General features: G+C 43.5%; 4 protein-coding genes across 4 annotated transcripts; 2 read left to right on the forward strand and 2 right to left on the reverse strand.

Annotated features, from left to right (window-relative positions):
- Nucleotides 1–2,609: 2,609 nt before the first annotated feature.
- LOC115777729 (zinc-binding protein A33-like) lies at nucleotides 2,610–3,591 on the reverse strand. The gene is made up of 2 exons (XM_030725692.1): nucleotides 3,566–3,591; nucleotides 2,610–3,390 (listed from the first exon to the last, which is right to left on the reverse strand). The coding sequence occupies exons 1-2, from the start codon at nucleotides 3,589–3,591 to the stop codon at nucleotides 2,610–2,612; spliced, it is 807 nt and encodes a 268-aa protein (XP_030581552.1).
- A 506-nt stretch (nucleotides 3,592–4,097) lies between these two features.
- On the reverse strand, nucleotides 4,098–35,434 carry gramd2b (GRAM domain containing 2B). Its single transcript, XM_030725702.1, has 15 exons — nucleotides 35,278–35,434; nucleotides 34,417–34,539; nucleotides 32,341–32,428; nucleotides 30,076–30,145; nucleotides 29,758–29,861; nucleotides 27,524–27,619; nucleotides 27,335–27,406; nucleotides 26,324–26,407; nucleotides 23,943–24,051; nucleotides 23,557–23,694; nucleotides 21,793–21,868; nucleotides 21,432–21,536; nucleotides 20,983–21,067; nucleotides 7,836–7,888; nucleotides 4,098–6,121 (listed from the first exon to the last, which is right to left on the reverse strand). The coding sequence occupies exons 1-14, from the start codon at nucleotides 35,367–35,369 to the stop codon at nucleotides 7,847–7,849; spliced, it is 1,284 nt and encodes a 427-aa protein (XP_030581562.1). The 5' UTR covers nucleotides 35,370–35,434; the 3' UTR covers nucleotides 4,098–6,121; nucleotides 7,836–7,846.
- An 8,417-nt stretch (nucleotides 35,435–43,851) lies between these two features.
- On the forward strand, nucleotides 43,852–164,738 carry znf608 (zinc finger protein 608). Its single transcript, XM_030725681.1, is given in 9 exon segments — nucleotides 43,852–44,851; nucleotides 99,700–99,970; nucleotides 131,643–131,730; nucleotides 136,375–138,811; nucleotides 139,735–140,212; nucleotides 143,147–143,316; nucleotides 145,859–146,006; nucleotides 146,752–146,808; nucleotides 160,551–164,738. Coding segments are annotated over 9 exon segments (4,560 nt in total). The 5' UTR covers nucleotides 43,852–43,960; the 3' UTR covers nucleotides 160,571–164,738.
- A 1,327-nt stretch (nucleotides 164,739–166,065) lies between these two features.
- cep120 (centrosomal protein 120) lies at nucleotides 166,066–202,098 on the forward strand. Its single transcript, XM_030725682.1, has 20 exons — nucleotides 166,066–166,266; nucleotides 168,004–168,160; nucleotides 170,042–170,156; nucleotides 170,233–170,377; nucleotides 172,852–173,000; nucleotides 174,993–175,187; nucleotides 175,264–175,488; nucleotides 176,158–176,377; nucleotides 176,459–176,648; nucleotides 177,152–177,301; nucleotides 178,476–178,658; nucleotides 178,729–178,825; nucleotides 179,312–179,488; nucleotides 179,590–179,679; nucleotides 179,781–179,873; nucleotides 180,644–180,805; nucleotides 180,902–181,024; nucleotides 181,986–182,084; nucleotides 198,454–198,599; nucleotides 200,045–202,098. Exons 1-20 carry the CDS (start codon nucleotides 166,218–166,220, stop codon nucleotides 200,259–200,261), a joined length of 2,982 nt encoding a protein of 993 aa, XP_030581542.1. The 5' UTR covers nucleotides 166,066–166,217; the 3' UTR covers nucleotides 200,262–202,098.
- The last annotated feature ends 4,768 nt before the right edge of the window (nucleotides 202,099–206,866 follow it).

Below are 206,866 nucleotides of genomic sequence, written 5' to 3' on the forward strand. Positions count from 1 at the left end.
AAAGAAACAACCCAAAAATTACAATAAACCAGAGCTAACCAAAAGAAAGTCAAAACACTGAGCCACCGACCCAGGACCATAACAGCATCCTGCATCTGTTTCTGTGCAACGACCAACATGGTGCAAATGACTTTGGCTTTTTCTCTTATTTTTCTTCTTCACATTTACATTTTGGCTCTTTTGTGTCCATTTGTCCTCCTTCCTGTCATTCCCACTTTGCCAGAGTGGGACACCTGTTAAATCCATGTGATACAGGACTGTATTTAGTGTGAACTATCCCACCAAACACTTCACAGCCTTTTTTATAGGATCCATTCTGTCAGCAACTGTTTTCCCTCCAAGGTGAACAACAGAGACGTTGTATCGTCCTCGTGTCTCATCCAGTGATGATGTTCACGTCTAGTTCAGCCTGTTCTGATGCGGAAAGGTCAAAGGTCACCAACCATGAGCCCGACCCCCGTCCCAAAAAGAAGAAAAAGCAGCATGTACAGTACAAAGGTGTTGTTCTTCTGTTCTTCTTAGTGTGTTTCTAGCCTTGAAACTGATTCTAATGAGATTCACATATTTACACTGAGGGAGGAAACAGTATTACACACCTGCAGCTACCAAGCAGAGCAGCTGGTCTTTTTGTCTTTGCATGACAGTCAACAGGACACTTTGTTTTTGCTCTTTGCCTTTGATTTGACTTCATTTTCTACTGAATGCTGGTATACTCCACCTTTCTCTATTTTATCAGCTTTTTAAGTGCATATAACTATTTTTGTCTCCACATGATGTGATGAAGATGATTATAATGAGATGGATTGTATATAGACTGCAGCACTGAGGATGACTGTGAGGAAGTTGATGATGATGATGATTGTTTCACATGCTTTTCTATGGGGCTCTGTGCTGTCAGTGCAGAGCGGCTGCCTTTTGTACATAACTGAGTGACGATGAGGAGCACTCGCTGAGCATCAGCAGCAAGAGTCACTGCTGCTGCAAAGAGGAGAAGCTCCAGCAGGGGGCGCTGTCACACACAGTAAAGCACACACAGATGGCAGACTGATGCTTTTAATGCAGCTGCACAATAACTTTAGAGTCAGATCAAACAGACAATCCAGTCAGAGACATCAGCAGTTCATCAGTGTAGAATAAGAAGCAGCTTCCAATCACAGTATTGATCAGGGCTGCACAGGCGGGACTAAAATGGCAGCGATGCCTCTAAGAAATGAGGATTCTGTATGAAGGGTCACAGATTGTGTCAGCTTTCCTGTGCTGATACTCAGTGTCTCCTTCAGCTGATTCTGACGCATTCTCCACAGCTGTGTACTCACACACTGTGACGAAAACAAACATCTTTGTCTTCACTTTTATTATTTTGTGACCAACAACAGGTAGCTCTCGCCTCTATCATTGAACAGCGTATGCAGCCTAACTACACACTGAAAATGCTGGCATACCTGATTAACATGTTGCACGGTCAAAAACTGTTATGCTTCCACCACTGACGCCAACCAAATGAGCAAACCCTTCCCATATGAATACAACTCATAAACTAAGTGCCCCCTAGTGTTCAAACACATAACACCAAAAAGAATATGGCTCTTACACAGATGAATGAATGAATAGTGATTAATTGTGCAGCCCGACACACAAACAGCATCAAGTGTCCTCCTCTGAGGTGAGTGTGAGCTCTGCTGCCTTCCTGTCCTTTAATCAGATGAAGCATCAGCTGCACTGACATCACTGAGTCGGCTTCTCTCCGTAGGGTGTCTTTCACTCTTTTCCCCACTCTCTCTGTTCCCAACCTTCTTCCATGGTTTCTCTGCAGTCGCCTCTTTCTGCTTCCCTTTTTGTCCCTTTGGGTTTCTTCTGTATAATAATATAATATAATATAATTATAATATAATAATATTCTCTGATTCTTCCGATTATTGCTGTGTTCTCTTATGTGCTACACGTGTTTCTCTAACTTCAAGAAAATGTGTTAAGGTGTTATCAATAAAATGAGAGTTTCAATAAAAAATTCAGCGTCCTTCAGTGTTTACAGACACATCAGACTGCAGCCAGGCTTTGATTTTTTTATTGCACAGAAATAACCCAGGAGATAAATGACCTCATGTTTCTGACATTTCCATCATATTTGCTCAGCAGGTGAAAAATTAATTCACAAACACCGTCAACATGTTTAAGCTGAACACTGATCATCTGATCCCCCCCCCCCCCCCCCCCCCCCCCCCCACACACACACAGCTCAAGCATTTATTTCATGAATATATATGAATATGAATCTCCAACGGCTGTGTCCTCCATCACTGTGGTTGTTTATGAGCTGAGTGGCTGAGAGGAGAAGGGGGCGGGGCAGCGATGTGTGTGTTTGTGTCGATCGAGTGAAGAGTGATGGCGAGACAGTCAGCCAGGTTCATTCATTCATGCCTGTACAGTTCTGGCGTGGTTACGGCCAACAGTAACCAAACAGAATCATAAATAATGGCGACTTTTGCTGGCAATCTTTCACCGATCCTTTCAACGTCCTGACGGATGCTGCCGTATCAAGATTAACACGGAAGAGCACGGCCTTAAATTAAAAAGTTTTCTCTCATGTTTTTTCTTTTGTTGCATAAAACTCAGTTCAAAGGTTTCAATGAAATCTCAGTCTGACAGATTTTGATATCACAGGTTTTGGCGTCTCCTGATTCTCCAACACTGAAATATGGGAAGAGTTTCTCAGTGAAAGTGTGTCTGTGAGTGCAGATGTGAGTCATGTCTTCAGGGTTGTAGAAGGACACCTCCCCCCTGTCATAGTCCAGCTGGACTCTGATCCTCTGGAGACTCTTCTTCACTCCCACAGTCTGACCATAACCATCGGTGTATTCTCCAGATTGATGGTCTAAACACCAGAATCCAGTTTCTGGAGAAACAGATGATTCATTCATGTCAACTGACTCTTTAACTAAACCCAAAATCCAGTCAGGATGGTCTCCCACCTCCACCTCCCAGCTGTGTTTCCCTGAGCTGAAGCCCTCAGAGCCAAAAACTTCATTATACTTAGTGTTTCTCTCTGGATTGTCAGGAAGCTGCTGCTTTGTGTCTCCACGTCTCACACTGGTCAGATCATCAGACAGACAGAGACAGGGGTTTGCAGTGTTTGGGTCCAGAATGACAGGACTGAAGTGGAGCTTCTCCTTGATCTTCTCCCACACTCTGAAGGACAGGTTGCCCAGGTGTTTGGCCACATCTATCAGTGCTCCTGAGAGTAGCTGTGGATCTGGCAGTGAGCTCTGGGCTCTGCTCTGAGTGGCTTTATAACTGCTGAGGAATGGCACGCTGTGTTTCTGCAGCTCTTCTTCAACAGCAGAGATGCTGTCTGACAGAGAGGAGATCTGCTCCTCAATCATCTTCATCTCTCTGAGCACACATGGTAGCTCAGGAAACCTTCAAGAAGAGCATCTTTTTCAGCCGTGTCTGTAATATCCAGATTAATTAAATAAGACTTACCAGAATACAGTCCCTTTGACTTTGAGCTAATGTGTGTCCGTCAGTAAATATCCCAGCCTTTAATGTAACCACATTCTGGTCTCACCGACGAACTGAATCTTTAAGTTTCATTTCCTCTGTGATGGGTGGAGCTCATAAAAATGAAACTGCCATTTGAGTCTGTCTGCACCCAGTGTTAAAGGAAAGCTGCATCAGACGGTCACATATCCAGACGTGTCGCTGTTTAACTCCTGAGCTGCTGCTCTACACCAAGGAGCGAGGTTCAAATTTCAGCCTCTTTTTCAAGCCAACAGTTGAGGGTTATTTACTCAACACAGTTTTCTTTGTGTGTCCGGCTCGCTCTCTTGTGATCACTGTCTCTCTCTTGTTACGCTGTGACGGCACATCTGTAATTAATTGCGAGGTGGCGTCTCTGACAGCCCGCAGAGGCCAGGAGTGAGCGGCTGTGAAATTGGACGGTCTAGCCTTCATATCAGCGTCCCCTGCCCTCGCCTCATGTCGCAACCGTGACAGTGCGAAGCACAGCCGAACTTTTGCTCCTTTTTGTGGTTTAATTTTAATTCTTTAATTCAAAATAAGCTGTTAAAACAAGCATAACACATTTCAACATCAAGGAATACAGTTGAGTGAATTATTTATTTCCAGAGATATTAACAGCTCTCTAGTAAGACATTAATGTTGAATAAAACCATCCAGTTACGATGCTTAACTTTAATTAAGCCAAACTGATTTGCTCAGGAACAAATGAAACACTGAAATAAACCAAACATCACTGGTTAGAGATCATTAGTGTGAGTTTAGTGAGCTAACTTGTCCCAGCCTTTCACAAAATTAAACAAGTTCCGATTGGATGTCTTTCCCACCAAGCATTTTTATCTCATTTTCATTAGATGATGAAAGCGTCAGTTAATGTCATCATTATTTTTATCCTTTTAGGTAGTTTTTGTTTAGTTATCATCTTGTTTTTGTCATGAAAAAAAGGGTCGTTGATGAAAACACGATGAAAATAGTTTGTCAACAAAATTAACACTGGAAGTTGTACCTGTTTGTCTGCTAGGCTTCCCCACCATTAATTCAATTTACTGAACTGGACGACCTCCTTGGATCATTTAAATGGAGTTATGTCATAGATAATGTGACCTAGTGTGTGCAACAAACTGTATCAGAAATTTGTACTTCATTAATTAGCCTTGTATTTACTGTAGCACTAATTAGCAGGTGTCTGCATCTGTGTATTGCACCTGTGCAGGTTATAGGTCTGGTTTGCTAACCAAGCTAGCTAGCATCAGGTACTAACTTAGCACTCCACCATCTCATTCAAATGTGATCACTTTTAGCTTAATGAACTAAAATGGCAGCAAAGCTGATCTGCAACGTTTTGAATGATGATCCATTGTCAGATGATATCATCTGACAAATGAAGTAAGAAATAAGTCAGTGAAGCACCTGTTCTATCCATTACCTTTCCTTTAGAGAATTGGGTCATAGCCTTCAACCAGGATCACAACCTGCCTTCTTATCTTTTAGGACCTGAGCAGAATTCATTATTCAACTACAAACTTGGTTGTTGGTCCAAAATATCACATCAGAGCGATTTACCAAGCTGAGAATAAGTACAGTAAACAGAAGGCCTCAATTAAAAACACACAAAAACGTGACACATTTCTGCCTTTAAACCTGATCATTTGAAATGTCAGAGCCTGGCTGAGATTTAGGAACTACTTAAAAACCACTCAAAATGGTTTAACTTCTCACCTAGCAACAGTGAGGTACAGTTGTACACCAGGGTGTGTCCATACACAACAACATCACAGTTTGGTGGGGTTACAGGTGCAAAACATTTCACGAGAGGGGGCCATTTTTAAGCATGATATTAATGGTCCTCTTCAATAAGATTTATTTTGTGCATATCATATGATTGCTGCCCTACAAAGACCGACAACAATACAGAAACTAATAAAACTTGGAAGAGCGGTGTGATAGCAATGTAAGAGAGTTTTTGAAAAAATAATCATACTGAAAAGGAAAATTAGATACTGCACTACATTAGTTAGCGTTTAGCAGAAATATACATTGGTTTTGCATGTCTTTTGTCCTGTCTCCCCCCCCTCACAGCAGATGGTTCTGCTGGAGGTTTCTTCCTGTTAAAGGGAGTTTTTCCTTCCCACTGTCACCAAGTGCTGCTCATAGGGGGTCGTTTTGACTGTTGGGTTTTCTCTGTATTATTGGAGGGTCTTTACCTTGCCTTGATGCAACTGTAGTTTGGCACTATATAAATAAGACTGAATTGTATTGAATTTTCACAATTAAATGTAGCTATTAAATCCATTCCTTGGATGCTAAGTGTCAAACATGAATATTCAGTTGCAGTACTAATGCTACTGTAGCTGTGACTTCCCTTAAACTAGCCTCAAACAGGATTTTGTTACATAAATACATAAATTACACATCTGTAACACATAACATCTTGAAATAAGTAACAAAGAGTAACAAATATAAATGCAGATCTTGGGTATATTTGACCAAATATATATAGTAGTTACTGTATTTTGGCTTTGTAGGGCAGAATACATTCCAGTATAATTATTTTTATAATAAACATACACATTTACACTATATTTACAAAACTACAGGTGCTGGTCATAAAATTAGAATATCATGAAAAAGTTGATTTATTTCAAATTCAGTATCTCAGAAAATTAGAATATTAAGACAATACAAAAAAAAGGATTTTTAGAAATGTTGGCCAAGTGAAAAGTATGAACATGAAAAGTATGAACATGAAAAGTATGAGCATGTACAGCACTCAGTACTTCTTTGGGGCTCCTTTTGCCTGGATTACTGCAGCAATGCGGCATGGCATGGAGTCCATCAGTCTGTGGCACTGCTCAGGTGTTATGAGAGCCCAGGTTGCTCTGATAGTGGCCTTCAGCTCTTCTGAATTGTTGGCTCTGGCGTATTGCATCTTCCTCTTCACAATAGTCCATAGATTTTCTATGAGGTTAAAGGTCAGGTGAGTTTGCTGGCCAACGAAGAACAGGGATACCATGGTCCTTAAAGCAGGTACTGGTAGCTTTGGCACTGTGTGCAGGTGCCAAGTCCTGTTGGAAAATGAAATCTGCATCTTCATAAAGTTCGTCAGTAGCAGGAAGCATGAAGTGCTCTAAAACTTCCTGGTAGACGGCCGCATTGACCTTTGACCTCAGAAACCACAGTGGACCAACACCAGCAGATGACACGGCACCCCAAACCATCACTGACTGTGGAAACTTTACACTGGACCTCAGCCAGCGTGGATTCTGTGCGTCTCCTCTCTTCCTCCAGACTCTGGGACCTTGATTTCCAAAGGAAATGCAACATTGACTTTGATCATGTGGCAGTGGCGCAGTGGGTAGGCGCTCGCCTTGCAGCCGGAAGGTTGCCGGTTCGGGCCCCTGTCCCTGCGCTGCGTTGTGTCCTTGGGCAAGACACTTAAACCACATTGCCTAACAGTAGCGCCGGTCTCTGGCTGCATGACCGCAGATGCTCGTCTCTGGATGAGTGATCTGGAACCATCATTGCGTGCACATCAGAGGACATAACTTTGGAGCACTCAGCAGCAGTCCAGCCCTTTTTGTCTTTAGTCCAGGCGAGACGCTCTGACGCCGTCTCTGGTTCAAGAGTGTCTTGACACGAGGACTGCGACAGCTGAAACCCATGTCTGCATACGTCTGTGCATGGTGGTTCTTGAAGCTCTGACTCCAGCTGCAGTCCACTCTTTGTGAATCTCCCCCACATTTTTGAATGGATTTTGTTCCACAATCCTCTCCAGGGTGCAGTTATCCCTGTTGTTGGACACTTTTTTCTACCACATCTTTTCCTTCCCTTCACATCTCTATTAATGTGCTTGGACACAGAGCTCTGTGAACAGCAGCCTCTTTAGCAATGACCTTTTGTGTCTCACCTTCCTTGTGCAAAGAGTCAAAGGTCATCTTTGGCCAACTGTCAAGTCAGCAGTCTTCCCCATGATTGTGTAGCCTACAGAACTAGACTGAGAGACCATTTAAAGGCCTTTGCAGGTGTTTGGAGTTAATTAGATGATTAGAGTGTGGCACCAGGTGTTTTCAATATTGAACCTTTTCACAATATTCTAATTTTCTGAGATACTGAATTTGGGGTTTTCATTAGTTGTCAGTTAAAATCATCAAAATTAAAAGAAACAAACGTGAAATATATCAGTCTGTGTGTAATGAATGAATATAATATACAAGTTTCACTTTTTGAATGGAATTACTGAAATAAACCAACTTTTTCATGATATTCTAATTTTATGACCAGCACCTGGATACACATCATTTCATTGTAATTATGCTGGTTTCCAATACTTTCAGGCAGCTTCCTCCAGCAGTCTCTGCAGGTTCTTCTGCACCTGGAGGAACAGAGTGAGTTTTACTTAACTATAAAGTATACTGTCAGAAAACGTGACTGCAGATAAATGTACCTAATGATAATGGAAGTATTTCGCTTGGTAAGTAAGTAAATAAGTAAGTTAAATTTATTTATATAGCACTCATCCCAGATAAAAATCACAAAGTACTTTACAACAAAAGACAAAAAATAAAAGTATAACAATATAAAACAATAGAATACAGTATAACAAGTTAATTAAAAGCTTGTCTGTATAAAAATGTCTTTAGCTGCTTTTTAAAAGAGTCAATGGAGTCTAGGGCTGCATAAAATGATTATTTTAGTAATCGAGTATTCTATCGATTATTCCAGCGATTAATCGAGTAATCGGATAAGAAATACTTTTTTTTATTAACAGTTTATCTGCATATTTTAACTTCCGTAATGCAGTTTCTCGCCATGTGAACAAACAGCAGTGAATGGAGCAGCTACAAAGTTCTCTTTTCTTCACCTTAACACTTGCTGATCAGGTGCTTGATGAAGGACCTCCAGCTGTTTCACAGATTTAATGGTGGTTACTAAAAGAAAAAGCTGCTGTTTTGGACGCTGGAAAAACGTTTCCTTCTGCACTACTTGAGCTCACTGTCACAGCTTCGCCTCTTTGCGCTTGCGCAGTTAAAACCGCTGCCTGCTATGAGTGTTTTGAAAAACTAGTGGCTGCGGGAGCCATGGCGCATGTGTGAGTAATGGTGTAATGCTTTGTATTCACAAGCATTCTCGAAAATACGTTTCTACTGCAGGTCTATATTTAGTCACTAATAAGGGATTAAAGTATAAAAAATATTTTGAAGGAGCCCCTCGGTCCTGGGGGGCGGGCCTTCCGGTACCGAACCATCGCTAGTGCTAATGGCCCGCGCTCGCTAGCAAACCAGTTCTGGTAGCTACAGCTGAAGTAAAGACAAAAATAGCAGCTGAAATTCTCAGCGAGCACAACACACACAGACACACAGAGAGCAGTGGAGGCGTGGAAATGCATGTCAGCGACAGTTGCCACCCGTCCTGTAAAGTACGGAACACGGCATGTTACGGAGCCGTATTCCACGGAGTCCCGTAACATACGGGGTTCTGTATTTTACGAGACAGGTGGCAACTCTAGTGATGATCCACTCTGTGTTAAATGAAATCCATCGCAGCGACGGAGAGCTTTTTAGAATGTGTGCTTGTGTATACGTGAGTGATTCACACTCCAGTCCAGTAGGTGGCGGTAATGCAGTTCTATGTTGGTTTGCCAGCCCCCAATAAACCCACAAAAAAACGTCAGCACTAATGCTGCTAATGCTAGTGAGGAGCGCCGCTTACACCGAGACAGCTGAGCGCTGCAGAGTTTAAACGAAGCATCGACACAGTAAATTTGTGTCGATATATTTTTAGAATCGATTTAATCGAGTTAATCGATGAATCGTTGCAGCCCTAATGGAGTCTGTACAGAGTAAAGACAGTGGAAGAGAATTCCACAACCTTGGTACCGCAACCCAAAAAGCCCGATCCCCACAAGTTTTGAAATGAGTGCAAGGGACCAACGGTAACCTTTAACCTGATGATCTAAGAGCTCGGGACGAAGAATATGGTTTCAAAAGGTCAGAGATATACTGGGGAGCTTGGTCATGTAAGGCCCTAAAAGTTAAAACTGAAATTTTAAAATGAAATCTAGATTTTAGTGGCAACCAATGAACAGAAGCCAAAACTGGAGTGATATGAGATCTTCTGTTGGTGCCAGTTAAAAGTCTTGCTGCAGCATCCTGCACAGTTTGAAGATGATCCAAAGCTGATTTGTTGAAACAAGTAAAAAGACCATTACAATAATCCAGACGAGAAGAGATAAAAGCTTGAGATGATTATAATCATCTCAAGCTCAGCCTTTGACACCAGTCATCTGAGTTTTGAAATATTCCTTAAAGGACACGCATCATGCAAAATCCACTTTTTTAGCCCTTAAATACATTTTGTTGTGTACTTTCAGTGTGCAGCAATGCAGGAAATTTAAATGCATTCTGTTCCAGTGCTGCGTAGATATCTTTATATTCTTTTTCGGTCATATTTTTCAGGCTGTTCAGTTTTCTGTAGTCTCTGTGACGTTTTCTGTCCTCTGACGTCACAGTATTTGCCGTGAAACTGCTAAACAAGGGCATGGACATCCGACTAACCAATCAATCTAACCAATGTTGTGAATCTGCCTTTTTTTTTTTTTTTTGGCGCAGTGATTTTGTAGTCCAGTTTCGTTATGCCGAAGTTGCACGAAGTTCGTCGTCTTCATTCTCCTGCTCTGGGTCAGACTCTGGCTCAAACATACTGTATAGGGCTGGATGGATAAGTCTTCCATTGTTGACATTTTTAATAAACTTGTGATTAAAAGGTTACTCTGCCGGTAATCTACGGTGGCCCTGAAGTGCAAACCACAACAACATTAACTAAGCACAATTACAAATTACTAAAGCACAACAACATTAAGGAAAGCACAACAACATTAACGAAAGCACAACAACATTAACAAACCGGAAAAGGTAGGTCCCAGTGTGAAAACCTGGGAAATCGCTGATTGGACGACGCCACTTTTGGCTTTTAAACCGGAAGTTAGGCCACAGCTGCTGCAAAAGTTCGGTGACAGCTCAGCCAGCTCTTTTCCGCAGCTAGAGTAATACATAGCGCTGTGACTAGCTGTGTCCAAATTCAGGGGCCGCATCCTGCGAAGGACCCGGCCCACGTAAACTGGGTCCTTCGCAGCCCACGAAGAACCGGAAGTGAGCGGCTGTGAAATTGGACGGTCTGTCCTTCATATCAGCGTCACCTTCCCTTACATCTGTGTAGCTCATGTTGCCTAGCAACCGTGACAGTGCGAAGCACAGCTGTGTAAAAGCAGCTGGTTAAACGGAGAACGAACTTTTGCTCCTTTTTGTGTTTTAATTTTAAGTCTTAATTCAAAATAAGCTGTTAAAACAAGCATAACATATTTCAACATCAACGAATACAGCTGAGCTAATGATTAATTTCTAACCATATTAAGTGAGACATTAAGATGTGAGACATTAAGATGTGAGACATTAAGTTGTCTCACTTAAGATGTCTCACTTAATATGTCTTTTAAGATTTTTATATGTCTTTTAAGATGTCACATCCTTTTCAAAGCCCTGCTGGCTTTCGCCGCTGATTGGAAGTTAAACACAGACACAACTCCCTCAGATGATCTCTAATGGCTGGTGTTTGGTTTATTTCAGCATGTCATTTGTTCCTGAGCCTGAAAATTAAAGTTCAGCTTTATAACTGGATAGTTTTATTCAACATTAATGTCTCACTTAATATGGCTGGAAATTAATCATTTGCTTGGGTTGCTCTAAGACGCAAGTCATAAAAGGTGTAAAAGGGGGGTCTGTGGAGCTACAATAATGAGAAATTCACAACAAAGCATTACAGTTCTACTTTATATAGATGACAAGTGAATGATTTACATATCCAAAAGAGAGGTTTTAAAAGCATGATACGTGTCCTTTAAATGATAAAAACTATTCTGAACCAGCTGTTTGGAGTGATGGTTAAGGGACATTAAACTGTCAAAATGACACCTAAATTTCTGAGGCTTGATTGAACAGATATGTCACCTGATTTATGAAATCATGTAGTCAGGAGCAATAATCAGTGTTTCAGTTTTATCAGTATTTAACTGGAGGAAATTGTCATTAAACCATTGCTTGATTTCTGTGAGGCAATTACTTAAACTAGAGAATTTATAAAACTCAGAGGCTTTGAAAGAACAATATAACTGAATGTCATCAGCATAGAGATGATAAGATATATCACTGTAACTTCTTACAATTGGGCCTAGAGGGAATATATAAAGTAAAAAGAGAATTGGACCCAAAACAGATCCCTGAGGTACCACACAAGACAAAACTGTTATTTCAGACATCACTTGATTCATATGAATAGTAAAAGATCTCTCAGATAAATATAACATAAACCATTCCAAAACAACACCAGTAATCCCAAACAGATCCCTAAGCCTGTTTATCATGATACTGTGATCAATAGTATCAAAAGCAGAGCTGAGATCTAATAAAACCAGAACTGTAAACTCTCCAGAGTCTGCTGCCATCAAAACATCACTAGATACTTTAAGTAATGCAGTTTCAGTGGAGTGCCATTTGCGAAAACCAGACTGGAAAGTGTCCATAACATTATTTTCTTCCAAGAAATGGTTAAGTTGTTCTGCTTTTTCCAAAATCTTTGACACAAAAGGCAATTTGGGTATTGGCCTGTAACTGTTTGGAAGAGACTGGTCCAAATGAGGTTTCTTAAAAATTGGCTCAACAACAGCTTGTTTAAAGAAGCTGGGAACAGAGCCAGATTGGAATTTATTTATTTTTTTTGCATTTTTGGCTACAGCAGCTTTTATCATCAGTGGAGAGAGACAGGAAATGGGGGAAAGACACAGGGGAAGACACGCAGGCAAATTGGCAACAGGCCGGGACGCAAACCCGCACCGCAACGCGGCGTGTGTGTGGTTGCCGGCTTCACCACTAAGCCACCAGGCAGGAGTCTCTCCAAAGCCAAGAAGCAAGCCTTCGGTATTTTCTCAATTTCACCTGGACACCAGCCCTGGTACCTTTTTTTCACTTCTTGGGATTAAGAGTCCAGTGGGTTGTACACAGTGGCAGGCACTCAGGTGAGGAACAACAAAGGGAGGTGGAAAAACTTTCCTGAAGCTGTCCCAGCTGTCACAGTAGCTCTCCATTGAATCCTTAATATATAACAGTGTGCCCCAATCATAGATTCGAGCAGCCTCCACAACAGAAAAAAATTGTAAAAAATAACATTGCACAACAACAATGAGCAGCAGTGTACGACTGCACCAGCGAGATACAAGAGCGGCAAAGCCAAACACAGGTGCCATCTTGGATCAGTAAGTAAGTAAGATTTCAAAATGAGGCCTGCTCCTGTTGATCCTGAAACTAACTTCCACCCACAATTGAATATCCTTGAGAGGATTAAGAGCTGGTCCAGCGTTCCACAACCAGGACGGAAACTGCATTTTTCCTCTTGAATGTGAATATAATCATCCGTCCAGAAAAATTATGAACAGAATCGGTGACAAAGGGCAGCCCTGGCGAAGTCCAATACCCACAGGAAACGAGTCCAACTTATGGCTGTGAATACAGACCAAGCTCTTGCTGCAGTTGTGCAGTGACTGAATAGCCCTCAACAATGGACCAGACACCCCATACTCCTGCAGCACCCCCTGAGGGGCATGGTTGAATGCATCCTCCAAGTTCACAAAACACATGTAGACTGGATGGGCAAACTCCCAAGCATGCTCAAATATCCTCGAGAGGATGACGATCTGGTCCAGTGCCCAATGACCAGGACGAAAACCGCATTGCTCCTCTTGAATCCGAGGTTCGACTAACGGATGGACCCTCCTTTCCAGCACCCTGACATAGACCTTTCCTGGGAGGCTGAGAAATGTGACCTACCAAGAAACATGCGTCCCGAGCCACAGAGTATTCCAGCCAAGGTCTAGTGTGGTACCACGCCGGGTTGAATGAGACGGAACGTATTGGCGAAGCAACGTTTGTAGATTGTTAGGTAGCACTGGCAGTGTAGGCACAGCGCTATTCAGGTACGCAGTGGTAGGACCTGGCGCTGAAACGGCAAGAGGAAGGACCTGCTTTGGGTCTGGGGATGTGGCTATAGTGGGACTAGCATCAGGGGTGCTTGTGCTATTACATGCAGAGAAACTAGTCGGTAGAATTTCTGCTGATCGGACAGAGGAGGAGATGGAGCCATACCTGTCAAGTTTTGTATTTAAAAATACGGAAATTTCCCGTATATGACGTCATCACCTAATTTGCATAATTGGGCATTTGCATATAGTTGCAATCGAGGCTGTAGGAGAGAAGAAAACATCTTTGGAAAGGCAAAAAGTGAAGAAAAAACACCCCAAATATGTTTAGAACTACAAATGAATAAAAAAAAAAGAACTTCAAATGAACTTTATTAAATAACTTCATAACTTTAATGCTTTGCCTACAAATGCTGTGGACATTCCTACATATGCGATTCCTATAGCACGGCCTAAATGAAAACACCAAAGAGAACTGGTGACATCTCCTGGGCATATTTCTGTGCCTTTAGCCCGCGTTTGTGCTTGAAGGATTTTTCGTGCTGACGGACATAGTTCCTTCCCCCATGAAAGACACTAAAATCACAGTTACAAATCTTACAGAATGAGCAGTTATGCCCAATCATGCTCCTCTTTAGGAAAGTAAATTCCCTGTCCCATTTTTCAAGGTATTTACACGAAGGCTTAACTTTTTTGGCAGGACTGCCTTCTCTCTCATTAAACCCATCCATCTCTGATTTGTTGTTCCAGGTTTGCTCCCGCTGTCGGCACTAAACTCGCGAGAACTGCCACCCAGACTACTGCAGGTGGCAGTTCTTCCGAGGCTAGTGACAGAATTCTGTTTGGAGCGGCACATGAATGCTTTAAAAAAAATGAAAATTGAAAACTGAAAATACGGGAAAAGTACGGGAAAATAAAAATATGGGATGACGCCGAGACAGAGGAGTAAAATACAGGAATTTCCCAGCCAAAACGGGATACTTGACAGGTATGGATGGAGCAGGTAACCCGCTCAGGGGGAGATATTTCAGCACGGACAGCAGCGGGAGCTGTTGGGGATACTCCAGGGCTAGACTTACTGATAGACGCGATACATGCTCATGGTACATGTAAAAAGAATCAAAAATATTAACATGGAAACTAGAGTGTGACCCAGATTAAGGAAAAGCACGAAACGAGAGGGTGCAGCCCTGAATCAGAGTGTGAGAAAGTCAAAGTGTGGAAAATAAAAACTATAGGCGTAGCTTGATGGGAGGATCTTTCGCTGCCCGCAGGCGGTATGGGAGGTTTTGATTGGGTGGGCAAGAATCAGATTTGGGTGGGCTGAGCCCACCCTTGTCCTATGCTACCGCCGGCCCTGATCCAGATACTTCAGGAACTCAGGGCGAATCTCATCCACCCCAGGAGCCCTGCTACCAAGGAGCTGTTTAACCACCTCAGTGACCTCACCCCCAGTGATGGGCAAGTCCTCATCCCCAGGCTCTGCTTTCACTACAGAAGGTGTGTCAGTGGGATTAAGGAGGTCCTTGAAGTATTCCTTCCACCACCTGACTATAGCCTCAGTTGAAGTCAGCAGCAACCCACCTGCACTATAGACCATGTGAGTAGAGCACCACTTTACCCTCCCCAAGTCACCTGATGTAGTGCCAGAATCACTTTGAGGCCAGAATCACGACTCCTTCAGCTTGAACGCTTCCTTTACCTCTGGTGATTAACATCTGGTTCTGGGATTACCACCACAACAGGTATCAACCACCTTGCAGCTGCAGCTCTGAGCAGCAGCCTCAACAATGGAGGTGCAGAACATGGTCCATTCAATTCAATTCAATTCAATTCAATTTTATTTATATAGCGCCAAATCACAACAAACAGTCGCCTCAAGGCGCTTTGTATTGTGGGTAAAGACCCTACAATAATACAGAGAAAACCCAACAGTCAAAACGACCCCCTATGAGCAGCACTTGGCGACAGTGGAAAGGAAAAACTCCCTTTTAACAGGAAGAAACCTCCAGCAGAACCAGGCTCAGGGAGGGGGGGTCATCTGCTGCGACCTGTTGGGCTGAGGGGAGAGAAAGACATGCTGTGGAAGAGAGCCAGAGATTAATATCAATTAATGATTAAATGCAGAGTGGAGTATAAACAAAGTAAATAAGGTGAATGAGAAGAAACAGTGCATTATGTGAACCCCCCAGCAGACTAGGCCTATAGCAGCATAACTAAGGGAGGGTTCAGGGTCACCTGATCCAGCCCTAACTATAAGCTTTATCATAAAGGAAAGTTTTAAGCCTAATCTTAAAAATAGAGAGGGTGTCTGTCTCCTGAATCCAAGCTGGAAGCTGGTTCCACAGAAGAGGGGCCTGAAAGCTGAAGGCTCTGCCTCCCATTCTACTCTTAAGTATCCTAGGAACCACAAGTAAGCCAGCAGTCTGAGAGCGAAGTGCTCTGTTGGGGTGATATGGTACTATGAGGTCTTTGAGATAAGATGGGGCCTGATTATTCAAGACCTTGTATGTGAGGAGAAGGATTTTAAATTCTATTCTAGATTTAACAGGGAGCCAATGAAGAGAAGCCAATATGGGAGAAATCTGCTCTCTCTTTGTAGTCCCTGTCAGTACTCTAGATGCAGCATTTTGGATCAGCTGAAGGCTTTTCAGGGAGCTTTTAGGACAGCCTGATAATAATGAATTACAATAGTCCACCCTAGAAGTAATAAATGCATGAATGAGCTTTTCAGCATCACTCTGAGAAAGGATGTTTCTAATTTTAGAAATATTGCGCAAATGCAAAAAAGCGGTCCTACATATTTGTTTAATATGTGCATTGAAGGACATATCCTGGTCAAAAATGACTCCAAGATTTCTCACAGTGTTACTGGAGGCCAAAGTAATGCCATCCAGAGTAAGTATCTGGTTAGACACCATGTTTCTAAGATTTGTGGGGCCGAGAACAAGAATTTCAGTTTGATCTGAATTTAGAAGCAGGAAATTAGAGGTCATCCAGGCCTTAATGTCTTTAAGACATTCCTGCAGTTTAACTAATTGATGAGTGTCATCTGGCTTCATTGATAGGTAAAGCTGAGTATCATCTGCATAACAATGAAAATTGATGCAGTGCTTTCTAATAATACTGCCTAAGGGAAGCATGTATAATGTAAATAAAATTGGTCCTAGCACAGAACCCTGTGGAACTCCATAATTAACCTTAGTGTGTGAAGAAGACTCCCCATTTACATGAACAAATTGGAGTCTATGAGATAAATATGATTCAAACCACTGCAGTGCAGTACCTTTAATACCTATAATATGCTCTAATCTCTGTAATAAAATGTTATGGTCAACAGTATCAAAAGTTGCGCTGAGGTCCAACAGGACAAGCACAGAGATGAGTCCACTGTCAGAGGCTGTAAGAAGATCATTGGTAACCTTCACTAATGCTGTTTCTGTACTGTGATGAATTCTGAAACCTGACTGAAACTCTTCAAATAAACCGTTCCTCTGCAGATGATCAGTTAGCTGTTTTACAACTACTCTTTCAAGAGTCTTTGAGAGAAAAGGAAGGTTGGAGATTGGCCTATAATTAGCTAAGACAGCTGGGTCAGTGATGGCTTTTTAAGTAGAGGTTTAATTACAGCCACCTTGAAGGTCTGTGGTACATAGCCAACTAATAAAGACTGATTGATCATTTTTAAGATTGAAGCATCAATAATTGGAAAGACTTCTTTGAACAGTCTAGTAGGAATGGGATCTAATAAACATGTTGCTGGTTTGGAGGAAGTAACTATTGAAGTTAACTCTGAAAGATCAACTGGAGCAAAAGAGTCTAAACAAATACCAGCAGTGCTGAAAGCAGCCGAACATGAAGAATAATCTTGAGATGGTTATGAATAATTTTTTCTCTAATGTCTAAAATTTTATTTGTAAAGAAATCCATGAAGTCACTACTAGTTAACGTGAAAGGAATACTCGGCTCTACAGAGCTCTGACTCTTTGTCAGCCTGGCTACAGTGCTGAAAACAAACCTGGGGTTGTTCTTATTTTCTTCAATTAATGATGAATAGTAAGATGTCCTAGCTTTACGGAGGGCTTTTTTATAGAGCAACAAACTCTTTTTCCAGGCTAAATGAGCATCTTCTAATTTAGTGAGACACCATTCCCTCTCCAGCTTTCGGGTTATCTGCTTTAAGCTGTGCGTTTGTGAATTATACCACAGAGTCAGGCACTTCTGATTTGAAGCTTTCCTTTTCAGAGGAGCCACAGTATCCAAAGTTATACGCAGTGAGGATGTAAAACTATTGACGAGATAATCAACCTCACTGGGAGCAGAGTTTAGGTAGCTGCTCTGCACTGTGTTGGCACTGAAGAGCATAACAATGAAGGAATTAGATCCTTAAACTTAGTTACAGCACTTTCAGAAAGACTTCTACTGTAATTAAACTTATTCCCCACTGCTGTGTAATCCATTAAAGTAAATGTAAATGTTACTAAGAAATGATCAGACAGGAGGGGGCTTTCAGGGAATACTGTTAAGTCTTCAGTTTCTATGCCATATGTTAGGACAAGATCCAGAGTATGATTAAAGTGGTGGGTGGGCTCCTTTACATTTTGAGAGAAGCCAATTGAATCTAACAATAGATTAAATGCAGTGTTGAGGCTGTCATTCTCAGCATCTACATGGATGTTAAAATCACCCACTATAATTATTTTATCTGATATGAGCACTGAATCAGATAAAAAGTCTGAGAAATCAGACAGAAACTCTGAGTAGGGACCAGGTGGACGATAGATAATAACAAATAAAACAGGTTTTTGATTTTCCCAATTAGGATGGACAAGACTAAGAGTCAGGCTTTCAAAAGAATGAAAACTTTGTCTGGGTCTTTGATTAATTAATAAGCTGGAATTGAAGATTGCAGCTAATCCTCCTCCTCGACCTGTGCTTCGAGCATTCTGACAGTTACTGTGACTCGGGGGTGTTGATTCATTTAAACTAACATATTCATCCTGCTGTAACCAGGTTTCTGTAAGGCAGAATAAATCAAAACGTTGATCAATTATTAAATCATTTTCTAATAGGGACTTGGAAGAGAGAGACCTAATGTTTAACAATCCACATTTAATTGTTTTATTTTTTGGTGCAGTTGATGAAGCTGTATTATTTATTGTTTTTGTATTTTTATGCTTAAATAGCTTTTTGCTGATTTTAGCTTTGGTTTTTGGTGGTCTGGGAGCAGGCACCGACTCTATGGGGATGGGGTTTTGGGGGGATGGCAGGAGGAGAGAAGCTGCAGAGAGGCGTGTAAGACTGCAACTCTGCTTCCTGGTCTCAACCCTGGGTAGTCAGGTTCGGACTCAATGTCCTCAGCCTCTCTTGGGATGCTGTCAAAGTTCTGCCAGAAGTGGAAGTTGAAGATCTCATAGACTGGGGCTTCTGCCAGGCATTCCCAGCGCACCCTCACTATACGTTTCGGTGTGGCTGGGTCTGTCCAGCATTTTCCCCTGCCACCTGATCCAACTCACCACCAGGTGGAGATAAGTTGGCAGCTCAGCTCCTCTCTTCAACCGAGTGTCCAGAACATTTGGCCACAGATCTGATGATATGATTACAAAATTGATCATCAATTTTAAGCAACAGTCAGGCCCAAAGACGTAGGGCAGCAACCCTCTCATCCAGAATAGAATAGAATAAAATAGAACTTTATTGTCATTATGCATACAACGAATTAATCATTATATAACAAATTATATAACAACAATCCATCATAATATAACAAAATTGCATTTGGAACAGCCATCCAGAGAAGAACAGACAAGACTAACATAGGGGAGATGGGTGTCCGCAGCCGCTGCCGTAAGTGGCGCTGCAATCAGTCCCCAGAAAAGGGAAACAACACACATCATGGGTAAGTTAGGTTAAAAAAAAAGTCATCTGGTACGTACCAGGTGACCTGATATGTACCAGGGTCCAAAAAAAACCACCTTAGCAAAGCATAATTGCACATTTAAAGCCAGGATAGCAATATGGTGGGTAAGGGCGGGGGCAGGAGGGGATGCAGACGGAGACGAAAGGGTCAGGGCATTGTGGAGCCAGATGCCAGCTCCTAGCCAAAACAGTTCACTGATAGTGATGGAAGTTCAACAGCGGTCGTGGTACACCAGATCCAGCTTCACAAATCACAGAGAGGGCCGAGGGGGAGAGCGTCCATCACACACAGTCCTGGAGAGATATGATTGCCAGCCCAAGGTCGTCAGGGGAGCCGAATTCCTGATAATGCAGATGTTGTTTTGGAACAGGCTGTTTGTTTTTTCCAACAGCCTTCAGTCTCACTGGGGAACCCATTCAGTAATCCAATATTCCAAATTCATTAGTTACCGTCCTCACTATGCAGGAATCAAACCTTATCTCCAGATCTGATCCCTCTCGCCTGTGAGCACGTTCTCAGCTGGACTACCCGTCCGCTTTACGGCTCAGGTCCAACAGGCTTTGAGTCTGAGTTTGTACGGCTCTGCACAGCCCATCCACCTGGGTCTGCAGCCTCGGCAGATATTGAACTGCTGCCCAGGTTTTCTTAATTTCCCGGTAAATCAGGTATCCTCCGAGCCCAAACAGAAGAGATACCGCTACCAAATAGCCGAATATGTACACATCTTCCACGTCCTCGACCTCCAAAGCAGAGAAGCACACAGGTCTCCATGAGCTCCAAGAATCGATGATGTATCCAACAAGGTCTGTTCCACTCGGACACGCAGGCTCCCCTTTCCCTGATCTCATAGTGGAGAAAATTCGATCAGTGGTGTTCAGGGCCCAGTTTGCCAGATCCATGATGCTCTTAATCTTATTTGGACAGTGTGTAAGAGACGCTCTTACAGCAAGCAGCAAGCAGGAGAGATAGGGAGGGCAGGGAGGCAGGAGAGAGACAGAATGCGACCGTCCCTGTCAGAGAGCAGGAGGAAGGATCCACCAGTGAAAACTCCAACTTATAGGCAGCAAGCCGAGAGGATTCAAGAATACCCACCCCAGTCTGCTGCCTCTCACAGAGGGCAACTCCAGTCTTTAAAGCCTCTACAGTCTGACACGGTTTTGTTGATGAATATTTTCTGTCTACAAAACAAATGCAGTTGCTGCTGTAAGGAGACATGGAGCTCTTCTTGTAGATGATGTCCATGCAGCACTCTGAACTGATCACTGACTATAAATGTTTAATCAAGCATCCAATTACACTTTGCTCTTTGTAAACTGCTGGAGCCTTTAATGACAGAACCTCCTGAGAACGCCATCACACAGTTTTTAAAGGCCACCTATCAGGTTTTTCCTTATTCTCTGCCAAATTCATACAGTTATAGAGGTGGATGTTCATATTAAACATGGTTAAAAATTCAGTATGTCTATCATATATCTACATCTATCTTACATTTTAACTGAAAGAGACAGACAGACTGACCAACCTTCTCCAGCTTTAGCAGGTTGATGGTCAACAGTTCAGAGAACAGATTGGTGTTCACATCAGCGGTTCCACTCACAACATTGTTTCTGGGGATAAAACCCAAATGAGAATGAAAATGATTTAATATCCTCAGAAAGATTAACATCTATCAGCAAACATCTAGAATGAGTTCAGGTGAGTGAAATCAATCTTGCAGATTACTATAGAAACCAATTTAATGCCCCGATATGTTTGTTTTAGTGAGGATGTGACTAAAATTCACCATGACTCTAATGTATTTTTTTCTCCATTTTTATGGGCTGCAAATGATTTCAACAAGTAGAAAAACATGTGAGTGATGTTCCTTCTCCAGATCTTCAAAATCACTTTTTCTGTTTCTTTTCGTTTTTCAAGGTTGTTTTTCTACGTTTTATAGAACTTCTCAGCATCTCCGTCAGTTTGATAACTCACTCCTGGTGCGTGAACTCAACCACCGAGCCGAGCGTTGTCAGTCTCTGCTCCAATGATACAATCTTAAATGCCAGGTAACAGGATGACAAGACCAGGACGCACACTCTGAGGAAAAACACACACAAAAGTGAAGATGAGCTAAAGGAGGTTAAAACATCCCACCAACAGAAACATAAAAATAAAAAGTTACGCATATGATGTACAGTATTAATATGCAAACAAATGAAGGCCTGGACAAATAGGACAAATCTACAGACCATATTACTGATTGAATCAGATTAATTTAATAATCCAACACTTTAGTGAAGAACTGTAGAGAAGTGCATGAAGGACTGAGTGGATTCAAAGGTAGTAAACGTACAGAAACATGTAGACCATCAGCAGAGTGTTGAGAGAAACTTGTTTCAGAGACCTGCTGTCAATCACCACCTCTGAGCCTGAGAAAGGTCAAATAAATGCTGTTGATGTCTTTATTACAAAAATATACACAGAAAAAAACATCCTAAACATGCAGCATTACTCAGCATTACTCAGAGGTGCAATAGCCAAAAAACGACTCTCAATATGAAAAATAGTCATTATAAATAAATGCAGGAAATGAAGCAGGGTTAAAGAATAATCATGGCTCAAATTGAATGGGCATATTTTATATGAAGATGGAAGAAGAATATGCAGGCAATTAGGCCATTCCTGAATGGAGTTTTGAAAAAAAAAAAAAAAGATTTTTCCAGGTGACTGATTTCTGTTTGTGCAAACAAATATTTAAAATGAGTTTTATTCAACCCATTTCCCCAAAGCTCTACTGCGAATGTAGAGAATGCAAAGTTATGACCTACACAGATGACATGCACACATGAATGGGAAAATGCAACAGGTTGTAAATAACAAATAAAAAAATCAGTTTACAGTAAATAAGGAAATAATATTGGACAAAAAGACCAATTGAAGTATTTTTTCTGAAATAAGTGCAGTTCATTCAGGACCGCCTGCACTTATTTACATTCAGTGAGGTTCTGGGAAATCCCCCGGAGGTTTTACGGCCATCCTCAGGTTGAGTCCTGACCCTCATTACAGCTCAGAATATTTTTATTCTACTGCTTTTAAATGTATTTCATATTTTACCAAAGTTTAAGTTTGTGAAAGTTTGTGTGTGGGTGTGAAAGTAGAGGTGGGGAGAGCAGCAGTGACAATAGAAATACGATGAACTCTGATCAGAAGGAACTGAGCCAGCTGAACTTAGGATGGATTCAGAGAATTACAGATTTGGATTTGTAAAGTGTGAGCTACTTTAACTGCACATGCATATATTTGTTTTTCATAACATTAGACTTTGACAGTAATTATTTTAATTTTAATAATGAAGTCAGTATTTCAGTATGATGGACTCATCCCCCTGGAACCAACAAACTCTGAAAACTTTGAAAAGTGTGAAAGAGTCATGAAAAGGTTTTAGATTAGATTAGAGATTAGATACAACTTTATTAATCCCTTTAGGGACCTTTTAACCCTAACTGTAATCTCATAGTAAACCTGACCTACCAAATTACCTAATTTAATGTGGCAGAAGTAATTTTAATGTTGTGTTTTATTTTATACTTGCATGTTTTTAAATGTATTTATTGCATGCTTTTATTGTTGTGGGGTTTTTACTTCCTGCCACAGCAATCAGGTGAATGGGCAACACCTGCTGGGGCATCTTTATAAAGAACGGAAGTGCAGCAGAGGAGGTAGAGCTGCAGAGAGGACACACAGAAACAGACTGAGGGAATGGAGTGATGGCAGCGACCTGGCAGAGCTTACACACCGATGGTCATGGACTTTATAATGGACTTTATAGATGTGGTGAAGGAAGAAAAGACCTGTTTGTTGCAATGGCCATAGGGAAGTTAAGACTGAAATGTGTACGTGAAGATTTGCTGGACTCCAAGCTTGCCTTGTTTTATTTTTATTTTTTGTTTTTAAATAAATGGCATGCTTTTGATCAGTCCACGCCTGCCTCCCACCTGTCTTTGTTTTTTAAGCTGCTCTCCAGGGTTAGGGGTTAGGGTTAGGTTAGATTTAAATGAACTGCCCCGCTCTTCCACGTAACAGTAACACCACCCATCTGACCAAAGAATCATCCTGCCTCTGTGGTGCTTGGCGTGCTGCTTGGTGTCTGGACTCTGCTGGCTCAGATGGGGGTTCTTCACTTTGTGCTGGTGGTCTGGAGGTGATGCACTGTCTGTGTGCTTCAGTACATTCAGGAAAGGAGGAACAGGGAACTCTGCAGGAGAGAAAAAGCAAACAGAGCATTCAAAACAACAGATTTTTAATCCTGCCCTTGAAAAAGACATCTCAAGTATGTTTGGATGAGTTCTACAGTGCAAGCTGCTCGGTTTGAACTTTATCACAGCTGTATAAGCGGAGGAGAGAGTACTGGGAAGGAAAATTAAAGCAGCACTAGTAAAAACACCCACAAAAGATCCTTTGCAGCATGTGACCTCTATGTTGTTTCTAATTGGTCAGCGATACCTTCTATCTTCTCGTAGTCTGGAGCTTGAGAGTCAGAGCTGCTGCCCTCCTCCATCTCCTGCCTCCTGTGTCTCACCGCTGCATCTCCATCCAGGTCACTGAATTCACTCTGCAGAAATTCACAGACACACAGCTATTGAAGCTAGCCGGCAGCAGCTTCACCTCTCTTCCAAATATGATCACATCTAGTTTGAGAAAAACAAAGCCCACATTTTCTATCAAGTCTTTATTTTGGTGTTTGCTTGGATTCAGTGGCAACAAACTTTACATTAGATGGAAGAAAAAAATGTGAAAAAATAATACCACAAGGGTGTTGAACCCTACTGTCCTGGTTGAAACTCTAATTTCTTTTTAGAAGGCTGCAATTTAGTTTAATATAGTTAACAGTTAAATACTTTTTAAATATAAACACATTTTCATTTTTAGAACATGTTCAGCTCGACCATCTGCATAAAGATTTTATGGTACAAAGTCTGAACATACATCATGATTGCTGTGAAATTTTAGCGTTATTGCCTCAAATTTCAATGTGCAGAAAAAAATCATCTTTAAAAATAAATCTCGAGACATATTTGATATTTGAAGCTAAAATTTCATAGCGACCATTATACACACTATTCAAAAATCGGAGTTCAGCATCAGTCAGTAAACCTCTGTGATATTGATGTGGTCAGTAATATCAGAGGGGGGTGGTCAACAGTTTCAGCTGCTTTGGTGTTCATGAAATTAACAGGTGCACTAGAGGGGCAACAATGAGACCCCCCCCCCCCCCCCCAAAAAAAAAAAAACAGGAATGGTTTACAGGTGGAGGACACTCACAGTTTCCCTCCTCATCTTTTCTGACTGGTTTTCACTAGTTCTGCATTTGGGTCAGTGCCACTGCTGACAGCATGAGGTCATACCTGGACCCTACAGAGGCTCCACAGGTAGTCCAACTCCTCCAGGATGGCACATCAATACGTGCCATTGGCAGAAGGTTTGCTGTGTCTCCCAGCACAGTCTCAGAGCATGGAGGAGACTCCAGGAGACAGACAGTTACTCTAGGAGAGCTGGACAGGAGAAGGTCCTTAACCCATCAGCAGGACCAGTATCTGCTCCTTTGTGCAAGGAGGAACAGGATGAGCACTGCAGAGCTACAAAATGACCTCCAGCAGCCACTGGTGTGAATGTCTCTGACCAATCAATCAGAAACAGACTTCATGAGGGTGGCCTGAGGGCCTGACATCCTCTAGTGGGCGCTGTGCTCACTGCCCAGCACCGTGGAGCCTGACTAGCATTTACCACAGAATACCAGAACTGGCAGGTCCACCACTGAAGCCCTGTACTTTCCACAGAGGAGAGCAGGTTCACCCCGAGCACATCTGACAGACCTCAAAGGGTCTGGAGAAGCCGTGGAGAACGTTATGCTGCCTGTAACATCGTTCAGCATGACCGGTTTGGCAGTGATGGTCTGGGAGGCACATCCACGGAGGGACACACAGACCTCTACAACGGCACCCTGACTGCCATCAGATATCAGGATGAAATCCTTGGACCTGTCAGACCCACACTGCTGCAGTAGGTCCTTGTTCCTCGTGGTGCCTCATGTGGTGAGAGTATGCAGGCAGTTCCTGGAGGATGAAGGAATTGATACCACTCACTGCCCCCCCCCCCCCCACACACACACACACACACACACACTCACCTGATCTATTCAGTTTGGTTCTAAGAAAGGCAGGTGAAAATTTCAGGTTTCTTTAATTTTTTTTTAGATATTAATGTTCAAACATCGAAAATCATCTTGACTGGCCTTTTTGGTTGTTTTTAATTAATTTAATATTTATTGATTGATCTGGTCATTTATCAGGTTAAGGAGACATTTTTGCAGATGGTTAGTGAAACTAGGATGTCCACTTGGCTGTGAGTTGAGTGTACAAACATGCAGCTGTCAGTAAAAGCATCACCTGTTGACCATCAAGCTGCGGTGATAAAAACATCTGAGAAATGTATTAAAATGGGAAAAGTAAAATTTGTGGGACTTTGCAGGAGGGTAAAAAAAGGTGAAAACAAATAAAAGCTTAAAGTTCGAGGTCGTCTGAACATGATTGATGTTGGCATCAGGAGCAGACTCACAGGTCCACCATTTCACAGACGCAGCTTTGTTGAATGTCCACTAAAACACAACATTACAGGCAAAAATCGTTTATAATTCCTGACGGCTCTGCCCGCTGGATTCTGACCTCAGCTTCTGTGCCCATAGGCCCAAATGTTTTGTTAGCATATTACTGATGTTGTTTAGCTTAATGTGATTGGATATCTATGTTATTCTTCTCATTATATGTAGGCATCAGCACAGACATCTTGCTCTGTGCCATTCAGCTGTTTGTGTGTGTTTGACCCACCAGAGGAAAGCTGGGTGATAGCGGTGACCTTTGACCTCTGGTTTCAGCTGAGGAGGGAATGGGGCTGCTGCATGGACTCTTCTCCTGTATATATTCATATAACACATAACCAGACATCTCATGTTTAAATGATCCGTTTCAAACCCTAACCCTCCAAAACCTTCCACGTGCATATCAGCAATTATTTCATTATTTTATTGTTTTTAAAAATACAGCAATATGTTTGTGGATACAGTTCACAAAGCATGCTGACTGGTTCCTCACTTTGATTCGGACTTGTTATAGATGAAGCATCCTGGCAGGAAACCAGCTTATTGCTTACATTTAAGATTTCAGCAGGATTTGAGGGAAAGTTCAGACAGTGTGAGGGAATGCAGTTTGCTTTTTAATAACCATAAAGCTGTCACTCACTAAGGTGGCCCTGAGAGCTCCATAAACTGGAGTTTACTGTATTTGGGTGTCTTTTTTACACCTAACACTGTGTTCATAATAAACATCTTCAGTCACTGGTGCATTTGTACAGCCAGCAGATGGAAGACAGAAAGGAAATGAAATCTTTAAAAATTGGGAATAAAGACTTAGAAATAGTTACATAATGTCAGATTTGTGGCAGCTTATTAATCTCTCGTTCACTGAAAACCCTAAAAACAACAAAGGAAGACAAAAACCAGCCATGCACGTAATGTTCAAATGTTACAGAACTGCTAAAGGAAAATGAGTCATTCACATTTTTGCTGTTCATCACATTTTCAGATCCACAGTTTATTCTCAGACTCTGTATGAGCCACACTTTAAATGAGCCTGAGATGACCTCAATATGACCCCATTTGGATCCACGAGTGAAAAAAACTGTGTTTAGAACAGTTTGAAGACTTTTGGCTCACGGTTATCTGTATATAAGCTGACCTCAATACTTGAACCCTTGGCCATGTTTAGGATGAGCATCTGCTACTGGACCAGTGCCTATATGATAGACAACAAGGAGGTCTCTGTGTAGAAAGTGTGTCCTACCTCCAGATGAGGACAGATTGACATCAGGATCTTGTAGGTGTTGTCTCTGGACAGAAAGGACACAAACACGTACTGCAAGCCCAAAAATAAAAAGAGGCATCTCAGAATCCTTCTGCTCACATGCCCAAATACACAAAATTTATTTTATTTTTTAAATCACGATAGGAGGCAGAGAGCTTCCTCTCTCACTCTGTCATTTGTGGTGGCGATAACCAGAGCATTTGGCACCAGGATGGCGGTTTTGGTCTTCTTGATGTTTGTGATGGACATCACTGGGATGGCGATCTGGGATGGAGAAACATGGGGATGAACAGTTCAATCCTGCATCTTTCACACCTGCCACAGACAATGATTCAGGCAACTGTGGGACAGCAGAACTATTTCCTGACCTCTGTCAGCTTTAATGATCACCATCTATACACATTAACTCCAATTACTTTCTGTGCCTAGACTGATAGTTCCAGATGTTTCCCATACAGTAACAGGTTTAAAACAATCCAGTTGTGTCCACACAGCAGTGAGGTGTCATCTGCAGGTGTTCTCATGTGTGCAGCAACATATTTGTGTCTCTGCAGGCTGCACGTGTAAAATAAAGAGTAACTATCCACAGAGTCACCTAGCATGTCCCTTTATGGAAAAAACACTCTTTCTGTAATTTAGTAGAGAATCATTTGAATTCTCAAATGTCCTTTATTCATATATCAACAGCTCCAGAACTGCGCTGCCAAAATGAGTCTTGTTGCTCCCATCATCTGGCCAGAGTGAGATTAGAGAAACAGAAACTGACAATATTTCACTTCTGCCAAACCAACATTGGAATAAAACATTGATTTTATTTAGATAACTTTCAAGAGTCACAGATCAGAATGTATCTGTGACTTCTTACCAGAGGTTATTCCCCAGGGTTGAAAAATGAAGCCAGCCAGGAAGTGAAACCACCAACTGCAGTTCCTCCAGTGGCCACTTGAGGCTGGCTTCAAAAACGACTCGATCTCCATGCCATGCTAAAAGATCGAGCTTCAGAGATGAAATTGTTTACAGGCTGGTACATAAAATGGTGTCTGTGTAACTAATTTCCCCCAGCTGTATGGGGAGCTAATTTATTATAAGGTCAAGGACTGTTTGACAGGTGCGTGCTGTGTGTCAGCCAGGCTTCACCTCAGCTGGAATGGAGGGCTTCTCTGTGTGGTTGGCTGTGCAGTTTATTACACTCACAGATCACCCAAGAAGTCTGTGCTCCAGTTTTTGTGAGTGAAACTGTAGATTTTTATTTGTATGTGTCTGTGTAATGGGGATTCTAGCATTTGCTGGTAATTTAGCAGCATTCATCCTCTCATCCAATTATTTTTGGCTACTTTTGGCTCTAAAAACAACATGACAAAGCATCTGTGTAGATTCTCAGTCATCCAGGTCAGAGTATCTCTGGAGCTTGAAAAAAGGCGACCGGACTTTTTTTTTGTTTCTTGAAGATGTTTCACCTCTCATCCAAGAATGACCTCAGTAGGTCACATGAAACAATGGAGAGAAGTCCTATATTGGTTTCACCTGAAACCACTGATTGTAATGACCCACGCCTCCATTCACACCTTGGCACATGTGATTATGCACATGAACAATAGAGGGTCATATCCACCTTCAGGGGACTACACCCACTGGGTTTAAATACCTGGTCTCTCCACCTTTGGTTTGAGAACTGAAGAAGCCTTTGGGATGAGAGGCGAAACGTCTTCGAGAAACAAAAAGAAGTCCAGTCGCCTTTTTTCAAACTCCACAGACAACATGGCAAAGCCTAACGCTAAACTTCAGGAGCTAAAAACCTTTGAAATGTCCATCTTTTTCACACAGTCTTTATGCAGTACACTTCTCACCAATTAAATCAACAAGATATGGAACTTTTTCTGTATCGTATGTTTTACTTAACACTGTCTAGTCAATATTGTTGCATATTTACAGTTTCGTAGCCTATTTCATTTTTATTACTATAAAATGAGTTAATTAGATTGTGGTAAGTTTCTGATATTGGAACTGATATTCTGGTTATTTGGATCTCAAAGGAATGATAAAAATCAAACATACATCAGTGAATTTTTCGCTGCTGTCAGCTTAGTTTAGTCTCACTTTGATCTCTGACATGCAGTTCATGGATAAACCCGTCAAATGTTTGCTGTTTTCTGCACTGCGGGAAATTCTTTGAGGTTTTCTGTGAAACTTTTCCAGGTAACTTAAATTTTTGAAACCATCATCAAATAAAATCTGCTGCTGCTGTTGGCACCTCACTGTGTTTGCCAACTTAAACAGCATCAAAACAACAAAGACTGACACTGATGTGGAAACAAGAAACAACTGCAAACATCTGGATTCTCCTCCAAAGGTCTCTGTCAGCCTTTCCAGCGGGTTGATAGAAATCAGACATGAATACGTACTTTGGTATCTTTTCCAAACACCTTGGAGTGGAAGCAGATCCAGTGGTCGGAGACAAACATGCGTCCCTGGTAGAGGATGTCTTTCTGTAGAGCACAGGTGTAACCTGGCAAACAGGTAAATGACATGAAGCCCTTATTAGTGAGGAAAAGAGACAAACAGTGTTGTATCAAACAAAGAAATTATTGCTGAACTTTAATTTATTGTGGTTGTTCTGTTCTAAGCATTAAATTATTATCATGTGCTTAACAACAGGCTCTGGTATCAAATGTTCACCTACGGCCTTCATTCAGTATTTAGAGCGATCATTGAAGACTTACTCTGTCTCAGCTGCTCGTCTTTTCTGATCTCCTTAAATATTTTATGGTACTGGCAGTTACTCTTTGAAAGCTGAAATACAACACACACACACACACACAGACACACACACACACACACACACACACACACACACGTCAGTGTACAATGCTGCCTGTAGTATTAGAGATGCTTTGCACTGATGCAGGGAAACAGGTTCAGACTTGTGTGTGTTCAGTTGGTTAAAGCTGCAGCTGACACACCCATGAATGAAGGCAGGGCATGCTTTACTGCTTTCAAACTTTATCAAGAAGAAAAAAATCGACATTAATTCCAACAGAGAAAATCTTCAGAGCCAGCGTGTATTAATGAATGGACAGAATTACCTGCTCACAGTTTTCACGCATAATTTCATCACTAAATCAAAGGTAAATTAATCTTCTTTCAAACAATTTGCATTTTGTTCTGTGGGCCTCTGAGTGACACACAGCTCAGTTACAGTTTGATCAGGGACTGTTTTTCTATATCACTCTTGTGACCATATTTTTAACACATAACACAAAAATTCAAACACGTAGAGGAAATTCTTCATGATTTTAGAAACCATTCTTGCAAGAGGATTACAAAAAAGCTCATTTCAGAGTCATTTTGATGGTTTGGACACACATCAAGTACACCATGTATAGTTTTCTCTTTTATGACGTCAGGTTCAGCCCCCTCACAGCAGATGACCCCCCCTCCCTGAGCCTGGTTCTGATGGAGGTTTCTTCCTGTTAAAGGGAGTTTTTCCTTCCCACTGTCTCCAAGTGCTGCTCATAGGGGGTCGTTTTGGCTGTTGGGTTTTCTCTGTATTATTGGAGGGTCTTTACCCACAATACAAAGCGCCTTGAAGTGACTGTGATTTGGCGCTATATGAATAAAATTGAACTGAATTGAACTGAAATTGAGGTAAGTGACACCTGTGTCTCCTCGAGCCTTGGCTGAGTGTGGAGCTACAAAGTTTGGTTTAAAAACTCACCACAGTTTTAAGAAGCTTGCTGCTTCAAGGATGAGAGGAGTGAAGGTGCATTTCAAGAAGAAAGATTTAATAGTTGGTTTTCTTGTTCTGCTTTCAGTTTTAGTTCATTGTCTTTTATTTACTTTTTGTTTTACTTTGATGGTTATTATTCTAGTGTATCTTCTTTTTGCTTTGTTTTCCCTTAATTGTTTCCACCTGTTGTTGATCAGGACACAGGTTTATTTAAATGTTTTCTTATAGATTTACTTTAGTTTTAGTTAACTATAATAACACTATAATAACAGCGCTTCTGACTCATCACTGCGGCCGTTAGTTAAACCAAACCAATTTTTGGGGATATTTTTTAAACATCTATGAAGCCTAAAGATGATTTTTCTAATGACGCCCAGCAGGATGTGAAACCCCTGTAGGGAGGAACGTTTCAGCCCTGATCTTTGGTGCTGTTCTTTCAACTTTTGATGTTTCTTTTTAGCTCAAGAAGTTTTGCCTTTAGCAGACCACCACTGTAAAAAAGACTGTTCTTAATGTGCTGTCTGGTTAAATAAAGGTATTACATAAAGGTTTTGCCTGGCCCCAGTACAGCTTCACTATGATGCATTGATGTTTTGCACATGAAGTCATAGCTTAACATTTTTGGGGGATTATTTTTGCCTTTAATGGATAGTTGCTCAGGAAAGTGGGGAGAGAGACGGAGAAGACGTGCAGCAGAGGCACCGACCGAGCCAAAGTTTAAAGGATTTAACTCAAGCATTTAGAATACTCATAGAATTAATAAACATTATAATTTCATTGTTTCCTAGAGTTTAAATATCAATCACCATTTATTATCACTGGTTATGATAAACTGTTAACCAGCTGTGGAATCATCTCATTTTAAAGTGCATGAAAACTTAAATCTGAGTCTTTTAAAGAAAATGAATCCTAAATGTTGCATTGTTACTTTCTTATGCCTGAAAAGTACCAGATAATCCAGATTTTTATTTATTTTTGATTGTATTTATTGATTGACTGTATTTGGTAATGTAGTTTAAATTCACATGACTGATTAGTGCTGCATGTCAGAATATTGCACACATGAATCTGGAAGGAGCCGTGACTCACAGGCTGTTTATAAGCTGAGATATTGTTAAGATAATAATGTTGCCTGGAGAAAAGCCAGTCAGCAGAAATTTTATCTCTACTCTGGAAACCAAGTGACGGAGAACGGTCTGCATGTAACATTTATAGGTGTAATAAAATATGTATCAGAGTTGACTTAATCACGTCTCACCTGGCTGTAGTGAGACTTCTTCCTCTCGATCTTGGAGTCCGGGTCTGTCTGAACCTGAGTCAGCAGCGAATGGTCGAAGGTCTTTGACCTGAAGACAGAAAACTAATATCAGAGAGAGGATTTAACACATTACATACCCAATAGGACACATAATAAACACATAAACCCTTTGTAATCTAATTTCAGTGTTTGTAACAACTGTGGATTCCCAACATCATATTTCTATGAAAACCAGGAAATATTAAGACAATTTGAGGATAGAGAAACATTATAAAATGGAGAAATCACTGAGATTAAGCTCTATTTCTAGGACATATGTAAGTCCAAAGAAGATTAAAACCATTTATCATATTGACTTCAAAAGGTTGCATTTCCTTTGAATTGTTGTAATGACGCAGCATCAGATGTGATGTGATCAGATTGTTCAGTTAAACTGCGCATATTGTTCATCTGCTTTGCTTTGAGTTCACGGGAGAAGGTTTCTAAGACAGTGGGAAACACTGCACCGCAACTAAGGTCAGATAGTTACACTGATCAATAAGGGACCTTCTCAGAGTCAGGTCATGACTAGACTAAAGGTTTCTGTGGGGGCTGAGCATGGAGTTTGTGGAAAATTGATCATTCCTCCATCCATCAGTCCATTTTCTTCTACCTGTTCGAAGTGGATCTACCACCTCAGCTGCCTCCTTTCAACTTGAAGTTTCTTCCAGATATCTGAGCTCCTTCTCTCTGTAAGGCTGAGTCGAGCCACACAGTGGAGGAAATGTATTTTGGTCATATCATTCATTTGGTATTACCCAGATCTTATGACCACAGGTTTGATTGGTAAGGCACAAGCTTCATTTTCATTCTCAGCTCTCTCTTCACCACAGTCTGGTTCACCATGTTTGGTACAATGGCTGCATTACTGCAGGTGCATGACCATCCACCATCTGACACTCCACTGTCCCTCTTCAATAAGCTCCACAGATAGCTGAACTCCTTCGACTGGTCCAGCAATTTTCTCCCAATCCAGAGAAAGCAATCCGGTACTATTAGAGCCATAGAGAATTCAGGCCAGTATTTTGCTTGTGTTTATGTGTATACACATATACATATATACATTTAACTATTTTGTTTCGATCTTTAATTTAAGATATTGTGCTCCATTGGCTCATCCTGCTATTTTGAATCTGTGCTGTTTGTTAAATGTGGGTAATAGTCTGAATCAGAGTGCCTAGTTGGGCCAGAACGGCAGATTCAGAGGAGTTTAGCAAGAAAGCAGGAAGTGGATCAACAGTTTTGTGACCGCTGCCGCAGTTTGGTTTGCATACAGTATAGTTTATATTCTGGGTTTGTGTGGAATAAATAACCCTGTTTGCCTTTTACCTCCGTCTTGTTTTTGCTTACTGAAGGGCACGCAAGCTGCCTCCTAAAAGCACGAGTCAGGAACTTTACAGCCTGCAGAAGCAGCAAAGGAAGTCCCAAGATTGCTGCTACAACCACTTCCTGACAAGAAAACCTGATCAGCTGGATCTAAAACAGCAGAAGTTATCACACCACGAGGATCAGTGTTTGTTCAAAATAAAACAAAGCTTCACAGAATCATCATCATCCCAGATGTAAGATTTACTCCAATCAGCAAAACTCCAGTCAAAAGGAATCTGTCTGGAATTACTCCACATGACGGAAACGAGGAGCAGACTGAGATATTCCTGCAGTCCATGGCGAGGATGATGGGAAAAAGTGTGTGTAAGAAAACTAACAGAATGATACCATACAGGACCTTAGTGTACCTTTAGTGCTACTATGGCTTGTCATAGGGTTGTTACCCCCAAAGGTGCTGCTGTTGTAATCTTGAAAGTGGGTGCTTATTTCTACCCTTGTGGCTTCAACCTGACAGAGACTAGTCCTGAACCTCTGATGACCAAGACACACCAAAGAGCAAGCCAACATTTCAAGGCACACCTACAGTATATCCATATCTTGGCAAAAAAAAGTAGTATGTGGTATCCAGACCGAGCGTGACACCTGTCACTTGTATGCAACGATCTAAACAACAACAAGAAAAACCAGGGAAAGTTGTGTGTAACGTACCTGACTAACGCTGGCTTTCTCCTCCCTGACAGCTCCTGTGGCTCCTGATCAGCAGCCTGCAGTGAGTCACTGCCCATCCTCCTGATTCTTGGACACTCCTCCACCATGTTCTCTACATCTGAACTGGACACAAAAGGAGAAACTAAGTGGAATAAAAACACAAGATCATATTGACCAAGAAAACTGGGGATCAATACAACCTGCTTGGCTTTTTTTTTTTTTTTTTGCTGATAACTGACCTAATCTGTAACTCTCTGGAGTGTTGTGTCAGGACTGCAGAAAATCCTGCAATAGCACATTTGCTGTCTTTTCCAGCTGCAATGCAAAGACCACGTTTCCCAGCATATTTGACTTTCTGTTGTGACAGCATAATGATAGATCGCACCTTAGATATCTCTTAAGGTGGAAATTGAATAGATAAAGCAGACATTTTACAAGTCAAGAAACCCTCCATCTTACCAAATCAAACACTAATAAGTGAGCAACAAGAATCCAGACAGCTAATTACTAATAAAAGTCAACTTCCAGAGACACTGGATCCTACATTTCCCATAATGCAGCTTTTGTTTTTTGCAGAGAAGGTTATCTGATCAATATCTAAGTCTCTGGGGGGCCTAAAGCCGTCACCATGTACTAAATTCACAAATGGATCATTTTCATTCATGCATTAGTCCAAAATTCCCAAAGTTTACAAGCTGAGATCACTCAGTTAATCTGTCAATTAACTGAGTGATCCAGTTTTCAACAAGATATTAGTACTGCTAGTACTACTACTGCTACCACAAGAGCTAATACAAATATATGTGTTATATTGCTTTTTGTACTCTAGAGATGTTTTTGTTTGTGCAGCCACAGACTCACTGAGAATCCCTTTCTTCATGCTTTGCAGCTCGTCGGGAACACTTCCTGACGTCCTCCTGTGACGTCTGCTGGTTCACACACTGTTCTGTCATTATGCTCAGTAAATGTTTTCCAAGCAAACGCTCAGCTGGATGTCCTGAGTGCTGCAGCGAGAGCTGGCAGAGGTGAACTGACCCTGCAGTCCGATCCCCCGCTCCTACACCTACCTGCCTGTGGGAGTGTCCTCTGGGCCCCTTGGTTTCACATGTCACAGCCAACCAGATTGCAAAAGGGTGGTGTGTGTGTGTGTGTGCGTGTGTGTGTGATAGATTTCATTTGAACCTTTGATCAGTGACACTTTGCTTTGTTTGTGTTCTAAATGTTCTCATAATCAATCCAGTTTTGTTTACACAGGAACTAAACTCATATCTTCCACTTCTGCCTGAAGAGGGTGAAATTTGATCTGCTTCCCTTTGCTGATGTCAAATGGTTTATTGTGTTCAGTCTGTTGTTTCCCTGCTGACTTTCTTTAAACTGAAATGTGTGTTTGTTTTTGAGCAGAGCGGTAGCATGCTGCATAGACACAGACACCAGAGCCCCCTCAAAAATGTACCAATTTACTTGCTTTGCTTTCAGAAAGACCTACATCTAAATTTTCGGTCATTTCTGGCTGATTTGAAACCCATTTTTTTCTCTGCCTCCTGTTGAGATGATTTACTGCATTTTATTGTTTAAACATCTGTAGCTGCAAGACCAAAAAGTGCTGCTGTGTAAGTGTGTCTGCACCCAAAACTACATGTTGATGCACACAAAGCTACAGCTCTTTATATAAGAGTTAACTTGATGCAAGTGCTGATAACACATGACAACCTGAGATGCTTTTTTAACCTGCTAATGTTTAGTTCATGTGTAATTCAGCCTGAGGGAGGATATATGAGCCAGCTAGTTGAGCCTGTGTGTGTGTGTGTGTGTGTGTGTGTGTGTGTGTGTGTGTGTGTGTGTAGCTCTCAGGATTACTGGGTCATGGAGACAGTTTCTGTAAACATTGTCAGTGTTTAGCTCACATATGTTAATCACGTTTCTGATTCCATCCATCCATCCATTCTCTCCCGCTTATCCGGGGGCAGGAGCCTAAGCAGAGAAGCCCAGGCTTCCCTCTCCCCAGCCACCTCCTCCAGCCCATCCGGAGGGACCCCAAGGTGTTACCAGGCCACCTGAGAGATATAATCCCTCCAGCGTGTCCTGGGTCTACCACGGGGCCTCCTCCCGGTGGGACATGCCTGGAACACCTCACCCAAGAGGCGGCCAAGAGGCATCCTAATCAGATGCCCAAGCCACCTCAACTGGCTCCTTTCGATGTGGAGGAGCAGCGGCTCTACTCTGAGCCCCTCCCAAATGGCCGCACTCCTCACCTTATCTCTAAGGGAGAGACCAGCCACCCTTTGAAGGAAACTCATTTCTGCCGCTTGTATTCGCGATCTTATTCTTTCGGTCACTACCCAAAGCTCGTGACCATAGGTGAGGGTAGGAACGTAGATCGACCGGTAAATCGAGAGCTTCGCTTTTACACTAAGCTCCCTCTTCACCACGACAGACTAGTGCAGTGTCCGCATCACTGCAGAAGCAGTCCCGATCCGTCTGTCGATCTCCAGCTCCCTTCTCCCATCACTCGTGAACAAGACCCCGAGATATTTGAACTCCTCCACTTGGGGCAAAAACTTGTTCCTGAGCCAGAGAGGGCACTCCACCCTTTTCCGGCTGAGGACCATGGCCTCAGACTTAGAGGTGCTGATTCTCATGCCAGCCGCTTCACACTCGGCTGCGAACCGTTCCACTGCGAGCTGGAGGCCACCCCCTGATGAAGCCAACAGAACCGCATCATCTGCAAAAAGCAGAGATGAGACTCTGAGGCCACCAAGGAAGAAGCCTTCCGCCACCTGGCTACGCCTAGAAATTCTGTCCATAAAAATTATGAACAGAATCGGTGACAAAGGGCAGCCCTGACAGAGTCCAACACCCACAGGAAACAAATCCGACTTATTACCGGCTATACGGACCAAGCTCTCACTGTGGTTGTACAAGGACTGAATGGCCCGCAACAATGGGCCAGACACCCCATACTCCCGCAGAACCTCCCAAAGAACACCCCGAGGAACACGGTCGAATGCCTTCTCCAAGTCCACAAAGCACATGTAGACTGGTTGGGCAAATTCCCACGCACACTTGAATATCCTTGAGAGGGTAAAGAGCTGGTCCAGTGTTCCGCGACCAGGACGAAAACCGCATTGATCCGAGGTTCGACTAACGGATGGACCCTCCTTTCCAGCACCCTGGCATAGACCTTACCGGGGAGGCTGGGGAGTGTGATCCCCCAAAAGTTGGAGCACACCCTCCGGTATCCCTTCTTAAAGATGGGGACCACCACCCTGGTCTGCCAATCCAATGGCACCGCCCCAGATCTCCACGTGATGTTGCAGAGGCGTGTCAACCAAGACAGCCCTACAACATCCAGAGCCTTCAGGAACTCAGGGCAAATCTCATCCACCCCAGGGGCCCTGCCACCAAGGAGTTGTTTCACTGCCTCAGTGACCTCACCCCCAGTGATGGTCAAGTCATCCCCCTCGTCCCCAGACTCTGCTTCCACTACAGAAGGCGTGTCAGGTCCTCAAAGTATTCCTTCCACCGTCCGACTATAGCCTCAGTTGAAGTCAGCAGCACCCCACCCGCACTATAAGCCATGTGAGTGAAGCACTGCTTTCCCCTCCTGAGTCGCCTGACGGTTTGCCAGAATCGCTTCGATGCCATCCGAAAGTCTTTTTCCATAGCCTCACCGAACTCCTCCCACACCCTAGTTTTTGCTTCGGCCACTGCCCGAGCTGCATTCTGCTTGGCCTGTCGATACCTGTCAGCTGCCTCCGGAGTCCCACAGGCTAATCAAGCCCGATAGGACTCTTTCTTCAGCTTGATGGCTCCCTTCACCTCCGGTGACCACCATCTGGTTCAGGGGTTACCACCACGACAGGCACCAACCACCTTGCAGCCACAGCTCTGAGCAGCAGCCTCAACAATGGAGGTGCTCAGCTCCTCTCTTCACCCGAGTGTCCAGAACATACGGCCGCAGATCTGATGATACGATTACAAAATCGATCATCGACCTGGGACCTAGGGTGTCCTGGTGCCATGTGCACTTATGGACATCCTTATGTTCAAACATGGTGTTTGTTATGGACAAACTGTGGTTTGCACAGAAGTCCAATAACAAAACACCATTCAGGTTCAGATCGGGCAGGCCGTTCCTCCCAATCACGCCCCTCCAGGTCTCATTGTCATTGCCCACGTGGGCATTGAAGTCTCCCAGCAAGACTATGGAGTCACCAGATGGAGCACTCTCCAGCACCCCGCCCAGCAACTCCAAAAAGGGTGGGTACTCTGAACTGTCATTCGGCGCATAAGCGCAAACAACAGTCAGGACCCGTTCCCCAGCCCGAAGGCGCAGGGAAACTACCCTCTCGTCCACTGGTGTAAACTTCGACGTACAGGCAGCAAGCCGGGGGGATACAAGAATACCCACCCCAGCTCGCCGTCTCTCACCAAGGGCAACTCTAGACTGGAACAGAGTCCAGCCCTTCTCCAGGAAACTGGTTCCAGAGCCCAGGCCATGCGTTGAGGTGAGCCCAACTATACCTAGCTGGTATCTCTCAGCCTCACGCACTAGCTCAGGCTCCTTCCCCACCAGAGAGGTGACATTCCATGTCCCAACAGCCAGTTTCGATAGCCGGGGATCGGTCCGCCAGGGCCTCCGCCCTCGGCCACCGCCTGACACACACTGCACCCGACCCCTACGACGCCTCCTGCGAGTGGTGGGCCTACAGGAGGGCGGGCCCATGTAACCTCTTCCGGCCGAGCACCACGGGCTAATGCCCGGCCACCAGATGCTCTCCCTCGAGCTCCCTCCCCAGGCCTGGCTCCAGGGTGGGGCCCCGGTAACCCTATCCTGGACAGGGTAAACTGTTCCCTTGCTGTTTCAATCATAAGGGTCTTCTGAACCGCTCTTTGTCTGGACCCTCACCCAGGACCAGTTTGCCATGGGAGACCCTACCAGGGGGACAAGCCCCTGGACAACATAGCTCCTGGGATCACTGGGGCACACAAACCCCTCCACCACGATAAGTTGGCGATTCACGGAGGAGGTGCACAGAAAATGGACACAAATATCCAACGTAACCCCTTTGCTGTACGAAGTGCTTCGAGTGCTCAAAGCAGAGCTACATAAGAATCAGTGCATTTACCATTTTAGCTGTGACAGGGAATAATCGCATGCTTGCAGTCACATGTACAAAGACCTTGGGTGAGGTGTCAAAGTTTCTGTTTAACATTTAATTTTAAAACCTTTCACTGTTCACTTCTCAATGGAAAAGCTTCCAGTTAGAAACACTTTTAAGGTGCCAATATTAGGTAATGAGTTCACGATGGTAACGTCATTTTAGTTATGGGGCCACGTAGAGTGCAGTTTGATTAAAGGTGGGTGAGACCATTAAATCAACTGTAAAATAACCTGGTTTTGTATAAAGAGGTAGAAACTGTCATTTGTTTTTGTTTTTCTTTCTTATCCTGCTCCCCGTCCCAATCTTTGTTGGTGTTTGTGGGCGTGTCTTGGTTACATGCAGCTGTGGAAGATGTCCTCCCTGTAGCTGGGGCTTCACCAGTGGGAGATCACCTGACTCGCACACCTGCCACAGATGAAGGCTCGTCAGGGGTAGCCTGTTTATGATGAGAGAAGCTCCTCAGTCGCTGCCAGATTGTTGGAGCCGCAAGGTGCAGAACTCGAGCTCAGTGATTTTGAATTCAGGTCTGATTCCCTGTGCCCACAGATCCTCCGTACTGGTACAGAGCAGACCTTGGAGGGGAGCTTTGTTTTGCTTTCTCCTGTTTTGAATCTGCCCCCCACACAATAAAGTGCTTGCTTTCTTTGGATTCTCTGTCCCGCAAGTGAGTCCTTCCCCCATCCAGTACATGACAGAAACAAAGTAACCATCCATTTACAAAATGAACATCCTTTAAAAAACAGCTTATTCTCATTTCATGTGCAGCAGCACAAACTAAATAATTTTTATTTTGCTCTTTATGATCCAAACGATTAGAAATACTTTAAACTTTCTGTATATTTTCATGCACGTGTACTTCTGCTGGGATCACCACAGAGGGAATGGTGTTTGACAAAAAATAGCATTTAAAAAATGTAAAAATCTACAATTCACTGCAGCTTTCACACTTTCAAAGCTGCCCAGTGGGCTTAGTTACATCTATTGGTGGGCTAGTTCTGGACCCTGGGCCACATTTGTGACACGCACAGATTAGCAGTCTATTAGTTTTTTGGGTTATTTTGATGATGTTTTGTTGTTAGACACAGCAGGACTAACCATAACTAGGGACACATTGATCTGAAATTTGGATCAGGTCCAAAAGCGACTCAAAGGGGCTGATCTATTCATTTCTATTCAGCGATGGAGCCGGTGAGCTAACACAGCTAAAAGCAAAGGGTCAGCAGTTTTTTTCCATTAAAAGAATGGAATTAAAGTAATTTAATAACTCTTCTTGTTTCATTAACATATTAATTGGCACTGTATGAATGACATTATGATTGGAGTTGAGCCCTTCTAAAGGTTAATAAAACCAAGTATGGACCCTCCTACGAAGAACTGAGCAGCAGACGAAGCATCATTAGTGACCGCCAGATTTTTCTATTTGTTTTTGTGTGCATCTAATCACCGTCTCACAAACCAACTTTAGTCCCCGTTTGTAAAAGTACACACAGATACAGCTTACTGCACTTTGACATACAAACACAGCTGAACTGTTGTTTTCCCTCTGAGTGTTTCTGTGGCTGACTCAGCTTTTTTCTAATGCTCTTCTAAGATAACAGAAAGATCTGATGGAGATGGTTTGTTAAGACTTTTTATAATGCTGACTTTCCCATGAAATACTTCAATATCCCATCTTGTGGCATGAGGTAGCCATAATTGCTCTCTTTTTGTTTGTAGTATGTTATAGCCAGCTGCTCTGCTTTAGTGACCTTTAGTGGCGTGACCTAAACTGGGAACATGAACAGTGTGTGTACTGAGTGGATGCTGAGGGGTGTAAACAGACCAGATGCCCTTTGAAATGCAAACATAAACCAAATGAACTGCAGCTGTAAAATGCTCTGGCCTAATATTTAAGATTTTGTATTTTAATTGCAGATAATAACTGGAATCTATTTGAATGACAGAGTTTTGACATTAAATAACAAATTGAATGTAACAAACACTGTATTTGTCAGTCAAATATAAGCATTTAAAGTGTTTTAAATACATAAGAAATGTGCCTGATGTGACCAGCTCTGTTGATTAATGAGGTGCCACCTTGAAGCCTTGTGGATGAGATAGAAGAAGGGAAGATCTGACCGAGAACAGGTACATTACACACTCATGTAGCAACTTGTCAGTCATGTGGTAGACCTGCCCAAAAGCATACTCCACTTCGGCATCTGCCCTTCTGTGCTATTTAAAAGCTCTTTTCACCAAGTTTAGCCAACTAAAAATGGCTTATTTCTCCAAGCAGCAGCCTCCAGACTTTAAAAATGAAGCCAAAGTAGAAGTGAAAAATTAAACAAACAAATAATATAGTTCCTTTAATGTCCACTTGAAGCTGGCTCTAAAAGTGAGTCCATGCCCACAAATTCCCACGTCAAACTGTACTGCAGAAATCAGCATGTGTACATGGTACAACAAATGTGTCTGCTCCAAACTGTGCTGCTAATTTTTTTTATATAACTTACCATTTAGTTGATGCCACTTTGGGTGACACATGAGGGGATTTTGTCATTTTCAGAGTTCAGTTGCACTTTTTTTTTTTTACCAGCCAAAATTTGCATCCTGTTAAAGATCACAAACAGCCCACAATGCAAGACTTTCAGCGAGGTTTCTGGGAGGATGCGCAACACCAATATATATATATATATATATATATATATATATGAGCAAATGTGACTTGTTCCACATAAACAATAAACAGGAGAAATACTCAGAAGTGAGTTGGTCCTGATGCAAATATCTGGAACTTTGTTGTTGCTTTAAAATTTTATACTTCATAAAAAGTTTTTATTTCTTACCGGTGACACCCAGTTTCCTCCAGACCAAAGGCAGCTGTGGACATCACGCCTCTCCCTGTAAGTGAGTCGTCTGTGCTGAAGCTCTCAGGATCACCAGGTGACCCTTCACACAGGCACAGCTGACTCCTGTCACTGCATCATAAACTATTTATCAGTGCTGTCTTCTAGTCCATGTTGTATTGGATTGGTCTGAGTGTACTCTACTTGCTTCCTCAGGTATACTGCAGGGCACTGTGGGGTAACAGATCCCTGTAGGATCTTTTATCTGCTGTCAGTATGCACTGGTTGTTTGTTTGCCTCCGAGCCTAAACCTCTTATCTGTGGTTAGTGACTAACAAACTCACGACTGTGTTTTGTACAAAAATATTTCACAGGAGAACATTTAGCCAAACCCGTTTGTTTGTGCTCCCTCTCAGATGGATTTGCTCCATTTCTGTGACTGGAAGCAGGTGCACACTTCAAATAAAGGAAGCATAGACTTCCTCTACATGCTTATTTAACACAAGAGGAGCACTTATGTCATATTGTACTGTATGCAAATAGGAACAAGAAAGCATTTCAACATTTAATCATATATGTTTTATTGGCTCTAAATTTCATGGAAAGCAACAATTTGTTCGCTCCTCGGACTGTGACGTCACCTACTGTTCTGTGAATCCAGCTTAATTAAAGTTTGGCTGCCATCTTGTTGGAATTTGAACCAGAAGTGACCTTATGTGGTCAGGAGGCTCATTGATTTTCATCACCAGACTGGATGCAGCACACAGACTCAGCTAATTTACATAAAGGACAGGAAACTTTTGTTTGGTCCCCACTTTACGTTGTGAACACAACTTAACAGTCCCGAAAGACCACCGAGCAATCTTTGGGGCAGCTGCAGCAAAATCATTTCTAAATTAACTAATTTCATACATAAAAACTGAACATACAGAAGCACGAGCCGAATCTGATTTTAAAATATATTGATTTTCATAAACCTTCATAACACCTGGAAGAACCACGTCTCTCTCTCCCTGTCTTTGAACTTTAATAACTAAATTAAGCCGCTACAAAGTCCAACAACCAGAGCTGATATATGAACACTGAAACAAACACGGTAGCGCCCTCCTGTGGCCAAATACATGCATTCTCCGACAGTAATTAAGTGGCATCTGAGACATTATGAAGGTGTGAAGGAAAACCGAACCATCCATTCTCGTTTTAGTTATTACCACTGAAACATTTTGTATTTAGAAAAATACTAAATGTACATTTATTACTGAAGTGTTTTATGGCGGAAAACAAACGTTACAAATGTGACTTTCTGAACTTGTAGTGTTTATTTTATTGAAACATAATCATGTGCGTGCATTTATTAAATCTGATTGTGCTGCAGACTGTATCGATCGCCGAGCAGCACTGTCAGATGCTGTCATTCAGCCTGTGTTGTAGTTTGTGAAGGAGCGGGCCGGATCCTCCGCTGCTCTCCGCCACACTGCGGCTGGCTGGCACTCTGACAATGACTTGCATGCTGATTATTGTGGAGATCGACAAAGGAGACAAGGAAAGGAGGAGATGAACCGTTTCCTTAGAGCTGGGGAGAATGGAGGGCTGCTGACAGACTGCAAGGGGCTGTCACCCAACCACACCGCCGCCTTCTCCTCCTCTTCCTCCTCCTCTATCTCCATCACCTCCTCCTCCTCCTCCTCCAGCACCGCTGGCTCAGCCGACAGACACGCGGCCCTGCCCTCGCTCCAGACCCGGGGACCTGGCAGCGGCGGGTCGGAGCCGAGGAGATCCGCGCTTAAACGAAGCCGAGTCGGCCGCGAAGGACGGGAGGAACCGGTGGCGGCCGCAGCGGGTCACTCATTAGCGGCTGCTGTCGCGGTGCGAGGTGGCGGAGAAGCGTGCTTCGGGGTCGGTAAGCAGCAGCAGCGTCGGGAGGCTCAAGGACGCAGCGTCGGTGGAGAAGGTCTGGAGATGATTTCAGCGGTCAACAGAGAGGCGGACGGCGGCGGAGGGAACGGAGTCTCCGAAGTGACCGCTCCTTCTGCGTCATGCGCCAAAGGCAAGGAGGAGAGGAAGGGGAAGAACGTGGTCCGGGGCTGGAAGAGGGAGAGAGACAGGGAGAGGGACGCCGCTGCTCCTTCTGCCCGAACGAGGAAGGAGAAGCCCAGTGATGGCTCATCTCCTCCTCCTCCTTCCGTCTTCCTCCCGTCGTCGTCCGCCCTGCCCGCGCCCGAGCATCATCTGTGCGGCCCCGGACACTGCCTCTGCGCCGCTCCGGACTCCAGGCTCCCGGGAGATATCAACAACGTAAACAATAACAACAATAGTCACGGCGGCGCTGCTGCTGCCGCCACCGGTAAAAACGCGCTGGAGTTTGGAGTCAAAAGCGGCACTATTGTTGTCAGGCGGCAGCAGGACGACACGCCGGCCGCCAAGAAGCACAGAGGAGCCGAGAAGGTAAGCCTACTTTTATTGTCTGCAAGCCAACAACGCAACAAAGGAAGAAACGCACCTGCAGAAAGCTGCCGTTTAATTTACACTCACACGGAAATAAAGAGAGAAAGGATGGTCAGTCAGACGCAGGTGTAGAAGCCACAAAGAAGCAGCAGACAGGAATGGATAAATGCACGGGTGAAGGGATGCTGCCACATGATATTTATTTCCCATTGTTGTTGCCCAGCTGGTGTCATTGTTCCCACTCCCACTGTTTGTGTTGATATTACCAGGCTAATGTGCACAGATGAGATTTCCTTTTTCCTTTTGGAGGGAAGACGAAGAAAAGAGGAGGAGGAGGAGGAGGAAGGCAGCAGCAGCAGTGTGTCCTCCATCTCCATCCTCCTCCTCCTCCTCCTCTTTCCAGAGCCATTTAATCCAGTCCTCCTTGTTTTTCCCGGAGATTAGAGGAGAAGGCATGTGCATCAACAACTCAAGAGAAAAGGGAATAAAAATGTGATGTCGAAACATAACAAAATGGCAGATGTCATCGTGCATCATGTGACCAATTAGTGTGATTTTTACAAAGCCAGAGAGCAGCAACAAATGCATGTTATTTTATGATAGTGGACTTATTCAGGTTTTCACTACAGTCTGCCTGTACACACGGTTCCAGTGTTAGATATTCAAAAGTTTCAGATAATGACGTCAGTGTATTTACAAGTATTATAAATTGTGCATTTAAGACATTTTTCCATCTTGTATCTGTATATATCATAGAGAGGGGGCGTCCTTAATATGGTTATTTTAAGCACACTAGCACAGCTCACCTGCTGTCCAAGCCTTCTGTTTATGAAATGCAGCCAGTAATTTGAAAACTGGCGTAAAGGGGGAGGAGTTAAAGCAGCTCGTTTCAGACGGGATGAACTGTCCACCATTACATACTGCTGCACCTCATACTTCATTCTGCTCATGAGTGGTTTATACTTTGTTAAGCCATGTTGACTTTTTTGTCATGCTGTAAAATCTGAGGACATTTTTTACAAGAGTTTTTAGCAACCATGTAACAAAATACAACTTCCTGTTCAAAGAGGAAGCTTAGTTTATGTGCATATCAGGTCCATCTAACCACATATCTATGCATCGCAGACAGGAGCTCTAAATCAGCTTTATGTTCAATGCTCACTTCAACATTAAAAACTGCATGTACAGAATCAGCAGTCAGATGTGTTCACTCACTTTGTCTGAAAATAAGGTTTCAAACAATCAGCTCAGAAAAAACGAGAATAAAAATTAGCTTCTTCTTTTACATCCTCCTTTCTGTTTGCTTAATTCATTCAGGCTCAGGATGTCAAATATAATCAGACTTTAGAGTGGGGGTCACAGCCTTTTAAAATAAGATGTAAATACTGCAGGTTGACAGGTCAGATTGCTGAAGTTTAATGAGCCGTTCCTGAGTGGGTACAGCAGCCTGACGGGGATGGTTGGGAAATCATTTTGGGGGGTTTTTAAATAAGTTATCCAGCAGAGAGGAGCTGGAGGGATGGGTGGAGAGGTAAGGTGGGGAAAGTGATGTCTTATGGAGAGGGAGGAATTGGATGTAACAGCAGAGGACACACGCTGAAAGACAAAGACAAAAAAGAAGCAGATGGAACATGTCCAGGTGTTTTTTTGTTGTTGTTTTCTTTTAGCATACATGCAGGATTAGCGATATGAGGCAGGAAAACCGAAGCTGCTGGCAGATGCTGTTGACAGGAGGAACGCTGGTCTGCACGGCTGCTTTGTTTATTTGTTGATCTGAAGGATTCCCTGTGAAACACACACGCACACACACACACACACGCGTGCACACACACACACGCACACACACACACGCGCGCACACACACACACACACACAGTCACCCTGAGCTCAGTCTGTGGAGGCTGTAAGTCATTTCCTGTCAACAAGAATCTGGGCTCCACTCAGCAACTGTTGGGGGTCTTTTGATGATGGAGAGGCTAAAACCCTGAAAACTGAAAAAAATTTGATATTAAAATGGAAATAACTCCAATTTATTTCCATGAATGTGTCTCTATTGTCAATCTAACTTTGCACGCTCCATCTCTGCTTTAGAGAATCAGGGAAATGAGAAGTCACCGCCTGCACAAATTAGTCATAACATTAAGCAGCTCTGACCTGTCAGGGCAGAGCCATTGGGCCTCTGCTGGCAGTGGATCCTTTGGGTCCTCCAGGTGTGTGGTGGCTCACGCTAGCTGGCATTGGCATGTGGAGTGTGTGCATGAAGTCTGCAGCCAGATGGTATGTAAAGGATGGACATAGTCACTGTAAGGGCATACATTACTTTGCAAAGTCCTGTTACTGAAGCCTCAATCTGAGGATTTTCATGCTGTGATTGTAGATTTTCGATGGCCTGACTCGGATAAGGTAGGCCCGCCTTAAAGCATGCCTGGTCTGTGGTCCTCCTCGACACTAATAGATACAAAAATTTATAGAATAACTTGACTGTAGAGATCTCACACTGACCTCGTTTTTCTAGACCTGAAAAAGAAGTCAGCGTGGTAGTGTTAAAAAAACTGCAGTTCCATTAATGGCCACTTGTGGCTGGCTCCAAAATGAAGCATGTGTGACTCCCATGTTAAAGTCATCGGCTTTACAGCCTGACACAAAATCTGGTTCTGGCTTCTATGGATAGTTTCCACCTACAGAACAACTGCATGGGGTGATTTATTATTATTATTTTTATTAATGCATCCTTTCAAATATTGTTATGGTTAAAGGTCTGGCAGGTGCGCTCACACAGGTGGCTGTCAGGCTTCACCTCAGATCATCTGAGTCACTGAATTGGACCTCTTGACTATGTTTGTGCTGTTGGTGCGTTTTGAATAATTTTACCAACATTATTATAATTAATATGGCCTTCTATGAGGTACAGACCATCCGTGTTTTGTTTTGTGAATGAAATTCCAACATTTTATTAGTCTGTTACTTATTATCAAATCTGTGTGTCTGTGCTTTGCATCCATGCAGTTTGTATACGCAGCTTGTTAACCACCTCCAAAACACCAACACAGCAGCGACCAAAACATGCAGCCTATAGAACTGAGCTTCAGATCTGGCACGATGGACTCGTGTGTGAAACTTGTTAGACTTCAGCTGCCTTGTAAGGAAATAATAGGTCGTTATTTATGTGCTAATTTACAGTTTTAATTGTGCAGAAATTAAAAGTGTAAGTAAAGATTTTTTCACCCAGGTGGAAAATTGACAAATGATCTAAATGCGCTTCAGGAGTTACAGACTGATTGCACAAGAGTTTCAAGTGCAACTGCAAAGCCTGAATACAATTATTCACTTAAAAAATAATAACAGCTGTATGTGAGATGACTGACAGTTCTCTCCTTTATGTCGTCTACACAAACCCTTCCTACACCTCAATGGATGAATGCACCACTAGCTTTGCTGTCATCATGGTCTTTGCATCTGAATTTAAAGCAGCAAAAAAGCATAACACCATAGCCACTGCAGAAATATCACATTTCTTTCACTGCTGTCCTCCTGCTCTGACACGTTTCCCTCGTTTGATCCCCACAAACTGAGCGTTTGTCATCTGAAGCTTTTAAGTTCAGCCGTCAAATCAAACATCTCCTTCTCTCCTAACTTGGTGTTGGTGACTGCTGGAACCAAACACAGATTTTTGAGCTGCTGCACCTTTTGGAAGTTAATCTGGTTAAAATGAACTGAGGCACGATGAGAATAAATGATGTATGATGTATCTAATTTAAATGCAATCAAAATCGGATTAAATAGTTATGCCCTGCTTACAAGAGCAACTGTGGAAACAGTAAGTGCATGCAGGAGCTTGTACTTGTGCAGGGCTTAGACATTGCATAGAGCTTATGCAATGAAATATAATCATATCCATACATTAAATAAAGGAAAAAATCAGTCAGTCAGATACAAGCCTGACACCCTTCATAATAACCACATTTAGCTCAGGGATGGTGGCTACGCACATCTTGTTTATTAGCCCCGTCAATATCAGGTCCTTCAATTTTCACCTGATGTTGGTGCAAAATTAAGCCTCAGAGGATCACCAGAAGGTATTCGGCCTCATCCTGAAGGGAACATGAATGCTGAATTTTAAGTTTCTGAAACCATGATAGTCCACATATTTGGACAGCAGAAAATTATCACTCTCAGGCTGACTAAGACTTCAGTGTAGACATTAAGCTATGATCAGGATTTCTTCTAAACATCATATTCAGGCATCAACCTTCTGTTGTGGATGGGTTCGTCACAGATGTTCTCTTGGTTTTAGTTTGGTCCGTTTTCGGTGTCGTCTTCCTGCCATACCATGGTGTTTGTCTCCCCAATTGGAATGCATAGCACGCACTTTGATTGAGAATAATTTAACCTTCAACCAGGCACTGCTACTACTACTAATCCTCTTCACATGTAGATGTGCACAAGGCCGTCACCAGAGCTGACCACCGTGGTCTGTCTGAAGCAGATTTCTCCAGATAGCCCCAGGTCCACCCCAGCTCCTTCATCTCCTTCTCCACTATCCTCCTCCAAGTCTCTTTTGGTCTGCCCCTGCCGTCTGGAATCCATCTGAGGGCTACTCTCTGCAGTGATGCTGACAGCATGCGCAACACGTGTCCAATCCATCTCCATCGGTGCATTTGAACTTCTTGTGTGATGGATTTTGTGGAAGTTCTTTGGTGCAGTTCAGCACTGGAAATGGTATTTGGCCAAAAGATGTTCATAATTCCTTTGAGGCAGCAATTCTGGAGGCACCAGGCACACTTCCCTTTAAATGTCCCTTCTTAGTTTACTCCCACAGTTATAGCAGTGCTGTACGCTTTATTTCTTTCTGAAGTACTTTATCTTTAGATCCAGCTAGCTAACTTCCTCCTTACTTCTAACTCTGCTAAACCTCCTCACTCATGGATGTTTGGGTGTTAAACTGCCTGCTTGCTTTTGGGAACTGAAGGAGCATTTGGACCCAGAAAGGGCTAATGATGTGAGTCTTAACACCATGAAGAAAGCACAAGGAAACAACAGAAATCAACCTCGTGGTGGCGCTAAAGGAAAACTCAAGGTATCATCAGAATTGGTGTGATTGATCCTCAGTGGGACAGATATATGTACTGAACGTGGACTGTCTAAGTGAGCCTACATTGTGGTTCAAACTCTGGCACAAAAAGGCTCCAATTTAACTTCAACAAGCAACCCTCCCACTAAAAAATAAATCTGGTCCAGCTACACTGACAGAAATAAAAGCAGTGCTGCTGCTGCTGCTGAGGCTCAGGCTGTCATCTGCATGACAATAAGATGCACTTGAGTTTGTCTGTGAATGACAGTGGCTGCTCTGCTATCACTTTCTGTCTGTCAGTCTGGATCCCTGCAGGCTGAATGAGGAAGAAACAAAAACACTCCTGACCGATTCTATCAGCTTCTATTGAATTCTGATCACCTTGCAGCAGCATCACTGTGCCCAACAATATCCACTTCTTTTTTTTTGCAGAAGCATCCTTTCCCGTTGTGCTGTGGTCGCAGCCTTTGAGTCGTCACGTTTACATGGTGGGTTTTAACAGGTTTGGACGGGCTTGGTTTCCATGGTGACATTGACAGTGTTTAGTTTATTCAGGAGTTGTGATGTCGGTTGTAAACAGCTGATCCAGTGCGAGCGAGCGAGCATCAGGATGGAGAGCGATGAGGAGAGGGGAATGTCGGGAAAGTCTTTCTCCTTTCTGATCCACGTGCAAATAACTGAGTCACTTTGTCCAGCTGACTCTTTATGAGTCCATTACTCAGTTATTTGGCTCTTTATGTTTTCAACATTTCAAGCTGAAATCCTTCCAAATTGCACCTTTAAGAGAGATAATAGGCTGAGACTCATGATAAGTGTTTTTCAGACAAATAAATCTATTGTGCTGTGTTTCAGTGCCTGAAAGCTTTGACTATGACTATGAATATATTACATTTTCAGCTACAGCATACATTTTATTAAACACTGGCAGCACAGTGGTGCAGTGGTTAGCACTGTTGCCTCTTAGCAACAAAGTCCTGGGTTTGAATCCAGCATCTGCCCGGGGGCCTTTCCGTGTGGAGTTTTCATGTTTGGTCAGTAATTTTAATCTTGAGTTTTTAATGTAATGCATTTATTAAGCTCAAAACTCTCTTTCTATAATCTCATCTTGAGGTGAATTAAGCTGGAAGTGCATTTGAGCTTTTTGGGAGGGGTGCTGGTAGGGCAGAGCGATCCGTTCCAGAGTGCGCTCATCCTTTGGTTAGTGCTGGGCTGTGGTGAAGGAGGCTAACATGTACACATGAAGGTAGCACTATCCAACACAGAAGACTCAATAATGCAGTTTTGTTTTTTCTCTCCTCCAGCATGAAGAGATGACACAAGGAGGAAAGATTTAGCCGAGCGTGACAGGTCAACATGACTGAACAGCTCAAACAGCACTGAGTCATAACATTCGCTTGCTCTTTATTTTTTGACGTGCAGTTCTAACTCATCCAGTCTGTTTTCATGTGTCTAAAATGGCTCACCTGCCTCTCCTCCACTCTTCATCATGTCCTCCCCACACACATCCAGTTTGACCATCATTGATCGCTGGCATCACCGTCCATCGGCATGACCCTCATTCACAATCCTTTGTGAATTATCTTGTTATCCCTGATAACAATAACCCTATACTGGCATTCTGTCCGTTGCTGCTAGTATTACAGAGATATCCATAAAATTGGCTCTAACTTTGTATTTTTATTTTCTGTCTGTAAAACCTATAATAGGGAAAAACTGGTCATGTTTATGGAGTGTTAAAATCCAATGTTTTGTTGGCCTATCGATCTAGCCTCCCTGTGCTGACTTAGTGACGTTTTAATACCATCGCATTTCTTCATAATTTTCTCCCATCATAATTACTACTGGTGGAGGATGTCACTCAAAGATAAACATGGCATCTTGGGGCATTTGCTTAAACAGCTGGCAGTCTCTTAACAATAAAATGCCTCCGTAAGCTTTCGGCCTCTTCAATGAGCAGCAGCCTGGAGATTCCTGCGTAGTGCTGAAAAATTTACGGCTGGCCAAGATGGCCAAAAATTGTAATGATAGAAATTTTCATATTCAATGATACGAATGATTTATTGTGTTGAATGTGAAAGCATTGTTTCTATGAAGTTTAAAGTCTGAAGGACACTTCCTTGTTAGTGAGATGTTTGTCCTTTGAACCTGTGCGAGATTTTTGTACCCACACATATTGAACATTGACTGAATTTCTGTCATATTTTTTTTGTAAAAGAAAACTATGTAAGGATATTGCTGTTGTTTTATTACCCAGCCCATATTCATATTCAGTTTGAGGACTGTTTTAGTGGCTAAAACACAGAATAATGAAACTAGATTTTTAATGAAATAATCTCAAATTGCTTACAGAGACTGGAACATCTTTTTCAAACTATCAGCAGGGAAAAGATAAAACTGAGCAGCAGCTGTGCAGGTTCAGCACCTTACACCTATAAGGCGTTAATGATGCTAAAAAGGGAAAAAAGATGTTAATGATGGCTTGAAGTGTTAGTGTGATACAAAGAGAGATGGTAAGAAATAATCAGTTTACTGCCAGCTATGTAGCACTAAATAAAAATAGCAACTTTTAGTGAAAAATTAAATGAATAAAATTAGTCTCTTTAGAATTTTTTACCCTCAGGACATTATGATGGACCCTGCCTTTTTATTTATCATCACATAAAGGTCACCAGTCCTCAGCCGGATTCAAACTAGTATCATATGAGTCCAGTCTTCACCTGATGTTGATAATCAGCAGCCGAGCTTTGATGTTGTTTATCGTTGCCTTTTCAAAGAATATTGGCTGGAGCCAGCCTGGATGCAGTTATCTAACAGTGAGCCGCGTGTCCTTCTAAAACACTCAACATGTTTTCTAAAGGCACGAAATGTCTGATTCTGAAGTCTGGGCAAACCACTGGGGATATGACTCGTGTCTGCTGAAATATGCAAATCAGACTTAAATTTACATCTGTTAAACTGTGAGCTTTATTCAGGGAATTTTACAGCATTTATTAAAAAGATCTCTGTGTAAATCATGTAACTGTAGTGTTTCCCACAGAATAAGATTCTATTTGTGGCCATGGCTGGGGTACACATGTTGGTGTACATCAAAGGAGGTGCAACTGTACTTTTTCAATGACTTATTAAGTAATACTGTGTAGGGCTGGGCGATATCGACCAAAAATGATATCTCAATATTTTTTACCTGAATGGCGATATACGATATATATCTCGATATTATTTTTTTCCCAAAGGTACATGATTCAAAGCTACATGTCCCAGATGTCACACAGACACTTTTAACATTCAGCTGTAGATGTACATGAGAAATTGCTCAAAATTCAACTATTGGCTTATTTAAATAATAATGTTCCTCAAATAAATGAATGCTTTTTTTTTCATAATGAAAGACTCAGAGCCATGCTATTAAAATGTAAACAGGAAAGATACAGATTCCTGTACATCGAGTACTCTGTGCAAAGAACAAAACATGTGAACAGACTGAATGAAGAAACTTCCTGTCATGTCCTGGGCCGTTGGCCCAGCGTTTTGTGTTAGTTTATTTCCTGAGTGTGTCCTCCCAGTAGGTTGATGTCTTGTGTTTCCTAGTGTTGTGATATGTCTGCGTCTCTGTCCTGAGTCTGTGCCTGTTGTTTAGTCAGTATGTTCCTTGGTTTGTCACTTCCTGTTTATTTTGACAGTCTGGTTTTCCTGTGCTTTGTGTTCAGCTTTGCTTCCCCTGTGTAATTAGTTTCATTTGCCTCACCTGTTGTTCCCTGCTGTTTCCTCTTGCCCTGATTACCCAGTGTGTATTTAAGCCCTCAGTTTCCATGTGTTCCTTGTCGCGTCGTTGATGTTGTGTGCCCGTGTGTTCCCTGTGTTTGACCGTCTTCTCCCTTCCAAGATTTTTGTATTTGTTTTTCCCCTGCTTAAATAAATCCCTTTTAAGTTACGCTGACTTCTGGAGTCCTTCGTGTCAGCCATTCCTCGCCTGTTTCCTCCCCGGCCATGACAGAACGACGCGACCAGACTATGGACCCCGCGGATACCAGGAGCCCCTCCGAGCAAGAGGAAGTGATTTTGGAGCTCATAGATCTCTCCAGGAACATCATTCATGCCACTGATGAACCCCGTCAGATTATTCAGGCAATTTTCTGCTGCAGACTTTTTTCTTCCTCCACTTGGCTCCTCACCCATCCTGACACTGCCTCCCTTGCCCATTCCATAATCATGCTCCGGAAAAACTTACAAGCTAAACTGTATAATATTGGTCGCCCTGTCCAGGGCAAAGACACAACCTTTTTCCTCCAAGCCATCACTAATTCACCTCTCCTGCAGCCGGTCATCTCACCTCCGTCGTCTCCTCCGCACCACTGCAGCTCAGCACCACAGGCGCTGCCTCGCTTTCCGGATCCGCCGTCATCCCTTCAACTCACCTCTCCCACCTCGTCATTTTCATCCTTTCACCCACAGCCCACCGCCTCCCCAGACCTCTCTTGGCTGCCAGATGATGTGGAGATTATTGATTCACCTCTGCTGGTGGACATCCTGGATGCTGAGAATCGTGCTTCCCACTCCAACAGAACGCGAAGGAAGCAGCGCTTCCGGCGTCGCCGTGCTCCTCCCCAGCCACTCTCGCCTCAGTCAGCTGTAGCGCCTGCTCAGTCGCAGTCTTCCCAGTCAGCTGTAGCTCCAGCTCCTGCTCAGTCGCAGTCTTCCCAGTCAGCTGTAGCTCCAGCTCCCCCTCAGTCGCAGTCTTCCCAGTCAGCTGTAGCTCCAGCTCCCCCTCAGTCGCAGTCTTCCCAGTCAGCTGTAGCTCCAGCTCCCCCTCCGTCGCAGTGTTCCAAGTCAGCTGTAGCTCCAGCTCCCCCTCAGTCGCAGTGTTCCAAGTCAGCTGTAGCTCCAGCTCCCCCTCAGTCGCAGTGTTCCAAGTCAGCTGTAGCTCCAGCTCCCCCTCAGTCGCAGTGTTCCAAGTCAGCTGTAGCTCCAGCTCCCCCTCAGTCGCAGTGTTCCAAGTCAGCTGTAGCTCCAGCTTCCCCTCAGTCGCAGTGTTCCAAGTCAGCTGTAGCTCCAGCTTCCCCTCAGTCGCAGTGTTCCAAGTCAGCTGTAGCTCCAGCTCCCCCTCAGTCGCAGTGTTCCATGTCAGCTGTAGCTCCAGCTCCCCCTCAGTCACAGTGTTCCATGTCAGCTGTAGCTCCAGCTCCCCCTCAGTCACAGTGTTCCATGTCAGCTGTAGCTCCAGCTCCCCCTCAGTCGCAGTGTTCCATGTCAGCTGTAGCTCCAGCTCCTCCTCAGTCGCAGTCCCAGACCCCTCAGTTAGCTCCAGCTCCCTCTGTTCACCCTGCTCCAGCTCCCTTAGCTCCAGCTTCCCCTGCACCTGTACCTGTTCGGCGGGTGGGGGCGGCCACGGATGGGCTGACCTCGGCACTCGCACCTGTTCCGCGGGTGGGGGCGGCCACGGACGGGCTGACCTCGGCACTCGCACCTGTTCCGCGGGTGGGGGCGGCCACGGACGGGCTGACCGCGGCACTCGCACCTGTTCCGCGGGTGGGGGCGGCCACGGACGGGCTGACCTCGGCACTCGCACCTGTTCCGCGGGTGGGGGCGGCCACGGACGGGCTGACCTCGGCACTCGCACCTGTTCCGCGGGTGGGGGCAGCCAGGTCCAAGCCTTCGCATCGGTTTTCTGTGTTAGCTGCAGCAGCAGGGTCTCAGTCAGCTCTAGCTCCAGTCGCTCTCCCTCGCCTTCAGTCAGCTCCAGTAACTCTTCCTCGGTCCCCAGTGTCAGCTGTTTCAGTGCCCTCTCAGTCAGTTCCCTCAGCCCCTGTCTTAGTTCCTTCGGTTTTGGTCCCAGTTCCCTCAGCTCCTGCTCCTTCTGTAGCTCCAGCAGTGTCAGCTCCCTCTCAGGCCCCAGTGTCAGCTAGCTCGCGGTCTGTTTCCACGCAGCCAGATCTCCCTAGCTCTCGGTCTGTTTCCACGCAGCCAGATCTCCCTAGCTCTCGGTCTGTTTCCACGCAGCCAGATCTCCCTAGCTCTCGGTCTGTTTCCACGCAGCCAGATCTCCCTAGCTCTCGGTCTGTTTCCACGCAGCCAGATCTCCCTAGCTCGCGGTCTGTTTCCACGCAGCCAGATCTCCCTAGCTCGCGGTCTGTTTCCACGCAGCCAGATCTCCCTAGCTCGCGGTCTGTTTCCACGCAGCCAGATCTCCCTAGCTCGCGGTCTGTTTCCACGCAGCCAGATCTCCCTAGCTCGCGGTCTGTTTCCACGCAGCCAGATCTCCCTAGCTCGCGGCCTGCTTCCACGCAGCCAGTCGTCTCCCGGCCTGCTTCCACGCAGCCAGTCGTCTCCCGGCCTGCTTCCACGCAGCCAGTCGTCTCCCGGCCTGCTTCCACGCAGCCAGTCGTCTCCCGGCCTGCTTCCACGCAGCCAGTCGTCTCCCGGCCTGCTTCCACGCAGCCAGTCGTCTCCCGGCCTGCTTCCACGCAGCCAGTCGTCTCCCGGCCTGCTTCCACGCAGCCAGTCGTCTCCCGGCCTGCTTCCACGCAGCCAGTCGTCTCCCGGCCTGCTTCCACGCAGTCCCCTGCACCTCGGCTATTCCCCGAGCAGCCCCTGCTGCTCAATAAAGCAGCAGTGTGCCCTGTTCCGCGGTCCCAGCCTACGCATCCGGTGCCTCACTATGTAGGCCCCGTTCAGCCCATGGGCTCAGCTCAGTCCGAGCCGATGGGGGTCTCCGCTCAGTCCGAGCCAGGGGGTCCCGCTCAGTCCGAGCGCTCCGCGCCAGAGGGTCCCGCTCAGTCCGAGCCGATGGGGGTCTCCGCTCAGTCCGAGCGCTCCGCGCCAGAGGGTCCCGCTCAGTCCGAGCCGATGGGGGTCTCCGCTCAGTCCGAGCCAGGGGGTCCCGCTCAGTCCGAGCGCTCCGCGCCAGAGGGTCCCGCTCAGTCCGAGCCGATGGGGGTCTCCGCTCAGTCCGAGCGCTCCGCGCCAGAGGGTCCCGCTCAGTCCGAGCGCTCCGCGCACGAGGGTCCCGCTCAGTCCGAGCCGATGGGGGTCTCCGCTCAGTCCGAGCGCTCCGAGCCAGGGGGTCCCGCTCAGTCCGAGCCGGTGGGGGTCTCTGCTCAGTCCGAGCGCTCCACGTCACCCGAGGGTTCCCCACCAGAGCCCGGGGTCGCCCTTCTCCGCCGCCGCATGCCCCGCGGTCGGCCTCCAGTGTCTGCTCCCCGTCGCCGCCGCCGCATGCCCCGCGGTCGGCCTCCAGTGACCCCTCCTCGTCGCCGCCGCCGCTGGGAGCGCGGTCGGCCTCCAGTGACCCCTCCTCGTCGCCGCCGCCACTGGGAGCGCGGTCGGCCTCCAGTGACCCCTCTTCGTCGCCGCCGCATGCCGCGCGGTCGGCCTCCAGTGTCTTCTCCTCGTCTCCGCCGCCGCCGCTGGAAGCACGGTCAGCCTCCGGTGCCTGCTCCCCGTCGCCGCCGCCGCTGGGAGCGCGGTCGGCCTCCAGGGACTCCTCCTCGTCGCCGCCGCCGCTGGGAGCGCGGTCGGCCTCCAGTGACTCCTCCTCGTCGTCGCCGCCGCCGCTGGGAGCGCGGTCGGCCTCCAGTGACTCCTCCTCGTCGTCGCCGCCGCCGCTGGGAGCGCGGTCGGCCTCCAGTGACTCCTCCTCGTCGTCGCCGCCGCCGCTGGGAGCGCGGTCGGCCTCCAGTGACTCCTCCTCGTCGTCGCCGCCGCCGCTGGGAGCGCGGTCGGCCTCCAGTGACTCCTCCTCGTCGTCGCCGCCGCCGCTGGGAGCGCGGTCGGCCTCCAGTGACTCCTCCTCGTCGTCGCCGCCGCCGCTGGGAGCGCGGTCGGCCTCCCTCGTTGGGACTTTGCTTTGTGGCCCCTTGGCCTCTGCGGCCTCCTGAACTGTGTGTTTTTTGTTTTGGATTTCCCACTGACTCCCCTGAACTGTGGACTGTTTTTTCCCCTGCTGTTTTTGTTTTGTCATAGCTCCTGGACTGTTCCTTGTTTCGACCCCCTGTTTTGGACATTGGAGCTCTCCGGCCTTGTGCCGTCGCTTTTTGTTTCATCCGGTTGTTTTTTTTGTTTTCTCATCCCCGTGTTTTTGCTCTGGTTTTTGGACTGTATTCAGCTTGTGCCTTTGCTTTTCTTTGTTCGGTTCCTTGTGCTTATTGTTTTTTGCCCTTGTGCTCTACCCTTGCTCCAGTGCTTCCTTGTGTTTTTGGGTTTGTTCCTGACTTTGTTTGCTCCCTGTCTGTTTTTGTTTCGGGCCCTCCTTCCTGGTCCCCCGCCTCCCGCCCTGGTCTGGTTTTGTTTCTTGTTTTGGCCGTCGGGAGCCGGCCTTTGAGGGGGGGGTACTGTCATGTCCTGGGCCGTTGGCCCAGCGTTTTGTGTTAGTTTATTTCCTGAGTGTGTCCTCCCAGTAGGTTGATGTCTTGTGTTTCCTAGTGTTGTGATATGTCTGCGTCTCTGTCCTGAGTCTGTGCCTGTTGTTTAGTCAGTATGTTCCTTGGTTTGTCACTTCCTGTTTATTTTGACAGTCTGGTTTTCCTGTGCTTTGTGTTCAGCTTTGCTTCCCCTGTGTAATTAGTTTCATTTGCCTCACCTGTTGTTCCCTGCTGTTTCCTCTTGCCCTGATTACCCAGTGTGTATTTAAGCCCTCAGTTTCCATGTGTTCCTTGTCGCGTCGTTGATGTTGTGTGCCCGTGTGTTCCCTGTGTTTGACCGTCTTCTCCCTTCCAAGATTTTTGTATTTGTTTTTCCCCTGCTTAAATAAATCCCTTTTAAGTTACGCTGACTTCTGGAGTCCTTCGTGTCAGCCATTCCTCGCCTGTTTCCTCCCCGGCCATGACACTTCCACCCTTCAGTCAGCAGGGTTCCAGCTGCAGGCTGAGGACTTCAGCTGTTACCGTAACAGTTAGCTAGCGACGCAGCCATTAGCATTAGCATCAGTACACATAGTGGAAAAGATTAGCACTTGGACCTTTTGTTGGGACTTGTTTTCAGCATTCTCTGCAGAATACATAATTCTGCTGCTCATCTGACACTTTGAATCCGAACCATCTCCAAATAAATGAGCATTGTTTTTCTTTTTACTAACCCGCTCCTCTTCAATAATAGCTTTGTGTTTTTTACTCCTCCATGCTCTCGCTTCCTGCATGATTTACGGTGAAGCAATGAGGGAGCGAGGCGGGGCAGTGTGAAGGTGTGCAGAGACAAACTGGGAGAAGAGAAAGGTCAACTGGTGGATCTACAAGTATGATTGTAAGGGGACATAGACTAAATCGATATAAACAGCCCTAATACTGCATATGCTTTGTGACAATAAACAGAAAAATGATCATCTGCCTCGATGAATCGATGAACTACAGCACCACCATCAGGGGCTATAGACTGTCCAGATATAATTTGGTGACCCACCCAAGTAAAGTCTTTGTGTGGGAAGCATGATGTTAACGCTGAAGGAGAAAATGCCATATTCTTTCACCACATAATGTCTGTGATGTGTTGTGATTGTGCCAGACAAAAACTTTCTTTATTTTATTTTTCCATACAATATTAGCACCAACTGTGGGAAATGAGCTCTGGTTATATGGACAGTGATCAGAGTCATCAGCAACAGCTCGCCAGTCAAGGGAAGTTTTTATATTTGATTGAACACTGTAAACCCGGATAAGTTGAATCTACTAAAAAAACCAAAGTAACTCGTTGCCTTAAATTTTTTAAGTAATGAAACAGTTCATTTAACTCAGCCTGTTAAGTAAGCATTACTCCATTTCCAATTGAACTAAATTGCATGTTCTAATTGACCAAACTTATCTTTTATAGTTCATGAAAAAATAAAATGTCTTTTGATCAATCAATTCCCCCTATCCTTTTCATGGTTGTGTGGGGGTGCTGGGGGCTGGAGCCTATCCCAGCTGACAAGGCAGTAAGATGCAGGGTACACCCCGTAAAGGTCACCAGCCTGTTGCAGGGCTGACATAGACAACCATTCACACCTGTGGGCAATTTAGAGAGACCAATTAACCTAACTCCAGTAACTGCATATCTTCAGATTGTGGGAGGAAACCCACACAGACACAGGGAGAACACACAAACTCCACACAGCAAGAGTCCCGGGCTAAGGTGGAACTGAACCCAGACTATCAGATAACTGTTCTAGCTGTGAGGCAGCAGTGCTAACCACCACACCACCATGCTGCCCAGTAACACAAATATTTTTTACAGTGTTGAACTGTGTCTGTTTAAATTTGGTAAATAAACATGATAAAACTCAGCCCTGCTGAATGCTGGTACATTAACATTTACAAATAACATTTGTCCATGGAACAATAAAAAACTATACGAGAGAGCAAAAACACCAAATGTCGACTATTCCAAACAGCAAGAGGCCTGGGCCAAGCCGGAATTGAACCCAGACCTTCTAGATGGTGTTCTACCTGTGAGACAGCAGTGCTAACCAGCATGCCACCATGCAGCTGCACATTAATCCAGTCTGTTAAAACTGGTATAAACTAGATCTTTAGCAGGTGCAAAACTTGATGATATTAAGTTGTTTGAACGCAAACACATGATGACAATAAGCAAAAAGCACAGTCTACTCAGCATTAACAAGTAACGTTCACATTCTAGGTAATTTTAAGTAATATGAACTCAGTAGTTTTAAGTGGAATCAAAATCTGGGTTTACAGTGCATATTTGATTGACTATAGTTTCATGTGCGCATCCCTGCATATAGCCAACAAAGCATCCATGCACGCATGGATGTGTGTGGAACAGTTACACTGATCAATCATCATCATAAAGAGAGAGAAAACAGAAGGGGCTGTTTCTGCGTGTTGGCTTAATTCGCAATTAAAGTTTAATGTAAATGTGCATTTGCAGAGATACTAAATTAACTCCTCATCTTTTTATTTAACTGGGCATGTGTGTTTGTTGTGTGTGCTGTGTGTGAAGGGGGCACAATGAAGAGTGGAGACCATGTTTTATATTTAATAGAAGCAGACAGAGTTCGTAGAACTACATGCCTAAAGAAAAAGGAGAATGTTATGACTTAATGTTTAAGCTGATCAGCTGATTTCACTTATGGTCATTAATTACAATAGGCAAAAAATGGTGTGTCATATGATAACTGCAGCTGCATGAAAAGTAATGAATGAGATTTAAATGTACTGTATCAGCACACATCAAACGTTCTGATTGATAGTGAATCACACTGGGGAAAACAGTGGTTGGAGACCGCATTACAACCAAAATTATTGGGGTCAGTTTGGCAATTATATGCAATCTGTTGGTGATAATACAGCAATTAACTGTGATGAACTGGTGAAAAGCACAAATCTGATGCCATCTGTTACAAATCTATTGATTTCTACATGCAAAAAAATTCACATTAACTACTTAGATTCAGAGTCTAGCCACAACCTCATAGATCTGAAAGAGAAATTCGGTACATTCCTTCACAAATTGTGGCATAGTTGGTGTTGGATGGCAGTTTAACTGCAAAATGACATAGGTGCTCAGTAACATTGGTTTTATATGTGAATTCGACCAGAATACAACCAGCTGACACCAGCTCAGTTACAAAGAGATGTGTCACAGATAAGTCGTGCTTATTGGTGCAGATGGGCTCAGACTGACTCACAGTCTGTCTGCATTTACAAATCAGACAGCAATTATTTGTAAACCTTCCAATCTGCAGACTGGTTGAAGTCAGTCCAAGTTGTACCACAACTGTTTGGAGAATGGTTCCCCCAAGTCAGGTGACCTGACCAATCACCTTGGAATCTAAAGTGGCCCCACAGCTACTTGCAAATGGTCACTAAGTGCAAAAAAATCAGTGCAATCACCGGCCAACCACAGAACCCAGACCAACCCACCACCAACCAAAACAGATTATTTTCTTATAGACTAACTAAAATGATGGTGTCATGTTCCAGATGTGGTAAAAATGCTATCAATAGTGCATTCATCTGACAATATATAATTAAAAATATGTGCTGTTTTATACAAATATGAATACAGGTGTGCCTTGAAATTTGGTTTGCCTCAAGCACAAAATGTTTGGAAACTACTGGGATAAACTATTCATTGTTTTATGTGAATGAGGCTCTGCTGCTGTAATCTGTAGTCAGTCGACACCAGAATTAGGAAAAAGCATCTCGGTCAATCAGCTCTTCAGTCAAATGGGAGAATCCTGTTTCAGATTCAGAAGAAAACCAGAGTTTTTTCTGGCTTTGGTGTGAACTTCTTCATCTCCAGGTCTCCACATCCTCCAGGTGCTAAGGGGAAAACTGTGTAACCTTTCACCACTGCCTATTTGTAGAGAAGACACTGTTCATCCCTTTGAGAAATATTTATTTTTTCTTCTTTTGTTGTGTAAAATCCAGCTTTAATTTCAGTGCTACAGCAGAGAGCAGTGCTGGCAGGAGAATTTTGCTTTGGTTTTGTGTGTTGGCTTCACGGGGATGTGATTGACAGGAGGCTATTGACTGAAAACATGGAAATCAGACATGCAGAAGGCAGAAGTAGACCCCCTTGCGAATATGAGAAAAATCTGAAGCTTTAGAAGCTTTTGAAAATGAGCGAGTGACCTTGGAATTCCTTTTTTTCCCTTTGCTTTCTTTATTTAAACACCTAGCTACATTAGTATGCCTCAATTCCACTCACCAGCTTTAAGTTGGGGTATATAATACAAAGGAGTTTAACCATTCAGTCTTGAAGAAAATCAGTTTTACCCCTAAAAACATGGTGATGAGAAACTGATTTCCAAGAAACAAGCCCATCAGAGTCCAAGTGAAAATGTTTGGTGTCAAATATTAAAAGCCTTTTGAACTATAATGCAGAGGTTTGTGGTTGCAGTCTGTTAAATTTACAGACAGGATAGAATGAAATCAGTCAGAATAAGAGTGGAAAAACCTCGAAACCTGTAAAAATAAAGGCAGAATCATCCATGTCATTAATAAAGGTCAATTAGCAACAGTAAAGCTGTATTTTCAGTAGACTTTTTTTTATTATTAATTCAATTCAATTTTACTTATATAGCGCCAAATCACAACAAACAGTCACCTGTAGTTTGCAACATTCAGTCAGTCAGAGTCAGTCAGAATACTTTATTGATCCCAAAGGGAAATTACTACTGTTACAGCTGCAACCGTTTCATTTAAACGAGTAAACCTAAAACACAATAACATACACTAAAGGCATAAAAGTATAAAGACTAAAGAGATATTTTGACTATATAATTCAATTCAATTCAATTTTATTTATATAGCGCCAAATCACAACAAACTGTCGCCTCAAGGCGCTTTGTATTGTGGGTAAAGACCCTACAATAATACAGAGAAAACCCAACAGTCAAAACGACCCCCTATGAGCAGCACTTGGCGACAGTGGAAAGGAAAAACTCCCTTTTAACAGGAAGAAACCTCCAGCAGAACCAGGCTCAGGGAGGGGCAGTCATCTGCCGCGACCGGTTGGGCTGAGGGGAGAGAACTGTGGAAGAGAGCCAGAGATTAATATCAATTAATGATTAAATGCAGAGTGGAGTATAAACAAAGTAAATAAGGTGAATGAGAAACAGTGCATTATGTGAACCCCCCAGCAGACTAGGCCTATAGCAGCATAACTAAGGGATGGTTCAGGGTCACCTGATCCAGCCCTAACTATAAGCTTTATCATAAAGGAAAGTTTTAAGCCTAATCTTAAAAATAGAGAGGGTGTCTGTCTCCCGAATCCAAGCTGGAAGCTGGTTCCACAGAAGAGGCGCCTGAAAGCTGAAGGCTCTGCCTCCCATTCTACTCTTAAGTATCCTAGGAACCACAAGTAAGCCAGCAGTCTGAGAGCGAAGTGCTCTATTGGGGTGATATGGTACTATGAGGTCTTTGAGATAAGATGGGGCCTGATTATTCAAGACCTTGTATGTGAGGAGAAGAATTTTAAATTCTATTCTAGATTTAACAGGGAGCCAATGAAGAGAAGCCAATATGGGAGAAATCTGCTCTCTCTTTCTAGTCCCTGTCACTACTCTAGCTGCAGCATTTTGGATCAGCTGAAGGCTTTTCAGAAAGCTTTTAGGACAGCCTGATAATAATGAATTACAATAATCCAGCCTAGAAGTAATAAATGCATGAATGAGCTTTTCAGCATCACTCTGAGAAAGGATGTTTCTAATTTTAGAAGTATTGCGCAAATGCAAAAAAGCGGTCCTACATATTTGTTTAATATGTGCATTGAAGGACATATCCTGGTCAAAAATGACTCCAAGATTTCTCACAGTGTTACTGGAGGCCAAAGTAATGCCATCCAGAGTAAGTATCTGGTTAGACACCGTGTTTCTAAGATTTGTGGGGCCGAGAACAAGAATTTCAGTTTTATCTGAATTTAGAAACAGGAAATTAGAGGTCATCCAGGCCTTAATATCTTTAAGACATTCCTGCAGTTTAACTAATTGATGTGTGTCATCTGGCTTCATTGATAGGTAAAGCTGAGTATCATCTGCATAACAATGAAAATTGATGCAGTGCTTTCTAATAATACTGCCTAAGGGAAGCATGTATAATGTAAATAAAATTGGTCCTAGCACAGAACCCTGTGGAACTCCATAATTAACCTTACTGTCTGAAGAAGACTCCCCATTTACATGAACAAATTGGAGTCTATGAGATAAATATGATTCAAACCACTGCAGTGCAGTACCTTTAATACCTATAGCAAGCTCTAATCTCTGTAATAAAATGTTATGGTCAACAGTATCAAAAGCTGCACTGAGGTCCAACAGGACAAGAACAGAGATGAGTCCACTGTCAGAGGCTCTAAGAAGATCATTTGTAACCTTCACTAATGCTGTTTCTGTACTGTGATGAATTCTGAAACCTGACTGAAACTCTTCAAATAAACCGTTCCTCTGCAGATGATCAGTTAGCTGTTTTACAACTACTCTTTCAAGAATCTTTGAGAGAAAAGGAAGGTTGGAGATTGGCCTATAATTAGCTAAGACAGCTGGGTCAAGTGATGGCTTTTTAAGCAGAGGTTTAATTACAGCCACCTTGAAGGTCTGTGGTACATAGCCAACTAATAAAGACTGATTGATCATTTTTAAGATTGAAGCATCAATAATTGGAAAGACTTCTTTGAACAGTCTAGTAGGAATGGGATCTAACAAACATGTTGCTGGTTTGGAGGAAGTAACTATTGAAGTTAACTCTGAAAGATCAACTGGAGCAAAAGAGTCTAAACAAATACCAGCAGTGCTGAAAGCAGCCGAACATGAAGAATAATCTTTGAGATGGTTATGAATAATTTTTTCTCTAATGTCTAAAATTTTATTTGTAAAGAAATCCATGAAGTCACTACTAGTTAACGTGAAAGGAATACTCGGCTCTACAGAGCTCTGACTCTTTGTCAGCCTGGCTACAGTGCTGAAAACAAACCTGGGGTTGTTCTTATTTTCTTCAATTAATGATGAATAGTAAGATGTCCTAGCTTTACGGAGGGCTTTTTTATAGAGCAACAAACTCTTTTTCCAGGCTAAATGAGCATCTTCTAATTTAGTGAGACGCCATTCCCTCTCCAGCTTTCGGGTTATCTGCTTTAAGCTGTGCGTTTGTGAATTATACCACGGAGTCAGGCACTTCTGATTTGAAGCTTTCCTTTTCAGAGGAGCCACAGTATCCAAAGTTATACGCAGTGAGGATGTAAAACTATTGACGAGATAATCAACCTCACTGGGAGCAGAGTTTAGGTAGCTGCTCTGCACTGTGTTGGCACTGAAGAGCATAACAATGAAGGAATTAGATCCTTAAACTTAGTTACAGCACTTTCAGAAAGACTTCTACTGTAATTAAACTTATTCCCCACTGCTGTGTAATCCATTAAAGTAAATGTAAATGTTACTAAGAAATGATCAGACAGGAGGGGGCTTTCAGGGAATACTGTTAAGTCTTCAGTTTCTATGCCATATGTCAGGACAAGATCCAGAGTATGATTAAAGTGGTGGGTGGGCTCCTTTACATTTTGAGAGAAGCCAATTGAATCTAACAATAGATTAAATGCAGTGTTGAGGCTGTCATTCTCAGCATCTACATGGATGTTGAAATCACCCACTATAATTATTTTATCTGAACTGAGCACTAAATCAGATAAAAAGTCTGAGAAATCAGACAGAAACTCTGAGTAAGGACCAGGTGGACGATAGATAATAACAAATAAAACATGTTTTTGATTTTCCCAATTAGGATGGACAAGACTAAGAGTCAGGCTTTCAAAAGAATGAAAACTTTGTCTGGGTCTCTGATTAATTAATAAGCTGGAATTGAAGATTGCAGCTAATCCTCCTCCTTGACCTGTACTTCGAGCATTCTGACAGTTACTGTGACTCGGGGGTGTTGATTCATTTAAACTAACATATTCATCCTGCTGTAACCAGGTTTCTGTAAGGCAGAATAAATCAATACGTTGATCAATTATTAAATCATTTACTAATAGGGACTTGGAAGAGAGAGACCTAATGTTTAACAATCCACATTTAATTGTTTTATTCTTTGGTGCAGTTGATGAAGCTGTATTATTTATTGTTTTTGAATTTTTATGCTTAAATAGTTTTTTGCTGATTTTAGCTTTGGTTTTTGGTGGTCTGGGAGCAGCACCGACTCTATGGGGATGGGGTTTTGGGGGGATGGCAGGAGGAGAGAAGCTGCAGTGAGGCGTGTAAGACTGCAACTCTGCTTCCTGGTCTCAACCCTGGGTAGTCAGTTTTTAGGAGGATTAATAAATTTGGCCAGATTTCTAGAAATGAGAGCTGCTCCATCCAAAGTGGGATGGATGCCGTCTCTCCTAACAAGACCAGGTTTTCCCCAGAAACTTTGCCAATTATCTATGAAGCCCACGTCATTTTTTGGACACCACTCAGACAGCCAGCGATTCAAGGAGAACATGCGGCTAAACATGTCACTCCTGGTCTGATTGGGGAGGGGCCCAGAGAAAACTACAGAGTCCGACATTGTTTTTGCAAAGTTACACACCGAGTCAATATTAATTTTAGTGACCTCCGATTGGCGTAACCGGGTGTCATTACTGCCGACGTGAATAACGATCTTACCAAATCTACGATTAGCCTTAGCCAGCAGTTTCAAATTTCCATGAATGTCGCCTGCTCTGGCCCCTGGAAGACATTTGACTATGGTCGCCGGTGTCTCTAGCTTCACGTTTCTCAAAACAGAGTCACCAATAACCAGAGTTTGTTCCTCGGCGGGTGTGTCGCCGAGTGGAGAAAAACGGTTAGAGACGTGAACAGGTTGGTGGTGTACCCGGGGCTTCTGCTTAGGACTACGCTTCCTCCTCACCGTCACCCAGCTGGCCTGTTTTCCCTGCTGCTCGGGATCTGCTGGGGGGGAGCTAACGGCGGCTAAGCTACCATGGTCCGCACCCGCTACAGGGGCCTGGCTAGATGTAGGATTTTCCAGGGTGCGGAGCCGAGTCTCCAGTTCAGAAAGCCTGGCCTCCAGAGCTACAAACAGACTACATTTATTACAAGTACCGTTACTGCTAAAGGAGGCCGAGGAGTAACTAAACATGTGACACCCAGAGCAGGAAAGTGCAGGAGAGACAGGAGAAGAAGCCATGCTGGTAGTGAGTCGGCTAAGGGCTAAGCTACTAGCTAAGCTAAGCTAGCGAATTTCTAAAAACAAATAAAGTGAGTAATGTGAATACAGGTGATTCAGCAAAGAGTATGCTATTTAAAGTAGGTGAAGATTACACTAAAATATGTTATTATCCAGATAAATCTAGTTATACAGATATAACAGCTAACAGACAGCAAAACACTGTGCTCCGAAACAGGAACAGGAAGTGATACAATACCGCAGTGAGAGCCAACACCAAGTGACAGCGCCACCAGTACACCAGATGTGTATATACACATCTAAATCTATACACATATGAAAATTGTGAGTGCAAAAATTTTTAAATAGGTGTCATTATATATATATGCACAGTCCTTTTTTGTACAATGTATAAGTGTATGTACAATGTACAATGTATATAGTGTATGTACAATGTATATGGAAATTTAAACAATTTTATGTACAATTGAATACTGATAAGTGAATGACACTGATGAACCACAATGTCACCTATTAAGGGAGGAGTTGTAGAGTCTGATGGCCACAGGTAGAAATGACCTCCTGTGGCGCTCTGTGGTGCATTTTGGTGGGATGAGTCTTGCACTGAATGTGCTCCTGTGTCCCATCACTGTGTTGTAGAGTGGGTGGGAGCCATTGTTCATAATGGCCTGCAGCTTAGACAGCATCCTCCTCTCCGACACTGCCATAAGCGAATCCAGCTCCACTCCCACCACATCACTGGCTTTGTGGATCAGTTTATTGAGTCTGTTGGCGTCTGCCGCCCTCAGTCTGCTGCCCCAGCATGCAACAGCATAGAGGATGGCACTCACCACCACAGACTCATAGAAGATCCTGAGCATAGTCCGGCAGATGTTGAAGGACCTCAGGCGTCTCAGAAAATAGAGGCGACTTTGGCCCTTCCTGTATAAGGCATCAGTGTTCTTAGCCCAGTCCAGTTTGTTGTCAATGTGTACTCCCAGATATTTGTAGTCCTCAACGGTGTCCACACTGACCCCTCCGATGGACATAGGGGCCACCGGTGCCTTGTCTTTCCTCAAGTCCACCACCAGTTCCTTTGTCTTTGTCACGTTGAGCTCTAGATGGTTCCGCTTGCACCATGTGACAAAGTCCTTCACTGTCCTCCTGTACTCATCCTCATCACCCCTGCTGATACATCCAACTATTGCAGAGTCATCAGAAAACTTTTGAAGATGGCAGGTCTCTGAGCAGTAGCTGAAGTCTGTGGTGTAGAGGGTGAAGAGGAAGGGAGAGAGGACAGTCCCTTGTGGGGCTCCAGTGTTGCTAAATACTCTGTCAGACACACAGTGCTGCAGCCGTACATACTGTGGTCTGCCAGTCAGGTAGTCAACAATCCAGGACACAAGGGGGACATCTACCTGCATCGCTGTCAGCTTATCACCCAGAAGAGCAGGCTGAATGGTGTTGAATGCACTTGAGAAGTCAAAGAACATGACCCTCACAGTGCTGGCCGGCTTATCCAGGTGAGCGTAGACTCGGTTTAGCAGGAAGATAATGGCATCCTCAACTCCCAGGCGGGGCTGGTAGGCGAACTGGAGGGGGTCCAGAAATGACTGGACCATGGGCCGGAGCTGATCCAGGACGAGCCTCTCCATGGTCTTCATTATGTGGGAAGTCAGTGCCACTGGCCTGTAATCCTTGACGTCACTGGGTCGTGTCATCTTCGGGACCGGAACGATGCAAGATGTCTTCCACATCACAGGGACCCTCTGAAGATCCAGGCTCATATTGAAGACATGGTGCAGTACTCCACAAAGCTGGGTGGCACAGGCTTTAAGCACCCTGGGGGAGACCCCGTCAGGGCCTGCAGCCTTGTTTTTGTGGAGTCTCTTAAGTTGTCTTCTCACCTGGTCAGCAGTGAGACTAACTGTAGAGGTGGCGGGTGGGGGAGGGGTGGAGACGTCAAGAGGGCCATCACAGGAAGGAAGCAGGCTATTGTGAAGTGTGGGGGTGGGTGGGGGTGGAGTGGACTTCTGGAGACCGGCAGCAGAGCTGTCTGGACGAGGGACGAGCATGCATGTCAGCTAAGTGCTAAAACCTCCTTGTGACTGCAGATTGTTGCAGTCACCTGTAGTTTGTATAGAAGATGCCAACTTATCTGCAAACAGCTACTCGCTAAGAGGTAGTGAAATCAAGCCCCATCTTATCTCAAAGACCTCATAGTCCCATATCACCCCAACAGAGCACTTCACTCTCAGACTGCTGGTTTACTTGTGGTTCCTAGGATACTTAAGAGTAGAATGGGAGGCAGAGCCTTCAGCTTTCAGGCCCCTCTTCTGTGGAACCAGCTCCCAGCTTGGATTCAGGAGACAGACACCCTCTCTATTTTTAAGATTAGGCTTAAAACTTTCCTTTATGATCAAGCTTATAGTTAGGGCTGGATCAGGTGACCCTGGACCCCCCCTTAGTTATGCTGCAATAGGCATAGGCTGCTGGGGGGTTCCTATGATGGCTGCCCCTCCCTGAGCCTGGTTCTGTTGGAGGTTTCTACCTGTTAAAAGGGAGTTTTTCCTTCCCACGTCTGTTTAGTTTTCTCTTTATTATTGTAGGGTCTTTATCTTATGATGTAAAGCACCTTGAATTGACTGATGTTGTGTTTTAGCGCTATACAAGTCTATCATGCAAACATATATGCCTGCAACAATCTACTAGCAGCCTAAACATTGACAATAAACTGGACTGGGCTAAGAACACTGATGCCCTATACAGGAAGGGCCAAAGTCGTCTCTATTTTCTGAGACGCCTGAGGTCCTTCAACATCTGCCGAACTATGCTCAGGATCTTCTGAGTCTGTGGTGGCAAATGCCATCCTCTATGCTGGTGCATGCTGGGGCAGCAGGCTGAGGGTGGCTGACGCCAACAGACTCAATAAGCTGGCCCCCACCCACTCTACGACATAGTGATGAGACACAGGAGCACATTCAGGGCAAGACTCATTACACCAAAATGTACCACAGGAGGTCATTCCTACCTGTGGCCATCAGACTCTATAACTCCTCTCTAAATAGGTGACACTATGAGTCACCAGTGTAATTTATTGTGTACATATACAGACAGTATGTTCCAGTTTTATATCATTATCAGCCACTGCCTTAATTATTGTACATGCGTATGTATTTCAAATTGATCGTTTTGGTTTTATATTTTCTGTGTTTTAGTTTAATTTATTTAAATTATTAGATTTTTATTCTTTCTATAAACGGATGCTGCTGTAACAACAGAAATTTCCCTCTGGGATCAATAAAGTCTGATTCTGATTCTGAATCACAAGGAGGCTTTTGATGCAGCACCCTCTTTGCAGCCAGCTTCACCCAGTGACCGGCAGCAAACTCCAGCAACCACAAACCAACCAGTACAGGAATCCACATTTTCCCTGTGATTCAGGCATGACTTGTTGAATTTGAACTCCAAATAATGAAATATACAGTAAGACAAGTTCAGTATCTAAAACAGGTCAGAAAAGAATAACAGTAAGTCATTTTTAAACCCTATGTTAAGTTTGTTCCCTTTCTTTTTAAAATGTAAATATTTTATAGCATCCTTAATATAAATGAATAAAAACCTTTGTGAGAAAGTCCTGTATGATTACAAAAGAGAATTCCTAGGATTGCCTTACCCTATAAATGTGCATCTTTTCCTATAGGATTTAGTTTAAAAGTTTAAAATTATGTTTCTGTCTATTTAAAATGTTTAGAAACTTATAATTAATAATTTCAGGTTTTATATATATATATATATATATATATATATATATATATATATATATATATATATATATATATATATATATATATATATATATATACCCCAGCTCACCCCTACGCGATGTCTATTTTGCCCTCCAAGCTCGGGTCCTCTACCAGAGGCCTGGGAGCTTGAGGGTCCTGCGCAGTATCTTAGCTGTTCTCAGTATTGCGCTCTTCTGGACAGAGATCTCAGATGTTGTTCCAGGAATCTGCTGGAGCCACTCTTCCAGTTTGGGGGTCACTGCCCCAAGTGTTCCGATTACCACAGGGACCACTGTTACCTTCATCTTCCACATCCTTTCCAGCTCCTCTCTGAGCCCTTGGTATTTGTCGAGCTTCTCGTGTTCCTTCTTCTTAATGTTGTCGTCACTTGGTATTGCAACATCTATCACCACGACTTTCTTCCTTTGTTTGTCCACCACTATGATGTCCGGTTGTTTAGCCACCACAAGTTTGTCTGTCTGTATCTGGAAGTCCCACAGGATCTTAGCTCTGTTGTTCTCAACCACCCTTGGGGGCATGTCCCATTTTGACCTCGGGACTTCCAGGTCATACTCGGCACAGATGTTCCTGTATACTATGCCGGCCACTTGGTTATGGCGTTCCATGTATGCCCTGCCTGCTAGCATCTTGCATCCTGCTGTTATGTGCTGGATTGTCTCAGGGGCATCTCTGCACAGCCTGCACCTGGGGTCCTGCCTGATGTGGTACACCCCAGCCTCTATTGATCTTGTACTTAGAGCTTGCTCTTGTGCTGCCATTAGTGCCTCTGTGCTGTCTGTCAGTCCAGCCTTGTCCAGCCATTGGTAGGATTTCTCTATGTCAGCCACTTCTTCTATCTGCCGGTGGTACATGCCGAGCAGAGGCCTGTCCTTCCATGATGGTTCCTGTTCTTGCTCCTCTTCTTTCTCAGGTTTCTGCTGCCTGAGGTACTCACTAAGCACATGATCCTTTGTGGCCATCTTCCTGGTGTATTCATTGATCTTCATTGTTTCATCTAGGATAGTGGTTCTGACACTCACTAGTCCTTGGTCACCTTCCTTCCGCTTAGCATACAGTCTCAGGGTGCTGGATTTGGGGTGAAACCCTTCATGCATGGTAAGGAGCTTTCTTGTCTTAACATCAGTGGCTTCCATTTCCTCCTTTGGCCAGTTTATTATCCCAGCAGGGTATCTGACAACTGGCAGGGCATAGGTGTTGATAGCCCAGATCTTGTTCTTCCCATTCAGCTGACTCTTCAGGACTTGCCTTACTCTCTGCAGGTACTTGGAGGTTGCAGCTTTCCTAGAAGCCTCTTCATGGTTCCCATTTGCCTGTGGGATTCCAAGGTACTTGTAGCTGTCCTCAATGTCTGCAATGTTGCCTTCTGGTAGTGTAATCCCCTCAGTTCTGACTACTTTTCCTCTCTTAGTTACCATCCGACTACACTTCTCCAGACCGAATGACATTCAGATATCATTGCTGTAGATCCTGGTGGTATTGATCAGCGAATTGATATCTCTTTCACTCTTTTTCATACAGCTTGATGTCATCCATGTACAGGAGGTGGCTGATGTTTGCTCCATTCCATAGTCGGTATCCGTAGCCAGTCTTGTTGATGATCTGGCTGAGGGGATTCAGGCCTATGCAGAACAGCAGTGGGGACAGAGCATCTCCTTGGTAAATCCCACACTTGATGTTGACTTGTGCAATGGGCTTGAAGTTGGCCTCTAGTGTTGTTCTCCACATCCCCATTGAGTTCTTGATGAAGGCTCTTAGGGTCCTGTTGATCTAATACAGTTCTATACATTCCAGGATCCATGTGTGCGGCATTGAGTCATAGGCTTTCTTGTAGTCAACCCAGGCGGTGTACAAGTTGGTCAGCCGGGTCTTACAGTCTCGAGTGACTGCTTTATCTACTAGTAGTTGGTGTTTTGCTCCCCTGGTCTCTCTGCCTATCCCTTTCTGGGCCTCGCTCCTGTATTGTGCCACATGCCTACTCATCTTAGCTGCTATGATGCCTGACAGGAGTTTCCATGTTGTACTGAGGCAGGTTATGGGCCGGTAGTTGGATGGGACTGGTCCCTTCTGGGGTTCCTTGGGGATCAGGACCATCTGGCCGTCAGTCAGCCATTCTGGGTGTGTCTTAGCCTCTAGCAACTGGTTCATTTGTGCTGCCAGGCGCTCATGGACTGCAGTTAGCTTCTTTAGCCAGTAGTTGTGAATCATATCAGGGCCTGGTGCTGTCCAGCTCTTCATGTGTGAGACTCTTTCTTGGATGTCTGCCACTGTGATGGTTACTGGGGCCTCTTCTGGGAGGTTGCTGTGGTCTGCTCTTAGATCCACTAGCCACTGAGCATTGGTGTTGTGTGTTGCATCCTTCTCCCATATGCTCTTCCAGTATTTCTCCGTTTCCAGCCTTGGTGGGGGTGCTGTTCTCATATTGTTCCCCTGCCACTGAGAGTATACCTTGGATGGTTCGGTGGCGAACATCCGATTTATTTTCCTGGCTTCTATCTCCCTGGTATACCTCTTCAGGCAGTTAGCCAAGGCTGTGAGCCTCTGCTTGGCAGTCTCTAAGGCCTCAGGTATGGACAGTCCGTTGTACTTCTTAGGCACTGCTTTCTTCTTCATCCCACATTTCTGCAACTCTGAGAGCTGGCTAACTTCCCTCCATGCTGCCTTGATCTTAGCCTCCAATCGTCGCTTCCATGGAGGGTACTGCTCCTTATTGCTGTTCATCTTATAGCCAAGCATCTCAAGGATCACTGCTGCCGTGTTATACATCAACTGATTGGTTTCCGTGATGGTAGTGGTAGGGATTGTCCGTAGTGCTGCATTCCCATCTTCTAGTAGGTCTTCAGAGAGTACTTCACATATTCTTGGTAGTCGGCATCGAGGGGTCCAGTTTGCCTTCTTAGCCATGATCTTATCTTTCAGGTCAGCTGCTCTGGTATTCAGTGTACTTGTTATTATTATTGGGGCTTGGTACCCAATCTCGGAGTGTGGGGATGATGAAATCTCTCCCCTGACCTGTCGTCCTGGCTCCCCCTTGCCGTAGCATTTGTGTTGTACCTCATCAGTCTCTAGCTGCGATAGTAGTTGCTTCCTTCGTATGTTGGAACACTGAGCCACAAGTTGTTTCGTTCTCAGTGTGGATGTTGGGTTTCGAAGAATCCATAGGTCCCACATCCTCTTCGTGTAACCCCTCTCACTGGGATTACATGTGCAGTAGCATTCCAACAGTTCCCGGTTCTCATCTCGTGTCCACTTATGCCGTAACCCTCTAGTTCCAGTAGCCCACTTATCGTCAGAATGCCCTGGTTCCTCAACATCGGACACGGACCTTGTTAATCCGGGCGATGTCCGAGCCGGTATGGCTTTAATCATGTATCTCTCGCTCACATTCCGAGGTAGGCTTGGTATATATATATATATATATATATATATATATATATATATATATATATATATATATATATATATATATATATATATATATGATTATTCCACTCCCCTGTGACTGAGCACAAACTAAGCCAAGCACCACGTGATATAATTGTGGGTATATTGTGCTTATGATGGGACGACAGTGGAGGTCTCACAGAGGAGGCATCCTTGGATCCACAACTTCCACACCCTTTTCCTTCATTGTTCACTTTCTCATGGCAGAATCAGTGTGTAGAAGCTCCAGCAGTTCATATTTTGTTTTGTTTATCACAGCCCACGCCTTCTGCTGCATTTTATGTCCTTGCCTGTAGCAAAAGCTAGTACATCGGTCTGTTAAACAAAGATCAACCAAAAAGAACTGAACGCATGACTGTAAATAGGAAAATTGCACGTGTTGTGAGATTTGTATGCCTTTATTTTTTCTTTCACGTAAGTCTGACTTTTTCCACAATTAATCCAGAGCTGCCACTTGAAAAAGAAAAAATGTCTACATGGTGATGATTTCACGTGTTTGTTTGCTTTATTTTTTTTATTGCAGTCTTACCTTTGCTTTAAGAACCACAAAATTGTTGCTATTGTGCAATTTGTGAGCTCAAACTGTCAATCATTTTGCACCACAGGGTGCAGCTCCATCACTGTCACTACTGAACGTATTACTGCAGACAGACTTTTGTGAACTGATATAATAGCACCTTTATTCACTCTCCTTCCTCAATGAGAAACTGTTGATAATGATCATTGATCAGCTTGAATAAATATGCAATAAATCAAAGCTCGGTAAGTCTGACTACATGCCAATATTGGCTCAGTTTATTGGCATTTTGATTAATCAGCCTGATTCAGACCGAAGGAAAATGATTTTCTGTTTTACCTGATTGGACAGAAGCTTGAATAGAAGTGAAAGAGAACAAGTGGCTGCGCAAACGGCAGTTTTCAGAGCAGCTCATGTGGAGGCTGGACTGAGAGTCCATTAGCTATCAAAGTATCAGTGCCAACAGAGTGAAAGAGGTTTCATGGTATGACAGTACGCCCACATGCTCTGCTCTGCAGGCTGCCAGGTTTTCCTTTGCATCCATTCATTGAAGTCTCTAAAGCCACAGGAAACACAGAAATAAAACAGCATCATAATCTCACCTCCCACCGTCTGTCATTACCTGAAAAGCCATCTAAGAATCACCTCACATCCTCTTCTTCTTCCCTTCCTTTCATATTTTATTTAACTGCAGCTTTCCTGAAACATCTTGTAGCGGCTGCACTCAGGGGAATGCTTCAGTAGCTCTTTGACTCAGGCAATGAGTGTCTCATATGTGTTCAAATCCAAATCAGACTAAAGCTGCTTTCATCTGACTCACACAATATGATGGCAAATCAGGGACATGTTTTTGGAGGTTTGATGCTGCTGGGTTTTTGTGTGTGTCACTAAAATGTTCTTCCTTTTTTTTCCAGTCATATATACTATAGACTGTCCTAGTGGTGGATTTTCATATTAAACATGGAAAGTCTTAAATGAGGTTAGCATATTTACAAGTAATCCTTAATATAAGCTCAGGCTTCACGCTGGTTCAGGCTATTTTTTTCTACTCTTGGCTCTCTATGATGTCATGATGTCATGATGTCATAGAGAGTGGATATGCCTAATATGGTCATTTCAGGCACACAGCCTTGGCTGTGAGCACTGTAGCCCCGCCCAGCTCAAATAAGAGGCAGTGAATCAGAGTTGCTAGGAGCAACTATAGTCCTGTTTTTTCCTGTTAAAAAAATTTGATAATCCTGTAAGATTTAATGTAATGATATGATCCCCAAACAGGCCACTTTTCTAATATACACAGTTGTACTTTTAAACCAAGCAGCCTCTCTTACTTCACTGAATGCTTCACTGCCATTAATAACTGGATGTCTTTAAATTCCCTCCATCTCAAACCTGCCAAAGTTCTTGTGTTCAGCCCCAATGACTTCTCTAAGGAGGCCAATCATTCAGTACATCAGCTCCAGAATCTCGGCATTATTTTTGACCACCAGCTTCTTTGACTTAAGAAACAGTGCAAAAATCAAACCTTTACTGACACCCGGTAATGTGTACCTTGTAATATGCACTTTAATTTTCTACTGTCTCAATTATTGTAATTCACCTTTCATGGGAAATTCACAATTCATTAACAGTGTTTATTAATAACATGCAAAGCCCTACATGGGCAGGCTCCTGCCTATATGGCAGACCTGCTGAGACCTTACTCCAGCAGTTAGCCTCCAGCATACCCCCGGGGTCTTTTCTCTGCTCCATGCTCTCACTTTAAAACCATCAGGCCTTTAAGGTTGTAGCTCCTAAACTTTGGAACTGCCTTCCTCCGCCTGTCAGGCTGGATGAATCAGTGTTTTGTTTTCAATGACCACCAGTCGTCCATTATTTTTGGCTGTTGTTCTCCTAATGTGTGTGTGGAAGTGTGAATGCAGGGATGAATGTAAGACCGTATGTGTGTTTGTATGTATGTACACATGTGGTTTTATTCAAACTGTTTCTTCTCATTCACCTTATTTACTTTGTTGTACTCTGAATTTAATCATTAATTGATATTAATCTCTGGCTCTCTTCCACAGCATGTCTTTCTCTCCCCTCAGCCCAACCGGTCACGGCAGATGACCCCCCCCCCCCCCCCCCCCCCCCCCCCTCCCTGAGCCTGGTTCTGCTGGAGGTTTCTTCCTGTTAAAAGGGAGTTTTTCCTTTCCACTGTCACCAAGTGCTGCTCATAGGGGGTCGTTTTGACTGTTGGGTTTTCTCTGTATTATTGTAGGGTCTTTACCCACAATACAAAGCGCCTTGAGGCGACAGTTTGTTGTGATTTGGCGCTATATAAATAAAATTGAATTGAAGCACTTTGCAACTGTGTGTTTTAAAAAGTGCCATACAAATAAATTATTATTATTATTATTATTATTCCATACTTCTAATATAATTATACCTTCTTTGTAAGTCAGCTGCTCTGCTGCCAGTAGATCTGTTTACATAAAGATTGTTTGGAGCTGTTAAGCACACAGATCTACTGGAGGAGGGTCCAAAAATAAAAATATGGAGCTGAAAATTGTCAGAGTTGGTTCATATTAACGTTAACAAAAGATGCTGATTTTAGTAACACATGTTTCTCTAACAGTAACTAACTCTTAAAAACACATCATGCTTTAGTTACCAAAGGATACTGTTGAAACCTTTAACAGTTACATTATTTGTAGATTTTTTTATTCCCTTGCATTGTGCTTTTTTTTAGTTCAGTGAAGCACCATATTTAGAGCTAACAGGAGACCGGGGTGGTTGATGGGCTTGCAAAGCACCTTACCACAGACAGGATGTAAACCACAGAGGCCTGCAGATGGTTACGTGAATGCAGCAAAAGCCCATTGATAACGTTTCCATACAACAGTAGAGTTATATATTAAACACATCTGCAACATGCATAATGTGGCAACTGATTCTGCTTCCTACTTAGAAAACAGTAAATTGGATATCCTTCACATTGGATTGGACTGGATTCATATTTGCTTTTTCTAGCATTCAAGGTGGGCAAGTGACATCTGGGGCTGCCATGTTACTACAGTGTCTTTTTGAAAGGATCACAGTTCCCATGCTTAGGCAGCTTACTGAGTTGGAAGTAATGTTTCATTGGCCGGTCATCTCTGCCATCTTTAAGGTTTCACATTTCCCCCGATGGAATCTCTCATCAGCCGTCACACTGAGAGCCTGTGATGCCTGCTTCAGTTCAGATGCTTTATAATTACATCATTATGAAAACGCTGCTTGCAAACACTGCAACTCAGGGAGATTAATTTATGCAGAATTGTGCTAATGCAATTATTGTTAATGGTTGATTGTGCAGCGGCAATGTTGAAGCAAAGAAGGAGGCTGAGATATTTTAGAGCAGGAGTTATTATAGCGGTGAGTATGTCCATTGTTTTTCACTCGGTTGGTTTAAATGCCATTAGAGCTTGTCATTCAATAGGAAGGTAAGTGGTTTGTGTGTGTGTGTGTGTGTGTGTGTGTGTGTGTGCGCGCGCGCGCGCGCGCTGATGAGGGGCTGAAAAAGGAAGAGCTGAGATGAGCGAGGCTGGAGAGAGAAAACGGGAAAAATGGCTACTATTCATGAAAACACACACAGTCACGCGTGAAACACACACTCGATAAACCGCAGACTGTCTGCACACACAAACACACACACGCCTTCTCTTTCAGCAGCCTGACAATAAAGACAGAGATGATTTTTGTCTGTGAGAAAAAAACATCAGTGAGGCTGCTCGCGAGGGATTTAATATGAGGGGAGGAGGGAGAGGAGAGGAAGGACACAAAGAAAGGAGAGGAAAGGAAGAGAAGAAACACGGAAATGAGGTAAAGGGGAAAGGAGGATTGATGGATGGGTGGAAAAAGGAAAAGATGGATGGATAATTGGATTGATTAAAATTCTCTTTTGGCATTTTTGAAAAACCGCATTCCTCTGTAGGCGCTTAAAAATGCAAGATTTAGAAGAAAAAAACCATAAAAACTAAAGATGAAAAAATGTCTCTTTGTTTAATTATAGATTTTAGAGGCAGAATTAATGGAAAACTCAGTCGGCTCCCTTGACTCTCACCAGCCAGCCTCTCTCTCCTGATTAATTTGGGTAAATCCAGCTCTGCATGCCAGTTAGGACAGCTATTTGTGATTCAGCCTCAACACAAAGCTCCAGTGTGTTGGAGGAAACATTAAAGTTGAGTCTGCTTTATTTGAACTGCAGCAGATTTTTCTGCTTGCTCTTTCCTCTGTCTCAACTTCTCCCTCTCACCAAAGTGGATTTAAAGGGTGAAATTGACACACGGCTTTCATTGAGAGCCCCGAAGTCCCCGAAGCCCCTTTTACAAGAGACAAGAACAATATAAATTTAGGCATAATCTCATAGAAATGTATTCAATTTGATTTGGGATTGCGACCAAATGAATCAAGTCACTTGATCACCACGGTTTCTGTGATGCTGTGATTGGCATATTTCACGAGACAGTCGAGCTTTCAGTGGCAGCGGCGGCTGTGCACTAATGAGAAGAATGGCTGTTGAATCCCTTCAGCATCTTCAGCCCACAGGAGGTGTCCTTGGGCGACTATGTGATATGTAATGAAACTGGTGCATACAGTAAAATATGTGTGGATTGTTGAATATGGTTTGTAGTTTAAAGCACTCTGAATGCTTCATTTTTATTTCTTCACCATTTGTTTAACATTTTATTGGATAATTGACATGCAGTAAGGTTTGGATGCTGATTACATCAAGGATGCCAGAAGGAGGAGAGTGGGGGTGGGGCTAAGTGAGAAAAGGCAGGTGAGTATAAAACAGGTAGAATTAGTTTCATTTTGCAAGGTAAAGATTTCTAATAATACAGTTGTGAGTTTAGCAGCAGTACTGAGACAGAACTCTGCTGCATGTAAAACAGATTCACACATTAACAGACTTATTATAGTTTTATATTTAATGTTGTAATTAGTTTAATTGATTTTAGTTTCAGTGGGTTTCCAGAGTGGGTTTTTAGTGTTTGAAAATGTTTTAGTCGAGTTTTTATTAGTTTCAGTGTTAATTTTAGTCATTTTTAGTATGTTGTATTACGGTAAAAAAATTTAAAGCAGTTGTTTGTGGATCTCAAAAATGTCTCAAAAAAACGTGTCCATCAAAGCCTCATCGGGCAAGTTTTACCAGATACTAGCACTAAGAATATTTCTCTATATTTTAATTTGATCTTTTATCAAGTTCACAAAATAATTTCAGTTAGTTTAATTTTTTTTTTCTTCCAAAGTTTAGCTTTTATTTTTATTTGTTAACATGTTTTTCCACATCTAGTTTGGTTTTAATTAACTGTATTAACCTCCCACATCTGGTGATCATCAACATGGGGCAGATATCTCTAATTGTAATCAGTAAATATAATCAGTACTCTCCAAAATGTTGGCCCCTCGTTAGCTAACGCTTATTACCGGTGATGAAAACAGGTGGACAGCAGCATCGGTTCATGTTCTTCAGCACCAGCATCTTTATAGCAGAGCACACATCAGCTCACCTCCACCTTTTTACCATTTCACATCACACAGAGGGTTTTACTTCAAGGAGATTAATGGGTTAGTGAGACCATTGAGCTTCAGTCCAGTCACAAAGGTGGCTCTCTTTTCACCTGGCTAGATGACCAGGCTAACTTATGCTGGTCAAGTTACAAATAACCAGAGTTTTGGTTTTAAAAAGCAGCTAAAAATTCCACTTTTTTTTTTTACATATTCTGTTAACACCCATCTGCTCAGCCTGTTGCGCTGTACCTCAATAACAACAAAGAAGGCTGTCCAGCAAACCTCTCGGCTATGAGGGGAAACCCTGCTCGGTGCAGCCACGCAAGCATACGGGTGCGACGGGCCAAGTCTGCCTGTGAAATTTGCCCACTGAGTGATGCTGGTGACTTCTGGGTCTTTAGCCTGTGGCAGTAATACTGTGGCTTGTGGTTGATTGATGGTTATAGTGGAGTTTTTAAGTAAATATTTATGTATTTAAAACCAAACCACAATAATTCAAAGAACGGACACAGTCTGACATCTTCAAGTTAAACAAAGATCGATGAATGAAATCCTTTCATGTTCATCTAGAAGTTTTGAACACACGAGGAAGTAAAAATGGACTTTAGCCTAGTTTGGGATGCTACATCACACTTTATAAAAGCATTGTATAACATCTCATTTATGTTCACAAAAGTTGAATTATACGTGCTTAACAACCAACTCACAACAGGCTAAATGATCCCTTTAGTATATAACCATAAACACCCACATTTTTTAGTTTAAACATGCCAAATAATGTTATCGTGGGCTTGTAATCGTACAGGTAATTCATTACAGACGCTATTCCATCAATACAGTTACTTCACACTGATGTGGCCGCAAACTGACGTGATTTCCACGACTGGTTCATGGAGCGGAGTGAAAGTGTCAGACCTGAATGTGCAGAGTAGCTTTAATGTTTCATGTTAAAGTTTCAGAGTTCATATAAAGAAAGCCGAGTTAACAAAGATAGCTGCTAATGGCTGTGAGACTCGTTATCTCTGTGTGGATGTTGCTTCTTATTTCACCCCTCCGGCCATCTAACGATAGTAAATACTAAGAGATAAGAAAGGCTTAAACATCCTTTTTAGTGGTTTTATGCTGTCTGGTGATTTGAATCTGACTCTTTGAGGAAAAACTAGCATGGACATCATCTGAAGGAAAGGGAGAACTTCAGAGACTTTGTGTTGTGCACTGCTCCGGGGCCCATGCATATTTTAGTGTTATTTGGATATAATTCATGTTCCTGTGTGGATTAGTTAAAGCAGCAACACTCAAGCTTCACATTCTTTTCTTTTTTTTAAAATTCTATTGATTGATTTTTTTTATTTTGGTCTTTGTTGTCTAAAGATACAGAAGACATCACAGAAAAAGATTCTGGGGACCCAAATGAAATCAGTGTTCGTAGGGGCTCGAGGCAGCAGCGGTGATGCAGAGCTTCAATCAGTTCCTGGGAGGAGAACAAAAGACTGAAAAATAGAAGAAAGACACTGAAATGTTATTATGACCAGTGGATTCACCACATGGGCTTCACAACCAAACAGCACGAGCTAACACGAGCGAGTTCATCTACGTTTAAGGTCAACATGACTTACACGTATTGTTGCAGCTGCCAACGATAATACTTGTGTTATGCTCTTCAATGTAGAAAAATCACACTTTGTAGGATTTTCAGACACAATGATGCACTGCTGTGTTAATTTTCCAGCAACGATGCACCTCAGCAGTCTAAAGAAAGAGCGCCATATGGTCCTTATTTACCTGCACTATATTAGCAGAAGTCTGTGGTCAGGCATAGAAAATCCAAGTAGGGATTCATGTGAAAGCAACATCAAAAGACATTTATTATGGCACTTTTCTCATCTCGAAGCACCACTCAAAGCACTCTACGCTACAAGCTACATTCAACTTTTCACACACATATTCATACAGAACTTTATCCTATGCACTTAAGCTTGCTATCAACCTTGCACACATGCTCAGTTTAGAAAATGCCTGTCCCGCTCAGGGGGAAGGTGAATGCTCTACTCCATTTAAGGCGAAGACCTATTAGGTGATTGTTCTGTGAAGTTTGATTCCATTCTGACCAGTACTGAGGAGGAGTAGCAATTCATGTGAACTAAAGGACGAAGGGACAACGGATGCCTCGCTGTGGTAACTGTCCATCGGGCCTGTGATGAGTTACAGACACGCTTGCCTTTTCTAGAACATTGGGCCCTGAGGTTTACCGCACAAAAACAGTGAATACATAATAATTTACTCTTTTACCACTAATAACAACAGTTTTAATGTGGAGAAAACCAACTGTATAACTGTCTAAAGGAGGGATGAGCAATATTTTTTCACAGGTCAGACTGATCGAGGTGGTGGCCCAAAGTCCAGACATCAACCCGGCCGAGCTGTGCATAAATGAATTCTCACAAACCTCAATGAACTGAAGCCATGCTGTGAAGAAGAGTGGGCCAAAATCCCTCCACAATGATGAAGTCATTATTAGTGCTGAAGGTGGTTATAGGGTATACTTAGATTTCACGAGACTATAAAAACTTTTTTTTCACATGACGTGTACATTGTGCTGGGGCTCAGCTTCTCAAAGGCAGAACAGAAAACCAATAAAGCTGAAAGAGACGGAGGGCAGGTCAAGGTCAGGATTAGCAGAAGTCCACGTTTCTTTGTTCGACTAATGGAGGACGCGTCGTCTCACTGCTCACCTGCCTGCAAACACCTGTAGTTAGTGTGGATAGCCTGTTAGCTGTGACAAACTGAACTGTGGTATTAATATTACTGAGTGTATTCAACAGGTTCTATTTGTGCATTTATTTGCTTATTTATTCAGTCTCAATCGATTGTACTATATAAATCAGTTAAAGTAAACCAGTGCACTTTATTAGTGCATTAATGAAACTGCCCTTTAGGCCAACATTTCTGGGATTGTCACACGCCTATTTCATCTTTTACTAAATAACAATGCTGCTGTTCTGCTCTGTTATATTTGTGCTGTATGATTTTTTAATTAAGAAACAGTGTGAGAAAGGATCATTTGCTCGAATCGTCTAACTCACAAGGGAGCAGGCTTGTGTTTTTATTGTTATTTTGCTGTGTGAGTCTGTGGCCGGCTCGACTGGAGCTGCTGTGTGATTTGCGACCGAGCGTTGTTATTCTGGGTATCTGAGGGAGGAAAAAAGGCGTTAACGGCAGAACAGAAATCACCTGGGATTGTGAATCTTCTTTCTAGTTAATTTGCTTTGTGATTTGGTTGAAGAAGTCCGGGGTGGTCTTTGTCAGCAGCTGTGTGGGAGTTAACAGACGGTTTCAGGAAGCTCAGAGGATTATCTGCCTTTTGTTTTATTGCTATTTTGCATGATAAATTTGCATTGTTTAGCAAGGTTTTAACATAAATGCAGTGAAGTAGACAACTGAAACAAAGCTTGTCATAATAGCTGGATTACAGAGACTGCAGCTGAGAAACTGAAGAGTTGGTGAGTTTATTTCACTTGTTAATCATTCAGGTAGTTTATCAGGGACACATAATGAGTACCAAATACTTTAATATATATGACAGTTTGGCCCTTGTACATCAACCTTTGTCCCCAACAGTGTCACACCTCCTGATATAACAAATTTATCCTACACAGAAAGTTAACACAAGGCAAATGGTGGTTCACCTATCTGCAGGTGAGCCAGGGTCTAAATGAAGGCTTGGGGAGCGCTAACAGAAAAAGGATCCACTCCTCCCCAAAGTAAATAATATATGATTTATATATTTACAGTTTGAGCTTAAAATTTTTTATCTTTATCCTCAACAGTTCAAGTTTATCTTCAAAACAAAGAAAATCTTCCTCCTGTTTTTCTTTAATTATTGAAAATAAATATGTTTTAAAAATATTCTAAAATGTTATAAAAGCAATCAGCTAACTGTGAAGAAAGAACAGCTTCGACTTAATGCCCGTGTAGTGTGTTAATATATTGTGTTGAAGGAAATATGTTTGTTAACATTATATTTTTTGGTTTTACTGTAGTTTTCCACTTCTAATCACCTCATCTGCCTTGTGACGTTTTATTGTCAAGCCTTCATAGGCTAGCAAGATTTGCTGCTACGGAAGCAGATACACAGCTCAACTGACAGTAATTACATTAGAACATTTTAGAATATCTGCCATAGACGAAAGAAAAAACTATATAGTGATAAATAGGGATGCGCCAATCCGATATTCAGTATCGGTATCGATCCAATTCTGGCCTAAATTACCGGGTCGGATATCGGAAAGAAATAAAAAATGCAATCCGATCCGATCCGACCCACATTAGCTGCGTTACAGTTCTTTGTCGTCGTCTTCTTGTGGGTCTGCGGTTGACCAAACCAGCTTAGAGCTTAGAGCTGCATTACCGCCACCTACTGGAATGGAGTGGATCAGGAGTTAGAAAAAACCTCTCCTCAGATTCTATAAAGTTTTCCGTCGCTGCGACGGAAAACTTTGACACTGAGAGATTATCTCTGAGAATTTCAGCTGTTATTTTTTTTCTCTACTTCAGCTCCCGGACATACTGCTAGCGAGCGCAGCTATTAGCACTGGTGACGTCCAGTACCAGAAGGACCCCTTCCCTGTCAAAATATTTTTGATACTTTAATCCCTGATTTGTGACTAAATATAGACCTGCAGTAGAAACATATTTAGGAGAATGCTTGTGAATATAAAGCATTACAAGATTACGCTCACGCACCCCCCAGTTTTTCAAAATAAACACTGACAACACAACAGCAGCAGTCAGCTGTTTTATGCACAAGCGGTGCTGCTTCATCCACCCTGTTTGTTTCACACTGGGAAAAACTGCAGTACGGAAGTTAAAATATGCAGATGAACTGTTAATATGAAAAAAGTATTTCTTATTTGATTACTCAAGTAATCGATGGAATAATCAATAAAATAGTCAATTACCAAAATAATTCATAGTTACAGCTCTAATGAAATTTGCAACATGCCATAAGCCAATGCATCACCTTCTCACATAGGAGCAACATAATTCAGGTGATAGAGCGATTGTTGTGTGAAAGAATGATAAGATAAGATAGTGTTTATTTGTCACATGCACAGTTATACACAGTACAATGCACAGTGAAATGTATTTTGTACCTGCAACCATATATACACACACATATAAATAAGAAGAATAAAAATAAAATACGTAATTCACACTATACACTATACTCTATATACTATACACTATACACACTTTTTAAATTATAATATTTACATTGTGCAATAATGGTCCAGTTAGGGCTCAGAGTTGAGCAGACAGATGGCTTGTGGGTAAAAACTCTTCTTCAACCTTTCAGTCTTAGCCCTCAGGCAGCGGTAACGCCGGCCTGATGGGAGCAGGGAGAAGAGAGAGTGTCCGGGGTGGCTGGGCTGTTTTAGGATCTTCATGGCCCTCAGCCTGCACTGCTTGGTGTAAATGTCCTGCAGGTTGGGGAGGGTGGTTCTGATGGTCCATTCAGCTGAACGAACCACCCTTTTTAGGGCCATGAAGTCCTGCTTGGTGCAGTTTCCCATCCAGGTGGTGATGCTCCCACGCACGATGCTCTCGATGGTGCAGGTGTAAAAGTTCCTGAGCACCTTGAGTGGGAGCTTGAAGTCTCTCAGCCGCCTGAGGAGGTAGAGACGCTGTCTGGCCTTCTTCACAGTGATGTTTATGTGATGAGTCCAGGACAGGTCCTGTGAGATGGTCACTCCCAGGTATTTGAAAGTGTCCACTCTTTCCACCTCAGCACCACTGATGACAAGTGGATGGTAGTCCCTCTGCTGCTTCCTGCTGAAGTCCACGATCAGTTCCTTCGTTTTGCTGACGTTGAGCAGGAGGTGGTTCTCCTGGCACCAGTTCTCCAGGCGGGAGACCTCTCTCCTGTAGGCTGCCTCCTCATTGTGGGAGATTAGTCCCACAACAGCAGTGTCGTCAGCAAACTTGATGATGACGTTGGACTCTGACGTGGCCTCGCAGTCATGGGTGTACAGTGAGTACAGCAGAGGGCTGAGCACACAGCCCTGGGGGGGATCCGGTGTTGAGGGTGAGGGAGGATGAGGTGAGGTGACCCACTCGTACCACCTGTGGTCTGCTGGTCAGGAAGCTGTGAACCCACCTGCACAGGGATGGGCCCAGGCCCAGGTCCAGCAGCTTAGAGACCAGCCTGGAGGGAACTATGGTGTTGAATGCTGAGCTGTAATCTACAAACAGCACTCTCACATAGTTCCCCTTACCAGTGTCTATGTGTGAAAGGGTCTTGTGGAGGAGGAAGGATATGGCGTCATCTGTGGATCTGTCTGGCCGGTATGCAAACTGTAGTGGGTCGAGGGTGGTGGGCAGTGAGGAGGTGATGAATGTCTTGATGAGTCTCTCAAAACACTTCATCACCACAGAGGTGAGCGCTATGGGCCTGAAGTCATTGGGGCTGCTGGGGTGTGGTTTCTTTGGGACTATGATGGACTTTTTAAAGCAGGTGGGAATCACACACAGTTTCAGTGAGAGGTTGAATATCAGTGTAAACACAGGTGCCAGCTGGTCAGCGCAGGTCTTAAGGACACGTCCACTAATACCGTCTGGTCCAGCCGCTTTCCTGGTGTTTACACGTCTAAACGTCCTCCTCACGTCGCGCTCCGTCACAGTGAGTGTCTCCGCCCCTCTGGCCGGGAGCGCAGCGGGCTGTCGGCTTCCCGACTCGAAGCGCGCAAAGAAGATGTTGAGTTCATCAGCCAGAGAAGTATCGGTACTCACCGGGTGTGTGTGTGGTGCTTTGTAGTCCGTGATGGTGCGTAGTCCCTGCCACAGTCCCCTGGAGTCAGACTGTTGTAGTTGCTGTTCCAGTCTGCGGCCGTAGCGATGTTTTGCCTCTTTCACCGCTCTGCGGACGTTGTATGATGCAACCTTGTAGTCCTCCATGTTCCCAGAGGCGAGGCCGGAGTTGTAGGCAACAGTGCGGGACCTCAGGGCGTCGCGGACAGATTTAGTCAGTCAGTCAGTCAGTCAGAATACTTTATTGATCCCAAAGGGAAATTACTAAAAAATTATCCACCCACGGCTTCTGGTTGGGAAAGGTCCTGATGGTCCTCCTAAGTGAAGTGTCATCAACAACTTTCCCAATAAATCCCACAACAGTTTCCGTAAACTCCTCGATGTCTCCGCCCGCGCTGCTGCGAAACATGTCCCAGTCAGTTGAATCCAACGCACCCTGCAGAGCGGCCTCTGTTTGATCAGACCACCGTGTCACTTCTCTCACAGCAGGGGGTTCCTGCCTGAGCCTTTGTTTGTATTTCGGCATGAGAAGGACAGAGGTGTGGTCAGACTTCCCAAAGGGCGGAAGAGGCTTTGCTTTGTAGCCATCTTTGAAAGGAGAGTAGCAGTGGTCTAGGGTCCTCTCTCCTCTGGTGGGGCAGTCTATGTGTTGAATAAACTCCGGTATCACCTTTTTCAAGTTAGCACTGTTAAATGTTGACTTATGTAAAAGGCATCCAGGCATTTAAAAAGAATTGTTTTTTTAAAACAATTAAAACTCCTCCGTGAATCGCCACCTTATCGTGGTGGAGGGGTTTGTGTGTCCCAGTGATCCCAGGAGCTATGTTGTCTGGGGGCTTGTCCCCCTGGCAGGGTCTCCCATGGCAAACTGGTCCTGGGTGAGGGTCCAGACAAAGAGCGGTTCAGAAGACCCTTATGAGTGAAAAAACAAGGGAACAGTTTACCCTGCCCGGGATAGGGTTACCGGGGCCCCACCCTGGAGCCAGGCCTGGGGAGGGAGCTCGAGGGAGAGCGTCTGGTGGCCAGGCATTAGCCCGTGGTGCTTGGCCGGGCGCAGCCCGAAGAGGTTACATGGGCCCGCCCTCCTGCAGGCCCACCACCCGCAGGAGGTGTCGTAGGGGTCGGGTGCAATGTGTGTCGGGCGGTGGCCGAGGGCGGAGGCCCTGGCGGACCGATCCCCGGCTATCGAAACTGGCTGTTGGGACATGGAATGTCACCTCTCTGGTGGGGAAGGAGCCTGAGCTAGTGCGTGAGGTTGAGAGATACCAGCTAGACATAGTTGGGCTCACCTCAACGCATGGCCTGGGCTCTGGAACCAGTCTCCTGGAGAAGGGCTGGACTCTGTTCCAGTCTGGAGTTGCCCTCGGTGAGAGGCGGCGAGCTGGGGTGGGTATTCTTGTATCCCCCCGGCTTGCTGCCTGTACGTCGGAGTTTTCACCGGTGGACGAGAGGGTAGTTTCCCTGCGCCTTCGGGCTGGGGAACGGGTCCTGACTGTTGTTTGCGCTTATGCGCCGAATGACAGTTCAGGGTACCCACCCTTTTTGGAGTTGCTAGGTGGGGTGCTGGAGAGTGCTCCATCTGGTGACTCCATAGTCTTGCTGGGAGACTTCAACGCTCACGTGGGCAATGACAGTGAGACCTGGAGGGGCGTGATTGGGAGGAACGGCCTGCCCGATCTGAACCCGAATGGTGTTTTGTTATTGGACTTCTGTGCAAACCACAGTTTGTCCATAACAAACACCGTGTTCGAACACAAGGATGTCCATAAGTGCACATGGCACCAGGACACCCTAGGTCGCAGGTCGATGATCGATTTTGTAATCGTATCATCAGATCTGCGGCCGTATGTTCTGGACACTCGGGTGAAGAGAGGAGCTGAGCTGTCAACTGATCACCACCTGGTGGTGAGTTGGATCAGGTGGCGTGGGAAGATGCTGGACAGACCTGGCACACCTAAACGTATTGTGAGGGTGCGCTGGGAACGCCTGGCAGAAGCCCCAGTCCGGGAGATCTTCAACTCCCACCTCCGGCAGAACTTCGACAGCATTCCGAGTGAGGCTGAGGACATTGAGTCCGAATGGACCATGTTCCGCACCTCCATTGTTGAGGCTGCTGCTCAGAGCTGTGGCTGCAAGGTGGTTGGTGCCTGTCGTGGTGGTAACCCCCGAACCAGATGGTGGTCACCGGAGGTGAAGGGAGCCATCAAGCTGAAGTCCTATCGGGCTTGGTTAGCCTGTGGGACTCCGGAGGCAGCTGACAGGTATCGACAGGCCAAGCGGAATGCAGCTCGGGTAGTGGCCAAAGCAAAAACTCGGGTGTGGGAGGAGTTTGGTGAGGCTATGGAAAAAGACTTTCGGATGGCATCGAAGCGATTCTGGCAAACCGTCAGGCGACTCAGGAGGGGAAAGCAGTGCTTCACTCACACTGTTTATAGTGCGGGGGGGGTGCTGCTGACTTCAACTGAGGCTATAGTCGGACGGTGGAAGGAATACTTCGAGGACCTTCTGAATCCCACTGACACGCCTTCTGTAGTGGAAGCAGAGTCTGGGGATGAGGGGGATGACGTGACCATCACTGGGGGTGAGGTCACTGAGGTAGTTAAACAACTCCTTGGTGGCAGAGCCCCTGGGGTGGACGAGATTCGCCCTGAGTTCCTGAAGGCTCTGGATGTTGTAGGGCTGTCTTGGTTGACACGCCTCTGCAACATCGCGTGGAGATCTGGGGCAGTGCCATTGGATTGGCAGACCGGGGTGGTGGTCCCCATCTTTAAGAAGGGAGACCGGAGGGTGTGCTCCAACTTTCGGGGGATCACACTCCTCAGCCTCCCCGGTAAGGTCTATGCCAGGGTGCTGGAAAGGAGGGTGCGTCCGTTAGTCGAACCTCAGATTCAGGAGGAACAATGCGGTTTTCGTCCTGGTCGTGGAACGCTGGACCAGCTCTTTATCCTCTCAAGGATATTCGAGTGTGCGTGGGAGTTTGCCCAACCAGTCTACATGTGCTTTGTGGACTTGGAGAAGGCATTCGACCGTGTTCCTCGGGGTGTTCTTTGGGAGGTTCTGCGGGAGTATGGGGTGTCTGGCCCATTGTTGCGGGCCATTCAGTCCTTGTACAACCACAGTGAGAGCTTGGTCCGTATAGCCGGTAATAAGTCGGATTTGTTTCCTGTGGGTGTTGGACTCCGTCAGGGCTGCCCTTTGTCACCGATTCTGTTCATAATTTTTATGGACAGAATTTCTAGGCGTAGCCAGGTGGCGGAAGGCTTCTTCCTTGGTGGCCTCAGAGTCTCATCTCTGCTTTTTGCAGATGATGCGGTTCTGTTGGCTTCATCAGGGGGGGGCCTCCAGCTCGCAGTGGAACGGTTCGCAGCCGAGTGTGAAGCGGCTGGCATGAGAATCAGCACCTCTAAGTCTGAGGCCATGGTCCTCAGCCGGAAAAGGGTGGAGGGCCATCTCCGGCTCAGGAACGAGTTCTTGCCTCAAGTGGAGGAGTTTAAGTATCTCGGGGTCTTGTTCACGAGTGATGGGCGAAGGGAACGGGAGATCGACAGGCGGATCGGGGCTGCTTCTGCAGTGATGCGGACGCTGCACCGGTCCGTCGTGGTGAAGAGGGAGCTTAGCGTAAAAGCGAAGCTCTCGATTTACCGGTCGATCTACGTTCCTACCCTCACCTATGGTCACGAGCTTTGGGTAGTGACCGAAAGAATAAGATCGCGAATACAAGCGGCAGAAATGAGTTTCCTTCGAAGGGTTGCTGGCCTCTCCCTTAGAGATAAGGTGAGGAGTGCGGCCATCCGGGAGGGGCTCAGAGTAGAGCCGCTGCTCCTCCACATCGAAAGGAGCCAGTTGAGGTGGCTCGGGCATCTGATTAGGATGCCTCCTGGCTGCCTCCTGGGTGAGGTGTTCCGGGCATGTCCCACCGGGAAGAGGCCCCGTGGTAGACCCAGGACACGCTGGAGAGATTATGTATCTCGGCTGGCCTGGGAACGCCTTGGGGTCCCTCCGGATGAGCTGGAGGAGGTGGCTGGGGAGAGGGAAGCTTGGGCTTCTCTGCTTAGGCTTCTGCCCCCGCGACCCGGCCCCGGATAAGCGGAAGAAAATGGATGGATGGATGGATGGATGTTTTTTTAAAAAAGATTGGATTTGTATCTGTATTGGCAGATATCCAATTGTAAAATATCGGTATCGGACGTAAAAAAAAAAGTGGTATCATGCCATCCCTAGTGATAAATGATAAACAGAATAACAGCAATTAATAAGTCATCAGTGACCCAATCAGTCATTTTAGCCACTGAACAAGTTAAGAGTATATTAATATTTATAATGGCAGCCTGTGAGAAGGTGGAGTCTCTTGAGTTGGGTTGCAACAATTCTTTGAGTAACACAAATAACTGGATTATTAAAAAAAATCCTCATGTTCCTCATTCAAATGTTTCATTTGAACTCTGAAGCTCCGGTGTCTCCATGTAAGTGTGAGCATTTCACCCACATTAGCGACTAAAAATAGAACTGCAATAGAAACGTATTTACAGTAAAGCTGCAGTAAAGTTACAGTAAAGCTACAGTAAAGCTGCAGTAAAACTGCAGTACAGCTACAGTAAAACTGCAGTAAAGCTACAGTAAAGTTACAGTAAAGGTACAGTAAAACTGCAGTAAAGCTGCAATAAAGTTCAAATAATGAACTTAGTCTGATAATATGTGTAAATCAGGCAGTCAGCAGGGCTGAGTCTGCAGGCTCTACTAGACCATTAGAAATATTATTTTGCAGACGTAGATTAATACAAATAAAATATATGAATTAATTTGTATTACCATCTAAAAATATAAAAATAAAAGCTGTTTTTCATATGCCAGTAAAAATTTGGACCACACGCCTGCTGGGCTGACACATTAACTTGGACACTGTCAGAACGTCTGTTTTTTGCAGCAGGAAGTGCATCAAAGCTCAGGACAAATGTCAGGACTGAGAAGGGTGATACACCACCACATGCTCCTTTAATGGCTCACAACCACACACACTCACTCATTCACTAGCAAACTTAAACACTCAGACACACAAAAACACACAAGAACACACAAGAACACACACACACAAACACACCAAAACTATCCTATCCAGGAGCTAAAACACTGTCAGAACTCTGCTGATGTAAGAATGGAGGACGGAAGAAAGGCTGTTTTATTTTATGCCTTAGTTTAGGTTGTATGTGTACCTTATTGTATTTGACATAACTCTACATGTGATTATTTATTTTTGCATTTAGGAAAATGTTTTCTTTAAAAATGTTTTAATATGGTACATAAACACAATGGAAGGGTTTAGGTTTTTGGACATGTTGCAGTTTCTAAAATGGAAACTAACAAGTAGTTCATTTGAAAAATGAAATTTTTAAACCAAATATTTTGGTTTAAATATTTATTATTGTTCATCAGTAAGACAAAAGTATTTCTTATCTGATTACTCGATTAATCGATGGAATAATCAGCAGAATACTTGATTACTAAAATAAATCGGTCATATCATATACCTCTGCAACCAGTTTTACTTTAATGACTGCTGGTAACCTCCAGCCATCACTCAGCAACCGGCTGAGGAACACACACATTTCCCTAGTGACTGCCAGGGGGTCACCAGGCCTGTGTGACTGAGGCCTAATTACAGAGAGTAACTTTAATAAGGCCACTAATACTCTTTTGTAGACATCAAACTTGACTTTCATAGTATAAAAATCTTCTTCCTTTTTTGCAAATTATGATTATTAACTGAAAATCGTGGACAAAGTCTCCCTCAAGCATTAAGTATTGTATTGATTATGGATGTCTAAACCTGTAGTTTTTGGGCATATTTCCAAAGTGAGTCTTTGAAGATTGAATATCTGCTGACATCCACCCCACAGTGCTGCAAGTCGACTGTCTGAAGCTGCTACGCAAGAAAAAGTAGAAGCATTTAAAAAAAGGTGCAGGGTACCCTGGAGTCTTTTGTTTTTCTCTCTAAAGAAGTGAGAAAAATCTTCTCTTGTTAGATTTTCGAGCGACCTATGAGGAACTGATTGATCTTTATAATAACACAACAGCAGCAGAGCTCTTTATCTTGGAAACCAAACACCACAGAAGAGCTCTTTGTCAGACCTGACAAAGCGCTGCTTTTTTCTCTGGCGCTTCCAGATGCGGTATGGCGAGGAAGTTCTTTTGAGCCATTAAATCACTCAAGAATATCATGCAGTGAGATATCTGTCAAGCCTGTAATCTTTATTGAGTCATAATGGCGAGAAAAATCCTTCACTGCTGATTGCTGCTGCTCTCTCAGCAGAATTATTTCCCAGAGCTGCTGTAATTGGGACGATAGTGGTGAAGATAAGAGTGGAGCTCTTAAAGGCACCATTGACATGGGTTTCATTACATGTAACTATGGTGATGATAGTGGTTAAGATCACTCACAAGCTTTGAAAACCTAAAAACATGTTCTTGGTTTTATGAAACACTGTTGGAAACGCAACATTTCACAAAAACAAAAAGGCTGTTATTTGAGTGGAAGCTGATTTATCATTGATGAATGTCGAAGGAAACGCTGGAAGTGTTCAGGTTAAACCACACCTGAAAACTCTCCTTTCTTCAGGCCTCTGCAGAAGTAGCAAAAGTACTGTTTACTTCAGTAGAAATATAGATACTTGTATTAAAAATACTCTGAAATGTACCCAAAGTAAAATGTATGTAGCAAAGCTAACAGAGGATCATGCTATATTAATACACTAATAAAATAATATTAGTACATGGGAATACAAACTTCTTTTGTAAACAGAAAATGAGCACAGTCAGGGGTTACAGTGGATTCAGCAGGTGGAGGGAGCCTAAAGTTGGTTGTAGTGGCTCAGCGTGGGGAAAAGAAGCACAAACATTTCTATTGTTATTATTGATTTCTATTGTGATCTTCAGTAGATTATTCAGTCTTTATACTGACAGTTTACAGTTAGTATACAGTTGGCTAAATTCAGTGAATGAATCTCAGCATCATCAGCTTAAATTCAGACTCATCACTGATGTAACCTGTTACTCTGACCCTGAACACCACAGCTGCTCTGCACCAGCCCAACACAGCGCTTTACTGTAAACTCACCACAGTACTAACTAACCTGTTTATCCTGCACTAAACTGCAGTATTTTCATGCAACCTTTGAATTACACAAAGTTAGTGTACCTCAGTTTGTTTTTCAGGATGTTTCACAATATGAAAAACACAACTTCACATCATATATAGATCCCGGATCAGATTGAAGAATGATGACATCACGCATAAGCTTTAAATTTCTAGTTTATCAGATGTCACTGAGCCGTCCTTCCCTTTAAATCTAACCTCTCTGCTTCCTCTCCTGTCCTCGCTCTTCATCTTTACATACAGCAGCTGGGCTTTCAGCTCACAGACACACTATGTGACAAACTGCACACAAACAGTTTGTCTGTTTGCTGATATTTGTTGAGCTGATAGAAACGGTGCATTTGATATTACCTGCCATTTAAAAAATGTTATTCCCTTTATGCTCGCTCCTCTCCTGTAGAACCAACTAGATGCTAAAGTATCCCGACCAGGACTTATGGACATCTGTACCAAAAACACCATTTCAGATCCTTCCAGCCCACTTTACCCCCTGAGTACAGAGATATAAATGATGCATACATCATGTCAAAGTCAAAGGTCAAAAAAAAAAAAAAAAAAAAAGTCAAAGGTCAACGTCAAATTTATTTTAAATCAGCAGAGTTGACAGTACATTAACAATATATAGCCTGAAGAACTACACTAAAATCCAGAAAATTTAAACACAAAACACGACAGTAAAAGTCAATAAATAAAAAAAGATAAAGTAGGATAAAATAAAATATATGTTTTTGCCTCGTTAATCTCATTGTATGCAATAAGCCCTAGTAATGGACACCAACAGGATTATTTTTATGTGTTATTTTTCCTCCATTTAGGCTCAGATCAGTGTGATGTTTGAAGGCGCAGTGATGGGAAATTCAAAAGTAACGAGCCTGTTTTGTGAGGAGTAGAAAGTACAGATACCTGGGAATTCTACTTAAGTAACAAAGTATTTGTACTTTACAAAGTATTTGTACTTTGTTACTCTAGTTTGTTAATTCTGGGTCTCCTGTTAAGTAGAATGATCCAGCTCTATATATTTATTCTTAGACTCTACTAGAGCAGCTTTGCATCGTTCGTAGTTCATCTTATACTGGTGCTTCGTGCAGCCTGTTCAATCATCCTCTGTCTCTTTTAAGGACAGCTTTCTTCTGATTGGTTGCCCCTTTTATATAGAAAACAGTAGGTGGGTGGAGCTTATATGCTAACTGTAAATTGTTCCATTTCCTGTTAATTTCATACTGAAAATTTCTGCATTACAGCAGAATGTGCTGGATAGTCCTCAATGAATCAGTGAACATAGCAGAATGTAAACAGTTAAAATATTATTTACACCTGCTACTAGACAAAAACCTACATTATATTTTAGTATTCAATATATATCTTGATTATACTATGCTTATAATCATTAGTATTGCAGTGATGCATGCTGATTGGTTGTTAAATAGTTACACAGGTTTCTAAATGATAATCAGACATCAGAGTGTAGTTAAAGCCCAACAGGAGCTTCTGTGTGTATTTAAAGCAGCTGGTTGATGTGGTTCAAGGTGACGCTAACAGGAGGATGCTGCTACAAGTTTCTCCTGCTGTTTGCTTCATGCCTGAAACCTGCATCTAAATAGGCTGTACAGTGGTTCATGGTGCTATGACATCTTTAATACTTACAGGAAATTCCTTTACTACAATCAAACCTGTGAAAACCTCTTTAAGATCAGCCTCTATTTGATGTCTCAGCCCTTCTATGAAAAAGATGGAGGAAAATTTCAAAAAGAAAAATGTTTGTTTTTGTTCTGTAGGGTCCCATTAATTCAGAACGATCTAACGAGCGCTACTTATGAAACCAGACGTTCAGAGAGCGGGAGGTCTCAATTACTGTAGAAGTTCTGTGCTCACAGCCAGAAGTGCATCCCATATTAGGGACATTCACTCTCTTTGGCATCACACAGAGCCAAGCATTAAAAAACCAATTGTTTAGCACACTCTGCAGTCTGACCCTCACAGGGTTTATCAAGTTTAGTATGAGCAGCCACTACTGGAACAGTATTAGGAAATACAGAGAAGGCGAAAAGGTTCCTTCTAACAAGGACAAAATGCAGTAAGAAGATTCAGGCTGACAGGCATCAGAGGGTTGTGTTAAATCTTAAAGTACAAGCTGACACAGCTTGAGATCCAAGATCCAAGATCTTGAGATCAGAGATCCAAAGCACCGGGATTTTTTTTTAAGACAAGTTATCTAATGTGTGTCATTAGTATACTGTTCCTTTTAACCATTTTACATTCATTTTACACACAAAAAACAAACAAGTTAAAAAGAGAGAATAAAGAACCAGGCAAGTGTTACTTGTTTAGCTGATATCCTTACTCAATTTAATCTAATCTGGACTAAATAGTAGAATAGACGACATCTGGTGTTCTGCAATTTTGAATTAAAGATTTTGGTCTACACCAGGTGTGTCCAAACTACAGCCCGCGGGCCAAACATGACCTGAGCTCGGATTTTATATGGCCTGTACGTCTCATCCATACATGTGTTATTTTTGGCCCGCCTGCCCAGTCAATGAATAAAACATGCAGTTCCTCTTTTTAAACTCACGGATGCAGTGTCATGTAACAGATGTCTGCCAACTGCTTCAAGACCTCAAAAAGAAGAAGACTGATTGATTAGTGACTTTTTCTGGTGACTTTTGGAGACTTATTGAGATGGAAAGCTGAAATCCTCCAATGACGCCCCACTTTGTGTACAAACAGCACTCCCTTCGTACGTACGGACTTCAATTCGGCACTGAGGGGACCCCCCCCCCCCCCCCCCCCTCACTGCAAACAAAGCTACAACTTTTCCAGAGACACTTGTCACAAATGGAGCCCTGCACCACATGCTTCCCAGCTCTGCAGGAGGTCATGGTTGGCAGTATGGGTGTGCAAATGAAGCAGTATACAACAGTTAGCGCTGGTGAGTTCAATGATAGTTTTTGTGTTTTTTTACTGCTATTGAAAAGGACATGTAGCTGTTTGACCCTGATGACGCTCCAACTCACCAGCTGGAGCTGACTGAGCTTCAGTGTGACAGTGACACCAGCATCTCTTTTTATCAGTGCCGTGCCAAGAAGTGATTTTTGGTATTTGTAAAAATAAATAAATAAATATGATTTGCTGTATTTAAACTGGTGTAAATGACCTTTTGGCCTATAATCTGTCAAACATATCTCTCATGAATGATATCAGTTCATTCTGAGTGAGAAAGAATGTGCTTGTCACAGATAGAAGCTGCAGTCACATTTTGGCAAAGTGGATTTTATATATTCTTTATTTATCAGGGTAAAACTCATTTTTTCAGAGAGATCTGGCCAAGGGGGCAGCAACAAATATAACATCACAGCTCTATAAAGATAGTTGATGTGGTCAAAAAGGACTGGGTTGATTATAATGTAGATACAGTAACACAGTCACAAAGATACTTGCAAAACAGGTCATAGCTTTATTTTATTTATAAGGCCTTCATAAATCCTGTTGACTACAGTCTACTTACCAACATAAGCAGAGACATCAAAAACAAAAACATCTGAAATATATATTTTTTTCTTAAATCACTTTTTGGCACAACACCAGCAGCTGGATGAGATCAAGTTTGTAGAGATGAACAAAGAAAAGGTTCAGCTTGTTTGGCTCCACATGTTTGTGTGAGCAGAAACATGTTCTGAACTGAAACAAGAAATGCTGAGATCCAGACTGAGTGACTCCGCCTCCCACTGCTCTGGAGCCACACCTGCCCTGTGTACCTGTGTGCCCTTCACATCAGTGTCAGTAGCTCACCTGTTGCTCTGTTATCAGAATTCCACAGCAGTATTTTACCATTACGGTATAAGTTTCAGTTGGAAATTCAGAGCTTGAGGCTCTACATTTGGTTACTTCATGTTTGTTTGCTGCATGGAAATGAAAGTATTAAATAACAATATTTATATGCATCTTTTATTTTTTCATCTTATGAAATAATGCCATCAGGGACTGTTGGCCTTCGGGCACTTTCACATTGTCAAATCTGGCCCTCCTTGAAAAAAGTTTGGACACCCCTGGTCTACACTCACAGTTGTTCCATCATTTTGTTCTCAACACATTACACGATGTATGTCAATAAAGATTTTGAAAATGTCATTGATCATGATCTGATGTGTGATTTAAGTGTTGCCTTCATTTTTTGGAACAGTTATTTGATCTTGATGCTGGAATTGTGAAATAAACTGCCTGGTGTCTCTTCAGTCAGTCCACTGTCCTTATGGATGAAGAAGAGTTCTTACTGCTGCACAATTAGCAGTTAGTGGGTGGGTAGACTACATGGATTGAGTACAACATTAAATTGTCCCCTCCCCTGCTGGCCCCAGAAGCCACTGAGTCAGTCTGTACAAAAGTGGAAGCTCATTACAATGTGCAGCTTCTGTACATATGCATGTGTTAGCTGGAAACACTCATCCCAGCTTCTACTCTCAGAAACTGCTCAACAAGTAAAAGCTGTTTACATGGTAGGGATTCACCAGCCTGGATGGAGAGATGAAGATGAACTGAACCAGACAGAGTGAGGAAAAATAATTTTTTAAAGTCTGGATACAGTGAGAGATGATTAGCTGATGCTCAGTATTACGGAGCTGGTAACTGCAGAATGAGGGTGGAATAATAAATGGTGTGACATTTGGAGAAAATGTCTCCTCTTCTAAAATGTCCTTCCGATTCTTGCCTCCATTATGCAGCATTATCCAACACTGAAATAATCATCTGTCAGTTGGATTCACTCCAGTAATAATAAAACGACTTTAATAATCCTCTTCCTCATATTTCTGCCCATCTTTCTCTCCCAAGCTCTCTTGCATTAATTTCCACAGAAGCATTCAGCTCAATCATAGACATGTTTCATTAAACATATTGAAACTACTGTAAGCTGAGTGATGTTATCTAATGAATCCTCTCCTCTTCCCTCCAGGTGGACCCCATGTTCACAGTCCCAGCTCCCCCAGCTCCAGGTCACCCCGGGACCCCTGGATGCTCACTGCCCACGGCCCCTTCCTTTTCCCCCCCGGCACTGCCCACCTCGAATCCTAAGCAGCTGGCGGTGAGGACGAGGTCTATTGGCACCAACACCCAAGATGGAGCTGTCTCAGGGGCGCTGGAGGCTGATTCGGCCTGCTTGGGGCCCTGCCAGCCCGGGACTAGTGTCAACCTAGAGGGTATCGTTTGGCATGAGACAGAGGAAGGTGAGCAATATTCCTTGGATCTCACACTGGTGAACACACAATGGTAGCACATCAAGCATTAAAACCTAGGTTACATCCAAGATTCTGCAGCCTTATGAGGCCATTGAGTACTCCATTTTTTTCTAATGCTTTTTTTTTCTTGTAAGCTCTTTTGTAACAGTGGCTGCCTTGAAGCTACAAAAACAAATTCAGCCATAAAAAAAGAAAACATTATGGCACTGGTGTTTGGCATTCAGTGTGTCAGAGCAGTACTGTTACTCCAACCTTTTTTCCTTCCTGTGACACAACAAACAGTCTGAGGTGAAATAATGTCATTTGTTGTGAATGAGTTTAAATAAACAGAAGTATGACGAAAATCTGAAAGTCATTTCCAGTGAATCAGAGCATTTCCAGGAATGCACTGAATGATAGTGAGAATGTGAAAAGGCTAAAGTGTCAAACACGGCTAAATGAAATACTTTTGCCATGCTGCAGTAGAATTGGAGATGCCTGGAACACCCTGGCAGCTTTTCTGATCCTTAGCTAGTCATGTCTTTACTTTGAGAAGTGGAAAGCCTAAACTTAGTTTCAAGGATGCTTTTCTTTTATTATCTTTTGCATTTGTTGTGTTTATGTTGCTTATTTAGTCTCTGGTTTCAAGCATTCTGCTGAGGCTGACAGGCACAGATGCAGTGACCTCTTTACATACAAATTGTGCATGGTTCTAGCAAGTGGTTGTTTTGGTCCATCTCATTAAAACTAAAGACAGCATTTTCCCTGAGATATATTCAATCACACTGTAACTGGAGATTCTTCATTTAGAAACTGTACAAGGACAGTGTATATGTTTCTGACAGCTCTAGGGGTTCAGTCTGTCTGCAGTACTTCTACTTTTGTTTATTTTTTGGCTCCATGGGATGTTTTGTGTTTCCATAATGAGTTCTTGCCAGGGAAAAGACAGCACACCGTAATATAACTTGGAAGAGTGTTAATTACTTTGTGGAGCTGATCCAGTTGTTATCAAGTGACCTAAATGTAAAACTTTGTGAGGTAACTGATGATCTCATTGGGTGGGTGAATGGAGGCTGACAGCGCATTGTCCTGTTATATATGCATGCCCTGTTTGGGATTCAAACCCCTGACCCTATAAAAAATTATATAAAAATTCCCACTCACCCTGCGAGCAGTCTTTGCCCTCCAAGCTTGGGTCTTCAGAGGCCTGGGAGCTTGAGGGTCCTGTGCAGTATCTTAGCTGTTCCCAGGACTGTGCTCTTCTGGACAGAGATCTCTGATGTTGTTCCAGGAATCTGCTGGAGCCACTCTCCCAGTTTGGGGGTCACTGCCCTGAGTGTTCCGATTACCATGGGGACCACTGTTACCTTCATCTTCCACATCCTCTCTAGCTTCTCGTGTTTCTTCTTCCTGATGTTGCCATCACTTGGTATCCACCGTCTATCACTACGACCTTCTTCCTCTGTTTGTCCACTACTGAGATGTCCAGTTGTTTAGCCATCACCAGTTTGTCTGTCTGTATCTGGAAGTCCCACAGGATCTTAGCTCTGTTGTTCTCAGCCACCCTTGGGGGCGTATCCTATTTTGACCTCAGGACTTCCAGGTCATACTTGGCACAGATGTTCCTGTATACTATGCCGGCCACTTGGTTATGGTGTTCCATGTATGCCCTGCCTGCTAGCATCTTGCACCCTGCTGTCATGTGCTGGATTGTCTCAGGGGCATCTCTGCATAGCCTGCACCTGGGGTCTTGCCTGGTGTGGTAGACACCATCCTCTATCAGTCTTGTTCCTGTCCTGCCATGATTAGTGCCTCTGTGCTGTCTTTCAGCCCAGCTTTGTCCAGCCATTGGTAGGATTTTTCTATATCAGCCACGTCTTCAGTCTGCTGGTGGTACATGCTGTGCAGGGGCCTATCCTTCCAATGATGGTTCCTGTTCTTTCTCCTCTTATTTCTTGGGTTTATGCTGCCTGAGGTACTCACTAAGTAATGTGAATCCTGGCTATGTCCCCTTGCCAGGGCTAAGTCCTTTATGCTGGCTAAGTCCCCTATGCTACCCCAGCCTACCACGGAATATGGAGTGAGAGACATATAACTGAAGCTTTATCAGCTTCAGTCCAGATACCACCTGGAGTAACAAGCTCTACATCAGGTGCTGAGGAGGACATACTGATGATAAGTAGGCTCCAGGAACCAGGATATAGCATAAGTGGACACGAGATGAGAATTGGTAAATGGTAATGGTAAATGGACTAGTTCTTATATAGCGCTTTTCTACTCAGTCAGAGCACTCAAAGCGCTTATACAACATGTTTTACATTCACCCATGCACTCCCATTCATACAAGCACTTTCATGTTTACTAAGCTAAGTGCTTTTAATTAGCTAACATTCACACACATTCATACTCCGACGGGACGGTCGGAGAGCAACTTGGGGTTAAGTATCTTGCCCAAGGATACATTGGCATGCAGCCCGGAGTAGCCAGGAATCGAACCACTGACCTTCCGATCAGTAGGTGACCTGCTCTACCTACTGAGCTACAGCCACCCCAAATTGGGAACTGTTGTAATCTCAGGGAAAGGGCTTACACGAAGAAGATGTGGGACCTATGGATTCTTTGACGCACAACATCCAGACTAACAATGAAACAACTAGTAGCTCAGTGTCAGCTCAGAGTTATCACAACTAGAGATTGACGAGGTACAACATAAATGCTACGGCAAAGGGGGGAGCCAGGACGTCATGTCAGGGGGAAGATATCGTTATATCCACTCTCTGAGATTTGGTACCAAGCCCCAAGAGCAACTGGTACATTGAATACCAGAGCAGCTGACTTGAAAGAGAGGATCATGACTAATCTGGTAACCTGGACCTTCCATGGCTAATTGGCAAAACTATGTGAAGTACTCTCTGAAAGTCTACTAGAAGATGTGAATGTAGCACTACAGGCTAGCCCTACTGCGACCATCACTGCAACAAACCAACTGATCTATACTACAGCAGCAGTGATCCTTGAGATGCTTGGCTATAAATGAACAGTAACCACAAGGAGCATTACCCTCAATGGAAAAGAAGGCTAGAGCCTAAGATCAAGACAGCACAGAGGGAAGTTAGCCAGCTATCAAAGCTTCAGAAAGGTGTGATGAAGCGAGGAGTGCCTAAGAAGTACAACAAGCTGCTGTCCATACCTGAGGCCTTAGAAAATACCAAGCAAAGACTCACAGTATTGGCTAACTGCTTGAGGTATACCAGAGAGATAGAAGCCAGGAGAATAAACCAGATGTTTTTCACTGAACCATTCAAGGTGTACTCTCAGTGGCAGGGGAACAATATGAGAACAGCCCCCGCCCCCACCAAGGCTGGAGACAGAGCAGTACTGGAAGAGCATATGGATGCAACACACAACACCAATACTCAGTGGCTTGTGGATCTAAGAGAAGACCACACCGAACTCCCCAGTAACTATCACATTGGCAGATATTCAAGAAAGATTCTCACATAAGAAGAGACCAGCACCAGGCCATTATATGATTCACACTTACTGGCTAAAGAAGCTAACTGCACTCCATGAATGCCTGGCAGCACAAATAAACCAGCTGCTAATGGCTAAGATGTACCTGGAATAGCTGAATGAAGGTCAGACGGACCGGTCCCATCCAACTACTGGCCAATAACCTGCCTTAGTACAGCATGGAAGCTAGATGGAAGAAATACCAGAGGGGCAAAACACCAGCTGGAGCAGTTACTCGAAACTGTAAGACCCGACTGACTAACCTGTGCACCGCCTGGATTAATTACAAGAAAGCCTATGACTCGATGCTTCATACATGGATCCTTGAATGTCTAGACCTGCACAATTCCGTTCAATTCAGTTCAGTCCAATTCAATTCAATTTTATTTGTATAGTGCCAAATCACAACAATCAGTCCCCTCAAGGCACTTTATATTGTAAGGTAAAGACCCTACTATAATAACACAGAAAACACAACAGTCAAAATGACCTCCTATGAGCAGCACTTGGTGACAGTGGGAAGGAAAAACTCCCTTTAACAGCAGAACCAGGCTCAGGAAGGGGCAGTCATCTGCTGTGACCAGTTAGTCCTGAGAGACAGGACAAAAGACATGCTGTGGAAGAGAGACAGAGATTAATTATAACTAATGATTAAATACAGAGTGAAGTATAAACAGAGTGAAAAGAGGTGAATGAAAAGAAACAGTGCATTATGGGACCCCCCAGCAGCCTAGGCCTATAGCAGCATAACTAAGGGGTGGTTCAGGGTCACCTGATCCAGCCTATAAGACCTATAAGCTTTATCATAAAGGTCTGTCTCCTAAATCCAAGCTGGGAGCTGGTTCCACAGAAGACGGGCCTGAAAGCTGAAGGCTCTGCCTCCCATTCTACTCTTAAGATAAGATGGGGCCTGATATTCAAGACCTTGTATGTGAGGAGAAGGATTTTAAATTCTATTCTAGATTAACAGGGAGCCAAATCTGCTCTCTCTTTCTAGTCCCTGTCAGTAACACAGGAGATCAACAGGACCCTAAGACCCTTCATCAGGAACTCGATGGGGATGTGAAGATCGACACTAGAGGCCAACTTCAAGCCAGTTCCACAAGTCACCATCAAGTGTGTGATTTATCAAAGAGATACTCTGTCCCCACTGTTGTTCTGCAGAGAGGACAGAGAAGGACTGGAGAAGTGTACTTGGATGGTAACAAAGAGAGGGAAGGTGATCAGAACAGAGGGGATTGCACTACCAGAAGGCGACACTGCAGACAATGAGGACAGCTACATCCCACAGGCAAATGAAAAACATGAAGAGGCCGCTAGGAAAGCTCCAAATGCGCAGTACGTGCAGAGAGTAGGGCAAGTCCTGAAGAGTCAGCTGAATTGGAAGAACAAGATCTGGGCAATCAACACCTACGCTCTGCCGATCATCTTATACCCTGCTGGGATAATAAGCTGGCCAAAGGAGGAGCCACTGATGTCACGACAAGAAAGCTCTTTACCATGCATGGAGGGTTTAGATGTTAGATTCAACTCATTGTCATTGTGCACACATGGCACACAACAAAATGATCGTTCCAGATCACTCATCCAGAGACGAGCATCTGCAGTCATGCAGCCAGAGACCGGTGCCCAAGGACACAACACAGTGCAGTGACAGGCGCTCGAACCTGCAACCTTCCGGCTGCGAGGCGAGCACCTACCCACTGCGCCACTGCCACTATTCACCCCAAATCCAGTACCCTGAGACTGTACGCTAAGCGGAAGGAAGGTGACCAAGGACTAGTGAGTGTCAGAACCACTGTCCTAGATGAAACAACAAAGATCTATGAGTACATCAGGAAGATGGCCACAAAGGATCAGGTGCTTAGTGAGTACCTCAGGCAGCAGAAACCTGAGAAAGAAGAGGACGAAGAACAAGAACCATCATGGAAGGACAGGCCTCAGCTGAAATCTCTGATTTTTCTGATATCTTGTGAAGATTTGGAGATTGCTGTCCTTTTTTTTGTCCACATAAAAAATTGAAAATCCAATTAATTTTGTTAAGGACCGACTGTACCTTTCTGTTTTTTTGGGGTGAAGCATACAAAAGAAAATCCACTACCAAGTGTACAAGTACTATGTTATCATACTATAATACAAAATTCCAACCCTATGTTTGCATGCCAAACTGATATATCACAAATACAGTATATTATAAATATTCTTCAGTAGGCTGTACAGTCTGCACCCTCAGACCAGTGGTAGTAAAACTGTCATTTTTGGCCTTTTATTTTGCTGTATTGTACTTCCTGATTTATTGGATTTTGCTTGGATCAGCTGCAGAATAGGCCCAGATATGACTTACTGCAATATGCTGCATTCAGTTAGATTCTATTTTATTTTTTACAGTTCACAAACAAAATAAAAGAAATTGTAATCTCATTGCAGTTTACTCTGTAAGGTAGAACTCCCATATTATTATAGAGAGAAACCCAATCATCTCCTATGAGATAGTGGGGAGGAAGAACAGAGAAATGCACAGGATTGCTACCTCACAGAAAACCATACTACGTTTGAGAGTTCCAGTTCAGCATCTTGAGATCGGGTACCAGTTGCCCGTGTCTGCACAGCTGTCAATAAAAGTACCTACAACCCAAACTTTAAGTTCAATAAACCAATCTGTATAGTTGCTTTGAAAAAGGTTCCATCCATCCATCCATCCATCCATCCATCCATCCATCATCTCCCACTTATCCAAAGTCAGGTCACAGGTGTTCCAGGTGCCCTTCTTCTTAGTTACACTTTTGTCAGGATGTCAAGGCAAGAGATGCATAATCTCTCCAGCGGGTCCTGGGCCTGCCCCAGGGTCTTCTCTCAGTTGGGACTAGATGCCCGACTCACCTGAACTGTGGCTCTATTCCAAGATCTTTCCAGTTGTTTAAGCTCTTCATCCTATCTCTATGGCTGAGCCCAGTCTCAGTATAGAGGGAAGTCTTTTCAGCTGCTTGTATTCCTGACCTTGTTCTTTCAGATAACCAGATTTCATGACAATAGGTGAGGGTTAGGACATGGATAGACTGGTTAATTTAAATTTTTGTCTTTTAGCTCAACACTCTCTTCACCATGTACCAGTCTGCAACTGGTTTAACTTGAGCACCACCTTCCCATCACTTGTGAATAAGATCCCAAGATGCTTGAACTCCCTTGCTTGAGGCAGCTTCTCTTCCCCACCTCAGAAGGAGGATTCCACCATTTTCCAGCAGTAAACATACTAATTTCAAATTATAAATATGTTTTCTGACAAATGACAAAACAAACAAACAAAAAGATTAAAAAAGAGAGTGAATTTGCACTTTAAGTTTGAAAAATATGGTAGAAGGCTGAATAGGAGCACTGGAGGAGGGGTCCCGAGTAGCCAGGATGACATTACTTTAACTTCAGTGCTGCCGATATGAATGGCACTCTACTGAGGAGGTCCACATGGATGAGCATGTTAGCAAAACAGGCCTCAAAACTTCCCAACTGCTTTTTTTTACAGTCTGTAGTGGGACGCTGCACTCGTTGGACTAAAGAGGATCATTCAGCTTGTCATCAGAGCGCAGGTCAAATGCATGCATCTCTGATGGTATGGAGGTTCATCAGTGCCTGTGGAATTAGCTGGAAAGGCACCAGCTGAAAGGTTAATGTCTTTTTCAGGGGAGGCCTTGCGGATTTCAGCAAGACAATGTTAAACTGCATATTTCATATGTTCTATTGTGAATAAAATTTGGGTTTATGGGATTAGCAAATTATTGCATTCAATTTTAATTTACATTCTAAACAGTGTCCAAACTGTTTTCAGGATGGGGGTCGTAAATCACCAAATTTCGGCATCAGTCTTAAAAATCCTATATCAGTTCTTTCAGCCACAACCTTTCTCTTGTCTTGGATAAGTGTTTTTGTGCCTCAATAGAGATCAAATTTACTATTACTTCTTTATTATAACATAATCTGCCAACTTTACAAATATAAAAAGTTGAATATTTCAACAGTTTGTGCCCTGAAAATACAAACTTCGCCAAATTAAAATGGGCATTGCTACAATCTGTGTGGATTTCAAAAACATATGTTACAAGAATAAGTAGATGATAGTACCAATTTTTATTAATCCAGACCTTTTTGGTCCCGCAAACAAAAATATCCACAATTCTTTTTAAACAAGGCTGGATGTCCTCATGAGGGCAGTTTTGGCATTGCACTGCACATAATCATGAGTCCAAATCATGCAGAACTAGAAACACATCCAACACTACAAAATGATACCATGGGAGTATTGGGCTGCAGATCAGACAGCCTGATGATTCACCCGCCGATTTCTACGCCGTCGCATTTTGATAGGCCGTTAACGAGGACAGCACTCAGCACTGCAGCCTCTCAGCGGAGGTGTAATACCTTACTGCAGGCTTTTAATGAATAAATCCAATCTCTCAGTGCCCATCTCGCTCTGCCAGCCACTGCTGCTCTGAAGCTGAGTGTCGAGTTTGGCGTAGAAGTACCCCAGTATTAATTAACTGGCGCTTCTCACTCTGTCCAGGCAAAAATAAAGGAGAAAATACAAACACAGTGCAGGGCACTATAATCCTGGCCAAGAGTGCTACTAAACAGGATAGAGAGATGGAGACAGGACAGAAAAAGAATGATGTATTTTCTTTTTTTTTTTTTTAAAGCCTGTCATGTCTGGCAGTGTTTGCAAACAGAATTGTGATTTGAATGCACTGTTGTGCCAAACATATTTATTCTTGCAAGAAAAGCTCTATAGAGTCTCTATAAGCTTTTCTTGTTAATGTTTGTGTTTTTGTTTTGTTTGTGTGTTTTATTTTATTTATTTATTTGTGTACATATACATTTAACTCCAGTTGACAGGCTGAGGAGAAAAAAAAAAAAGGAGAGAGAAAGGGGAGAAAACAGAAAAAGAGGACAGAGCACCACTAAACTAACCAAAACAATTCAAATGCTGCAACTACAAAAAAAAGAAAAAAGACAACATACCAAAACAGAACAAGCAATACCTGGAAAAATAACTATGTGGAAAAGGCACAACAAAATGAAGCTTGATTGTATAAGAACAACAATTTTGTTATGCTGTGATTGCGTTAGTGTCTGTGTCATGGAATGCACTTACCAACGAGGGCAGAAAGCCGCCGCTCCACCCACAAGGAGCCAGAGGCAGGCAGAGAAGGACCCAGGAAATCCGAGCCATCCGCAGCCCATCAAGAGCCACGAAACCTGTGGCCGCACATTCCAGCGACAACCGCATACCCACCCCAGCAGAGGGGAGAGGGAGGTCCCAGATGGAGCCCCCCCAGTCGAGGGGCAAGTGCCCCAGGGAATTCGAGGCATCAGGAAACCGGCCCCCCAAGAGGCCAGCCCCCCATGCAGGCCGGCGACAGGGCCCCAGGGCCCAGGCGCCCAAGAACCGCCCGACATACCGCAGAGCCCCCCCCCCCACGCCAGAGAAGCCCAAGCCGCCCCAGCCCACAGCCCCCAGGAGAGCAGGTCGACACCCATGCCAGAACATCCAGCCCGGCCCAGGAACCCCAAGGCACCCACACCCCAGGGAAGCGGGGGACGCAGGAGCGACCACCGAGAAGCAGCCGGGAGGCAAGGCACAAGAAGGCCCAGATTCAGGTCCAGCCATGCACACACGTATGCACACACACTCACCCTCATATGCTCATGCGCACACACACACACACATCCCTACCCACACGCATTCACCCACCCAAATACACCCACGAGGACTGTGACAAATGCACAAAGATACACATTCATCCACATTTATCCACCCTCTGAAGCCAGGGCAAGTAGACACCCCACCCGGGCCAACAACGACCCCACGATGCTGCCAGCCCGGCACCCGAAGCACCACCCGACTCCCACCCCGGGCGAGGTGAAGGAAACCTGGGTGTGGGATGGCTCAGCCCACCCCCCACCTCACCCAAATTATAAATGTTGAAATGTATGGCTTCATGTTTGTGAATGCATGAAGTGTATAAGATGCAGTTAAAATTGAGGGGACAGCTGTGCCTCAAGCATCCGTCGGTGCTCGACCACACCATCCCCTCAAAGCCCTTAATGTCTAAAGTGCCATTAAAATTGGGGGGCTGATGGTAGACTGGACCAGAGTGGGGCCATCTCAGTAGCCCCCTCTCATCATCCCCATGCCTGCCCCCCAAGGTCGTATGTGTATCAGTGTATTGTCACTTGCAATGTCTGTAATGCAATTAAAAGAGGCAAGTGTGGCTCCACATGTGGCCTCTCCACACGACATGAAGTGTGTATATGTATGTGTATGTACGTGCGTGTGTGTGTGTGTGTGTGTGTGTGTGTGTGGGGGGGGGGGGGGGGGGGGGGGGGGGCTTGTGACCAGGAAACCTGGAGTAAAAGAGCCAGCTGTCCGCTGGCTCAGTAGGCACCCCAATTCCCCACCCCCCAGCACAGGGCAGGCGCAGGTGGACCCGGGGCCCCGGGGACAGCACCATGGAGCACCGCAGCGCCCGAGATCGGCACCACAGCCCCCGCCACAGAGGGCAGCATGCTCCACTCCAGATACTCATTCACTCAACGAGAGACACAAACAAGAGAAAGACAAACTGGCCTGAATTGGGAAAACGGTGCCCCGTCCACCCCAGCCACTCCACAACCGCCGCCCCCACCACCCCCACCACCCCGCAATGCAGGCACCCCAGAGCCTCAGAAGCGCAGACCGAACATCCCGACGCGGGCCGGGCCAACCCACCCCACCCGGTGGCGTGCCGGGACAGCAGAGACCCCCCCCCCCAGCGCCAGGGGGGACCCGCCGGCGCGATCCCGGAGCCCCAGGCCCCAGACCCCACGCCCTGAGCCCAACAGAGAAGACCGGCCAATCCGGCCAAGGGCCAGCAGCCACCACCCCAAGCACCCCGGCCACACCCCAAGACCGTAAGGCAGCACCCACCCAAGCCCCCCACCACCATCAACCAGGACATGCACACAGATGCCACAAGAAGGCAGCCCCAGGATTCCAGTCCCAGGGGCTATTGGACACACACGGGCCCCGGGAGTCCGCCCCAGACCGCCCACAAAGCACACCAGGAGCAGAGCCCTCAGCCAACCACCCCCACTAAGTAATGGAGCTGATCAGTGGGAACCAGAGACAGTCAAATTCATCCAATTGGTTTTTAGCAGAAGCAGACATTCTCTCTAAGCTAACATGATCTTATAGTAGATTTCTGTATTGAGTAATACACAGTTTATTTTTTGATTTCCAATTCATGAGGATAGTTTTCTTAGTGATGCACAAGGCGGTTAAGAACTATGTGTGATATATATGACTCCATCACTAATTCACTGATGTCATCTAAAATGCACAGTCTGGGGGAAGTTGGAACACGACAGCTAAACCATGTGGATAGATCTTCACATATCCTCTGCCAGAACTTCTGAACAGGAATACAAGACCACAGGGCATGCATATAGTTCTCCTCTGAATTGCTTGTACAGTGGGTTCATATGTTTGAGTGTGTAAGGCCCATTTGGAACATCCTTTGTCCAGTATAGTGCGTTCTGTGGAGAATTTTATATTGTATAAGTTGTAATTGGGGACTTTTAGTCATTTTGAAGATATTTAAGCATATCTCTGTCCAGAAGTTTTGGTCCGGGCTGATAGAAAGATCACACTCCCATTTTGTAATCGGGAGGGAGACTGAATAATCAGTTTTTAATAATAATTTATAAAATTTTCCAGGAATTTTCCAGATTTATTTCCATACTCGAAGTTTTCCAAACGCAGTCTCTGCAACATAAATTGTGTCCTTTTATCAATTATTTCATTTAACTCCAGTTTCAGTTTCCTCAGGTTGTTAATTATATGTTCTTGTGGTGAAGCAGCATAGGCAGTTTCTAAAGATTTAATTTTCTGTTCTAATTCCAGCACAAGTGTTTTTTCTTTATTTTTCCTATGCGAGCAGTAAGTTATTATTTTTCCCCGCATTACTGCCTTTCCTGCTTCCCAAAGAACACACGGTGATATTCCTGGCAAATCATTATGTTCTAAATATGCTGACCACTCCTTTTTGAAATAATTAATGAAATCTTGTTCTTTAAGTAATGATGTATTAAATCTCCAGTTCCTGATTGGTGGTGTGACTCTTTTCTGTGTCAGAGACATAGACACCGGTGCATGGTCACTGATAGTGATAGGGTGAATCTGGGTGTCTGTGATATCCATCATCATGAAGCTGCTAACTAGAAAATAGTCTATGTGGGAGTGAGACTTGTGCACTGGTGAGAAAAAAGTAAAATTTCTCAGAGTGGGGTGATGTGAACGCCAAGCATCACAAAGACCAAAATCCTTCATGTACTGTTTAAGAATGTCTGCAGACTGCCAGTTCCTCTGACTCACTGCTGTACTGAGCCTGTCAATATCTGCATTAAGTACCAGATTAAAGTCTCCTCCTATTACAAGTGTGGTGTCAGAGTGATCAGAGAGTGAGGTGAAGAAAGCATGGAAGAAGGAGGGGTCATCAACATTTGGCCCATATATACTAGCAATACATAAATCTATATTCCAGATGGATAAATTAAGTATTATAAATCTACCATCTGGGTCTACTGTAGTGTTGTTAATGTTAAAGTTTACCTTCCTGTTAATCAATATAGCTACACCTCTTTGTTTGGAATTGTACATCTGCTTTTAAGTCTTGTAACTGATTACAAATTTTTAGTCTCTTTTCCCTCGAACCAGCGCCGTGTACATTCAATGAGACAAACCTCAGTGTGCTCATGTTTACACTAACTGACGGAGTGTTGTGCGTTTACTAAAGATGGGTATGTGTGTGTATGCACATTGTATATTGGTGTGTGTGTGTGTGTGTGTGTGTGTGTGTGTGTGTGTGTGTGTGTGTGTGTGTGTGTGTGTGTATACGCTGTATGTTGGTGTCTGTGTGTGTATATGTGCATGTGTGTATACACTGTATGTTGATGTCGAAAACTGCAGCATTGACAGTGACGTAAGCATATTGTTCACCGTTACTTCTGGGTCTTCTTCAGCCTTTTCTGGGATGCCTGAGAACACGAGGTTATCTCTCATGCTGCGGGCCTGGAGCTCAATAACAGTTTCCTTTATTTTTTTATTTTCTTCCGAGAGCTGGGTCATTCCCTCGGTGAGGGATTTCACCGAGTCCCTGAGTGCGGTGTTTTCAGCAGCGAGTGTTTCCACCTGCTGCTGACTGAAGTCTACGGACTCCCGCAAGGCCTGAAACTTGTGGAGGATTTCAACCAGGGCCAGGTGGGCGTCAAAGTTGGACAGTTTGTTATTTATGGACTCCAGAATGTCCACCACGTTGCTGGTTTGTGGAGAAGCTGCCTCTGGGGAGCAGGGTTATTATAGTTAACGAAAACGAACGAAATAACGAAAACTGAAAATGAAAAAACATTGTCGTTAACTGAAATAAATAAAAACTATAATTAAAAGGAAAAAACGATAACTAATTAAAACTGAATTGTGAGTTTACAAAACTAACTAAAACTAACTGAAATTATCGATAAACTGACTTTCATTTATTTTTTTTTTTTTTAAGCCTTGTGGATTGATATGAAATCATTGTTTCCGCTCTCCGAGTTTAAGCTGGGAGCGCCACAGGACAACTGTGTGTGTGAGTGCGCATGTGCGTGCGCTCACCGCGCTGGTCCGCAAAGTAATAGCTGCGGTCTGCCGAGAAAGCGGCAGAGTCCCGTATGGAGGTTCTTTGAGTACAAACACCTGCACACGACCACAAGGTAATTAACACTCACAATCCAGCTACACAAGCATAAATGTGGACATGAGGTCGGCAAGTTCCGTAGGCTATGTACAGAGGCCGCAAAGACCCTGCAGGTTTAATTAGCAGCATCTAACCAAGCTAGCTCCAAAACAGAAGCAGCTTCAGGTGGTGAGAACATCAGGATGCAGCTGGATTTGAGCTTTGACTCCTTCAAAGAGTTTGTTTTTGTCACCACATGTAGCTGTTGTTAATCTACTGCACTGATGCTGAACTTTATTGTGGAGTTTATTGTAGAATTTATTGAGTTTGGGAGTTCATGTTTTTCTTTGTTTCTCCCTGTTGATGTTCATGTGTGTCCTTAATATTACACACATTTAGCATGTCTTGTGAACAGTTGGTTGTTGAATATATTTCTTTAAACTGTATCTTTTGTCAAGTTTTCATTACACAATAGTCACTTTTGCGCCTTGAATCTTGCACCTGATTAGGTATGAAAATACTAAAACTAATACTGAAACTAACTGAAACTAACTAAAACTAAGCATGAAACCAAAAATAAAAACTAATAAAAACGAGCAAAACCACTCTGAAAACTAATTAAAACTAACTGAATTAAAGAAAAAAAAGTAAAAACTAACTAAAACTAAACTATAATGTAAAATCCAAAACTATTATAACCCTGCTGGGGAGTCTTCAGGGTGACTTCTTTTGGTGGATGGAGCTCCTTTGCTGCTGGAGGGAGTCGGCGTCCTATCCGATTTGCCCATGACGATCCGCTCGAAACACTCGTCAATATACACCTGCAAGCCGTCCAGATCTTCTTTGTCGTGCTCCAGAGTGCTAAAGTTGGAGAAAGAGAGAAAAAAAAAGTGATTAGAATTTTTAATTGCCTATGACACTGTCTAACAAGAAGTTGGTGGAGAAAAGTAATCAATAAAGGTGTAGCAGTCAGTGACGGCCGCCATGTTGGATACTGCCGAGATCTCGCGGGTTCTCACGTTACAGCATAGTCCCCAGCATAGCCACCCTCATGATGCATTTTCTACTTCAGACTCAGTTTGTATAAAAGGGCCCAGAGAGGCAGAGAAAACAACACTGTGGATAAAACATCTGAATACACTTAAAGTAGGTTCACGTGTACCCTTGTGGACCTTGACAGCCTCAAATGGAACAAATTGCAGGTTAAAACAATAAAATAAAGCTTGAAATTTTAAGAAAAATTGAAAAAAGAGAAAGCAGAGCAGAAGTGTCCACCAAGGCTTAAATGGGGGTAACACAGACTGTGTATAAAAACTGGATGTGAAAGGTGAATCCACTGTGGAAGTGCCTTAAACCTGCACTTTTTCTAATTGCCAACAGGGGGCAACCCCTCTGGTAGCAAAAATAAAGCTTTATTGTATAGAAGTCTATGGGAAAACAGCCCTGCAACTCCTTTGAACTTTGACCTCAGTAAACATGTTCCTGATGAGCTTGTGGTCTCTATTGTTAGTTTCAAGTCTTATTGAATACAGCATGATGTTTATTTTGTAAATTATTGTCCTCGTTAGAGTCAAAAAGGAGGATAAAACAGGGTGTGCTTTAGGGCAAACTGAAACCCTCAGCTTGAGATTTCACAGCTGGTTATCACTAACTAGTCAGGGGTCCTGCTGCCCTCAGGGGTGCTTTAGAGTACTGAAGAGAGGATGTGAGTCATCCATATTTACAAAAGTATTTACACTTTAATAAGCAAAATCAGTAAACTATATTTTAAATATTACTGAAAGAGAAAGCTACAATTATCACCACTGTGAGCTGGAAATCAGCCTTCAATATCAAAGGACAGGCAACAAGCCCAATTTAAACAAGCAGCAGCAATATTTAGCGTAGCACTGGTTCATCCACAAAGCCCAGGCATGACCTCGGTGTGAGCCCTGGTTCAACTGACACCATTTTATAGCTCATGCAGGGCACGCTGTGTAAGCACTTTCAGCCTGCCAACAGTCGTGCACCTGCAACCCAGCCTCACCCCAGTTCCTCCTTTTCATGCTTTTTCTGACTCAATCAGTGTCTTGTTTGCAGTCACTGATGTCTTACATACTGTGAAATACAATCATCTTCTGACTATAAAAGTATTAACTTGGTACTACATACTGTCATGGGACACACATTTAGCTCTGGTGCAGAGTTATATTAAACCTTTTATTTTGCTCTGGCCAGCTGGTACTTAATATTTCAACTATGTTTTGTTTGGGGTTTTTCTTACATTTGAAAAATCATTTATGTAAATCTCTCCTAATGTGAATATTTGGTGCACAGTAATTATTTGTTCTTCTTGTTTAGATGAAGAAAATCTGGCTACATTTGAACAAAATCAAACAGACTACAGATTGTTTTGATGAAAGCTCTTATTTTCAAATGGAAACAATCTGAGAAATATACATAAATATGAAAAATATAAACACTGAAAAGATAATAATCGGAGTACTGTGCACAGTGCCAACCTTACCACTCTGTCATATCCACAGACTCTGCTGCTGTTTTTGAATCAAATCCTAATCTGTTCTGCTTTTGAATTTGCTGACTCACTGATTCCTGTTTAAAAAAAGTCATGTTGTGTTGAGCGCTCTCATGTGTAATCATTTATTTATGCAGGTAAAATGCCTCATTGAGGTTAAAAATCTCTTTTTTAAGAGAACAGCATGTGAACTTCCAGTGTCTCCAGTATCCAAACCTCTCTGGCAGGTTTGCTCTCCTCAGAATGTTCAATGTGAGCTCTTGTCTCCCAGTCTCAGAGTTTGTCCTCCAAACTTTTATTTTTTATCTCCAGTGAAGAGAAGCAACATCATCCTTGGTAAAAGATAATCGCCCGTCTCTGATACGGCTGCAACAATTTCATTACTCAGAGAAATTCATTAATCTTTTGTGTCATCCAAAGGTAGCTAGCATCAACTACTTTGTTGTTTTCCTTTTTCCCAGCTTGTTTTGCCAGTTGTCATCATCACAGTAATTTTAATGTTACAGAACCAGTTGTCTTAGTGGTATTCATCCCAAGTTGCGGCAGCTGCCTGTCATGTCAGTGAGCAGACCCAAACAGCTGACAGTAGTTTTATAGATTTTATTGTAAAAATGCACCAGGGGGAGTTTTCTCAACAGCAACTGGGCAGGAGTTTCTGCCAGAGAGGAGAGAAGAAATTAGAAGATCTTATAGGATTTGTAATCTGAGATTTTGAGGGGCAGCTGGCAGGCAGGTAACAGGTAAGTCTTTTCCTTTGTAGGGGCAGCAACTGACGAATAGCTCAGGTAAGATTACCTGGAAGTGTCTGTTAAACTCAGATCCCAACAACACGGGGTTATCACGCCAGCTTTGGGGAGGCAACTGGAGAACGAACAAGAAAGCAGGTCACTGAGTGAAAAACAGAAGAACTAGTTTGAGACTTGGGAGGCCTGTTTACCACCATAACAGTAACAAAAATCTGGTAGAAAGTAGCAGCACCAGCCAGTCCACCAAATATCATGAGCCAGTGAGTTAACGCAGAACAAGTAGAGGGAAGAAAGCCTGGAAAAGTGAAACCACCTGCAGACGGGCCAGCAGGGAATGCTGAGAGAGAGGAATGAGGGAGGGAAAAAAGGAGAAAACCCCCAGACCAAAACACAATGTCTGTTCATCTGCAACAAAATCTGTATCAACATTCACTGTGGTCTCATTAGCATATGGGTGCACTTTTTCTGTTTAAAGACTTTAAATCATAATAACCAGCTGGTTATTATGATCAAAATAAAAGTTTATATGTTTTATATGTTTATATGTTTTCTTATTCCATCTGCCTTGGTAGTCTTTAATATCATTAATGCATGTGAACATTCACTGAACATTTATGGCAGCGTTCATGGGATGCTGTCTGAATGTTCAATGCTAGCTGGGAAGCCACTGCACAGGAGAGGACGATGGTGTGACAGACCTTTAGTTACAGTGAATTAGACTGAAAACTGAGTTTGCTTTTCAATGAAAATAATGCTTGTGGTGTCACCAACATCAAGTTATAGCCTTTGTTTATCTCCCTCAGTCCACTAAAGTTCAGGGTTCACAAAAAACTCCATGACAAAGGCTCACAGACAGAAGCTCACAGACAGAAGCTCACAGACAGAAGCTCACAGCCTTATTGGAAAATGGGACAAAAGCTGAGAACGTCCAAAAGTATATTTCTAACTAGATAATACTAATTTATAAAATAGAATGATTTCTTCTGAGTTTAGTCTTGTTTGAATGTTTCGCTGTAGAATAATTTATGTGTAGTCACATTGTAATGGAAAAAGGCTTAAAAGATGATAATGTAAATTTGATTACATATATCTCAAAATAAAAATATGTTGGTTACAACTTGGAAGGGGTAGACCACTGGTGAGTACTTGATTTGCATTTGTATGACTCACAGAAACCTCCTTTACATATGAGAGCCTGCCCTAGACCTGAGGAGAGGGGGGGGAGCTGAGGGAGCACTGACACAGAGAGTCCACGGCAGTTTCCCTACAGTTTTCTGTTCTGACCAAAGCCTCCTGCTGAGAGCCCTGAAGCTCAAGGTGCGCGGCAATATTACATACAAGAAACTGTCGAAAAACCCACTTTTCATGCAGTGCAGCTCATTAGTGTGAGTGTATCAGGGAGTCGAAGGCCTTGTCCAGCTCAGTATTATAAAAAAAGAGGTTTGTAATTGTCGTCACTGTGGAATAAGGCAGGTTCAAGGTAACATAAAATTACTGAGTTCAACAGCAAAAGCTTCTGACTTTCCACCAATCTCACACTGATCCTTTTTTTGAGATCCTGCTGAGTCAAAAACAAAGAAACAAACAGAAGTGACAACATCCTCCAGCCCCCCCCCCCCCCCCCCCCCCCCCTTCAGTGGAGGCACTAAATGAAAACATCAAGGCATTGTGCTTCCAGGTTTGTGCGAGTAAACAGAAACAGCATCAAGGAGATGATGCGTTACGTTATAAATCACGATAGAGAGTCACACACTAAGCAAAAAAATAGTGGTATCGAGATGTAAACTGCAGTATACGAACAAATGATGAATAATACACAGATGAGGAAAAGGATGGAGGATGGCTGCAGAAAGAAAGAAAAAGAACAAGAAAATAGATTCGCGCTCAGGCTGTCCCAACAGGCTGACAGATGGATAGATGGAAGATGGAGAGAGAAGTGGAGAAATGGAAAGAGCTGTAGAAGAGGTTTAGTGTGTATTTTTAAGCTACCGCAGGGATGAGAGGAGATGGAGAGGAATGTAAAGATGGAGGCAGGAACAGACAGACAGAGGCATGAAGAAGCATTTCATCAGTGATGCAGACTGAAAGCGACGGACAATGTCAGAGTCAAAGAGAGAGAGACAGAAAGACAAAGAGAGATAGTGTTTTTCTTCCTGCCGCTCAGGGACTATTGTTCGGGAGGTGGAGTGATAACTGGAGCCCCCTCCTTGTGACAGCGGAGGGATACGGGAGGGGGAGATGCAGGTTGCATGTTAATTAAGCTGAATACTAATTGGAGAGACAGAAAGGAGGAGAAGAGACCACCATTTCAGCTTCAACCCTCCTCCCTGTCTTCCTCCCTGTAGGGGACCAGACTCTGATGAGCGCTAATCAAACCGTGATTGGCTCGACTCTTAACTAAGCTGCACAAACTCCATGACTTCAAGTCTCTGTCTGTCTGGATCCTAGACATTAAGTCAATTACACGTACTGTAAATAGTTACTCTCAGCAAGTGATTTGCATTTCAATGAACACATAAAATAATCATATGTAATAAAAACTAAGTAGCGCCTTCATCTTATTTGGCCATAAAGTCTAACTATTATTGTTTTTCTGATTTTCTACCATACATATTGTTCCAATGATTAAGTGTGGCCAAAGTTTCAAATAATGTGGTGTATTTAGAAGTAATTCCTGTGACTCAAAGGAGACTTCACACTGCTCCAAAAGCTTGTTTTCTCACAGTCTTTTAGCTGCTTTTTGCTCTATTGAATGTCAGTGGATATCATCCCTCCATTCATCCATGCATGCATCCATCCATCCATCCATCCATACATCCAGCCATCCATCATCCATCCATCTATGCATCCACCCATTGTTCCATGCATCCATGCATCCATCCATGCATGAGGCTTATCAGGGTGTTCAGACATCCCATCAGCACTTCCAGTTCTTCCTGGGTGATTCTGAGTTTTTATCAGGATTGCTGCAGTAAGTTCTGGTCTGCCTCAGAGACTCCTCCCAGTTAGGTGTGCCTGGAAAACTTACAAAAGAGGTCCCCAGAAGGCATCGACTTTGTGATCCATTATCTAAGACATTCAGGGGAAATGATCTGAACTGCTGCATCACAATCTTTGCTTATCATCTGAACCGCTCAACTGGTTGGCTCTTCTACAATGTCATTCAAACACTGGAGGAGATCCACCACCCATCGCAGAGACACTGGTTTAATACATTTATTAGTAGTATGATCCCCTAACCTTATCTAAACCATCTCACAGACAGGACTCCGAGCTTTGCTGCTTGTCTGCCATCCATTTCGACCACCTCCTGACAAATCTGACTTCGTACATAGTGCTTAATTTTCTTCTCAAAAACATTATGATCCAGCCATTAATTACAGTCATTTATCACTACTTAGTTGAGAAAATGCAGTTTAGTGCTAAATACAAGTGATTTCTTGGAGTCAATCTCAGTGACTGTGACTGGCTCAGGTTGGTGTTGACAGTGCTCACAAAGCTGCAGAGAAGTCGGGGGGTGCTTGCTGAGAGCTTAAAGCAAATCAGCAGAAAAATATGAAGCAGCACTGACACAAACAGAGCCGAGGCAGAGCTGGGTGATTCTCACAGCCTCGACAGACACTTAAACTGCACTCAGTGCAGTGTGGATGTCACATTTGGATGCAGCAGTGCAGCTCGAGCATCTTTTTTTTTCTGTTTCACAGCAAAAATCGCTGCAGGTTTAGACTGCAAGGGAGAAAATGAACAGAGTGAATGCAAAAAGCTTAGAGTAGGTGTGAATGAGGGAAAGACATTCATTTTTAATTTCCCCATTAAGATTGTTTTGATATTTTCTGCAGCATGCAGTCTAAAGAGAGGGCACACAATGCAGAATGTCATTTTTCTTGACTCCTGAAGTCACTCGATTAGAGATGCTTGAATTCTGGTGCATTTAGTTCAATCACTGCTCAGTCGTTGCTTGTTTAGGCGAAGCCTGTCTGAAGCAGAAAGATGCAGTCTGGGCGTTTATTTCAGTAAGTGTTCAAAACAGACTTTGAGGGAATCTGAATGTCACGCACGTTCTCTTAAAGCAGCACAAGCACCCACATTCATGACAGTGAGACACAAACTGACAACCTATTGAGTGTTTTGGCTTCTACCCAAGAAGAGAGATGCTGACTTAAAAATAGAAACTGTCATGTTTCAGCCTGAGCGAGGCTCCACGGGGCACGAGAGCGAAGAGGAAACCTTCACTGCTGCATTTTGCACTTTGCCTGTGGATTTCTCACACCTTTTTTTTTCACACCCACACAGGACTGCAACAAACCTTTTTTCATTGATATACCTGGTATTATCAATGAAATGTCAAGAGATTCAGAAAGCTGTGCTGAGCCGAAGAGATTACTTGTTCTGTTTGGTGAAAAGCCCGCAGACTTCATAATATTCAGCTTATAATTGTATGCATGACAGAAAAGCCTTTTCTCTACTTTTGCTTTTATTGCACTGAAACAAGTGTAAAAATCTGTTGTTCAACAAATTTCTTGTTTGTGGGAAGCAGAGTGCATACATCAGTCAAATACTGGCAAATAATATGACATTTACAAATGTTACTGGCTGAAATGTATCTATTATCACTTTCGTTAAATGTTTGACGATTAAGAGCTGAAAGACTTTAAAACAGTTAAAGAATGTTTTTATAATCAACCTTTCTTTGCTTCCCTTGAACAAACGTGGGATTAAAAACATCCATCTCCTTCTGCTTATCCAGTTCAGGGTTGCCAGTTTATTACAGGGTTAACACAGAGATATCATCCAACCTCACATTCACACCTATCAGGGTTATTATAGTTAACGAAAATGAACGAAATAACAAAAACTGAAATTGAAAAAACATTGTCGTTAAGTGAAATAAATAAAAATTAAAGGGCAAAAAAAATGATAACTAACTAAAACTGTATTGTGAGTTTAAAAAACTAACTAAAATTATAGATAAAATGACCTTCCTTTTCTTGTTTGTCATTTGATTTCAAAGCCTTGTGGACTGATCATTTTCCGCTCTCCGAGTTGAAGCTGGGAGCGCCATCAGGCAGCTGTGTGCCTGCCTGCTGCGCTCACCGAGCCGGTCCGCAAAGTAATGGCAGCGGTCTGCAGAGACAGCGGCAGAGTCCTGTATGGAGTTTCTTTGAGTCCGATAATACAGATAGAAGCCTGTCTTGTTGTGAATGATGAAAAATGTATGGAACACGTCTCAGTGAGGAAAAAAACAGCAACGTCAAAGTCCACCTGAGAAGCGCACACAAGGAAACCGCTCTGAACCGACGTGATCTGGGGTTCACCGCCGTCGGGTCCGCTCAGCTGCAACGTTGTGATGAACCTGTTCCGTCCTTGTGCGTTTCCGGCCACTTTATCAGTGAGAGAATAACAATCAGGAACAATCAATATTAAGGAATCCAGGGAATGAAGAAAGTGAAAAAACAGGAACAAATATGTTTGCAGCCAAAAAACTGAGCACAAAGAGCGAGGACCAAAAGAAGCCCCAGCAGGCACCACATATAAAACACCAGCACACGACCGTAAGGTAATGAACACACAATCCAGCTACACAAGCAGAAATGCGACATGAGCTCGGCCACATATGGAGCATCTAACCAAGCTAGCTCCAAAACAGAAGCTGTTGTTAATCTGCTGCACTGACGCTGAACTTTATTGGGAGTTTATTGTAGAAGTTATTGAGTTTGGAGTTCATGTTTTTCTTTGTTTCTCCCTGTTGATGTTCATGTGTGTCATTAATATTACACACATTTAGCATGTAGTGCTGCTGTCTGTGAACAGCTGGTTGTTGAATATATTTCTTTAAACAGGATCTTTGGTTGAGTTTTTATTACACAAGAGTTACCTTGTACCTTGAATCTTGCACCTGACAAAGTATGAAAAACTAAAACTAAGCAATAAACCAAAAAATAAAAACTGATAAAAATGAGCAAAACCACTCTGAAAACTAATTAAAACTAACAGAATTTTTTTTAAAAAGTAAAAACTAATTAAAACTAAACGATAATGTAAAATCCAAAACTATCATAACCCTGACACCTACAGACAATTTAGAATTGCAGTGTACTGAGTCACTGTATCGTGATACAGTCATATCATCATTGTATTGTGATAAGTATCGTATCTGTGATTCTTGCTCCTGCTATTAATGTTTAAAACTGACCGAAACAGCTGGATCAAGAAAAATTGATCGTGGCTGTTTCGTGACGAAGATGACCACTGTCTGCAGATTACAGACATATACTGCTTTATAGAAAAGCCAGTTAAGAATATCTATTTGGTATTAGATACAACAAAACCTCTCTTTGATTCACCATACTCATCAACCTCTTTGCACCTCATTGCTGTCTTATTACTCAGACCAGCAGTGGATGAGGCTTTGCTGCCTGTCTTTGGCTTTTTAGTTTGAAATTTGGCTTGAATGCCACACTTTTGTTTTTGTGCACAGCTCACTTTAATCAGTGCTCCTCAGCTGCACACCAGGGGGCAGATATATAAATGATGCAAACACAAAAATCATGCAGATGCCATTTATATAACATATACATAAACTGATATTTATAAAAGAATGATGAGCAGTGATGATGCACCCTGTAGGTAAAATAAAATATAGCCTGATAGTAAGGACATGCTGCAGAGATTATCAAGTCAAGTTAAATTTTATTTCTAAAGCACTTTTAAAAACAACAGCAGTTGACCAAAGTGCTGTACAACAATATATAACAAACATCAAAGTGGAGATAAAATAACAGTTAAGACAAAAAATAACATACCAGGGTTTAAAAGTGGGTTTTCAAAGTGTCAGCTGTTGGGGAGGTCTTGATGTGAAGGGACAATGTATTCCATAGTTTTGGCGCAACAACTGCGAAGGCCCGATCTCTGTGTTTTAATCGTGACCTCAGAATCAAAAGGAGCATATGTTCAGCAGACCTCAGCGATCGAGTAGGAACGTGTAATCATAAGAGGTCCGAGAGGTAAGAGGGTGCTAACCCGTGCAATGCTTTAAAAACAAGTAGTAAGATTTTAAAATCAATTCTAAAGCTCACTGGGAGCCAGTGTAGGGAAGCCAAAATGGGAGATATATGGTCCCGTTTGCCGGAAAAGGCTTCACCTTTGCAAGAAGTCAGAGGTGAAAGAAGCTCAATTTGACGACATCATTAATGTGTTTCTCAAAGGTCAAATTTCTACCGAAAATCACTCCTAGATTTCTCGCAAAGGTTTTATTGTAAGGCTTTAGAGGGCCAAGATCATGGAAGACAGGGGTACCAAACACAAAGATCTCTATCAAGCTAAAAAAATTAGAAGCCATCCATGTCTTGATATCCTCCAAGCCACTAGCGGAACAAATCAGAGCCGGGCCGGGGCAAATGACCGGGCCCTTTACACCCAAAGCTCATCATAACATCATTTTATAACATACACATGCCCAGAACAGCGGGAATGTGTATGTTATGAAATGCCACTCATGTTAGCTTAGTCCGTAAAAATGCTCCACCGAAGGCCTTTAAGGCCGTTTCACACCGGATGCGTTGCGTAAAAACTACATGAAATTTCGAATCTTTCAGATGCGAACCTGTCGTGTAACCTACATACACACCGGACGCGCTGCGTTTTTGCGACTAAATTGCCCTCATAAAACGCACTGTGAAAGAAAGGAAGCCGACATCAAACGATGATGTAATGAGGTTGTGATTTTTCTAAACAAGAGAAGGAAGAAACAGAGATTCTGGGTTCATCCAACACATTAGAAAGCGGCAGCAGGGAGAGTTTCATGGTTTGATCCCGGAGCTGAAGCTGCATCACGGATGCTTTCGCGCACGTTTCATAGTGTAATGATCCATGATGGACGTTATTGCTAAATGTGTGTCACAGTTATTGTTCTCTTTAAGTTAGGTTGTTTTGGGGTTGAACCGGAAGGAGATGTGGGGGGTCGCTCTTGGGAGGGAGGTCTCTTTTTTTCTTGTGTGAGTTAGAGTTGGCTGTATCCGGCGAGAGCTGTTCTGTGTGTGTCCGGCCTGATTAAATGGTGTTAGTAACGAAACCTCTGCCTGGTGCTTGGGTGACATAACGGAACGTTACAATATCATCAGTGGGCAGTTGTTGTTGACAGAGTTGGGATCACATGTGAGGAGGCAGAGGATAATTTCAGAGAGCCGACTGACTCAGAACAGCGTGTAGCTGTGTGTCTGAGGTAAAACGAGTTTACTGTTCCCACATCACTGTATATTCAGTACATCAGTGCGCGTTTTGAAGCTATGAACTCACATGTTGCTAAATGCAGCGCTCTGATTTATTCGCAAAAACGCAGCGCGTCCGGTGTGTATATAGGTTACACGACAAGTTCACATCCGAAAGATTCGAAATTTCATGTCGTTTTTACGCAACGCATCCGGTGTGAAACGGCCTTTAGAGTGAAAATAAAGCCAGTCAGCATCTTATTCAATATTTTACACCTACTACTTCACTAAAGTCTGTCGGTCTTGTAAAGTTTTGAGCAACCATGACTCAGTCCTGACTGTGGCAACCTTTAAAACCCCCGTGTAAAACATGAATGATGGGTGATGTATAGTGGGTTGTATACTGTGCACATTGAGCCATGCATATTGCGATATAATCAAGACAGGGCCCTCCTTCTCCACCTCGCCTCGGACGTGACAGAGGCCTGGCTACCTGAAATCTTATTCTCCTCTCCTCTCTCCCATCCGGGCCCCCTCTAGCCCCAGGCTGGGGGCGTGCCGCCCTCCCAGCCACTCCAGAAGCTCCGCCCCTGCTCCAAACAGTTCAGCAAGGCCTTCAATGGTCTCAGAGAACTGAGAGATTATACCTCTCAGCTGGCCTGCGAACGCCTCTGTGTTCTCCTGGATAAGCTGGAAGAGGTGGCTGGGAAGGGGGGAGGTCTGGGTTTCTCTGCTTGGGCTGCTGCCCCTGCGACCCGGCCATGGATAAGCGGAAGAAAATGGATGGATATTTAAAGTATAACAGGTCTGATTTGCAATGTCACAGCTTAAAGTGTTAAACACAAAAGCTTAATGTTTTCAGGTAATATGCCTTGTTGGTAGTTCAGGTGTGAAAATGCTGCAAAGCTTACATGCAACTTTTTGGCCTCTGACTTTAACAAAATGCAGCTGCACTTGTCACGGCTGGCTGCTGTGCAGGCAGGAAGGGGGACCCCAAAACGCAGACTCCAGGAAGGGTGTAATTCACTCACTCACTTTATTTACACCAATCTTACAGACATCAACATGAGCTCTCCCTGGCATACACTTAACGGGGGGAGAGACGTGAAACTAACTTGACTTGACTTGACTTGACTCAAACAGACATACATGCAGGACAGCAGAGAACAACCAATGACGCGACAGCAAGCAAGGAAAACACCAGACTTAAATACACAGGAGGAAATGGGCAAATGGAAAACAGCTGAGAGGGAACACAGGCAGCAAAACAAAACCTAGAGCAAACAGACCAAAAACAGGAAGTAACCTGACGCTGAACACAAAGACTAAACACCTAGGGAACACATAGGCACACCAGAACAACAGGGAGACAAACACAGAAACCAAAATAAAACAGAGCTACACAACAAAACATAAAAACACCGGCCCAGGACCATGACAGCACAGGTGACCTCTTTGAGACAGCGGCAATTAGTTAGTTAGTAAGTCCAGTAAATTTAAACATAATTAAGCCATAAGTCACTGTTGTGAAAATGTGTTTTTTTTTTTTTCTGTGCCTCCCACTGCCAACAATAATGGATCGGTCCTGAAAGGATGTTGATGAAGTGTTTTTGTTCTCATAAATGTAAAACTGGCAGGTGTGAGAGTTTTGTCAGGTGAGAGCAATCAACCAATGGACAAGCTGAAATTTATCACTTTTTTATTTTACAATTTAGCAATTTTTTTCTTTCATTTTGTCCTCAGCTGTGAAGCCTATTTCATTATCTGCTGCATAAATGAATTATTGATTATTGGTTAAACTGCATCTTTTGGCCATTCTTCTCACTAACAGGGCTAACGAGTAGTGCAGTGGCCTCAAAACATGTTGTTTTAGGGGTGTTTGTGTACGTTGGTGATGATAATGTGAGTCTTATACACATTATCCTGCAGTTCTATAAAGACTGTTTTCTATGCAGCTGCACCCTTGAGCATCACACAGCATCCAAAAACTTACACCTGGCTTTTAAATGAACTTTTAGTTTCTGAACAGAACCAGAACAGAGGGTTTTATTTACAGCTACATCCAAACCGTTATAGGCTCAGAAGATACAGAGGTATATCAAAGAATGCACTCTCAAAGCATTTTCTCACATACTTGCAGTGGTTTGTTTCAAGTCCTCAGGGAGCATCTGTACTTGCATCACCTCCATTTCAGGCTCAAACTGTAGAAAAAGAATCTGCTGGCAGTGAAAAACCAGTTTCACTGTCATTACACTGCATGAATACAGACAACAGACTACATTACATGAATACAAACTTTCCAGGGTTCAAAAACACTTCAAGCTCATCACTAATATCAAAAAAGTCACCAGGACAATGTTTACTGAGGTTCTAAATTATGGGAGCAGTTGGATTAATATTTTTTTTAACCAGAAGAATTGGTCCCTCCTGGCCATTGGAAAGAAACCAGTTTTAAGTTTTGTTTTTAAGTTCTGCTAGCTATGTCCATCTTTTATAAACACTATATTCCAATAGACTTGAGACCAGGTTACTGTGGAGGAAGGTCCAGGAGAGTCTTCTTTGGTTGAAGATATCTCATGCCATTGGAGGAAATGGACAATTTTTCAAGGCTTCTGATGTAGCAAGCATATATCAGGGTCGGGATATCAGTTTTCATCCTCTGGTCATTGTTTATGAATGCAGATAAATTTCAAAAAAGCGAATAAAAAGCTAAAATGTAGTCAGCTGCAATCAAGCATGATTGGATATATTTGGAGTATTGACCAATCATGTTTGGAGACCAGAAAGCTTTCAAAACTCTTGTTCATATGCTACAGATTCATATGCAGTCTGTTTATGGAGATTTGATTTTTCTCCCTTCTGCCACTAATCTCTATTAAGCCTGGCTGATTTACTAATAGATCAACAAATAGCTAATAATATCTGTATCAGCATTTATAACAGGTGATAAATGAAATTTCCATCCATCCTCTTCTGTTTTTCTGATTCATGGTCATGGGGACTGGAGCCTATCTCAGCTGTCATGGGGAGTTACAGTAACTGCCCAAGTACTTTGAGTCTCTGTGAAATCAGCAGGTAACAAATCAAGGCAAGGGCATCCTTTTGCTGACTCTCCTCTCCACACCTTCCTCTTGTGCATCACTCCAGTGCTCAGCTCAGCTGCCCAGCTCGGAGAACACACAGTGTTCCATCCTGGGCTGAACCTGGGAAGTGGGAAGCCTCAACCAGTGTTTATTTCTCCAACAGTAAACCTGTCTACTCACATTGCTGTCCTGTGGACCACTGCAACCAATATGTGTGGGCAGCTGGATGTTCGTGTTTTGCTGACTAATGCCTGTGCTCGGTCAGTCCCATACAGCAGGACCACAGCTCCAATCTGCTCCTCTCTACACCACAGCCTCCATCTCACTCACTGGAGGTGGTGCTCACAGAGGTTGCTTTGCAGAACCCAGATCAGTCCCATCTGCCCTACCTTCAGTGCTGCTTCACCCAAAGCTGATGAAGTTGCAGAAGGAGGACAGCGCTATTCGAGACCTACAGTGACACAGTGGTAGGGGGGGATCTTTGATCAGTCCCACAAGACTCTGCTCAATATCTCTTACCTGCTGGAAAACAGAAGGTTCCTCAGTGGAGTTTATAAATTAAAATTTAAAAAAGTGACAGGAGAAACACCCTTCAACCATGGTATGAGAGTTGATGTCCACCAGAGGGCACTCTGCAACTTCACTGTTGGCAACACATAACGATACTTAACAAACATTAGGGACAGGGGCAGGCTGGGGTTGAAATTCAGCCCGGGAGCTTGGTTTGGAGAGGCCTTTTATACGATCATACAATGGAGCAGCAAGGGAGGGCTAGCTGGTGTCTCGCCCTTCACCTCTCCTTTCGTGTGCTGGCTGGGCTGTTGTGTTTGTAGCCCCTCCTGATAAAGCCCCAGCTCCGACCGACCATCACTGTCTGCACTGTCTGTTGCAGCGAAAGCTGCAGCGCAAGTGCTGCTGTGCTTAATTGGGTAAAAATAAATAAATTTACTGGCCGGTTCAGCCTGGAAACGACTGACCGTTCGGGAAAACTCCTGAACCTCCCGATGGCCACCACGCCCCTGATTAGGGATAACATAATATAACAAATAACAGAGAAATCTGTTTAAGAGATTTTTTCCATCCGTCCATTCTCTTCCACTTATCTGGGGCCGGGTCGCGGGGGCAGCAGCCTAAGCAGAGAAGCCCAGGCTTCCCGCTCCGCAGCCACCTCCTCCAGCTCATCCGGAGGGACCCCAAAGTGTTCCCAGGCCAGCCAAGAGATATAATCCCCAGCGTGTCCTGGGTCTACCACGGGGCCTCCTCCCAGTGGGACATGCCCGGAATACCTCACCCAAGAGGCAGCCAGGAGGCATCCTAATCAAATGACCGAGCCACCTCAACTGGCTCCTTTCGATGTGGAGGAGAAGCGGCTCTACTCTGAGCCCCTCCCAAATGGCTGCACTCCTCACCTTATCTCTAAGGGAGAGGAAGCCACCCTTTGAAGGAAACTCATTTCTGCCGCTTGTATTCACGATCTTATTCTTTTGGTCACTACCCAAAGCTCGTGACCATAGGTGAGGGTAGGAACGTAGATCGACCGGTAAATCGAGAGCTTTGCTTTTACACTAAGCTCCCTCTTCACCACGACAGACCAGTAAAGCGTCCACATCACTGCAGAAGCAGCCCCGATCTGTCTGTCGATCTCCCGCTCCCTTCTCCCATCACTCGTGAACAAGACCCCGAGATACTTGAACTCCTCCACTTGGGGCAAGAACTCGTTCCTGAGCCAGAGAGGGCACTCCACCCTTTTCCGGCTGAGGACCATGGCCTCAGACTTAGAGGTGCTGATTCTCATGCCGGCTGCTTCACACTCGGCTGCAAACCGTTCCACTGCGAGCTGGAGGCCACCCCCTGATGAAGCCAACAGAACCGCATCATCTGCAAAGAGCAGAGATGAGACGCTGAGGCCAGAGATTTTTTTAAATCATTAAATATTGGTGATATCTTAAAAATCCTGTATCAGTTGGTTTCTAACCTCCATCTAAATAGGAACTTTTTCAACTGTTCACTGTGAAATGCTGCAGCATCTGAGCCCAGTCTGAGAGTTTGCCCTCCTAAGCCGTCATTATGAGACCATGAAGTTTTGCTGATTGGAGTCTGAGTCCTCACCAGTCTCCTTTTGGTGTGCTCTCCTTTTTTGCTTTGAATCCTGAAACTATTCAACATGAACATTAGAAGAAGATAAACATGTTTAGATTTATCTGAATGTCAAACTAGAAAAAGACTGCTCTGACTGAATTTTATGACCATGTTAGACCAAAACGAGCGAGACGATGGAGGCATGCTACAACTTTAGCAAAACAGTTAGGAGTTTATTATGCCATTGGATGATTGTCTGCATCACTGAAATTGCTTGAAAAGGCATTTTGTGTACGGCTGGCATCAGTTGAACAACTTCTGATGAGGCGAATAAAACCACCGGATTGTCTTTGAAAGCTGCTTCGATAGATGGATGCAACTTGAGGAAATCTGATCTTTTGTACAAAGTAGTTAATGTGGTTGATAACAGTAATCACAACTTTGTGTGTTTTTAAATGTTTCTGCATTTGTAAACTTTCTATTTCTAGTTTGGCATGAAACAAGACAGGACCCGTCTGAGCAAAGCAGCAAATATATTGTTGGATTATTTAAAGTGGAAATTATGAGGGTTAAGTTCTTTGCTAATGAAATCCATCCAGTTCATTAAGTGGAGATTTTAACTGGAGATTTTAGGGCCTCTGCCTGATCTTGGCCGTGTTTCCCGGCTCTCATTTATCTGTGAGAGTGTTCTGTGAAGGCGGCGGCTATCAGACATAATTGAAGAGCGGGGAGTCGTGTGTTGCAGTCAAACCTTGTTTTAAAGCTGTAATGCGTCCAAAATTTGATTTGCCTGCCGTTGCCGCTGGCGCATCACAAAACGGAGGTTAATGGTTTTCAAATGTCAGTCTGGGAGCGAGAGAAAAGAGAGAGGCATTTATTTCAGGTGGCTAAAGGGTCTTCAGATTAGAGTTCAAACCTTGAAGACTAAATATTTCTTCCATGGAAAAACCTGACAGGAATTTAAGACTGAGTAATATCAGAACGAGTGATTTCACAGGCTGTAACAAAACAATGTGAAGCACTAAGAACAATTCTTAAAAGCAGGAACTCCATCCTTCAGGTTGCCATGGCTTTTTAACTGCTGCTGTTCTCAGACCTCTGCTCATCACTGAGAATTTTCTCTCCTCTAAAATGCAGTCCACTCCATTTTATTGTTTCATCATTCATTACACGTTCCTCTTCAGATAAAAGCCAGAATAGAGAAATGAGAATTTCTGTAGCTCCACAGAGGGCCCGGAGAAGGGTGAAAAAAGGTGATTGCTCCTTTCAAACACAGATATTCTGTAAAATCACTTCAGCAAATCTTTAAACACACCTCTGTCACTGTTTTATTTGTCAAATCTCTGAATAAAATCAATTTTAAGATCTTGTTTCCTCTAAAGTATGTATGTGAGCAGGTGTATTTCAGACTAAAGTTGCAGCTGCACACCCTCATGAATTAAAACCTTCATTGCAGACACATCTGGGCTTAATCTGGACTCATTTTGGCACATACGATTTACAGCACAGCAAATGTTGTGTGGGCCAAAAGTTATGAGGTGAGCCTGATGTGGGTTATGGCAGTTGTGGTGTGTCACCTAACATCTGTCCCATGTAAAGTGGAACTGTCCCTGAGTCCAGGCAGCCAGTCTTGCCCTGAAACATCCCAGTCATTCAAGACCAAATGTGGTCCAAAGAAACCTGCAGATGTGGGACACTTTGGGCCAAACCATTTTTGTTAAGTCCTGAACTCTGCACCAAACTGCTATAAAAGCCTGTCAGTAAATCCAGTGCTGTCCCTGTCCTGTGTTACTGACAGGTGTGCTCGTGGTGAATGTGACATGGAGGAAGAGAACCTACGTGGGAACTCTGTTAGACTGCACCAAACATGACTGGGCTCCTCCAAGGTAACTATTTACTTTCTTTCTCTGCCTCTATGCAACACTGACACTGTGGACAGGCTTTGGAAGTCCAGCAAAATTCTACTGATGCACTTCTAGTAAAATTAATTCATATATAAGTCATTTCAGCTCAAGTCATCATGTTAATAGCAGTTTAGTGCTTCTGCAGCAACAGCACTAACCAGCATGGCTGAGGAGGACACTGACTTTGGAGCGAGTCAGACTTTGGGAAGAACCTCTCTCATCATTATGGAACCACGATCTCAATTTAAAATGTTAAAACAAATTCAAATGTGTTCAGGATACCCACTCATGATGCAGTGCCAACCCTGCCTCTACCAGACCAGGCATACTTCACTCACACTGAGACTCAAGACCAGTGGAGTTCAGACAAATGAACTGGGAGGATTGGTGGGAGCTGCTGGCTGCTGTAAAACTTGACAGGCCATCCTTATTTTCAGGAGTTATACCACAGTGTATTTTATACTTTAGTTTGGTGCTAGTCCCACTCCACAGCCCATTGTGTGGGTTGTTTGGAACAGCAATGCATTGATTTTTGCAGAGAGAATTTAGTAGTCGAGCCCCCCCCTCCAAAAAAAAGACAGAAAGAAAAAACTAATCAATGAAAAATGTTCTGGACCTTCTTGGACTCTTTATATTTCTAAAAGATGGTTCCTTATTCAAGGATGGCATCTGTACTGCAGTAATTTTCAGTAGCATTTCAAAACAAGAAGACATCAGTCTTCAGTTGAAAGCTGATTTCGATCAGGTTAGAGGACAAGAAGGCATTATTAAACATTAAAATAGAAAGCCCTGCCTCCTAATGTGTTTAATACAGTCTCCAGTAGGTTTTTGCCTCTTCCTATATGCTGAAGGTTACAGCAGCCATTTAGTATGAATTATGGTTTTCAAACATCATTTGGTTTGTTAAGTTGGTGTGTGAGCTTTGCTTTGCTTCTATCATAAACTGTGAGACATTTACTGTTGAAATCGGGCCCAAAACAATTCATATTCCCACTGTAAACACACTTTAGGGTACATGCTGCCTGGTTTATTTCCCTGTTTGATCCACCACGTTTTATCATTTTACTGTTATTTTTATTGGCCTTTATTTGCTGCTGATTGTTTATTTGATTAACTGGAAAGAGCACCTATTCCTTCAAAGTGCTTTAATGTTGCTAAAATGATAAAAAGGCTCTGGGGCTGTCAGCTGCTGTTCCGTGATGAGCTTCAACAAAAACCCTCTCCACTCTCCATCTCAACTGTTTCAGAAACGGTGAGTGGTTTTTGTAATTGCTGAGTGGAAAATGTGACAGTCCCTCCTTGCTTGGATGAAACCTCTCAATTATTGGCCCTGTATGTAAATGATTGTTGTCATGGCAATTACCGCTTAATCTCAGGAAACGGGCACCAAATTGCTTTTTTTCGTTTGGGTTCTCATCACTGTGGACGTCTGTCAGCGGTCACCAAATGTGGGTTTTGTTATATAATCCAATGGAATAAAACCCTTCGACTCCTATGCTTCATTCATCCGTTTTTTAGTGAAAATGTGGCCGACAGATTGAACTGAAAATGGAAGAAATATCAAAAGTAAGTTTCCGATTATTAAAAAGTTGAGTGGACGGAAAGCATCATCACTGAGTTGATTAAAAAAACACTTTTGAAATAGAAGAAATATCCTTGAAATGTCAGAGAAAATACATGAAATTTCAGTTGCATGTTCCAGCTGCTTCTGTGACATTCAGGGACACACTGATGGGGAAAAAAGCAATTACAAACATCACAGGAAATGTGAGATATCATCGTGTTAAAATCACAGAGGGGGATGAGGAAGTCTAGTCTCAACGTGCTCTGCAGTCTGTTTCATTAATAAGGTGATTAATACCCAAAACTCTCTGTCCAAGGTCAGAATTTATTCATTGGGTATTTAACACCAACCATAATTAATGCATTGGAAGGCCAGCACCAATGCAAGGTTCAAGGTCCAGCTTTTAAAGCTGAGCTTTACACTGTGGATAAGCATAAAGTGAGGCATTTTTCTCATCACAGCAGACAGGTTTTGATATGAATAACAATATCCGAGTGTGGAAAAGCATCTCCAGTGTTAAGATGCTAGGCGCCGGGGTAAACAGCATCAAAAGACTTCAAAGTAGAAGGGACAGCAAGCGAATACAAAATGTCTCCATATCAAATACAGAGATAACTGTGGATTGTACAGGATTTTTTCATGTTATCAAAAGAGGAGCAGGCTTTGTACAGAAAAAAAAGTCAATTTTTATGCCTGACGACTGGGTAAATTGGTTCAGACGAGCCTTGAATGGTAATCTGTTATCTCCCGAGGTCTCTGTCTGACGCTGGAGTTCGGTTTGGGTAACGATATGAGCAAGCTGTTCTTGGTCTAAAAAACAAAAACCTTTCGGGAAGAAAAGCACAGACCAGAAAACAGAATCTGTTTAGCTCAGGATATAAGAAGGTATCATGACCTCAGCAATAAATTATGGAATGCATATTGTAGTGCAACACTCAGGCTGGCCCAATTAGCATTCAATTCAATTCAGTTTTGTTTATAGCTCCAGTCCACAACAATGTGCTTTATATTGTAGCATAAAGATCCTACAGTATTACAGAGAAAACCCCAACAATGAGATGAACCCCTGTGAGCAAGCACTTGGCAACAGCAGGAAGGAGAAACTCCCCTTTAACAGGAAGAAACGTCTGGCAGGACCAGGCTCAGGGAGGGGCAGTGGATGAAAATATAAACCCTCTCAGCCTGTCACCTTTCTCTGTGACACCATCACGCTTCAGTTCACCTGACTGTTGTTAACATTACAGCCTTGTCACTAAATTTATCCACTGGTCACCCCTTTAGCAGATTTATGTTTCCAAAAATAGTCCAGTAAATAATAATTAATAGTGTCCTCCTGCTTTACAACATTTTGTTCTCCTGCCACCAAAAGAGCACTTGCTCTCTTTCTGCTGTGCTCGCTGGGTGCACAGTACAAGAGAGAAAGCATTAAGAAACCTTCTGGTGTGTCTAATTATTTTCTTCTATTATTTCACATGTAAATGTAGCCAAAATCACAGCACAGCCTTAGTCAGTCTTAGTCAGCACATTTTTTCCAGGTCTGGATGCTTACTTGTTGAACAGGGATATAGAAGAGTGGCTTTCTTCTTGTGGGAGAGCCAAATCAAAGCAAAGTATTACAAAGTAATACTGTCCATAGAGTTTGGGTTTTTTTAGCAAAAAGATCTTAAGGGTTATGAAAAAGTTGTTACGAAGTTACTTTGTAGCTTGCCCAATTCCCTGCTGGCCTCTGCTGCCCAGTTTGTCTCTCTGGTTTCCCTTGTTTTTCATGACTCTTCTCTCTGTCTTTCCATCATCTACAACTTAAATCAGCAAATCAACGGCCCTCTCTTTCCCACTCACACAAAAACTGCTTTCGCAGAGCACAATGAAGTTAATAATTTTATGTATTTTGTGGCCTCAGAACGGGTTGTTTCTTATTAATTTATTAATCGATTGTTGAGCTTCATGGGGGGAGCTGTCCTTGAGGAATCATTGTCTAACTGAACCATTCCCTGGCCCACCTCCTCGTCAGGGCACAGTACACTTAACATGCCCAAGATCAGTATACACTGACCACTCCAGTCAAATTAACTGGACATTGGAAAGTCAAAGTGCACCATAAGTTGGTAATAATTAGGCAAAATGAAGAGTGTTAGTCTTTCTTTGAGTGAGAGGGATGTAAGTTGGACAAGAAGAGATAATATATATTTAACATATCGAAATCCCAAAATCAAATCCCGATTCCGAAAAATAAAATTTGCTGTCAAGTTAAAAATAAAGCACAGCCTGTTTCAATTCTAAGGTTTTAAGTATCAGAACATTATAAAAAATATCTTGACGTTAGCAGTCACTTAAATTATTTAAATACAGCCTGAGATGGACATATTACAGTATCATTATTTAACAAACGCTAACTAAGCACACCTCATGATTTAGTAGCGTGTAGAACCACATTTAACAGCAATAACTTTAAGTGATTATTTTCTGGGTGAATTCTCACATTGCTGTCTAAGAATTTACAACATGGCTTCAGTTCGTTGAGGCTTGTGGGCATTCATTTATGCACAGCTTTCTTAAGGTCCAGAGCATTTCATCCTGGTTCAGGTTTGGATTTTGCATCATTGCAGCGCCTTGATTCTTTGTTTGCAGCCATTCGGTTGTAGATTTGTTTGTGTATTTGGGATTATTGACCTGTTGCATGTTGGCCAAGCTTTAGCTGTCAGACAGATGACCTCACATTTGACTTTTTGGTATACAGAGGAGTTCATGGTAAGATTGGCACTTTCCCAGGAGTGTTCATGGGCAGTAACAGTTGGTTCTCTAAGATCTAGATGTCTTTCCTCTATGGTCCAAATTTTCTGCTTGTAGAGAGGTGGTCACACTTCCTGATGATCTTTTGATTACCAGCACCTGACTGCTCCGTACCCTCTTAGACCCTATGGAAGCAGTAAGACTGCACTTAATTTTTCACCAACTGCTTCTGCATTTTGGCTTCAGATATGATCCCATATCTGAAGCATTTCCAGGCTGTGATTATCAAAGGATATTTTCTTAGCTCACTGTTTTTCTCTTCCTTTGTTTAGGTTTTGTGAGTCGCCCTCCAGTGACCCTGAGTTGCCAGGCGGTCGTGGCCGGGGAAAACGTATGCGAATCGCCATGGCCGAGCGGCCCTGTGTAGAGCCGACCCCAGCTGCCAAAGTCCGGGGTCTATCTCAGCACAGGAGTCGTGGAGGTAGTGTGGCTGGAACAGCTGCACCTATCCACAGCAAAGGAAGGAGAGGCAGCCTAAATCTCATCAACAGCAACTGCCGAGGGCCTCCTTCTTTCTTCACTGTGGAAGAGGTGAAACCGGCCTCTCTCTCATCTGGGAAGAGAAAGAATAAACCGCCATCTGACTTGGACCTCAGCCTGGTCTCCTCAGATGACGTTAAAAATGGCAATGGGAAGAGGATTCGAGCAAAATCCCGGAGCGCCCCATCCACTCCGCAGGGTAAATCTGACCCATCATTTATGGATCCAGGAGGAGGCTGTGCTTCTTCACCACCACCACCCATCCTCATTGACTGCCCCCATCCAAACTGCACTAAGCGCTATAAGCACATCAACGGCCTGCGCTACCACCAGACGCATGCACACCTGGAGGCCGAGGAGCAGCGGAAGCCTGAACTAGAGCCCACGAAGGACGGGGAGAGCGAAGAACGACTATCAGACTGTGAGGACAGCATCAACAATATGACGTATGACCTCTCAGAGACAAACAACAGCACTAATACCAACAGCTCCTCAAAGAAACCTGCTCCACTGTACAAGGTGACCACAGTGGGGTCACCTAAGAACAGACGACTTCTCCTCAGTACTGACCACAGCCCCACAGCCAATTCCAAAACCAGAAGAACCTCACTGCTCAAAGATGGTCTAATTGATGACCTTAGTAATCTGCCAATCATATCTAACATGACTGTGGTTCTGGAAAACTGCATGGTCCCAGACAGGAATTCTTCAGTAGAGATGCCCAAACTGTAAGCCGAAGGTTTGATTGAGAAGAAAGGAAGCACCTGTGATAAGGTCAAGAAGGCCAACGGGAAGGTAGAGAAGCTGTCCAAGTCGAGGACCAACCGACCAATCGCTCCAGCCCCTGCTCCACCCAAGCTTATTGCCATACCCAACACGCCTTATCCAGCCAGCCCAGCAGATGCTGTTAACTCACAGCAGCCATCTCCTATGGCAGCTGTAGGCCTCACTAGTAAAAACCTCCCTTTGAAACCCATCAAACCAAAGTTAAGCATTGTTGTAGAGCCAAGCCTGGTCAAAGCCACGCTTGTCACCTGCAAAGAGACCAGAAAAAAAGAAAAGCGGAGACTTAAAGACAAGCATAGCAAAGATGCACAAGTGAGAACACCTAATGGAGACAGCAGTGGAATTAAAATGGATGATGGTGTTGGATCTAAAATTGGTGTAAAGGAAAATTCTGGAAGTCTTCTAAAGGAGCATCTCAGTAAGCAGGATGTAATGAATGGACTCAGTGAAAGCCAGGAAAGCCGGATGGCCAGTATTCGTGCTGAGGCCGACAAGGTCTACACCTTTACTGACAATGCCCCCAGTCCTTCTATTGGTGGTTCATCACGCCTTGATGCAAGTGGTGGTTGCCTGGCTACAGCAGACAGCAGCAGCAAGAACAACAGTCCCGCCTACTCCGACATCTCAGATGCCGCGGACGATGGGGGATCTTCTGAATGTCGCTCAGATGGAATCAGATCCAAGTCCGGCTCCTCGGCTTCTTCCGAGGTGAGCTCCAACAGCAACCACGGTAACTCTGGTAAAACCCCATCTACTGCATGTACACCATCATCAAAAGACCCCCAGTCCCCATACTACCACAGCTATGAACCCTACTACCTGTCAGGGTACATGCAGTCAGATAGGCAGAACAGCAGCAGCATTTCTTTCCACAAATCCCATGACTGCAAGGGGAAAGACAGAAAAGAAGAACTGAAAGAGGACGACAAAAACTCCTCTCACGAGTTCTCTGACTCTAAGAAAGGTGATGGACCGCCTCAGTCTCAGCTACAGCTGGCTATGAGTCAGACCCAGACAGCTTTGGCCCAGTCCCTATATTATGGTCAGTACTCAAGGGGACTGTACATGGACCAAAAATTGTTATTATCTTCAAAATGCTGTGATCAGATGTCCAGTGCCAAGCAGAGGGCACAGGGGGTGAGAGACAGTGACGATGTTAAACATATGGTTGGGGGTTCAGCTGGTGGACTTATGCTAGGTAAAGGTCCAGATGGTGGTAAAGGTTGCTGTCCCAAACCTGTCCTGTCCTATGTGGAGATGAGTGAGAGGGGAGAAAGGGGACAAAGTCTGGGCGTAAAGGCGGTACACGGTGGCATGGTGGACCAGCACCAGGTCTCAATGAAAGACTGTGATGACATCAAGTCACCCTCCTCTTCCTCTTCTTCATCACTCCACAACCCAAACAGTCACACAGATCTGGACTCAAATGTTTCCTTTTCCAGTGTAAGTTTCTCCCTCTGTCTATAACCTGCCGCCGCCGCTGATGGTGTTGTTGGTGTGCTTTAATGACTGCTGATGTGTCACAAAGAGATTAATCACACACTGTGTACAGCTAAACCAATAGGTGCTAATAAAAAAAGACCATGTGGCTTCTGTGGTGCTGTAGCCCTATTTTGACATGCTACTTCAGTTAAAATTTTTTGATTTGACAGAGGCAAACGATTTTAATGTTTAGAGAGAGAATTACCACCTCAGCTGTAAAGAAGCTAAAAAGCCTTTCTAACCCATAAGCTTGTACAGATTTTTAACACCATGTGATTAATCACTGACCCTAGCCATGCTGGTGTAAAAAAAACAAAAAACAAAGGCTGTACAAATTGAGCGAAAGCTGAGTTGGGGAGGATAGGTTGTTCTTTTTTCTTCAGATTGGCCTAAATTCTGCACTTGATCATGTGTGAGACGTGTCTTGATTCGTGTCATTGAGAGGGACGCCACACTCTTCACATCCCACTTCTGAATGGCCGCCTGCTGTTGAAACGTCCTCATCCTTCATCAACATCACAGCCAGAGCCAGTGATAGATGGTCTGTCTATGGCTCTGTTCACTCAGTGTTTCCTCTATAGTCATTCAGCAGCGGTGGGCCGCCGCAATGAGAAATTCTCCACCCTGTTAAAAAGAAAATGTACAATGAAAGTCATAAATTTGCTTTGCTTTAACTCCAAAAACCACAAAAGAGACAACGAGATAACCTTTAGACGCATTACAAAAAGAAGGCATTTTTAGCCCTTCAACTGGCATATAAACAAAAAGTGGGACAGACGTGGACTGAAGTTGAACCGACCCCAAAATCACCACCCACCACTGTTAACAAAGAATTATAGGGGAAACACTGCAACTAGCACCAACACTTGTCCCCATCGATCTAGCCCTCAGACGGCCCCACCTGGGCTCACCACCTCGCTCACAGCAAATACTCAGAGCTACAGAGTCAGCATGGGGAGGAGGCGGAGGAGGGCGAATCAGACAGTGGAAAAGAATGGGGAACTACCGTGGAGCCTGCCGGGGCCAAGATGACTTCAGGAGGAGCAGGTGGAGGAGAAAGAGGAGGAGGTGTGGGCGCAGATGCTAAAAAAGCCAGGGTCCATGGATCACACGATCTCCTGCCTGCCATCGACACAGAGGATTCAGACAGGCTGGAAGGGCTGGACGATCAGGGCCAGGAGCCAATGGGAGGGCTGTCTGAGGAGTCCCAAAGTGCCCGGGCAGCAGTTTCTCCTCCAATGACCCCCCAGCAGCCCTACATCCAATACCAGCACTCCTCCTATCCGCCCTACCTGGCCATGTGCGAGAGTGGCGGGAGCACTTACAGAGGAGTGTCCCCAACCCTGGTCCACAATTACCCAGGTAAGGGTCTGAGTGAAGGTCAGAGTTGAGTCTAAAGGACTAGTTTAAAATTTTGTTAAATATGTGCTGAGAGCTGAGAAGGCTGATCAATGAAACAGAGGGAGCACAGCTAACCTTTTGGCTTTGCTGAGTATAATAATATGTTAGTTACAATAGTTACAAAGCTGGTAAATGAACAGAGGCATGCTCGATGTTTTTCTCTGTTTCCACTGTTTGTTCTAAACTAAGCCCACTAGTTTAGTTAGAGTTCTTGTTTAAGCTGAAACTTGATGTCCACACTAGAATATATTAAGTTGAAACAGTTACAAAAACTGACATGTTGGTTGATGCTGAATCACTGAAAGGTTTTAATGTTGTAGAGCTGGGCAGTTATACAGTAAAGTGTGGGTTCTGCTGGCTGTCTCTGGCCTATCAGCAGATAAAATGAGCTTTACTGATGACGGGCTGGATGTTTATCTGTGTGTTACATCAGTTTTTTGATGATGAGCTGAAAGACTATAAAACTGCTCAGCTATTATTTGATGATGACAAAAGGAGACGGGTGCACGCTGAAGTGTGCACACTTCCACAACCCACAGAAAAGCTGCTCCAATGTTTTAATGCGCAGATACAACTGAAAATCTAACTGACAATAACAGCAATACATTCAGTTCTTTCACTGGTGAATCACTCAGCACACAATGCTGCCCCTATAACATATATTATTATGAAAGGTGACTGCTTCATCAGGCCTTGTTATTTATTTAAGAAACTGGACTCCACACCAAAGTGGATTGCCATGAGGCGACTGCTGTGATTTGGCGCTATATAAATAAAGTTCCTCTTAAATATTGTCTGACCGTACTCCTCTTTCACGAGTTTATCTCAGCTGAACAGGTAAAATGATATTAAGAAATAACAAGTGCCTGGTTTGTAGTTATACATGATACTGCCAAAAGTATTCGCTTGTCTGCCTTCACACACATGAACCTGAGTGACGTCCCATTCTTATTCCATGTGGTTTAATATGCCGACCCGCTGTCGTGGTGCTGCCCAGTGCTTTATATTTTTTCTGCGAGGTTCTGTTTTTTGTTGTATTTCTTCCTGAGTTTGTTTACAGTTCAGATTCCTAGTTTATTATAGTTTCTGAATCCTGTTATCAGTTATAGTCATGGTTTTCATTCTTTGGTCCTTTCACTTCCTGTTGTTTCCCTGTGTGCCAGCCCTCCTTTATGTCAAGTCTGCGTTGTGCTATGTTTGGTCTCTTCCTGTTTTATTTTGACAGGCCCTTGTCCCATGTGCTTTGTGTTTAGTTTTGCTTCCTTTGTCTTGTTGGTGTCATTTTGTTCACCTGTACTCCCCGGATGTTTCCACTCTCTTGTCGTTACCTCGTGTGTGTATATATTGTCTGTGTCTAGTTCAGTTCCTTGTTACCTTGTCAGTTATGTTCCTGGGAACACCTTTGTTTGGGGTTTCCCTTTTGAGATGCAGGGTTTGGCATTTTGGATTTTAATCCTGCCTTGGAATTTTGAGATTTTGTATTTTGTGGTTTTTGAGACTTCATTAAAGACTCTGCAGTAGTTCTGCTCCATTTCTTGCATCCTGCGTTGGGTCCAACCCTGCCTGCCATACAGCCACTTCTTAACACCCACTCTTTGCAGCTGTAACAGCTTCAACTCTTCTGGGAAGTCTTTCCACAGGTTTAGGAGTGTTTATGGGAATTTCTGACCATTCTTCCAGAAGCACATCTGTGAGTTCAGACACTGATGTTGGAGAGAAGGCCTGGCTCACAGTCTGGCTCACAGTCTCCCCTCTAATTCATCCCAAAGGTGTTCTATCAGGCTGAGGTCAGAACTCTGTGCAGGCCAGTCAAATTCAAACTCTTGAGCTGATCTGAAGGCCACATGAAGGTTGGAGGTCTGTAGTTACTGACTCTGCAGAAAGTTGGTGACCTTTCTGCACTATGATCCTCAACATCCTCTGACCCCACTCTGTGATTTTTATGTGGCCTACCACTTCATGGCTGAGTTGCTGTCGTTCCCAATCACTTCCACTTTGTTATAATCCCACTAACAGCTGGCTGTGGAATATTTAGCAGTGACTGGACTTGTTGCACAGGTATCATCCTATCACGGTACCACGCTGGAACTCACTGAGCTCCTGAGAGCGACCCATTCTTTCACTGATGTTTGTAGAAGCAGTCTGCATGCCCAGGTGCTGGTTTATACACCTGTGGGCATGGAAGAGACTGGAACACCTGAAGTTAGTGATCTGGATGGTGAGTGGATACTTTTGGCAGTATGGTGCATGTGTAAATTCTTTAATGAGAGTAGTAGGCTAATATAATACATTAGCTAAGACATCTCTGATATTGCACAGCAGGCAGTAACCACCCGAAGAAACCCTGAAGTTGATGATGACGAAGGTCTTCCTGTTAGTCCACAAAAACGAGATGATGCCAGTTTATGAATTGTTGCTGGGGTCAAACTGGTTTCATTTTGGCAACGTCTTTAAATTCAACCAAATACTTAATTTGATCATTGTTTCCATCAAACAACAGTATGTTTGTTTAGCATATATTATGTGTATTTCTATTGCAAGTCTTTAAAAGCTCTGGAAAAAGCCCAACATTGAACTTGAGTTAGAGTTAGGTCTGTAGGCGCTTCGAGGAACTCGTGACCACCTTCTGGACGGAGGACAGAACGATGAATTTTAAAAAACTTTACAAATAAGAGAACAGGCTATTATTCAGTACATCAGTCACAGAGGAAAGAAGAAATAAAAAGATGAAAATATAACAACTTTCTAAAGTTCCCAAATATACTCCAATTTATCTAAGTATAAATATCTTATATATCATGTTTAATATTGCAATGCACTGATTTGGAGTTCTTAGTATTTTTATAGATATGTAAAGTTACTGTGTGCATGTTTCTTTCTGTTTCTGGTCAATAGGTTTCCATTATCCTCTGTACGGTAAGACTGCAGGCAGGGAGGAGTCAGAGGTGACGGCACCCGGCAGAGGAGGCGCGGTGAGCGGCAAGCAGAGCAGTGGCGACTCCTCGTCCTCAGCCATGGAGATGCTGCAGCAGCAGAGCCATCAGTACCATGGAAAATCACCCGCTGTGAGGCTTTACTGCCACATCCACACTGCAGCTCCCAGCGACACACTTCTGATGTCTGTTTTCCTTCTCACGACACAGATCTGATATCTTCCTCAGACAGAAAAACACCTCAGGGAAAGACGGGGGGGGTGCTGCTTTGATTCCACTCTGTGCATTTAAAACACTCACTTGCTGAAGACCATCACATAACATCAGTGTGACATAAATATATCTTATAAACCACCCCTAAACAGGGAAATTGTTTTCATGACCTTAAACATGTAAATGTGCTGATGAAAGTAATTTTTCTTCCCACACAAGTGATTTATAGTCAGGTTTTATTATTTTTAATCATAAATATGAACGGGTCTGCTGGCAGCAGAGGGACTGATTTTACAAAGCCAGATATGAATTTGGAACAGTTTAAAGATGTTAAATGCAAGCTGAAAGTTGCTGCAGAGAAATCAGAGTGAGAGGAAAATATTGTATTAAAGGCACTGCATGCATGTGTGTGCACCTGTGCTGGACCTGCTGTTAATAAAGCTTGGTTTGAAGCCAGGAAGCTAACATTAGTTTTATTCCATAAATTCATTTTTTGATCTGCGTTCTACAGTTTTAGCCTTTTTTCTTTGTGGTGTTTAAAGAAAATTAACTTATAAATAACTTAAATAATCTATATCAGCCTACTTACAAATTCCATTCACACTCAGCATGTTTCAGGATCACATATTAAAGTTTACAGAAAAATAAAATAGTTTTATGTTTGCAGCAAACAGGAAAAAACTTTTATGAAAATGTAAACAAAACATGCCCAGTTATAGACCGATCGGCCCTGCTCCCCCATCCGGCCCTTCCAGGATTACTGATGAACTGTTTAGTCTGTAGGTGGGGATTCTTTTATCCCAACCTGAACCTGAATTTTCCTCGTTAAGTCCCAAATCCAGCTTCTTCTCACAGGCTTCTGGTGAAAAGTGGTGTAACAGCACCACGAGGCCTGCTGACATGGACGCTTCAGGAACGTTTACGTGGTGACTTCAGACAATTGAACAAACTTTAGTTTTAGGTTTGCTGAAAAAATCACAGAGATGCAATTTGGTGATCTTTTAAGTTTAGAGAAAGGTCGTTCTTGATTTGATTTTTTGTCCATTTTTAATAAGTTCTTTTGGCATGATGTGGATGTACCACACAGCTCATAGTCCTCACTGAATCACTCTGATCTAAGATGAGGCAGAAAAATGAAATATGAGAACAAGAAGGAAACACTTTGTCACAACTAGCGGTCTGAATTACTAAGTGGACCCAAGAGCAGAGGCGGACGAGGTGGCGTGAGTGCTTTACAAATGATTTATTGGAAACAGCGTTAGAGATATGTTTAGCACTGGTTACTTGCAGATGAATCCGGCGTGGTGACAGGTGGCTGGCGGCTTTCATAGGACACCAGGGGAAAAGGGAATTCTCTCTAGGCAGAGGAGACAACTGGGTGTGAATTCTTTGAAAACGGGAAGTGAATTGAAAGTTCCAAACGAAAGAGACTGTCTTACTTGATTCCGGGATTTGAGAAGCCCTGCCGGGGTGGCACGTAAGGGCAGCGGGGTTTGGATGGTCCGTGGGGAGGGCAGGCAATTAGGAGTGTGTGTGGAAGGTGGCCGGTATGTGGTGGCTGACGAGCGGATCCAGGAGGGCAGGCAGGCTGACGTAAATCGAAGCTTCCTAGAGACACACAGAGACATGAACCGAGGGTAAGACCTGGACCTTAAATACAGGGCTAATCACTGCACAACAGGTGTGCAGGATTATCCAGCTCCGACCTCAGGCTCTGCCTCAACATAGCAAAACACAGCCAGACCTGCCCCCTGGAAAGGAAGAGAGAGAGAGAGAACAAACCACCACAACAAAACCCCTGCATCCTGACACACTTAAACTCTACTTTAAAATACTCTAAAATAGGAAATGATCCAGCTGAGTGTTACAGACTGAGACAAATACATGAACGTTTGTAGGGAGAGAATATTAGATCCTATCTGTTCACTTCTATACATTTTTCTTTTAATAAGACCATGCCCACAAGACAAACTGCACCTTAACTCACTTCAGCAATCATGAAGGTGTTGCCCAATTTTTTTACTTCCACAGTAATAATAAAAAGTTGAGGTGTCAGATATGAGCAGTACATACAGTAAGAAGCTCCAAGAGTTCACAGAAGGGGATATTTTTTTCTGGACCCCCCACAATAACTTTTCCATTGCTTCTGATCCACATAAGCACTTCACTCCAGCACCTGTTATAAAGCACTACCGGTTAAGGTAAATTGAAGTAAACTCCAGCTGGATGCTGGAGATTAAAATACGTTTCACATCAATATTTACTTGACAAAGAGTGCACAGCAGTACAGCTGATCTGTTCATCTGCACATGCATCAACACACTGAGCAGCATCATTACATTCTGATGTGACTTTGTCTCAGTGTCCAGATTAGACACAATGTAAATCTGTGTGTGTGTGTGTGTGTGTGCGTGTGTGTGTGTGTGTGTGTGTGTGTGTGTGTGTGTGTGTGTGTGTGTAGCCTGGTGAGAAGGGATCTCCTGAAGGAGAGAGAGAGACAGAGAGGGAGAGGAACCATGTGTCGTTCGCCCGACACCTCCACACACACCATCACACACACCTGGGTATGAGCTACAACCTGATGTCAGGACAGTACGACATCTACCAAGGTATGAAACCTGTAAATCTGAGGCAGACGGAGTGTGTTTATCCAAATGTACCTAACAGGTGTGTTACTTGAAGACCAGAGGCTGGTGGAGCAGCAGGTGATACTTTTGGCCAGTTTGTTGTGGAACAGCACACAGAGGAGCATGCGTTTAGCCAGCCTCCGGTGTTTGGCTCAGATGAAGCACTGTTACTGTTAGACTGTATATAAAAGATGGGCACAGTCACAGTGACATCACCCAGTGGTTTTGGACTCTGTTTTTAGTCTCGGTGTTCTGGCTGCTTTCATGGGTTTGGTTGGTTGGTTGAAGTGGCCATATCTGAATGAGGAGAGGCAATGCTACGTTATCAGCTAATGATATCACATTTGGGTAGCAAGCTCCATTACACAAACACAGTACCTGCTAATTTGCGTAAGCGACATGCAAATACAGCTGCAAAGTGCATCCTCAAATCTGATGTATAAATTTACTGTTGTGACTCCATGAGGGGAGAATCGAGTTCACTGTCTTAGTTTTAGGAAATTGATCACCTCCAAGACACACATAAGGGCTATCCTGTAAACTGGTAATTATGTGACATCTCAGACCATGTAAAGCAAAACTGATGAAGAGATACATGGAATAACTTTCTCCAGGGACTACTAGAGGAATATAATGCATTACCTTTTTCAAAAAGTAACGAGTATTTTTCTGAGCCCACACTGGTCACAGCTGATGTGCTGTTCCCTGATGGTCTTCTGTGTTTAAGGTTTGAGCTCCAGGTCGCTGGTCTCCAGTCAGCAGGTGCCAGGACACTCCTCAACTGGTACGTTTGAAACACTGAAATTACATCAAAGCTTAACCGGTTCCACCTGTGACAGCCGAGTCACAGGACCTGAACACCTGTGATGTCTGTGAGGCTGTACAGCTGGACTGAAAAAAATGTTCTTAATTATTATTTCTTTTCATGTACAATTTCTTTATGGGATAAAGGTTATGTCACCTTACTAAGGGGGTAAATTGAGTGTGACGGCTTTTTCAATCATTAATGCAAACCCCCTTCATATAAATTATGTAAGCATTTTCTAAGTATGCTTGGACATTAATACTGAATAACTAGTGACATTTTGTATTAAAACCATGACACACAGACTGCTGGAGTGGCCGGGCCGGGGTGTTGTTTCATTTCTGAAATTACTCGTCATTTTCTGTGCAGAATATCTTGTTCTGCTCTGTGTGGCTCACAGACTCAGAGATTATCCACCAGCTTTTCATATCATGAAGTGAATTGGCTCAAATTTTCTCTCATAAAATGCAAACTGAGAGCAAAATGTGCTGGACAATTGTCTCATTTTCATGCTGTCTGCTGGGTCAATAAATATAATATCTGAAACTTCTCTCCTGGGAATAACGGCTCGCAGTTTATTCGGCTGTGTGACACTCGCACCTCGTTGCTGAAATTATCCTCCAGTAGATCATTACCCTCTGCACAGTGTTTTCCATATACTTTCATAAACCATATATCACCGTGTTTGCTTAAAATTGTGAAATAATCCAGAGGGAACCTGACAGGCTGTTAAAAGCTCAATGTGATGATTACAGTTGTGCTGCAAACACTGCAGTTGTCTATAAATGCAATTTGCTGTGAAATGGAGATTAACAGCAGTAATGGCACAGCGTTCCAGAGAAATTAAGAATATCCATATTTTTATGGGGTGATATCTGCAGATCACGTACATCTCCTTTTCTTCGTGTATCAAACTGATTAAAATCTTGAAACAACAAATGTTAAAAGAGAACCTATACCATTATACATTTATATATCTATATAAACCAGAAGCTCCGGCTTTAGACTGCTCTACGCCCTCAGTTTCAGATAGAGGATACCCTTAATGTGGTCATCTCAGGCAAAGAAGCCCCACCCACCTGATGTTTCAAAATTCTGTTTATAAGTTGAAGCCAATCAGAAGAAAGTTGGCTTAAAGGTGTTTTTTCTGAGTACCGTTTGCATCAGCATCGTTTCACGTGGTGTGATGACACATTTCCAAGATATGTGCTTCAAAAATGGGGGTGGTTTAAAGGTCAAACTGACTCACTGCACCATTTGGGGCTAAAATAATTTAATGATATCATTTAGATTTTTTACCAGGGATTCCTGTTAAAATGTAAACATTAAAATAGGAATTACATCTTAACATTAAAACATTGTTTTAACTAACTTCTCATAGTTGAGCTTTTTGACTAAACTGTGTTTTGCATATGTAACAGTCGCCTGAAGCTGGATCGTTACATGATCAGTGATCAGTGGCCTGAAAGAGGCAGAAACGTTGTTGGTTATGCGAGTCGTACTCAGTACTGTCAGGAGATGAGGTGGACGAGGGCCACACAGGATATCAGGAAGGTTAAAGGTCAGAGTAGGACATTCCAGCTTTTGAAATTATGGACAAGAAATAATATTGTCACCCTCTTAAAGTAATGGCCTTTGTCATTTTGTCACAAACTGAACCAAAGATTGAAAATAGAGGGTGATGATGTGTAAACTATGAGATTTGGTTTCCCTGGCACTAACTGCCATGCAGGACGTCGGCCTGTGAAAGGGCTCATCTTCATGGGCCTTCCATCTCTGCACGTTGAAGCAGCCGTGTTGCACTGTTGGGGGGTGTTAGGTTCAGACCACCGTTAAATAAAGGAAGACACAGAAACCCGTAGTTGATCTTTTACCTGCAGGGAGCGTCTCCGTCAGCCACCACTCGTGTGTGTGTGTCTGAGTGAGAGTCTGACCTCCTTCCTCCTGCCGGCTCTTTTATTTTAGCATCACGTGAGTGTGCGTGGGTGTGTGTATGTTTGTATGACGTCAGGAAACAGGCGTTACCTGCTTTCCTCACCTGGAGGGTTTGGGTATGTACGAGTATGTTTTGTGCTTACAATCCAATTGTCATGTGCATGTTTATGATGAACACTTCCAACACATTGTGATCTCTGGAGCTTGAAAAAGGCGACTGGACTTCTTTTTGTTTCTTGAAGACGTTTCACCTCTCATCCGAAAGGCTTCTTCAGTTCTCAACCAAATGGTGGAGAGACCCAGGTATTTAAACCCCTGTGGGCGTAGTCCCCTGGAGGTGGTTATGACCCTCTATTGATCATGTGCTTGAACACATGTGCCCAGGTGTGAAGGGGGCGTGGGTCATATTAATCAGTGGTTTCAGTTGAAACCAACTTAGGACTCCGCTCCATTGTTTCCTGTGGCCTATTGAGGTCACTGGAACAAAGGTGTGAATGGGGGTTGAGACGTCTGGGAAGGGAGCTCAGGACAGCACTGTAAGCGGGGGAAAGTTGGTGACGTAATCCACCTCCTCTGTTCAATGATGGTTGTTCACAGTGGACATAGATGGCTTCTTTCACTCCTCTTTCAAACCATCTGTTTTCCCTGTCCAAAATGTGGACATTGGCATCCTCAAAAGAGTGCCCTTTTTCCTTCAGATGCAGATGTACAGCTGAATCTTGTCCTGTCGAAGTGGCTCTTCTATGTTGTGCCATTCGTTTGTGAAGAGGCTGTTTGGTTTCACCAATGTAGAGGTCCGAGCACTCTTCACTGCACTGAACAGCATACACTACATCGCTGATCTTGTGTTTGGCGGGTTTGTCCTTGGGATGAACCAGTTTTTGTCTTAGGGTGTGACTTGGTTTGAAGTATACTGAGATGTCATGCTTGGAGAAAATTCTTCTGAGTTTCTCTGACAAGCCTGACACATATGGGATGACAATGTTGTTCCTCTTGTCCTTCCCATTCTCTGTAGGTTGTGTTTGGCCTTCATTCCTGTGCATCTTAGCTGATTTGATGAAGGCCCAGTTGGGGTAACCGCATGTTTTGAGGGCTTTCTTAATGTGTGTGTGTTCCTTATGCTTCCCTTCTGCCTTAGAGGGAACACTTTCCGCACGGTGTTGTAGGGTCCTGATCACCCCAAGTTTGTGTTCCAGAGGGTGGTGGGAGTCAAAGAGGAGATACTGGTCTGTGTGTGTGGGCTTCCGGTAAACTTCAATGTTGAGGCTTCCATCTTCCTCGATAAGCACCGCACAGTCCAGGAATGGTAACTTGTTATCTCTGGTGTCCTCCCTGGTAAAACGTATGTATTTATCCACTGAGTTAATGTGACGAGTGAAGGCTTCTACTTCTCGGGTTTTGATTTTGACCCAGGTGTCATCTACATATCTGTACCAGTGGCTAGGTGCCGTCCCTTTGAAAGAACCAAGAGCTTTACTTTCCACTTCCTCCATGTAAAGGTTGGCTACAATGGGAGACACTGGGGAGCCCATGGCACATCCATGCTTCTGTCTGTAGAATCCATCATTGTATTTAAAATATGTTGTGGTAAGGCAGAGATCTAAAAGTGCACAAATCTGATCTGGGGTGAAGCTGGTTCTGTTCAGTAAGGAATCGTCTTCCTGTAGTCGTCTTCTGACGGTCTCCACTGCCTCAGTTGTGGGTATGCAAGTGAAAAGTGAAACCACATCAAAGGACACCATGGTTTCATCTGGATCCAGTACAAGATTCTGGACCTTGTTAGTAAAATCTGTAGAGTTTTCAATGTGGTGGGGTGTGATGCCAACAAGCGGTGATAAGATGGTGGCGAGGTGTTTGGAAATGTTGTAGGTGACCGAGTTTATACTGCTGATAATGGGTCGAAGTGGGACTCCTTCTTTGTGGATCTTTGGGAGTCCATAAATGCATGGAGTGGCTTCTCCAGGGTACAGGCGGTAGTAAGTGGGGCGGTCAATGGCTTTTTCCTTTTCAAGTTGTTGCAGGCAGCAAACAACTTTTTTCTTGTAGTTGCTTGTGGGATCACGTCTCAAGACCTCATAAGTATTGTTGTCACTGAGGAGTGTAGTAATTTTGTTGTGGTAATCCGATGAATTCAGCACAACCGTGCACCTCCCCTTGTCGGCTGGCAGTATGGTGATGTTTTGATCCTTGCTTAGGGCTGTGATGGCCTTCTTCTCCTGAATGGTGAGGTTGGATGGAGAAAGTCTTGCACTGGAGAGAGTGGCTGAAACTTTCATCCTGATCTGTTCTGCTACAGGATGAGAAAGTTTGTTATTTCTTATAGCGGTTTCTGTTGCTGTGATGACGTCTACTATAGGAAGCTGTTGTGGGGCTATGGCAAAGTTGAGTCCTTTGGCTAGCACATTTTCTTCTGGTTTGGTGAGGACCCTGTCTGATAGGTTCTTCACCCACTTTCCTTGGTTTCCATTGCTTATCGTGTCGTCCTGTTTGTTAACAGATGAATGGTATGCCTTGGTTTGCAGAGTTTGAAATTTACGTAGTTGTCTTTCCTTGCCTTTGATGTGTTGTGCGAGCTGGGCTTTGTCCACAAATGTAGAAACTTCTTCTGCGATGGTGTGAGGTAAGAGTGATGAGAGTTTCTGCTGAGTCTGGTGGATTTTGTTCTGGAGTGCATCTATGGTGAAATGGACCTGTCTTATCCTTTCACTTAAAAGGTGGTTCTGTGCTCTCCATAGAATTTGGTCAGCTCTATGTCCTTTTACTGTGGACCCAAGGTGCAAACTCTTGGGAACCAGTCTGGACTGTCTGCATCTCAAGTTGAAACGAAGGTGGTTCCTGTAGTCCGCTAGCTTTCTTGAGTCCCTTTCATACTCCCGCACCAATTGAAGGGTGTTCCTCCCAAAGTGCAAGGCAATATGTCTGTGACCCATTATCAGCAGTATAAACTCGGTCACCTACAACATTTCCAAACACCTCGCCACCATCTTATCACCGCTTGTTGGCATCACACCCCACCACATTGAAAACTCTACAGATTTTACTAACAAGGTCCAGAATCTTGTACTGGATCCAGATGAAACCATGGTGTCCTTTGATGTGGTTTCACTTTTCACTTGCATACCTACAACTGAGGCAGTGGAGACCGTCAGAAGACGACTACAGGAAGACGATTCCTTACTGAACAGAACCAGCTTCACCCCAGATCAGATTTGTGCACTTTTAGATCTCTGCCTTACCACAACATATTTTAAATACAATGATGGATTCTACAGACAGAAGCATGGATGTGCCATGGGCTCCCCAGTGTCTCCCATTGTAGCCAACCTTTACATGGAGGAAGTGGAAAGTAAAGCTCTTGGTTCTTTCAAAGGGACGGCACCTAGCCACTGGTACAGATATGTAGATGACACCTGGGTCAAAATCAAAACCCGAGAAGTAGAAGCCTTCACTCGTCACATTAACTCAGTGGATAAATACATACGTTTTACCAGGGAGGACACCAGAGATAACAAGTTACCATTCCTGGACTGTGCGGTGCTTATCGAGGAAGATGGAAGCCTCAACATTGAAGTTTACCGGAAGCCCACACACACAGACCAGTATCTCCTCTTTGACTCCCACCACCCTCTGGAACACAAACTTGGGGTGATCAGGACCCTACAACACCGTGCGGAAAGTGTTCCCTCTAAGGCAGAAGGGAAGCATAAGGAACACACACACATTAAGAAAGCCCTCAAAACATGCGGTTACCCCAACTGGGCCTTCATCAAATCAGCTAAGATGCACAGGAATGAAGGCCAAACACAAACTACAGAGAATGGGAAGGACAAGAGGAACAACATTGTCATCCCATATGTGTCAGGCTTGTCAGAGAAACTCAGAAGAATTTTCTCCAAGCATGACATCTCAGTATACTTCAAACCAAGTCACACCCTAAGACAAAAACTGGTTCATCCCAAGGACAAACCCGCCAAACACAAGATCAGCGATGTAGTGTATGCTGTTCAGTGCAGTGAAGAGTGCTCGGACCTCTACATTGGTGAAACCAAACAGCCTCTTCACAAACGAATGGCACAACATAGAAGAGCCACTTCGACAGGACAAGATTCAGCAGTACATCTGCATCTGAAGGAAAAAGGGCACTCTTTTGAGGATGCCAATGTCCACATTTTGGACAGGAAAAACAGATGGTTTGAAAGAGGAGTGAAAGAAGCCATCTATGTCCACTGTGAACAACCATCATTGAACAGAGGAGGTGGATTACGTCACCAACTTTCCCCCGCTTACAGTGCTGTCCTGAGCTCCCTTCCCAGACGTCTCAACCCCCATTCACACCTTTGTTCCAGTGACCTCAATAGGCCACAGGAAACAATGGAGCGGAGTCCTAAGTTGGTTTCAACTGAAACCACTGATTAATATGACCCACGCCCCCTTCACACCTGGGCACATGTGTTCAAGCACATGATCAATAGAGGGTCATAACCACCTCCAGGGGACTACGCCCACAGGGGTTTAAATACCTGGGTCTCTCCACCATTTGGTTGAGAACTGAAGAAGCCTTTCGGATGAGAGGTGAAACGTCTTCAAGAAACAAAAAGAAGTCCAGTCGCCTTTTTCAAGCTCCAGAGACTACTATGACCTGGATAACTGAGAATCTACACAGACATAACACATTGTGATATACAGAAAAACAGTTAAACATTTATCTGTTCTTACATTTCCTCCCTGTTTATCATGAACATAGCACATACTACCCCGAATGAGGTTGAGGCGAAAAACCTGTCGTGCGGCTGTCTATCCTTCTTTTGACCCAAAGTCACACTCTCTTTTCTTTCAAGACAGGAAAACTCCTCAACGGCCCCGCCGCTCACGGCAGCCACTGCTAGTCGGGGAAGCACCTACATACATTTGCAAAATTTGAACATTAGTTTGAAAACCAGTTTACATCCACCCCCATCACTTGGTCTCCCATTTTCAATGGGGGTTTCATATTTGGTCTTCTGTTTCACCCTCCTGCCCACCCTGCACAAGGGTACACTGATAGAAAGCTGAAATGAAAACATTCATCATCATTTTCCTTAAACATGGAACAATACCACTGAAAAATAAACAAAGCAGTAGCAGAATGACCCCTGGTGGCACTAAGACTTTCAGCAGGGCTTGCCACCAAGCTCCAGTAGTCAGCCAAGAGAGCCAGTCCTGACTCCCTCCAGGTGTCTGCCGTTCTACATACTGTTGCAGGGTGTCTAAGTCAGACAAAGCAGTGTGGATACTCCCCCCGTCACCGTTTTCATCGGGGATGAAGGTGCAACAAGTCTGTCCAATTATCTTACATACTCCTCCTTGCGGGGCAGCCAGCAAGTCCAAAACCACTCTGTTCTGCATCACCATTGCACGCAAGGCGCTCAACTCTTGTGTTGCAGTCGCGATGGTCATCAATGCGCCCAGGGTGCAGATCCAGTTCCACGTGGTCATTGCACGTGAATGAGCCATCCCTATTTAGTGGGGGGTTCAGTTGTTTTCTTCACGGGTTTGAGACGAAGGTGGCCTAGGGCTCACCCCCCCCTTTGTACCCCGACTTCCGTCCCCTACTCAGCGTTGGTTGGCTCAATCCTTTTGCAATGGCTGAGGTGTATCCACGTGGATCTCTCTGCTATTTTGACTGCAGTTGGTGTGGTCAGTAGTACTTTGTAGGGTCCGCCCCACCGGGGTTGGTTCCAGCACTTCTTCTTAATCACTCTGACCAGGACCCAGTCTCCCACCGCCACCGGATGTTCCTGTGGAGAAGCAGAAGAGCCTTCCGGCAGTTTATTTGTATCAACAACCTTTTTGCTTTGGAACAACTTTTTCATCCGATCACTCAAGTCTGTCTCTTCCTCTGCTTGTTGTTCTTCTGTGTACACCGCGAGTCTAAAAGGTCGGCCAAACAATGCCTCATAGGGGGTTATCCCTGTGTTGTTGGGGGGTCACATGCATGTATGTTTTTACTAAGTCTATGCATTCTATCCAGGGCCTTCCCGTTTCTGCCATACATTTCCTTAGTCTGTTTTTTACTGTGCCATTCGTTCTTTCAACGAGTCCTACGCTTTGTGGATGATAAGAACAGTGATTTTTTTTAGCTGTACCCCTGGGTTTTGCGATACTTTGCTCACTATTTCATTCACGAAATGTGGGCTGTTGTCACTCCACAGTTTTTCAGGTACCCCATATGTGGGTACAATAGTTTTGCACAGAGCTTTTGCTACTGTGAGTGCATCTGCTTTCACTGCTGGAATTATTTCGACCCACTTAGTCAGAGGATCTATTAATACTAAGCAATACTTATAGCTCTTACTCACCATCCCCCCTGTTGATACATGTGTTAAACCATGTGTCAATATGGCTGCTGTTTTGAATAGTGACCTAGGAAGTACAGGTTTTCCATTTATGTGGTACAGCTGGTTTAGTTTAAATGCCCCATCCTTTAGCCATTGTTCTACTTCAGTTTTAGGAGCAATTGGCCTCAATTTATCTCCAAAAGACTGTAACAGAGCTGAGGTCATAAACCCATCCTTGCAATCTACAGTCTGGACAAAATCTGTTTTGTAATTTGGAAGAGGCAGCACTAGGTCTGTTACCAGTGCTTCTTTTACTTTTGTGAAAGCTTCTCCAGCCTCTCTTGTCCATTATATGACATCTGTCATTGCCATGGGGGTTGGCATATATTAGGGAAAGCAATGGTTGCGTCAGTTGGGCATAATTAGGGATCCATGCTCTGCAATAATTACACAGGCCTAAGAAGGCCATCATTTGCTTCTTGGTTTGTGGCTTAGGTGTTTGTGCTAGTGCTGTTTGTGTGTGTTAGACGCCAGTAATGAGTGTGGGTGTCATATCACTTCCCTTCTCTGCTGATCAGGCAACTTGCCCTCATCTGACTTGTCTGGAGTCCTCCTCTCCGATCAGTGTGACACAGTCTGGTTAGTCCACGTTACCTTCACCAGTTGTGGACATTCATTTCACCAATGGCCCGTCAGGCTGCAGTTGTAACATCTGTCATCTCGATGCACCGACGATCATTCTGGTCCGGACGATGTCTGATCGGAGGGCAGGAGTCCAGATCTGGGTCAGAGATTTTCAGCGCTTATAAATTTGCCTGCAAAAAGGGCATAGAGAGATGAGGTATCACAAGTAACAACAACAAAACCGCCACTCCATTAATTAGGGCATCAGCTGTTCTGCCGCTCAAAACTCCGCTAAGATCTCGCTCTACGCAGAGTTCTTTAACTATTAATTTTCTACTCCTGCGTTCCCATCTCCATTTTTTCCTAGTGAGACGTCTCTCACAGGTTCTTCTACGTGTAAGAAAACAGAGAAAAAGGACACGTTCAAGGAGCCTAATCACCTTAGGTTAAACAACACAATTTGTCTTTAACCTCTTTTACGCATGACCCAGTCTGCGTGCCACCCATTCGCCGATGGGTGTTACCCTTTTAAGCAGACTCCCAATGTCTATTTGGCTCTGACAGTGACAGATGCAATTTTTAATTTACCTTTTAAATCAAACTTTTTCCCATTTTAAATTATTTGGAATCTTTCTCACTCGATATGTGTTACGGCCGTGCCTCTAAGGCAGGGTCCTTGAATCCAGGCAGCTGTCCAGCAAAGGGTGAAAATTCGAGTTCCTCCGTATTTTGCAAATGCAGGAGGACTGAAGCATTTTTTTCTTCAGCTTGGCCAGAAACTCGTCACTTCTTTGTGGAAGAACTCATTGGATCCTACCAACAATCACCAAAATTGTTATGGAAATGTATTTATCAAATGAGAGAGACAAGATTCCTTTCCATGGTTTATTACTCATGTAAGGAGAAGTCACCCCGTACCCCCAGAGGGGCATGAGTGAATTCTGCATTCTACACAGAAACACAATGTCCTTATACTCTTTTACACCTCCCTGTTGAGGCATGGCAAGGCCCAGGACTCATTAATGCTACAGTTTTTTAAAAAAAAAAAAAAAGATAGATATCATCCTTAGATGTCACCCCATCCTTCCTGCTGGTAAATTTAATTACTGCACTAACTCCCCCTCCTCCTCAACCTGTGAACCACCAACTGCCCCCTGTAGCTGTGGGGGAGGTGGTTGAGCTGGAAAAGGTGGTTGAGGTGGGGGTTGTTTGGTTCTGTACTTTCAGGAATGCCGCTGTGGGCTTTAAACACTGCTTCCAGACGACCTTGGTACTCGTACACATCTTCGCCCTCTTTTTGTCTGCATTGGCTAATTTTGTCATAATTTAGGGGTGGCACTAGGGTCTGTTTTGTTCTCAAAATTACCCCTTCCATCCCTTGCCGTAAGATTTCTGAATTATGCCTTAAAATGTTGCCGCCCTCATCTTTTCCTGTGAAGGTGTCCCTTACTCTTCCCCACTCGTGTTTAAAATGGTTTCAGAACACACGAACATTTCATCTCCATTCAGGTTAAACGAGGTTTGTAATCCCTTCACATCTGTCGCCCATTGTTCTATGTCAATTTTGTGTGGGGTTAAGCCTTTAACGGCCTCTTGCATTTCAGTTTCAGTCCAAGGTCGGTAAACCAAAATAGTGGGAGGTTGAGGGGCGCTTGCTGTCCCTGTGTTTGGGTTCGCGACTTGGAGCATGGGGAAGGTTTGTGCCACTGGTTCCAGTGGAGGTGGGGGCCCTCCACAATTGAAGCAATCCCTTTCATGCCCGTACTCTGATAAAACGGGATAATCTGCTGGCTTAGGTGTGGCATGCACATCTATGTGCGCCAGTGTTTTAAGTTCCCCATTTCTGGTGCGGCTCGCAATGGGAGAAAAAGCTCCGGTAGAAACAGCTGTTAAGCCTTCCCTTGCTTGGGTCTCATGTTGTTTTGCCCCGTTAGTCCCTCCCCCTCTAAACATGGCGCTGCTCCGGGTGCCGCAGGATCAGGCCCCCTCCGGTCTTGCTGGGGTCTGCATACAATTTGAGTTTCCTCATCTGCCTTTATTAGAGCTGCATGCACGTGTGTGGGTGGTTTTGCCGCTGTGGCTTTTGCCTTCTGCTGTTGCTGTCGGCGTTTAGCCTGTAGCAGCCAAAACTTTGCACACTGCAGTTCCAACTGCGCCTTTTTGCTTTTTGTTGCAGCTGTGTGACTAAGTTCTCACATTCTGTCACTACCAACTTTCCCTTAAACCCATATTTTTTCTTCCATGTCTTTATATATTGAGTTGACCCTTGTTTATGCCATTCCATAAATTTTACATCGCCCTCTAATACGGCGGCGAGGACTTACCCATTGTTTTCGAAGTACAATCAGCCTGTGCTTTGTCTCGTACAGACCACGTGTCTTTATTGAGACCTAAACCCAAATCCGCCCTTCACTGTGTACTTCAACAGACCATGAAGTTGAAAACCGTTAGATTGTCTTCATGCTGCTGCTTCCACTTCAATGAGGGCTTTCACTCTCTCAGTCACTCACATTCACACACACATACGCGTATTTATGGCGCCTATTTTAAATCTTTGTTTAGAAACACCAAAATTCAGAATTAAGGCCAAATTAAAACCAATTTACCAATTTACTTTCTCCTTTCGGCAAGAACACCTACGTTACTGTCTTATACTTTTTTTTTATGCTTTTCCCTGAAAAGCTAACTTTCCCTGAAAGTTACTCCGGCCGGTTTCCCTCACGAACCCTGTTCTGAGGACGTAGACTACAGTTTTCCCTGAAAAGCCAACTTTCCCTGAAAGTTATCCTGGCAATTGGACCCGGTCCGACTCAGTAGTCTACGATTTGTCCTACCTGGTTTCTGTCATCTTCACGTTGGTGGATCGGGTCTCGAGGAAAGCGTTCCCAGCGACCGCGGAGAAACCTATGAAGCCGGGCCTGGCAACAAATTTTCACGTCCCAGGTCTTTGTGCAGCGCCTCTATTGCAGCTGGCTGTCCGGACAGGCTTGCCGGCGTCCCTCTGTTGTCGTTGGAAACACCTCCTCACTGCCCGACCGGCTCTCGAAGGACCACTAAAATGTTAGGTTCAGACCACCGTTAAATAAAAGAAGACACAGAAACCCGTAGTTGATCTTTTACCTGCAGGGAGAGTCTCAGTCAGCCACCACTCGTGTGTGCGTCTGAGTGAGAGTCTGACCTCCTTCCTCCTGCCAGCTCTTTTATTTTAGCATCACGTGAGTGTGCGTGGGTGTGTGTATGTTTGTGTGACGTCAGGAAACAGGCGTTACCTGCTTTCCTCACCTGGAGGGTTTGGGTATGTACGAGTATGTTTTGTGCTTACAATCCGATTGTCATGTGCATGTTTATGATGAACACTTCCAACACATTGCGATATACAGAAAAACAGTTAAACGTTTATCTATTCTTACAGGGGGGGGGCTCACCTTCCAGAGAGCCTTGTTCTGCCTTTATGGGCGACATCAGGGTCATCTGTTAATTTGATGGACTGCCTCATCTTGAAGAATCTGTCTTGAGTTATTGGCTGAGAGTCCCCAGCGTTTCTGGATCCTTGGGTAATCGAGTCAGACTGTGAGCACACGCATGCTGATGATGTTTTCAGCTTAAAGGCTGCCCTCAGAGAGCACCTCCCTTCGGTTTGTGTGCACTGATACTTCCTTCAAAAACCTGGCTGCCTATTTACCCCTTGATGTAATCAGAGGGCCTCCAGTCTTGGTGGTTGTGGCAGCGTTGTTTTCATGTTTCAGTAGGTTTGAAATTGAACTGATAAAGAAACGAGTGGTAGGGTTTAATGACCTTTCAGCAAATATATTATTTAGACGTCTCAAACAGAGAGCAACAAGGCTGCCTCAGTGTATTTCAGAGCCCCAGCTTACATGACATCTCTTATCCATAACGGAGGGTGGGTGCTGCCACTTTGTCCCAACTCAGGCTCCTCCAAAGCTGGTATCTCCTTCTCTAAGCTCCCACCTAATGTCTGGACCTCCTGCACCTCATCTCCTGATAGCTGTCAGTCTGACTCCTCTTCCTCGATGCTGAGTAACGCCCTTTCTGCCTCTTTCAGCCCCCTCTTTCCTGAAGGATGGGAACAGGTTGAAAATAAGGTCCTGTTGTCCACTGCAAAGGACACAGAATAAAAGTTTGGTTTTGAAAGAGTTAAAATTTAAGACTCACATTGAAGTAACAACAGAAACTTAATATCTGGGGAAAAAAACTGTCACATAACCGCCCATAAAATATGGAAGCTGCCGGCCATTTTGAAAAGACCCCCCCCCCCACAGAGGACTGTTGGGGCTTACTGGCCTTAAGTACCTTTTAAAGGGAGGGGGGCCTTCAAGGGACTTCACACAGAGGAAGAACTGAGGGACGGCACCAGGACCTGATATCATCTAAATAAGGATTATTTTGATCTGGGAATCAAGTAAAGTGAGTCTAGTAGAGTTAAAGAATAAAAATATAGAGACTGAAATGATCATAATGGGTCCTATTTATAGTTTTTATGATGCGGTGTCCTCTGAAGGCCTGTTTTTCTGCAGGCAGACACACAACATAATGAAACTGATGTTGATAATTTTCATGGCCTATAATGGCTCTTAGTGCAATCTTAGGAATATCATTAATATGAGATAGCGACATGTAGCCAGGTTCTGTAGTTTTATAGTATGTTTACACATTAACAAACAGGCAGAAAAAAGCACAACAGTATGTTTTAATCACATTACAGGAAATGTAGCTGCAGTCAGCTGGACTCTGCAGCCTGGCTGAGTTCATCAGCACTGATGCATCTCTGACTCTGCTTTGCGTGAATTGTGACAGTAAAGTTTGCCGTTTTTTTTGTCTCCACAGACAGTGAAGGGAAGAAGTAGGACCATGTGACCACGTCTCACATGAGGAATGGCAGATTTATCAGACATCAATTCCATGGTGTTGAATAAGCTTCGCCTCGCTGAGAGGCAGAGAACAAAAACTAAAAAAGAAAAAACTTCTTTCATTTCTTATTAATAACAGAAGAACCACTTTTATAACTCATCATAGAGGAGCTGATGAGTGGGACAGGAAGCAGGACCGGGACCTGACCGAACGAGGAACTACCTGTTAAACCCAGAATCACAGACTTTTGGAGCGTTCGGTTTTGCAGAGTTTCGACAGAAGCAGGCGGCACATATGAAACATCCCAGAGCCTGAGCAGAGCTGGTGTTTAACTTTGGAAATGCACAGTTATTGTAGTGTGTTTTGATGATGATGATGATATGACTGAATGTACTGATGATGACTTACACTTTAGTGTGGATCTTTTTTTTTAAATGGGACAAAAACAGCATTAGGAAGCTAAAAAGTCTATTATTATCCTTATTATTCTCATGATTATTGAAGTGGAAGTCCTCCTCCCTCCATAGTGCTGACGCTACATTTGTATTACTAACCTGTAACTTGAGCGTAACCATGTTGATTGTATTGTCTTTATGTGAGAGTAAACCTTCACATTGACCTACCCAGTGCCATGTAGGAACCCAATGGTGTATATATTCTGTACAGATTCATGGCAGAGCACTAACATGCTTTATCGTGCACTATCTAGATCTCCATCAGCCGTGTGTGGGAGCAGAGGCAGAGCAAGGATGACCGGCAGAAACAGAACCACTCTTTATATCACTGACTTCAGTTTATCTGCAGCACATGTGCTGATGTCATAGTTTAGGCTGCATATGTGATCAGTACAATCGGTTTGCCCCAGTTTGTGCTTCTCATGAGTGGCTGTGTGCCCGAGTGTCTGACAGATTCAGACTCAAATATCTTCACACCTGCTGGATGCACTTTCATTACTGGTTACAGTTCATATGTCAACAGTTGGATTGATGTACATGGGCTGACGCTGGCCTTCACAAGCCCACAAGGTGTGCTATATTTAGGCCACTGATGAGCTACATTGCAAATCTGTATGTCATCCATCTAACTGACCACATACTGTGTATGAGAGATAGCCACAGTGACACCCATTGGTTCCTGGACTTTTGAGGCCTAACCGTTACCATTTTGGCCACCACCATGCTGGTCTTTATGGAGTTTCAGGGACAATATGTGGCCTAGGAGGGTGGGGTGCTATGTTAACAGCTAACTAGCTGCATCCATAGACTGTATGGGTGCAATGCACAGACACAGATACTGCTAATTAGTACTACCTGTATATAAGAGAATGTCACTCACCAAAACTGAAGCACAAGTTTTTGCATGAGCTGCACAGCAGGTCATATAATATAGAATGTATGGAGTTCAGTCGAAAATGCGTCATAAGGCACCGACAGCACAAACACAGCTGAGGGGTCTACGTTAGTGAGTCCAGTTAGAAGAGGTGAAGGCTTTTAATGGGAAGTTTATGAGGACTGACTAACTTTTGGAGCGAGCCTCCAGGAGCTATTAGAAGAACTCCAACAGCAGCACAGCATGCATGTTTCTGCAGACACTATTCAGTCAGCCAGTCAGGAGTATCATAGATCAATGACACGTATCTGTTTGGAAACAGCAGCATGAGGACATCATTCTGTCCTAAATCACTTTTTACTTTGACCATCTAACAAAACTTGTATCGACTGATGAGAAAACAGCTACAGTGTTTATGCTTCAACATGTTAGCAACTGCATAAAACAGATAAATGACTGCAGCAGCTAAATGTAATCATAAGAGAAAGAAAAATAATGTTGCCAAAGGTGTTTAGCAGCTTCTGTGAGGATAAGAGTGTTGATGAATACCCGTCTGTGCAGGAGAAGTCCAGGGTTTAATGTTTTCCTTTCTAACAGAAAATGAGTTATCATAACCTCGAGGCTGTCTCTGTACTCAAAACCAAATGGATCACGGTGTTTTCACTCAGGTAAAATAGTGAGTTGGTGGCCAAAAACCAAAAACTATATTTGACTTTTGTTTTTTAATCAAATCCAATGATTGGTTGCAGACGGTGAACTTTTGGTTGACTTATGTTTTTTGTTTTTACATATTGTATATTAAGTTATTTACTTGGTTGACAGAGTGCAACCTGAACATTTTTAGATGCACACACTGGAATTTTCTAAAATTCTTGAGCTCAGTTTTTTTTTTTCTTTGTTCGTTTGATCAAAATATTTGTTTTACATCACAATTAAGAGAAAAGTTGCTAGAAATATCTTACAGGATACAATCTGCACTCAAATAATGCAAAGTAGACACACACTGGAATTGTCCTTTAGTTTAAATGCCCACATTAGTATAGTCAGTGATGTTTGTGGGGACATACTGTACATATGTGGAGTCACAATCCTTCGCCCTGCTCCTGCTCCCATGCTCTCTACAAGCTAACTAGCTCACAGCAGAGTCCCTGATAGACACAACGGTTTGATTTTACCATTGGTGACGTACCACTGCCAGCTTTGATCGGGCTCAGCAGGTGCATGCTTCCTACACAGGAGCTACTCATCTTTATCCAAAATTTGTCCCAAACTCCTACAGAGCTGCTGTAGGAGTCATAATGATGTTCATATCTGGAGTATGTGCCAAAAAAAACCAACAGTAAACCTCTATTAGGCTGTTTCCACAAATACAGTCTCAGCTTATCAATCAAGCAAGTAACCCGAGGCTTAATTCAGCAGCCCTCTGGATGGTCAGCTAGTGTCACCAGCCACCATGTCTAGAGGATTATGGCTGAGTGCTGGGGCCAATTAATAGTTTCAGTGTCCGGTTTCATGGCCAGCTACAGACTGGTTCCAAGTGTGACATGGCTACCGCTTGTGTATGATCCCCAAAAATCTGGAAAAAGTGCTGACTAATGACTGCTGGTTTAGGCTAAAGGCTTTACTGTTGGTAAGACTGAGATCGGCGACAATTAGACAATAGACTAATAAAAGATGGATTAAATATCAGAAAATTGTCAATCATAAGGTAGCCACGCCATAAAGCATATATTATCTTCTATTTTAGTCTAAATGGGGACCATATTTTACTAAATAGACATCATGCTGTGTTATAAGAAATTAAAATAGTAATTGAGACTAAAATCTCATCAGGAAAGCAAGTATTGGGGGCTTGCAATCCAAATGGGAAGTAGGGAGATTTTCTCAATGACTTCTGTACAATTGGGGTTTTTTTCCAACCAGAGCAGTCGCCCCCTGCTGGCCATTAGAAACAAAGCATGTCTCAGAAACTTTCACAGTGGGCTTTTCAGACCAGGAGGCTTCACCAGTCTTGTATATCCTATTTATGGATCAGACCAGTGGAACTAAACTAAGTTTGCCATTTCTCCAGCCAATGCTGTGCTAACTGTAGGCAGTTTCTAATTAACTATGATTAATTTCCTTCTGGTCGTCCTTTATTCCCAATGCAATCTGCAGCTCATCTATGTGGCTCTAATTTTGCTGAGTCATGTAGTTTAATGCATCAGCTGATTTCCTGTCAAATACCTTCAAAAGGCCTGTTTGCTGTGGTTTTATGGGAAAAAATAGCTAGTAAAAATATTGGAATATTTTATGGTAAATTTAAGCTCAATTTTAAAATTGAAAATGAAATTTTTGTATTTATTAGAAAAAATCTCTTGCAGCCCTCCTTCATGACACGATTGTGGGGATCACTAGCCTAGACAGCAAGCTGAACATTTCACCGTGGAAACCAGATGTTCCATCAAATGTAGCCAGTTTCATTCAGTGTGGAGGTTTAGCTTGGAAACTGTATTCACAGTAACTTCAGATGATGTAAATACTGCACAGCATATATTGAACTCACTGCTGCCTGACAACAAACACCCCAATGGTCCACCCTGTCTATCAGCAGCTCTGCCTCACTCACAACACCTTACCTGCATAGTATCAGTGATCATTCTATTACTTGAATATAGTGCTATGAACTCTGTTTACAAAATGCTGTCAACTTTTGGGAGACACAGTGTTGTCTTTAAAAGGCTGCTTGGTATGTTCAGTTCATCCACCTGGTGTATCCAGTTATTCACACACCGAACAAATCATGAAACTTGCTGTTGCTTTTTTATACTGTATATGCCTTAATTCATATGTTTGGCAATCATGATTAAAGGATCTTTATATACATTTTTGGTATGTGGAGTTTTTTTCCCCTGTGGATATTTTTGTTTCAACTGCATGTTGAACAACAGCTTATTAAATGCTTCAAAAAACTAGAACTATTCCTAAAATGAATTAGAACCCCCCCCCCCCCCCCCCCCCCCCCCAGCCCCTCCGCAGGGGTAACAGCTGATGAGGCAAGGGTCCACGTTGCCTGGGGCTGTGTAGACCTCTATATAAATGGTGTAAAATTATATTCTATGGGAGAGTCCTACAGTGGTAAAAATCTAACTTCCTGGAGGGAACAAAAGCTTTTTAAAACTTATTTTGAGACAAAGAGAATGCTTAAAGCAGTTTTTATCAGATTTGACTGTGATTATATGGATGCAGTTTCCCACCTAAAGTTAATTTAATGCTTAGTGCTTCAGACTAACTACTGCAGTTCTTTCAAGGTAGTCACAAGTGGCAAGACTTGGTTGTAGAAGACACATGGGCAAAATATTGAGTACTTCGAGATGGCCGACGACATTAAAGGAAAACCAAACAACGGTACCCTCCAAAATCAACATCAGTCACAATGGCAGCTGGATTTCTGAATGTTGAGGTGAATGACTGCAATAAGTCTTTACTGCTATTCAACTTGAATACAACAGAGGGCTCACTGCTTAAGCAGATGAACAAGTTTTTATGTTAAGTGCAACAACTTTACATAAACTATACTGCCAAAAGTATTCACTCCTCTGCCTTCACACACACGAACCTGAGTAACATCCCATTCTTAATCTATAGGGTTTAATATGATGTGGGCCCACCCTTTGCAGCTATAACAGCTTCATCATATCTCCACTGCTCTAGAGTCCAGTGGGGGTGTGCCTCAGTGCCTGGTTTTATACACCTGTGGAAGTGACAGGAACACCTGAATTCAGTGATCTGGATTCGGGTGAGTGAACACTTTTGTTAACATAGTGTATGACAGACAAACATGTGTACTCTGTAAGTAAGGCAGTGTCCTGGGTGAAGACAGTCTGAAAATGTTACACAAGTAGTGGCAGAAGAAAAACTGATTTCAGTTTGTTCATATTCATGAATATGACCTTGAGGCCCTGCGCTTACTTTATTTTAGTCAGTAGTTTAGCAGTTGAAAAAACTCTGTTCTGGGAGGACTTTGTATTATTATTATTATTATTATTATTATTATTATTATTAGTAGTAGTAGTAGTAGTAGTAGTAGTAGTAATTGTAGTAGTATACTTGTACTGTAGTTCCACCTCCAACCAGCATGGGGCGCTGAGAACTCGAGCGTCTCCATCATCACTTCCTCTTGGAAACCAAAATGGGTGGCGCCAACGCTTGACAACAAAGCGGCTGTTTTCTGCTTCTAACGGCCGCGTAGTTCTATGTAAGCGAACAAAGCCTAACTTTGTCAGTCAGCTGAACGAAGTTTGAATAAAACTTTCCTGCTGTACAAACGTGAACATGGCTGCGAAGACTGACCAACTTCTTATCGTTGTGTCCATCCTGGAAGGTGAGCGGTTTAAAGAGCTGGATGAGCTCCGTGAATTGCACAGGAGATATCAAACAAGTTTGCCAAAATGTTTTTGACTCGTTAGTGGCAGCAGACACAGCGGTTTAATGGGCGTTATTAGTCCCGTATGAAGCAGCTGGTGGGGGGCAGCATACCTGTTGGTGCTGCCGGTGTTGATCTCAGCTCGGTGAATTAAATCCATCCTGAGGAGGAGTTAATTGTTTCCAGTGTAGAAGTCACATTAAGTGGCCTTCTTGCACCTATGCTTTTCTACCTCATCGTTGAGTTTGCAAGTCATCACATTTTACTGCCGTTTGACTGATGTAGATTTCCACAGGTGTTACAGCAACATTCTGATAGCACAGAGCAACCAGGGCGGCCAGGTGCTCCCCTCCATGTGGGATTTCACAGCTTATCCCTTGTCCACCTGTCCCACTTACTGAGATTATTGGACAGTATCCCACAATTTGTTCTGCTCTAGTTTACAGAAGCCTGCACTGAAGGGCATGTACCTTTCTACAGTTTTTATTTACCTGCTGGATGTTAAGAAGGCAGGGATGATTTCCTGATAGCAAAATGCAGGTTATCCTGTCCATGCCCAATGGGACGTGCAACTCACCACACTATGCAGACACACACTGTGCAGATTTGTTCAGTACATGATGGAAATTACTTATTTTCAGTTCTATACAAAGGAACATATGTGACAGTATTTGTGAGTGTCATATAGGGCTGCACAGTTATGGCATAAATTATAGTCATACTTATCTTACAGGCTTTAGAATAATAGTGGGTTTATCCAACTTTTAAAAAGAAGAATCTTGTCTTTTCTAGTTAAGTGGACTTTGCTTACAATTGATTAAATAAATACATAAACTGGACTGAGCTGAACTAAACCTGCCACATCCTGCTGGAGAGTGAATACAGACTTTAATTGTTTTAATAATCGGTGGAAGGCAGAATTTATAATGGACAATAAAATCCATACAATTGTACAACCCTAGTGTCATAATTGGCTCAAAGAAATTTCAGTTCCTGAAGGCATCCCTGCTGAAACCCAAAGATGATTACTTGAAGCTAAAAAAACTGGTTACCAAGAGTTTTAATGATAACTAGGATGGAAAACGGGAATATAAGACAAAGATCATGAGAACAAAGTTCACGTTTCTTTCATCCTTACACTAAGCAAAGGAGTTAAAAAGGTTCAGTTCAAATAAGATCTGGTTTTTCATTCACATTCTAAATGCCAAACCTGTAGCCAGCACTGTCTGAGTTAGATATGTCAACATTTCAGATTATCTCTCAAAAGTATTATCGTGTCCTACATTATCTCTCACAAGTCCACTGTTCTCCCCACAGTTATGTTGTTGGGATCTGGCCATCATAACTGCACCACATGCAGTTGGCACAAACCACAGGCAGGTTAAGCAGCTTTCACCAAATTGTGTTTCCAGGGTGTTAAGAAATGATGATCAAATGCAACACGCATGTTGTTGCTCTGTAACTCATGAAGATACTAAAGTCTGAGAGATGTTGGACAGTGAGTCCATTCGTTTTTGGATGGTTGTGACTACAACAAAGTATTGAATGACATTTTCTGTGTTGAAAAGTCTTAACTTGATTTTGATGGACACTGCAAAAAGTTGTAGTAAGTGGAGAATTGCTCAGCTGCTGTGTGCTCCAGCTCCAGTGTGTGGGAGACAGATTAGGAAAATAGCACTTTGCGTCATTCCCCAGGTCGCCACTTCCCAAAGAGTCCTCGGCTCAGTCTGGTGGTTCAGGCGAGCTTTGATGGAGAGCAGCTGGCCACGGATCCCGTGGAGCACAGAGAGCAGCCGCAGTTCAGCACTGAGCTGGCCTGGGAGCTCGACCGCAGGACTCTGCACCAACACAGGTTAGATATCAAGAACTTTTTAATCACATCAAGGTCTTTTTGAACAATTTAATGTTTTTGATCACACAAAACAGTTGTTATTGTCATTGTATATTTATTTTGTCTGGAACACAAAAATAACGGATATTGGGGTCCACTAAATAATTCCAATATTGATACCTCTTACAAGTTTCTTCATAGATCTTTTGCAACAGTGTCTTTCACAAACTATTTAGCAACTTGCAAGAAATGCAAGAATGCAGTCCTACACATTGGACTGTTTTGACACCATGTTTCTAAGATTTGTGGGGCCGAGTACAAGAACTTCAGTTTTATCTGAATTTAGAAGCAGGAAATTAGAGGTCATCCAGGCCTTAATGTCTTTAAGACATTCCTGCAGTTTAACTAATTGATGTGTGTCATCTGGCTTCATTGATAGGTAAAGCTGAGTATCATCTGCATAACAATGAAAATTGATGCAGTGCTTTCTAATAATACTGCCTAAGGGAAGCATGTATAATGTAAATAAAATTGGTCCTAGCACAGAACCCTGTGGAACTCCATAATTAACCTTAGTGTGTGAAGAAGACTCCCCATTTACATAAACAAATTGGAGTCTATGAGATAAATATGATTCAAACCACTGCAGTGCAGTACCTTTAATACCTATAGCAAGCTCTAATCTCTGTAATAAAATGTTATGGTCAACAGTATCAAAGCTGCACTGAGGTCCAACAGGACAAGAACAGAGATGAGTCCACTGTCAGAGGCTCTAAGAAGATCATTTGTAACCTTCACTAATGCTGTTTCTGTACTGTGATGAATTCTGAAACCTGACTGAAACTCTTCAAATAATCCGTTCCTCTGCAGATGATCAGTTAGCTGTTTTACAACTACTCTTTCAAGAGTCTTTGAGAGAAAAGGAAGGTTGGAGATTGGCCTATAATTAGCTAAGACAGCTGGGTCAGTGATGGCTTTTTAAGTAGAGGTTTAATTACAGCCACCTTGAAGGCCTGTGGTACATAGCCAACTAATAAAGACTGATTGATCATTTTTAAGATTGAAGCATCAATAATTGGAAAGACTTCTTTGAACAGTCTAGTAGGAATGGGATCTAACAAACATGTTGCTGGTTTGGAGGAAGTAACTATTGAAGTTAACTCTGAAAGATCAACTGGAGCAAAAGAGTCTAAACAAATACCAGCAGTGCTGAAAGCAGCCGAACATGAAGAATAATCTTTGAGATGGTTATGAATAATTTTTTCTCTAATGTCTAAAACTTTATTTGTAAAGAAATCCATGAAGTCACTACTAGTTAACGTGAAAGGAATACTCGGCTCTACAGAGCTCTGACTCTTTGTCAGCCTGGCTACAGTGCTGAAAACAAACCTGGGGTTGTTCTTATTTTCTTCCATTAATGATGAGTAGTAAGATGTCCTCGCTTCACGGAGCACTGGATAGCTGTTCCTCGTTGAGGCCGGCTCTCACAGGTGTCTTCCTGATAAAAGGGAGTTCTTCCTTTCCGCTGTCCCCATGTGTTTGCTCACAGGGCATCTATTTAGGTGTTCTCTCTAATCCTTTTGGAGTTTGCCCAACAATACAAGGCAACCGTTGTTGCAAATTGGACAGCATTGCAATTTTCTCATCACCATTCAAAACCCCAAAGTTATTCAGGTAGAGTAATAGAGGACAGCAAGAAGTTACTGTGGGCCCTTTTTGATTTGTGCTTGATATTTCAGTATTTTGATATTGCTGATTTTAATTTCTGTATCAATCGACAGCTGATCATTACAGCATTGGAGAATAAAGTTTTCCCTCAAACCATAAAAGAATTTCTGAAGTGCAAGTGTGAAAATGTTAGCCAAGTGACACAAATGCATCTCGATGGCTCTGTCTCCTCAGACTGCAGAGAACTCCCATCAAGCTTCAGTGTTTTACTGTTGACCCTGTCAGCAGGAAGAAAGAGAGCGTCGGCTACATTGTCCTTGACCTCCGATCGGTTCAGGAGGTCAAACAGGTGAATGTCTGCTCGAAGGTCTGCTGATGAGAGTCTGTGTGCTGGGCTGGTGTTCTGATTAATGTCTGTGTGTTAGGAGCCGCGCTGGTACCCACTCCTCAGCAGTAAATACACCAAAGAGAAACCTGCCCTGCTGCTCAGCGTGGTGCTCGAGAATGACAGCAAGCCCTCCGAACCTTCTCCTGATAGGTTTAAAGCCAAGAAGGCCCCGCCCCGACACGGTGAGCTGGTTTCTCAAATTCTCTTTATCCTGTTCTCACTTCACTCTTATCTTCTGGTTTGCGGTGTTTGTGGAGCTTAGATCCAGAGATTTTAACCTGGCACACCTAACCTGCTGCAGGGTTTGGGTTGTAAATAAAAACATCACATTTTTAGAAGTTCTTGTAACTGTGAAGAACAGTGCTGGCAGCGTCTGCTGGGTGTCTCTTTTATAACATTAATCCTGTAGTGGAGTGTCTGTGACCACTGTAAGGTCATGGGTGCACAAGGAGTCCAGACTGTGGGGTTCCCTGAAGTTAGCACTTACACATCCAGACTTTTGACTCCTCATCACTTCCACTGGAAAATATTCCTTCTGTAAAGCTGAGCACCGAGCCAGAGTTCCTGTTTAAGTGCAGCGGCTCAGCGTGCTCAGTCTGTGCTTCGGTTTATTGGTTTCTAATGATGGTGCGTGTTAGTTATTGTCATTGAGTTGGTTTTGAAAATGTAGCTGTATTAACCCTGTACTATCAAGTGTATCATATTTGATATGTACGTTTTTGAGACCTCTGCATCCTCAGTGTGAATTTTCTGGACTGTTGGCAGAAATTTTGCCCAGATATGACCAAGTCCTTATTATTGGTGATTTTAACATACATGTTTGTTGTCCTGATAAACCGTTGGTTAAGGACTTTTTAAATTTGATGACCTCTTTTAATTTTATGCAATGGGTATCTGGGCCCACTCAAGAACGTGGGCATACTCTGGACCTTGTTTTATCCTATGGTCTGTCTATTTCTAACTTGTCATTAAATGCTAGTTTTTTCAGATCATAAGCCCGTGCTTTTTGACATTGCTGTGCCTTGTGGCCGTATGAAATCTTGTGTTTCTGCACGTAGTCGTCGTGTTGTAAACCAGCTCACTGCTGCCCGTTTTTCTGCCATTATATGTATGTTTAGATACAGAGATGCTTAATTCCTGGCTTCTCTCTATCTGCCAGACTGCATTAGATGAAGTGGCCCCATTGAAGCTCAGGAAACCTAAAATTAAGCTAGAGCCTTGGTTAAATGACACAACTCGTGCTGCCAGACGTGATTGTCGGAAAGCTGAACGTAAATGGAAAAAAGACAGATTACAGGTGTCTTTTCAAATGTTAAGGGACTGTTGGCATCACTACCAGGTAGTTGTGAAACATGCCAAACGAGAGCACCTATCAAGGATAATTTTGTCAAATTGCCACAAGCCTCGTATTTTATTTAATACTATTGATAAAGTTTTAAATGCCCCCAGAATATAGGTATTGAGCCTTCACCTGAGGTATGTGAGGAATTCTGTAGGTTCTTTGTGGATAAAGTAAACAATGTTAGGGCCCTCATATCACCTCCAACCTTTGACCCTTCAGTCTCGGTTCCTTGCTCGACTGCCTTGTACCAGTTTGAGCCGGTTACTTTGTCTTTGCTGTATGAGACTGTTAGTCATCTGAAGCCCTCAGGATCTCCTAAAGATACCATTCCACCCCGACTTTTTAAAGAGGCTATTGCTGCCTTAGGCCCGCTAGTCCTGGCTCTTATCAACAATAGTTTATCCTTAGGCGTTGTTCCTAAATTTTTTTTTAAACATGCCTCAATTCAACCACTGATCAAAAAACCTGGATTGGACCCCACTGTGTTATCTAATTTTAGGCCTATTTCTAAACTCCCTTTTTTATCTAAAATACTTGAGAAAGTTGTCTATAACCAGTTGAAAGCCTTTTTAGATGAAAATAATATTCTTGAGATCTTTCAATCTGGTTTTAAACCTCTCCACAGACTTACCACTAGACTGGATTACTGCAATGCTTTATATGTTGGTGTTAGCCAGTCTGCTCTAGCCCGTCTGCAGCTGGTTCAAAATGCTGCTGCACGCCTATTGACGGGATCGCGAAAGAGAGAGCATATTACCCCTGTTTTATCCTCACTGCACTGGCTGCCCGTGTATTTTAGAGTTCATTTTAAAATCCTTTTATTTGTTTTTAAGTCACTTCATGGCCTTGCCCCACCTTATCTTTCTGAGTTGCTGCACGTACATACTCCTTCCCGGTCACTCAGATCAGCTGATCGGCTTTTTCTGGATGTGCCGAGGACGCAGCGGAGGCTCAGAGGAGACAGAGCCTTTGCTGTGGCAGCTCCAAAACTCTGGAACGCTTTGCCAATAGAGATTAAACAGGCCTCTTCACTGGCCACGTTTAAGTCTGCTCTTAAGACCCACTTGTTTCGTTTGGCCTTTGATTAATAGGAGCGGCTGTCTATTGAAATTTGTAATTTATTTGTTTCTAGGATAAATTATGCATTTTATAGTTGTTTTATTGGTGTGTATTATTTTATTGATTTATTGTTAGGATAAATTATGCACTTTATAGTTGTTTATTTGTGTGTAAATATTTTTTTGGATTTAACCTGTAAGATTAGTTTATTTAATGTTGTCTCTTTGTTTTGGTCCTCTTGCTGTGCTGGTGTAGGCTCATCCTCAGTAACCGACCTGCTCCCCGAGCAGCTGGAGGCCGTTCTGATCCCAGACCAGGGTTACCATCAAGTGGGGCCTGCAGATCTTTGCACCGACATGTTTGTCCTCTCTGTCACCGTGGCCTTCGCTACCAAACTGGAGCAGGTAAAGGCCGCACTCCGACCCTGATGACTGACTGATTACGTCAGACCTAAACGCAGAACTGTTATTATTTAAGATAAGTAGCCAAAGTGATGTCACACCCACAAATTTCCAGTATCTGGACTTAAGCTTGATAACAGAAAATGGAGAAACACTCTTTTTCTGGGCTCACTCGCATGTTGTCACTGCTGCAGTGGTTGTTTCTGTTTCCATGTGTCAGAGAATGATGATAAAACCAGCTGACAGCATCCCCAGGCTGTTTGGGGGTCATCTAAAGGCACTCTGGAAGAAGCTGGAAAAAGTCTTAAAGAAATAAAAACACAGCAGCTTTCTCAGAATGACTTCTAAAATATGGATGAAGAACATCTCAGGTGGTTATTGCTGTTCAAAGATTATTGCTTCATCTCGTAACTGCTCCTACAGGGACCGGCTCCTTCAGAAAGTAAAGACAGCGACTCTCAGTGCCGGATGAACCCGAACCGCTCTAATGTTTTCACACTGCAGCATTAGTTAGAAACCTTAATTAATGTGTGATTTTTGTGGTCTGTTAATGTGTTCTCATTTTTGGCAGTAATTCTGATCGTTTAACACAACTATTCATTAAATAAACAAACGTCATGCATACAATAAACTTTAAAATAGATAAATGGGAAAAATGGTGGTGGGGGCCGGACTAGCAGGTGTTTTTAGATGTAAAGCCAGGCCACTGCTGGCACTTCAGGTGGCAATAAGAGACCTGCAGAGAAACGAAGGCTGCTGTGGGCACCCGGTAATTATCCTTCCACTGGTTCACCAGTGGCAGCTTTTTGTGGCTTTCAGTTCTTCTATGTATCGGAGATGTTTTTGACCAAAGGTTCTCTTTTTATAGCAAAAAATAAATGCAGCAAAGTAACGTTTGATCCCTAAAAGGCAATTAAAGGGAAATCCAATTAGTCTGCCAAAAAGAAAGGTGGCGCTGCCGGCTGATCTTCAGTGAGGCCAAGAGATACAAACAGAATCTAAGAAGTACTCACAGTGATTGATTTCCTTATAGAGACAAAATTATGTCATATTAACAACAATAACCCGTCATTATTATAGCCTGACTTGGTTTTCACTCACAATAAGAATGTCCTTGGTTCGAATCCTCCGGCTGCCTTTGTGTTTGCGTGTGTAGCAATAAAGCCTACGGTCAGTCCCGAAACACACAACAGCAACACCGGGTTGTGTGTCGCAATACTCTTTTTATTGTGTTCTTGTTCTTGTAACTTTTACATGCATCCACCTCCGCTCAGCTCAGTCCTCCCTCCTCCAGTCAGCTGCTGCATAAAAAGATAAAAACACGCACAGGTTTGTGCTTTTACCGTCCCTAAAAGGCAGCTAAGTTCAGCCTCTGGCCAATAAGATATTCCTGAGAAATGTTCTGTAGAGGAACATGTGGAACGTTCCTTCACAGCTGCAGCTGCCCATCGTCAGGCTCACACAACCAAGTGAGGTGTCTGCTGACTTTCTTTCACTATTACAGTTACTGTGCAGGTGTTTTAAGGTGTCGGCTGCTGCTGCCTCCAGCGCAGGCATCCCGTGATGGAGGCAGCAGGCCTGCAGGTACAGGTGATCGCACAATGGCCACGACGGTCAAAAAGTACAGAAAGCAAAAAAATGATGGAAATTTAGAACATTTGACTTTTGCTAACATTTTTAAAAGCTTTTTTGAGGAGTCAGTGGAAAATGAAAAATGCACTTCATGAATTTGAACTTTAAATTGTCAATAAATGTGGTGAAAATCTTCAGCTTCTCTGGAGAGTTTAAATCTTTAAATCCTTCAATGAAAGGGTAAAATATGTAAATAAACTTAGCACAAAAAGGAACAAAGTTGCTTTATGACACGGGCCCCGTCCAACTCAGACACCAGCTGTCCATGCTTACAGGTGCTGCTCATACCTGATGGTCTCACACATGCATGTAGACTTATAAAAAATGGTTTAAAAGCAGCCAAATGATTTGATTTCCCTGTAGTTGGTCCCCAGCATCTTGAAACTGTCAGCGAGCTCCGAGTTCTTCTTCTACTATTCTTTACTGGGGAACGACATAACCAGCGAGCCTTTCCACAACCTGCTGAGTCCCGAATTTGAGCCAGAGCGCGCCTCTGTTCGCATCCGCAGCAGCAAACAGATCCTCGAGGCCTTCCTGTCTCAGCAGCCCAGTTTACAGGTGAGTGCCTGGCTGAGAGCTCCTCCCTCCCTGTTACCTGCCGTGTCTCTGTATGTCTGTCCTTTCCTGTCCTCAGATCCACCTCTGCTGTGGGAATCACTCTCTGGGCAGCACAGACGTTTCTCTCTCAGTTCTGGCTGGCATTTCCATGGATCTGGATAACAGAGCAGCAACGGTGGAGGGAGCTTTTGTCCTGCAGCCTCCGAAACGGGTCAGGCAGACGCTCCCTGCTCTTCCCGCTGATCTGCAGCCAACCCTGGGAGTGGCTGTAACCCTGAGGAGGGAGGAGGTTGCACCGCAGGTACAAACACACCTACTGGAATGAAAACAAGTGCTCAGAGTTTCCTTTGACTAGATTGACAGGACCAAAAATAAATATTATTTTTATTATTAATATTTATTATTATTTATTTGAGGTCATTCTCAATTTAACTCTCAAATAATTTTTATTCATTTTATTTCTTAGTTTAGTTTCAGTTAATTGTGACTTTGGATATGAATACAAAGCTCTTATGAGGTTTTACTGTTTACTGACCCACAGACAAACAGTCATTCCTGTTCCTAGGATTGGGAATATGGAGCACAGGAAAGGCTGGGACTATACTTTCCTTTGGATGTCGACTTGGAACGGCACCACCAATGTGTCACTGTTCTTTTTAGCTTTTTTTTCAGTCTGTCTGATGTGCACTTGGTGCCGTTGTAGTGCAGTGAGTGTGTAGACAAGTCTGTGTAGTCGCAGCAGGTTGGAGGGGAAGCAGAAGTCTGCATGGAGCCTCAGCTGAGAGTCAGCAGACCTGCATAACACTGGCATGATGTTTTCATGGGTTTCTTCAACAAGTTTATTTACCTGCGTGCTCTTTATAGCATCCATAGATGCATCCATTGTTTTTGTTATGCTTTATGATGGAACTGGGCAGTCTTGGATTATCTCAGTGCATGTCACCCTGCATGATATTCTGTGCTTTCACAGTCTGTAGGGAGTAAGGACGGTCTCGGAGCTCTGCCGCAGTCTGTCCCGTCTCCTGCTGAACAGAGACCTCAAAGCTCCTCTCCGGTCCATAAACCTCCCGACTGTCCTCCTCGTCCTCGCGGTCCTCCTCTCCCTCCTCCTCCTTCATCTCATACAGAGAGCGAAGCAGAGAGTCTGCTGGATGAGCTTCAGCACGGCAGAGTGCAGGCAGGATTGGCAGGTGAGGCAAAAATAACAGCCTGTCGTTTTGAGATGAGACGTTTGACAGTTTCAGAGCTCGAGTTTGTTCGTTCGTGTCCAGCTTCAGATTTGGAGGTGCCCGCACCGCCGTCCGGTCAGCCTGAGGCCGCAGCAGATGGTGGAATGTCATCGGTCAGCGTTTCTGCTCCTAAAGTGTCCATCCCCCCGTCCGCTCATCACTACTGCTTCTCTCTGGACCTCCGCAGCCTGGGGAGCCTCAGCTTACCCCACCCCATTGCTGCTACGCTCAGGTGAAACCATTTATCTCACAATGAGTTTACCCACTTAGAGTGCAGTGCAGAGGTTGTTTTCATAGCTGTCACATGTTCTGCAGCTTCAAGCCACAGTCAGGTGTTAGAAACTATTGTCAGTGAATATGGGAAGAGCTGCTGCAGCCTGCAGATTCTGTCCACCATCATTTCCTTCTCATATAAAAAGAACTTAATGCTGCTTAGTGTTTAGTTCTCAAATGATCTCAAAAGCAGGAGATGGAAACGACCTGCCAGGTATGTCCAACTGTGTTCATGAGGTGATTTCTAATTGTCAGTATGATTTTTAAAAGTGTCTGCACAGCACTTTGTGTTAGTGGTTAGTTTATCTACGATCCACCAGAGAGAGGACACTTCATAATAAACTTGCCTTTAAGGACATTAAAATAAAAGGCACAACCAACTCAGTCCATTTTATAAATATGTGGTGTGTGATGCAGGTAATTTGTGTGTTCATTGGCAGTTGTGTATCGTCTGCACTTCAGGTATTCGTACCAGTTCTTCGGCAGCGCTGCCCCGATCGTGACTAACCCTCCTGTGGAGCTGCAGAGGAACACGGAGGTGTCTCTGCCTCAGTCCTACTGCGCCTTTGACTTCGCGGCCCTGCCGCAGCAGCTGCAGGAGACCTTCCACAGGTGGGAACAACTTAATGTAAAGAAGTGCATCTGCAGGAACAGTGATTATAATCTCACGTTTTAAACAAAGGCTGGGATGAAGTCCCTGAAATACTGATCACAATGTTTCACTTTTATTCAGCATCAGTCGTTATTGAAAATCCACTTTAATCAATATCAGGAAAAAATATTTCATTTAACTACCTTAGCCTGTATATTTATAAAGGCGCACTGGTAATATTTGTAATGCTAACACAGTAATGAAGAGCATCTCACTGTGATGCTTTTTAAAGGGAGAAAGAACAATCCACTGAGGTGAACTGACAAACACTACAGAAACTCTTTGGCAGGGGTCTCTCTGGGTACGCCCCCCCCCATGGCCTCCCGTGGGGGTTGGGTCCACCGCTGAGCCTCCTGACCCCCAAAGGCACAAATAACTGCAGCTTGAATAGTGGTTATGTGTTCAGCTGTAATTCTCTTTTCTGTTTACTTGGCAGATCAAGTTTTTAACAGTATATTAAATCCTGAGATGTTGGCTCAGTTCTGCTATGGAGGACGTTTAGCTGTCCTTACAGGGAACGGTCATACAAAGGTGAAGCTTAATTCATCTTGATTCTTTGAGGAAACCTATTTATCGGGATCCAGTGTTTCCTGTACAATGAGATTTGTGGCAGTAGTGAGGTGGCAGCATGTGTACGCTTGTGTGTGCATGAAACAGGCTGACTCGCTCCTGCTTTGGGAAATCAGCTCATAAATAAAGTTGTAAACAGACTTCGACTCCACGCTTTTGGGTTGCATCTGCCGATGGTTGTCCTCTTCTGCAGCCTCACTGATCCCAGTGCAGCAGCACCAGCTCTCCACCTGCTACAGCTCATACTTCCTGCAGCTTTATACATGATGCCGTCTATGCTCGATGAGATGAGCGCCACCTTTTGAAAATGTCCTAAAAAGTTGCTTTTTATATGCTCACAGCAGAAAAATGACATGAATGCATCACTGAGTTTGGTGTTAGGTAAAAAACTCAAATGTGGGTCATCAGTGTGTTAATGAAGCGCCACACTGGACACATTTTGGGTGCTGTAGTAATGACTCTTTTTTTCGATGTTGGTAACTTGTGACCAGCAGGTAGGGCGGCACGTGTCCGTGTTCGCATCGGTGTCCCTGCGTTGTCTTCTGATTTAACTCTGTGTTGTAGAGTTCCTCTGGTGGTGGAGGTTTGGCACAGAGACACCACCAGCCGGGACCAGCTGATTGGACGAGCCTCCGTCCAGCTGTCTCGCCTGTTGAGCGCTGAAAAGAGCAGATTCTTGGGATCAGCAGGAGAGCAGAGCTGGAGACAGACTCACCAGGACAGGATCCCCGTAGTCCAGACACAGCGGTAGGAACCGGACTGACTGAGAGGTCACATCACGATGGTTAACCCCTGTTTAACAGCTTCTATCTGTCAGGCCTGCAGAGAAGGTGGCAGAGTTGAGCTACATGGCGACGTTGGAGGACCTGGGATTGGTTAAAGCCAGAGAGGTCATCGTGTCTGACTCGTCACAGGTGAGATGGTGGAATGAAATCAGAGAACAAATTAACCACAGATGTCAGCAACAATCAGGTAAGTGGGTCTTTCTTTCAGTGAGATGATTTAGACCACCTGCTTGTTTTAATCTTTAATGAATGCTTCTAACTTTTATCCTCTTACTTCTCGACAACCCTTCAACACCATACGTAGACGTTTTGGACACGAAGTCGCAGCTGTGTGCTCGCCTTCTGTGAACACACTTTAGTTGATTTTGGAAGGTTGAAACAATTTTTAATCACAGCTTCTACAGTACGTACCTTTTACAGAGACAGGAAGTGAAGCTGTGTTTCAGAGGGTAGTGCCGGTGTGAGATAAATATCTGTTTAACAGTCATTTAAACAGCTGGGACGCTTTCTGTCTGTGCTCTTTTCTTTGAGAGCTAAAAAATGCATTTTTTATATATATTTTCTTCTAGTTCAAAGGTAACTTCTGACATGGTTTTTATCCGTGCATATCTACAGAACCAACTCCCACCTCACTCGCAGCCATCTGTCCCCCCAGCAGCACCCAGACCTGCAGCACCCAGCCTCCACACAGCGCCACTGGGTCCCACGCCCCCCAGAGACACCCTGGAGTACCGCACAGCCCTGGAGCTGGAGCTGTGGAAGGAGGAGCAGGAGGATCTGTTTGATGATCAGGTCACCACTCCACAGTAACTCCTTACAGTTTTACAGCAGTTACCATCACCATGGCCTGACTACAACTGAAATAATCATTAAGGTAAATGTGTTTGTTTCAGCTGAGGAAGAAGGAGCTGAGTCACATGCAGGCCTTAGCAGAGGAGTGGAGGAGGAGAGACAGAGAGAGAGAAGCTCTGGTCAAGAAGAAGGTGGAGAGTCTGCACCCACCTACACAAATTCATGTACACATTCAAGTTTGACTCAAAGGTCCCTGCTGCTGACTTCTCCACATCTCTGTATGTGTTGGTAGGAGGTGGAATATAACCTGCTGGAGGTGCAGCTCCAGAAGGCTCTGTGTGATCTGGAGAAGAGAGAGAAACAGTTGGCTGAGGCTGAACTTGAGGTCAGATGCTCACCGTTGGCACAATATACTGTCTAAGGGTTATAATATTCATTTAGATTATTGTCTGTAAAAATCAAATGTGGTGCTTAACCTGAAAAATGCTGGAAGGAGGACTGTAGACCAAAAACTGACTGTCAGTCTTCACACAGTGTCCTGTTGGATGATTGGATCATTCAGTACTTTATCAACATCTGTCACCATCCATCACCTCGACTGTTTCGTGACTTTGCTCCACATATTTAGCACCATCTTGTGTTCAATTTAGAACACACCAAAAGCACAAAGACGCACACAAATGCAACTCTTCTTCAGTCCAGGCCAGAAGTTGTGGCCATGTTCCAAAGTTTAGTCCTGCCTGCTTTACTGCAGCTTGTGCCATTATAGTGAGTGCATGCATAACAGACACAATCTGCAGAAACAAGCAAAAAACTGGTTCATTTGATGAAAACATCAACTGTGCTGAAGTTTAAATGAATGTAGGTTAAAGGCGAAGTGCTAGAAATGAACACAGCAGGCTTCATTAAAGCTTCACTACGTCTATTTTCATTAAACGTGTGTTAGACGGTCGCAGCTGGTCTGAATCTTAACCCTGCATTCTCCCTAATGACCAGCAGGGGGCGATTCCTCCAGTTTATTTGTCACATGGTCAGAGGTACAGGTAGCAGTGAAATGCTTTGACACCTGACTACACTGTAGCACAAGATGAAGATATAAATAAGCCTGACACGTTCTCAGCATGCGGTTCAAAGTGAGTGCCTCTCTGTTGGCAGACTCAGAGGCTGCAGAGGGAGCTGCGGGCCGAGCACGAGCTGACCCAGAGGGAGCTGCAGGAGAGCAGCAGGCGGCTGCGACAGGAGTGTGACCACCGGGTGGTGCTGGAGAGAGAGAAAGGCCAATTGATGGAGGAGGAACGAACCCGGCTGCTGCAGCAGGTAGAAACTGAGGATCGGATCTGTTGACGGACGCTGATTCTCACTGTTAAGTACAGTAACCTCCTCTCTTCTGTTCTTTGCACTCCTGTTGTGCAGATTGCAGATGGTGAGTCCCGCTACAAACAGCTGGAGAAAGAGTTCCAGCTGTTCCGAGAACAACAGAACATCAGACCAGAGTTCAGACTGCAGTCAGAGATCAACCTGCTCACTCTGGAGAAGGTAGGCTACTGGTTTAGGTACGGCACTGCCAGGAAAGATGCTGCTCGTTATAGTAAAGCTGAAGTCACAGTCAAAGAATAGAATAGAATAGAATAGAATAGAATGCCTTTATTGTCATTATGCAGGATGGACAATGAGATTGGAGCAGAGGACCAAAAATGAGTTTCTCTGCAGGTTTACAGGGTGACTTCACATAACTTTAAAACTAAGGTGCCGTTTTTGAACCGTTTGGCGGGTTTTCCACCGCGGAAGCACTCGGTGCTTGGCCAAAAAAACGGGTTCAGTCCCGGCCCCGCAAACTAGCTGGTCTCGAACCAGGAATGCGTGATGAAAGCGGCAGAAGGGCGTGACTCTGCCGTCTCAACATCAAGTTTTCTACCATATTACATGTGTATTACAGGAGAAAAGCGCAGCGATTTTCACGGCTGTGAATTAGGTTGGGCTCTAAGGCTGAACTTGCTGCTTTGTATCAGTTCATATCACAGATAAAAGGACACAAAGTGCGTACTTGTCGTCTTGCTCTAATCGCTGTCTGTGTTTCCCTCTGTGCTGCACACAGATGCTGCAGTAGTTTGGTTTGGACCCTAAAACGTGTTTGCAGCACAGAAAGGAGAGCGTGTTCTCCCACGTTTGTGCGCTTCGGCTTCGTGTCCAGACGAGGACCCGCCCACACTCATACGTAAAGGAGCGGTTCACAGAAACACGTTGGGAACGCGGGCCCGTTCTTAGTCGTTTCGCTGGTTCATTGGGAACAGCACGAGCACTGGCACACGAACCGGCTCCTCGGCGGTGGGAAAGTAGCATAAGTGAAAATAAAAGTTAGAAACAGTGAAATTAAAAAACTAAAATAATAAAGTTTATAACGTCTAACACAATAAATAAGCGAAATCAAAATAAAGCAGCGCTTGATAAAATACACTAAAAATAAAGTAACTGGTGTTTTTCTTTGTTACTTTTTTAGGTGGAGCTGGAGAGGAAGCTGGAGTCCACCACCAAGTCCAAGCTTCACTACAAGCAGCAGTGGGGGCGCGCCCTGAAAGAGCTCGCTCGGTTCAAACAGGTACGAGCGCCCAGAGCCAGGACGGGATTTGTATCAGAGCCGAACCTGTTATCCTGGTTGACTCTGGGGCCACCGCTGCCTCTGCACCGTGAAGGCTCGGGGTCGAGCATTTTACATGCCAGTGAAAACACCTGGTGTATACATCTGACAGCAAACGTCTAGACTGGCCATTATCCCAGTCACACACATGAAACAGGCATTTTCAGCCAATTATTATTTATTTGTTTTAGAAAGTGCAAATATTAGTAACTACATCCTAATCTGCACGCTGATGTTCAGCTCCAGTGATCTGAAATCAGTAACCACATGGTTTAAGGAGACGGGACAAAAATGATGACAACACTACCTGAAACTGACAAAAACAAGTCAGAGTTTATAAAGGCCGTGACAGCAGCTGACCTGTGTCTTCTCGTCTTGACAGCGATTATATTTCACAGCAGATAATTGTAGTTTTCCAGCGAGGGGACGCTGCAGGTTGTTAAATCTGCTGCTGGAGATGAGCTGACAGTGTTAGGACATTTAAGTGCTCTGTTTAGACACAGAGCGAGCAGAGGAAACAGACTTCAGCCCCACACACATCACAGTGCGCTGAGAATGCAGCAGCATTAATATGATTTACACCTTATGGTAGACTTTAAATATCTGGCACCTTTTCTGGTACGGTCCCTGTGCTCGCACGGTTTTGCTCCCACAGTCCAAACGTGTTTCTAGGTTAATTGGTGATTCTAAATTGGCTGCAGGTGTGAATGTGAGAGTCAGTCTCTGGTTGCCTGTCTTGCTTTGTAAGCCCCATGATAGACCCAGTGCTTCATCTCCCTGCAGTGGGCCAGGAAGTTGGGTCATTTAGCTCAGATGTATGTATACAGCTTAAAAGGCATCTCAGAGCACTTCATATTTATCATCAGACGGTCTTTATGAGCAGAACTTTGCAAAGGTGGGGAGGAAGAATTCCTGTTTAACGGGAAGTCAGAACCAGTCTCACGGAGGGGCAGCCCCCTGCATTGACTGGTTAGGAGTAGACTGGACAAAGCTGATGACAGTGGAGAAGAAATGCTCAGTGCATCATGGGAATTCCCCCAGCAGCCTGAGCCTCAGCATGACTGAGGGATGGTTCAGAGTCGTCTCATCCAGCTCTAAGTGTCAGCTGTATGAAAAGGGAAAGTGTACAGAGGGGCTCCTGGACCCAAACAGGGCGCAGAACACGGATGTTCCAAACTGTAGACTGTACCCGTACATATGCCTCTTGTTCTTCTCTCTTTTATTTGAAACTAATTTTTTTGAAAGCAGAGGAGTTGCTGTCTGCTGGTCATTAAGAGGATTTAAAGCACAATTTTTGATAGGATACTGTGTGTGGTCAGAACCCAGGCTCATAAATCCTGAGCATCTTTCTGCATCTCACGCACCCAAAAAGTGTCCATGTCGATGCTGTCTGAGCATTAAGACTGGATTTTGGTGGGTTTGTGTCCTCACAGGTTTGGAAAGATGTGTGTGTTTGTATGTGTGAAGGAGAAAGAAAAAGGGAAGGTGTGTTTTTTACATTGGACTCAAATATGTATCTGAGGTGAAGTAGACAGTGGAAGAGCCAACAGCCCGTACACGTCCGCGAGCGCCCTCATTCCCCTAAAACTAATGAATGCCTCGGCCTGATACGAGCCGAAGCCCTGAAACAAACCCTTTGAAGGTCTGTCACAAAGTGAGTGAGCACGCCATCGCTCCACAGGCCTACAACTGAGACTTGTCCTCACAACGATGGACGTTTATGTGCACACACACAGCACTAAGTGGGGCTTTAGTCAGACTAAGCCTAATGTAAACACACACAGACGCACAGACCTTATCTGACAAACTAATAACTGTTACTGACATTAACCAGCTGGAAAACTGGACGGACATTTTTCCTCCTTTCTCCTTCTGTCTCGCTCTCTTGTTTTTCCTTTTTACAGCAACTTTTTTTCCTGTCTCCTTTTTTCTTCTTGTTTGACAGTTTCTCCTGCTTCACTTCACCATTTATCAAACGTCTTCATCTTCTCTTACATTTGTCATCTTCACTTGTTTATTTTGTCTTTTCCTCTCACTTTTAGTTTCTTTGTGTACCTCTGGTATCATTTTTTTTTTTTTTTTTTACCTCCTGCTGCTTTTGGTCCACCTTCCTTTTCTTTTCCCATCTTTGTTCTGCCTTTTTTCTTTGGGTTTTTTCTCCCCGTCCCTCCTTCCTCCCCTCGCTCTTAAGTGCCACATCATTGTAAAGAAAACAGAGTGATTTATGCACCTCTGAGGGGGTTCAGCGCCGAGTGTCACCTCCCACCTATTAATCATCCCTGGGACTGCGCTGAGCAATAAGCTAGTCAAGCACTAACTATTCAGATGTCACACTCTCGCTTTTTATAAAATATCAGGCCTGTGTTTACACGACCATCCGTCTCGGTGCGCCGCAGTTTTTAAAGCTGCCGCTTGTTTGGTTTTTCTCGGCCTCTCCTCGCCTATTTATTCTCTCCTCTCAGCGCCTCACATGGCGTGCTGTTTAGCTCAAGTCGGATCATAAAAATTCTTGTCAGAGGAATAATGTGCTTTTCTACCCAGGAGGTGCAGGCGGTGGGAGAATTAATACCCACACTGGACTGTGGTTGTACATCACAGTCAGCCTCTGCCTTTTTGAATTCAAAATATTGGGACAAGGAGCTTAACGTGGTCTTTTCAAAGTAAAAATATTGGGGCACAAAGAGATTAAGTTTTAAGCCTAGGAGCTAAATTTGGTATTTTTAGAAGCTAGTTGTTTTGGTACAGAGAACTAAAACTGGTCATTTTCTTTAAAAGAAAGCAGCCGAAACTTCATGGCCAGTTTACTTCAGTAACACTGATGTCCTGAGCTACAGACACGAGCCACAACACTGAACCCACCTGCCTGAGTCTGATGAACACTGTGGGTCCTTTTGAAGACCTTTTTAAAGAGGTTTTCAGCCACTCAGGTACACTTTGCCATGTGTTCAGTTTGATTTTAATGATAATTTTAATAAAGGCTTTCTGTCTCATTATGGGAAACACTGCTACTCTTAAAAGCTTCTGTAGACAAAGAGCCTCCTTTTCTAAGGAGCTGTTAAAGGTCCACGCTGGTCGATCTCTGTGTGGGCCAGCTCACCGCCATCGTGTCCTGGTTTCAGTGGGCATGTGATCGTGCTGCTGAGTTCAGCTCCCTTTGGAGCCATCCAGACTAAAAGCGTCCTCTCTCATGACGCTGAGTGTGTTTGTATAAAACTGTCTGTCAAACAGCAGATGTAACATGTCATCTGATGGTATTTTGGTGTTACTGGTCTCAGTGGAGACTCTGGTGGTTCCCACTGGTCATTCCTGGAATATTGTGGAGTCCCAGTGTGAGGGGTGTTGATCCAGACAGCAAGGGTCAAAGAGTTTGATTGGTACTGAGAGATTTTATGGAATATTACACCATACATGATGTATTTCCCAGTTTTTCACAGTTACTTTGTTGGATGGTTTCCAGTCCATCTGGAGTAAACACTAGGCTGAAAACACATAAACAAGCCAGGAAAGGCAAACAGTGGTAGTTCATAGAAGTTTAATATGAAGAGCCAAACAGCTCCACTGGGAACGTGAATGCAACACAAATTACAAACAGTTGGAATAGAAATGACGATGTTGACTTGTTGTTCGGAGAGCTGGTACTGACCATCGCTCCGTTCTCAGGAACAGAAACCTCAAACAATGGAAAATGGGTAAAACTCTACTATAACCATTGTTAATCAAAGTAAATCGGTTACTTGAACTTCAGCTGTCTCTTGTCCTACAGTCGCTGGGATAGGTTCCAGCCCTCTGCAGCCCTGAAATGAATACGAAATTAAGACGTCCGATGGAAAGATGGTCGTTGGATGTTAACAGTGGGAACTGGTTTAGAGCATTATCTGGAAGTTGAAGCTGCTCATTAGAATCCTTGTATTAAAGGCACGTTTTTTTTTTCCCTTGTTACTTTCACTTTCATTCGTTCAGGTACCAAAATGCTTGTTTCAGGTCTAGAAACACATTCGTTGAGTGGCAGTGAGACTGGTTTGACCCCAGGAATACACCGTGTCTCTGTGTTTGACGCCTGCATCACGCTTGTTTGGGGCAAAGGCGAGCAGTGCTGCTGGGTCGGACAGACACGAGTGTACAAGCAGTTCTGCCTCCAGCTGCGTTTCAGTGTTATTTCAGAGATTCTGCAACAGTTGGAAAAGAATTGGAAAACCTTCACAGTCACTTTGTTTGCTGCTTGGATTTCTTTTTCCACACCAACCCCGATGGCCTTGATTTTCATTTCTGAGTTGTTGCCACTGCAGTCTTTAGGAAAAGTGAGTCCTGCGGTGATCGTCGAGCTCGAGTAGAACTGGTTTCAGAGCTGTGCTGACAGTTTGCATGAAGGACTCATTGTTCAGCCATAACTGCAGCTTTAAGGGACCAGGATGGTTATGAAGAGCCTACTTACAGCTTTACAGACTGTCTGCATGTCCATTTACAGACTGGTTTGGCTCAGACTGTTGAGTTGTTGGTCCCATAATTTCATTTTAAACAGGTTTTTTCTCATTTGGCTACTTGTGGTAAAGATTTAACAAATAAGAATTTCAGCTTTAAAAACATACCAACGTGGAATCAAAACGGAGATATTTCAGCGCTCCCAATAAATTGAAACTTCAATTGGTACAGAGTACTGTAAAATATAAACTCCTGTTAAATGTTTTGGCCTCCGTCAGTTGAACGAGGCAGACCGCATTCTTAAACTGCTCCTGCAGCTTTTATCTTATCGGTCCTAAAACTCGAGAGAGCAGCCTGAACGTTCGGATCTTAACCCTTCGAACACAGCAGAGCTGCAGGGCTGTTTAACCCTCTGTGGACGAGATCTGATCTCAGGGCTGCAGCCTTCAAACATTACTTTGGTTACTGGCTGATATCGACTCACTAATCCTGTCAGGCTGTTGGCATCAAGATGAAATGTTTAAAGAGGAATATTTACAAACAGTTTTTGGTTTAACATAAAATATAAATGGCTAAAAATAATGTTATATTAAATGTGCTTTTTCTGAATAACTTGATTTAAAGATGTTCAGTTACAGTCATTAATAATTTAGCTAACCACTCAGCTCTGGTCCACAGCCCAAATGTTTCTGAAACAAATGTTAATCACTGAAAATGATGCGTGAAATAGTTTTTCGCTCTAGTTTCCCTGACGTGCCGTTAGATCTGCTCTAAGACCAAAGCTTCTTAACGGAAACCAGAAATCACTCAGATATTTTTGGGGCCTAATTTTGGTAAAAACTGCCCAAAATGGGAGTAAGTGTAAATTTCAGATGGCCACCCTTCCCCAATTATTAAAAATATTTTCACTTGTCTTTCATAACCTGCTGTGTTATGAAAGAAATATATATTATTACTTAATAAAGTGAGCAGTGAGATGAGATGTACGTGTATAACGCTAACCCCGTTATGATCTAAAACTCACCTACACAATGTGCACACATGTAAAATGTAAAAGCAGATTACTTTAGTAACCTTTCAGTTATGTGTAATGTTTGAATTCAGTAAATCAGAAGCCATAAAAAGATCAAATCCAGAAAAACTGTCATCAGCGTAATCTGAACTTTTTAGATACACAATTCTTGGCCGTCTAGTTCTTGAAAGACTTACTTAATGGCATATTATTTTCTTTATGTCAGGAGGCCAAAAAATGTTAGTTGCATGTTTTCTGAGAACATCTGTGACTCTTTATTACTTTCACTGCTCTTTGTTTTTCTTCAGATGGCCAAAATTTGGGTTAAATGATTTACGAAACTGCCCTTGAACCCCTTAGTGTGTGCAGCTCACCCAGCTCCTTATGGAAACCAGACATTTTGTATATGCAGCTAGAAACACACGTTTATCTCTAATCATTCTCATTTCCCGTCGTGTTTTATCCGTCATGTCTCTAAACAAGCTCGCAGAGCGCTGGTGAAAAACTCCCCCCTGAACTCCCACAGCTGCTCAGAAAACTTCATGTGATTAGAGAAAAGTGTGTCCACATGTAAGCGATGGGATGAAAGTGTTTGTATGAGGCATCCTCCACCCCCGCTCGAGACCTCTGACAGTACCGGCAAGAAATGGAGGGCCAGACGGCGGGGGAGTAGAAGTCATTCTCGGAGCATCTATCCCAGAAACCGGCATCCTTTCTGCCTGGTCTTCATCCCTGAACTCACAGGGGGGCTGGATGTTGTCTTCTGGTTTGTGAGGGTCATGAATATTGTTTTTCTCAGTTTATATTTTATGCCTATATAAACATGAAATTGAAACACAAGGGCTGGCGAAGACCTGCTTTATATGGTAACTAAATAGAGGTCAAGTTTTCAGAAGTCACATATTTAATAGGGATGATCTTGTCATTCAAACAGATCCATATACATGTCATAGCCATATATTAGATTTGGATATGGCACTACCACTCATGTTGAGTGGGGGGAAAAAATTTGCATCCAAAAATGTGTTTTCCCTGGAGGCCAAAACAGTTTCTGTAAAACTGGAAGCTGACTGAGTTATTTTGATCTCTTGGTGGTGGAAGTCTGCTTGTCGTCCAAGCTTTACTGCCCAAACAAGTTTAGTTACCAACAAGTAAACAGTCCATGTGAAGAAGTAAACAGGGATGGATGGGTTTTTTGGTCTTTGTCCTTCAAGCTTGTGTTCTCTGCCAGAGGCCCGGGAGCTCCAGTTTGTCCATCTATATCTGGAAGTCCCACAGGATCTTAACTTGGTCATTCCCAACTACCCTTAGGGGCGTATTTGACTTTGGGACTTCCAATCCTTACTCAGCATAAATGTTCCTGTACCAGCCACTTGGTTATGGCATTCCATATGTCTTTCAGTCCAGCCTTGTCCAGCCATTGGTAGGATTTTTCTGTATCAGCCACTTCTTCTATCTGCCGGTGGTACATGCCGTGCAGAGACCTGTCCTTCCATGATGGTTCCTGTTTTTCCTCCTCTTCATTCTCGGGTTTCTCCTGCCTGAGATACTCACTAAGCACATGATCCTTTGTGGCCAACTTCCTGATGTATTCATGGATCTTCATTGTTTTATCTAGGATAGTGGTTCTGACTCTCACTAGTCCTCGGGCACCTTCCTTCCGCCTAGCGTGCAGTCTCAGGGTGCTGGATTTGGGGTGAAACCATGCATGGTAAGGAGCTTTCTTGTCTTGATGTCAGTGGCTTCCATTTCCTCCTTTGGCCAGTTTATTATCCCAGCAGGGTATCTGACAACTGGCAGGGCGTAGGTGTTGATAGCCCAGATCTTGTTCTTCCCAGCTGACTCTCCAGGACTTGCCTTACTCTCTGCAGGTACTTGAAGTTTGCAGCTTTCCTAGCGGGCTCTTCATGGCACTCTGTATATACACTGCTCATGTACATACTCTGCACTTCTCAGTTCTGTAGCTAGCTGATGATATTAAAACAACAATAAAACGCAACTGCAATCTCACATATATAAGAATAAAGGAATAAATAAATCATTTAATAAACCTGTTGCCACAGTAACAAAGGAGTTTTTGAACCTATTGGTCCTTGACCGTGGCACCACATATCTGTGGCCTGAAGGAAGTAACCTGAAGTGGCCATAAAGATGGCAGCTTGAATCATCCAGGACAGAGTGGGTTTTCCTTAAGATCCTGACTTTGTACACATCCCCCAGGTTGTTCAGGGAAACCTGCAATCCTACTGCAAAGTTTAACAATTCCCTGGAGACGATTTCTGTTCCTCAAATTTAAAACCAACATGTAAAAGAAAAACAGATTCTATAAAACAAAGATAAAATATTCTCATCAAAGTATGATCAACATTAAAATTTGAGCGCTTACAATAAAAATAGTCTCTGATGTGCTTTCCCTAATTTCCTTCGGGATCAATAAAATATGTGTCTGTCTTGCACATGGCATCAATCTGTGGCTCAAACGTGAGTTTATCATCAATCAGAGTGCCAACATACTTGTACTGACTAACCACCTCAACTAACTGGTTGTTAATGCTTACAGGAGAAATGATGACCTCAGTAAATCCTACACTTGTTGGCTTGAAGTTGGCCTCTAGTGTTGTTCTCCACATTCCCACTGAGTTCTTGATGAAGGCTCTTTGAGTCCTGTTAATATTGAGTTAGCACTGGTTGGCCAGTCTGGTCTTACAGTCTTGGGAGTCTTCTCTACCAGATCTACCAGTAGCTGATGTTTTGCTCCACTGATGTTACTGCCAATTCCTTTCTGTGTCCCGTGCTTGTTCATCTTAGCTGCTCTCATGCCTGACAGGAGCTTCCATGTTGTACTGAGGCAGGTGATTGGCCGGTAGTTGGATGGAATCGATCCCTTCTGGGGATCCTTGGGGGTTGGGACTATTCGGGTGCATCTTATCCATCAGCAGCTGGTTCATTTGTGTTGCCAGGCGCTCGTGGAGTGCAGTTAACATCTTAAGCCAGTAGGTCTGTATCATGTCAGGGTCTGGTGCTGTCCAGCTCTTCATATGTGAGACTCTTTCTTGGATGTCTGCCACTGTGATGGTTACTGGATCCTGTTCAGGGAGGAAAACGAAAAAACATCGTTTCCACTGGATCGTTCTCGTGTAAACGGGGCCCTGGGCACCCTGTTCTTCATCACACCTTTCTCCAGCTCTGAGAGCTGGCTAACTTCCCACCGTGCTGCCTTGATCTTAGCCTCTAATTTTCTTTTCCATGGAGGGTGCTTCTCCTTGTGGCTGCTGTTCAGCTTGTAGCCAAGCATCTCAAGGATCAGTGTTGGTGTGGTATAGATCAGCTGGTTGCAGGGCTGCAACCAGAGATTATTTTGGTAGTTGAATAATCTGTCAATTATTTTATCTATAAGTCAATGATTATTTCAATCTTACCTCACCTGTTCAAGCCTGCCCACCTGTTAACATCACCTTGTTCTCTTCTCACAATTAAAATAAAGACCCATAATAATGTGAGTTTGAAACTAATCAAATGTATTTTGACATTAATGTGACCGTCACAATAAATATCAAATAAACAATGTGTATTAAAGTGAATGCAATGTTTATTTTTAAATGAAAATATGTGCAAATAAATAAAAAATGGCCTCTGTCCAAAAGTTCAAATAAGGCTTCAACTTAAATCAAAAATATTTTTCTGTCCAAAGCAGCTGAAAAGTTTACAGATGATTCCGTTCATACAGAGGTTTATTATTCAGAATGAACGCTGATATTAATGTGAGAAACAAATAGTAGCCAATGTAGCTGCTCCTGTTGTCCTTCACTCGTTAGCTAACATCACTGAAATAGTGGCGCTCAGCAAACATCATCCATGAGAGCTTGTTTCTGACAGGTAAACTAACAGAAACATACCTGTACAAACATTAACAGGTATCAGCGACGCACTGACGTACCATCCAGAGCTGACGCCACAGCTCCAGGGCACCAGCGTTTTATGGCAGGCCGTAATTACATTTCAGATATCTAAAAATGCATTTTGACCTATCCAGAATGGTAATTTAAGATATCTGCATTTACTTTCTGACTAGTAAGAATAATAATTCAAGATATCTTCAGTTACATTTTGACGAGTCAAAATGTAACAAATGACGTCACCGGATTCGTCACTTGACGGGTCACACACATCTGTAATTACAATTTAAGATCTCAAACGTAATTATGACTAGTCAAAATTACATTTTTAGATATCTGAATTAAGCGATTGTGTGTAAGCCCCCTTGTGCTGTACTGAGCTGTGCAAACAATTGCCTGTGTAGAATTTCAGGTGGCTGCAATGGCACTGGCCGTTCTGAAAAAAAATTGTAAGAAAATGCCACAGTATAGAAAGTGCTCCTCAGTGTGGGATATGCGGAGAGCACGAGAGTCGTGTACTTGAAGACTGCTTAAGAAATCTGCACAGAATCTCTGATTTTATGGCTGTTTTAACAAACTGTTTTATAAACTTTTCATTCTGATGTCATTCTGACTAGTTATTTTAAGACATCTTAAATATAAAAGCCGTCTAATTCAAGATATCTGTAATTCATTTGGAGATATCTTAAAGGGAATTTTGACTAATCAGAATTATAGTTCTGTATATCTGTAATTTAGTTTTGTCTAGTCATTATTTGCTTTCAAGATAACTAGAATTTAATTTGCACAAACTATATATCTCCTATCTAAAAATACATTCAAGGTATCTTGAATTAGAATTAGGACTAGTCAGAACAAACATCGAGATATCTCGAATTAACTTTGACTGGTCATAATTTAATTGTAGATATCTAAAGCAGGGTTATAATAGTTTTGGATTTTACATTATAGTTTAGTTTTAGTTAGTTTTTACTTTTTTTTTCTCTAATTCAGTTAGTTTTAATTAGTTTTCAGAGTGGTTTTTCTCGTTTTTATTAGTTTTTATTTTTGGTTTCATGCTTAGTTTTAGTTAGTTTCAGTATTAGTTTTAGTATTTTCATACCTGATCAGGTGCAAGATTCAAGGTGCAAAAGTGACTATTGTGTAATGAAAACTTGACAAAAGATACCATTTAAAGAAATATATTCAACAACCAGCTGTTCACAAGACAGAAGCACTACATGCTAAATGTGTGTAATATTAAGGACACACATGAACATCAACAGGGAGAAACAAAGAAAAACATGAACTCCCAAACTCAATAAATTCTACAATAAACTCCACAATAAAGTTCAGCATCAGTGCAGCAGATTAATAACGCCTACATGTGGTGTTAAACAAAAACAAACTCTTTGAAGGAGTCAAAGGTCAAATCCAGCTGCATCCTGATGTTCTCACCACCTGAAGCTGCTTCTGTTTTGGAGCTAGCTTGGTTAGATGCTGCTAATTCAACTTGCAGGTCTTTGTACATAACCTACGGAAGTGTCCGACCTCATGTCCACATTTATGCTTGTGTAGCTGGATTGTGTGTGTTAATTACCTTGTGGTCGTGTGCAGGTGTTTGTACTCAAAGAGCCTCCATACGGGACTCTGCCGCTTTCTCTGCAGACTGCAGCCTTTACTTTGCGGACCAGCACATGCGCACTCACTCACACAGCTGTCCTGTGGCGCTCCCAGCTTAAACTCGGAGAGCGGAAACAATGATTTCATATCAATCCACAAGGCTTTAAAAAAAAAAACAAGTAAATGAAAGTCAGCTTATCGATAATTTCAGTTAGTTTTAGTTAGTTTTGTAAACTCACAATTCAGTTTTAATTAGTTATCGTTTTTTCCGTTTAATTATAGTTTTTATTTATTTCAGTTAACGACAATGTTTTTTCAATTTCAGTTTTCGTTATTTTGTTCGTTTTCGTTAACTATAATAACCCTGATCTGAAGTATCTGTTTCAGATAGTAATTCAATGTAGATATCTTGAATTGAAGCTTCCATTCAACTCAATGTAAATCTGACGTCATTTCTACTAGTCAGAATGTAATTAGAGATATCTTAATTTAGTAATACGTCCAGTTTTTTTTTTAAACCTTTATTTTACCAAGTAAAAATGTTTGAGAACGAGTTCTCATTTACAAACTACTAGTCATAAATCAATTTCAGATATCTGTAATGTAAGTGTGTTGAATTGGATTTTATGTGAGAAGGGCCTGCCATAGGCATTTTAAACACTCAGCATTGCAGCGATGCTGCCGTGGAAGGAAAGCTCTGCTCTGCATTCAGCTTTATTTTGGTTTCTGTCAGACTTTTGTCAAACCTTTGACAGTCTGTCTCCATTTTCTTTCATTTTCTCCACCCGCCTCTCTGGCCACTTTTCCACCGACGGGGTTCCGGTGCCAGTATTTGAACCATTCAGCGTTTTTTTTCCACTGCGGAAGCACTCGGTTCAACTCCGGCCCCGCAAACTAGCTGGTCTGGAACCAAGAACGCGTGATGAAAGCGGCAGAAGGACGTGACTCTGCCGTCTCAACATCCAGTTTTCTACCATATTACATGTGTATTACAGGAGAAAAGCGCAGCGATTTTCACGGCTGTGAATTAGGTTGGGCTCTAAGGCTGAACTTGCTGCTTTGTATCAGTTCACATCACAGATAAAAGGACACAAAGTGCGTACTTGTCGTCTTGCTCTAATCGCTGTCTGTGTTTCCCTCTGTGCTGCACACAGATGCTGCAGTAGTTTGGTTTGGACCCTAAAACGTGTTTGCAGCACAGAAAGGGGAGCGTGTTCTCCCACGTTTGTGCGCTTCGGCTTCGTGTCCAGACGAGGACCCGCCCACGTTCCACCAGCACCATAACAGGTCCTGTTATGTTCTTCTTCGTTGGTATTGTTGTTATTGGCAGACAATATAGGCAATACTGCCCCCATATCTTCCTGTGGTGTATTGCAGTTACAAAATCACACGATAAGCGGAACAGAATAGATGGATGGGTTTTAAAATATGATGCTTCAACATAAAATTCCACGTTGACTAATTTGTGGTCAACGTCATCGATTACAACGATGACTTGTTGCAGCCCTAGCTGACCGGTTTCAGTGATGGTCACAGGAGGGATCGTCCGTCACGCTGCAGGCGCATCAGGAGCCTGTCCCAGCTGTCATAGGTCTTTAAAAATGTACTCATGAGAGTAATCATCATCATCTACAGTTTATTTTGTCTTCATAATTGTTGGAAGCCAAAATCCGATTAACCGCCCTGCCTTTGTTTAGAATTCATTCCCGGTGGCCTGTTAGCTGCGTCTGCTCTGTTAAATACATTTCTCAGGTAGGTGACCACGTTTTGTTCAGCAGTATCCACACAGGAATTTCGATGGCGTCAGCTGTGAATCAGAGCTTAACTGTGTAATGTCTGCTCCAGAGTCTTGACTTTTAGCCACTTTTTTCTGCAGCCCCCTGTTCCTCCTCTTCCCCCCGTTGAGGCCTCGGTATCACCTCGTCCTCTGATTGTTTCAGGACTCGGTCTCAGGTTGTCCTTGGCAGCGGGCACTAGAGAAAATGTTTAGCCTGTTTGTTTTTCTAGTAATTAGCCTTAAAACGGCCTGTAATACAGACTGCTAATGGTCCACAGAGAACCGGGCCTATGTCAACACTGTGTGTGTGTGTGTGTGTGTGTGTGTGTGTGTGTGTGTGTGTGTGTGTGTGTGAGACGGCATGTTTTTTCTGCAAGGAGGCGATCAGCCGTGTGAAAGTGGAAGCTGTGTGTGTGTGTCTGTGTGTGTGTGTGTGATGTGAAAATGTTGGTTTTCCCATCCAGAATGAGCCGGCTGCCTGCTCTGCTCTCCATCAGCCAAGCACACGGACAGATTCCAGCCTCTCCGTTCACCTTCCCACTGCCTGCTGCTCGGAGTCTTCCTCATTTTTGTGTTGTCAGCTGAGCAGTTGTGCGGTGAAGTTGGTCGGCCTGTTAGATATTTTAACAACTGCTTTTAATGGTTTAATTTAGAGGATCATCTTCTGAGCGTTTCCATGAGATTCTGGTGAATCTTTACTGTGATCAGTAAATCATCAATGGAAAATTGGTACGTGATTAAATAGTAACCGACTATTTTACTGAATTTCCTGCTTTTTTGGGGCTTCGCTGTCATAAATTTTAATACTTTTTGGTTTTGAAAAGGCGTGGCCCTTTGAGTAAATTAAAAAACAGAGTATTGAATCACTAACTAACCCCTGACTGCCAAACATCGAATGTCTCTGATTGGCCAAATGTCACAATTTGCTGTTTTTCTTTGTCACTGTCATAAACTAGAAGGGCACTCAGCGTACCTCACCCACCCCAAATTTTCTTTGTGTTAATACTACACTACCAAAATGTAATCAGTTGTTCCTCAGACCACCCCCAACAACTCCAGAAATTTTCATTGAAAGCCGTTCATAATTTTCCAAGTGATCCTGCTGACAGATGCAGACCTCCCCGACTGAAAACATAACCTCCCTCTACCTATCGCTGGGAGAGGTAATAAAATATTTTGGGATTTAGTCAGACAAAATAACTTTCCCTGTTTTTGTAGACTTCCATCCATCAATTTTTTTATGGATGGATGGAAGCAAGCTGGATGGGAGCCTATCCCAGCAGGGTACACCCTGTACAGGTCGCCAGGCCTTCACAGGTCTAACACAGAGAGGCAGACAACCATTCGCACTCACATTCATACCTGCAGCCACGTTAGAATCATCAATTAGCCGACCATGCACGTCTGTGGGCACTGGAGCTGAGATACCAGGAGGCCCAGCAAGAACATGGAAACTACACAGTGGAACGGCTGGCCGGCGGCTTGGAGTGCAGGTTCTTCTTGCAGTGAGGCGACAGTGCTCCCCACCACAGCAGCTTATTATAGACCAGCCGTCAATGAATCAGATCACCCAATAAATCAACATCAGTTTTAGTTTAAACCAGAACCTCTCATCACTTTCCTTCTTATTTATGATAAATGAACATTTTACCAAAAAAAATGCTGATTTTCATAATTTTGCTTTTCTGCTCTTCAAGAACCAAACATTAAATATTTTGGTCTGTTTGTCAGCTAAAGCGGTGCACAGCTGTGTTTTCTAATGTTTTATAGACCAATCGATCATCAGTGAAGCATGAAGATGATAAACCGTTTTCTCTCTGCAGAGTTTCTTAACTTGTGACCTTTCTGCTAACATCGCGACACATTTCATTCTTCAGGTACCATTAAAGACTCAAATGGGTGATTTGATTAATTAACTACTAATAATAAAACATTTCATAGGTTGCTATTCTTGGTCCTGATATATAATAAATGGAATATTTTGGACTGTTTTTCAGACAAAATAACTTAGGATAAACCATTTCTAGTGCTAACCACCGTGCTGCCTCACAGGAACATGGTCCTGGGTTTGAGTCCATCTTGGCCTTTCTGTGTGGAGTTTGTTCTCTCTGGGTTCCTCCCACAGCCCAGAGACCTGCAGTTAGTGCGGTTAGGTTACCTGGTGAGTCTAAATTGCCCACAGGTGTGAATGGTTGTCTGCCTCTCTGTGTTAGCACTGCTACAGGCTGGTGACCCGTCCAGGTGTACCCTGCTTCTCACCCAAAATCAGCTGGAAGAGGCTCCACCCCCACGACCCTGACAAGGATGAGCGGATGGAAACACGAGTAGCTCCTAACCACATGGCTTTCCAGGAAAAATTTCAAACAATTGTTTTTTTTTTTTAATTACCACCTGCTGCTTTTCTCGCTGTTGGATTCAATACATTTAATTTAAATGTTTAAATACATTTTTGGGGCCTTGAACTGTTACATAGATTAGGCTTTGCTGTTTCACAGTAATAAAAACATGAAATTAATCTCAAATAAATTGTGAGTTGCAGCTGTAAACCAGAAGTTCTTCAGGCCTTTCTGCTGTGATAAATCAACTATAACTCTTTAAACCTTTGACGACATCTCATTACGAAATACATTTTCCTCTTTCTGGTGACTCATCATTGTAAATGGAACATTTGGGTTATTTTGTTTTTTCAGCCCCTGATGGAGGTTATGAGTCTCCTCCGCTGGTCTGCTCCGAGGGTTCAGGTGTGGCTGCATACTAACCATCAGAATAACTTGATGTGAGATATCGCAGGAACTGTGTTCACTAAAGACAGATGAAGATGATCCATCTGCAGCTTTTCTTGCTCCCACGTTGAACTAAATTTCATAATTTAAAATGAGACATTGAGTGATATCACTTAATGCTCTCGTATGTTGGGATTTTTCAGTTTTTCTCCATTTGCCGATATTTTATTAACCAAAAGAAATTTTTTTTTCATTAGCTTATTTGATCATTTCTTAATGACAAATTTAATTATGTCTTTTTTTTTTTTTTTAATTATGTCTTAAACGTTGTTTGAAGCAGTTTTTCTCAGCGGTTCAGGACTCATAACGTCATCATGTTTAATCTTTTATGTTCTTATATCAGATTTTTTTCCTTGCAGGTTGTTGGATGTGTAACCTGCAGCCTTTAAATAATAACTCTTTAATAATTAAAGGCCTGAGGGAATTAGTTTCTGCGTTTCCTGGATTTACGGGTGTCCAGCTGACTCGGCTCAGATTGGTGTTCGCCCGGTTTGGGGAGCAGCTGAGAGAAATACGACTTTTTTTATTAAGTTTCCTTTGAGTTCTCACCGCGTCGCTGTTGGTCTGTGTGAATTCTCTCTGCGGCATTTTTCTCAGGCCAGTTTTATGAAAATGTGAAACCAGACAAATTTATCACCACACTGCTCTCTGTGTAATCTGGGAAAACACTTTTTTGGCATGTGAATGCACACATTTCAGCGCCGGGGTCAGAGGTTTATTTTCAAATACTCAGTTCAGATGTGATCAGCTGACCGAGGCTCAGTGCAGAAAGAGCGGTGAAGGGCTCGGGGTGATTTAAGAAACGTTCACAGTTTCTCCTGCTTTGTTTGTGTGTTTGCAGCGGGAGCAGGAAAACGCCATGATGCGTCTGAAGAAGCAGCAGGCCGAGCTCGAAGCCATGAGGCTGCGTTACCTAGCAACGGAGGAGCAGGAGGCGGTCCGACAGGACAGGCAGGAGCTGGACAGCATCAAGAATGAACTCAACAGGTGACCGTGATGATGATGATGATCAGGTTCAGCACACTTACCCTAACATCAGCACCAGTCTATCTGTGAGCACAGGCAGGAACTGGTGGCGTGTGATCAATCACACATGGAAAGCTCCACTGGCAGCAGAGCGGTGCACCTCACAGAGAGGTTAAACACATAAGACTAAAAATATCCAAAAATTCAAAATGCCTTTTATTCTTACAGCAGATTATGTTTAAAATGTGCTTCAGCACGCCAGCCTTCATCAGACAATGTTTCAGAAGAAAAAAGCAGCACCTCAGAAGTGTTTTGAATCCTTAAAGCTTCTCAAACACAGCTGAGACCGAACACTGACTGACGGGAGGAGAGTTAATGTTTTCTGGAAAAGTCTGCATGAGTAAAGTTCACTATAACCAGCAAAAAACACCCACTGTGAGAACAGACTTCTCAGCAGCTCTGTCATTAAATCTGACTGGAATTACAGTTTAGTGCTGAGTTAATTTAACATGAACGATGGTTTCCTGTGGTCTGTAGTGCTGCATTCACACCTAACATGAAGCTTAGTTTACGTAAAGTCTGTGCATTGAGGTGAACTGGCATAATTTGGCCAGACAACATGAATAGAAGCGGTCAGCTGTTTTTCAACTTCACTAATATTTGTTTCACACCATCTCAAAAACACGTCAGCTAATATTCACGTGATGCACATCGGAAACAGCAGACAAGCTTATTGACAGCTGGATGGTCTGACTTACTCGATGGGACGATGTGATGGGCTAATATCAAGTCTCTGCCAACCTTTAGGTATCAGCATTTATGATGGCTGATGAATGAAAATTTAAAAAGCGAAGAAAAGACGAGAAACACCCTTCAACCGTGTTACATAATTTGTCCACCAGAGGGCACTCTGCAAATTGCCTGTTGGCAACACACCTGTTTGGAACTCCTCAAACAACCAGCTGATCTGAGCGTGTTACATGTTACAGTAACTCGTTACAGTAATGTGCTGTAACTTGTGTGCAGCCATCGGATGTACTCCTGCGCCTCCTGTTGGCTGAGGTTTCTAATGCGACTGTATTCACGCTTGTGAGTAAATAAAGATAAATCGAAAAAGCCTCCAGGTACGTGTTTAGCTGCTCTGTTTTAGGATCATAGAGCAATAAATTTTTAAAAATTGCAGCCCACAGGAAATTAAAAAAAAAAAAAATCAGTAAAGTTGCACCCAAAAAAAAAAAAATCTGTTTCGTATTGAAACTCAGGGAAACTTCATTCCTGGGTCTGATGGATCTTCCACAAACGGGGATGCTACTTTGACCCGACCCGCCGTGTTTATGTTTAGTCTTGAACATAGTGGGTTAGCTGGTTACTGTGGCGATGTACCTGTCAGGATTGAACCTGAAATGACCTCACCCCAAATCCTCCTTCACAGGACAGACCTCTGTAAGCCATGTTTTCTTCAACAGGTTAAAACAGCACGAAGACAGATTAGGCCCCGCCCCCTCTGCACTTGACCCCGCCTCTGGTCCGACCCTAAGTGAGAGCGCTGAGGAACACCTGAGCCGCCTGTTGGAGGAGAGAGACACGCTGCTGAGGACCGGCGTTTACACCCACGAAGACCAAATCATTGCTGAGCTCAACAGACAGATACAGGAAGCCATGAGGGACAGAGGGAAGCTCTGACCACTGCTGCAGGCAGCCAATCAGAGACTGGCTCACACCTGAGGCTGCAGGTAAACCAGTTACCTGTTTGTCCAGCTGTGAAACCTGAGCCAAATTTGATCACATCTTACCTACAAAGAAGGAAACACAAACTGGCAGCATGCTTGTTTGAATTTAAACAGACCCTTTCTGCTAACTTCCAGATTCATATTTTTTAATTCTTGAATCCAGTAGAGCAGCTTTTCATGATTCCCAGTTCAAAATGTTTATCCTGACCTGCAGCCTGAGGGCTGTAATCAGCTCGCACAGCCTCAGTCTGAAATGTGTGTATTCAGCAGATCCACTGCTGAATACACACATTTCCTCTGCTGCATTTTTCACAATCAGACATTCAATCATTCGTTATTTAGGTCTTCATGTATAATAGAGTGTTTATTAAAAATATTAACCTCATCTTTTCTACATTTGTGCAGCTCTGTGCTGCATTAAAGGTAAAGGTAAAGGTTTCTAAAGTAATGAGAGCTGTATGGTGGTGCATATCAGACATAAAAAGCTGATATTAAGTGTTTTTACTGTAAAGTCAGAGTACCATAAAGCTCCTGTGCTGCAGTAATACACACTGTGTACTTTAATCGTGGAGTTTAACGTAGTACTGCATGTCATGTTTCAGGTCAGCTCACCTGCCATCTGGGAAAGACCTCTCAGCAGCAGGTGGGCGGGGTTTCTATGCCTCGGGTAACCATATTAGGGATATTCTCTCTCTGACATCATACAGAGCAAGCAGTAGAAAAAACTGAGTGTTTAGAGCCGTCTGAGTTTTTGGTTCACAAGGATTACTTGTACATACGCTGACCTCATTATTTAAAAATCCCACCCCTGAAACAGGACACGCAGCCCAGGAGGAGCTGACCGACTTTAAACCGGAGTGAGACGTTTTTCTCGTGTGTTAAATTCTGCCTCCAAGCTGAACTCATGCGTATGATGGTGGATGATGGGAGTCATGACTGTGAAGTGTTTTTAAAGCATCATCCTGCTGATTCTGTCGGTGTGTTCAGGGACTCTGCAACATCTCCAAACTCTCACTTAATATTAGTTAGTGTATTAACTTTGGAAACTGACTTGTCCTTCATTTGTTGGCGTGTCAGTGAATGCACCACAGGCGAAACAAGTGATTGTGTTTTTAGTTATTCTGTTTGAAATAAAGATGTTCAGTTTACTGTAACAGAGGATCGAGAAAACTTGTAAATATTTTTTTCACAGCTTGCAGATTAATTTATTTTGTTGAAGGTTTTACGCTCATTTGCAGCTGCTTAGGAGGAAACTGAATAAACTGTTTTGATTTTCATGGATCAGAGTTATTACACCAAAACCTGAAATCAGCAGACTGGTCCTTTAATGTTTTTAAGTTATTAGGGCGTCTGAGTGCTGATGTTTTTCTGTCTGACAGCAGGTGGCGCTTCAGCCTCAGAAACTCTCCACATTTATTTTTGTGCTGCTCTGGAATTCATTATTTTGTGTCTTCAAATAAATAAATTCAACCCTGCAAAATGCCTCAAACTCCAGTAAAATATGAGACTAAATTATTTATGAATATGATTTTTATTCTAAATGAAAATTAACACTTTTTAAAAGAATAAATCTACAGCTTTTGTTGCTCTTTGAAGAATCTGTTAACAGATTGTCGTTGTGATACAGGTGGGGGTCATTTATGATCAGAGCCTTTTTTCCATTTCTTTGTGCCATTGTAATATTTTAAATAGTCAAAATATTTGCTATGGTCCATTTGGTTGTTAAACTGTGTAAATGCAGCTGTTCGTAGTTTTAAGCAGTAAAGCAGCAGCAGTATAGAAGAGGATTCACTGCACTGAGCAGATGCTCCAACTCATCCACCCAGCAGAGGAGGATGTAAAGAGAAACATGGAGTGAAATCCTCCTTTAAAGTCTTCTGTGTTTTTATCTGCAGCTTGGAAAACGTCTTCAGATGTTTGTGGGTGTAAATGAATGCACAGATTTGCTGAGATGTTAAACTATTATAAAACTGTTTATGTCGCAGTGGGAACTTGGAGCAGCTGTGATGCTTGTAGATCATCTCTGAGCTTTTGGATATTAAATATCTTTATGCCATCATTTTATCCAATGAGAGAACTGAGTGAAATTCAGTCATGATTAATAATAAGAATGCAACAATCCCTTACAAAAATAATGGAAACCACATTTGGAGGCTGTTCATACAGGTTTGTACTTAAACAAACCACAATTATGACATGACAAGTTACCTGAAAAGAATGTAATTATTCCATCCATCCATCCTGTATCCTGTTCAGGGTCGCGGAGGGGGGCTGGAGCCTATCCCAGCTGACATAGGGTGAGAGGCAGGGTACAGCCAGCATCCTGTCGCAGAGAGACAACCATTCACACCTGTGGGCTATTTAGAGTCACCAATCAACCTAACCCCACTAACTGCATGTCTTTGGACTGTGGGGAGAAACCCACACAGACACGGGGAGAACATGCGGACCCCCCGGCCACGCCATGCCACCGTGCTGCCCAATATAATGAAATGTTAGAGAGCATTAATACGGAAGAAGGGAGCTGAGACAGTGGAAAGGATAAACACCACTCCTTCCACATCTGCAGAAGATGCTGGTTGAGTCCAGTTGTGTTGCTGTGTTGTGTCTAAATTTGGAGCAAGTGCAAACATAATGGAAAAAATGTTATAAAATGATAACATGTCAACGGCAGATGCTGGGAACCAGGACAACCTGACGACGAGCGGATGAAACAACTCGCAGCTCAAGAAACACCTGCTAACTCCCAACTAGAGATTGATGAGGTACAACACAAATGCTACGGCGGCGAGGAGCCAGGCCGTCAGGGGGAGATCATCACCCCCACACTCTGGGATCAGTACCAAGTCCCAAGAACAACAAGTCCCAGAGCAGCTGACCTGAAGGCTCAGCTAAGCTGGAAACCGTCCGTGGCCGATTATCCAAGACTTCATGAAGTACCCTCTGAAAGTATACTAGAAGGCATAAATGCCGCACTATGGACAATCCCTACTGTGACCATCACTGTATACAGTGGTAGCCACAAGGTACCTGTAAATACAACAAACTACAGGTAGCTAGCTGGTATTTGATTTGCATATCAATGCTATCCGTGCGCGCACACAGAGGGATACCGGAGTTCTGTACTCACGCGGATGGACCATCGCTCTCATCACCACTTCTGAAACTGAATGAACCAGACTTACCTCAGCATCTGTATCACATGATGACGCTCAGGCCCACTGAGATGTTCACTGAGCACTTTGAGGACTTTTCTGCTCGCGGGTTGTCAGTCTACAGACACACACACACACAGGGTGTTGTCAGAATCAGACACGCAGCAGCTCAGACTGGGATGAGGGGTTCTTCATGTTCCTTGATCCTGAGGAGTGTGGTCTTATTTTTGTCCTCAAGGATGTCGCATTGGCAAAATGCACAGACGAGTTAATCTGTGCCATGTAACAGATGAATAAAATAGAACTTCACTCACTGAAACTGAAGCACAAACCACTGATGGTCTTTATCAAACAGCAAACTATAATATTTGTCAGCTGGTTCCATTAAAATTATCCAAAAAAACAGAAAAAAAGATTCATACATCGTTCAGCCGTCAGAAACAAGGAAACTAGAGGTTTGGGTAGCAGGCTGTACATGTGCTTATTACCACTGTAAATTTGAACATTTTAACACTGGAGTCTATGAGGATTGATTCACTAGTGTGTTCAGCCTCAAGTGGCCATTAGAGGAACTGCAGTTTGTGGAGGTTGCTGCTTGTCTCTTGAGCAGAACGTGGCCGTGCACCGAGATGATGAATCACTTCACCTGACCGTGCTTTGAATGTCGGGGCTGAAGCTGCGGTCGGGTCACCAGCAGACAGATTTTCTCACAGTCAAACTTTCCTCCTCACACGTGTTTCCAATTAAAACGGAAAAAAAAATCCAAACTTCATGTCTAATTGGTTTTGAAAGTGCAACCTCTACTCTGCGTAATATGCTCCCCGTCTTCTTGACAGGAAATTCCACTCAAAGCAAACCATTATGACCATTACAACCATTACACACACAGAGAGGGGGTGATGGGGAAACCCCACTCTCCCAAATCTTCTTCACTTCTGCCACTGTGGACTTTAACGGAGTTCATTTACAGTGTTTGCTCTAATTCACCAGTCCCCAATGCTTTCTGAGCCACAGACCAGTTTACTGTTAGGAAATATTCCCACGGACCGGCCTTCAAGGTGCGGCGGATAAAAACATCTAAATAAATCATACGACCGTATAAAAGTGTGATATTTTCTAAGTGTAATAATAAATGTGAATCCACTGTGTATCTGTTTACACCTCTATCAGCAGCATCCTGCTAACATCCCCACAGCATGAATAACATCCTCTCAGCCCACGGTCGCCATGGTAACGTTTAAACATGCCTTCAAAATAAGATACACAAATACAGCAGAAATCACCTCAGTCGGATTCAAATGGCCCATTGAACTTCATCCGACTTGTAAAAAAATCCATCTTAGGTGTAAGTCTGATAAAATCCGATTGTTCAAATATCCGACAGTTTGAGGTCTAATATCAAAGTTCGCTGTAATTGCTTCATCTCTGGATTTGCTTCTGCAGATTTTAATTGTGAGTTTGTAGCTTATGTTTGCCTCCTGCTGCCATGATTGTCTCCGGTGAACTGACAGAGACACTAAAGCGTCTCCAGGTGTTGTTAGTGAGTATCCACAGTATTCCTGACTTCGCGCCACTACCCATAATTCATAGCGGAAACCGGTAGTTTACTTCCGTTTGCGCTGTTGTTCACGGTTGCGGGCTTACACGCTTGCCGTTCATTGAAACATTTTGACACTGCAGTTTCTTTTACCTGCCTAAATGGTACAACATCGGAGGTGGAGACATTGCAAGGATGTTTTAAAAAGCAGCGAGGTAACAGTGCCTCACCCGTCACTGTGTAAATGACATGAAATTATGGCCTGAAGTCGCTACATCCACATTATCAGTTACCTTGTTTTTTCCGAAGGTGTTGATGGCGAAGAATCACGTAATTATAAGAGCACCAGATTACCTTCAAAGCAATAAAATCAATAAAGTAATGCTGAACAAACAAGGCGACGTTGTTTTCCTTAAAGCAGCTGTAGAGCCGAGCCAGGGCATCGGCCAAGCTAAGCTCTTAGCATGGGTCATGCTAAGGGAAAGTGGAGCGGTGGAGACAGTCAGCTGTTCCTGAATCGCTGATTAGGGAAATCATGTAGTGATGCTGCAGCTATTCTGTGGAAGGTAAATCACTGATCTGGATATCAGAGTGTTCAGATCACTGAAACAGAAACACTGGACTGGCTGAAGGCTGATCGAGGAGACACGCAGCTGTCATCTTGCTAACTGCTACGTCTTTACATGAAGGCAGGCATTGTTTAAGCTTTGTGTAGGCTGTATGCTGTAGTGTCACACTATAAATAAAATAACGTAAAAAAAATAAAAGGCTGTACATTAAAGGAAAACTTAAAACATAAGGAGAAAATACAGTAATAGGATGTGCAACTGGGTAGTATAATTTGGGGGAAAAAGGACAAATTTACAGAATAAAATAATTTGAAAAAATGTACAGACTGATGTAGTGACAACCGACAACAGCACAAGTTGAATCCGAGCTCGTGTTCCAACTAATAAAGCCGCCCGTTACAGCACAAAGTAACAGGAGTTTGTCATTAACTCTGGCTCTGACTTTGGGTAACCGGAAGTATAAAACCGAACAGCGGAAGTAGCAGCCTGTCATGGAGCCTACGTGTGCTCTTCCAGAAACCCGTGGATAGTTGTGCATGAACAAGCTGATGCATGGAAGTGGGCGGAGCCGAGGAGGGTTTTAGCGCTAAAATCCGGCTTATGGATCACATTTAATTGGAAATGTATTACAATGGAGCCACATTTTTTCACCCGAGGTAGGCGAATATCCGACTGATTTAGGTGATTTTATTCGAATAATGTTGGGAAAAATTGGGACCTGCTGAAGCCATCTGACTAGAGCGGAAATCCGATTTGTGCGACTTCAACTTAGATGATTTTTACTGTATGGAGCGCATGAAAAACAACTCACCATAACGCTGAGTCAGTGTGAGCCCTGAGCTTGTTTCTCTGCTACTCATTTTTGCTGGCTTGTGGGTTGGCTGGGTTCGGCTCACACCAGTACAAGCTTTGATTTCACAGGAGAGGCTGCAGAGCCGCGGTGTGGAGCACCGGAGAGTCAGCTTGATGGCTGGGTCCGCCTCACTGCTATCCCCGTGCTGCTGGTAAATGGACTAGTTCTTATATGGTGCTTTTCTACTGCAGTTGAGCACTCAAATATTTAAACGAGCATTATGTAGGTCAACCAACCTGGTTCATTACACAGGTACGAAGCTTCTGGGTTTAATTTTAGCGGTGACATGATCACATGAAGTAGTTCATCGAAGGAAGTAATGGAGAAAGTCCGCTCATTTTTCAGAATAAAAAAATCCTCCAGACTCAGATAATAAGTAGAACAGGGGTGTCCAAACTTGCGGCCCGCCTTCCTCTCCAATTAAGAGGGTTAAATGTCAAAAAA

This window comes from Archocentrus centrarchus, unplaced genomic scaffold, assembly GCF_007364275.1.
Source record: "Archocentrus centrarchus isolate MPI-CPG fArcCen1 unplaced genomic scaffold, fArcCen1 scaffold_68_ctg1, whole genome shotgun sequence".
In the NCBI taxonomy this organism is placed as follows: domain Eukaryota; kingdom Metazoa; phylum Chordata; class Actinopteri; order Cichliformes; family Cichlidae; genus Archocentrus; species Archocentrus centrarchus.

Excerpts from the sequence above, each read along its gene's own strand:
- LOC115777729 (XM_030725692.1), bottom strand. The coding sequence starts at position 3,591 with ATGAAACTTAAAGATTCAGTTCGTCG. Across the intron at positions 3,391-3,565 it reads CTTAAAGATTCAGTTCGTCG|AGAGATGAAGATGATTGAGG; the intron begins GTGAGACCAGAA and ends ATGTGTGCTCAG.
- gramd2b (XM_030725702.1), bottom strand. The coding sequence starts at position 35,369 with ATGACAGAACAGTGTGTGAACCAGCAGACGTCACAGGAGGACGTCAGG. Across the intron at positions 24,052-26,323 it reads TATCACCCAGCTTTCCTCTG|AGTGAATTCAGTGACCTGGA; the intron begins GTGGGTCAAACA and ends GAATTTCTGCAG. Across the intron at positions 21,869-23,556 it reads GCACGCCAAGCACCACAGAG|GCTCAGAGGTGGTGATTGAC; the intron begins GCAGGATGATTC and ends GACCTTTCTCAG.
- cep120 (XM_030725682.1), top strand. The coding sequence starts at position 166,218 with ATGGCTGCGAAGACTGACCAACTTCTTATCGTTGTGTCCATCCTGGAA. Across the intron at positions 175,489-176,157 it reads GGGAGGAGGTTGCACCGCAG|TCTGTAGGGAGTAAGGACGG; the intron begins GTACAAACACAC and ends GTGCTTTCACAG. Across the intron at positions 178,826-179,311 it reads TCGTGTCTGACTCGTCACAG|AACCAACTCCCACCTCACTC; the intron begins GTGAGATGGTGG and ends GCATATCTACAG.